The sequence below is a fragment of the Uloborus diversus genome, chromosome 6, assembly GCF_026930045.1.
Source record: "Uloborus diversus isolate 005 chromosome 6, Udiv.v.3.1, whole genome shotgun sequence".
Lineage (NCBI taxonomy): Eukaryota > Metazoa > Arthropoda > Arachnida > Araneae > Uloboridae > Uloborus > Uloborus diversus.
The window spans coordinates 112700776-112989133 of record NC_072736.1 but is presented as its reverse complement, the minus strand read 5'-3'; the positions used below and the strand labels follow the sequence as shown (position 1 = coordinate 112989133).

The window sequence follows — 288358 nt, the reverse complement described above, 5'->3', positions numbered from 1 at the left end:
CAGAACTGCATACAGGTTTACCCACAGCTTAGTGTAAAAACATCGTGGGAAGATATTTGTACGATTTTATAGAATTATCAAATCAAAACTATTATTTTGTGGAAAAAAAATCCAGCAGTGATTCTCTTACATTAGAAAAGCCCGTCAAAGTGTGACGGGTGAAAATTGCTTCTACATTTGAACGAAGCCATTGCCTGTTTGGTGATATTTTGATGGTAGAAATTTTAACCCTAACTCCAGTGGATGAACCCTAAACTCCAGTAATAGCGTTCATTGTTGACCCCTTTTTCGTTTCTTCATTCTCCTAAAAGAACATTCTTACCATTAAAACAGTTGTGTGCCCGGATCCAGTTCAGACTCATCAAAATAAAGCATTTCCCTACATGCCAGACATTACCAAAAATATCAAATTATCATGCTATGGCGTGAGTTTAGTAAGTAGTAATTTAAGTGTTTTGTTTCGATGTGCATAGAATTTTTAGAAGAAAAAAAAATTTAAACAAATTGCGGGGGCCCCAAAATAAGACAAAGCTCTCCAGAATTTCATTGGTTAATCGGACCTTTGATGTAGGTATTTCATACCTGTGAAATCTTTTGCGAAACTAAGCAAAATTTTGCTGATTGTTGCCACAACAGCTTAATTGAAACTGGAACCTGAAAATTTTCTAGTTTTTTGAACTCTTTCGCGTCAATTGGGTAAAAATTGTTAATCAAGTTTCTTCACTGGGAAAGAAAAAAATCGGATCATGTGTCAGTGCAAGTTTTTTTTTTTTTTTTTAATGGAGGGGGGGTGGGGTAGGTCATTAAAAGCAGCTTAAATTCAGTTTGAGTTACTCTTGCATTATTTTTGCGATAAAAATAAATTTTTTTTCTTCATCTACTGCACTGATTATAGTTAAATTCTTTAATTCATTGCACTTTCCTTACAAGTTTTTACAGTCGCATTTAGCAATATTTTCTCAAAAAATGGTGAGTTAGATGTTAGCACTAAATTCAGTACATGCCGTTAACATGCAGTTTATTTTTGTAATTTTGTTATAGCAGTGCACTGTAACATGAGGTGAATCAATAAAAAATAGAATGCTAGCAAAAGCAAAAATATTATTTAAATGTTATAAAGAGCAGTTATAAGTAATTTTTAAAAAGTGAGCGTAAAAAGGTAAATTACAAAACGGTTTACACCAGTAAAAAAGTTCAGTAATAAAACGATATTTCTGCCCGTTCTTAGAGAATTGCTTCTAAAAGAGCAAATCCTTTTGAATTCAAAATTTGTCATGTTTGAGTACTATTTTTGTAACAATAAAATTTACATTCTAATTTTACTCATTTCTATAAAAACTAATGAGAACTTTAGAGTAATTTTTCTTAATAAAAAAAGCAATAAAAGCAACCTTTTAATGCAGTCTTCAGACGTGACAGCTGAACCTTAAACTAATCGTAAGAATGCTTCTTTGAAGAAATTTATGCGAATATTGATACGTGATATATACGTCATATATCACGTTTTTCATGATAGCGATATTTGTGGAAAGTCCGTTCAGGTAATCGGTAAAGGCCTTGTACAAACCTCTCAACTGCTCAAATGTTGCAGTAGAATAGATTGAAATGAAAGGTTCTTTCAGTTCAGTTTTAATAACTTTTTTATTTATTTTTTTAAATCCTACGTTTAACTTGTAAATACTTCTGCTTCTTCCTTCGATTCCCAAGGTTTTGAACTTTAAAAAGACTTGCTTTAGAAGTCTTGATGTTAACTGAAGTCCCCCCCTTCCAGGTTTTTATAATTTTTTTATCTGTTCTGATTTCGAAGGTTCCAATAGCATTCCATTTTTTTTGTTTACCTACAAATTAAATGTTAAAAAATAGGAGTATACTAATTAACAGTACTAAAGCAATAAATCGCTCATTTGGAAGAAGTATCACAATGCGAAGAAATTAAATTTTACAAGAGAGGCTTTTGAAGGTTAACTCTTCAGGAAATTTGCCGTAAGAAAAGTAGGTTTGCTGTGCTCTCCGGTGGTTAATATTAGAATAAAAAAAGTCATTATTTTTTGAAGAAAATAACGTCATTTGAAGCAATTTAAACGAAAAAAGAAAGTATTCGCATTGTGAAACTCTTCTTCCATCGAGCGATATTTAGTTGTAGAAAATAGTAATTGATTAGTTACATGCACATTTCAAATGCAACGGGCAAGGATTTTTTCAGGATTGTTCATAAATCTTAAAAACGGGATCGATTCTGGCAATAATTCCACTATGAATGTAATTCTCTAAAAATCCAATATCTCCTAATCACAAATTCATTAAAAACTAAAATACTTTTAATTTTTTAAAAAGAATGTACACAGTCTTTTTAATAAGTTCAACTAGGGGAAAATAAAACCTTTAAAAGTATTACATTTTCGTTATGCTGCCCTGAATAGGAAATGCCAGTTTCTAAGGCGCAGAATTATATTTAAGGTTGAAAATTTCATGTGTTTAATTAGGGGACAAGAATTTAAAAAAATAACAGGAATAACTGGGAAAATTAGATTATATATCAGAACTGTTGTCCAGAAGAGATCGCAAAAATGTTACACACCCTAGTTTTGAACTTCAAATCTATCTCAAGTCCACCAGACTAATCTGAAATGCAAAACACTCGATGATCCCAATAAAATAGCGAGAATGAACAGCGTTGCAATTATCAACAGATTCAAAATTCCTTATTTTTAACACGCTTTAATTAGCTTTACTTGTATGTTTGTGAGTAACTCTCCTTTGGACTACGAGATTATTACTGTTAGTACATTCAGCCCCTTTATGAGCGGTCGTGGCCGAGCGGTCTAAGACGCGGGTCTTCGCTGACGTCCACCTCCGAGAATCATTGGGCATGCGTTCTAATCCCGTCTACACCGGAATTAAATTTATAATCTTGCAACTCAATTTTCGCCCACTTTTTCTGATAGGATTCTTTTAATATTTGGAATGCAATCTCAGACCCGATGACAATGCAATGTTCTATAATCAAATTAATTTATTAACGATGAGTTATTAGTTTATTTTAATTAACATTCTTTTATTAGCTTAACTTGTATGTTTGTGGGTCCAACTTTCGTTCGGACAAATAGCCAGTGGCTTATTAGATATTAATTGTCAGTGTAATTCAATCTAAATAGCATGCCTCATATTGATTGCATGCTTATTAACTATTTATCGTTTTATGAAAAAAGTTTGAAAACTAACGCCCTTTTAATATGATAACCTTTGGTGTTTTACCACTCATTACGTAACTACTTCCAACCAGTTTTATGTCGTAGAAATGCTACCGGCCCCTCCCCCAATTAAATTTAAGTCATTTTCAGTCTCATTTTCATTTTACAATGCTCTTTGCTAACTCACCAATATACGAAGACAGACTGAAATATCCAGAAATTTTGACTATCAAATGTTCAAACTACTCGAACTTAAAAAAAAAAGGTTGTTTGTGTTTTGAGAGAAGTATTTTAAAGTGTTTATGGTGGTAATTACTAATTTCTTATAAGTAGACATTAATTTTACTTTACTTATGTTTGGTAAAATTGCAAAACAGTTCTTAAATGATGGATTCTATCCGACTTTGACTGGAATTGTGAGACTTAAAAGTTCGCGTTCGATACGTTAATTTTCACTATTTAATGAAAATTATCAACTTGTTTTTGCTTTAATTCAACAAGATAAAGCTTTTCTTGATATTAAAACTATTTAACAAATTATTTTGCAAAAATTATAAAGGTTCTGCCTTTTTTTTTTTCGGAACGGAACTTATAAACGAGCTTATGGTTTGTGAATTAGAAAGACATTTTCACGTATTGAGAAATAATTTCTGAATAAGTTTGCGAGGAAAATGCTTTGGTTTATTCTTGCCCTTGAATATGTTATGCTTTATTTAACTAATGGTGATTTAGTTCAGATTGTTAAACTTGAATTCAAATTTAAGAATCTATTACTAAAAAATATAAATTGAATTATCACGCAAAAACTGCTCTTTCAATGAAATTGTTTCAAAACTTTCAGATTACGCTTTTGAATAACATCAATTGTGGTATAAAATTTCTTAAATCATATTAACTTCCGTAAAAATTCATTAAAATTTCTGTTAATCTTGAAAAAGTGTAAAACTTCGGAAGTACTATCGTTGAACAGCTCAAATTCTTTTTTTCTGAAAAATGCTTGAAAAGTCAACTCCAAGTAAAGATGCTGGAGATTAAAATGTTTGAACTCTGTCGAATTAGTGACTCACCTCATGTATTACAAGGCTAACCACTCTAACGTGTCCTCGAAAATGTTTCCTAATCTCCATGTGTGCTTTCAAACACATGGACCACCATATATATCACTTTAATGAAATTGAGAATCTTGAATGCTAAGAAACTTTATTGCTTCAAGGCAATAAATCAAATTAAACAAAAAATACTTTACTCTTCCTCTGTTTAAATAGTTATAAAAGAAAGTATTTGTTTTGAAATTCGGACGGACTTTTAACCATTTTAAGGAAATTCATATTTTTGCTTTCTTAGAAGAAAAGAGAAAATTTTTTACCTGAGATACCTTGTTACAGTTCCAAAAGCAACATCAATGCGGATTAAAATTACAAAAGTTGTTAAAGTAACGAAAGTTGAAATGACAGTAATTTATTAATGGCTTAAGTTGAAATGTCAATGCTCAAACTTTATTCAAAAAATTTGATAGTACTAATGTCTAGAAAGGGGCTCAAGCCCCTTTCCCTCCTCTTATAGCGTCCATGTTCACACGAGGTTAATTGGCCTTTGTAGTGTTGATCAAAATTTTAAAGAAAACACTGACGTTAACACGTTATAAAGTATACCGTTTGTGGCTGGAATTAAATGTATTTTAAAATATTCTTTTTCATATGTAAAGTTGTATTTTGATCAGTCCATTTGCACAAAACAGTTTTACGTACATAAGGTAACACACCAGTAGTGTCCAGTGCTTAATAGTGCTTCAGTAGTGACCGCTTCAAGGTTTATATTTGAGGTTTCAGGTCTCCCAATGGATTCAAACGCACGTTTAATGCACTTATGAATCCATTGGGAGAGACCTGGAATCCTATTCTTTCAATTATAAACTTTGAATTGGCCACTACTGAAGCAATGACCACTACTGAGATGTGTTTACCTTATTTGCACTTTTTCTCGAAGGTTTAAACGTTGACCTTTAGTTTTATTTATTTGTGTGTAAGGAACCATTATGTATCATTATATGAAGTATCAATTTTCTGAAAATAAAAAATTACACTGTTCTTTACACATCAATGCATAAAACTAAAAGCCAAAGTTTAGAAATTTCGAGAATAAAGTGCATATGTATGAGTAAAAATATCACACCCGTGCAAATGAATTGATGAGCAATTTATTGAGTCATGTTCAGTTATGATGAATAAAACCAGTTTTTTCAATGCACAGCATTGATACGTAATATTCTGTCAAAAAATTAGTGCTGAAAGTAGCATTGTGTCGCTTCGTTGTTTTCAGTGGTAGGCTGTTCAAAAGAGGAAAGCGAAGCGATTTTGATATTTATAAGCTTTCTTTTTTTATATATAAAATAATAGCTTAACTTATTTCCAGAAATCTATTGTAAGTTTTTTTCTTCAATCTAACTTCAGAAATATGCTAATAATGCCGTAAATGTTTTTTTTGTTTGCTAGTTTTTAAAAGAATTTTCCTGTATACATAACCTTTTTAAATGTTTTTTAAAAAAAATGGAACTGAACTGTCATTTTAAATAATAGTACTAAAATTTTGCTAACTCATTTTGTTTCGCACTTTTTTCCTAGGCACAACTTAATACATAATAAAATAATGATAAAAATTTTATTTTGTAAATAAAATTTGTTTTTGCTACGTTAATGGTTTGAAACTCAGTTATGAGTTACTGCGTTTCAAAAATTCTGTTTATTTTCAGTTTTTTAGAGTAATTTAGCGAATTCATGAATGGAAAACTTCTGTTCTGCATTAGTTGAAGTATGTATTATTGTTAGAAAAAAAAAACTGCATGAAAAAATGTCTTACCTTTTTTCCCTTAATTACTGTGCATTGAGATTTAAAGGCTCAAAATACACTAGTAGAATATGAAATAAATTTCAGTAATTCGTAAAAAAAAACTATTTTTATTCTGGTTGTTAAAATTGGAAGTTTCTAAGAAAAACAAAAGTCTGTAATTTTTGTTACAACTCAGTTGTACTGTTATAATGTACTTGTCAAGTGCCATAAAAAAAACTGAACCTGTGTCAAGAATGCATTACGTATAAAAAAATATAAAAAAGCAGCTGTAAAAGCAAATGCTGGGAAAAAATAAACCCCACAATAAAAAAAAATGCTGAGGAAAAAATAACCTCAGAAAAAAGTTGGGAAAATACCCATAAAAAAAATGCTGAGAAAAAAAACTCAGAAAAAAAGGTGGGAAAATACCCATCCAAAAAAAAAAGCTGAGGAAAAAAATAACTTCAAAAAAAAAAAAAAAAAAGTTGAAAACACCCATAAAAAAATGCTGAGGAAAAAATAACCTCAGAAAAAAAGTTGGGAAAATAGCCACCAAAAAAAAAAAAAAAAATCATGGTGCTTGACAAAAATAAACAAATCTTGTCCGTATTGTATTCACTGATTTTGTGACTGTAAAAAAGTTGCAGTTCGTTATGAAGATTTTATGTATAAAAGTCATGATGTGATAACATGTAATAATATTTTGAGCTTGTAGGAAAAAGTAACTGTTCTCAAATAGGCGGTGACAATCAGCAATCTAAGAAATGTGCCTCTCATTGAAGTATTCAATTAGTTTTGATGTTTGTACAATGTAGAGGCATTGCATAAAATTACAATGTATTTTTACTAAGTTTTAAATATTGTATGAAAAGTTTATTCAGAGCATAAGAATAACTTTCCATTTATCTGCTTTTCTTCTCACTATTTTAAAATGCAATCTAACCAAGCCACTAAAGATAAGAGAATGAAAACTATCCCCTACCCCTCCCCATATGCAAGTCAGAAAGAGCGTAAAATTAAAGAAAAAATTAAATAAAAATAAATCATTAAATTGATTGAGAAAATTTGGAGGAGAAGAAAAAATGTGTATGACAGATGAATTCAAACGGCTGACAATCTCACAGGACACGACTGCTGTTATATAAAAAAGACACTAAAATTACCGCAGCAGAAAAACTGATGCTAGAAACTATTGTTGCTATAAAAAAAAGGCACTTCAACGGAAGGTAAGAGGAACTGCATTCTGAGAAAAATGTTTCATTCCATCATAGAAGAATGTACGAAAATCTCTCAGTGACAAGTAGTCAAGTTATTTGCGAAACTAAATATTTTTCTCAGGCACCGAGACAATCCGCACTGAAGGTTTAAACCATGCGACATGTTGAAGAAAACCTCATTATTATAAACCAGAGTTGGTATGTCAGTCGAGATGGGCCGAGACGACTTCCACTTGGCATTGAACTAAAACATGTTCTAGTTGGAGCTTATGAAAGTATGTCCCAAAAGGTTGTTTCCAAACTAACTCCTTAAGAGAGCCGCTCTGTTATCCCCAATTTGGGGGAAAATCATATCCTCTTCTCTTTGATGTTTCTGGAAAAAACTATTAATCGCAAATTTGGTGAAATGTATACTTTCATGTTTTGCATTTGAAGACAATGGAATGAGCAGCCACCAAGTGCATACGCAGTTGTTAAACCGTTAATCAGAGGGAAAGTCCTGTGATTCATCTTAGCAGTTACCATGGGTGCAACGTTGCTCGAATACTTCCTGCATCCTCTTCAGAACTATGCCTAAACGGTGGAGCTGTTGCTGCTATCTATCAGGCGAATTGGACATTTGAAGGCTTCACTCAAACGGAAGCAGATTCCATCTTTTTCAGACTCTTGGATCAGAAAGTCCTGTGATTCGTCTTAGCAGTTACCATGGGTGCAACGCTGCTAAAATACTTCTTGAATCCTCTTCAGAACTAGCCTAAATGGTGGAGCTGGTGCTGCCATCTGTCGAGGAAAATCAGGCTCTTCATTTGTAGGCCGCACTCAAACGGATTCCGCTCCCATCTTTCTTAGATAGACCCTTGATTGCTCCAGGAGGGGTATTGAGTTAAGATGAGTAAAATGCACTTATAAAAGCGTATCCATTTCCGTTTGAAGATTTCACTTAACCAGGAAAGAAATTGATGGAGAAGTTAAACCTTTCTTACAAATGTTCTTTGAACTCGACGGCAAAATGTCAATCAAAAACTTTTTCAATAAGTTGAACTCTCTTACAAGCTAAACTGCCGATAGTTTCTTTAGTGTTACCTTCAAGAATGACTGAGAAGGGGAGAAATATGACCAATGTTAAGAATTTAATTTTTAACTTGCATTTTATATAATATAAGTAATTATATTGATTATGTGTTCAATGACCAATGTTATATGACTTTAAATTTTTAACTTACATTTCATAGAACGTACATAATTCTATTGATTAGTATGTGCTCAATTATTATTGTAACTATTTCTAAATGTTATTCCATAGTTTACTCATTAATCCCTTCCAGTACCCTTGGTTATTGACATATTTAGCGTAAAATAAGTTTAATTTTATTTTAAAAATAAGTATATTTTATTTCAAGACTCGAACGCTGTTGTAAAACAAAAGTGGTATTACTGATTTTAATTACTTTTGAGAATTTTAATTTAGATTACATAGTAACCCCTTTTTGACATACATAGCGAGAGAAAAAGTTTAATTTTCATACATTAAAAAGCTTACTTGACTTTAAGATTCTAACCATGTTGTAAAACTAAAGTGGTATTACTGATTTGAATTGCTTTTGATAATATTAATTGATTGCAATTTATTTTTTAACAGTCCTTGCAGAATATCGAAAAACAGAAGTTAAAAGCGAAGCATGCCTAATTGTTTACGTTGTTAGACAGTTACCTAATCATAATATAACTAAACTATCATAACATTAAACAGTAAGACGACGAGCATTTGTCGTCCTTGCACGTCATGACCAGTTGACGAACTAAAGTTGGAATCGTCACTTTACTGCAAGGGGTTAAATTGATTTTACTGTTTGCTGATTGTCATCTCGCTGGAAATAAAAATGTCTAAAAATGAATTTAAATAGTATAAGATGATTGAACATTACTTCAGTATCGTGAAAAATGATATGTTTGTTATAAAATATAATTTTTATAATTCTCCAACGGTAAAGTTTTAAATACAAATGTTTTCTTTTTTTTTTAAACTATAACAGAATTATTTGTTCTAAGTAGTATTATTACTGACTACTTGTTTTCTAGCCACAAACGAGTGTGTACTCTGTATGCGTGTAATGTTAAATTGCTAAACTTTATGTACCTTTTTTTCGAAGTGTTTTAATGATAGAAACTTACAATTTTCATTGTTCAAGAAATAACTTTACTATCTACTGAAATGAAATTTATGAGCAATTCTGTTTATTCCATAATATATTAAATTTTAACGAGTTGTCACTTTTTAAAGTGAGAACAGAGGCCCGGTTTTTGATCATAAAAACAGCTTTTAGGAAAAAGTACGCGTAATAAAGCAAAAGTTCCACTTCAGTATGCTAATAAAATTTGGTAAATTTCTAAGTAATATGTTAAGTAGTTTTGTAGGAAAAGGAGCACGAGTTTTGAAATTGACGTTTCAAGGAAATCGCATTTAAAAGCAAGCAAAACTTTGAGAACATTTTAATACATTCCCACCCCTCTAATATTTAAATTGAGTAACTTTTAATTTACATAGAAACATGACTTCAGTATCGCTTGAAAATTCTTGATTTGAATGCATAAAAACTGAAAAGTTATTTCTTTGAAGAATTTTAGGGTACCAACTTCCCTTAAGAGCCTAACGTTCGTTATTCCTTTTGTTTTTGAAAATAAGATAACCTACTTAACCACTTTACTACTTTATGTGTTTTCACTTGAGTCACTTTTCGAGCATTTTTCAGTTAGGATCCGCCATTTGTTCTGAACGATGCTTTCTTTCCATGTCTGCTATGGTGAAGTAGCGTGTTTTGCTTCTTTATTGTGGTTTCTTATTAACTCCACGCATGGCCCCACTAGATGGCGCTAACGCTTTCGGGCCTTGACAATTTATGACTTTTCTGTGTTAAACCGATGCAACTAGGATCGGATATGCATCCACCAATCAATTTCAACGTTTCAAAGTTTTTTGATTGGACGTCACTCATTTTGACTGCAAGAGGCACTGCACAGAACCCTCCATTCACCAATCTATGGCAACGTAATGGAAAACAGGAGTTCCCTGTAGCGTGCTCTTTGTTTCCATGAGTTTCAGCGATTGTCACGGCCAAAAAGCGTAAGCGAAATTTATTGGGGCCATGCTCCATGTTAATCCACATTCAAACCCGGTACTTCATTAGAGTAAATATAGGAAGAAATCATCGCTTAGCCCTAAGATGGCGGACGTGTCGCTACGTATTCTACGATTCAGGGATTGATATCTAACCTGTAATTCAGTTTCTCCCACATTTTGTCGAATCATACTATCAATAAAACTTAATGGTGGAAAAATTGGTTTTGAAGTTTTTTTGTGTTTTTGGCATTGGGAGTTCATAAACAGTGTCTTTGACGTTACCCCGTAAAAAGAAATCACACGACGTGTGGAACCAGCTCGATTGCAGATTTGATGTTTTTCCTGTAACATGGTCACACATCGAGCATTCGTAACCGTAAAAAAAATTGATTAAGGTAATTACATCAGTAGTGGCCAGTTCTTAGTAGTGCTTCAGTAGTGGCCACTTCGAGGTTTATTTTTGAAAAAAATAGGATTCTAGGTTTTCCAATTGATTCACCTCCTGCACGTTTGATGCCCTTTTGAACCCGTTGGGAGACCTGGAATCCTATTTTTTCAATTATAAACGTTGAAGTATCCACTACTGAAGCACTGGCCACACTACTGGTGTTTTTTAACCTTATTTATCTTTATTTTCATATATCCTTAATGTAACTTATGCAGTAGTTTCGAGAATGATTTTTTGAAATCAGATCCAACATTTGTGCCGACCCTGAAAATTAAGAACTTTATGAATTTGTGTACTAAAAGCTGTAATACAGTTTCAAAAAAAGAGCATTTTTGACTTTTGATGCGGAAATTGTATTGTCCGAGGTTCTGTGAAATAGCAGTTAAGGTTCTGCAGAGTGTGAGAATTCAAACATTGAAATTTCAGAACGAAATTAGTGCGAAAACGAACAACCTTTGTTCACGTTGATTTGAATGCAATAATTTAGGAGATCGAAAAAAGTAAATCAATCTTTCTTCAAGCAAAACTGCATTATACCAGCTGACTTTGGTGACTACTAATCATGGCTCAGGGCAAAATTCTAACAGAAAGCAATTTACTACTCTTATGATTCATCGAAAATGAGTAAAGCAAAACCGGATCTGCTTAAACCCAAAATATTGAGTCGGGGGGAATAATAAATGCAATGAGCAATAAACTTTTTAAAAGAAACTATAGAACATCTATAAAAACGCTGTAAGGAAAAATGTTTAAGAAACTAGATAACCAGTACGAGAAATATTCTTTATCTGCAGTAAAATCCAATTCCTCGAAGCAAAACATAATTAAGTCATTGGAAGTTCCTTTACATTCTCGTTTCAAAAGAAGTCAGTGATCAAACATTTTTTAAAATTTTTCTAAAACTTAAGCAGAAGTAGAACTTGTTATGAAATAAGTTTCATTTGTCATTTTTGTTTCCCTCTTTATTTCTTGAGAAAAGCGACCAATTTTTGAAATTTTCACAAAAGAACGGTAAATTGCAATAAAATTCGAAATAAATATCGCTTACACCATGATTGACTGATATACAAAAAGGCGTAAAAAGTTATGCTACAAGATAATTTGCGCAGAAATAATCCTAAAACTGACAAAATATTAAAGAAAAAAAAAATCTTGACTAAAATATGCTGCTTAAGATGCGGGAGCTACCTATAGAACTACTTTGCGTGAAACTTCTTGACTGCAAGAACGCAAGTTTAGCCTACGAAATGTACTCACACACGCACACTGACGTATTGTTTTGACAAAAATTTGAGAGATGCATTAAGACTATGTGCAGGGGTTTAGTTTGTTGCAACCGTATTCTCTGTAGGTAAGATTATTTGGTTTTTCTTTTTCTAATGATTTGGTGATTGTGCTTAGTTAAGAGCAGCGACTCCCAAAAATTTGAACTTTAAATTCAATTTTCAAATATAATTTTTGTACTTTTGTTATGCTTTAAATATTCTTTGAAGGAGTAATGGTCCTCTTCCATTGTCAAAAGTAGTTTCTTTTAAAGAAGTAATGCTTCAAAATCATGTTCTTGATTAAAACTTCCCCATTGCTTGACTGTATTATGTTGGTGGGTTTGCAAAGAGCTTGTAATGAAACACCACTATGGAATAAAATTTCAGGAAATTATGAAGCCATGAAAAAAAAAAAAAAAAAAAAAAAATCCGGGAGAAAGGAAAAAATGAACATTTGAATTTTTACCAAATAAAATGCAGTTTAGTTATATTTTCTTACGAAAACATGAAGTGCATGATATTTAAAAATATGAGCTGTCTGTTTTATAATACCTTCTTAGAAATATGCTTAAAACTTTTACTATCAACGAAGTCTTTCTCTTACTAGCTGCCAGTCTTAGATTTCTAAGATTGGAACACCGAAAAGTGTCGAAATTAATTCAATCATAATTTTGCAGTCGATTTTAAGGGGGGTTGATTTTCACATTGCTAAATAAAAATATTTCCACTGATTGATAGAATTATGTCCTGTGTATAATTCGACGGTTTTATGAGAGAAAAGTAACATGAAATGCTCTGGTACATAACGAATTCAAATTGCCTCACAACTTCCATTATCAAAGTTCGTGTTTTCATGTGAGATACTAAACATTAAAAAAAAAAAGTTTAAAAAAAAAGCATCGGAATCTAAAGATTATGAACTTCTAAATACATTATTTTGGGCAAAAACTTTCAAATTTTCCCGAGCGGAAATAAACCTCCCCGAAGAAAAACTATCCTCCCCCCCCAAACTTTCGGGTGTTTTCTATTTTTTTTCCGTCTCCAATACATGCATCAAATGGAAATAGATTTAAATTTTTCTTAAACATTTCCACTAATTGATACAATTAGTAGATAAATTCTATTTTGTGCATTTATTTTCTGAAAAATAAGAAGTAACCAATAGTGCTGAGGTATGCGAGGAAATTAAATTATCTTACAGCTGACATTATCAAAATTAACATTTTTACGTGGGGTATTGAACGTAGAAAAATATTTAAGCAAAAAAAAATTTAAAAACCTTTGGAATATAAGCGTTGTGAATTTCTGAATACATAATTTTATGCTAGAAATTTCAAAATTCTTAATTTTTCTCAAGTGAGAAAAAAAAGGTTTTTACCTCTAAGTTTCTGTTTTTTCGACCATTTAGATCTCAAAACAGCATCAGAGTAAAATTTTTATAAACAAAAAAAATCTTCGAACAGTCAATCCTCCAAAACTTCTTGTAACAGTAAACACCGTGATTCTGAGGTGACATCAAATTTACGGTAGGCTCATCGGTATAGCGATCGATTAACTCTACCACTTTTTAGTCTTGAGTTTACCTTGCTTTGTACATAGTTAATAGATACTTTTTTATTTTGAAATTGTCAAGATATCCTACTTTTCGGGATGTTGGAGGTCAGAATAAAACCACGAGACTCGGACTCCAGATTAGAAGGTTGCGTGTTCAAATCACGTCAGCGTCACCAACCTCGAGGGTTTGTTCTGTTCTCGAACATCTCGAAAAGAAGTAGGATATCTTGACCACTTCAAAATTTAAAATCTATCGACTACTGTACATACACAATGTACACAGCATTGTACATGTAATACGTACGCCAATTTGTTTGATGCTGCAGCAATATATGCAGGTATGCCTTAAGCTTGTCTTTAGCTTCATCTTTGCCCTATGCAATTTTTTCCTTGATTCTCAAAACTTAACATTTTCTTGACGTCATCCACTTGCTTTTTTGACTGACAGTACTTTTTTATTAGTCATGTATTAGTTACTTCCCCCTTTCCATGGGCTTGAAATTATAGTTATTTATTACTGAATTAAAAGCATTTTTGCAAATATAAAATAAAACTCAGTAATGTTTTCAAGAAAAACAATGCAATACTTAATTTGATACCCGTTCAAAAAAAAAAATGCATTCTAAGTTTCTTTTTGCTTTATTTGGTAAATATTGACCTGCATTTTGAGTTCCCTACCCCTTCCTTAAGAGAACTAAATTTAGCGATTTCTAGAATTTGGTTTTTATACACGTATTTTTTTTCTGCGAAATTTTCCCATACTATTGTATATATTTTTTAAACCATCAGAATATAGGTTCCAAAATAAAAAAACCACGCACCGATTTATAAAAGATATTTTGACGTGAGATATTTAGATTGAAAATTGTGATGCTTTTTTAATATTAAGTCAAAAATAGAAGATAAAATAAATATTTTAAATCAAAAAATTGCACTGTATTGGAGACATAAAAAGATAACTTTAAGTTTCGTGAAATTTTTTTTTTTTATGAGAGATAAAAATGAAAAAACCAAAAAGTTCGTTTTTTGAATTTTCGCATAAATTTCGAGGTTATGTAAAAAAAAGTGCAAATACAAAAATTGTAGTTCTTGTTATTACCAACAACTTTGACATTTACTTTTTTTCGATAGGACTCGTTGTTTTGCCGGAAATCTTGATAAACCGTTCTCCCTCCTTAACCCCCTCCTCCCCCCTTCCCGAACTCGGATCGCCCGTAAATTATTTTTCATATTAATTTTATTATTTTCTTACTTTTCCAATGGGTTTCATCCTATTCTAAATTTTTTGGTCTCAAACATTATTGGCCCTGTCTCATGAGATTCCCGATTCTTTAGAAAGTCTTCAACTTAAAAAATAGGTGTCCTTTTCCTAATAAATGTTGGGTCTGAGAAGTTTCAGTTGCTAAAATTCAAATTATTTCCTTCTTTCGTAACGCGGAAGACGATTCTTGTTGAAAGCAGAATTTTAGACTGTTACAAGCTCTAAAATACAGGGTGTTCGGAAAGTCTGACACATTTTAAAAATTCATGGGAAACAATGAATTGTCTATCAATATACGGTTTGCGCCATTAGCTTCGCAGGTTCAAGAATTTATGGCATCGCAAAAAAAGGGAGGAAAACCTAACTATGAGTAATTTTCATCGACGGCTGCGTTATCGCAGTAAGAATTTGTTTTGACGGCAGTGTCGTTACAGTAAGAAAATGTAAATTACGTATAGTTATAATTTTTTTCTCCTCTTTTTAGGATGTCATAAATTTTTTAACCTATGAAGTATTATGGCGCAAACCGCATATTGATAAGGCAATTTGTTGCTTTTCTAAGAATTTTTTAAATATGTCAAGGACTTTTCAGACACCTTGCATGATCCTCATATACATAGTAGCGAATTCACTGATCGAGTAACGCTCCTGACGTCACCAACAATTAAGCTACTACCCCGGCACGATAGTTCGATAATGTTTTGGTAATGTTTAACATGCAGGGAAGTGCTATTTTGTTTACATGGTGAAAGCTGAGAAACATTATGACGTAGTCTTCGGCTTCAAAAACAGCAACGTTGAAAAAACTGCCAAATGCATCAGCTACGGAAATCTTACTGCAAAAATTTTGACGATCTGCTGGTTGTTTGGATAATGAGTAAGTGTTCAATTAGCATAAATAATAATAAAAACCATTAATTACATTAAAGTTCCGTTTAAATGGAAAATCATCAGCCAAATCATGTATTATTTGCCAATCTTGTGCAAAAATCTTACTTCAAGATTTGACTTGAGAAAAGCCTTGAACAATCACGAAAAGCAAAGAAAGTCAACAATACAACAATTGTCGCTATCGACAGGGAGTTGAGATGATACACTAAATACTGTATTGAGTTGAGGAAAGCCTTCGAACATGGATCTAAAAAGCTCATAACTCGTTTTTATTCTACTTAGAAATTTCGAACAGGTGCCATCTTCAGCAGAAAAATCAGAGCTTTCGATGGACATATAATGTAAATAGAATGTGCAAGTATTTTTTCATCCCAATATTAGAGAATTTATACAAAAATTGTGTTTTATTGCCCCCCTAAGGGGGTTTTGCCCCCCATAACGGGACGAAAACTACCCTATGTATTATTCTGATGCATAAGCTATATTATTGTAAAGTTTCATCAAAATCCGTTCAGTAGTTTTTGCGTGAAAGAGTAACAAACATCCATCCATACATCCATACAGACAAACTTTCGCATATATAATATTAGTAAGATTCACACTCTTTTTCTTTCCCAAATAAAGCACGGACCCCGTTCCTACGTTCGTCTATTTTCACGTGAATTGTTTCTACTACTCTTTTGTCAGAAGGAATGTAGATTCTAAACCCTTAGTACTAGTTGCGAAACCAACAAAAATACCTACTTGGGCTCTTGCTTGTAATTTATTTCTTTTAACTTTCGGGATATGCACAAAAGCTAGAGATCCAAATATTTTGAAATGTCTAACTGACGGTTTGTATCCCGTCCAAAGTTCTATGGGTGTTTTATTTTTCGAATTTTTGTGTTTGCAACGATTAGAAATATATACAAATGCATGCAAAGCTTCTGCCCAGAATTTTCTCTGCAAACCACTATCGTGCAACATAGAACGAACACCATCCATTACACTTCTGTTGTAGCGTTCTGCGACCCCCATTTGTTCAGGTGTAAAAGTGGAACTTCTTTCAGCTTTAATTCCTAAGTTGGCAAAAAAGACTTTAAATTGATTATGACAGAATTCCAAGCCATTGTCTGTCCTAAAACATCTTAACTTTAAATTTCGTTCTCTTTCAACTTTTGCTAAATATAATTTGAAACATTCGAATACTTCATTTTTATTCTTAATTACATAAACTGTAGCATATCGCGAATAGTCGTCAATTACTGACAAAAAGTAGCGACTCCCCCCGTATGAATTAACTGGTGCGGGACCCCATAAATCCATATACACCTTATCCAAAACTCGATTCGTCAACCTATCATAGTTTCTATTAAAGGAATGTCTAGTTGATTTAGTTACATTGCAAATTCCACAGGAATTTCAACTACCTTTAATTTCCCCTATTACTTTTACGCAATTAAGATTGCTCATTGATTTTAACAAGGGTACGTTAACATGACCGAAACGTCTATGAATTAAATTTACATCCACTTTAACAATTTTCAATACTATCAAATTCAGTAATGCGGCATTCAGGTAAACCATAAACAATGTACAATTTGTTAACTCGATTTACAATAAAAAAATACTCATTATTTTCATTATACGCAATCATTTTATCATTTCCCCAATTTATTCTATATCCTGCCAAATCTAAGTTAGCTCCCCCGATTAAATTAAGTCTCATATTAGGGGCATAATATACATTTAACAATCTAACTTTCACGAAATGATTCCTATCTTGAATGTAAAAATTAATATTACCTATTCCGAGGACTTCGGACTCGCAATTCTTATCACCGATCAAAGCTTTAGTGGGTGATTTCAAACTTCTATAATTTTCGAACCATGATTTTTCAAAACAAAAATGTGAAGTTGATGCACTGTTCAGCAGAAATTAGTCCAATTTTAACTGTTCCTTTCTTGTACTTGTTGATTGAATTTCTAAATTATCTTCCTTCGAGTTACATTCTGCTTCGCTGTAAAACATACCTTTCGTATTCTTTTCGTCATCAGGAAACTTTCGGCGATAGTTGTTGAATTTGTTTTTTCCGCAATTTCTTCTATGTTGATTCGTTTGATAGCCACTTGCGTTTTTTCCTTCGGTTTTAGAATTATTTGGGTTCTTCGCTTTACTCAGCACCACTCCATTGTTTTTACAGTCAGTTTTACCAGTTCTTGGCTCACCATTAACTTTCTGAAGTTGCTTCTGTTCCGATGAGAATGCGTTTTCTACAAGATGAAATCCGTTATCTTTCTGTTGAATTCTACCAGATTCTGCAATCAGCTGTGATTCAAGCTTGTCAGCGGTAAATTCTCCATCTTCAAGACGATACAAATACTGAACGAGATTTTTGTATTCAGCAGGTAATCTTCATATCATTTGAAAACAAGTCAGTAATTCCGGAATTTCGAATCCAGCATCTTTAACTTCAGCACGTTTTTCAGCTAGTCTTTTGCAGTAAATTCCAATTGTTTCTTCATCTGGTTTAAACCGAATTTCATAAAATTCATCGATCAAACTGGCTATTCTCGCTCTCGAAGTTCGTTCAAAGTTAGTTTTGAGAATATCCCATGCTTCTTTGCCATCGTTAGTTTGTGCAATTAAAGGTTGAAACAGTCTTTCGATACTTTGATAAATTGAAGTGTATGACCGAATTTTCCTTTAATTTAAAGTCTCTAGTCTCTTGAGCAGTACAGTCCTTTGGTAATTCAGGTTTTCCAACTATAAACTCCCAACAGTTCCGATCCATAAGAAGAACTTTCATATCTACCTTCCATGTAGGATAGTTTCTTGAATTTAACTTCGGAAAGGAATTTGAAATAAGCAATTGTTTCTCCAAATCCATTTTCAGACGTGAAAAGAAAAAATTCAGTTTAAATACTACACTTCGGCCCCATTCTTAACAGCTCCATGTCGAAAAGGCTTGTGAAGTAAAGAGCAGTTAGCTTTTTAAAACTTAGTGTCGGGTCCATGACCAATGTTGGAAAAATTTCCAACATAGCAGAGTTGCAGCTTCATCGTTAAAAAAAAACATCAAACATTTGTACAACTGTAACATATTTATTAAAATCAACTACAGCGTAAATAAAAGGCAGCATACTAGCAGTTCAGAATCTCAATCCCCCCCCCCCAAAAAAAAACACAGAAATGCCTCTTCTTATATAATGAAACTAATTTGCATACATGAGGCAATAATGTTCTTCTTGAAGATTTTAAACAATGCCAGAAAATAATATATACCAACAGTTACGATAATTGGCGCTGTGCGCTAATGGCGTCAGTGAACGGCCATTTCATCGCTTTTTATGCCACGTGCAGAAGCGTAGAAAATAAATTTCAGTCTGGGCACCGATTAATATAATTGTTAAAAAATATTTAATGTTTTCAAATTATTTAATAAAAAAATTTTGAAAAAAAAAAATAGAACCGACTTCAAAATTGCTCTAAAAAGTGAAAAATTTTATTCTTTAAACACCATCGATAATACTTTTAAACATAATTTTTGAAGTTGGCGCAAAAACGATCGATAAAATCATTCACAGCCATAATTCAACTACAAGTATAAATTTAACCAGGTCCAGTTTCTTCACTACCACATGCATATTTGAGTAACGATATAAATGTTTCGTTCCTAACTTTGGATGATTTTTTGATAAAAATATGAACGAAGCATGGTTACAATGGATTTTACTTTTTGTTTTGCGCCAACTTCAAAAATTATGTTTAAAAGTAATATCGATGGTGTTTAAAGAATAAAATTATTTTTCACTTTTTAGAGCAATTTTGAAGTCGGTTCTATTTTTTTTTTCAAAATTTTTTTATTTCATTCTTTTTAGTGTAAATGTAGATATTTCAGTAAAAGTAAGAAGTTACCTTGTAAGAAGTTCGGCTCTATATCACTGTATTGCTTTAGAAAAGCCTTTATTCAAAATTATCATTACAATTACTATTAATGTTACTGTTATATGGCACCGAACTTTTATAACAATGAGTTTCATATTGTCGCGTAGATGAAGATAGCACTCGACGTTAAATCCCGGTTATCACAAATTTGCCATTTCAACTGCGCTTGCGCGCGGACTTCGCTGAATTCAAAAATCTTGCTAAAATTAATTAAACGTTTTAAATTTATTAATAAATACGAAATGGCAATAGATAAAAATTAGAAATCACAAAGCTTTCTCTGATTTAGTTTTTAGGCCTCGGTAAAGATTGAGTTTTGTGTCTTAATTATTAATGGATTCGGTGTCTGATTTTTCTGCCCCTTTTCAGGGCCAAATTTTTAACCTCAGAGGAGCTTCTTTGAACTTGAATTTCAGCATTTCTAATACAAAGCCGAACCCTCAAACTTAAATAAAAATGTATAATACTAAACAGTTTACGCTTAACCTAAACTATCCGCAAAAGACGGATATCTCTACTCATATTCCAATCATTTTTGAAGTACACAACGTGTTTTACGTTTATGTTAAATAAATATTTCCTAACCAATAAATATTGAAGTGTCTTTTTTCTCTTTACATTATAAAGATTATCAGTTATTCATATCCGTAGTTTCATATGATATATCACGAAATTTCTGTGAAAATATTCTAATCGCATTCATTAATTTGTTGGTACTCTAGCTCAGCCTAAATATAAACATGCAACACGAAATCTTAAAACAGAAGCTCAAAAAGCGAAGTCCGCGCGCAAGCGTAGTTGAAATGGCAAATTTGTGATAACCGAGATTTAACGTCTAGTGAAGATAGCGAAGACAATGTGAAAGCCAAATGAAGCGAATACTCGTTAGTCTCAACTCGAGATCTTTATTCAGAACCACGAATGAACGTTACATCTCCTTATATATAACTTGAGAAAGTGCTGCAACTTTCCAGACTTGGAAAGATACAGAAATTAATAGAACATTCGAGAAAATACGGGAAACAGTAGAAACGAAATTTTAGTAAAATTCACTGTGTCCTAGTCGGGATTTGAACCCTGGTCGCTTGTGTGGGAGGCGAGAATTCTACCACTGAGCCACCGTTATCCATGGATGAAAAGTGCGAACTTCGCTACAATATCATTAATCATTTAATAGGGAAATTGCATAAAATTTACTGTTTTTTGCCCATAACTTTTTTCCTAAAGAACAAATACGGTCAAACAAAGTAATGGGACCTAAGTTGAGCCATCCCCTATCCATTAAAAAAAGAATCATCAAAATCGGTTCACTAGGTGAGACGCTATGAGTGGACAAAAAAAAAAAAAAAAAAAAAAACATACATACGGTATGAACTGATAACCGCCTCCTTTTTGAAGTCGGTTAAAAAATGGTTAAAACCTATGTTTTTAAGCATGCTCTTTAAGAAAAAAAAATACTTTTAAGATTTCGGAAACGACCCCATTACCAAAATCTCCCCCTTTCATCCATTTATTTTGAGATTAACAATTGGAATAAATAATTACTGTTTGTTATATTACTTGTACATATAAAATTTGTATGTTTCCAGATATGCAGTAAACATGAGTAAGAGTAGAAATAAAAATGTTGGAAATAGTTGAATTCATACAAGTTTTCTCAAACATTCATTTATGAATATGGTCGAATTTCGACCACAGGGCGAATATTAGTCTTTATATATTAATAGGCAAGCCGTTTTCTTTCGGTACCGATTTCTCCTCTGTTTCTGAACCTATATCCTTCATTCTTTTTTTGTTCGGTAACTATTGCTGAGTTTTATCGTCATCAATAAAAAAATTTTGAAATCGAATGCTAATTAACGGAGATATTAATAAAAATCGTATTTTCGTCCTAAATGGCTCTTTCTACGCGAACGGATGGTCCTTTTTTTCGAATTTGATATGATTGGAAAGATCTCTAAGAAACTCCGAACGAAAAAATTGTCAGGGCGCCCAAGGTCCAACAACCTAAATCCACTAGAAAAAAAGTTATAAGCGTTTTTTAGTAAGCGAAACTCAAAAATTTTATCTCTTCCATTTTTGAAATTCATTGTTGGAAGCTTGAAACATTAAGTTTTAATTCATTTTTAAACCTCTTTTTTTACACGAAAAATGAATTTTAATGCTTCAAGCTTGGTATGGTTGGAAAGCTCGCGAAAAATGCTTTGAAACACGTTCCACCCGGTTTTACGAAAACGCAAACCCGCTAAGTTGGCTAGAAACAGCGCTAGAAGCAATTATAAGTTAGCGAAAATTCATTTTTATTCACGCGACTCAGTTAACGTGAAAAAATTGCTAGATAATATTGTGTGTTGCCATTTCTCGCTTGAGAGTAAAGAAATAAAACTCTTGTATTATTATTATTACTGCGGCTTTTTGAGTACCTACGGGAATTTAAAATATTTTCATTTTGATTATGTTTTTGCGATTTTAATACTTAAATCAATCATTTTACGGAGTGAGGGCGGACTTTCAGTTTCGATAAAATCACCTTCTGATGAAAAAAAGAGCTCCCAAATAATACCTGCATTTGCTATCACTACAAACAGATCTCAAGGTAAAACTTTTGATAAAATTGGCGCAACGACTTCCAGTGCTTTGCATGGACAATTATGTGTTGCCGCCAGTAGAATTCATTCATTTGACTGTTGAAAACTTTATATTTCTAACTGTCACGCCTACTTTTACATAGAATTTTGTTTGTACAGAAGTTTTACGTATTAAAGGAGTTTCGCGGTATCATTTCATTCAGGAAAACCTACTAAAACGGTGAAATTGGTGAACTTCATTCATTGGTGTCATATTCGGTACCAATGCCACGGCGAGAAATATATTTATTTTGCATTCGTAAAAAAAAAGTAGAGAAATGTCTACTTGCAAGGAGCTGACTACGAATGAAGTCCCTCCCCCCCCCCGTGACAAGGGGGAAGAAATAAATGACAAGAGGGACATCAAGCCATTTTTTTATAAGAACGTTTATGCAAATAGTGACATGTGGTAATGGGAAGAGGGGGTATGGTGAAGTGTGAAACTTTGACAAAGGGGACGGGGATCAAAAATTTTGAAAAGTGCATGAGTCAGTTATCCCCTGAACCGTAAACAAATCACAAACACGATTTTTAAACAAAATTGGACTATTATTGTGACGTACAGTGTTTTTGAATGGACAATTTTTAATGTAGCAAGTAGGATTCGTTCACTTTACTGTTTGAAATTTTTACATTTCTAATGGCAGAGGTCAAGGCACCTTACTCAATAGTATTAAACTTTTAAAAATAAATATTGTTCATCCAGAAGTTTTATGAATAATCTGAGTTTTACAGCATCATTTCATTTGGGAAGATTTCGATAATTGTGAAATCGGTGCTCTTCATCTATTGGTGTCAAATTTTTGGCACCAATTGCAGCGGGAAAAATGTTTTTTCTTTGCATACGAAAAGAGTAGGGAAATGTTTATTTGATTACGGTTACCACAAAATAGGGGCAGACCACGAATTAAGTCCCGCTTTAAGGTGGGGTTCACGAAATAGAAACAGTTTGTGACAAGGGAGAGGAAAGAAATGACAAGAGGGACACACAATGGGGAAATGTGAAAACAAGCCTATTTTTAATACGAACGTTATGAAAAACAGCGTGAATTGTGACTAAAGGAAGATGGGGTTTGGTGAAGTGCAAAACTTTGACAAAGGAGGGAGAGTGTCGAAAATCTTAAAGTGTGACATTAGTTATGCACCACCCTTTAACCATAAACAAATCACAAAGTCGACCTTTTTAAAAAAAAAAAATAAACTTATTGCGACGTCCAGTGTTTTCGAATGGACAGTTGCCACGAGTAGAGTTCGTTCAGTTGGTACTTGGAAATTTATATTTCTAATGACGAAGAAGCAACTTACTCAAGAATAGCAGACGTTTTATAAGTAATATTGTTCATACAGAAGTTTAACGTATAAACTGAGGTTTTGATGCTTCATTCCATAAGGGAAGATTTCAAAAATTGGATAGTTGGCGACTTTTGTCCATTGGCGTCAAATTTGTTTCCAAATTTGACGCATTTTTCGCCGGCGAAAAATGTTTTTCCTTTGTATACGTAAATAAGGAGTAGAAAAATATCTGTTTGAATAGGGTTGGCACAAAGCAACATGGCATCCAAAATAAAATTTTTAAACCAATAATTTAACGACCGCACAAATTTCTCAATGGGGTTGTTTCCTTCAGTTAAAAGTACTACTTTTAGTCACTAAAATTGATGGAATAAGCAAAAAAGAAAGAAAAAAATAACGTGGAGCCACTCACAACTTTCATTTTTACGACAGATAATTTTTTTAAGTCCGATTCTGGAAATAAGGTGCTTTCTTTATGACGTTACAAGTGATGTACTTTGGCGCGCTGTTCCATTGCCGCCCTAAATGTTTACGCTTTGCTGTCAATTTTGTTTCCAGATTATAATAATTTGTCATGTGTGCTAATGGCATCAGTGAATGGCATTTCATCGCTTTTGATACAATGTGCAGAAGCGTAAAAAATGAATTTCAATCTGCGCACCGATTAAAATAATTGTTAATAAAAAAATTTTTTTCAAATTATTTAAAAAATAGTTTTTAAGCATACTCTTTCAAAAAAAAAAAAAAAAAAAAAAACTTTTAAAATTTCAGACACAACCCCATTACCGAAATATCCCCTTTCTTCCATTTATTTTGAGATTAACAGACAAAAAGTAAAATTGAAGTAAATTATTACTGTTTGGTATTGTGTGTACATATAAAAATCGTACGTTTTCCCCGATATGCAGTAAACATGAGTAAGAGTAGAAATAAAAATGTTAAATAGTTAAATTCATTCAAGTTTTCTCAAATATTAATTTATGAGTATGGTCTAATTTCGATCACTGGGTGAACACTAGTTATTGTTAATATGACTTGTTTTTATTTTCACTCAAGTTTTAGTTTATGTATTAAGTATTCGGCGGATAAACTCGAAGTCCTTTATGTTTCTACATAAAGATATGCGCAGACTTTTATTATTATTATTATTTTATTATTATTATTTTTTTTTTTTTTGAGAATGAAAATTATTTCTTTAAGTTGACATTTTATTGCTTTTATTTATTGTGGAATGTACATTAATTCATTAAAAAAATTACTCTTTGGAAAAAGGAAAGCAGGGGTCTTGTGACCTCATATGAAAGGTCATACAAGAATTATTTTTAATGGAAAAAAATTGTATTAGCTGCTTTGTTTAAAAAGTGCTGCTATCTTATTTGTTCGTTTATTTTTTTTTTACGCATCTATTTTTTAAAAATGATTAAGGCATATTTTATTTCGAAAAATCAGCTTAAAATATTTTTAAAAAGTTTCGAACAGTTTGTGATTTTAGCTATTTTTGAAAATATTGATCAGATAATAGAAAGTAGATATGGGTATACGGGGAAAGTAGGCTCGTTAAGTTCTAGACGAAAATTCTTGTTCGTCCGTGTATAAATTTTTGCCAAAGCTTCGAAGTCGGCGAGTCGGAGAAAGACTTATTTTTGGGCACAGAAGTCGGAGTCGAGTGCCCCGAAATTCTCGGAGACGGGAGTAGGTCGTCAATAGCTATTTCCAACAAAATTGTTTGAAGTAAATCCGCCTTTAAGCTTGAAATTTATATTGACTTTAAGTTTCCTCGTGGGCGCAGATGGTAAGGGATTTGAACTGTTCAAAATTGAACGAAAATTTTTTCAAATCAAAAAATGAGATAAAGGAATGAGATGTCTTTGCCGATTTTTTTCGAGCACAAAAATATTTGTTCGAATCAACTATTTGCTCAAAAGTGATTGGGGGGGGGGGCGGGGATAGACCGACGGACAGACATTTTCCCCCATCTCAATACCCGACTTCCCAATTTTAAAATTTTTGATATTTTTAAAATTTTTATTTTTGACTTTTTTTTTCGTTTTTCGCAATGTTTCGAAGATTCATTAAACCTCCTTTCATGCTTTTTTCTTTTTCTGACTTTTACTGGGAAAGTAGGCTAGAAATGAAGTGTTTCGCTTCGACTTTCAGTTCATCCGTCATCTCTGCTTGGTACGACTGCAGCGATAGCAGCTGTTCACGTTACAACCTTCTAAGCAGTTTCCTCGCGATTTTAAAATGGAATACGGTCTCTATCTATTTTCACTCTGAGGAGCAGTCTTACTCACTTTATTTAAAATAAAACGGCAGTTACATGGCATGACAAAACAAAAAAACAGCCGGTAAATAATGAGAACAATGTGTACAAAATGTTGCAATAAGTGAAAAATAGGATTGCTTGTGGCAGCAAATACAATATACGTACATAAAAAAAATTATATTTTAAATGTACCATTAAATGAGACGTTTTCTATCAAAACCAGCTCATTGCATATTTTTCTGAAATCCACTTTCTTGCATGTTTTGAAAGTTTAGAGGGTCCTTCATTTACCTGACGAAGGGATATAGCTCAAATCCAGCTCATTTCAACCCAAAACTAGATGAAGAGGTTGGCCCTCTGGATCAAATTCAGTTCACTCCGAGCTTTTGCCATCTCCTGATAGGAGCGCTCGCATCCTCCTTCTTAATTTCTTTCCTTGCTTTCTGCATTTTATTTACAACTAGCAGTACCCGCACGGCGATGCCCATGCTAAGAATTTAAAGGAAGTCAGTTGAATAAAAAAATATCCCCCCCTCTTCCCAGTTCTGATGTGAAATGATCATTTTTCTTCAACTAAAGTGCACTCTCCTTCTCAAAAATCCTATTAAAGTATCTTTGGAAGTTAAAACTTTTCGCCAAAACACATAAGAAAACCGCATGCGGCGATGAGCTGGTTGGCTATGCAAGCAGCCCCTAAGAATGGGGGGGGGGGGCAGGTAGGTGTACTCTCAATGCATATTTTGTAGAAAAATGATAATAAAAAATTATTAAATAAAAACAAAAAACCAGACTGCGTAAAAACTAAAAAGAAAAATGTATAAGCCCAGTAGTTTAGAATGTTATTAATTACTACTGAATAACTACACCGTTGAAATAGTTTTATAACCGTACACCGATAAAACAAACCATAAATTCAAAAGCAGAATAGAAGGATCAATAGTCGGGGCCCATTCCTTTCTGATTCAAGGAACCCCGTAAAATTTGAATGATCCCCGACTGTTGATCCTTCTATTCTGCTTTTGAATTTAAAATTTGTCTTATCTGTGTACGGTTATAAAACTATTTCAACGGTGTAGTTATTCAATAGTACTTAGTAAAATTCTAAACTACTGGGCTTATACATTTTTCTTTTTAGTTTTTTTTTTTTTTTTTTTGGTTTTTACGCAGTCGGGGTTTTTTGCTTTTATTTAATTTTTTATTTTACACTTTTTAGTTAATTTTCATTGACTTAGTTATGATTATAAGACGGTACATTTCGCAATCTTGTAATTTCATTGAGAGAGTTTGTATCATGAGGTTTATTAAGTAACTTGCGGTGGTCTAAACTACTGATAATTGGTGCTTGACCTTCGGCAAAAATGCGCGAACTTAAGTCAACCACACCACAGCACAGCTATATAAACAGCCTGTATAACTCATGATGATGAAAAATCGGAAACGTCCCCCCCCCCGTCAGCCAAATCTTTCTCGCAAAACTAAAAAAAACCTATCAATAAAGTACACGTCGCGAAACTCAGTCCCTTGAATCAAGGCAAAAACAAATGCAACATGTTAGAGATAAAAATCGAATTAGTAGACTTTCTTTCTTTTGGTGCTTATTGCACAAGTTTATTTTGATGAGGACTACAACCTGAGTGTCTTGCCTTCGTTACGCATAATATATTTTTTATTAAAGTACATAATACATATAAAGAACACATGAACGAATTTACATCAGAAAGAGGGGAAAGTAACATCCGGAGCGAGGGTGTCTTGATCCACCGCCTCAAGTGGGAGAAGCAATCGCTTAGACCACTTGGCCATTGAAGCCCCAATTAGTAGACTTAGTAAACAAAAAAATTCAGGCAGCAAAAACTACCTGCATTTGTCGCACGCAGGTAGCGTGCGACACTGTGAAGCAACCAACGTGCGCCGATCCCTAACTGACAAAATATGGCAACTGGTTGTTAATATGGTGAGTTTTGATTACTGTCATGTGTTTAGTGACACTCCCAAGGTTCAGACAAATCGATTGACGTAAGAATTACCAAAATTGATCAAGGAATTTAGCCCCTAGAACGCCACCTAGGAACATACATACATAGACTTAAAAACACATAACCCTTCTTTGCGTTGCGCACGCGCAGTCGGGTAAAAAGAACGTTCACTTTTACGTGAATGCTTTTTTTTAAAGTCGGGATTGTGGTGGGGGACATTGATCACCCGTTGAGTTCCTTAAATACGGGCCTATCTCTTACCAACCATCTACCTACATACACCTCTATATTTATTTAACGGTCTATCTATACGATCCATGCATACCTATCTCTGATGGTAATTAACAATCTTTTTCTATGTATATAACGCAAAGATCACGCAGAAAAAAAAGCTCTGTTCCCTGAACTTACTGCTTTTATTGAATCAAATGCACACACGTGTAACGTTAAATAACAGCAAAACACCGGGGGAGGGGGGGGGGGAGAGATATAAAATTCCTGAATTGGAAAAAAAGAAGCGAAAGCAAGCGCTGCAGTTGGATCACGTGGACATGACGTAACGAACAACGTAAATTGAAGATTACTATTAAGAACTTCGGCTATGCTTGGAAGTCGTGCCGTGCTTCGCATTAAAAAAATTATTTTAAAAACTATTGCGTATTTTTTAAAAAACAAAATTTCTGAAGAATATGAAATGTTTTCACAATTACATAAATTTTAGATAAGAGGTCTTTATACATTTTGCGGGATGAGTTTAGAATTAAACCCAGAAAAAATTGCAAAACAAAGGTTTTTTCAAAAATTCATAAGAAAATTCAAAAATTGCTCTATCTGCAAAACCGTTTTCTTTCATCATACTTAAAATTAAATTTTCTACATTTTAGTACAAAAAATATTTTTCTGGCGCAATTGGTTAGGGGTCTGTGAAGTAAAAAGTACTAAAAACTGGTAAAAATCACGTAAAACATTTAGTAACTTTTTTCTTATTAAAATGTCAATGTAAATTATAGCCTTCCTCAATAAATGGAATATTCAACACAAAAAGAACTTTTCAACTCGAACCAGTAGTTCCTGAGACTAGCGCAATGGAAAGAAGAAAAAGAAAAAAAAAACCCTTCAGCTTTATAGTATTAGTATAGATATAACTATTTTTTTTTTATAAATAAAAAAAATGTTTCATTTGGCGTTGCAATTTTTGACCTTTTTCCCAAAGTTTGTGTCTCAACTGAAATTTCAGATCATTTGAAAAAATTAAGTGGATGTCATTTAAAACTCGTAAAGACATAAATTTATTTTAACTGGTAAACTGGATAAAACCAATTTCACAATTTAGTTGAACAAAAAAACTGCCCCCCCCCCCTTAAAATCGTGTTTTTGCATTAAAATCAGCCCATTCCAACCTAATTAGTGTAACTACGCTCAAGGTAATACACCTGGAATGAAAATGAAGAACTAATCATATTCTAGGCGGTTATACCTGCAATTAAAACTTAAAAGAAAATTGCTTTAAAACTGTGAACGTGAAGTTTTTGTCTCTCCTGTAAAATTTTCAAAAATGGAATGAGCAAGTTTTGATAGCAAACGCCTCAAATGAAAGGTCATAGTTACATTAGTGTACCCATAATGCTGTATTTCTAAGTAGATGTGCAGAAAGCAAGTTGCGGATGTCTTTTTCTGCATTCTCCATGTTTGTTTGCATATTGATCACAGGTATAAATGAGGAGTTTACTTTCAAAACTGATTATATCCACTTTTGTGGGGGGAAAAAAAAGTTTCGTTTTCAGTGTCTCTAGTATAATCCCTATCGACCCATGAATATCTTTCTTCTCGAAGTGGTTTATATCTACTTTTAAAAAATGCGTAAACATTGGTTTTACCTCCTAAACAGTGTATACCCATCCCCTTATTTCTCGCCAGGTTTTTTACAGCAAAGTGGAACTTATCCCTTATTTGCCGGTAACCACTCATTCACTTTCATATCAAAAGGGCACGTATCCAAATTTGAATTTGTCACTTCTAATTCAAAAGCAGTTTACAAATAAAATAACAAATCGAAGCACTGGCTGAGCATTTCCAATCAAGCATGGTACTCCTCCGTATTAAGAGACAGCACCTTGTGCAAGTCTGTTATCAGTTAGGCAAGCGCGACCTCAAATTGTGATTACTAAATTAATATTAAGTAATTGATATTACTTCTAACTTGTGATTAATTAATGATTAAATTGTGATTAATTGAACATTTGATCAATTGTGATAAAAATTATGATCTACTAATACCTATATATATATATGGTTTCATTGTTCATACATCATTGGATTGAAGGTCTCTTTTTTTTTAAATGTTCAATGAAAACAATAAAGTAAGTAAGAAGGAATAAAGTAGAGTAAAAAAAGTGATATTAAAAAATGTTAAATTTTATTTTAATTTTAAAGTTTATTTCTGAAGAAAATGCTGGTGTTTTTTTTTTTTTTTTTTGAAAAAAGATGATATCCGCTGTTTTACACCAAAAAGGAATTTATCCAAAATAAAATTGACAATTTAGGAATTTTTCCACAATTTTATAAAACCTAGACTTATGCCAATAGTCACTTGTAATTTTACAAAAACAAAGTGAAAATTTCGAAATTCTAACACTTGGTGTTTGTCCGTAAAACGTTTTTCTCGTTTCGCCAAAAAAAAAACATAACTGTAAATAATCCGTTTTGAAAGTAAACCACTCATACTGTTTAGCAGTAAGTTACCGCCTCTAAGCCAGGTCTAAAGTAGAACTATATGCAATTCACCAGCCAGCCCGGTTATCACATCAAAATAATGAGTTAAATGTATTCTGGTCGCTCTGACTTTTAACTTCATACCAATAGGGTAACGGCACCAGTAACAGACAGTAGTCAGTTTGGATTTAAATAATATGAATTTTAGGCGGGTAAAACTGATGTTGCTTCGACCCATGAATACGGTGAAACCAGCTAATGTTTATTGCAGAATGAGTTTTATGAGCCGTTTGTTGGAATTTATTGGATCAAGAGCCCTTCAGGGCTAACTGCGCCAAACAATTCTCTATTTTATACGATTAATTTCTTATCCGAGTAGGGTCAGGTGGGGTAAAATGGGTAGTGGGGTAAAATGGGTAGTCAAAACATATGGTTTTAAAAACAAATTACTTTAAATTAAATATGCATTTTTTTGAGTGGGACATTATACTTGGCTGTTCAGAATTCTGTTTCACAAAATATATTTTTCCAATAGATTTTTTTTAGTTAGAGGTAACACTTTAAATTGAAGTAGATAAATTCAAGCCGCATGTTGTCTGCTTAAACTTCTATCTCCAGCTCCTGATTTTTGAGGAATTTTTATTACTGTGTCATAATATCTTTAGTTGGACATTTATGTTGCTGCTTCAACTTACAGGGAAGAAAAAAAAAGATTTTTTCTATTTTTAATCTCATATTTTGAAAATGGGGTAAAATGGGTATATGGTTAGGCTTATTCCAGCAAGTTGTTTTAAAAGATACAACAGTATATTTTCCTTTAATTGAATATTAATTCATTTGTGGTTAATTTAAAATGATTGAAACATAAAAGTATGCAATGCCATGACTGTATGAAATAAACTTCGCTCCACATAACAAATAATAAGAAGCCAGCGGTATACTTATTCTAGAGTTTTTGTGCACTCGCGCACAAAATAATTATTTCCTCAGAATATGCTGGGCCCAGCCTGTTGCTGGTCGTCATATTTGTATTTGATTGCAATCAGATACTACCAATTTCTCTAATGTACCTTTAAATTCTCAGAGCACATCCTCGTTTCAATCCAAAAAATATACGTCACAAAGTACGATTTCGTCACATTTGAAAAGTGCAATATTGTCTGCAATTTCAATGAGAGCTTTAGATTTGACAACTACCTGCATGAGTTATTTAAAACATCCTAAATTAATGCTGGCAAATACAGGAAGTATTGACAAAGATGTTTCAGAAAGGCTAAGAGTCGAAAGTGAAAAAAATAATGAATTAAAAAACAGGAAAATAAAAAATAGTGGAAAAAGAAAGTTTCCATTCAGAGGAAGTATCTGGAATAGAAACTGCTAAAAATGTGCTTATGAAGCAAATTTTAACCTTAGGTGCCTAGGTATAAATATTGTACTTAGAAGAAACGAGCAAGAAAGAATTTATTGGCAAATATATGGCTGTTGAGCAAAATATTATAAGATGAAATATTTTTAAAAAATCGGAGAAGGTGGATTTTTTTTATTTTTCCTGATGTAGATGACGTGGATTTCCTTAAAAAAATATCAAGTAATACAATTAATATGCCACAATTTAACAATAGATGCCATTACTTTTTTTTTCAAAAATGACAAGTATGGATATCGTGCATGAAAGAAACCTCATTAATATTTTGTCAAATTTACTGTTTGCACTATTTTTTTTATATTAAATTGTAAAATTTTGTTAACCGACTCTTAACTCTATATTATCACACTACATTGAACAAATAGTATGCTTTTTTATCACTTCTTAGACTTCAATACCCATTTTACCCTACAGGCTACCCATTTTCACCTGCGTGGGATAAAATGGGTATAGAAAACATAGTCACAAACACTCCTCTCAAAAATAAATTTGTATCAAATTATGTGTGAAAATCATTTAATTCTACTCTCAACATATGTAATGTATTCAAAAAACAAAATTAGAACCAAAATTTTTTGACAAAAATATTCGAGTCAAAATCCAAAAGTAGGCTATTTTATACCCATTTTACCCCACCTGACCCTACTAAACAAGAGAACTTTAAAAGTAAAAGTATGTTGAGGTAGAAGACATAAAACTAAGTAGCTTAAAATATAGTCTTTAAAAACGAAAATGAAACCATAGAAAATAAACTTTGAAAAATATGAAAAGGACAAAATCACATAATGACGATACAAAAACAAAATTAAAAGGGAGAAAGCAAATATAGCATGTACATTGTAATGAAATAATTTACACAAAAACAGCAGGGGAAATTAAATGTTTCTAAATTTGTGACATTTTCTACGCTACGGTTAATGTTAAATTGAGGGGTCATTGAGCACAGTCTTAAAATTCGAGTAAGAAGCTAAAACTTTTACAGCATAATACTATTAGTAAGTCTAAAAAAATAGTTGGTGTCCTGGACTCTAGCTGAAAAGTTTTTTTTAGCTACCCTAATGTACATGTATATACGTATATATAAGTGTGCTAACCTGAGTATATTCGTGTATCCAAATGTTTTGTATTTCTACGTGTATGTAAGAGTACATTCTTGTGAATAAGAGTATGTTAGTGTATACACATACATATACGTGTTACCTCTATACACGAATATACCTGGGTTATTTTTGCATTTCTACGTGTATAAACATACATATACGAGTAAATATGTGCTTATGCGAGTATATACGTGTACACGAGTATATACGTATAGACGTGTTTTACCTGAGTATACTCGTGTGCAGCAGTAAATTCCTACGTTTGTATACATTTATGCATGCATACACGGGTAAATACGTCTATATACGACTATGTACGTGTATCAGGGTTCGTACGCTCCGGGAATTCCGGGAAAACCGGGAATTGTCAGGGAAAATGACACTGTCAAAAATGTCAGGGAAAAGTCAGGGAGTTTTCAAATTTTGTCCTCCAAAAATTTTTTTTCCAAGGAATTAAGTACTATGAGATCTAGTCTTCGTTTTTATTGTGATTTCACGAAAAAAATTGTAAATTTTTATCTAAACCGACGCTGACACTTAAAAACTGCAATCGAAAACTGAACGTTTTTTTTTTTCACAACGAAAAATGCGCCAAAAGAGCGAAGATTTTCTTACATGGAGTCGGTGAGGGGAACGCATTTCTTTCTACTGCCTAAAGTTTTAGATGGGTTGCCACAACATTCTGTTCGGTTCAGGGTTCGTACGCTCCGGGAAAACTTGGAATTATCAGGGAAAATGACTTAGTCAAAAATGTCAAGGAATTTTCCAAATGTGTCCCCAAAATTTTTCTTTTCCCAGTTTTTTCCCAGGGAATTTCGTTTTATAAGATCTAATCTTCATTTTTATCGATGTATTTTAAAAAAATTGTAACAATTTTAAAGCAATGAAAAAAGTGGCGACCCAAAAAATCTTCAGCAGCCGCCATTTTTGGCTCTCAGTAGTTCCCAAGGGGAAAAAAATCAGGTGAACAGCAATTATGCACAAACTCAACAGGAGAGAAGACAATTTACTGCTTCGGAAGCACAACCTGTAGATGGGAGGGTCGATCGGGGAAAATGGTTTTTTTTTTTTTTGATCGGAAAATCATTTCAGCTACGTGTGAAACGTAGTCGCCATCTTTGGTCATTCACAAGATGGAAGTAGATACGATCCAAAAATGCCTAAGTTTCTAAAAACAAAGCAGAATTGGATGTTTTCTTTAATTTAAAACAACAAAAAATGGTCTGCAAATTGCTTTTCTATTATTATTTGAAATAATTTTCTTGATAAATGAAAAATTTTGTTCTTAAAACTTAATCTTATCCTCACTGCCTCGGACGCAAATGTGATAAAAACTTTTCAATGAATTGTAGTATCATGAAGATTTATTATTTTTTAATTGTCTTCATGCAACACATTAAAGTTATTTCTTATTTTTGGGCATAGCCGCCATATTTGGTCATTCCCAAGATGGAAGTACACAAGACTTTTTCAAGTGCCTAAGTTCCCGAAAACGGCATTGGATGTTAATTGCTATGCAAACTATTGAAAACAATACAAATTGTGCCCTTTTTTTCCGTATAATTTGTAATTATTTTCTGGAAAAATGCAAAATTTAATCTTCATAACTTTTTTTTGTTTTAATTGATTTAGACTCTTATGTGCTAAATACTGACTATTTTGCTTTTATTGTAGTGTTTTAAGGATTATTAATTATTTATTACTACTTTTATACTACAAATCCCAAAATCTACTTATTATTTTAAATTTTTCACTTTGTCGCCATATTTGATCGTTTGCACAATGGAAGTAGACTTAAACTTCCAGAAACAGAATTGGACGTTTATATCAATGTGTAATATTGAAAATAACATTAAATGTGCAAAAAGTTATGAATTTTTGAAAATTAACTATTACTTTCTGGAAAAGAAAGTTTGAAATTTTAATGTAAGCGTCCTTTAATATGTGAAAAAAAAAAAAGATTATTGGCATTGGCCTATGATTGGCGGATGTTGATTTTTGTTACTATGAATTACTTGGTATGCCGATTGATGCAACAAGTTAATCATATTTATACTGAAATTTAGCATTGCATTTTGCTCAATATGTTTCGTGTAACCTACTTATAAGAAAATAAAAAGTATTGTAAACCAAAAGCGGATGCTAAAAGGTTGCTGCAGGACTACAGCAAAACGCTATAATATTACGCGTGACATCAAAGAAACGCTAAAATAAGTTGAAAGTACTCTGTTTTCAACAAATAGTAAACAAATTAAGACAATTTTGAACAAAATGTTTAAAAAAAACTTAAAATTTTGACAGAGAAAACAAACGAAAAAAAAAACAAGTTTTTTTTTTTTTTTTTTTAAATCTAAGGGGAGAAGTTTCAGCTCTTCTGCATCGCTACTTTAAACAATTTTAATTATTTTGAAAATATTACTATTTAAACTTAAATTTTGAATGAAGCGAGTAACCTGGAATTTTCTAAAAAACAACCTGGAAAACCTGGAAAAGTCAGGGAACTTTTTTTAAACAAAAGTGTATGAACCCTGGTGTATGTACGTATCTATACCTGTTAACCCGAGAGTATTTGTGTATACCGGTACTTTGTATTTCTACGTGTTTATACATACAGGTACGTGCATACACAATCAATACGTGTATATATGTGAGTACATAAATGTATATACGCAATACGCAAACATTCTCTTGACTACTGACAAGATTTCCGAATTCTAATCTAAATCTAATATGATGCTAGTTTGACACCAATAAATCTATATCTCTTGGTTGCACCGCAAATTGTAACTGATACCCATTTTCCTAAATCTATTCATCCTCTCACAGCTTGAGTATATGACAGGGAAAGGTTTAGAAAGTAAACATTTCAGAAGGTTCAGTATCAAGCACTATTTCTTTCAAAAATTTATATTAAACTTGCTTTGTTAGTGGAAGACCCATTTTTCTCCACTTTTACCAATCAATGATGTGCTGGTGGTGTCTAAGCTTCGAAATTGAAATCTGTAATTGTTTTTTAAATCCAATCAAAAGTTTTGACCGTCCACATTGAGAAGGAATACTAATTGAGGGAGCCATAGCAAATGTCTCAATGAAATAAGCTTGGGACTCAATGTTTCCTAGGTCAGGTGACTTGTTTGGCTGGGAAGTTGTCACGTTTTGGCACGCAATAGCTCTTTTGGCATTAAATATTTTTCAGACGACGCGACGGCGCTTATTATGAAGTCGGGGCTACAAATCAGGGCTACTCTGGCTCCAACTCCTTTACCGCATAATAATAAATAAATAACGGATACAAATACAGGCCTATCATTAAAACTCCCTCTCTCTACTTTCCGGATTTTAAAATATAATGTAATTGCATTTTTCATGTATTTTCATGTTGATTCCCTAAAATGACGGGCATGTACAGATAGTTTAAAGTGTTCTGTTATTGACTGAAAATTTATGGATATATAGGTATTGTAATTAATGTTTAGGAATGATTTCATACGCAGGCATACTAGTATTTAAATTGAAGCATAAAATAGTAAATCTTTATTCTTGCGCATCTGCTGTTCACAGGAGCTTGGCGAGAAGATACTCGCCAACGAAGCAAATGTACACAAAATGCTTAAGAGCCGTTAAAATAATAACTAGTTAAGTAAAAAGTGTTTTTATGGAACTAAAATGTTACTTGCATTCAAGATATACAATGTATTATAAATTTTATATGCAAAATAAGTACAAAAGTTTAAAACTTATATCCAACTGTGGAATATATACTCGTTGAATGCATATAAATGTTATTTTTTCCTTATTTAGAAGTAAAAAAACATTCGTACATGCTAGGGAAAAGTTACTGGACCTCCTGGTGTGGCTTTTCCCTCACAGTTTACAATGCTAGAATACTGCACTATTACTATAAATCTAATTTTTCCCTTCTGCAGTTAAAGGTTGTTATCATTCATGGCTTCAGCTAATGAAAACTTCTTCAACGGTTACGGTCAACTCGAAATTGCTCCCCAGGTCACATGGTACTGTTGCCGCATCAGGATAGTAGGGTTGCACTCTCTCCATCTATTCCTTCTCAATGACCATCCATTGTGATCCAACCCAAACCACGTTCTCTGATGACGCTTGAATCATCGGCAATAATTGGTGTTATATTTTTCGGATTCTTAAAAGTAACCTAGTATGCTCAGAAGCACAATATTTACCACGATTCAACAAAGAAAACTATTTTTGAATTTTGTCAAAGTGGTTTAGGGAATCATCCTAGTAGGAGTTGTGTGTTCTAATAGTTAACAACTTTGGTGAACATAATATCGTAATACTCTAAGTGTCCAAAAAAAAAAAAAAAATCGCATGCCTTAATATTTGGTTGGACCACCTTTTGCGCGTATTACAGTTTTCATACGCCGTGGCATTGCTTCAGTGAGCTTTTGTAGAGTGTCCTTTTTTATTTTCGCCCACAATTCCATCAAGAGGTCTCCTAAGCGTTCGATAGATGAAGGAAGTATGGTATGCGATCTTAAATCCTTCTCGAGTACGTCCCACAGATTTTCGATTGGATTGAGGTCTGGACTTTGTGGTGGCCAAATCATGTGTTGAAATGATGCATCGTGCTCATCGAACCAAGATTTAACAGTTGTAGCCCGGTGTACTCTGGTGTTATCGTCTTGGAATACACCACTACCGTCAGGATATTTAAAAGTCCATAGATGGCACGACATCATTCAAGATGTTAAGGTACTGTGCAGACTTCATTTGGTTGGTGCACAATGCAGCCGAGCCTAGTCCAGATGAACAGAAACAACCACTGATCATTACACTGCCTCCAAAAGAGTGCACAGTGGGAACGAGACATGTAGGGTCCATTGCTTCGTGTGGCTCTCTTCGAACCCTGACGCGTCCATTTTGAAAGAGCGTAAATCTTGACTCATCGGACTACATGACCTTTCCCCAATCATTAACAGTACAATTTTTATGATCTTTTGCAAATTGCAGTCTCTTTCTTCGATTAATGGTATTCACAAGTGGCTTCCTTATTGTAACACAGCTCCTTTGTCCCGATTTTTGAAGTTCTCGTCGCATTGTGCGCTTGGAAATTGTTTTACTTCCCTCGTTGAACAGTGCTGTGACTTTAATGGTCGATTTCTTACAATTTTTCTTCACTAATCGCTTCAGAGAACGCCGATCAGGTTCGTCCAGAAAGGATTTACGACTACAAAGATGTCGCGAACAGGTAGCTTCTCAGCCATCTTTCCACCTTTTAATAATGCGTTGAACAGTTCACAATCCTATGCCACTAATTTCAACTATGTCTTTGCATTTTGTCCCGTTTTGGTACAGGCCAACAATTTGCTCCTTTTTGAACTCTGTTACATCACTTCCTTGAACACAACTACCGATTCAAGCCATGCTTACTTCGAACTAAACAGTCTTCTAATGCAACGCCCGTATTTTAAGCTTTTATCGAGCAAAGATTTATGCAAATATCTGTAATGCTCATCGAATCAGCTTCTTCCAAAATTGGAAAGTTTAAAATTCAACCGCGACTTTTTTTTTTGGACACTTTGTGTATAATATTGCTATCAAATAAATTTAAGGTTGGCCCGCCGCCTCATCTATCCGCAGACCTATAACAAAGTTGATGCGATAGCTGGAAGTGCAAGTTTCCTTTTACTATGAAAGTAATGCTTTTTTTTATATGTATGTGAGAATCAAGTATTAAGAAAGCTAAGTTTTTTAAAAACTTATTTTTACTACTGTTTATCGAAGTACGGATCATTAGAATGTTACTTAGTTTTGACGCGATACGGGTCAGTTTCAAGGTATGTGAAACTCTGACGGTGTGTAATTTACAAAATTAACCTACTAAAATGGGATATTGCATTTTCTTTTTGGATGAAAAGTTTGCAACATTTTTTTTTGTAATTATGGTCAATTTCAAGAACAAGCGGGACCCTCATGATATTTTTTTTGCTGTTAAAATATTTTTAAATGACAAGATACCTCTGCGAAAAGCAACTTTCCTACCCCATTAATTAGCACTTATTAGATTTTGATTTCTTTTCCCATTCTGCTCAAATGTACATACTGCAACTCGGCATGAAAAATGACACAACTCAAAATTTGGGGAAAACGTACTAACTATTGAATTTAATGCTTTTTTTTACCAAAAAAACCCCCAAAAAGTTTATAATTGGTGCCAAGTGGCGTAAAAATATTAGTCGAAACGACACATTATTAAAATTTCATACATTAGAGATATAATTTCCGATCTCTAAGTATTCATTATTAATTTAGACAACAAAAGCTAACTAATGTCCGATATTTTAACGCGAAACCTTACTCGAATTTGCGCATGCGTCAGGTCTCTTCTAATTTTATCAAAACAGGGGTGATAGCAAGAAGTAATGAGCAAGCAAAAACTGAATGCATCGGGAAGTGCACCTCCTTAAACCATCATCCATTTTTCAATTGGAACCGTTCGCAGATGCTAGTCGCGGAGTTCGAGAACAGACAGTAGTAGATATCACATTTTATTATTTATTTATTTTTTTGCGAGTATGGTAATATTTGAAGCAAAATCGCTTAAAACAGCTATTGTGCAAAGCCATGATTTTCGTCGCGGTTTTCTTTTTTTTTTGAGTTGTCTCAATTTCTTTGCCGAGGTGCGATATGCACGGCACGTACACTGTCAAAAAAATTCTGAAATTTTACGGTAAAAGTTACTGCCATCCATATTGCCAGTAACGTTTACCGTAAAATCCTATTTTACTGTAAATATTAATGGTAGAATAAACGAGAGTTAAAAAACGCAATATTCGAGCAGCAGATTTGAACTCGAGACCTTTGTATCGGGAAGCGGCTTTGCGGACCAATATCCGTAGTAGAGTAGGTTGAAATAGGGTCTTATCTGCTTTGTACTGCAAGTCAGGTGGTGTATCAATTGACGCTGCAATCGTTAATTTTTTTCGGTACAATTACCTGTAATTTTTTTCTGTACTGTTAACACTCCAATTTGCAGTATTTAAAACATAAAAATTTCCTGAGTTTTTAACAGTGCACGTACATACACGTAACTCCTACAGTACGCAGCGTAAAACTTATGTTGTTAAATGCAGGGAACTTGGTTAAAAGAGCGTAACATGAATAAGTCTTACCCAAAGGGAACTAATTATGAACAGAAAAAAGCGCTTTTGATGTTATACTTTTTCTCTATCTCCTCTGAAATCTAGATATAAAATTTTTAATTTGTTAAAAGATCAATTTAAGAATAAACATTTAAATTTAATTTTTATGATTTAATTAAGATAGAGCAGCGGTTGTATTTTACAAATGAATCGCCGTCGATTTGCAGCTGTGTGCCTCTGTAACACCTGTCTTTCCATTTTTTTTATTTGAAATATATGCATGTGTGTTAATGACAGCGAAATAAATATTTCACACAATCACACACATTTTACTTGATGTTGAAAACATGAAGCTATTTCGCCAGTTTGTAACGTTGGTGCAAAGAGTATCGCAAAAAATGTCGACAAAAATTTGACAGCTTAGAAAATTTTTAGTGTACAATTTGGTTCTGAAATTCATTACAAATTATAGGAGGGTTGTTTGAAAAGTATCCTATCTTATCTTACATACATACGCTCAGTTTTTAATTTTGTATCTATGTCCGAGTTACTTCTCCTGAACGCCAGTGAACCGACTATAGAACCAGATATCGATAGATTGTAATTTTCACGTTTATAAAGTGACTGTTTAACATGATCCTCCGATAATAATTAGTGGAGATATCAATTAAAAACTATTAATTGTTATACTTGGATTTTGACAAAATCCCCAATTTTCGAAGGCTTTCCTTCATTGAAATTATTATTCAGGACTTCTTATCAACATTCCGTAGGGGAAGCTGCTGTATCCACGGACTGTTGTACCTAAGGACGTTGAGTAAGAAATAAACAACGTCAGAAAAGCACAAATTTGCAGATTAAGGAATTTGGTTGTTTTGCCATTCTTTCTATCTGTAAGCTATCAGGTTGCTAAGATTCTAAAACGGTTCCAATTCCAGGTAGTGTTATCTCCTATTAATAAACTTTCATTCTCTTCTCTTAAAGATCCTATTCACCCTCTTAATTGTTGTGGAATTTATAGAATTAATTGTAGTTGTAAACTTGCCTATATTGGACAGACTCGGCGTGCTTTAAAATTTCGCTTGGAAGAGCATCACAATTACGCGAAAAAACAATTAAATAAGTCTAGTATTGCTCAACATTGTTAGGATTCGAATCACTCTTTTGATTTTAACTCTTCATCCATAAAGCGCGTTACTTTTTGCATTGAAAAAGGCGTTCCCTGTAACGCTGAAACGCGTGTCTGCAGTAATCTGCAGTATCTTCTTCAGCACATTTCTCGCCCTTGATTTCGTTTTTTTGGGGGGAAAACCACACTTTTTGTAATTCAAAAAGCTCCTCACTCTCCTGATATGGCCCCTTGCAGTTCTTGGCTGTTTCGCCAAATCAGGAACTGATTGACGGGTACCATATTCCAGGCAAAAAAGGATATTATGGCTGCAACGACCATTCCGAAACAGGCATTCTCGGAATGCTTCCTAGAATGTCAGCACTTCTGGGAGAAGTATGAGGAGTTCCGCAAAAAGTACTTTGGTGATTTTGTTTCCAATGCCCAAGGTATGCCAGTTCGTCTTTCTTTACGTAAAGGTCGGATACTTTTTAACTTTTTTGTAGAGTCAGTTTTTCTATACTTTTACCCTTTATATAAACAGACCAAATATTAAAAAAAAAAAAAAAACACTGCAAAAGACTCGCGAATTATTAAGTACTAAACAACCAATTTCTAAAGTAAATTGTTAATCCACTTTTCTAGGCTGTCAGAAGATTAAGATAAATGATTGCGAGTGTCTTCGAAGAAGTTCCTTTACATTTGAAGAGTAGACTCGGGTAAATGGTAAGTGCAGCATTTTGTTCTTTATTATTGTGCGCCAAACATAGGTGCATATAAACGTCACTTTGCTGCCAAACAACACTATACAAAAAACATCGTTCTTTTTTTTTTTTTTTTTTGATAATGTAGGGTTAGGGGTAAAGGGAAACATAATTTCAGTGTTTCAAATTTAGATATTTTCCTTTCTTTTGGATCAACAGACCTATAAATTCTTTTGCATTTTATCTTAAGAGTAGACTCTCTGAGAGTATCTGGGTGTGAAAATTTTGGCTTTGTGAATGTTAGGTAATGAATGAAATTAATTTTACGTTTGCCCTAGAGTGTTTAATTTTAGGAGGTAAGTAGAAAAATTCTATGAAGTTACGTCAAGTAGGAGTGTGGTGGATAATCACGTCCCTCTCAACCAGTTTTGAAGCTAAAGAAGCTCTTTACCAACAATGCTCAATCTGTGCTCCGTAGGTCGCCGAACCCTCGAAATATAATCTGAAATTTTTGAAAAAGAAAACTGTATGTGCTGAATTACGTAAAATAAACACAACGGTGTTATTTGCATAAAAATGTAATCTTGTAAAAATAGGAAGAAAGAAAAATCGAGTTGTTTCCATTTTTTCTGAAGTAGTGCATATGTCTGCATGGTGTAAATAAAAAAACTCCAAATTGCTCATCAAAACAGCCTTGAAGGGGAAATTCATGAATGAATATATTTATTAACTTTCTGCTCGAAAAATAACGCGAGTTGAAACAGCCAGGGGTGCCCCGATGCTAAGTCAAGGGATTTCTGTGACCATCCAAAATTTACTTTTTTGGCAAATTCTGTCAGATGGTTTGGCTAAATTATCATCATTCGGCAAATTTCCAACTTTCGGCGAAATTTGGAGTTACATTCGTCAAAATTATCATTAATTCGCAAAACTTACAGTTAAATTCGGTAAAATTATCATCATTCGGCGAAATTTGGAGTTCCATTCGTCAAAATTGTAATCATTCGTTAAAATTTGGAGTTCTGTTCGAAAAATTATAATCATTCGCCAAATTGAGAATTTCGGCCCTTCTAGAAAATTAAGTTCGTAGCTCCGCTGCCACCATGTTAAACTCTTTCACTGTGCCATCGTGAAACGACAAGAACACCAGCACAATTTTTTGGAAACACGAGGTGTACTCAGAGTGTGTGTCTTCCATATCTTATCTAATCTTACCTCACCTACAATTTAGTGTCAAAAATGATCATATATGTGGTAATAGAGCTTGTTTCCCTTCACCCCAAGTTTCATTTTACCACATGTGGCCCTAGTTTTAAGTTTTTTCTGCAAAATTATTATTCAGTAACCGGTTGTTGAAACTGGGATTAAAAACTTTAAAAAATATTTTTAAGGATAATCGAATAAGGAGATCATAAAAAGCTTTTCGCTGCTCTTGATTTTGCAGTAAGTGTTGTTTGACATTGATGCGACGTGACCCAAATTACACATTTCTGAGATACAGAAGCTGGTAGAGAAACACAAACACACGAGCAATGAATAAATATGTAAAGAACTAATTAAAGAAATACATTTTCTAAGTAAAAAAAATTGAACGAATGTACTAAATATTGAATAAATAAATGAAAGAAAAAAATTCTGCTGAATGATTTTATTAAGCAGGGGGGAATAAAACATCGTTTTGAAAGCGCAGTGGTTTGTAACAGTCAGCTGTAAGTGATTGCCGCGATAAACGGAATATTTTTCAGGTAAAAAAACAGTTGCTTTGATCTATTTTGCTGTGTTTAGTTTTAAACCATCCCTCTTCCCTGTAATGCATTGATTGTAAAGTATAAAAAATATAACAAAATAAAGTAGAAGCAAAAGTAACCTCTCCATATTCATGAGTTGCAAGAAACGTAAACACATTTAAACACGAAATACAGTTATCGGAAGAAAAATTACTAAACAGAAAATGACTTCCTCGGACATATAGGATCCCTGTTTAACCTGCATGACCTCTATTTTCACATTAGTTAGTCCTACGTGCATACTTCTAGTTGCAAAAAAAAAAAAAAGTCGAAATAAAATACAGACTGACATGAAAGTTTGGATTGAAAACAAATAGTGTAAAAATACGAAATTTATTTTTTTATACGACTAATATGCCTTTATAAGTATATGTATGAAAATGTGGGATTAGAACTTATTGCCCTTTCAGAAAAATGGCATTTTGTCGAAACAGAATTATAAAACGTTTCTTTTTCATTCTGCTGAAAAATAAATGTAAATCATACGCTATGATAAATAAAAATACATCGCGAAAGATAGTACAGTCCAAAAAAAAAAAAAAAAAAAAAAACTCTGCACACATAATTTTAGACCCTTGTGAGTCGCTTTATTTATTCGCGAATGGAATGACTGTGAGAGTGTGTGAAGTGATGTGAGGGACCAAGTGTTTTACACCTCCGTAAAAATTGATCGTAGTAATGATCATTACTTTTGTGTGTGCACGAATTATTTTTTCATGCTTGCTATTTCCTTAAATAAAATTTAGATACTTACAGAACCATATAAAAAGTTAGATTTTGAATTTTTTCACAATATTTCAGTTTCAAAATAGTATCTAAACCTTGCATCCTATTTTTATCATTTTTACAATTGCAAATATGCATCTAGGTCTTAAAGGTCCTAAAATCGAGGTCTTGTAGGTTAAACGGGGACATAATGTATATAACTGGCGTAAGACTTGCGTGTATAAGGGAATAGAGTAAGCACGGACGCACAGACCGTAAAGGAATACAGCCGGGAAACTTAATCTATGATATTATTTTAAGGCGCTCTTTCAAGTTTCCACTTCTATCGGGGCACCACACGAACAGTGTAACAATGAAAAGGGTTTTTACTGGTAGTTGTAAGAAGAGTATGCTGGGTCATTCCATGTCAAATGTCCTAGATTCGGACAAGGTCCCCATTCGACCCTCGCCAATTTTCATGAAATTTTTATTGGATGTATACATATAAGACTTATATGAAATTATGCCAAATTACAGCTCCGCAAGTCGTATAATTCTGCCAACATTCAAAGTTTTATCAAGGCCTCTTTTTTTTCGCGTCGCGTCAGAAATGACAAAATCACCAAGTTTGTGCGTTCATTGCACACGACCTAATATGGTTACAATACTGATATTTGGTGATCCTGATCAACTTTTTAGTCGGGGCTACGGGAAAAGAAACTGCATTTTGTGATAAAATTTTAAAACTTAGCATGTTGGTAGACATTGTATATACAAGTATTTTATGTAAGGAAGTCATTCCAATCCCCCCCCCTCCCAAATTGTTTGCGATTTTTGTTTCAAAAAGAAATTATAATTTTTAAAATCATTGGTTGTATCATTCCATAGATATTATATATTTTACAGTTTAAAAATCCATTAAACGTCTAAATTCAGAAATAACATCACAAAAAGTGGTTTTTAAAAAAATCGATATTTTTAAATTGAAAATGCTCTGACGTGAAATCCCTCCCAACGTAACATAATTACTGGCTTCCGAATTGTAAGATACATTTAATTAGGGTTACATCAAAGTAAGGTGCCAGTTATCCGACCTCGAACTGAACGAACTGTTCAATTATCCGGCCATGATGCACCTAGTTTTTTATGCACGCATAATCGAAACTATTTCCAAAGATATATTGTCAAGACAACATTATTCTAGTAGAAAGAAATTTGAATTTTGAATTTCTTCTTGTTAGTATTATTACTATTATTGCTGTTGTTAATTCCCCGTTGACCGATTGATCACTCCAATAATAAGCTTTTACTCATTTTATGAGAAAAAAATACCTGAAGTGTATAATAAAAGTTTCTAACTACTACTTACAAAAAGATTCACATCGATGCAATTAAGACGCTTTTGACATAGAAATTTTTATAATTTAAAAATCCAAGAACGAAAGCATCATCCTAATGTTCAAATTTTGGAGCACCGTATTAAAGCTGGGGGTGTTAATGTTTATTAGATCACATCTTTCAACCAACTCAAATATCTTTACTGAAACTTTGAAGAAGTTGATTCTGTGTTTTTTCTCCCATTTTATCGCTATACTAAACGATGTACATCTACTTTTTAATAACTATGCTCAATAGTTATCAGCTTACATAAAAGGTCTTCTTCAATCCGCAAACCTTCCAGACGTGTATAAAGCCTTCGAAGAAGGAAAGTTTGTGGTAAAAAAGACAATTAACGTGTTTTCTGTAATTGGATTTGAACATACTTACAAGCAAAACGATGCGTTGGTGAAAAGAGACGGGGGTAGAATTGGTCTATTACAGTTACAACTACGTTAAGAAGATGGATGTTGCTTGGTCTTGAAGTTATCGATTTAGTTATACATTTTGAAAAAGTTACCTCAACTCATTTATATGTGCATGTATATGCGCAAGGAAGAAATGTAAAGTTTCCAAAGCCTGTTTTTAAGAATGGTCTTGAAGAATCAGGCCCTGAAGAGGAATATCTGAACATGGAAATCCATTTTTAGAAATTACGAAACAATTGTTCTCATTAGCGACGAATATAGCAGTAGACGAAGAATATGTGGTGCAACTCATGAAGATTGGAAAAAAAAACTAGTTACAACAAATTAATAGAGAAAAGAAATGTGACTCAAGTCACTTCATATTCACGAGTAGAAAAAAAATCTTTTTAGTCATTTTTATAGAAAAACCAATAAGTCTGTTTAATGAAAGGATTAAAATTCGATGCAGATTCATTTTCGAAGTTTTTCATCATTTACAATATCGCACATTTAAACCTGGATGGATTTCTCCTATATAAAAACCTCACCCTCCATCGATTTCAATAAATGGAGCTCTTTGAACTGAAAATAAGTCTAGTTATTAACATTCCTGCTCAATGAATTAAGTTTTAATAGTATACCTACTGATGAAGACTACTTGAGAGAAGATGAAAACGTTTTGAGAAAGGATGCTGAAGATGAAAATGATGAAAGCCGCTTTTTTAGAATAAGTGCAGAGATACATTGTGATGCTATTGTCTATGATGGTTCTTTCATCGTTCACATGAAACGATCTAGGACCGAAATTTCTTTGTTGGAGTATTTGAAATCCATTCAGAATACAGATGCAGGATATATAAGTGGAATACGAGAAAGATATCATTTGGGAGAAAATGGTTTGCTTCCTGAGAACTGGATCCGTTTCATCCCGAATGTAGATAAGATAAAACTGTTTTTCATGATCGCTCTGCCTCTACCATCTTGTTTTGCTTTTAATGTTTCGACGGTGATTTTCATTCAATACAACAGCTCTAGCTCCACTAAAACACGAGAAAGCTAATTCTGGGATCTTCGTACATGTTTGGATGCCGCAGAAAGAGAATACAGAAGAATATGCGTAAGAACTGTCGACTCCCGCTGTCATTTTAAACATATCATACTTTCATGATTTATAAAAAAGGGGGAGAAAGAAGATGGGGCTTAAATTTGTAGCTGGAAAACACTTTTGACTTATACTAGTCCAAGATTTTGCTCATAAATTCTTGTCAGCAAAAAGCAGTTGCTCAAAGAGGTTTCCACTCATTCTCGGAATGTGACACGACCTCTTTTTTTGTAGGTCGAGAAAAAGTGATGATGTGGAAAAAATGGAAAGACTATCTTGATTGGTGCATTTTTATATCTATCCCAACCTTTAAAAAAAAAGCATACCTGATTAAAAATTTCAAATATCTTAGCGAATCTTTGCCACTCGTCTTCATGTAACTTCCGTCCGTGAATGATGCTAGAAAATGTTTTTCCACCAGCAAACAAAAACTAATGATTAACTGATCACCCGCAGCAGAAGTCCTTAGGCATTTTATTTAGTGCTTATCAAGGTAGATATACAACCCAAATTCAAAATGGAATACTTCCCACTTTTTGGAAAAACGTTTATTCTAACCAGATATAAGAGCAAATTAGGTGTTTAAATGAACGAGCCACCCTTCTTAGACCTTAAAGTGTGCAATTCATTTCAAATATACTCAATTAAAAATAATCTTAGACAGAATAATCCAAAAGTTTATAGTGATGAAGAATGCGGAAACGAGCTGAATTTTGTTGACGGGCACCAGGTCTTGAACCGCTTTCTTTAGATTTGACGGCACCAACAAATTCCTTATCGTACTGAGATTGGTCGAGTTACTTGACCAGTTTAAAACCGAAATTCCTCGTTCTGTTTAAAATCTAAGAGTCGATTTAGAGACGGAACGAAGAAAGACACGGAGTCGAATCTTTCTGAAAGATGAAATGTATCACTAAATGTGTAACTGCTGTGCCTCAGATAAAGTATCAAGCAGTGTTATTGATGTACAGCGGAAGTCACGCATTGTTTTATTTTAAGATATATATAACTTCCCAATTCCAGCAGCCCTCATGCACCCACAAACCAAAAAGAATGTGTCAGAGTGGAGAAAAAGTCTTACACAAGATTTCACATATGCTTTTCTTTTTAAACGTCAAACCCGAACACTTTTTCTTGGTTCACAGATATTTCAAAAAAAAAAAAAAAAAAATCATTAAAGAATATAATACTTTTCCAATCTTGTTGCTCCTATTTGAGCTTCTCTTTGCTATAGGACAGTCGTGCTCGTTTCGGCTTCATGTTTGTCTTTGATCTACTTCGTAGATCCGCAATTAAAACTGCAGTTTATGCAACCGTCCAAGTGTAGTTGGAGTGGATAAAATAACTTTTCATTATGTCCAACACTTATGGACGTAAGAAGCATTCTTCAACGATTATTTTGCACAATTTACTTTAATTTGGGTTCATCTCTGCCAGGTGTTACAATTTTTCTACCTTGTTTAACTTCGGTTACTTTTTAGTTGGTCAGTCTTTCTGTATTTCTTTAAAATCTTACATACCATAGATTGTAAAACGTTCATTTGAATTGAGTTGGATAGTTTTTTTTCTAACTTTAAGAAATGATACAATATGTAACTTTGGGTTTTTTTTCCTATTTATCACCTTGACGACCCATTGTGAGAAAATAAAAGGCTTTTAAAAGAGCGTAAAATTATCCAGGCGCCAAGCTCCATACTTGTGACAAACTACAGGGTAACAAGTATGCAAATATTTTCGCTACTTTTTAAAATTCAAATTGAATGAATAGATTATTCTAATTTTTTGACCCATATAAAAAATATCTATTTTTCCAATGTATTAATGATCCATAAATTTTTAAAATAGTATCTGGAAAGGTGTTTAAATTGATTTACCCATTCCTGAATAACGTGTTTGAGTCGTTTTAATTTGCATGCGTACATTTTTCCCGACTCAGGGACAAGTATTGTTCAAACAGTTCTGATATTCTATTTTGAATTTGGGTTGTACATGGGACAGTATGCCTAAAAATGTAGCCTGAACTTAAATTTATGATTGTGTGCTTACAGTAATTGATAAGAATCACGTTCTTGTTTGTTTGAGTTTGCCCGCATTTTCAAGTGCTTAGAGCGAATTTATATCATGCAAGTGTAAAAAACAATTGCTCTCAAAATAACTTGTGGCTGCTTCAAAAATGAGCTTATCTGCACATCGATGTGTAAATACTGCAATGGAAAATGCTATCCATCTGTGTAAATTACTTGCCAATTCAAACGTTTTAAATTACCTTCTGCATAATCATTGTACGTATCATTTACTCAGATTTGTTGCAGTTTTAGTTGTAGTTTTTGTAATAGTGAGATATTTCAATAACAATTTTATTAATAACTATGGTTAGCTTTATTAACATAGCACTAAACTTCTTATTGCAGTAATTCATAATTTATTCCTTTTACATCGTTTAAAACATAGAACAAACACTTCAAATCGTCTAATGAGAAAAAACTTAAAATTTATTTTTAAGCTTTTAATAATAAATTTTGGAGTTCTATGAACAAAATATCCGTACCCCCCGCCCCCCATTTTGTTAATGCAAATCTTAATATATGAAAATCTTCTGTGCGGACGTTTGCCACCATAAGGCTTTTAAACGGTTGGAACGATTTTGATCAGGTTTTTGGTGTGTAATTAAATTGTGGAAAGCATGGTTTCGAAGCGCGACGATCGAATCGGAAACGTTTTTGTTAATAAATTAATCTTAACATTGGATGGTTACATCTCCCAAATGATTAATATTTATTTTAACCTATTGTGGAGCGAGAACTGAAATAAATATTTAACCTGTTGCCAAAGGACAATAAAAAAGCCGGTTCTGCTTTTTGTAATGTGCATGACCCCACTCAATGGCACTGTCGCTTACGCCATTACATTATACTTGAGTATTGAGTGGGGTCATGTACTGTGATATGTCAATTGAGAATAGATAAAACGTAGAGAGAGTGAAGCCTTTAATTCTTGAAAGCAACGAATTTAGGTCCCGTGATATATTTTAAAGTCAAGTACTGGAAGGCTCACGCAAAAACGTGTGTTTTGTCGTTGTAGTTTAACCATGTAACCGGATCGGTGCTTTAGGTTTTCCTAGAGCCGCTATATAGACAGGCCGACGCACCAGCTTAAGTTTAGCCATTTTGGATCGGATTTTTCATTGTTGCACTACTTGGGTTACCACAGCAAAGTTTCAGATTTCGCCAAATTTGCGGAAAATAACATTTTATTTTATAAACAATTCACGTGCCGCTAATAATTGCTTACAGTGAACACCAAACGCGATAACTCGCCAGAAAAGACAACCACTCAAACACGCGCTCCGATCCAAAAAGGCTGATGCGTCGGCTCGTATATATAGGGGCCTTAGGTTTTCCTAACCAAATGATCAGAAAGTACCGTACCTAGCAACATTTGTTTCCCGACTCAAATCCATCTGAGTTTTGGCACCAATGTCAAGAATACTTTAAGGATTATCCAACTAATCAGTACATTATTAAAGGAAAAGATGATGGAATGTAAAGACGAAACAAATTTTATTTTCGTCCAGATAAATTACAACAGGGGAGCTCTGTACACAAAAGATCAGTGCAGTGAAAGATCTTTGGTGGAAAGAAAAAATTAGGCAATATATGAAGTTTTGAAATATTCTTTCAAAAGATCGGATTGCTAATCAGTCGGGAGTTAACTTCGCTCACTGATCGGCTGGATTACAGTAACATGGTGGCGTCGCGACTTTGGTTATAAACAATAGAGGTGCGTGATCATTTGTTTTTATTTTAAAGCTACTGTTAATGTAATTTATAGTATATTTATATATTTTAAATTACAAAGAATTGTTTTTAGTTTTTAAAGAGTTTTTAGTCATTTTAGCTGAAAAATGTGTGATTGTACATCGGGTTGGGGGGGGGAGTGATTTTAGCTTATTCAGAGAACAGTTTTTGCCTTTATCATTTTTTCAAACGATATCCTTTCGATTGTTTTATTTTTTTTCATATGGGAAATGTTGCCAGCGGGATTTCCCGTTTGTTCTAGATGGATAGTTAGTTTTTTCACACTTAACATCTGAGGACGCTTTTTATCCTTTGAGTATGGTTGAAGGAACAAACCATCAAGTTATTTTGTCCTTTTGAGTGCATTATGAAAAGTGCTTGGTATTTTTCTTAAAAAATCTGTTGTTTAATAGATTAGTATCATAAACAACTCAGCAAAAAATCAGAACTACCGGATTTGACGCAAGGTCTGATGTATATGGTTACTGGACCAAAGTCATAATTCACCAAAACACTCTCCCACTCTAGAGCACGAAATCACTTGCGGACAGTTGCAAAAGAACTGTCTATAAATGTGACACTATTTTTTCAATGTACACTGCACAAAACAATTAAAATATATTAAGGTTCTGTTTTGAGCTAGCAACTGGGGAACTTTTTGGATAAATGATGCATTATCGACAGACGTAGTCAACTATGTGAGATAAAAATTACATTTGTTTGGCGGGAAAAAAGAAAAACCCTTTCCTTTTAGGCACAAAAGGAAAAACACACTTTTTGTGCATAGGAGAAAACAAATAAAAAAAGGAGCATCTTTAAAGAAAAAATCGCTTTTAGAAAGAGTGTTTCCCTGGACGGCCAGCAATATAAACATACTTTGAGGCATGGAATTAATGAGGGCGCTGGGGTAATCTGCTCCACTCCTTCTGAAGAGTTCTTTCTAGTTGTTGGAGAGTTTGTGATGGTGATAGATGTCCAGCGACTCGCCTACCTCGAATGTCACAAACATGCTCAATTGTGTTCATATCCCCCAACGCTGGCCATTCCATTCGTATGATTCCTCCAATAGGAAATCATTCACCAAGTTAGCACGATGTGGCCTGAAATTTGCGTCCATTAACATGAAATCATCTCCAACTGCTGCAGCGTAAGGGACTACATTAGGGCTGAGGATCTCATCCCTACATTAACGACCGCGTTAGAGTTCTATTTCGAGTGACATGCAGATCGGTACGCCTGTCAATGGAGATAGATGCCAGCATATACCATCGCACCTCCACCACCAAATCTGGCACTTTCGTGCACGAGCGCAGGATTGTTTCTAGTGCCACGTTCCCTCCGGATAAAATTACGCCTATTACCAGGGAGAAGAGAAAAACGGAAGTCGTGAGAGAAAATATTATTGCTCATTCACTTGCTGTCCACTGCCTGCAAGCGCGATGATGCCTTGCAGTTAACGTGACACTCCATTGGTCGACGAGTAGTCAGACCTACAGCTTGATGGCGTTTTCGAATAATCTATGTCAAAACTTTGGTGCCAGTACCTGAGTGAAGGTGTTCTAGCAGAGTGGCATTCATACTTTGGTGTCTCCGAGTCATTAAAGCTAAAAATTCAGCAGGTTTTCATTGAGCGTTGTTGCCCGTCTACGACTTTGTTCTGATTTTCGGGCAGCATTTTCAGTCTCTAAGAAAACGATCCCAGATCATATAAATTATACTTTGCAAAACTCCAATGACTTCTGTTACCTCGGCTTGTGTTTGGCCCTCCTCCAGCCTGCCAACAACTCTAGAAGCTTCTGATTTAGTCAAACGACTTCGTTGAGGCATCGCACTCATCGAAACAATGCTTATTGAATGTCCATCATTCTGCTTTGTCTTACATTAAGTTGAGAGCAAAATCTCATTCTCTGCAACTAAAGCGTCGTCTTCATCGTGAAACTAAAAAAGTTGCCTACTGCGAAGTTTGAAATTGAGAAAGATTTGCATTTGTGACTCTCTTCAATTTTGTGCGGAAAAAAAGTGCTTGTACTTTTTTTATAGAAAGTTTACATTATCCTTTAATTTTTTGAACAGTATCTTTACCCCATCCTTCCTTTGGGAAAAAGAGGGTCACACTTCACCTCACCTCCTCCCCACTTTGTCCCCTACCACACTATTTTTCATTTACGTATCTTTAAAAATGGCTTGTTGTCAAACTTCTTGTATCCCCCTTCCTAAGCCCTGATCACAAGCTGTCAATATCTCGCTAGCCCCCTCCCCCCTCAAAGTGTGACATCATTTGTGGATAACCTGTCCCAGTGATTTTGTTCTAATTCTAAGCAAATATAATTACAAATTTGAAACTTGCGTTGTGTTATCACGATTTAAAACAAGCTCAGCAAGGTGAAGGAATCCATCAAACATTTATTTTCTTTTATACATTGATTACAAAAAAAGACAAAGAGGCCCAACGCTACATAAATTTTACAAAGGGGGCAATAATTTAGGATTCAATCGAAGGCAGTTCAGTTTTTCAAGCAGTTCATTTTTCTTAATATTATAATTGGCAAATCTCATACCTTTTGAGGAGGGTTCCGGTTGTGTAAGGAGGTCACATAGGTTGATACACCAGTACACTTTCCTGTGACACATTCCACTCTATGGCCATCCTAGCTCCCAGCGTTCCACTCTGCAATCAGACTGCATCTGGATAATTATCTTGCAAGGGGGCCTTTCAGATTCTTGTTCAACCCTCTCATGCTTTAGATCTCCTAGCTTCTTGCATATTTTTTCTCTTGGCTAGGACACTTATCCTTTTCAAACCCTTCTTGGGATTTTCATACCACTCCCCACATGGCATTTCTCTCCTTTTTTTTTTACCAGCCCCTATCCACCTTGTTGTTTCTCCTCTTTTTTTCTATTGCCAAACCACAAAAGAAACCCCTTCCCAAAAATATCACCCCCAGATCAACCAGTGCAGAGTTGAGTTGAAGAGAGTGGATGGGGAAAGATATGTTAGAATTTGATATCGGTAAATCCCACAAGTTGTATAGCAAAATATAATTGAGGAACAATTTCCTACAGCACAAAATAATTAGTCTTAAAAGAGGTCAAATAATACTCTAATATCTAAATTTTCAAATGATTCAGTGTTACAGCTAACTGTAACTGTCAATTCCCTGTTTACCTATAGTTGCTATCTTAACACATACTAACAATTTTATAGTAAAGATGACGGATTAATAGAAAAGTAAAAAATCATTGCAATGCAATAAATACAACAGCTGTAGAAAAGTGATTTTTGAAAAATATCTTAAGTTACCTTTTGTTACTTTGCATGGTATTGATGATTCATTTTTTCTAATTTAGTGACTGATCATGAATGAGAGCCACACCATCATAGTTCTTGCATTGTAACCCGTTAATGCTCTGACTCTGAATTTGGCTCGTAGAAGGATGGATACTCAATTAAGACTAGCCGTTATGGATCAGTCGGTGTGCTGGACGTCGCGTAAGGGTGCTGTGTTGGATGTCGCGTGATGGTGCTAGACTAAAATTTATTTGACAGACACTCAAAAGATGAAGGTCAGCCATCATCCTTCATTCGTGGTGTTGGACGTTGTGTAACTGATGGGTCTAAAACTCATTTTTCTCTGATGGAAAGAAAACATCTAATGAATCATCAAGTTTTTATACAACAACTGCAAAGACGTATTTTCATTGGTTGGTGAAATATTCAGAAATGAGGTTAAATGCACCTCTCAGTTAACTTTGTTGAGAACTTTGAGGTAACTGTGACACGATAGTAGCTTTTGTTTCAAAGCATTGTGACTGTCAAGAAGTAAAAATTTATATTCCAAGAATTATGTCCAAGGACAAGCGAAATTATCACATTACTGTAGTCTGTGTAAAAATGTACTCTGTATACTCATGTAAAATAAAATTTAGAAGGGGCTCAAGCACTGCGGCGGGGGAATGGAAGCTCGCTTCCCTTTATCCTCCGGTAAGTGAAAGGTAGGTGAAGTTTAAGTCTTTTTAAGTACTGTTTAATATTTGGTGGTTAAGCTGAGTTTAGATAAAATAAGTATCGTTTCCAAAACGTAAAAGGGGAAGTATTTTTCTCCGTACAAATTGCTGAAAGAAATTGAAGTCAATATATTAAATTGCCCATAATTACTGAAAAAAGTTATTTAGTGGTGATGAATTTGAGAAAGTTAAACTTAATACTGATTCGTCTATGCAATTAGAAAAAGATTTTTTTCAGGTTTAGGTTGTTAATGTTAAAACTGATCAGTTAATCAGTCGTAGAAAAAGATCTTATATAAAACTATAACTAACCAAACGTACATTCATTTGCATTATTGTGATATAGAAGCAGCCGATGCAGACAATAGTTATTTAGCGTTTTTTGTTTATTCGCACCTCTGGCATGGCTTCTAAATTCATTCGTACTCTCATTCTATCTAATAGGTTCGTTGAATATTGTATGAAATTAAATCAATCGGGATAGGTATTAAATTATACTTTTAACAAATGTTATGAGCTAATCCAGAATTTGTCAAACGAGAAAATGTAGGACGAGAAAAGTATACTTAAATTACACCCGCTACATTTTTGTTATTATCAATGTTTCCTTTGACAGTGACAGCGTTTCGTTATAAATAATGGATAAACACCTAGTTATCGTTGTCATGGAAAGTTAGTTTTACCTTGATTCAAGAATACGCCTTTATTGAGAATTTTTATTTCTCGTACTTCATGAATATTTAACTATAACAAAAGCAGCAAGGGAAATAGGTGGGCGGGGGGGGGGGCATTGCAGTTTGAGATACGTATTTGATTTAACTGCGAGATTGAGTCTCCGCGATTTTCTTGGAAAATTTCCGCGAATATAAGAGTTTTACAAAAACCTGCGATTAGTGCAAAAACTTGATATTTTATATATTTTTTAAAAACTTGTTAGTTACTTTTTAATAGCAATTTATAATCTTCTGAAATTCTGAAATAAAGTGTCCAACACATTCAGAAGAACGTATTCATAGTAAAATAATCAAATAGGCTAGAAATAAAGTACCTCATTAGACGAAGAGTAATTAGTTCGATGTGACAATCACTGTCACCTTTACTGTCCTGATTAACTGCTCCAACGAGATTTTTTACGATTAAGTTCCTAATTTTTTCTTCTATTTACAATTATACATCACTTTAACAAAAAATCTTGACTTCATTTCTATCTGTAAGACGTAATTCCAAAACATTTTGGGCTTATTTATCATTGATTTTGCGACGAAAAGCGAAAGCTTTCTGTTTTTCTCACGGCCAAGAAAATTTCTGCGGGAAGAGGTCCCATTTAACCCAGTTAATCAGAGAACTTGACGAACAATTTTCGGTGAAAATTAAGTGTATAAATTTTCATTTAACTCTGTAGAAACTTTTACAGTACTCAAATGTGTATTTTTCATTAATTTCTTTAACTAAATCTTCGATCACGCTTAGTCAACTTCGCCGGTTGACCTTTTCTTACCTTATTTTCGGTCCGATTCTTTTCTTCAAAGCATTTTATCAAGCACTTTACTATAGAATGGAATAAATTAACTAGTTTAGAGACATTTCAAATCAATTATCCGCTAATATGAGGAAAAAATTCAAATTTCGAATGGTGTTTGTGGGTTTTTTTACGAATAACAGCCATTTTAAAGTTATAAGCACAATATTAAGGGATAAACAAACAGAAAACTAAAGCCAAATGACTTTTAAGGGTCAATACAATGCAAAAATAATAAAAAAACGACATATAAATTTTAATCATGAATGTATTCGAAAATCTTTGAGTGTATGAAGACTTTTGTGGCGTATTATTTCTGTCTCTTCATTTTTTGACCCATTTCAAAAAGAATATCCATCAATATTTTGAAAAAAAAACTACAGGGTTTTATTTAGAATGACATAGGAATGATGTGAAAAAAAATATTGAACTTCATATTCGAATTCAGTTTTACGTTATTTCGATTTTACTGAAAAATTTCAAAGTGTGCGAACACTTTTGGGAGCCACTGTATATCACCATTTAACTAAAATACAACAAGAGATTAGTACCAAAAGGCCCTGAAACCAGACTTGTTATTTTGAAAGATAATGTGTTCCCCTTCTGGTTCTGAAAATTTGTTTTACATGTAAATGAGCATGGACTTTATTGTCTTGCAGTACGATTTGCATTCAGTACGATTACCCTCCCTTGCCCCGAAGAACTTCGAAATGACAACTCTGCTTACAACCCGGTTACAGAAAAATTAATGAATTAGCGGGTAAACAGTTTCTAAATAAATTAGGCTGATAACTGGTTAAATTGTACTTAATTAAATAACATAAGGATGCATTTTTTGTAGTTTTCCCCTTTAGGATCCCGAATTCTGGAGCTCGTTTAGCTAAGTGGTTAGTGCGTTCGGTTTGAGAACGAACGGTACAGGTTTCAAACCCCCGGTTCAGTCGATTATTCTCAGATTATTATTTTTTTTATTTCTAATTTTGAAATTCAAAATATTTTTTTGCATATTTTTTGAAAGTAACGGATTAATTTTCGGAACAAAGTTCCATTCTGACTAAATTATGCTGTCAGCCGGTTAAATTGTACTTATATAAATAATACATAGGAAAACCACAAATGCATCCTTATGTTAAGATCCTGAATGCCGGAGCTTGAGTATGTAAGTGGTTAGCGCATTCGGCTTCATACCGAGTGTTCAGCCGGATATCTTCCGAAGAAAAGAAAAAAAAAGAAATAAAAAAAGGCTTTTTGAATTTTAAAATCAGAAATTAATTTACTTATTCTGAACTAACCGATGAAGAACAAAGTTTCATTCTGGCTAAATTATGCTGCTAGCTGGTTAAAGTGGACTTAATTTAATAATAACATAAGGATGCATTTTTTGTAGTTTTCCCCTTTAGGATCCCGAATTCTGGAGCTCGTTTAGCTAAGTGATTAGTGCGTTCGGTTTGAGAACGAACGGTACAGGTTTCAAACCCCCGGTTCAGTCGATTATTCTCAGATTATTATTTTTTTTATTTCTAATTTTGAAATTCAAAATATTTTTTTGCATATTTTTTGAAAGTAACGGATTAATTTTCGGAACAAAGTTCCATTCTGACTAAATTATGCTGTCAGCCGGTTAAATTGTACTTATATAAATAATACATAGGAAAACCACAAATGCATCCTTATGTTAAGATCCTGAATGCCGGAGCTTGAGTATGTAAGTGGTTAGCGCATTCGGCTTCATACCGAGTGTTCAGCCGGATATCTTCCGAAAAAAAAAAAGAAATAAAAAAAAGGCTTTTTGAATTTTAAAATCAGAAATTAATTTACTTATTCTGAACTAACCGATGAAGAACAAAGTTTCATTCTGGCTAAATTATGCTGCTAGCTGGTTAAAGTGGACTTAATTTAATAATAATATAAGGATGTATTTTTCTGTAGTTTTCACGGTTAATGTTCCGAAAATCGGAGCTCGAGTACGTAAGCGGTTAGCATGTTCGAATTGACAACGAACGGTCGCGTTCGAAACCCCGTTAGAACCGATTCCGCTTTGTTAACTTCTTTCTTGAATTTCAAAAAAAAAAAAATAAATAAATAAATAAATAAATAAAAATAAATAAATAAATATAATTAAAAAAATTGTTCCTTATTTTTTGAAAGTAACCGATAAATATAAGGAACAAAGTTTCATTCCAACTAAATTAATTATGCTGCTACCTGGTTAAATTGTACTTAAATCAATAATAATATATGGATGCAAATTTATAGCTGCATTCTTTAAAGATTTAGTACTAGTATTTTACTTTAATATTACTCAACTAAGAAGTAAAAAGTTTTAATGAAATTTCAGCAGACAACCTCCGAACCCCAACGCGTCTTCTAGCATCGTCCAAGAGAGCCTGAAATGCGTTTTAAAGACTTAGATTTCGAGAAAGTTCTGGAGAAGATCTCCAAACATTCACTCTTTTCCTAATATTACTATAAAGGATAGAATAAATTGAGTCTTTGAAACATCAATTTCCAAATTTAGCCAAAGAAGATACCTTAAATCTTCTCTAGACACTTAACGTCTTTAAACGCAGCCGAAAATTGCGCTTCTAAGACTTCAACTTTGATAATTTTCCGGACGGGTCCTCTCTAGTGTCAGCAAAGACAGCTTTATTACACTTCGTTTTAGAAAATTCGTTGAGAAAATCCCCGAAATTTTTTTCTTCACATGCAACCTAAGAATGACTTCTTGTAAGAGATTTCGGGAGGGAAGGAGGCCGATAGAGTTAAGAGGAAGCAGGGGCCCTACAATGATTATCTCTAGAACGAAGTCGCTAGCGAGAAAATCGGTTTTTCTCGGCACGTGACGTCACATTCCGTGACGCGGCGATTCTGCCTACCATGAAGCTATCCTAAACGTCTTGCTGCCGACTTTAGCTGCCGAGAAGGACCATGGGCCTTACAATGATTATATCTAGAAGGGAGTCGTTAACGAGAAACTGGTCAGAAAACCAGTTTTTCGTCTTGCGTGACGTCACTTTCCGTGAGGCACCATTTCTCCCTACCATGAAGCTATCCTAAACGTCTTGCTGCCGACTTTAGCTGCCGAGAAGGAGCATTCTCGTTTTCACCCGGGTGGCAGGTGGTGAGTTCGCTTTCTCGGGAGGTGAGAAGTGCTTCCTAGTCAAGATGGCGGTGACTGTTTACACTTGCGTTGTGATGGAAATTTTGCAATTGTGGGATTTCTAATGCTTGTAATTTTGCAAGAGGAGTCTAGGAAATATTGCAGCCAAGTTACTTTTAATAATAGTAACATTATTATAGGAACATGGTTTTCATTAAACACTGACGCATTGTTTAAATCGGTTAGTAATTTAAATTAAATATCTTCGGTTTCAAAATATTATGAACATGTTTCGTTATAAAGTGGAACGAACATATTTTTCTTAGGCTCATTCCCCGAATATGGATGTTTTTAAATGAACATTAATTATGATGAGGTCAAATAGATACATTTTTAACAATTTCGATCGCGAGAAATGACTCATTTCTTGGTTTACATATTGGTGTTTCTGCCTTTAAATTACATGTTTTGATAGTTTTGACATGCATATTGCTGGATTCGATTTTGCGACGTTAAGCAACGTTGCTCTACAGATAGACGTTTTCTAATAACTGAGAATATTTTTACAGTCCCCCCATCCCTTTATTTTTTGTACATATAATTTTGTCTTAAAAAATAGCAGGGTATGTTATTTATCTATTATTCTTCAAATTTGCATTAAATATATTTTTTTTCTTTTAAATATATTTCACTCTATCTATTTGAAAATCCCTGATTGAGTAGATGGGAGTAAAGGCTATAACAGTAGCCTGAATAGCTCCCACCACTCAGAAAAGAACTTAATTTAGAGCCTGTTTATAACATAAGATAGAATTAAAAGAAAATAAATGCATAATCATACAAAGAACAATAAACACAAACAATGCAATATAAAGTACGTCTAATTTTATAACGGAACCCAGGTATACTATATTACAAATATGCTACTTTATCCTAAATTGACTGCAATAGAATTGAGTATAAAATTGTTTAGCCTTTTCTTAAACAAATTTCGATTATTAATGGTTTTTTAAAAAATTGGGTAAGGTGTCGACAATCTTGGTCCGTAAGAGTTAATGCCATTAAACAATAGATTTGTTTTTGCGTTAATAGGTATAATGTTTTCACGGTTTCTAGTGGGGTCATTATGAACCAAATAAATTCTGTCAAATGGTTCTTAAAAGCCGTTTGTTTTGCTTTTGAAAGATAATCAAGAGCGAGTCCATCGTTTATTTTTTCAAAAAATGTAACAATTGCTTAGTTTTTTTTTTTTTAATTAATAAAGATTCCACCTTTCTCAAGGCTTTGTACAGAATCATGAAATCAAAACAAATATGTGGCGCATGAAAGTTCATGAAAAAAGATAATTCTTTGGTGTAAACGAAGATTAACAGTCACTAGTTTCAAACTATAGCAACCGTACTTCCCAAATCGGCATTTCTAATTATACGAAACATAATCGTAAGGATGAGACTACATTGTCAACAATTTAGGGGGGGGGGGGAATAATCTTTAAACTAGACCATTGTCAAATTTTATTCGCTTACTTACCGTGAAAAAGTTTTGAAAACTGATGTATATTAAACAAAAGGCAAACAAAGAGGCACTTTGCATTTTAAAGTATTCTTTAAAAAGAATATTTTCAAAAGAAAAAAATAAGCCAAAAATAAAATTAATAAAATGCGTAAACACAAAAGAAAAAAAAAAGGTTGGGTATGACATATCAAGAAATGTATCTGCCAATTTGTTTGGCCATGAGATAACTCCTCGGATCCCGAAACGCCGTGGAATTAGAAGTTGCGGATCCCCGTTGCTGTGGACAAAAAAACTCAATTAGTGCGAGAAACCGCAAATGCCGTGGGAAACGGAGTTGCAAGCCTCTTTTGCCGTAGGAAAAAAGAACTCCAGTCCGACTGAAGAGATTCCTTTCCCGCGTCACGAGTAGTTCTCGGAACGCTGGAAACAGGGACAAAATACTCACTCGATACAATGGTGGTAAGAGCAAATGGGAGGAACCGACTATTTTCTCGGTTGTTCTCGGTTTTCGTGAGGGAGAAAACGTCGTCACCAGAATGGAACGTTACTTACGTTGTAGGGCCCCATTTCTCGTTTTCACCCGGTTGACAGGTGGTGAGTTGGCTTTCTCGGGAGGTGAGAAGTACTTCCTAGTCAAGATGGCGGTGGCCAGAGAAGCATTGTGACTGTTTACACTTGCATAGTGATGGAAATTTTGCAATTGTGGGATTTAATGCTCGTAATTTTGCAAGAGGAGAAGTCTAGGAATTATTGCAGCCTAGTTACTTTTAATAATAGTAATATTATTATAGGAACATGGTTTTCATTAAACACTGACGCATTGTTTAAATCGGTTAGTAATTTAAATTAAATATCTTCGGTTTCAAAATATTATGAACATATTTTCGTTATAGAGTGTTACGAACATATTTTTATTAGGCTCATTCCCCGAATATGGATGTTTTTAAATAAACATTAATTATGATGAGGGCAAATAGATACACTTTTTAACAATTTCGATCGCGAGAAATGACTCATTTCTTGGTTTACATATTGGTGTTTCTGCCTTTAAATTACATGTTTTGATAGTTTTGACATGCATGTTGCTGGATTCAATTTTGCGACGTTAAGCAACGTTGCTCTACAGGTAGGCGTTTTCTAATAACTGAGAATATTTTTACAATCCCCCCCCCCCTTTATTTTTGTACATATAATTTTGTCTTAATAAATAGTAGGGTATGACATTTGGTCAGTCGACTTTGGTTAATAGGACCTCAAGATCCTTAGAAAATTTTCACCAATCAAATATCTTTTAATTTTACATTTCATAAAATATCAATCTTTATTTTTCGAATCAAATTGAATTCAGTTATTTTCCCGCAGTATGTTTACACATTGTTTTGTTGTAACCTCAGTACAAAATCAACGCGAAACACTTTCCATTTAATTAATTTAAAGAAATAAAGTTTAAAACCCACAGCACTTTTCATGTTAAGTTATAAGTTATACACTATTCTAGCAAAATTGATTTGCTGGACCACTGTTATTTCATTAGAAGTAATGAGAAAGGGCATTGTAGTCAATTCAAAACGATCGTTTTTGAATTCCCCAGCTATATTATTTATCTATTATTCTTCAAATTTGCATTAAATATATTTTTTTTTCTTTTAAATATATTTCACTCTATCTATTTGAAAATCCCTGATTGAGTAGATGGGAGTAAAGGCTATAACAGTAGCCTGAATAGCTCCCACCACTCAGAAAAGAACTTAATTTAGAGCCTGTTTATAATATAAGATAGAATTAAAAGAAAATAAATGCATAATCATACAAAGAACAATAAACACAAACAATGCAATATAAAGTACGTCTAATTTTATAACGGAACCCAGGTATACTATATTACAAATATGCTACTTTATCCTAAATTGACTGCAGTAGAATTGAGTATAAAATTTTTTAGCCTTTTCTTAAACAAATTTCGATTATTAATGGTTTTTAAAAAATTGGGTAAGGTGTCCACAATCTTGGTCCGTAAGAGTTAATGCCATTAAACAATGGATTTGTTTTTGCGTTATTGGTATAATGTTTTCACAGTTTCTAGTGGGGTAATTATGGACCAAAAAATTCTGTCAAATGGTTCTTAAAAACCCTTTGTTTTGCTTTTCAAAGATAATCAAGAGCGAGTTCATCGTTTATTTTTTAAAAAATATAACAATTGCTTAGGGTTTTTTTTTTTTTTAAATTATTAAACAGATTCCACCTAAATATGTGGCGCATGAAAGTTCATGCCAAAAGAGAATTCTTTGGTGGAAACGAAGATTAACAGTCACTATAGTTTCAAACTAAAGCAACCGTGCTTCGCAAATCTGCATTTCTAATTTTAGGAAACATAACCGTAAGGGTGAGTCATTATCAACGATTTAGGGGGGGGGGGGGATAATCTTAAAAGTAGACCATTGTCAAATTTTATTCGCTTACTTACCGTGAAAAGATTTTGAAATCTGATGTATAATAAACAAAAGGCAAACAAAAAGGCACTTTGCATTTTAAAGTATTCTTTCGAAAGAATATTTTTAAAAGAAAAAAATAAGCCAAAAATAAAATTAATAAAATGCGTAAACACAAAAGAAAAAAAAAGTTGGTTATGACATATCAAGAAATGTATCTGCCAATTTGTTTGGCCATGAGATAACTCCTCGGATCCTGAAACGCCGTGGAATTAAAAGTTGCGGATCCCCGTTGCTGTGGACGAAAAAAACTCAATAAGTACGGGAAACCGCAAATGCCGTGGGAAACGGAGATGCAAGCCTCTTTTGCCGTAGGAAAAAAGAACTCCAGTCTGACTGAAGCGATTCTTTTCCCGCTTCACGAGTAGTTCTCGGAACGCTAGAAAACGAGACAAAATACTCACTCGATACAATGGTGGTAAGAGCAAATGAGAGGAACCGACTATTTTCTCGGTTGTTCTCGCTTTTCGTGAGGGAGAAAACGTCGTCACCAGAATGGAACGTTACTTACGTTGTAGGGCCCCAGGGGAGGGAGTCTTTCCCAAACCAAAAGTCGTATCTTTAGGACCTTAAACTTGAAAAAATCCCGGAATCAATTCTTGACTTCACTTTCGTGACGTAAGGACATCCCACTAACTTTGACAATCAAGACGTAAAGTTAAGTTTTTTTTTTTCGAACTTCAGGGTCAAATAACTTCGAAAGACAGCTCATAAACTTTTCCCATTTCCTAAATGAAACGCCACTAAAGACAGCCTTTTGAGAAGACTTAATTGATAAAATATTTTCATAGACAGCCTCCAAAACTTTACGTTTCCTAAACGTTACCAAACATCGACTAAAATTGCGTCTTTCAGCCTTCACTGACGAAACTGGATGCTGTAACTGACATTTTCGGTGTTTGCTTCCAAATCCGTCTTAGCTCTGGCCATGGAACGGTAATTTGTAGCTTTATATCCAACTGAGGTGCATATAGTGTTTTCAGACTTTTAATATGTTCGCGAAATTATTTATATTCTTTAGTATACTATACAAGTTTATTTCAAGTAAAAAGCCGTAATTCAAGTCCTACATTTTTTTTTTGGGAGAGGAACCCCTTCTACAGAAAATTTCACATTGTTTAAACAGGGGTGTCTGTCCCTTTAAGAGCGACGCCCACCCCCCGAGATTGAGAGTACCCGCAAAAACGACGAAAAAGACCCTCTAAAAGTGACTTCCCACTTAGACCGAGTTTAGCCCCCCCCCCCCCCACCCCCCGCTCGAGTTCAAGATCTGCCACTGTTCAGACCATTTGAACGTGTTCAGGACTTGCCACCACTGCACATTGTTCCCCAAAAAGATAACACCAGACTTAAAAGAAAGACGCAAAAGGCTTATATTTTGATCTTTTTATGAGCAGACTTTACAACAGAAGTGGAAAATACAATAAATTTATGACACTATGCTTTTTAATCTTTTCATACAAATAGAAATTTTCAACTTTTTAGGAATACTCTTCTTTTTTCACTTTTGTACATATACATTAGAAATCTATCCCCTCAAGATTTCTCAAAATACATTAAAATTGATCAAAGGGGGAAGATGATGACCGGTGACTTCGATCTGGTTTAAGTGGTGAATAAAGGAGGCCGAAGTCACCAGTCACAGGAGAAGGAGATCTATACAGATACAGAGAGGTTTAAAAGTTTTAAATGCATGTTTTGCGGCGAGAGCCATGGAGCAAAAAGTATAATTACATTGAAGTTCCTTCGAAAAGAAGATTCAAAGAGGAAACCACTTGCGTATTCTAAAAATCTTTCTTCATGCATCCGTTGTTCAGTCTTCAGATGATTTTGTTCTCTCGGTATGGTTATCACTTAAAAAATGCTTTCTCATGTGTAAATTAAAAAAAAAAAAAAAAAAAAAAAACGAGTGATATTACATATGAAACAAGAAAAAAATAACTTGAATAATTCCAATGAGATAAAATACACATGTAAAGTGCGCAGTCAACACAGCAACTGTGTACGGTTTTGCCAACAGCCACGTCATCCATTTTATAATTACACTACAATCTATTCGTTTTATTACTAGGGGCGTGCACATAAATTTGGGGCAGTCTATGTTATTTACGTACGTCTCTACATACATTTCACCCCTCAATTTAAAGATCTCGGACCCCATTCAGGTTCGGGCCCGAGCCAACAGGTGTCCCTTCTCCCCCCTGTGCACATCCCTGTTTATTTCATTTATTCTTATTACTTTTTTAATAAAAATTAATTCAACAACGACATAGATTGTAATACTCAAAATGAAATGAATACAACGGTCGAATATGTAAAAACACTCGAGTAAAAGTTATGATACAATTAGAATTTCGGTAAATTTGTATTTAAAAATTGATTGTTCTATAAGAAAACTCTTGCAGAATTATTCAATTTCAAATAATTTAATTGAGTGAAATAACTAAGAGTTGATGAAGTTTTGAATTTTGCATGAGATAGCTGAAAGACAGTTAAAATATAGTGAGATGCTGTACATATATGCGGTGAAAGAGTCAATGAAAGACAAAAATTAAAAAAAAAAAAAAAAAAAACTGCAGGAAAGGGAAGAGGTTTTTGCAATGGTTGAATTTTAAGTCAAGTTGTAAGGTTCTGTGCAGGAAACTTGCAGCCATCTTCCAATGATACTCTTCCGCAGATGACCTCATTCATGACGTAATACACATGAGGTCCTCTTCCCGTTTCTCCAAAAGAAACAGTCACTGGTGCAATGCCACAATATAATTTTTGATAAAAATGGTTTATTTCTTATGGCAATAGTAAAAACCTTATCGGAAGGAAGTTCATAAGTTATTCAATTAAAATTAGTTGAAATATGAAGAGCACTCGAGTATTTTCAATACGCTTATTTGCAGAATGAAAACAGCTTAAATGTTCTTCCGCTGAAATAGAGTCGAATTCACATAATAGAAAATTTGCAAAGATGTGTATAATTTACGCAATTCTTAACACTTCGCAACCATTAATAAAATAATGCAAAATTTTATTTTTTCCTTAAGAGGTTACGAAATGTTTATCATGCCATCTTTTTAGAATGCTTTGAACTTTTTCCAAATTTCGTAAAAGTGAATTTCCATAAATAATTCTAGAAAAAACTTTTTTTTTTTGCATTTGAAAAAGAAAGACCGGACTATGGTTTTCGAGAGTTAAAAAAAAGGGTTTTTTTTTTTAAATCTCCAAATGGTAAAACGGTAACCGCACAAACTTTGTCCTAATCCCCTAGTGATTATGTTTATACACACATTTATTATAGATTACATACAAAAACATCTGATGTCACCGTAGACAGTATTATAGATAAATAAATATTAAAAGGTCTATCAAACATCACTGCCTAACACTAGTCTATTTCATAATAATCATTGGCACTGTATCATCACGCAATTTTCTATGATCTAATTTCAAAATGTTACATGTTTTATAAGCATTAAAATATATATGAGAAGGCTTAGACTAGGTCACTTTTGGTTCAAAAAGATAATATAAAAATATCTATTACCTTTGGACCCATCTAATTAGAGCTCGAATTTCATATGCTAGGGAACAGTTTGCTATCAGTTAACTAAAAGAAACCAATGTCCCAATTTTATTTAGAAATAAGACGCTATTCATAGTTAAGATCAGATTTTTTTTTGTTTATAGTTTGTCATTGGAAATTGCATAAATGCTTGCTATTTAATCTTTTAGAACTATTGTATACAAGAATATGTACATAGTATGACATTTAACATCATAAATCGTCGAATCGTAGATAATAAGCCGTAATCGTAGATAATTTTTTAAGAGTCATGCTGCTTACGAAGCAATATGCAGTGAAACAGGAACGGAGCACGGGTAAGACTTTTCAAAAAATTTGTACAGGGAAATTTCGATAATTTTACATTTCGTATTTGCCATTTCAATGTTGTTGGTTAACATATTTTCCAGGTATAAGCCAACTCATTGCTTAAAATAACAAGAAAAAAATGTCGCAATATTATTCCCAGTTTAATATTTTTGCATTGAAATGCCGAGAAAGAATTTTCATATTTTTAACCAAGACATAATACATGTGAGGTAGTAAAACTTCACAAAGGCATAAAAATTAATAAATTAATTTAAAAAAAGAATTAAAAAAATGTGCGGCATATTTCAACGCAATGTTACTGAGAACACGGATGCCGGAAAAACTAAAGTACAAATTATAAGATTAACCAGAAATAACTAGCAGAAGAGTTGGCTTGCATTTAAACAAGATTTTGGCAATGGCGACTCCGTGGCGACGTCAAATGAATCATGACTACATCACTCAATTAATTTCAAGACAGAAAAGCGGACGTGAAAAGCAGAATCAAATCCAATACTTATTTCCTCATTTTGGGTAAAACATCAAGAAATTTTGCTACAGAAGTAACGTTCAGTAGAATGTAGCTAAGAAATGAATGAAAGTTCTACAGCGCAGCTATAGTAAGCTAGATATACAAAGTAGAATCCCAAAAGTCTGCACTGTTTTGGGGCTAAAATTTTGTGGGAATATAATTTACGGGTCAAGAAATGTAGTGTTGAAAAGATTAATTTCGAACATTATGTTTGAATTTCAAAAATATTAACTAAAACTCTAGCCATTTTGTGTTGATAAATTAAAGACATTCACTGTATTCGAATTATAATTATTTTTTCTATTCACAAACATAGCTTTAACGGTAGTTGTTTATAATTAATTCTGCTGAAGAAGTTTTTTTATGTAAAGTAGTTTTAAAATTTGAACGATAAGCTATATTTCAATTTCAGAATATTTTTTGCAGTTCAAACGAATTTAATTAGATGTTGTTTTAAGTATCAAACGTATTTCTATTGCAACTTCTTCGCAAAATACTTTTTAAATGAAAATAATTTAAAAAAACAAACGAACTCTGGAAAAAACTAGGTCGCTTTTCAAATCGCTGGCAATCGTTCATCTGCGCATATCTGGCGGGATATTAATCCCAAAAATATAAGACAACTCATGGTTATTTGATTTTCAAAGCCAATAGTTTTTTTTTTTTTTTAAACATGTAAGTTTTCTCATATTGTTTCCAAACATTAAAAATGCCACTGCACTTCCAAATCAGAACGAATTTCAAGTAAACCCCCCTAATTCCTTAAGCAAAAATCTTTAGGGGCTCTACATGTTCAATATGCTGTAGATTTGTCTAAATTGATGTGCCCATGATGCAAATATGACGTCACCTTACAGACGGCAGCTTACGACTGGATTGAGAAAAGTTGCTGGAAAGCATGTTCAAAGTAATCGGAATGTTTATACAAGTATCAAAAGTGCAACGAAACATTGAAGCTAAACCTGTAATCAGAAGAGGAAAATGGCAGTATTGTAGCATTTATAAAACGAATATAGAAATAACTTTACCTTATGAGCAGTGATATTTCATTCTGAGTACAATACGTGAATTCACATGTTAGAAATTTAGTAATTAACTATAATTATTTTTAGGATATTTAGTTACAATTTTCTATGCTGAGGCACTTTAGGGAGATAAAGTATCTACTCTTTCTTAAATATCAAAATAAATATTTTTTTTTCCAAAATGTTATTGTTTAATTAAATATTTTTAAATTTTAAGTAGAATGAGAAATAAAATCAGCAATCTTTTCTAGATTTAAATTGCTAAATACGACTTTTTTCTCCGTTCGAATAAAACCTAACGTACTTCATTTTCACTTGTGGGGGGGGGGCTTTAAACATCTGCAATTTTTATAGTTGTGTACACAAAAACAATTATATTTCTATATCACACGCAACGACAACGTTATTACCTTGTAAATTCGAGAAATATTTATACAAGTATGATTTGTACAGATTTTTTTAAGCACTAAATACAAAATATTTCACTGTAACATATTATACCAAAAATTAAATAGAATTAGTATTGCTATTTAAGGATCATATTATTCCATTAAGGAAAATATTATTCCATTGTGATCATAATGAATAAGGAAAAAAAACTATGCATTAAGTGCTGCTCTGAAAATGGTAAAGGCATAGCAAATAAACAAAATGCAACTACAAGTGCAAATTTCTTAACTAGTGACAGAATTCAACCGGTTCACGCTGAGCATTTTATTAAATACGTTTGTTTTAAAACCATTTGCCGCTACTAAAACAAATTATTTAATACGAGTTTTTAATCGAAGAAGCTGAGGGCTGAAAAGATTTATTCCCAATGTAAAAAAAGAAGATAATTTAGTAAGAATAGCTTGTCTCATGTGTAAATTTTAAATTTACGTTTAAGATTAATGTACTCGTTTTCGAAGCATATTGGCTATTGTTTTGCGGATATTGAATAACAATCAAAACAAAAAATTAAAGTAAAAATGAATTAATTTCGTACAAAAAGATGTTCATTAGTATCTTGGACATTTCTACAAAAGTAGTTTTTGACAATTTAAGAAAACCGCAGGTAATCTGGATCAATGGTTTCAATTGATGGTATGTGTATACTCCTAGGGGCATACGAAAATATGTTAAGGGTACGCAATGAACTTGCGAAAATTATTACAGATTACATTGATAATGCAAGAGTTAAATGGTGCAAACAATTAAAGTAGTATCCCATGATCCTACGTGAAAACAAAAAAGTACTGTATTACTAAATTAACTTCTGGACTAGCATTGGAAAAAAAAAAACCCACAACGAATTCGCAGACATTGCTGTCAAGTACTATCTGGGTTCAAAGGCAGATCCAGCCTCTAGTTTTGGAGGGGATCATTTCTCAATTAGAAATAAAAACCCTCAAAACGCATCTTTCGTTAATTAAAGGGGGAGGGGGGAGACTCAAGACCCCATGAATCCACCCTCTTGATTTGCGCCAGAGGTCATGACGATTTTCTAGTGAGAAAAAAAGTTTCCAGTTTGTCCAAAAAGGTTCCCAGCTCAACTTACCTGAAGAACAAGTTTAAAAACAAGCTTCACGTCAAGGATATACAGGGTGTTCCGTTTTAACCTGCAAGACCTTTATTTCCGCAACCGTTAGTCCTAGATGTATACTTCCCATTGCAAAAATATTCAAAATCAGATGCAGAGTTAAGATATTGAAAGTTTGAAGTGAAAATAAAAATGGGTCAAAAAATACAAACTTTAACTTTTTATACGGGCTCTAGGTCTCCTAACTTATATTTAGGGAAATAATCCTCATTAAAAACTATTGCTGACACAAAATACTTGAAATTTGTGCCGTGCGATCAAAACTCAAGGAGATATTCCAATTTAAATTTTTATGGCACCATACAGAAGATGAGATTGGAACTTATCGCTCTTTCAGAAGAATGACAGGTCGTCAAAGTAAGAAAAAAAAAGTATTTATATTTTTCATTGCTATTCAAAAGTATATTCAAATGTTATGCCTCGATACGAAAACACACTACAAAACCTCAAGCAATTTGAAAAATAACACTATGCACACATATAATTTTAAGCCCTTGTTAACTGCTATATTTTCCCCCAAAAGGTATTATTGAAGGTGATTGCGAAGTGTTGTAAGTCACAAAACGCTGCGTTTCATGTCTCGGTGCATATTGGTAGTACTAATTTCAAACTTTTTGTGTTGGAATTATTTTTCAATGCAGATAATTTCCCCGAATATAAGTTAGGGGACCTGGGGCCCGTATAAAAGTTAAAAGTGAGTCGAAAAATATAAAATTTATTTTCACTTCAAACGTTCAGTATCTTAACTCTGCATCTGATTTTGAACATGTTTACAATTGGAAGTATACATCTAGGACCAACGGTTGCGGAAATAAAAGTCTTTGCAGGTTAAAACGGAACACCCTGTATGTATTTAATTAGTTGGAGCTTATCACTGATGGATTTTCAAAATAAAAACACGCTCAGTGTTTCTTTTTGTAATTTTCTGAGACTTTTTAAAGTTTCATCTCCATTCAATAAAATTTAAATAAAATGTCCAATAAAACAAAATTTCTGGTTTTGAATTTAAAAATTCAACGTATAATCTTTAAAGTAACCCAACACATATCAATAAAATCTAAATGTTTGTTGGGGGTACGCATGGCTAAAGACTTTCAATAAAGGGTGTGTTGGTCGAAAGAGCTTTTAAACTCCTGATTTGGAAAAATATTGACAGTTGTGCTACATATTTATAGCACAACTGTCTTTCTGAAATTTAGAAGAAGTATTAGACATACTCCAAGCAGCATTCATATTTTAAAGATCCTACATAAAAAAAAATAATTTCAACATTTTACTTTACGATTTTCACTGTAGCGATTGTGTATCTCGAACCGGTTGAATTTTTTTTAGATATTTACAATTCTAAACAAGCACTTGAAAAATAAAATATCGATTGAAAATGACTACTTAATGAGGGTCGTAAAATCCGTTTTCGTTAAAACACGAAAAGAAAAAAGATTGGGCATTTGTCAATAGATCTCGTAAAAAGAATGTCACAATGAACGATAAAACAGTTTACAAAGACTCACCAGTCAAACAACCAACATCTAATATCACAGTTAATACAGTAAATATACACTATGCTACTGCTATCAAATGTCATAATTCTGAATAGCGTTATAAGAGGCATGAATTTGTTTTTATTTCGAGACCGAAACTTTACCGTAGGGGTTTCCTCTTTGATTTCTATGTATCTGCTATGGAACATTAAAGAGGGTACAATGATCTATCACAGCATAACCTGAAAGATTTAAGCGAGGGTGCCAGGCTCTTGAAGATGACCGGCCCCTCATATCAACGTCCGTAAAAATGTAAAACAAGGTAAAAATATAAAAGGAATAATTGACTGTCAACATGGGATCAGCCCCAAAAGTGCAGAGAATATAAGTAACGTAAAATGTAGCCACACAATTGCAACCTGAAGTCATCTGGTATCCATGCATGCGCATACGGTTCGACTCTATCGAGAGAAGTGTTTGTTCAATCCATTTCCATTAGAATACGTCATTGCCAATAATATTAAAACTTTTACATATGATATTTGAATTTATATAGATTTATTTACAATTCATCTGAAAAGTCAAAATGTCACCAGTTGTCAGCTACTTATTCAAAAAAAGCTTTCTTTATTATAGGGTGAATGACTAGTTATAGGTATGGTTATGTTTTTTTTTCTTTAAATTTGGATTCTTGTTGAACTGTAATGCTGTGGTTTTAGTTCTCGGAAAAAAGCAATTCTTACCTGTATTAGAACTCAAAAACTGCACTTTCATGACTGATAATTTCATTAATTTTCAACTGTAATTCATACACATTTTCTGACATAAATTAGAAAACACTGGTTTGACCAGTAATTGTACTCTTTGAGTTATGGTCTTAGTTACGGATTATTATACTTAGTGGTTGTTCTTGAAATATGCTATTTTGAGAATACACTGATCGTGTTCCTGAAATGTCGAATACAAACTTGATATTGACAATACAAGACAAAGCTGCCCATTAGTGGTTGAGTACACATAACTAGTTATTTACCCTACTATTTTACTTTTGTAAACTGGGTTTGGCTATGTTGGACATTTTGTATGCATATGAATACAAGAGTTGAGTTCCGGCTGAATAGATCTACGGAACCAACCTTACGGGAGGTCGTGCATCGATCTATTAACACCAGACAATCGCAATCGAAAATGGCTCCTGTCACGAGATTCATTTCATGAATCAGTTTTTCGGCAGTGGCGTATGCGCATGCATGGATGAGTAGTTTTCGTATGCGTCCTGAAGGCAAGTGGTGTGAGCAGCAAAGAAGGTCCTGATCAGTAGACTCGATATAGCGACCCCCCAAGTTAAGAGACCTCCGAGATATGAATGAAGACCCCGATGGTTTACGGATTAGTGCGACTGTGATGAGTTGGCACCTGCCCATCATGTTTGATGTTGGCAGAAACGAGTCCATTTCCTTTAAATTGGTCAAGTAGGAAGAAAGAGCTTTTGCTTCAAAATGTAGGTTAACGAGTTAAACGATATTTTGATGATGCAAATTATATTTTTTTCAAATTTTGTAAAATAAATATTGCAGCCGGTAATCAAGCAATAAATTTCTATTTTATTACGCGATAGTTTATTCCAATTGAGACTGAAGTAAATTTCTTGAGCGGCAACACTTTTAATTCGGCGATTGTTGATTCACGTTAGTTGATGTTTATTATTATTTCAAAGAATAAAATGCGTTATTTTGAAGACCGATATGGACAAGATTTTTGAAATGAGTTAAGTAAGTTAAAATATTACTTCCAACATGGTTTCTTCCTGCGATTTTATATTCTTTACTATTGAAATGTTCCAAGTTCAGCAGTGACGGATATCTATAGGCGACAAAGTAAGTGGCTTTGAGTTTCGAATTACAACCCTATTTTTCACCATTTCGTTCTTTCTTTTCCCTTTACCTAACCGCTACCGCGTTTTTAACATAGACAAAATTAAAGTGAAAATTGACTTGGTCTTTTATCCAGCTATTGGGGATACTAGAAATTACGATAGGAGAAAAGCTATTTTTTACGTTGCATCGCTCACTCTAACTGTCACAAAATATCAAATGGTCATGTTAGGGACCCTTGGAGGAGAGCAACGTATCCTCCGATGCAACCCGACTGTTGGAATGCTTGTGTTTATGGCGCTATTATAGTTCCTTTTAAAGACATCAACTTTTTGAGGCAAAGGTATATGGTTAAATGTTTATGACTACTATGAAAAATAGCACACGTAGTTTTGACGATAGATACCCAAGAGATTTAGGAAGAGTTGAACAAAAGAAAAAGACTTTTTCTACTGTGACCTCGTTATAAGGTAACTTATTATTAAAATGCCCAAACATTTCCTTTCAGTTAGTGAAAAGGTAAAAACGATACGCTTTAAGTTTGTTATAGGAACCGCTTCTCCCCATTCTGATCTGCATTTTCCTCTACCTAACACACCTTCACGGAAATGGACTCTCCAGAAACGGAGCGTGGCCGGGTGCCAACTCCCGACGGCCACACTACATCCGACACGAGGAAAGAGCGCGTCTGCTGCATACGACATGCCCCGGCCGCTAATGGCACTGCGTAGGTAGGTGGCGCGAAAGGCGAGGTTGCTGCTAGCACCAGTCGTCTTCGTCGGGGTCGTGGCGGGACGGCGCCTTCACCTTAGTCCTCACTACCATCGTCAGAGGCTCCTTCTCCCTCTGCAGCCTCTCCCTCTCCCGCTGTCCGGGCTTGTAGCCGTTGGGCAGGGTGGAAGGCAAGTGGCGGGACCCCCTGCCCATGGCGGCCGCGGCCTCGAAACTGAGCGGCTGCCCGAAGGTGCCGTACTCCTTGGCCGGCGGTGCGGCCGCCGGCCCCCCTGCTGTCCTTTCCCTCCAGGGAGGGTGCTGCTGCTGTTGAGTGTTCGCGTGCGTGGGGGAGGCACTCAGCTTCGGGAAGTTGATGCTGCCCGGGGAGCGGCTGGGCTGCGGCACCGTGGGGGAGTGCGAGACGTCCGGGAAGTTGATGGGGTCCGACGAGGCGACGTCCAGCCGCAGCGTGGAGGGCTTGGTGGGGGTGGGCGGGAGGCGCCGCCCCCCGCCCGGTCGCCGCTGCTGCACCACCGGGAGGCTGCGTACCGAGGAGGGGCTGGGGCTGCGCGACCGGTAGTGCAGGTGGGAGGTGCCGTAGTACTCGCTCCGGGTGGGGGTCGAGGGGCTGGGGCTCGGGGTCCGGGAGCGCCGGTCGAGCCGCACACTCGGGTACACGGGGCTGTGGCTCCGGCTCCGCGAGTGGATGTTGTGCCCGTGGCGCCACGTCGGATTAGGAACTGGAGATCGACTTCTCGTTGGAGAATAGTCTTTTCTTTTACCTGCGGAAATATTCAGAGGAAAAAATGTAAGTGAAATTTTATCAGTAAATGACATTTTCATTACGAAAGCGTCATGTTCGAGTAGAATTACCGGTTAACCCGGGCGATTTTTTTTTCATGATGTTTGTTGACATCAGTGGTTAGTGCAGTGAGTGTCCATAGAATGTTAACAAATATGATCGGGTACTATTAGTACGCTTCTGGTAAGTCACTGTTGAGCCCAAGTTAACCGTTCGCTCGATTCGAACACAACCATTGTAAAAGTATACATATTGCAGAATGATCCAAAAATGACGATCCATTTCTACGAAAACATTGATGTAAAGATTTCTTTCACAGAGTGTTAGAAGACGTACTCTACTAAGAAGAAACAATAGTCATTGCTTCCAAGAAACTGTGGTAAAACATATGAAGAGGTGCATCAGCGAAAATACGAAAAACAGCCATAATCTAATGAAGCCACCTGATACAATACCTGTTCACTTCTTTGCTTGGGGTTACATCAAAAATACACGTCAGAGTCCCAAGCGTAGATCGGCTGCGTCTTAGTGGTTTAACCTCCATCGAAATTGCGAAGGTCTGTATCTAACCAGTCACGCGATCTCTCCAAGCGAGAACTTCGCGACCTACAAACCGATCCCCTTTGTTGATGATGGAGGTGTTATTATGTGTAGCCTGCTCTCTCTAAATGCGTAAGAGTCCAGAATCGCTACTCCGACTAATTCTACTCTCATCCGTAAAGAGTACTAGACTCCATAAATTACCTGTCCAATTTTAGTGCTCCTGGCACCACATATACAACGCCTTCTTTGATGAGCAGATGTTAAAGGTACACACCATACTGCTCATCGGGCCAACAGACCACCACTCTGCTGCCTCCTGGTCACGGTACAATGCAATATCGGTTGTCTAAAAGTCTGTTGCATGTGTTTTGCTGTTCCTCCCGCTGTATAACGCCTGTTCTCTATTGTCCGTAGGATAATATATTGGCCTTCCGCTGCCTTGCTTGCTTGTGGATGACCGGTGCTGAACCGTCGGACAGCTGTTCTTGCAGTTTGGAAGGTTCTCCAAAGTCCTGAAACGATGCTAAGAGCAATCCCGAGCTTCACAGCCTTACTGGTCACGCTTTGACCGTACACAATCTTTAATATGATTTGAAGTTATGTCTTTAATACACTACTGGCCATTAAAACTGCTACACCAAGAAGGCGACATGGTACAGACATGAAATTTAAACAACAGGAAGAAGATGTGATTTGCAAATGATTAGCTTTTCAGCGCATTCAGACAGCGCAGGCGGCCGCAGCGACAACCTACAATGTGTTTAAATGAGGAAATTGTACAGTTAATTTCCCACGTGCAAATTCAGTTTGAACGTCGTTGTGTGGTGGAAAATTGTTGTGATGCCTCGTGTAAGAAGAAAAAATGCGTACCAGCACGTTTCTGCCTTTGATAGAGGTCGAATTGTAGCCTACCCGGATTGCGGTTTATCCTATCGCAGTATTGCTGCTCGCCGTAGGTCGAGATTCAATGACAGTTAGCAAAATATGGATTCGATGGGTTCAGGATGGTAATACAGATCGTCGTGCTGGTTCTTAACGGCCAGTAATCACTAGCAGCCGAGAGGACAGGCATGTTATCTGCATGACCTTAATGGATCGTACAGCCAGGTCACGAGCCCTGAGTCAAGAAATGGGGTCATTTGCAAGACAACAAGTGTCTGCACGAACAGTTCGGCGACGTTTACAGCAGCATGGACTGTCAGCTCAGAGAACATGGCTGCGGCTACCATTGACGCTGCATCACAGACAGGCGCGCCTTCGATGGTGTAATCAGCGACGAACCTGGGTGTACCAATGGCGAGACGTCATTTTTTCTGATGAATCTGGGTTCTGTTTACAACATTATGATGGTCGCACCCGTGTTTGGCGACATCGTGGTGAACGCACACTGGCTGCGTGCATTCGCCATCGTCATACGTGCCCATCCCCTGGCGTGATGGTATGTGGTGCCATTGGATACCCATCTCGGTCACCTACTGTTCGCACTGACGGCACTATGAACAGTCGGCGTTACATTTCTGATGCGTTACGACCCGTGGCAGTACCATTTATTCGAGCCCTGCGAAACTTTATGTTTCGATCATCATCAACTTTATGTTTTCATCACGATAATGCACGAGCTCATCTGGCCGGTATTGTGCAGACTTTCCTTGATACGGAAAAGTTCGACTGATGCCCCGCCTAGCACGTTCTCCAGATCTCTCACCAATGGAAAACGTCTGGTCAATGGTTGCTAAACAACTGGCTCGTAAGCTAATGCCAGTCACTACGGTCGATGAACTGTGGCATCGTTTTCAAGCTGCATGGGTGTCTGTACCTGTACATGCCATCCAATCTCTGTATGACTCAATGCCCAGGCGTATAAGCGCTGTTATTGCTGCCAGAGGTGGTAGTTCTAGGTACCAATTTTTTGGGATCTATTCACCCAATTTTCTTGAAAATTTAATCATTTGTTATTTCTAATATACTATACACTGAAGTGACAAAAGTCATGGGATACGTCTTAATATCGTGTAGGTCCTCCTTTCGCCCGGCGAAGTGCAGCAACTCGACGTGGCATGAACTCAACAAGTTGTTGGAAGTCTTCTGCAGGAATATTGAGCCATGCTGTCTCTATAGACGTCCATAATTGAGAAAGTGTTGATGGTGCAGGATTTTGGGCACGAACAGACCTCTCGATGATGTCCCATAAATGCTCGATGGGATTCATGTCGGGCGATCTAAGTGGTCAGATCATTCGCTGGAATTGTCCAGAATGTTCTTCAAACCAATCGCGAACAGTTATGGACCGGTGACATGGTGCATTGTCATCCATAAAAATCCCATCGTTGTTGGGGTACATGATGTCCATGAATCCCTGCAAGTGATCTCCAAGTAGCTGAACATAAGCATTTCCAGTCACTGTTTGGTTCAGTCGCACCAGAGGACCAAGTCCATGCCATGTAAAAACAGCCCACACCACTATGCTGCCACCACCAGCTTGAACAGTGCCTTGTTGACAATTTGGGTCCATGGCTTCGTGGGGTCTGCGCCACACTCGAATCCTACCATCAGCTCTTAGCAACTGAAATCGTGACTCATCGGACCAGGCCACGGTTTTCCATTCATCTAGGGACCAACCGATATGCTCACGTGACCACGAGAGTCGCTGAAAGCGATGTCGTGCTGTCAGTAAAGGCACTCGAGTCGGTCTTCTGCTGGCATAGCCCAAGGAAGACAAATTTCGCCGCACAGTCCTACCGGACACGTCCCTCGTACGTCCCACATTGATTTCTGCAGTTATTTGACGCAGTGTTGCTTGTCTGTTAGCATTCACAACTCTACGCAGACGTCGCCGGTCTCGGTCGTTAAGTGCACGCGGTCGACCACTGCGCTGTCCATGGTGGGATGTTATGCCTGAAATAATCTCGGCACACTCTTGACACAGTGGACCTGGGAATGTTGAATTCCCTAACGATATCCGAAATGGCATGACCCATGCGTCTAGCTCCAACTAACATTCCGCGTTCAAAATCTGTTAATTCCCGTCGTGCGGTCATAATCACGTCAAAATCTCTTCACATGAACAACTTGAACACAAATGAAAGCTCTGCGCATTTATACCTGTTCTACGCGATGCTACTGCCATCTGTATATTTGCATATTGTTATCCCATGAATTTTGTCACTTCAATGTATGTGTCCAATAAATATCATTTTGTTATCTGCATTTCTTCCTGGTGTAGCAATTTTAATGGCCAGTAGTGTACTTACCTAAAATATTTCTTTGCTACTGAAATCAACAATTTTTACGTCACATTTTAAACAAAGATTTTATGAGTGAACCTTTACCTTCATAGAAATAATAGTTTAAACAAACATTTAGTGAATTCATTCAAGACGACTCGGTACGTATTACGTATGCTTAGCTTTGCAACGAAATTCAGTTAGTTTCTCCTATTTTTCACTTGGAAAATACACATAGCTCAGCAATTTTTTTATTTAAGACTAAAGCTTACCATACTGCGCTTTTTGCAAATTTGTTAAATTGTTGTTTCGAATTTTCGACAGCATAATTAAAAGTCACAACTTTAATTTCAATGCCATTCTGATGTCAAATACTGAAACCAAAAATTATTATTTTATCCTATTTTCTAAATAAACCTTCATCAAATCATCCAAACTTTTCATCCAAATGCACATTACCAGAGATTTTATAGAAAATACTATTTTCATAAAAATAATATTTTCCACAGTTAATTTACAAAGAGGAGCTCTAAGGAAACTATTGGGAAAATACTGTAAATCGAAATTTGGAGGTAGGTTGCACAGCTAACGAACGCTAAAAGAATTTCAGCTCTTATTTGAAGAAATTTTAGATTAATATAAGGTAATATAAGGTGTCTTGAAACATCTACATTGATGTTTCAAGAAAACTTTGATGTTGAAAGACTTCATGTCACTTTTATATTAAATATCCAATTGTGGAATACTCCATGCTCCACTACTTTTCTTAGCGATACTTTTTCACACAAATGGGTGTTTAAAATTTCAAGAAAGTAACCTGTAAAGTTAGTAACTATTTACAACAATGCAAAAATGGGAGGTTTATAAATGCATTCAACTTACATACTTCAAAACCAAGCGCAAGAAATCGTTCGGAAAAAAGCTTTTCCAATAACGGAATGGAAAACTTTCGTGATCTAGTCATAATTTTCAAGAATTTTTTGTCATCAGTTTTCAAATTCGTGAACTCTCTGGAACTTTCCTGACTTGTAAGTATTCTGTGATGTAGCTTGACCAGGAAGAGATGGCGAATGAACTGAAAGCGGAATCGAACCATCTCATTTTGTAACAGGTAGTATCAGCTACATTGCGCAAGAAGTAAACCCTTTACTGGTTTGCGCGTTCTCTGCTAGCGTGATCTCGCTGATCTTACCTATTACAAAACGAAGTGGTCTGTTTTCGCTTCCCGTTCATCCACAATCTCGCCGTGGTCAAGCTTTAGCTCATTTGTAGAAGCTAAACATCTGGATCAGTGCTTTTAAAAGACAAAATGTCTCGTTTTGAACGAGACAGTTTTGTTTTCGGGTAGCCTATACTGCATAAATTTAGGACGCTGAAATGTCCTAACGCTGCCCCGTCAGAAAACGCTGCCCCGTTTTCTGAAGTTAAAGAATGGATCACTGAGAACTGAGAATGTTTCAACCGAAAGTCGTTGGGTGGAATTGTTCAAGACTTCCATACCATTAATTTGAATCATACTAACTTTCGCATAATTATCGAACATATTTTATGTTTTCCTATTCCTAAGTAACAGGTAGAAAGGGTGCTTTCGCTTCTGAATAATTTGTGAACTAGCAAGAAAAGCACAGTTGCGAATTGCAGTTCTAAAAACAAGACATTCTAAAAATCAACCGCATGAAATTCTTCCAAAAATTTCTCTTATTTAAAATCACAAAAGTATCAGAGCAGAATTGTGTGCTGAAAAACGAAATACTGCATGAATTCTTTTTATGCGAGTGTTCATTTCTATAATAATAAACTGTTAAAAAAAAAAGCGAAATTTTTTTCGATGTTCTATGTTGAGGAAAAAAAGTAAATGCCATGCCTCACTCTCAGGAAACTTAAGTTTATTCGAATTTTTTTATTCACTGTTAAATCTCTGCTATTGCCTTCAAATGCTGCATCTGTCAGCACTAGATGTTAAACACTAAAATATTGATGCAGGAAAGGCTTACTTAAATTTGTCACTAGCAATAGATATTGTGTCAATACAATGTTATGATATAAATTACTCAACTTAAAAAAACACATGGAATCATTCGACTTACTTCTTGATCTTCCTCTTTTTCTGTTTTCGTGCTTTTCGTGTACAAACTCCACCATGCCGGCGACAGCTTCGGTGAAGTTCAGGTCGTGGTGGGGGTGGCGCGGGGAGGGTGATCGGTGGATGGGGGTGGGGGATCGCCCACGTGGGGGGGTTGGCGGTGACCTTCTTCCAAAAGTTGGAGATGGGCTGCGGGATTGCGGCAACTGTATGGCGGGCTGTAGATGACCGTCTCTACCCTGTGGCGGAAAACACATTTTAAAAATGCAGAGCAATTTTATACCCATAGTAAACCAAAAGCTCTAATATTAGATCAATCAGTCCAATTCACTTCACTCTACGTGAATCAGCACCCAGGGCCGCAGAGAGCCAAGGCGGGCCCCTTGTCAGTTATGGTCGCCGGGCTCCTCCCGCCCCCCCCCCCCAAAAAAAAAGAAAAAACGAAGAAAAAAAAGGGTGAAAGAAGAAAAAAGAGGGGGGGGGGAATAAAAGAAAAGGGAAAAAGAAGAAAAAAATGGGGGGGGGGGGAGGGCAGAGAAAAAAAATGCTTACTAGAACACAATTAACTCTATTTTAAGTTCCACAACAGTAAATATCAAAGGAGTAAATTTACTTAAACTTTACGTTTTCTCTTTTTCGGAGTTCCCCCCCCCCCCTTTTTTTCTACCCTTCCTTTTTTCTTTCTTTTTTGTGTCACTGTCGCCCCCCCCCCCAAGGCCCGGGCCCCAAGTTTCCGACTAGGCTGACATGGCCTCTTGTCAGGCCTGTCAGCACCTTAGCTACCATGACAACAAAATCGTTAATATCCGTTCACTTAGAAGGTATGTGAAAATCTTTCACAGTGAACCAAGTGAACGGAGATTAGCATTTTTGTTACCAAGTGAGCTAAGGTGCTGATTCAAGCAGAGTAACGTGAATCGGATTAAATGAAAGAGAGGTTAACAAACCTTCCAAGTGAACGGAGATTACCATTTTTGTTACCAAGTGAGCTAAGGCGCTGATTCTTGCAGAGGGAAGGGAGTCGGGCTGAGTGAAGCGATATTAGGGCCCCTAGTCCGTTTTTGTTAATAACGGACAACAGAAAGTGGAGCAAACAGTTTTGCTTAAAATATCTGTCTGTAATGAGCCAGGTCTGAAGTTTGCGTGACTTTATGTGAAAAATGAACTTTTTAAACTATACAATGAACCCAATGACTTTGCTGAACTCTACCTCAAAAAAAAAAAAAAAAAAAAAAAAAAAAAAAAAATGAATTGACCTACTGTAATTGAGAGCCTCTCAATTGTAACAGTTTTTATAAAAATATATTAAGTAAGCTTGGAGACAAACCCTCATGATGCTCAAAATTTTTGAAAATCAATTTGACTTTCGGAATGATTTGTGGTACAACATTTGTACCAGGAAGTCTGTAGTAAGATATTTGGGGATGCACAATCTTATTGATAGCCTCAATGATTTCTCTAGTCTGTGGATCGTATAATATCAAGAGATAGTGTCAGTTCTGAGGCGACGAGTGAACTCTTCGTTGTTGTTGTTGTCGTGTGACGAGTGCAAGAGGTACGGGGGAAAAAATCAGATGGGGCCAAAAGCATAAAGCACAGCCCTGGCCACATATTCGGTTTTGTCCGCATACAGGGTGTTTGTCCTCTTCCATTAGTTGCAGTCGATATGGGAGAGGATCGAGGCAAAGAGATGCAATTGAAGAGGTGGCTCAGATCCATCTGTGTTTCCGGAACGTGCCTGCATTCTGCGTAGGTTTTGGATCCATTGGGTATGATCTTCATATATCTCGTCCTCAGTATGCTGACGGTTGTGATAATCTTCTGGTCGAGGTTCGGTTCAAGAAGGTACCATATCTCCGTGGTCCTCCACAGAGCTTTTGCTTTACAACGGCATTTGCATCAAAACATGTGGTTGATCAAGGAAATGGGACTGATGTTCCTGGCATCCTTGGCAAGGGAGTCTGCTTGTGTATTCCCTTCGATGTTAATGTAAGAGAGGATCCATTGAATGAGTCAAGTCTTTGCTCTTGCAATGATGGAGGACAGAAGGACGTTGACATCCAGAGAGATCTTCGTTTTCTCTCCCCTGATGGTTTTACAGTCCGAAAAGATGATGATACTATTGGGAGAGATTGTCTGTGTGATGTAGATGGCCAGAGCCCCTTTAATGGCAATCAGTCGCCTTTTTAAACCAGTCATTGTTCAACCAATGAAACAAATATACCATCTTGTAATCATTTTAAAGCTTTCAAAAGCAATCAGATTAACTGTTATAGTTGAGGAGTAATTTATCAAAAGGGAACATATCCACTTTTTAGAAAAAATCCTTTTATGACATTTTCTGAATCTTTCAGATGACATTTATCAAATCACTTACTCTCAAAAAGTCCAAACGCGGGAAATCCTATTTTATTTAAGGGTAAAGTGTGGCTTTTCGATCAAAAGGTAACAAATCCGTCCTCTGCACGTTTTATTTTGAACAAGAGGGGACACATCCTGAAAGAATCTTTAGTACGAAGACTTGATCCTTTGATCCAAAGGTTCCTTTGATCCAAAGGAACACATGTCCAAAATCCTCAAATTTTAATCCACTACTTTTAGGTTCATGTACTTCGATAAGAGCCTATGAGAAGGTGAAATATTAGGGTTTTGGTGAAATTGGAATTCTGAACATTCAGGTTTTCGTTCAAAAGGGGACATATCCAAACTTAAGATGGCGATATCTCCTTGTTTTAATTTTACATAAACATTTCTTATTCTGCTCCATGATTTGCTGTGCTTTCCTGCTCAATTATGTACCCAGAGAAATTGATAAAACTATTTTGCTCTTACCCTAATTTGCTTTTCTCACCTCCTGAACATTTTTAGAAAATGGATATGTTTCCTTTTGATAAATTAGTCCTCATTTTATATCTTTTGACTTTCACTAGCCATCAGTCACTCAAATAATAGGAATTTTATAGTCACATAAATAAAATAAATATTCATCTGCTTGTTTTTCATATTTTGTTAAAACCAAAAATAGAGAAGTTTTAATTTTACACCAATACTCTACTACTTTTGTCTTACCATCAAGAAATTATTAGCTCATTTAATTACATGACTGAAAGAGTTAATACAGGGAATGACATTATATAAATGCATAGGGTTAAAGAAGTCAAGCATTAACAATATTTGAGCATAACCCTGGCAGCAGAGCTTTTTCCAACAGTCTGCAGTGCAAGTTGAAAACACAAAAATAGTCTGCAAGATGAATCGACATTTGATCAATCGTAAAATGAGCATCAAGAAATGTCTTAAAGTAAGATGCTATACTTAAAAAATACAAGTACATGCTACCTGTGGATTCTATTCCAGAAAATATGGTACAAGTTTATGCTCGCTGAAATTCAAGATTACTTTTTCTCTAAAAATTTTAGGTTTTCCCTTCCCAACTAAGAAATAGTCTGCAGACTTTCTCTCAAGATCTGCAACGTACGTCGCGCTGTTTCTGCTACCGGGAACATAACAATAAGCATTATCATCCATAAAATCAACTGAAAATTTATAAACTACCTGTGTGTAAGTAGGAGCTCCGTTATCATTTCCTTTTTTCTTTCTCCTACTGCTGCCTCTTCGCAAGAAGCTGAAAGATCTGTTCCACTTTTTATCATCATTGTTGTGGTTCTTATCAATACTATATTAAAAAGAACATACATTCCTATGTAAATACAATGTGGTTGTTAACTTTGTCTGCGCGCATGGCATATATATTCTGTCAACATAATTGTATAGACACTTTTTAAGGTTGCTTTCCAAAGTTAGACAGTATTCTAATGACATGAAAATATATCTTGAAAATAACTCTTTGCCTAACCAGACTGGAAGGGACAGAGTAACTAAAAATGTCAGTAAGGCATATTTGTAAAGTGCAGGTATTTTGAATTACTGGATTTTGCGTTTGAAAAAAAAATCGTATAGGTAGTGCTGCAGTATAAATGGCATAAAAACAGCCGCTAAACAACTGCGAATTATTCGTGTTCAAAATGCTTTTGTTTTAACAAAGACAGAGGTCAAGCAACGGAAGTGGCAAAATACAGAAACTCTTTGGGATCACTCTCTATTCATTCAAATAAAAAAGAATAAGTCAAATAGATTCTTCTAGTAAAAAGTTACAAATGTGTCATTCCCGCCAAGCGACCTAGTGGACTCCACTCGACTATCTCTGATTTGGAGACATGCAAATCAGAGATAGTCGGGCACAAATTCTATTAAGGTACACTGAAAAAAAATTAAGTTTTCAAAAATGAGTACATTTATGCTTTTAAATTTTCTTGAAACATTTTGTTCCAAATATGAGTACCCATGTTTTCAAATAGTGTGCTGAATTGTTTCATACTCAAATATGAGTACATAACTCGGTTAAAACGCAATTTCAAAATTATTACATATTCAAAAATTAACACAGGTTGATTTGAATATTTGAATGTTTCAAATTCGAACACCACATAGTCGGAGCCATTTTAACTCTGTGGTATGTCAAAAAATTTTCTAGAGTTTTTTTTTGTCATTTTTGAAATTGTTGTTTTTAGAGTGTAGACATGCGTTTGATGCTAACATACTCAAATTTTCAGCTTCCAATATCCAAACCCTGGAGATCTAGGATAACTCAAATAAAGGGCACGAAAACGACGGAGCAGCTTTCTGAAACGAATTGCCATGCTTATAGGCTAAGCTTGCAGAAAATTTTATTATTGAGGAATTCCTGAAATTTTGGGAGCATAAAATAGTGTTAGTTGTTAATACGTTTTAGCAGTTTTGTGAGTTTAGGCTCATTAGCTTTTGTGTAGTACACATTTAAATTAAACGTGATGGGGAAATTTTCCCCAGGAATTTAGGTTGCATTTATTTCGAGCAACAATAATTCTAAAGCTCGTACTTCATAATTTTATTACAAAAATATTTGTTTTTAGTGGGTTACTATTGCGGTTTCATTAGTCTTTATACTGACATTCAAGAAATTTGTAATTTTTTAAATAGTTAGATAGTATTTTTTTGGCGTTTTAATCAGAGTTGGCCTAGTTAGGGCCCTGTGTTCCTGATAAGGCCAATTCGCCATTTTTTGTTAAACTACTGACAAACGTAATTTAAGCATTTTTATGCATCAAAGATGCATATGCTTTTGTTAATAAAATCGATATTTTCAGAAATTTTAATTAATTATTTTTGTTTGGAGGCATTTATACATAACAATGGGGTTGTTCAATAACAATGGGGTTGTTTCCTTCAGTCAAAAGTAGTACTTTTGTCACTTAAGAGGTGGGGTGCGTGCGGAGAAAAGTACTTTTGTCACTGAAATTGATAGAATAAGCAAAAAAAAAAAAAAAAAAAAAAAAAAAACCATGGACCCAGAAAATACTTTCATTTTCGCAATAGTTATTTTTTAATTAATTTTTTTAAATGTCCGATTTTTCGAACAAGGCATGGTCTTGATGACGTCAGAAATGCTGCTCTTTGGCGCATCTTTCTATCGCTTTTCCACGTTATGACAATCAAGAAGCGAATTAAAATTGCGCTCTACGCTTGCTATCAACCATATCGTTGCCAATAGACGTGAATAAAGATGCAAATTAAATATTTTGTTCTGTGAATGGCAACACTGAATGGCATTTCATCATTTGTGATGTCATCGGCAGAAGTATAAACAATGAAAACGTACCGATTTAAGTAATTTTTTAAAAATATTAAACTTAAACAAATTATTTAAAAAATGGTCAGATCCTATGTTTTTAAGCATGCTCTTTCAGAAAAAAATACTTTTAAAATTTTGGAAACGACCCCATTGAGAGAGTTTAATTTTAGCACACCATTTATTAAAAGATTTTTAAAAAAAATATTACCTGCGTAAGAGAAATTAAGAGTTATCATTCTATGTTATGTTCATTCAATAAGCTTTTCAATAAGCTTTATGCAACATTATATGCAAATACTTTGTTTAAATAAATATTTATCTAAAATGTCCAAGCAAAAAAAAAAAAAAAAAATCATTCTAAACTCATTTTTTGTAAAATCTTTACCTGAAAGAATATATTATGATATGAGGGAATTCGCTCTTTCTAATGATGCTAACAAAAACAAAATATACTATGGCAAATTTGAGCAATAGTTCATTGAAAACAGGCTGTTTTTGATGTGGATGATTTTTACCTACTTAGTAACAACTTAGTGGGATTTTATTTTTCCAAAATAAGATCGTTTCTTGTTTTTATCACATATTATTTACAAAATAACATTGATAGAGAAGAATAAAACTATTTCTGTTTAATAACAGATGTATGTCACTACAAAGCCGTTTTCATGGAACCACCTTACACTTTACATTGTAGAACGAGCTCTTTTCGTGAACAACAGTTTTTCAAAGCCCATTTTTTTCATCCTTATCTAAAAGAATACCAAACGAAGAAAATAAAAAAAGTTCTTAGCGAAAGAAAAAAATTTCTTTCAAATGGCGCTAACGAAAAATAGATATATCGGGACAAATTTGAGCTACAAAACGGGCTATTTTTCATGTACAAGATTTTTATGGCCAAATTTGGATGACAATGTCTGTTACCCATAAAAAACAAGTCTTTTGACAATGCAATTACGAAGTCGAGCTTTTGAATTATTTTTACTCAAAATATAAGACAGCTAAAAATACAAGGAAAAACAGTTGCCACGGCGTTTTCTGAAGAGTTTGCATGCGTATTACACAAAAGCTAAAATGAGCTTAAATTCTCAAAAATATTGAAACGTATTAACAACCAGAAGTACTTTGAGCTCCTAAAATTTCAGGCTTAAAGTTCAATAAAATTTTCTACAAGCTTAGCCTTTGTTTCAAAAAGCGACTCCACCATTTTAGAACCTTTAATTTGAGGATCCTGTGGGGGATCATATTCCTAGATCCTCAGGATGTAGATCTTGAAAGTTGAAAATTTGCATATTTTATCATTAAAGGCATATCTACACCTCTAGAAAATTTTATCTAAATTGCAGATGGTCGGATAGGAACGACTTGACAAGTTAGGTTAGTTAGAATGACTCAACTGTTAAAAAACGGTTGTTTCCTTCAGTCAAAAGTACTACTTTTAGTTACTAAAATCGAAATAATCAGCAAAAAAAAAAAAAAAACATGGAGCCAGAAAATACATTTATTTTCTCAACATTTAATTTTTAATTAATTTTTTTAAATGTCAGATTTCTATAACAAAAATGTTTTATCATGAGACGCCACAAGTGAAAAAAGCCATCTTGAATTGGAACACGTGGTTGCCTTTTTTTTTTGGAAAGGTATCACTTTTTGGTGATTATTTCACTGCGAGCAATTATTAGCGGAACGAGAATTGTTGTACAAGAATAGTTAAGCAAAATATTCATTTGGTAAAGTTTAGCACTATCCTGAAACTTATGACGTCAGCAACGAAAATAAAAACAGCGACTGGACGTCTTTCAAGATTATTTTTCAAAAGAGAGAAAATAAGTTAAAATTAAGAAAAAAAAAAGGTAGCTCACCTCATGTTTTCGACCTTGCACTTGCAGTAAAATATTTTTGAAAAATAGGAAATAACCCAAGTGATGACTAGCTATTTTATTAAATTGACTTAGAATATATTTTTTTAACATTTTACCCTTTAAGGACATTTGAAATAGAAAGAGATTCACCTCAAGTTTGACCGATGCAGAGAACCCTGCCTGGAAAGTGGCAGGTGGGAATCTGCATCTTCAAACTGATCTTCATCCAAATTCAAACTTCCTTGGCGAGATGGCAACACGGCTCCCATCAACCTTTGAAGCAAGGACGGTCGCTAAGGCAGGGAAAAATGGAAGCCTCCAATCAGAAGTGAGAAAATAATCACAGAACGATGGAACAAGGAAAAACATTTTGATTATTATGACCCCAGCAATTTGTTAACGATACTTTATTTTGAAGAGAAATAGAAAAATAAAAAAAAAATAAAAAATTAAACTTATTAATGAAATACGGGGTTGTAAAGAGAAATAAATAAATTTAGTTAAAAAAGCAATTGCACTATGTGGACTTAAAATTTATTGAAAGGTTAGTTGAACACATAAACACTACTGTAAACTATTAACACATCCTGAATAACAAATGTGCTTGGCTAGTAATGAAAAAGCTAAGTGATTATACTCGACTGCAAGCTTCTTTGACTATGGAGAAATGAGCTGAGGCCAAGCGAAAGAAATAGTTCCCAGCGCCTTGTCCGATATTCAGGTGAAATTACGCTCTTCGCTTTAGATATCGGATTAGTTAGTTAAACTCACGCATACGTAACCTTTTCATGTCATAATTTCTGTCAATCGTTAAATATTTTCAATTTTACCAGCGAAGCAGCGCGGAGCATTTTATCCATTTGAATCTAACGCACCAGCCAATTGCAGCTCATAGACAGGTGGCGATTTTCTCTTATTCGCTACTATTAGTGTGACGTTTTATCTGTTAACTCGTTTTTTCTTCCACGCGTTGTGACGTCATAGTCAACTTAAGTTGCAAGCAAGTATAGTCATTAAAACAGTTTTTACCACTTACATTTTAACGCAGTGGTATACCAAGAAGTTAATTTTGAGGGAAGAGTGCATATTTGTATGAATCAATTAAGGCATGGGGTGCGTGGTATTGTTCTCCCAATATTTTTTTTTAACAAATTGATTGTATAAGAAACACAAAATCATATATTTTTCATAGTTTGCATTTAATATTAAAAAAAAAAAGTCTGTCCATAGATTATATGGAACTGGAAAATGTCCAAATAAGACGAGTCTATTTGCACGAGGATGAAAAGTAAAAATTTTGGGCATATGTTTCACTCATTTGAATGTGACTCTGCATAATTTGGAGGCAAACAACAAAAGCTAGCATCCTGAAAACTAATGGATGCTTCAATTTCCACCTGTAAACTGGATGTTTGCCTTTCATTCTCATCAGTGGTTTGTTTAAGAAAAATGTCCACTCACATTTGAGTCCAAATTACCATTTTATTCTGGCCTGCAACATTTTTACTTCCTTTTACGAAGTAAAGGAAATATTGTATTCGCGAAAAAAATTCCACCCAAAAATCAGCCTTAATTTCCATTTTGCTAGACCCCGAATAAATAATGAATTTTTTTTTTTTCAATCCGACTACACGTGGATATATGCCTAAGAACGTATAAACACCCGAAATATCCATTTTGACGATTCCCGAATTAATCACAACGAGTTTTCTCGTGACTTCTGTATGTGCGTATGTATCTCACATAACTCAAAAGTGGTATGCCGTAGAAAATTGAAATTAGGTACGTAGACTCCTGGTGAGCTCTAGTTGTGCACCTCCCTTTTTGGTTGCATTCGGATGTTCCAAAGGGAGTCTTTTACACCTTTTTTGAGGGAAATCATTGTTAATTTCAATGTAAACTCAAGTGGTGTCAAAATTTGGCAAAAACACTTAGCGATATATCGCCAATATTTTGGTCGCTAATTTTTTTCGCCAACTTGGCGACAAATTTGGCGGGTTTTTTTTACATTTTTTTTTAAAAGTCTGGTTTTATTTTGGCCACCATTGGCGATATTTAGAGAGTTCACCATTGAATCGCATTAAAATGTCCCATATTGGGAAAATGAATCTGTATAAAACGTTTTTTTGTTTCAGTTCGCAACAAACTTAGGGTAAAAATATTTCAAGTTTCTTTGCTTACTCCAACGCACTATTATCATTTAATTGGAGTAAAAGGAAGTTATGTGATGCACACATTAGCTCGTTTTTACTTATTTTTGGTACCACGGTAAATGTGTATAGTACGCACAAATGTATGAGCATCCAAAATCATTTTTACTATCCCATAGCTGCCAACATTGACAGCTGAAAATTAGGGAAATTTATGCCTAAAATTTGGGAGACTTTGCATGAATCACATTAGCTACAAAATTTGAGCGTAAAACGGACTTTAAAAATATAAGTAGATATTTCCTCAAATTAGCCTCTTAAAGACTCGAAATTCCGTGCTCAGAAATCCGGCAATACCCTGAATTCGGAAACTGAATTTTTTTTTTTTTTTGAAGTTAAAAAGATGACTTTGGGTTTCGGGTGATCCATCAGATATATTAAAAGTTAAAGTCCTAAAAATGTTCAGACGACCTTTGATGATGAAAAAAGTAAGGGGGGGGGGCAGTCGTTCCCTTTGCCCTCCCCTTCCTCCGAGTCGCCATCACTATACAGTTTTATGAATAAAATGTATTCTGTTTTTATTCAGCAACTTTCACCAGTGATGAATTCTGCCTTATTTAGTAACTTTTTATGAGCATTATTTTCCAATTTAATTGTTTACATTAATTAATATTTGCTGCATTGGAGTATATTATGGTTATTTTTTTATCATACTTTTACATTTTTGTGCTCTATAACTTATATTTTGTACATAAAAATCTCTTCACTCTAACTATACAGAACTAAATAAAACCAGACCAGAAAACTTAAAACTGTTAACTGAGCACACATTTAAATACTCGGTTAGGGACAGGAATGGTTCGTCGACAAGCTATTTCTGGGAAGAAGATTATATGAAACAATTCCCTTTTCAAGGTATACCACTGCTTCTATCATTAGCATTTAATAACTCAATAAGCTCAAATTATCTTTAAATTAACAAATATTGGTGAATGGTTTCTACAAATGAAAATTCAATGTTACATGATATTTATATTACAAAACCAAATTTGTAGTAATTCCTCAGGCCTAAGTACACATTTGAGAAGCCTCAAAATTAATTAGCTATGACTTTATACAATTGACACAAACCTATCATTTTTAGTATATACGTATATATATTACTTAGAGAGAGTTTTACAGTTTTGTTTTACACTAGCAGGTTTCATAAAGACAATGAAGACAAATTTTCAAACAACCTGAATTCTTATTTTAATTTTAAGAACAAATAGTTTGTGTTTGGAAAAAAAAGAAGGGTAAATGACATAGTTTAGATATACTATTCGTGCAGCATCTGGTCATTTTTTTACAGACTTGATCTTATTATGTCTGCGAATGAAGCAAAACAATTTCACATGTCATAATCAAGTAGAAAAATTGTAGCCACAAATATAAAACAACAGCACAATCAAACTTATATTATGATGGTCCCATATCTTAATACATTTGCTTTTCAAAGTAACAAAATTATTTCAAATTACACGTACCAGAATGCAAGGCTCAAGGGACTGTTATGCCGAAAATGAGAGATGAGGATGATGACGATTATTAAATAATTTCCCCCACCCCTTCATCTTCTCCAGATAGACTTTTTGTGAATAGAATCATAATTGAAGCCTGGAATTTCCTTTACTAGCCTTGTAGAGCAACCAATAAATATCCAGTATTTTTTTTAACTAAAATTAAACTATACCTTCCGAATGTGGTTCCAACAAACTCCCATGGAATAACAAAATAATTTTAAAAATAATATTTCTGATTAAATGAAAAATTACCATATAAGTTTTGTGCTACAATATCAATTAAATGAAAAACCAACGTAAATAAAGCAAACATTTTGAAGAAAATACAGCATATAGCTATTTCAAGGCTACAATGGAGCCTCTTCCTCAGTGCAAAAAGCTCACCAACACAACCGAAAGTCGCGAGAACTGACAACAAACACGTGGAGACTAGTAGTTATACCAAAGAGGGCCAACCAATAAGAATTCAGGTCATAAGACAACAAACAACCAATCAGCAAACAACATGGCCCTCTTTGGTATAAATACCGGTCTCCACGTGGTTGCTGTCGGTTCTCTCGCGACTTTCGGTTGTGTTGGTGAGCTTTTTGCACTGAGGGAAAGGCTCCATTGTAGCCTGGAAATAGCTATATGATGCTGTATTTTCTTCAAAATTTGTGCTTTATTTACGTTGGTTTTTCATTTAATTCATAATATTTCTGATTGTTTTTAAGGAATTTAGATTCACACGTTTTAGTGGAAATCAACACCTTTAAAATTAATTAAAAAATTAAAATTTGTTATATATGGAGCAAAAATTTTCTTAGAATAACTGGGAAGGCAATAGGTTGGAACATCAGACTCAGGACCGGAGGTCTCAGGGTTTAATGCCCAAGGCTATAAAGCCTAGCTGAGTACATGCAGGTAATGCACTCGTTACATAAGTAGGCTTGAAAATCTTGTGGTCAGTTGCTAAAAGGATTACCATGGAGAGGTACAAGAAAATGGAAAAATTTCCCTTCCCTTCAGACTGGTATCTAATTTGTGGAGGAGATTGACAGTGACACCTCTCGGTGGCTATTCATACGAAGTAATGATGGTTGTCCAGTTGGTGACCCTTAGCAAACTGCCCATCACTTTTGCACCGTTGAAAAGGGCACTTGCTGTAAAGGTACAGAGCTTACACATTTGAAAATAAATAACAACTGCTTATCTTTTTCACTCTTATGCAGTTTACTTGTCTTCCAGAAACTTTCATAATCATTCTGTAACTGAAAAGATGACATTCAGGGGCCAACAACAGCTATGTGAAGCATTCATCCTACTGTGTTTGGAGTCATTCAAATTTTGAAAGAGGCTTTCGAAATGTATACATAGCATTTATAACTTCCAAAATTATAAAAGATATTTGATACGTAATTAACAGATTCTGTATTTCATTTCAGTTGCACCTGATAATCCTCAAAACAATATTCCATACAGCTGAAAAAATATTTCAATGTTAAACATAAAACTCAGATAATAAGCGAAAACCTTAACTTAATCAATAAACCATATATTATGTCATAAATTTCTAAAGTACTAAAAGGTGAACTAGTTAACTCTAAATAGTACTTAAGCCTGAGAATGTCTACTTTTTCAGAAATACCAACCATGAGAAAGAATGAATATTAGAAATAAATTTCCATTATGATTAAAATTTTTCTTGTTTAAAGGAAAGGGAAAAAAAAAGCGTCATCGAAAAAGCAAATGATCTTAAATATGTATATATGTGAAATATCTTAAAATGAAATCTTGAAATCTGAAGTAACCAGAGTCAATTAAGAAAAAATATGGCATTTAAAAAATTAAAAAAAAAATGTTTGCATAAACTTTCAGTCCTTTTCATTCTAAATGATTAAAGCAATTAATACTAACTAAAAAATATGAAAATAATTATTGATATTAAAAACCTTTAAATTCATGAATTAGGTTTTATCAATGTTTTTAAACAAAATGTTTGGATGCTTACAAAATGCACGGAACATGTACTTCAAAAAGTACTAAGAAACTCAATAAATGCTAACGTGTCCTCATAGCAATTACTTTTCATACGATTTTCAAAAACCTGACTGTTTACAAATTGGCATCATTTTAATTACTTGCTACTCTTAGGATAAAAGATTTTACAATCGTTAAAGGTGATGATTCATGAACAAATATATAAAGTATAGAGCTATTAAACATTTTTTTTTGAAACAATGCATATTCAGTGCTATACAGCAATGAAACATAACTTGGACGTCTGTGCAAATAGAATTTTAAACTGAAGTTCATATTTCACCTGTTGCCAATGTTCAATTAAAAATTCAGCCCGTTTTCCGTATCACACAGATAACAAAATTACTCACTGTTATTCAAAACAGTTCTATTTAAAACTGCATGTATTCTTACATTGAATATGCAATACTATCTCACTATCTAAATGAAATGTATTATACTTCACTACCGTAGAAAACACTGGTTGGTATTTCTGCATTAGAAATGAACTAAAAAAATTCTACTATCAGCATGTCAATATCGATACAACAATATAAAGAGAGCTATGCGACAGAAGAGTAAAGGTGCTAAAAGAAAGGAAGGAAAGTTTATCTATACTACCGGTGAATCTGAAGGATGAGGAGATTGGGAAGGACTCTCCTGCAATCAAAAACAAGATTAAACTCAAATCAAAGACAAGATAAATTCTCAAAGAAAAGACAGACTACACACTAAGGTTGGTGCTTCTCATTGGATGGTTGAGAGAGAGTTATCTCAATCAAAAATTAAAAAAAAAAAAAAAATAAGGTAATTAGTTACCTTTAACAAACAATTTGGTTTAATTTCGTTTTGTTTTACAAATCTTTTCAGTGGTTTTCATTGTCCTAGTTGTTGGCAGACATAGACATGTGGTTTAGGGGCACTTAAAATAGACTATGGTATGCATGTATTTGTATATGTATGCATTCATCTGAAAACGAGTTATGTGTCTGCAACATAAAAAATTGCAATGGGGTCGTTTCCAAAAATTTGAAAGAGCATGCTTAAAAACATAGGGTCCGACCATTTTTTTGATAAATTTGTTTACGTTTAATATTTTAAAAAAATTACTTAAATCGGAGCGCTTTCATTGTTTACGGCTTCTGCCGATGACATCACAAATGATGAAATGCCATTCAGTGTTGCCATTCCCAGTGCAAAATATTTAATTTGCATCTTTACTCACGTATATTGGCAACGATATGGTTGATAGCAAGCGTAGAGCGCAATTTTAATTCGCTGCTTGATTATCATAACGTGGAAACGTAGTAGAAAGATGCGGCAAAGTGCATCATGTGTGACGTCATCAAGACCACGCCTTGTTTGAAAAATCTTACATTTAAAAAAAATAATTAAAAAAAAAAAACTGTTGGGAAAATGAAAGTATTTTCTGGGTCCATGTTATTTATTTATTTATTTTTTTTTGCTCATTCTATCCATTTCAATGATTAAAAGTAGTACTTTTGACTGAAGGAAACCACCCCATTGAATAATTTGCGTTCATTTGAATATTTTGAAAGTACTTGCTTTGGCCAGTGTTGCTCCAGTGGCCCATTTACTGCACTGCTTATTTCATGAAAAGATGCAGGTAGTTTTACAACATGTTTTATTGGTTGGTTTCAGAGTCTTAGGAGAAGAGTTTCGGTTTTTAGAAGTGCAAATTATGTTGCAACATAGTTGACATGCTTTAGCATTATTTCTAACTGATCACTACCAGAGAAAATTTTCAAACTTCCCGAAAATGAAATTTCGAATGTGTTTAAATTTGAGTTCTTTAAGGTCTTCAAATAAACTCCTATGAGAAGCACCGATAGTCTAACCATTTACTAATCACTAAGAAAGAGGCTAGGATTTAATACACTTTGCCTATGACTGACTCAAAGAGGTAAGGTTACTAAAAGCCATGAACTAATACTCACATAAGAACAATTTTAAAAAGACATAAAAACAAACTCCAATGGATTTTACACTGCAGTGTAAATTCAGCAACACCCCAGAAAATACATGCATCAGAGAGAAACTAAAAAATAATACAACAGTCTCTAGGTATGACGACTCATATTAAGAAAACTGAAGCATCCACAATGTAAATCTGTTTGTTTACAGTTGATTGGTTTATTATTAATTACAACTTTTTATGGAACAAAACCCTATAAGAATCATCATACTGAGAGTCTGCTGTATGGAAAAAGTGCATACATGTATGATTAGTACTTATTAATACATCAGCAAGAATGACTGTATTGCCTGCTTTTACTCTCAAAATGCTGATATTTATTACTGTAATGTCGCTTTTTAAAATCAAATGAGAGATATCTGAGAGAAATATTGAAAAAAGAGATCTTGCACATTTGAAATTAGCTTTCATAAAAAAACATTTAATGAACTAGATATGCAAGAAATTTATCAAAAGTTTATTAAGAAAAATTGTGGAACATATTACTAAAATGCACAGAACATGTACTCCAAAAAGTACTGAGAAACTCGATAAATACTAATGTGTCCTCATAATAATTACTTTTTCATACGATTTTCAAAAACCTGACAGTTTACAAATTGGCATCATTTTAATTACTTGCTACTCTTAGGATAACAGATTTTACAGTCATTAAAGGTTATATTACTAAAAATACTTTTTTTTTGCATTTAAAGTAAAATTTTAAATTAAACTTGAAAGGCATACAAAAACAAGTAAAAACTTTTTTTGCTTTCAGATCTAATAAGAACATTTTTTAATATTTTTACAAACAATAAGTACTTAACTTATACAAATGAATTTGACTATTTGATTTTGATCACTTACATACTTTACAGCTTTTTAAGTTTAGACACTTTTGAGCGATTGTACATTTAAATCATACAAAGTAAAGGAAAAAACTAACTTAGTCAACATATGAAGCGTAATAAGGGATTGTGTAGTAATTATCACATTGAATTTATAAACAGTTCATTAAAAAAAATTGCAAAAAAATAAACAATTTTATACTATCACAGTGAAATAAAAATAGCAATGTGTCTCTTATTTACACTATGCTCATGTTATAAACAAAATAATTCCCACAATTTCTATGATTGTCTCAAAATAATAATTAAAAAAAAATCTTTAAACTGAAATGCATGAGGTGGATAACAAGCGGATCACCCATCAAATTTTAGCGGAATTGCGTTTAAGACATGAAACAACTATTATATTGCTTATTTATGTGAATTTGAGTTTTTTTTTCTTTAGTATATGGACAAAATAGATCTAACAATGTTCTTATTTGACAGATTTTCACACTAAAGACTCTTTTCACATTATTCTGGGGACATTTATTCCAGAATCCTTATTATGAAAGGTTCAATTATATTCCTATCTTTCGCTTTTGGCTTAGTTCTCTCCGGATCCACAGAAAAATTTCAAAGGTAGATAGCGACTAACTGTTAGTGTGTAAAAATAGCCACAAAAACTCTTTGGATGTGGTCTTGTAAATATCAATAATAATAAAAATTACTCAGTGTTCTTTATAGCCCAATTAAGCTAGTCACATGTTTTAAAATAAACTTTTATTTAAACCTTTTACCTTTTCTTGGAATAATAAGGCGCCTCACATGTTTTAAAATAAACTTCATGGACTAATATACAAAACTAGTTGATTAATGTGCATAAAATAGATAACTATGGCTTAAATTTTTCAAATTCAGAGGCACTAAGTCTGATCTTTCTACATTCAACTTTCAGACTGTTGATACATTATTATTGTGACATAGATCAAGGATTTTTTACGAAAAAGGATAAGCACAAAGCACTTTGTAGCATTTGCACAAAATATCAATACAAATTTTAAAACATGTTAAAATCGTGACAATGAAGTAAATTTCTAATTGCGATAAACTATACTAAACAAAGCTACGACGTGAATATATTTTCACACTAAAATTATGCTTTTCAATCATTCTCCATTATAAGAATACACATAGAAAATCAAAGTCTACACTTTTGTCATTCATTATCATTTTAATCTTTACCAGTGTAAATGTAAGAAAAAAAAATTTAAAACTTAACATAATATTTGCATTTATAGGAAGCGAAAGCTATATTTTGTTTTTTTTTTTTTACTAGATTGTTATTTTCCAACTCTAGACATATTGTTTCCTCTGTATATTAGAAATTTCTAAGCTATTCAAAACACTGATAATATGGGAAAATATTTAGTAACATTTTCAGTTTGCATTACATACTCAGGTATATTTATCATTGAGTCTATTTTTGAGAATTTTAAAGCAAGAATGTTTTTTAGTTAGAAATCCCAAAAATAAGAATTACTGGGAAACCCCCCCCCCCCAATAAACTCACACATTTAAAAATGTAATAAATTTTGCCATGAGCAACTAATGCCTCGTATGCTTATAATTACTGTCCTACGAGTATATACTTAGTAAGTACTTTTCCATATTTTTTTAACATTGTATGTACATTTAAAAATATTGGTTATAACTTTGACTCTATAAATTACATACATTATATTTAAGAATAAAATACTTGCAAAGAGCTCGCGTTTGAAAATTTAAACAATATTCTTTGGCTCATAGTCTGTTTGGAACGACTATCTGCTAGCGCATTAACCAGACATGCAGCATTTAAAAATGGTAAATGCATGTTTCTTTTTTTTTTTTCAATCTCACACAAGAACACAGTTAACAAAATTTTATTTTTAATGAAAAGATACTTTGCTAGTGACTTATAGCTGTTTCAAGAGAGTTTTTGCAATTTGTCTTCAAGACAGGAAAATGCCATTTTTAGGAGCATTGATTGAATGCATTTATCTCCAAAATATGACAAAACCTTGTCTACAATTTTTCTTTATCAACTTGAAATAAATGCTTTAATATGCCAGCATGGAACATTTATGAATTTATAATAATGTTTTTTTTTAAAATTGAATTGGAGAAGTATTCTATAAACCTTTTTCTGACTACAGTGGGCGCCGGTTAATTGAATCGGTCGTTAATTGAATCAACCGCTTTAATGAATCAAATTGTCAAAAATAGAACAAAATCCAGTTTTATTGAAGTATTCGCTTTATTAAATCAACCGCTTTATGGAATCAAAACTGTTTAGAAAAAAAGTGATTCATATAAGCAGCCGCCACTGTACTATGTAAGACAATATAACAATTAATTAATAAAAAATACAGAAAATATAAACTAGTGGTTTATATGCTTGAAGCCATTCCCATTACTCACAGAAAGTGCATTGGGACCTGGGATTTTACCAAACCTAGTAGCTCTCCAGTTTTCAATAATGAGCAAGCCTGCGTAGATTTTGCCTACAGTGAGCTGCTTTGTACCTAAAACTGGAAAAGAATTACGACAAACGGTTAAAACTCAACTCATGTACCTGCGATACATATGATTTGCCACTTCAGCTTTCTAAGATTAAAAGACAAATCTGTACCTCAGAGCCAGAAGGACATAAGTCACATTATGATAATTTTACAGGAGAGAGGAAAAACTTTTTTCTGGTGCATGCAAAGGATAGGACGCATGCTCTTTTAATCCTGGTAAAAAAGTGAAAAGGATATTTTTTTTAAAGAATATGTTCACATGGCTCGATCCGGAATAGGCTTTTACATACAATGCACAAATAAACGTAAAAGAGCAAGTTTTGGACTTACGTCAGTCTTGCTCTGAGGCACATAAATGACATTCGATTATTATTTGGAACATTAAAATGGAAGAGGGTGTTTCTGACAATTTCGAAACTCCTACTTGTAAATTTTATTAGAACATCGAAGTAAAATAAGAAATAACAACGTCAAAAAGCACAAATTGCAGATTACTGCAGACACGTGTTTCCCCGTTAGAAGGAATGCCTTTTTCAATGCAAAAGCAATGAGCTTATGGAGGAAAAGACATCCGACAAATCCTTTTTGTCAAATGACTTTTTATGCATTAAGCTCATTTATTTTGCATTGAAAAAGGCATTCCTGACGTTGTTTTTCTTATGTTACTTCTTATGCACAGAAGTATTTATTTTACCAACATTTGATGTATTTACATACACAGTCAGGGCAAATGAAATCAGTGGCGGCTCGTGGGAGGGGCCGGAGGGGGCCCGGGCCTCCTTACTTTTTTCAGACAATAATTCATAACTTTTTATTTATTTTCCTTTTTTTTTTTGGTGCGTGCGTGCTTGAAATTAAAAGGAATGTATGTGTGGAGGGAAAGGGGGGGGGGGGTCCAGGAAATATTTTTTTTGATATTACTTTGTTGCATTTTTCCCCTGAAATGAAATGATTCCTCCTAATATTCTCAACTTTTCCTTCAAGAGGGAAATTAAAATTTGAATTTAAAATTTTAAATAGTTACAGCTAGTTGACCCCCCCTCCCCGCCCCATATTATTTCTTTCTCTCATTTTTTAAGTTTGTCTGAAAATAAAAGTCTCTCCGAATCCCCCTCCCCCCTTCCCGCCAAAAACATTACGAAACATTTCAACTTTTATTTCCAGATTTTCAATTTCGCAACATTTCCAGGGAAAGTCTCCGAATACCTTACAACATCGCTTAAAATTGCGTTCGAAAATTGCTTAAAATTGAGTTTTTGGAGCTTCAGTTTCAAAAGATTGCTGTCCCTAACGTTACCAATTATGGTCCTACTATCGCGTTTTTAAGCCTTCATTTTCAGAAAAGATTCGGGCAAGGGCCCCCAAATCGCCTTCCTTATATATCATCAAAACATAGGTTTTTTTAAACAGCGACTTACGAAAAATGTAAGTGGAATTGTTTCTCCTCCTCATATAACCATAGAATCTTGTGCTTAAGTTTTTAAAATTTCAATTTTGAAAAGAATTCCAGGGGAGAGCGTCAGTACCCCTTTCCGTAAAAATCTTGAAAGTTTGTCTAAAAGTGCGTTTTTGGAACTGCAATTTCGAAAAATTGAAGGGGGGAGAAGGAATTGATTTCTATTTATTTTTCAAAAAATAAATAAAATAAAAAAAAAGATCGAGGAGAGTCCCGAAGTTCCATCCCTTAGTATAACCTCAATAAATATGGTCTAAAACCGCGTTTTAAGGCTTCGATTTCTGCAAATTTCCACGGAGTCCCCTCTGTACTGTTCTTTCCCCTAACATCACCAAAGACAGTCTAAAATTGCGTTTTTAAAACTACTAAAAGTTTCAACATTGAGAGATTTGAGGAGCAAATCAAATCAATCAAATTGATGAGATTTTTTTTCCTATTGTGCTCCTCCCCACCCTAAAAACTATTTTCTAGTTGCGCGACTGCTGTGTGTTGTGTTGTATGTACATGAGTGCATATATTGTCAAAATATTATTTTTTTAATTCAAAAAAATGTTTTCTCATTATTACACAGAAATTAATACTTGTTTTAAGTTACTGCTCATGTAGTTTTAAAGAAAATGTGAGAAGTTATCAATAATTTGAAGAAAATAAGAGTTCAATATTTTTTTTCTTTGTCTGCAGAAAAATTCTGTATCTGGCCCATGGAATAATATGCAGAAAGATGCACTCGCATGAGGATCGCTCAAAATTTATTTTACTACCTAGTTTCATAATTTATTTATTTTTCCTTTTCAAAAATTTAGTTTGTCTATTTTTACCTTATTTATTTTAAAACGAATACTGAGATGTATTTTCATCTTTGTTAAGCGGTTATAATTTATAATTTTTACATATTTCTCTGATAACAATATTTTTGCACTTTTGTAAATTGGTCTTGCTTAAAATAAAATTAATTTTACCCATTCAAAATAATTAGTTATTAAAAGATTAAATATAATATTACTATTAAGAATATTAGATTAATATTACTTTTTAAAAATATATTTGTTATAAAAAGGCTCCCCTGCAGCCCCTTACCGGTCCTGCAGGGGGAGACGTACTGCAGCGCCGGAAAGCGTACTGGATACAAATGTGAAATAAATAATTTTTGTGATGTATTTTGTAGCTTTTCCTAATCTGATTTTTAAATTTTAATTTTTAAAGTCAGGGAGTGAAAGTGCATCACCCTGGCGGCGATCATGGACATAAACATGAGATTAATATATTTCGTGATTTACTTAGTAGTTTAAGTATTTTGTAGCTTGTCCCTTGTTTAATAAGGATTTAACTTTATTAATATAACACAAGTAACTTTTTTGAGAAAATTTAAATATTAAAAGAATATTTAAAAAAAAATTCTTTTTTGTTTTCAAAACCAGACGGGGGTGGGGGAGGGGGGTGCGTGCACCCATGATCTGGCCCCCCTCACTTTTTCAAGGCACGAGCCGCCACCGAATGGAATCAATACAAAATTGCATCTAGTTCTCCAGAAAAAAATCACAATTGTTGTTTTATGTTCAACCTACCTTCATTGGGGGGAACTAAGCGATTAATTCGTTTTTTAGCTTGAAGAGGCCACAGCTTTTTGATCGTTTCTCTCAGTTCTTCATCCGCAGAATCCATCTCATCGGCTGGAAAAGAAAACGAAAGGGTCACTAATGACTTTTTGATCTTGCAATGTTTCAGAAAAAATATAAAGACATTTGGTAAGTAGAGAACACATTTCACTTTTGGTTTATATGCTTAATGTTTAATCTCATTAAATGCTATTACTTATGATATGCGTGCATGTTCGTATTTTACCACTTGGCAAAATTCGAAAATTCATTCGGTGAATTGAGAGATTACCCCCTCCCAAAAATTTTAGTTTGTGACGCCACTGATAAATACCTAAAATATATTGTATTATTTTTGCAGTACACATACAGTAAAGTTCAGTTAGATTTTGTCATAACTTTATGTTCATGTATGAAATTAATCATTATGAGCAAATTTTATAAAAAACACACAGAAAAAAATGAGTCCCTTAAATGTCATATTCTATCTTGATAACATTACTAACCTGTTCTCATTTTGATGCTCAAATTCTCTCTGATCAATGCAAACAAGGTGGTGCTAAAATTTACTTTGAATTCTTCTGTCAAAGGCATGTTCATCCTGATCAATTTCTAGTTTTAAAAAAAAACAAGCAAAATGAGACGTCCATTATCAATTGCATTTAAAACATACAGAGACATAAAAATGAACACATGTGCTCAGGAACATGTTTTTCTTCACAACCAACATAAAACTAAATATAACAAATTTAAATTCAAATTAGAGATAAATGAAAATCGCATCAACAAATACATAATTCTTACAATTTACTTTATTTACCTGGAAAAGCATTCAAACATATTCATGTGGTCTAAAATTTAATATTGCTAACATTGCACTCCAAGTTTCTAGGAAATATTTTGAATGCATTTTAAGAGAGAACAAAGATGCAAAGAGATGCATGTGAGATTCTTTTAATTCCTTTCAAAGGTCCATATTAACTACAGGGTGATTAAAAAATGTATACACACTTTAAACTTCCATAGAAAATTTATTTACTGTTGTACAAAGCTAAATTTTAGGATTTCCCGCTCTACCAGGCTATTGTTACGTACGAGCTTACGACGAGTTTGCGTACGAGCTTACGTACGAGCTTATCTGGATCAAAATTTGCCGGGGCAGTGGATGAGACGCAGGGGGCCAATCGAGTTTCCAGCACGCTCTCCAGACCTTACACAACTGGATTTCTTCTTTTGGGGCACAGTAAAAAAGAGGGGTGCAAACGTAAACCACGTAATCTAGACGTTCTTTGGAATGAGATTCAAGCCGTGTGTAGAGAAATCTCATTGGACATTTTGATACAATATACAGAATCTGGTGACTCATACTTGGAACTGTATAGATGCTGCAGGTCACCAATTTGAACAGTATTAATATTTGTTATTGACGTTTTATTTACATTAGACTGTAAATAAATGTTTTATGGAAGTTCAAAATGTGTATACATTTTTTTAAAGCACCCAGTATATTTAAGAGCCTATCAAATTCAATTTTGAAAAATTACGATATGCACGCTTGAAAAATATCCGTTTCAGTAAATATATTGAAGTAAAAAAAAAAAAAATCCATTATCCAGCCCTTGGCGTTCATTTGAATTTTGACATCCCTAATTCAAATTATGCTATTCCCAACTGCAGTAGGATCCTAGTGGTTGAGTTTCTTCTTTCTAAAAATGGATTAGAATAGAAATGGATATGCAATTTGCACCTGTCACTATTTTTATCGAGCTGTTTAATGTTTTTCTGCAAATTCATTGATTATGTTAGTTATAATTCGATAAATGTACTACTATAATTTACATTACCTTATAAGCTAGCCTGTAAGGGCATTTGTTTCCAAACCCTAAAGGGGGATCCATATTCCTAAGCATGTCATACATCTCAGAATAATGAATGAACCCTCTGTAAAAGAAAAACAGACATATATATTTCTGATAGAAATTTTGCCGGAGTTAAAAGTTCTTAAAAATGTAATATAGATTTATTAAAATCAATATCATGGATACTGGCTAGGGAACACTGTGGATAAAAGGTACCCAGTTTACTTGAAAATAGGGTTTCAAGAAAAGCTGAGTCATAAAGCATCTCTACTAGATTTTAATTTCAATGAAAGCAGACGCAAAATCCCATTTCAATAAATATGACAAAATAGAGCATAATTTTTAACCATAACGACATAGCACAGGAAAAAATACTCCATTTAAAAGGTCTTAACATACTCTTTTCCCAGCTAAATAACTGCAAATGTAAACCTAGGTGCGTGTTTAAATCGATAGTCAAGCAAACCAACTAGTACACTACATTATGGCAATCTGGACCGATATTGTTAAATTTCTCGGAGACTCTATATGTCGCCAAAATATTTATTCTACTACAAAGGAGGTGCTAGTTCGACTTCCGTCAATACAGCTATTAATTGCTCCATACGAAAAAGTAGGACACCAATACTAATCACTGCCGTCATGCTGGGTGGGAGGCACAATATTTCCTTGGTGCACCCCTCCGCCTTGATTTAAAATTTTAAAACTGGGAACCTTGTGTTGCAGGTGTGTGACAGTGAAACAGGTGTGTTCCACATTTATGAAGCCCTATGGGGCATGCTTGGAACAAACATTTTCACTAGGTGGCGCAACATGTGCAGTTGGTATTCTTTACTTCCGGTCATTCCGTCAACGTACTTGAGCGTATGCGATGAAGAAATATAATTTTTCCAGAGCTGAATCAATTTTGAAGTGAATGTATAACAAGCAAAAAGATTACTGTTTCAACTTTGAAAGTAAAACTAAAAGTTATGAAGGTTAAAACTGGAGTCTAAAGCTGAATTAAATATCAGAAAGTATGGATAGAATTTAAATGATGGTTAAAACTATCAGTTGAAAATAAATCTTGAGATTTCAATAATTCTACGGCTATTGTAAAATGTTCTTACATTTTGTTAAACATTTTCTTATTTTGAAAACAACTATTTAGTGATAATTATTTTATTTTTAACACATTTTATTTCTTTATTTCGATGTTCGAAACTGCAATATTTTACTCTAAAATACATTCATATGCTATAGCTTATTATTATTATTTTTTTTTTTTGGATAAATGTACGTAGTTGATGGTCAAAATGTAACGAGTAAGAAAGCCTAAAACGTTACCGCTCTCCTATTTTCCAAAAATTTCATTCTTTCTTTTTTTTACATACACACATCAAACTACATACTTTAATCGTTTTTTGTCCAAATTTTTATTCTATTTCCCCATGAAATGTGCTAAATTTGACAATAGAAGATAGAATGCCAATTTTAGTGTTATATCAGATTGAAAAAGAATTAGATATGAAAGCTATCTTAGATTTTTATACCTTATCAAAGACTCTTATTTTTACTTTTAAATCTTGACTAAAAATTAAATTATTCAAAGCAGTTATGTTGAAGAGTATCAAATCAAGCAAAGGGGCCGCTCCACCGAAACACATTCAACTTAAATATAAAGTTAACATGCTTTAAAAAAAAAAAACTGCATTAATAACGGTAGCTAAGTATAATAACATTGCAGCCATTTTATAAGGATGAATTTCATCTATTGTATTTAAAACACAAGTTATATTTAAAGATTATGCAAATACTTATACAGATGTGAAATATGTACCAGTAGTACCCTAACAATATGATATACATTAATTTTATGCACTGTAGAAGACAAACTACTTTCGGGGGGGGGGAGAGGCTAACAGGCCTTACATACAAAAATACGACCATACTGGTATTGGCCGTGGCTCTGGGGATTTTCAACCCACAAATTTATTCCTAGGTATGCAACTAATAATTTGCATAAATACATGGTTTAGATTTATAATTCAGTAGCTTATAGAGGGAAAACTATAATTTTATTAAATATCGAAAATTGTTCTTTTTTTTGAGTTTGGTGGAAAAGGGATTGCACATTTCAGAGTAGAAATCCCTATGCTATTCTTTATTTATTTGGTATTACGCGATTCACGCTCAATGCTTACGACCGTACTTGGTGACACATTCAACTATTTCACACGGGATTGCGACAGAAAGGGTAATAAAAAAATATTTTTTTTACCTCGAAGGAAAAAATATATTGATATCTTGAAAACATATTCACATTAAAAAAAAAAACTCGTGAAAGATCTAAAAGCGCATTGGAAACATCGAAGATGCATCGGAACTTCTCAGTGTTTCTCTGACAAGACAAATGCCGCAGAATAGCCGGAAGTAATTTATACCAACATCCACTTAGGCGCGGTAGGAGCTATGGAAATTCTAGCATGCCCCATTACAACAAATTTAAAATATTGTCATGCACTACTAAAAAGATATAAAACCTGCTTACGTGGCATTGGGATCGTATTCGGCCCAGACTCTGATGTACTCGTCAAGGTGATGTGCTCCTAATATTGATGAATCACGGGTAAGGTAGTCAAAATTATCCATGATGACGGCAACAAACAAATTAAGCATCTACAAAAGAGAAAAGAGACAACATGGATGCAGTTCCAAATGATACAACCATAGACCTTTAAGATAAAGCTGCAACGATTTCCTCACAGTATGTCAAGTGACCTAGAAAAACTCGATCACGTACAGAAACCCTTTATCCTTGACGATTCGATTGCAGTAGAGAAAAACTACTGCATATTTTGATAGTTTTTACTACATTAATTGGCTCTTCAAGTCTTATTTATAGAACATATTTGCATTCCACTGACTCTGTCCGCTTGTGGTTTCTACTTCTTCAAGGTCTATGGATGTAGGAGTGTTCAATACAAGACGTCTTAATGCTAGTTTCACACTGGCTGTAGCGTCACCACAATTCTGCATGTGTTATCCGTTCTACGTAATGTAATTAGCATTGAATTATACTAGCACATTAACAATTAAAATACATTCTAATAAATTACTTTACACCAGAGAATCATACTTTTGATTGTGATATATCACACGACACAAAAAGGAAAGCTTTCACAGTTGGAGTAAAGCCCCTACCAGCATTGACAAAATCAACATATGGCTGTCATAGCTGGTGTGAAACCAGCGTTAGTAATTTGCGTTGAACAAGGATACAAGACACATATACAATAACATTAAGCGCTCTGAATAAATTTTTCAAGCCAAATTTTGAAAAAAAAAGAATTTTCTTTTGACTACTCAAATAGCTAAATCTTCGACCTTCATAGAACAAAATTTTAAAGTATTTTTATGATAGCATTTTAATTACAAAGTAGTAGAAGATATCAAAATGAAAATGCAAATTTCTATACATTTGTATAACTTTTTGCCCGTGGTCATCGCATTGGAACATTACTTTTAAAGACGTTTTAATAGATAAAACTAATAAATTACATTTTAAAATCTAAGAAATATACTTAAATGTTTTTCATTGTTGGCATCTAATACAAATATCAATCCTATCCTTATCCTTAGAGAGGTTCGAGCTTTAAAATGTACAAACAAACACACACATATATAAATACTTTAAACATACTCTTATAATGCTTAAAATGGTTACGAAGAAAGAAGCCTGTACTTAATTAAACACTTGTTTACTTTATCCCAAGAGGCTTCTCCAAATTTTAAAAATAAAAAAAAATATTAAATACTTCTTTCTTATACTGTTAATACGAATGGCATTAATGAACTAAAAACAATTATAGAATTTCTGAACTATAATTGCACTAATATTTGAGCTTTCATACCAAAAGCAGATCACACAATTATTAATTTCCCCCCATCCCCAATATTTTCATACTCTCAGAGAAGCAGGGCATGCTTTAAATACAGAGAAATCATTTTTCTACAAATTACATTAATAACTGCTTCAATTTTTGCAAAAAAAAAAAAAGAAAGAAAGAAAGAAGAACCTTTAAAAGAGCATGTTTTCCCCTTGCTTCACTAAATGACGGTATTTTCAGAATCACCCTTTCAGTCATTTTTTCATTCCCATGTGGAAAAAAGAAATTGGTTATAAATTAAAATGGACCAATGATACGGGAGGGGGAAGAAAACTTTTAGGTCAAACAACTGCTAAAAATCCAAACTTCTAAATAAAGAAACACTTTGGTACTGTAAATTGTGGAATGAGTAGTGGAGAAAATTCATGCAAACTTTTATTTAACAGGAAACCTAACAAAACTTTTTTAGTAAAAATGTTGGGTTACCACTTCTCACAAAGAATTTTTTTTCCTGTCTCATTCAGTTACTGTTTGCATGTTATAAGTTATGCTGATTGCATATTGACGCACAAAATACGTTGTTGTTGTCTCTATTGTAGCCCTTTACACCTGTTTTTCTGTTCTATTTTATGTCATTGCACAGTCAAAAAATATCCTTGTCCCCCAGCAGAAATTTTTTAACGATGGAATAAATTAATGACAATAAGAAAGCAATCACAAACTCAAGAGCGTGTTAGATACATTAACGTAGAACCAATCACATGCACAGCAAGGCGGTGACAAATGGTCGGGCGTTGTTGTAGTTGATATAAAACCTGCACTACGCTGGTTCACAGAGATGGCAACTACAACCAAACTAATTAAACAGAAAATTTTGAACACGTCATCGGTCCTACATTCTTTAAGTAACACACCCTTAAGTTGGTCACCGCTCAGTGATTGGATGCCATTTATTCCATCACTAAGAACTTTCAGGCCATGATTCGTTGACTGCACAAGTGGAACAGAGAAAGCTGCAATTATTGGAGTAAACTCGCAGCAACAGCTACATCAACAAGGACAATAGCAATGGGCAGCAAAGTATTTTGTGGCAGTTTCGGCGACATGAAATCAACATAACAGCTGCAACATGGATGGATATTGTCCCCATATGTTTGCTTACAGAGAAAAAAGAAGATCAAGAGGATACTTACTAGAAATGAGCATAAAAAAATGAAACTGACGAAAAAAGCATAAGCCAAGTTGCTGCCACACGCATCGCCCGTTTTACTTGACTTGGAATCACAGGGTCTTCCTTTAAGGCAGTCGAGCATGATCGCTTGCCACGCTTCACCTGTCGCACACCTTCAAGATAAACAGAAAGTCTGCACTTGTTAGTCGGGAAGAGTCTTCCAGCGGCAGGTAACAGGGTTGACACGCTTTTGACACGAAGCTGTTTTTTTTTTTTTTTTTTGACATTGGCGCCAATTTGACAAATAAGATATGAATCACACATTTCATGGTCTTCTTCGCCTAATCCGCAACAGAAGTAGCGATATTAGAGCAGAACCCATGACATTGCCATACCAGTCCTTCTCTGCAGCTTATTTTATTACTTAATTCAACGAGCTTAGTTTTTTTCTCTCCCCTTGTTTTAATGAAATGGATTATTTATATAAGTGAGATTATTGGTAAAAGTGCCAAACTATCTTTCTGTTCAAACATGTGAGAAAGAGCAAACTAAATAAATAAATAAATAAAAGAAAACAAAATAAAATAAAAAAAAGTACTCAAACATGAAGATTAGACAGGAGAATTAACATTATTATGGCACATTCGTAAAATATTCCGCGCTTAAGTTTAGAAGCTACAAGAAATATTTGTACTGCAAAGCATTAAAACACAAAGAAAAAAAAAAAGTGAAGAATATCAGAGCTCAGAGTTTGACGCATTGCTAAAAGGGTTCACTGTAACCCCGAAACACGAGTACGAAATGTTTTTCAACTTGTATTATAATAACACTGATCTACTGTCTACTCACAAACTCTTTCCGTGCAAACGTAAACGTTTCATTTCCCACAAGTGCGAAGCTTTTCTCTCCCCCATAGGGTACTACTACAAAGCACCCCTACCTTCCTCCTCTACTTTGTGTTGCACGATTTTGAACGGTGATCAAGTGTACAGACCAATGTTTACTGTTCACCATCACATCCTTCTATTTCAAATGCTGAAAAGTAAGAGTAATACAGTCGGACCCAGATTTAACGAACCTCTATTTAACGAATTTCGCGATTTAGTTAATTTTTATTTTTCCCAGACTAAAATGAAAGCAAATACTGAATAATTAATGAGAGTAAATACATTACGGGGTGACAAGAAATAACTTGAACACACATGATACATTTCAATTTAAATGCAAACGAAAATACTACGACCAAACTTCAAAATGAATATGAATACATTATTTCGTGTAATATATTTGCAAATTTTCAAAGTGGCTGCCTTTAGTGATAATACAGAGCTTTAAACGCGTCATAAAGTTTTCGGTTACTTGCGCGCAACTCACTTACTGATTATCCTATTCCTTGCGCAAGGATTTCTTTGGGGGTGCCAAAATTTTATGGGGTTCAGCACACATCCTTGTCTCCAAGACCACCTTGCATTGTTAAACGGCGTCAACGACCCCAATCTGTAATGGTTTGGGGTGAGATATGTGCTAGTGGGAAAACACCACTTGGTTTTGTTGATTGAGGGATAAAGATTAATGATTAATCAAGAAATATATTGCATCATTCTGGAAGAGATTGTCTTACCTTGGTCACAAAAGCTCTTTGGGAACAAAAGATGGACCTTCCAACAGGACTCCACACCTGCACACAGAGCTAAAGGCATTCAAGATTGGTGCAAGACACATTTTCCGGACTTCTTTTGAGCTCAAGAATGGCCACCGTACTCCCCAGATTTGAACCCAATGGGATTATTCTTTTTCGTTCATCTTGGAGACAAGGGTGTGAGCGAAACCTCATTAAACTTTCGAATCTCTAAAGAAATCCTTATGCAAGGAATGAGATAAAACATCAGTAAGTGAGTTGCGGTCCGATTTTGTGACACGCTTAAACGTCTGTATTAAAGCTAAAGGTAGTCACTTTACAAATTTGTAAATATATTAGACGAAATAATGTATTCATATTTAATTTGAAGTTCGGTCGTAATGATTTCATTAGCATTAAAATTATAATGTACCATATATGTTCAAGCTATTTCCTGTCACCCTCTATCTTCCACCTATAACTATATACAACTACAAAGCCAAACTGAAAATAAAATTCAAAAACTAGTATGTTGTGGCCATCACGAAACTTTCTTCTATATTTTTCTTTTTTTTTTTTTTTTTTTTTTCTGATCCCTCCCCATGCTTGACGAGGAAGCAATATTCCCAACAAAAACAAAATGACACATGCAAAAACTTGACGACTATCCCAATGTCTGAATTATTGCAAAAGCAAAGCAAAGAGCGAAAATTGAAAGTTATTTTAAAAGCCTTGCTTGAATGAATTACAAATATTTTATTTGTTAACAAACATAAGATGGCAACAGTTAAAAATTTTAAATCATTGAGATAATATTTCCTATTATTTCCATACAATTAAAATCACGAGAAATACGCAGACGACAATCTATTACGATTTATCTTTCTTATTGTTGCATTAATAAAAATATTTTTATTCGCAAAAAAAAAAAAAAAAAAAAAAAAAAAAAAAAAAAAAAAAAAAAAAAAATCAACACCTCTTGGAGCGATCGGCGTCAAAATAGAACCAAAGCCTGTTTACATATGGATTCACATATATTCCAAATTTCAACCAGAACGTAGCATTACTTCTTGAGATAGGGCACTCAAAATGGAAAAAAAGAACGGGTGATTGCGCTACCTCCTTTTTAGCTGTTGACACAAAAATAAAATCAGTTCTTATACCCACTAAGGGCTACTTGCCGATAAATTTTTCTTTCATTCCGTTCATTATTTCTTGAGATACAGCAGTCACAATTGACGACAAAAAACGTTCTATAGCTCAACCCCCGTTTGAGTTATTGACACCAAAATTGAATCAGCACCTGTTCCTGTTAATACCAACATATGGACCAAATTTTGTTTGATTCCGCCAGTAACTTCCTGAGGAATAGCAAGCACGCGTAACTCGAAAAACGTCCCATTGCTCCACCCCCCTTGGAGGAATTCGCGCCAAAAACTAATGGGCACAAGTTCACATAGGGGCACATATGTGTACTAAATTTCGTTCGATTTCATGCGGTAGTTTTTGTTGTAGAGCGGCCACAAAAAACTGGTCACACACAGACGTGACACACATACATACACACACACACACACACACACACACACACACACACACACATACACACACACAGACAGACAGACATTTTCCAAAAATGGTCGAAATGGACTCAGCACACCTCAAAACGTTCGAATCCGTCAAAATTCGAAATTCGAAAATTTGCACGAATCCAATACTTTCTTCTATATATTAGATATAGAAGAAAGTAATAAAAACAAGCCCATTACCATACTTCAAGTATTACTAGTTCATAAATTAGCAAAATGAGTTATATATATCTTAGGCTTTAGAACTTACCCGAGGCAAAAGTATAACTTTATTTTACTACTTTAGAGAAATTCAGAATAAATAAATAAAAATCGATCATAACATAAGTATCATTTTTGTTAATAAATTGTAAAATTACTAATATTATGCTTTGTAACATACCATAAAAGAAATTTTATTACTTTTGGGATAGGGAAAAATATTAAAAAGCCAATTTTAACATAAGCACTGTTAAAATGACTTTATTACAGTTTAGATCTTATTTTAGACAGAAACAAAACTTTTTTTTCTTTTGTTTTAGTGATTAAAAACTATTAAAAATGTAAGCAATATCCTTAAAAATTTACTGAAAGGCAATAAACTAATTTCTAGAAAGTCTGCAGATAAAACTACAACTAATAATAAGTTCGATGTATTCTGGTAAGGTAAGTTTTAAAGCAATTTTTCCAAAAACCGCATACTTGTACAAAATTGCGGAGTATACATTTTAACGAGCGTACATGAATACATACAAAATTTTTGACATTTTTTTATGAAATTTTTTTAAATCACAATACAGATTATATACGAAGCATGGCGATTGTAATCACTTTTGCAGTCTCGGAAAGTTCTCCTAAACTTCCAGGAAGAAGCAGAAAAATAAATGATTGGGACAAACTAATTGTTCTAGGTAAAAGGATTTAGCCTCAAACTAAGGTTTTCTTTTTGGATTGTAAAACTAGATTATCTTTTGTAACTGACTTCAGTTAAACCAGAAAGCACCTGAAAAAGTGTTTCTACACTCGTATTTACTTTCAATATTTCAGAAACAAATTTTGAAATCAATTTTATTCCAAAAAAAGAAAGAAGAAAAAAAAAAAAAAAAACCCTAGAAGTCAGCTGCTTAAATGAAATACGGTTAGAAGAGAATATAATCCAAACAGTAAAAGCACCAATTTGATCAGTTTTGTCAAACCAACACAAAAGCACACTTTGCTTTAAATGAAGTTTTTAAAAAAAATAATAGTGCATCTGAGGTTTGAACACAGGTGCATCTGAGGATGCACACAGAGTTCCTTAGAATGGGAATCACATGAATTGGCAATTATATCATCTACCCTCATATTCACTTTCCTTGTGTGAATAATCAATCTTCATAATTATTTTCATATTTTAAGAATATATTTAGGAATCAATTTTATTCAACAAAAAAAAAAAAAAAAAAAACCCTAAAAGTCAGCTGCTTAAATGAAATAAATAGACCCTCGTTTTACGCGGGGGTTACGTTCCACGGAAATGCTGCGTAAATCGAAACCGCGTAAATTGAGACCTAATAGTAGTGTTAAAATAGGGGTTAGGTTCCGTGTAGAAAAAAAAATCATTCCAGTGATGACTAATAGTATACAAAGTTTAATGTGTAATTTGATTTTTATGCACAACATGCATAAAGAAAACATAAACTAATTTCGTGTTTTGTTTATAAAGAAGAGCTGGCTATGGTAGTCTTTTTGCAGTCATTAAGAATTTTTCTCTGTAACTCTTTGCAGAGCATTAACGCATCCATGATCACTTGCGTCATTTCCATGATAGAATCTTCCTTCACTAACAAATCAGAAAGCCCATTTCTATTGTCTAGGAATGGCTCAAAATTTTCAATGTGAACGTTTTTGGTTGTGTGTCACCGAAGTCGGTATCCTCGTTGGTTTTGGCTTCCTTTGTCACTCCTAAAAGCTTCTCTTCCAGTGAGTTCTGAACTGTGTGAGTTTAATAACTTTACTTCTGGAAAGAGCTCTGGAATCAATTGTATAAAATGTCTGCAGGGGCCCAAGTTCGGTTATTAGCACGACAAAATGCAGTTTATTACTTGTAATCTGCAATCTTTAGGAGTTTGGATTTCGAAAGAGAGGAAAATGTTATCTGTTTGCATTGCCGCATCCGCGTAAAACCGAAACTCACCCGCGTAAAATAAAATAAAGGTGTCAAATCTTAAACCGCGAAAAATCTAAACCGCGTAAAATAAACCCGCGTAAAACGAGAGTCTACTGTGCGATCACAAAAGAATCAAAATCGCAAAAGCACTAATTTGATCAACTTTATCAATCCAATAAAAAAAAGATAGGGGATCATGAATTGGCCCTTATATCACCTACCATCACATTTACTTTCCTCGAGTCATTTACGCCCATAAATATTTTCATATTTTAAGAATAAATTATTATTTTTACTTTTTGCAAAGCTTAAAGGTCTGCTGCTTAAATGAAATACGATCAAAAGAAAATAATAAAAACGGCAAAAGCTCCATTTTGATCAATTTTATCAATCCAACAAAAGCATTTTGCTCTAAATGTAGTTTTACAACAAGAATAGCGCATCTACGGAAAAAATAAATATACAGTTTCTCAGGATGTGGATCCAGTGTTGCCAGATGGTCAAATCCAGATTTCCCCAATTCCCTTCCAACTTTTCCCCAAAAAGCGATGTTTTCTACCAAAATTCCCTAAATGCAAAAATTATTTTTCCACTTATATTTTCATTAAATGAATCGACTTCCTCTACTATTTTTGTCTCTTGAAAATTTTTTCCCCCCCAAATAGCCGAATTTTCTTATAAAATTCCCCAACTTTTTTTTCCTTCACATTTTCGCTTTTTTTTTTTGTCTTCTTTATCTTTACTAATAATAAAGCTGAAAGTCTCTCTGTCTGGATCTCTTTCTGTCTGTCAGAATCTCTAACGCTCATATAGCGCCAAGACCGTTCGGCTGATTTTCATGAAATTTGGCAAAGAATTAGTTTGTAGCATGGGGTTGTGCACCTTTAAGCGATTTTTTGAAAATTTGATTTTGTTCTTTTTCTATTACAATTTTAAGAACATTTTTCCGAGCAAAATTATCATAAGATAGACGAGTAAATTACCAAGTTATCATAACATGGAACCGTAACGTGGGCAAGCCAATTGGCGAGAAATTCATCATGCATTATTTGTTACCACCATTTTTAATAAGCACCTCCACAACACATGACGATGCTTACCGCGTCATCCCATTATGCTTCTGTTGCAAATGGCACATATACTGCTATCTGTCTATCGACAGATTCACCACTTTCACCAGCGTATCCATCTCCAAATACGGGATCAAACAGGGGGACCAAAAGACCTTTTAATTTTCTACTACGGGCAAAGCCGTGCGAGTGCCACTAGTCATAAATACAAGCGCCTGACCGAGAGATAAGAAATAACCAAATATTTTTTTTTTACTCGCATTTACTACACTGCTTCTGTATGTGCATTTAAACTATGATTTTTGTATATATTTATCCAAGGACACTCTTCATCACACTTATTTTTACCTGTTTCACGTATCAACTAGTTACTCACGCAGAACATTAATGTGAATTCCATAGCATAATATTCCAGATAATGCGAGATGCAAATTCCATAAAGTTGAGCAAAGCTAACCCAACGCTGTTTGATACAAACAATGTTCCCACTACTTCTTGACGCAAATTTAAATACGAAAAAAAATCTTTTTTTCCCCGAGGTTTTTTTTCCCCAGGTTTTCCCCAAGGAAAAAATTTTTCCTCAAAGAATTCCTCTCAAAACCCATTTACCCAAAATTTCCCCAGAGAGCACCAGATTTCCCCAAAATGGGGAAATTTCCCCCAATCTGGCAACACTGTGTGGATCATGAATTGGTCCTCATATCATTACCCTCATATTTACTCTTTCCTCGAATATCTACTCTCATAATTATTCTTATATTTTAAGAATAAACTATTAATTTTATTTTAAATACTTTTTGAAGGTATGCTGCTTTAATGAGATACGATCAAAAGAGAATAAATCAAACAGTAAAAGCAACAATTTGATCAATTTTTATCGATCCAACACAAAAGCAGTTTGCTTTAAATGAAGTTTTTTTTAGCAAGATTAGTGCATGTGAGGTAAAAATGAACTCAGAATTTCTTAGAATGTAGATCATGAATTGGAACTTTATCATCAACCCTCATATTTACTTTTCTTGAAACATCTATCTTCATAACTGTTTTCATATTTTAGGAATATATTTATGAATCAGTTTCATTCAAAAAAAAAAAAAAAAAAAACATTACTAAAGGTCAGCTGCTTAAATGAAATACAATCAAAAGAGAGGAATCAAAATCATAAAAGCACCAATTTGATCAACTGTCAATAAAACACTTAAGGGTCATTCCATGTCAAGTGATCCAAAGTTTTTTCCCTCACCTTTTTGTATTTCTTTGAAATTTGGCTCATCGATTGTACCCTTTGAGGTAATCAAAAGTCCAAATTTTTAGATTTTTATCTCTTTTATTTATGACACTTTGATTTTTCGAAAAACCCGCTTTTTTTCATGGATGCTTGAACATAAAATGGACGATAACTCAGCACCAAATACAGATAGAAAGATTTGGTAAAAAGCATTTTAAAGTACATTAGTTGCTGTTTAATTGGATATGCAACATGGTTAATTCCAAAAAAATTTTAATTTTTAAAAAATAAAATTTAAATTTTAAATTTATATTTCTCAGAAAAGGTATAATGAATTTTTTTAAAAAAATTCTCAAAAATTTGTGTGTATTTTATCTTTATTTGTGCAAAGTTTCAAGTTGGGATCTCAATGAGATCATATTTTTATGAATTTTTAAATAAAATTTGACTTGTGAAATAATAACATTTTTCAGATTCTAACCAGTTAAATATGGGGTTCTTTTACTGGGGATGGTCTAGTAAGTAGTAATTGATCATGACTATGCTTGAAATGAACTGACATGACTTTGTAGATTAGAACCCCTCCCCCCTCCGTCACACAACCACTTTTTATCGTTTTTTTTTTTTTTCAAAACTATATTTAGAAAAAAAGCCGGCACGTAAGAGTTATAACCTTAATAAACTGGGACACACGCTGCTAAACATCAGTAGTGACTAAAGCTTATAAATGGGGGGGGGGGGGTCATCAAAACTAAAAGTCAGAAAAACTGAAGAGAACCACTCATTTGCAGATTTTTTTTCTTTCGGACAGTGGGACGGTAGGGGGAGGGGGGGGGGGGGCAATCTGGAATGAAACATAACAACATGGAAGGTTATGCTCAAATTAGCAAAATTTGTTTGATCTATAACTGCTTTTAATGTATGTATAAATAGATCTCGCTGCATTGCTCTCGTTTACAAGTGAAATTAAAAGAAAACTAGCATTGAAGAAAAGAAAAAACAGCTGCACTCCAAATGTTATAGAAAGACAGTTACTTTTATGCTGACAGACATATGACCTGATACTTAGATTTATTTTCAGTTTAGTGTAAAAAGAATGAAACCACACGGGGGGGGGGGGGAAACACTCCTATTTTGCTGTGATCTTGGGGCAAACTATTTCTTTCCTCCATCCAAAATTGAAAGTTGGTGCAGGGGTAAGGAACGAAATGAATCATAACTTTCCTTATCAGATAGTGAAATAATCAAGTACACTTTGTGAAGTTCGGATTGAAAAAGAAACACTTGGTCTGAAAAAAAAAGCATCAGATGAAGCGTGATACTAGTATAGTGTTAATCGTATGTGTGAGTGAATGTGGGGGGGGGGGGGTAATGTACTTTGTCTTGCTTTAAAGAAGAACATTTACCAGCTTTTAATATGTTTTCTATTCATTTTGTTTTATTTTATTCATTTATTTATTTTTTACATTTTGAAAATAGTTTTGGAAAAAAATAATAAAAGTGGTGGCCCGGGGGGGGGGTCTTTTTCTTACTTTAAAGAAGAACATTTACCAATTTTTAATAAGTTTACTATTCAATTTGGTTTTTTATTCATTTATTTATTTTTTACATTTTAAAAATAGTTTTGAAAAAAAAATAATAATAAAAGTGGTGGCGCGGGGGGGGGGGGGGGGGGTGCTTGCCAATTTAGAAATTCACGTCAGCTCATTTCAAGCATAGTTATGATCAATTACTACTTACTAGACCATCCCCAGTGAGAGAACCCCATTTTTAACTAGTTAGAATCTGAAAAATGTCATTATTTCATAAGTCAAATTTTATTTAAAAATTCATAAAAATATGATCCCATTGAGATCCCAACTTGAAACTTTGCACAAATGAAGATAAAATACACAAAAATTTTTGAGAATTTTTAAAAAAAAAAATTCATTATACCTTTTTTGAGAAATTCAAATTTAAAATTTAAATTTCACTTTTTTAAAACTATAATTTTTTTGAAATTAGTCATGTTGCATATCCCATTAAACAGCAACTAATGTACTTTAAAATGCTTTTTACCAAATCTTTCTATCTATATTTGGTGCTGAGTTAACGTCCATTTTATGTTCAAGCATCCATGAAAAAAAGCGGGTTTTTCGAAAAATCAAAGTGTCATAAATAAAAAAATAATAGAGATAAAAATATAAAAATTTGGACTTTTGATTACTTCAAAGGGTACAATCGATGAGCCAAATTTCAAAGAAATACAAAAGGGTGAGGGAAAAAATTTCCCAAATTTTGGATCACTTGACATGGAATGACCCTTAAGTACATTTTGCTCTAAATATAGTTTATCAACAAGAATAGTGCATCTGCAGTAAAAATAAATATACAGTTTCTTAGGATGGGGGATCGTGAATTGACCCTCACATCATCTACCATCATATTTACTTTCCTCGAGTCATCTACTCTCATACTTATTTTTATATTTTAAAAACAAACTATTAATTTTGCTACAAACAACTTCAAGGTCTGCTGCTTAAATAATATAAAACCAAAAGAAAATAATCAAAACAGCAAAAGCTTTAATTTGATCAACTTTATGAATCCAACGCAAAGGCATTTTGCTGTAAATAAGGTTTTTCAACAAGAATAGTGCATCTGCTGAAAAAATAATATACAGTTTCTTAGGATGGGGATTATGAACTGGTCTTCATATCATCTAGTCTTATTTACTTTCCTCGATCCATCTACTCTAATAATTATTTTTAAACTTTAAGAATAAACTATTAATTTTTGAATAACTTAAAGGTCTGCTGCTTAAATGAAACACGACCAAAAGAAAATAATCAAAACCGTAAAAACACCAATTTGATCAACTTGATCAATCCAACACTGTATCACATTTTGCTGTAAATGTAGTTTCTCAACATCAATAAAGCCTCTGCAGTAAAAATAATATACAGTTTCTAAGGATGCGGATCGTGCTTTGGCCCTCAAATCATCTAACCTCATATTTGTTAGTTGAGTTACAATGAACACCTTTTTCTAAGCAAATGAAGTGAGAATATTACGAATGATAGATCATCCGTCACGTTTTGCAGTAGGCCGAACATTTTTATTAACGTTGTTTTTGTCGTTTATTGAATGGTTAACACCTAACAGAAGAACATTAACATTTCTTTTCATAAAAAAGCGTTTCAAAGGTAAAAAAACACTATTTTTTTTCACTAAAAAATGATAAACTAAAACGAAATATTGACCCTTTCAAGTAAAAGTTCTTGTTTTGGTGCTACAAATAAACTACAGTAAAACTCGCTAACAACGAGCGCGAATGGACCACGATATTTGCTCGTTCTAAAGGAGGGCTCGTAAAAAACGGGTTCGTGAAAAAAGTTATAGTTGTTTTTATATTTCTGTGTACTACCAAAGAAGTTGGTTATTTGCTTTGAACTGTCTTATTGTCTTTTTTTTTGCTGTTTTCGAAGAACGTGTAGCCCGAAAAACATCGTCATTTGCGTCCGTGGCTTCAAAATAGTTGACCATTTTCTGCACTTTAGAAGCCATTGAGTATGTGGAGGGTTGTTGGAGTATTCTCAGGATTTATGTCTCATTTATAACTTTCGGATAAATTTAAAATGTTTACGGAATTTTCCAAAAGCAGAACAATCTTTTCTGAGGTGGAAATCAGCAAAAATTTTATGCAACGCAAAAAAAAAAAAAAAAGCTCACTTTAAGCGGGGTTTGCTCGGTTTATGCGAGTTATGTTCTTGTAGACAAAACATTGAACCAACCAAATCTTTTTAATTTCCTCGCAAAATCCAAGTTTTTGGTGTATCAGGCTTCGTTATAAGCGAGTTGTTTGAAAGAAGATTTTGGAGCAATTATTAATTTGAATATTCCGTGTTCATAGTCGAGTGAAAACCACTGACAAGTTAAAAAAGAGAAAAAACACGATACTAAGGGAAAAAAACTTCTAAAAATATATATATAAAGATGCTTTCAAATACTTGAAAAATAATATTTCTACCTAAATCCACTGCGCTAACCTGGGAGCTACACTACAGTTAAAATTGATTTTATGTCTTCAAACCAACTTTTTAAAAGTTTTTTTTATAAAGTTTCAATTAATTGCAACACAGATTTCCTAATTGAACTTTTATTTACTTTTCACACTGCCGTTTCAGGGAAACACAGTCGACTTTTCACGTTGGTATCGGCAGCAGGCTAGTTGGAAGAACAAAAATATTGTTCCATCCTCCTTTTTGACTTAATTTCTTATTAAAATTGCGATCTTTTCGCTATGGGGAAATTAAAAGTTAGAAAAGTCAGATGTTGAATGGTAAAATTATTCCAAATTTTAGGAAAAAATTAAGACTTAACTTCGAGAAATATATTCCAAAAAAACAAAGCAATAAGGAAAAAGTTTGTTCAGAGAAAATAACTTCAAAAAGTTTATTTGTGAAAGACGTTTCCCATTAACGGCCAATCGAATGCTTTGAAAGCTCGATATTTTTTTTCTTTATAACGGAACTGAGAGGCTTTAGCCTTTTACAGACCTAGTGCGATCCCCCAATATGGCATCCAGTCTTTCGTATATCACCATTAAACTGCCGATGTCAGTGGCACAGATAATTTTGACGCCCAGTTTCCCACCAGATGGAGACACCTGGGTTCTTTTAGAAGCAAAACTGCACTAGGGATTAAATTTTGCCGAGGTTACTCGACGGCAAACGAATACCCAAGGGATCTTTTACACACCACATAAAAAGATATAACAATTTAGAATCTGAAATATTTGCAAAAAATAGGCTTTCTATGATCTCGTACCTATAATACTTATGGAATGTCAAACAGCTTTAATGTCAAAAACGTAACCCTGTAAGAAATAAATAATTCCAAAATTTTGAACACAGAGTATATATAATATATATTCATTCAAGCATGCAAAAACAGTGCCATGCAAAAAATAAATAAATAAAAGAAGTTGGTGAGGAAAAGGAGACACTGACCCTGAAACGTTAGTCATTGCCACTTTACGACACATCTACTAACTCCACTGATTTACGAAGACGAATTTTCATCATTCGTACAGAAATTCAACTATGGTAATTAAATATTTTCAGGTTATACTCTGTTATGGCAAAATACATAAACTATAAATAGTTTTGTAAAGTGTGCGCATGAATTCTCTTCTAACCCTTCTATATTTGAATATTTTCCAGGAATATAACTTTCACATCCGAAATACATCATTCAAAAATCGAAAGCAAACAATTCGAAAACTCATACTTACAGGTAGTGATGTGCTGGATCATTAAAAAGGTAGATCCGCGGATCCGGATCCGGATCATTAGTGTCAAGATCCACGGATACGGATCTCATTTTTTTTTTTACCCAATTCAACTATCCAAGTGTTAAATTTGTTACGGAAGGTATTCCCGTCAGAATAATGGCAGTTTCTTCAAAAAATGTCAACTGCGGCAAAAATATAATCAAGACTATGATTTACTCTTTAAAGAAATTTCGTCCGACCGACGAAATACAGAGCCGGGAACACCTTTACAAACAGTAAATAGAGAATTTAAAGGATGCCGAGGGAAAAAAAAGAAGAATAACAGAAACCCCAAATCAACAACAAAAACTAATATTAAATTAAAAAATAAAAAAACAAAACATGTCCCAGAGAGCCGACCTCATATTAAGATGAATTTCGCGGGTCAGAACACACATTTTTTAACAAATATGAACTGACAGCAGGTAAAAATTTTAAATCATTGAGCTTTTTCTCCTTATCTTCCGACTTTGAAATCGCTACTAATCACGCGTATAAAGGCTTGAAATTGCATTTAAAATTTACTTAACAAGATTATAGCTCCTACTGTATATAAGTTAGAAGTTTCAAATAAATATCAAACACAGAAAACTTCGTTCTTTCAATTAGGGCCAACATTTTTAACGTATAGGTAAATTTTTACTATTATAATTGTGAAAAACGTTAAATCGGTTTGTAATTAATATCTCCGGTAATTAAAGTTCTACAAAAACGAGGCCAATCTAAGAACACTTTTGCTCAAGTCACCTTTTGAACGAAAATTGAACTATCAAATTCGGTTCATCTGTTTAGGAGCTACGGTACCACAAAAAGACACTGATACACACTTTTAAAACTTATTTCCCCTACCTTTTTGCAACGGGGGGGGGGGGGTACAAATTGACTTCTGAAATGATATCTTATAATTTAAATAGGGAATAAAACCTAATTTAAACGGAATTTATGAGTCTTTTATTCAAATATTTAAAAATTTTTTGAATAGAAATGATCCGTTTAAGATCCGCCAAAAAAGTAACGGATACGGATACGGATACAGATCTTAATTTTTCCTCGGATATCCGCGGATACGAATACGGATACGGATATCCGGAACATCGCTACTTACAGGAAAAAGTACTTCAGTATAAATATTTGGCAGTGTTTAAGACTTTAAATCATAGAATAAGTTCCAAGCAGAGTCGCTTTTAGTTTCATATACACTTTAAGCAGTGGCGTAACCAAGGGGGATAGGTTTTTTTGGAGGGGGGATGCCCCCAATTAAATAAAATGGGGATAACCCCCAATTGATACCCCCAAAATTATAGGTATGAACACACATGCAAGGACCAAAAATTGCGCTTTTAAGGCTTTAATTTTGAAAAAATTCATATGACCCCCCCCCCCTTCCCTATGAAAACTTTCTTGCTACGCCACTGACTTTAACAGCATGTATAAACAACTTTCGCGTTTATTAACAAGATAAATTAGATTACAGGAAATCGGAAAAAAGTGAATAAATTATTTTTAGTTGAGAAATAAAATGTTAAAAGTTATTTCTGATTTCTTTCAAAAAAAATTCAATTAATGTGTAAGAATGCTAATTTAAAGTACTCCTCCCAAAGTCATGAAGTTAAACTGATGGTACAGCAACGAGAATTGGCACAAACAAAACGCGTTTGAGAATTCCGGAGCAATCACTTATTCGCCAGTTTCAAGTGAGAAATAGCCCACCCGGGGTTTGACCAAAATAGCAAAGCTATATTTCACGTAAATTAACCTATCTTTAATCATGAAGCTACTTTGCACTGTATTTTTAAGTTGATATCTTACTTACATTTTCTTTTTTTATGAGTAACGGTATCAAAAAATAAAACTGTATTTACACACACAAGCATCTAGCACACAATTATGAAATGTTAAGCTTTTCGCAGGAATTTTCAGATTAAGTACAATGAAACCCTTTTATAGTCATCCAAGTGCCTAGAGTATTTAACTATTTATGACACTAAAGTCAGTTCTTTTCGCACCACAAAGCACTATCTTCTGTCTCAAGACGAATTATCATATCAGAATAACATTAGCATGTTAAACTCGTACATTATCTCCATAGGAAGTAATACATCTATTTACAAGTATGTTTTGCTTCATTAATTCATGCTATTTCTAACAGAAAGATTGTAAATTTTTTAAACAAATCTTGTCACTGGTACCAAATGAATACTTTAGCAGGGAGTTTCATTAATTGTTGATCAAGTGTTGATTGTTTGAAGACCCTGCGAAACATATTTTTGTTCATAGCACAATAGGGTCTCATATTTTCAAAGTAAGTCAATTTTTTTTGACAATTGTTTAAAATAACGTTTAACACAGCTTATTTTTCAGTGAAATGACTGAAGTTCAATCTAATTAGGTAAAATAGCAGTTTAACTTAGGGCCCGACTATCCAATAGTGAGGCCCAAGGCCCACAACACTTTGGAGGCCCCTTCTGCATTCTATCACTTTAAGTCAACGTAAAATAATGTTAAAAACACGTTTAACATTTCTTTAAAAGAGGCCTTTTTATTTTTTCACAAAAATGCATGATTTTTTTAGTATTATGCCAAAGATTTTTTTTTGAAATGGGGCCCCAGGCCCAGGCGGCCAGTGCGTTAATCAGGGCCTGGTTTAACTCCCTGCCACATGGGGCAAGACGGCGAACTCGGCATCTATTGCAGAGAAAATTATACTGCCATGGTAGGATTTCCAGAGCACAGCGAGCAGCGTACTTTTTTCCCGTCATGCCCTCGATAATGCTTTTGTGTCGCATCTAAATGAACCAGTTACAGAACAAAATATTTCTCAGCTCCTTAGAATAATTGCGCACTGCTATGTTTTTTTTTAATCAGGTATTACGCATTAATTTTAATTAAGCATGCTAAATACTCCATTATTACAAATATATTTGTTTCATATTATCTTAAACGAAATCGAAACCTTGCCCTTGGAGTAAGATGATGAATCATTTCATTTTCAAAAAATGACTAAATTCGTTAGGAAATTTTAAAATCATTTTTATGTTAATTCCATAACTTTATAAAGATTCATCTCAAGGATTTCATGTAAAAAAGTATCAGTTAAAAAAATTTTTTACGCTCGTGAAAAATTAAAAAAATTTAAAGTTGTCATCTTGTTTTGTGTTCGCCAATAACGGTGGTTCTTATAAGTTAGTTTCCACTTTTGTAAATCGGCTCATACTCCTTACTATGTATATCCATTAGATTAGTTCAGAAGGAGTTCACAAAACTACCCAGAAAATACAGACTTTTTTTCCAAAGCAGAAACATTAAGATATAGCGGACACAGTACTGTAAGCTGTAGTTCCATCTTCAGAATTAGTTTAATGGAAGGACTAATATAGTTTGCATTTGATTTCAAATATCCGGAATAAGATAACAGTTAAGAAGGAAAATTCATTAATTAAAAAAAAAAATCAAAAACTAAACGGCGACATAGACGAGGCTAATATTTAGTTCGCAAAATTCTAAGTGTTCATAAATTTGAGATTCTTAAAAACTAACTTTCACTTTCGACTTTTATGTGCACATATTGTATAGGAGCCCATTTCTGCTCAAGGGCGATGGAACCCTCTTAAATGCTTGGGAGCATCCTTCAAATAAGATCTAAACTCCTCGCAAACTCCCTCCCCCACCCAGAAATTTCAATGGCGCAGTTTTCGTCATGGACCCCTCTCGTGAACACCCGCGCAAAATGAATTATATATTTTCAGTAAGTTACCGCCCCGCAGCCAGGGCTAAGGCAGAAATACATGAAAGACACCGCCAACTCAGTCATTCCAGCAGAGGACTGCAGTTTCGTGCTTATTAGCACTCTTCAGCCGGCTGAGGAATTGACTGATCTGAAGGTGGAAAACCTCTTAAGGAAGCCAAGAGTGCCAAACAAACTGGTAGCTAATATAGAATTAGTGCTGACCAGACAAGTGACCGAAGCAATTGCTTCGGTCACGAAACTGCAGTCCTCGGCTGGAACGACTGAGTTGGCGGTGTCTTTCATGAATTATATATATTTGCTTTGCAAATTCATTAAATAAAACAATAAAAAAGCATTCCTTGCAGTCACAATTTTTATAGGCCAAATTCATATATAGTATTTTGCACTCCCCCCTTATGAAGAAATCCTAACAACCTGCAAATGTTGCGATAAAGACCTTAAATTACTGGTGTGATTTTATTTTTCTTTTGCAAAGGTGGAAATTGGCATAGTTTATTGATTGAACATTTTATCTACGTTTTTTAAAATTGAATCAAAAATGGAAAGCTACTTGACCAAATATCGAAATATCGAGTATGTTGAAAATATGAACATGAAATAATACAAACAGTATGAAACCACTCGGAAAAAATAATCAATGACAAACGGGATAGCTAATGTATGACTAATAATGAACTTAGTGAACATCCAAGGTGAAAAATGAACCAGTTAGAAGAAACTGGATACACATTTCAAATTATGAATTCAAATAAAGAACTTTAACTCTACTTAAGAAGCTATTTATGCCGTTTGATAATCTTTGTATTAAATGCTTAAGATAGATTAGAAGTCCACCTAATTGGTGAGAACTGAGACACTACGAGCAACGAAAAAGAAAACAAGTATTTTGAATACGAAACATCTATCCAAACTTCCTGAATTAACTTTTTTAAATTCCAATTGGACAGCTCTTTTCAAAAACTAGAGAACATCAAAAGAACGTTTAATAGTTTCCATGGCATTACAAATACAATTACCGATTTATCGGTACCGAATAAACACAGTTATAGTAACTATTCATCATGAATTTGTCTTTTATTTTTCAAACATTTATTTTTATTTTTGAACTAGAGGTCGATGAAAGTTTACTATAATGACAGAAAAAATTCTAATGAAATCCAAAAAGAATTATTCTAAATCCATTTGTGCAAAAACAAAGTTCAAAAATATTCTTGATAACAGGCGATCTTTTCGTTATTGATTAAGTAAAGAGCATATATGTACTGCTTAAGTACATAAGAACTTTTTTGCTGATGAAATTGATTCACAAAACAAAGAAATGTTCAAAATAACTAGTATTCAGCAATTTGCTCTTAGGCACCTCAATTGATTACAGCTATATCTTATGCACATTGAGTCTCAATAAGAAACATAAAACTACAACTCCAAACAACTATAAATAATTTAAAAAGGATCCACTATTTAAAAGAACAGTTATAAAGACACCAGAAAGTTGTAAATATTCGATAAATACAGGTATATTTTTTCTGATACACAATATTTTTAGGTGTTTCTTACAATGAATAAGGTAGTAGTTAATTATAGACGCTGAAAAACACATAACCAACTTCCTTCATTCAAAAACTTGCAGGTATTTTCTCTAAAGCCCAAACTTTCATTTCTAGAAATATCTTAACTTCTACTTCTTGCAATACCTTAACTTCCTTTTCTAACAATATATCTTGATTTTAAAGTGTTCCTTTTCAAACAAAGAAAAACTAGACGAATGGACAGACACAAACACATTTTACACCACAAACATGCATCACACCATCAAAATGAAAATATACAAAAGCTTTTTTAGTGCATAGCATTAGGCTTTTGAATTTTAAGGCAATTTTACACAGTAAGCAACAGTTATGTTTAAAAATTAATTCCATTTCATACAGATTGAAATTTACACTGACAATTGACTTCAATGCAATTAGAAGCTGGTATCATGCAAACTTTAAACTCCTGTACCATCATACTGATATATGACAGGGCACGACGATAACCCAAGCAACAAATTATTCCCCAACCCACGCTCATCTCGATGAACTTGATGCTGCATTCAGAACGTTGTAAAAATGTGTCCATTTCCCTACATCAGTTCATCACAGCTGAAACTATAGCATAGGCTATATTATTTGGGGGCAGTAAGGAAATGTAGTCAAAATGGAGAATCTGCTTTGTATTTAGCTTCACATTTTAAACCAGTTGCTCAGCTTTGCTGGCCTTGTGCCTTTCAAAACTCTCTCAACGTTTTAAGTTTTTGTAAAAATTAGGGATGTAGACATAAGAAGTGTGTAAGGTTAGGCTTTCATGAAACAACAAGGTAATCATTTTCCAGGCTTATAATACATGGACTATTTTGGATGTTTCTGGCATTTGCTTAGCCTAAAATATCTCATGCTATCTCAGAGCATAATGGAATTCAATGGAAAACGCGGCCTAAAAGTTTTTTTTTTTTTTGTGACTCTTAATCCTTATTTAACCAGTGATATTGGACTTGACAAGAACTGCTTCTGACTGGATTATCCCCTTTGTTCTTGAGAAGATATCTTATAGCTGCTGAATTTTGAGGTACTAGATCCAATAGTTCGTAAAAGATTTCTTCTTTTCGGTTGAAAAGATCTAAATGTTAATAAATTTCTACAGCTTCTTTGTAGAGATGTAAAAGTAAAAGTGTCAAGGGAAAGCTACCAGTAACATCCCTGATGAATTATGGCCTATTTAAGACTGGAAAATAATATTGTAGGGAAACATATGTCTTTAAAAGTAAAGCACATATAAAATCATGTTCCAAATCCAAAGTTAAAGCAAGCTATTTCACCAATCAGAAAGGGAAGTGCGAAAAGTGGAAAGAGAGAAAGAGAGGGAAATTGAGAGAGAGAGAGAGAGGAAGATATATAGATAAGAGATAGAAACACAGACACACAAGGAGACTCTAAAGGTAAGGAGGGTGAAGTAGATAAATTTTCATAAAAAAGGATGTAAAAAGCCGTAAAAGATGCATTTACAGAAACCTATTTTTACTGGTGAGGATTGATGAAATTGAATGCTTTAAAACTTGCTTCAATCTTAGTTTAATTACATTAGATATTAATGTACATAGCAAGAAAGACTATAGGAATAATTATACCTAGAAAAATCAAAGGGGCTTTTTACCCCCCCCCCCCCCCACCCCAATATAAGTAAATAGTTCGATAATAATAAGAAGTAAATAGTTTGTTTAGACCTTTCAAAAGTGTATATAACCAAATGTTTTAATGACTAATAATTTTGTTTTCTTTTTTTGAAGGGGAAAGTAAGAAAGTTTTGAAATAAAACAAACATAACATCAATAGCACCTTTATTTCTACTTGGACTCAAGTCAACAAGATGTATGGCTCGTTTCACAGCATGTACAAAACAGCGATTAATTGCAAAGTAAATGGTCATTTTTAAGCTTGCAAGTAAAAACGTAAAAGGGGTGAATGGCCTCTTATTCTTTATATCATTACCTGTTAATATTTCCTGTTAATGCTGAAGTTAGTTTGATGTATGCTAGAACAAAATCAATGTCATAATAATGTCTGTTCTGCTGTGTAGTTTTCCAAAGAACTTTTTACCCCCTTTTTATGTGACTAAAAGAATTATCCTGTTTTAAAATTACTAATAAAAGATATGTTGAGTAGATTCTAAGTAACTGACTGTTAAATAAATCAACAAAGCAATTTTCAAATTTATCGTGTTCACATGCTCACTTATTAGTAATTTAAGTCTAGCACAATCTAATATCTTACTTCAGCACATTTTACTTCTTCACACAATACAACCTTTCGATATTAGACCCCCCATACCCCCCCTCCCTCTAATTACATCAGTGTGGCACAGGACAACAAATCATTTTACTGACAGGTCATTTTATTGACTGTTATGCTTTGCGGGAAAATGCATTTCATTTAGAAAGAATTTTGATTAACTGGATTGATTACAAGACGATTACATCAGCTTGTATGTTTTGATGAAAGAAAATTTTTGACAAACTAGTTCATCAACAAGAATTATCTCTAATTGATGTCACAGTCAATATGAGGAATTGCGTTTTGGTATTAATTCTGTATCAACTAGTATGAATAAAAAATTCTTTTTGTAGCATTTTTGTTATTATTATTATTATTATTATTATTTTGTTATTAAACATTTATTAATATATCTAGTATACAAGTGCCAGGCTTTTTCCCACTAAGCCATTAGCCTATTGTCTTGCTTCTCAATACTTAATGGACAATGAATTGAAAGTGGTTAGAGCAAAGCATACCTCAGATCATAACTTGTCCAGAGACAATGTACAAATAGTAGTCATATTTTTCAACATATGCTATTCTTTTTAAGTTCCAATGAAAAACTACATTTTTGTAATAGACATTTGAAGACAAAATCTATTCATTGAAAAATTATAGTATGTTATAACCATTTCAATAATAAGAAAAATAACGAATAGTTTAAAAAATAATTAAAAATAAATTGTACATGAATTTTATAATTAATTAAACAGAAGTGGATTATAGCAAAGCGAATATTATTCTATTGGATGGCAAAATTTAGTTGATTATTTTTTTTAAGGAAACAAGCAAAAAATTGATTTTTAAATTAACTGTGTCATCAAAATGATTTGTTGGTAAATGATTACTTGTCAAACTAACGACCTCCCTCCCTCACACGAAAATGCCTCAGCTGAACAACACATTTAAAAATCACATCAAATCCGATTTCGGTCGTGCCCTGAAATATGTATAATTCTTCGATCTTTGTCACCAAAAAAAGCCAGTGCATGCTTACACAATATATGACACCGATAACGAAGCGAAACTTTAGCATTTTACTTATTTTTTTTCACACCGAAAGACAAGCGTTTTAATGCATTTATTTAAGGTTTGCCCGTGGCAACAACACTTTGTTTAATGTGCACGACGGACACAGCAACAGATACAACGTTTCAACTTGCCTGAACAGCAGCATTAGTCCTTGAAAGAAATTTCTGAAGTTACTGTGGCGATTTATGGCCGTTTCAGGGTTCAGTTCGATATTACCAAACACCTGCAGAGGCGTGCAGAGGAATATGCTATTTATTATTGACACATTTGGCACAAATGCCCTAAATCAGGGGATCTCAAACTTTTCAATAATACAGACTCTAAATATTATAATGCTGATGTCTTTGAAAATATAAGTAATTTACAAGAAAAACAGTCACACAGAGAAACAAAATTTTGGACACAAAATATTGAACTTAGTTATATAAGGAAAAAAGTCCACTTAAATTTCAGTTTTTGTAGTGCTTAAATATGTCTTTTGGTACAAAATGAGAGTTGTTTCTATATTCAAGAGCAAAAAAAAAAAAAAAAAAAACTTTGATCATTTTATCTTAAAAACTGATTTTACAGTCAAAAGAAAAGGCCAATTAAAATAATCATTTGTTTATTAATCGACTATTAAAAAGTGAACAGCTTCAAAAAACATAAAATTTATTAAATTTCTAAATGCAGTGGAAGGTCTGAATTAAAATCAGTTTGAGATACCCTGTCCTAAAAATTGCTATCTACTAATATTCATATACTATGATCATGAAAAACCTAAAGTTAGTGACTAAAAATAAAATGGAATAAGAGAGTAAAAAAGAGAAAAAAGGTAACAATAAAAAACAGGAAATGCTGACTGATTTGTACATTATCTACACTAAAGGGAGAAGAAATCTGAAAGTTTTTTCTGTAGTGTCAGAAAATGCAATGAAAAGCACTAAATCTACAGCTATGGCTAGGAGTTAAAACTTCCTTTTCCACTAAAACAAGGTGCGGTAAACAGGCAGAAACAGGCTGCTAGGAAATAAGAGAAATGTTGAAAAAACTACTACAATCTGTATTTTGCCATCATGAGTGTAAAACTTTGCTTCATTAAGAATAGTTACATTTTTCAGCTTTCAAAGTGCCATGTGAAGAAGTTTGACATCATATTGTTGGGTAAATCAAAAGAAATTGATAAAATATATAAATTGCTTAAAATGAAGACAAAAAGGAAGAAAGCCTAATATAAGTAAAGATATGTAGATAAAATAAGATAAAAATTTGCAAACTAATAAAAAGAGAAATTATAAAAATAAATAAATAAAACACTCAAACAGTATATTGTTTTTGCAGTTAATAAACAATAATGAAAGAAACAACCTTATTAATAAGAGCAAAAAAAAAAACTTGTTTTTGCAGAGGGCAATTTTAAAATTCATATCTTCATAAAGCAGAAAATTTAACATTTTCTGCAAGTTTTTTTTTTACTGCTTGTACGAAGATTTTTCAGCAATGGCACTGGCAATTTTAACCAGATTTCTTGTACAGATATTGGGAGTGATGATAATAATGAAGAAGTATCATAATTCAAGCAATTTTTCAAATGATTGGCATAATTTCCTTTGGTGTATGTTGTCACGTTTTGGTGTCCTAATCTTAAGAAAGACATTAACTTGCTGCAAAGTGTTGAAAAGAGGGCTACAAGGTTAGTTAGTGAACTTTCATATTCAGATAATAGCTCTAGGATTGTAAAGATCATTATGTATTGCCTTGAGCAAAGGGAAGCCAGAAGGGACAGGGTTAAGCTGTTTAGTTTTTATTAAAATAGAAGATACTAATTGGATACATTTTTGCACATAAGGCAGATGCAGAAGTCCTTATTTTCTGTTATTGAATTTCCAGAATAATTTTGAAACTATGAAAAATTGCTATTTCAGTGAGGTTGCAGGTACTTGGAATTGTTTTCTGAATACAACAGTTACATGTATCAAGGTGAACCATTTGGAAAAATATCAATCAAAATCATTCATTTGTACTCAACTGCTGGTATGATATTCTCAGACTCTTAAGTGCTGAATACATTATATAGTTGTGAAAAAAAAAATTCAAGAGTTTAGGTACTAAGAGCTACACATGGTGATGAATTTTTAAGGCAATTTAAGTGCACCAGTGCAAATATAATCATTAATTAGCAACATCTTTATGCATTTAAAAGTAACTTGTCCATTCCTCTTTTATTTTATGATACTTACCAAAAGCAATAATTAATGGTAGAGGGAAAATTCACATTGAAAAAAGCAGAGTTATTCAGAAACAAAAGAATCATGGCAGTGATGAAAGCTGAAAATAAATAATGCTCAGCCAGGAACAAGGTTTGAAAAGACTAAATTATACAGATGGCAAAATACGAGACTGTATTGATTGTAATACCATTAAACTCACCTAAATAACAGTATAAGTGATTGAACGAAGGTTTGGAAGTTGTTGTGGCGATTGATTTCTGTGTCAGGGTCAAGTTGGATATTGCCGAACACCTGAGAGATTTTCGAAGAATGAAGGGATAATTTAAACCCAAAATGTTTGAGAAACAAACACTAGACTGAAAAGTGAAGAGTGGTCAGCTAGAATAAGCGCCAGAATAGAAAAAAAAAATCTCTGCGGAAACTCTAATCTTAAACTTTTTTTAAAAAATACGAAAAAAAAAATTATCTGACATTTTTTATTCTAAACAACAGTTGCTATTACTAAAATAGAATAATAATAAAAAAAAAAACCCTAAACTTAAAAAAAAAGAATTAAAAATCTAAAGTTTTTGCTTGAAACAATATAAAACGACTATAACTTAAACAAGCAAACATTGTTATTGCTGCAAGTTGTCCAATAAATACAGCAAACATTTTTTTTCAAGGCTACAGTACAGCCCTTCATCAATAAAACTATAAGCTCTGAACAACTGCGGAAAAAAGTTTTTTACACTCATTCAAAACTTAATAATTTTCTACTGAGTATTGGGTACTGATGAAAAGTACCCAAATTTGTAATAAATTACTGTATTTACTTGACTTCTTGTATACTTTAGGAACATAGACTGCTTGTTTTAGACGAATTTTGAAGTTGTTTCTCATATAAAGAAACTAGTTCTGCAATAATAAAGTTTGTATTGATTCAAGTTTGTGAAGATTTTTAGTTTGTATTGAACTTAAGGAGAAGAAAAGCAAAGAAAAAAATCAACTAATTTTTGTTACTACAGTATAACCTCAATTAACGATTGTTGATGCACTGGAAAAAGTTATCGTTAAATCAAGAATAACGTGAAATCGAAGAGCAATTCTGCAACATTCAATACAGTTAAATTTGGGTCATTGAAATGTATCATTAAATAGAGGAAATCGTGAAATCGGTTATCGTCAAATCGAATATCGGATATCGTCAAATCGAATTTATACTGTATATTCTCCTTTTTTCAATGCAAAATATGCTTTGAAATGAAGCCTCTAAAAATATTAATCAACGAAAATCAAACTAAAACTAAACATTAACTACTTAAAACAGTTTATTAACAAACGAAACATAAATGTTTCCATTTTAAAAAAATCTGGCAATTAAGAAAATATATTAAAGATGCTTACATTTAATTAATATACTGCTTCTAAATGTTATACTGATAAATTTAAAAACAAGAAATAAATAAAATAAGTTATATATCAAAAAAGTTTTCGTCTTTCTTTAAAAATCAATCCAAGAAATTAAACTTGAAGATAAAGCTTATTATATTAGAGTGTCAACAAAAATTTGATTTCATCTTTTAGAAAATAAAATGATTAAAATATGCATGTTCATTTCAGTATAAGCAATTTAGTATCAAGTAAAGCACGATTTCTAATATCGGTGCACTTTTCATTTTTTGTAAACAAAAACATGTTTTTCTAAGTATGGATTTTCGAATCTTTACTTTAAGAAAAGAAATAAAAAAGGGGACAATAAAAACTACAGAAAATAACTTTTAATAAAATATTATTACCACAACATTACAAAAGTAAACTTTAATAACATATAAAAGGTTTTCATCATCACCAATTAGGAAGGGAAATATTTTACACAATACTTTTTAGAAATATTTCAGCAGTGAGTTATTATTTAAACCCTTCAATGCTATTAAATCTTTCAAATCTGTAATCCAAAAAACAAAAATATTCCCTTTCAAAGTATAAAACAATATATTTAATTAAATAATGAATTCAAAAATGATTTAAGTTTTATAAATGTACTTTTTACTTTGGTTTGAACATCATAAACACAAGGACTTAATAAAATAATTATTTTATGGTGACAATAGTAAGAGAATAATTCACCAAAAAAAAAAAAGAAAACACAAAACTTTAACGTCTAATGTAAACACCGACTAAACTTTTGTACAGACTAGCAAGGATTATATGCAAATTTGAAAGATTTAACTGCATATGTGAAAAAGCACTTTAATTCAAAAAAAAAATAATAATAATAACAAGCACAGTAATATCAAAATGAATTTTTGAGTATTTTGAAAATTAAAAAAAATTGAACAAGTTCTTTTAAATTCGCAGAGTTCAAATACATAAAAAAAGGATAAAATTAAAAGAAAAAAAAAGTAAATCATTAAGAAACTGAAACTATCTAAAACCTCAGTACAGTTTTAATAATAAAACTGTTAGCATAATTTACTTATCATGAAAAAAAAAAGATTGTAAAAAGTTATTAAGAAATATTTAAGTATTTAAAACCATCAAAAGAATCTATACCAAAGCCTTAGATAAATAGAAATCAGTGGACATCATTGTTCAATTCATACAAAAGTTAAAAATTTTGAATCAAAAATAATAAATTTCAATTAAGAAGCAATGTAACTTCAAAATATTTCCTGAATCCTAGCCAGCATGTTTAAATTCATGTACTTGCTAATAGTTGACAAGTCTCAAAAGCAATAATGCTTAATTATTTGGAAGCATTTAATTAAAGAAATATACTGCTCTCTCTAGTGCATTATTTAAAATTTATTTATTATTATAATTATTATTAATTGTTTAAAAAACAGAAACAATGAAAATTATTAAATTACAAACTTTTTGGGATACAGGTTTAACTCTTTTAATACAATTCACTGCCTCTAGTTTTACAGTGAAAGAAAAAAAAAAACTTTCACAAACGAACAAGCAGTAAAAACGTATTTGAATCTTTTTCTAAGCAGTTTTTTATATTAATAAATTCATTCAAATTCAAAACCTAATTGAATAATTAAAACTATCCAAAAACAAAATGTTTAATTAAAAATTAAACTTATTACTAATCCCTTTTTAAATTTATGCATTGAAAAAAACGAAAAACATCCCATAAATTCTATTTACTTCAATTTCTTGGCCTTATAAATTCTAATCAAAATTTGAGGTTTTTATTTAAATAACTATATAAAAACACTACATATAAACATTCACAATGTTAGTTTTCAAGAAAGTTAAGAAAACCTGCATTTACCTGCATTCCGATGATGGCGTAGATGAAAAACAACATGGCGATGAGGAGGCATACATAAGGTAAGGCCTACAGAACAAAAGTGGAAACTTAAAGAACTTAAATGAACAAATGCATAATGCAAAATACATTATTTGCCAAAATGCTGCCATAATACAATTCTAACATTTTTAAGCCGCAAATTATTTACGCAGAAAACATTCTAAAAAGACCAAGTTTTAATTCAGGGCTCTTCATGTCTTTAAAATTAACAAAAACTTGCAAAATATTTAATACACATTAAAAAAACATGGGCAGAGATTATCTCCTAATTTGTAAAATGCACACAAACTTGCATTTGTTTTCTCATTAAATTCAATTCAAAAGAAAATATTTTCCTTTGTATAAAAAATATACCTTTACTTTTTTTCCTTGATGAGGTCGTAAAGAAGGAAAAATGACAAAAAAGTGCAAGATGTATGATTTTAAAAATTGACAGCATTATAACTTGCATGTGGAGCTACATTTCCCCCCTTAAAGTCATGTTACTTTTTAGTGCTGAAAAAAAAGTTTTTTTTAACTTTTTTAAAAAATGCTTTGAAGAGAGAGAGAGGGAGGGAGAGAGAGAGACTGCCATATCTTCGCAAATTTAGGGTGTTTACAAAAATCTACACAGAGAAATTTTTTTTAATGAGGGTTCAGTTATAGACACATTCATTTATACACGACTACATACAGTGGCATTTCTTAATTTCTTTGATCAGTGGAACCCTTTTAAATGCTCACTTTTTTTGTGGAACCCTTAGTTTTTTATCAATAGTTTGCAGTGGCGTGGCTAAGGTTCTGTTTGAAAGGGAGCCCAGGTTCTTATCTCAAAGAGACTATGACATTAACTATTTGCCGTTAAATTAATAATTAAATAGAATTCATTATAGACATATGGTAATTATTGCAAACTGCTAATTATTATTTACTATTATAAAAAACCAAAACACTGCTATTTGCATAGGTGGCTGTTGCCCAAAAAAAGTGGGGTTCAAAGGAGGTGCGGGGGTGGGGGGGGGGGCAGGTTTGGTGGGTGACACATCCTTAAAGCTAAATTACTTCTTCAAAAATTCTGCAATTGAATTTTTATGTCATTATAAATGAATTGTCCTTCTTCCGAAAATTCGAGAAACAGACTCAAAAAGCGGGACCAGATGGCCACAGAAGATTCCCTTTTCCCAAAATCAAAGATCCATTTTATTTTTTATGAAATAACATGAAAACAAGCACTTATTAAGTCAGTTCTTTAAACACGTTAATATAGATCATCACTATCATTTTTCCTTCTACCCTCAGTTTTGAACTTAGAAAAGTGGAGGAGCAAAGTCCCTTTACTGTTGAAAGTGGAAGAGCAATTACCCACTCGTACGAGCTGCCTATGCCTATTCGTGATTCTGATTATTTTTAAAAGGGATAAATACATCAGAATTTATGCATGAGTTATATGATTAAAATATTTTCTTTGTTATGAAAAGAAACACTGATGTCTTTTACCTGCAATAGTGTTAATAATTCACCAATATTTACAAAGAAAAAGTTTTTAAAACTTAAAAACTAAAATGTCTTTTATTTTACCACAATTTTTAAAGTTATTTATAAATCAGAGTTGACTTAAATTGGTTCTCACTCGTTAAATGTTAAAATTGTGCTTTCAACTGCTGCCATAGATACTGGGAGAGTGGCTAGTATTAATAGTAGAATATTTGAAATTTACATCAAAAATCGTAATTTTAGGCAATGTTTGGTATTGATGCAGGAAAGGGAATTTAGGGTGTCCTTCCATAAGTTTTTCAACATTGAAGTCACTTTTAAACTATCTTTGGTGATATTAGGGGGTCAGTAGCTTCTTCCGGTTTGAAGAGTTGAATTTTAAAGGCACAATTTCAGGTGACAAATAAAATTATTACTACAGTGGCTAACCCTGATGGGTAGTAAAGCTCAGATTAGAATACAAACGTAAAAGTAAATTTTTTTTTAAATTTGGGAAAGCGTTTTTATCGATTTTTTTAGTGACAAATTTGAAAGATGTTTAATGAAAACATGCAAGTCTCATGGAACCCCTGAGAGAGCATCGTGGAACCCTGGGGTTCCGCGGAACACAATTCAAGAGAGGCTGACATACAGGGTGATCAGCGAATAAGCCCTGATTTTAAAAATTAAACATCTCTACAACAAAGATCGATAGAATTATGCGGTAAACGGTACGTTTATAAGCAAAACTGTAAAATTGTTGCACAATAGTTTAGAAAATGTATTTACAAAAATCGCCAACAGATGGCGCTCTGCGCTGAAAACTCTTTCTCTGAAAGGAGTCTGAAAAAAACCCAATAAAGAGAAGCAGTCTTTGCAATCAGAATGCAATTTTTTCAAAGTGTTCACCGTTCGAAGCAATAACGTGGCGTAAACGAACAATGAAATTTGACGAGACGTCTTGCAATGCCACAACGGAAATGGAACACATGCAACACCAATCCACCATTCAATCTCATCTAGAGTAGCAGGATTGTTTCCACATACACTATTTTTCAATGCGGCCCACAGAAAGAAGTCACAAGGAGTCAGATCGGAAGAACATAGAGGTCAATCTATTCCTGTGTCAGTAAAATCAGCCGATACCTGGTCAATCCTCCAACGCTAGTTGATTGCTGACAAATTGTTCCAAAAGTTTAACGTAACGTTCAGTAGAACATTGAATCGGTTTTGAAAGCTGCGACGTGTTGCCGTAGGACGGTGTTGTAATCGGTGGAATTCCAGTACCAAAAACACACGCTCTTTAATAGAATACATTATTTAACTCTCTTAGCTAGCCCCTTTTCAATATTCCAACAGTCGTACTGATTGCTTTATACTTCAAATCACATTATAAAGGCTATTGATAGGTCATTGTGATTACAGCGCGATCTGTTGACAATTTTCGTTAACTAAATTTTCTAAACTTTTGTGCACGATTTTCACAGTTTTGCTAATAAACGTACAGTTTGTCGCATAATTCTATCGATCTTTGCTATAGAGATATTTAATTTTGGAATCAGGGCTTATTCGCTGATCACCCTGTATATGCATACACACAAAAACGCATCTTTCAACCTCCCTCTTTTGCAATTACACTGTAACAAATGCAAGAAGTTATGTCACCTTGATTTATATAAGAAAAGAATCTTGACTTTGGAAAATGGAGATCAGAGTTCGACACAGAATGAAATTCTGTAGAAAAAAACAAATAAATAGGTTCTAATGCGTTTATGCGTGTGATTTATCTTTCTGAACTTCAAAAAGATGCCTATTGAAAGTGTACTTAAATTAAAACGATAATAGAAAGTTATTTTTGAAGTTTTAAGCTAGCATATATGTGTTAACCTGAAGAACAGTGAAATGGCAACTAAATGAAAATTAAACTGATGTGTGCATCACATGACATCCTTTTTCGCCAATTCAATGATAATAGTAGTGCTTTGGAGTAAGCAAAGAAATATTTTAAACATTTTTGCCCCAAGTTTGTTGCGAACCGAAGGAAAAAAACGTTTTATACAGATTAATTTTCCCAATAATGGACATTTTGATGTGATTCAATGATTAACTCTCTAAATATTGCCAATAGTGGCCAAAATAATACAAAAAAAAAAAAAAAAACCTGCCGAATTTTTTGTCGCCAACTTCGCGAAAAAACTTGGCGACCAAAAGCTTGGCGATATGTCGCCAAGTGTTTGCCAAATTATAACACCACTTGACTTGCATTGATATTAACAATGATTTCCCCCCAAAAAGGTATAAAAGACCCCCCTACGAACATCCGAATGCAACCAAAGGGGGAGGTGCACAACTAGACCTCACTAGGAGTCTTGATAGCCACAAAATGTCTATTTGAGAGATATTCTCACCAATTCATTTTAAAAGCTAAGTGTAAACTAAATGTAACAGTTTTTACTCACTTGTTTTTCTTTATTAATGAATAAGCAGTTAATCTTGTCCTCTTTAAAGGACGCTTGTTTCAAATCGCGTATCGGAAAGCAATGTGTACACAACGGATCGACTCGGAACGAAGTGTTCGTCAGGAAGAAGGATGTGACGTCAGAGCACGAGCGGATGTGTGACGTAATCTCCCGATGTCTCGGAGCAAATAGATTGTTGTGGAAGGATCCAGATGGCTCTTACGTAAGCAAATTCGGAGTGACGTGCCGCGTAGTGCTGGGATAGGATATAAGCGGAAGGAATGAGAAGGAAATCTCTTCTGCTCGCGTTTCTCATTGTCGACTGACGATAGTCGTGTTTTTAGAGGATCGTTCGCTGTTGAAGCGGCGTCCTGAACTTAGGAGATGGCTGTTAAGATTTCGCCATGAGAGTTAGGGACTAAACTTTTTTGAAACATTTTAGAATAATTATCGTTAGGGTGTCAAATATTTTTTGGAAAGATGTTCTTTTGGAACATGAAGATTAATTTGAGTATGGTTGAAATTCCTCATATTTTGTTTATACCATTTACAGAAGATTTTATGTTTTATAGTTGTTAATTATTAGATTTTATGGTTTGAAGAAGATACGAAATTTTTTAATCTAGTGAAGAATTATGTCAACCCAAACCATTAAGATTGAAGAGTTGAACGACTCGAATTACGTCGAATAGGCCACTAACTTAAAATTTCTGCTATTAGACCGGAACTGTTGGAACATAGTAAATGGTACGGAAGTAGAACCGATCGAAAACAAAGAGGCGGGAATCACCAAAGCAGACATCAAAGATTACCATGTTCGGAGGAGAGCAGCAGTATCGATGATTTTCCTGAATGTTGAGCAACGACTTAATAAGATTATTGAAAATTGCGAAGATCCCCAAGAATCATGGAAAAAGTTTAAATTGTTCTTCTACCCGGATAACAAGTGTGCCCGGATGCAATTGCTAATGGAACTTCAAAATTCAAAACCTGAACGAAATGAAAATATTTCTCTTTTTGCGGCCCGTTTACAACGATTGTTTGACAGGATTATGGTAACATATCCCGAATACTCAGAAGATTGCATTTGTTTCCAGCTTTTACAGAATTTGCCGAAAGAATATGATCATCTAGTCCAAGCAATGCTTACAAGGAGTGACCAGGATTTCAAGTTCGAAAAACTGGTAGTGGATCTTGTGATTGAAGAGAACCGCATGGTTTTGAAGACGAAAGCTAAGGAACGGCTTGAGGTGATGACAGTTCTAAATCGGCAGCAATGTTACAGATGTCACCGCATTGGACATCTCAGGAAGAACTGTCCAGAGATGAGGCAACAAAATCCTACGAGGAATCTGTCCCCAAGCCCTGTCAACGAAGGAGGAAGCCCTACTGGACATGGAAGTTTTAGAGGAAGACCGAGCCAACGAGGAAGGAACCGTCGACGGAGATGAGCCAGATATAGAAATACACCGGACCGGCGGAGGTCTCCATCGACTGACAGATGTGAGTATAGTTCCTTTTTCTTATCTGAAGCAAATTTAAATGAAGTAGGGGTAAAGGAATCGACATGGATCTTTGACACGGCGGCCAGTCATCATTATACCCATAACAGGTTTAGTACATTTTCTCCCTTAACGGATGTACAAATGGCAGTAGCAGTCAAGAAACAAACTTTTCCCATTGAAGGCAGCGGGGAAATTAAAGTTCGTTTCGGAAATAGATCTGTTGTTTTATAAAATGTCATGTATTCACCAAGGTTAAGGAGAAATATATTGTCCGGACCCAAATTTGATTTGGGAGGTGCTAAATTTGAAGGGGGTGGTGGCTCTGTGAAAGTACTAGATAAAACTTGTAAATTGATTTTTAAAGCAAATTTAGAAAATGGTGTTTATATTGTTGATTCTGTAAAATCGAACCAATTGCCTGTTTGTAATCATGATAATGAAAATACCTTTTTAGAATCCAATCATATAAATATTGAAACCTGTCATAAACGTTTCGGACATATAAATACAGAATGTATCCAAAAGACATGGAGTTCACAAACTGTTAATGGTTTACCAGAATTTAAAAATGTTAAAATTAATTGTGACACTTGTAAACTAGGAAAATTCTGAAGAGTGAGTTTTAAACCTATTGGAGACACAAAGTCTGACAGTCCGTTGAGCTTGCTTTTTTGTGATGTTCAGGGGCCTTGCAATGTTGAGGGTAGAAATGGAGAACGTTATTATTTATCTGTTATAGATGATTTTTCAAAAAGAAGTTCTCTATATCCTAAACAACCTCTGAATTTTTGGCCAGAGGCAATGAAATATTTCACGTACACTTGGAATAGGGTTTGCCATGCCAAACAGGCTAAAACCCCATTTGAACTTTATGGGGGGGGGGGGGGGAACCCTCTATAAGGCATCTCCGCGCTTTCGGAACAATATTGTTTGTTAGTGTGCCCAAACAATTAAGAAAGAAAGTGGATTTAAAAGCACAAAAGGGTGTTCTCATAGGTTACGCGTATAATAGAAAAGGATACAGAATTTATCTGCCCGACAGCAACAAAATTATAGAATCAATAAACATATCGTTCAAAGAAAACTATTTTTTCCAAACTGATTTTCAAAATGAGTCAAATGAGGTCGAGAAACGAGTTCTTTCATGACCAATGGCACTTCCACCTACGACCTTGAGCGAGAATGAAACGGCAAATGAACAACAGAGTTCAGATTCGACCGATTCTGAAAGCTCGATTGGCTAGGGGGGGAAATGAGACAAGTTCTCAATCGGAAGATTCGGACAGCGAAAGTGGTTTACACCTATGCGATGCAGTTTGGGTGCGAAAAGTTGTGAAGAGAACGGATAGCACACGGAATGATATATATTATTATGAGAAAGGGGGAAAAGAAAAGGTTACGATCTAAACATGACGTTGAAAAGTATTGTAAATTAAAAGATATAAAATACGATCCAGATATGTTTAGTTTTAAAGGGAAAGATCTAACAGACGGGCAAGTAAATAATGAGTCTGTTTGTTCAAAGAAAAACAATAAGAATTTATGACTAGAAAATGAAATACAAATCCCTGGGACTTACAAACAATTTTTAAAAGTAAAAGAGAGTGCTGAATGGCAAAAGGCAATGGAGACTGAGCTAGAAATTATGCACAGCCGAAAAGTTTGTAATTTGGCAAAATTGCTGGAAAATGTTGTTCCAGTTGGGTCTCGCTGGGTTTACACTTTAAAGAAAGATGAGAAAGGGGTAGTTAAATCTTATAAGGCCAGGTTGGTAGCGAACGCATGCATCAGATCAAAAACCAGAATTTTGATGAGACATACAGAACAGTATGTAATTTTGGAATTATTAGATTTTTCTTTTCTCTGTTAATTACATGAGCAAATTGGTTAAATATACAGTGTGATGTAAAGAGCGCTTACTTATACGCTCCAATTGATGACTTGATCTATATGAACCAGCCTCCCGGTTTTGTAACAAAAGGAAAGGAAGATTATTTTTGTAAATTAAATAAGGCTATTTAAGGGTTACACCAGAGTGGACGCTTATGGTTTTATGAATTAGACCAAGTTTTATCACAAATTAGTTTTAAGAAATTTGAATCATGTAATTGTGTATATTTTAATCCTAATATTCTATTGCTTGTATATGTTGATGATATTGTGATTTTTGGTAAAAAGGAAAGTCATATAAACAGTGCAATTAATTCTTTAAGTAAACATTTTGATTTGAAGGTATTGGGGAGTACAAAGAAATTGTTAGGGGTAGAATTTGAATTAACGGGAAAGGATTTGTATCTACATCAAACTTCCTATATTAGAAGTTAGAAGAAGTGTATGATCGTTTTAAGAAATTCAAATTCCCATCTACCTCTCTTCCAATTAGTAAAGGCATTGTTCACTCTAATCCTGACTGTCCTAAGACAGAAAATGAAAAGTTTGAAATGACTAAGTTTCCATATCGCAATTTGTTAGGATGTTTAGCATTTATATCCAATTAGCAAAAATACCCGTCGTTGCCTGGGTCAGTAATAATTATTAGAAAAAATCGTTACTTGCTTTTGTTTTCTGTTTTAAGTGAAAGAATTTAAAACACATCTTTTTGACGTGATTAAAAATCGAGTTTCTTCCTTACCCATAAAACTAAAATAGCAATAAGTATAAAGAACAAAGTAGTATTGATTTAGAAACGAAAGCACTATGTTTAAGCACATACAAATTTAAAAAACATGAAATTAATCTTCTCATATTTAAAAAGATTAATCTGTTGATACTTTATTTTAACACGGAGTCTAAAACCTTCTCAGTATGGCTAATGAAGTACGAAGTGATTAAAAAAAAGTAGCTGCGCTCGTAATCCCCTTATAATTGCTTTAGTTATTTCGGGAAATTTCAATCATTGCGGCTCTTGGTGCGATTTTACCGAATTTGCGAAAGTCGTTTCGGGGTACCTTCGATGATGCTCCCCCATTCTTTCCTTACTTTGTAAAACGATATGATATTAATTTTCGTTACAGAGATATCGTCGCCAGATGCTGAGATATTTTTGGTCACCATAAAATGGCGCTAAACAGTTTCATCCGAAATGTTACCAAAATAAGTAATAAAATTTGGTGATTGTTTGAAATTGTGCAAAAAGGAAAATTAATGGAAGTTTTTCTGCTGTTTATGGATTTGCCTAATTTAGTTGCTGGATTATTTAACACAGTAAAAAAAGTCTTTTGAAAATTCTTTGATTAGCGATATTTTGTTTACATGGTGAAAGCTGAGAAACATTATTACGTAGTCTTCGGCTTCAAAAACAGCAACGTTGAAAAAACTGCCAAATGCATCAGCTACGGAAATCTTTCTGCAAAATTTTGGCGATCTGCTGGTTGTTTGGATAATGAGTAAGTGTTCAATCAGCATAAATAATAATAATAACCATTAATTACATTAAAGTTCCGTTTAAATGAAAAATCATCAGCGAAATTAGGTATTATTTGCCAATCTTGTGCAAAAATCTTACTTCAAGATTTGACTTGAGAAAAGCCTTGAACAATCACGAAAAGCAAAGAAAGTCAACAATACAACAATTGTCGCTATCGACAGGGAGTTGAGATGATACACTAAATACTGTATTGAGTTGAGGAAAGCCTTCGAACATGGATCTAAAAAGCTCATAACTCGTTTTTTATTCTACTTAGAAATTTCGGACAGGTGCCATCTTCAGCAGAAAAATCAGAGCTTTCGATGGACATATAATGTAAATATGTGCAAGTATTTTTTCATCCCAATATTAGAGAATTTATACAAAAATTGTGTTTTATTGCCCCCCTAAGGGGTTTTGCCCCCCATAACGGGACGAAAACTACCCTATGTGTTATTCTGATGCATAAGCTATATTATTGTAAAGTTTCATCAAAATCCGTTCAGTAGTTTTTGCGTGAAAGAGTAACAAACATCCATACATCCATACAGACAAACTTTCGCATATATAATATTAATAAGATAAGATAGAACACGACCAGACATTGCATATACTGTAAATTTACTTAGTCAATTTCAGAATAACCCAGGGAAACGTCATTGGGATGGTTTTTTAAAATTGTTTGGATATGTTTATCAATCGCGTAATTTAAGATTAAAACTAAAATGCAGTAAAATCTTAATAGTAGCTTTTTCAGATGCAGACTTCAACTCAAATAAAGATGACAGAACTTCTTTGGGGTGTCAAATGATTATGTTAGATAAAGCTCCTATTGAATGGAGAACTTTTAAAGAACGGAGTGTTAGTTTGTCAACTATGGAATCTGAGTTCATAGCATTGACGGAAGCGGCAAAGGAAACGTTGTGGTTTGACAGAATTTTGGAAGAATATTTGAAAAATAAACTTTTAAAGTTCATAAAAATAAAAGCAATTATTTATGTAGACAATCAAGCTTCTTTGGATTTTGTAAAATCACCAATTGAAAATCACAGATGTAAACATATAGATGTAAAATTATTTTTCATTCGTGACTTGATTGCTAAGGATATTTTTACTGTTTCACATGTAGAAAGTAAATCTAACTTGTCAGATATTTTCACGAAGCCACTAACCCAGAACGACTTAAAATTTTTTCAAGAAATTTTTTTCAGTTCAAGTGTTTAATCTACTGCAGAAAGTGTTTCTAATTTTTGATAACCATTTTTTTGATGATGAGCAGTCATTTGTGAAAAACGCGTGCAGAAAGTCATTTTTTAATATATGTTTTTCTTAAATTTTCATATGGATTGTCAACTTAAATTAATGTGAAAATGAGCATATATACATCTGTTTTATTTTTTGATCAAAAATGAAAATTAAGCGTATATTCAAATCTGTTTATTCTGATCATACTTATTATACAATTGTTGTTAATTGCTGATATTAGAACAGTTACTTGTGGTTTTTATTGTTATTTTCAGATTAACTCTGATGTCTGTCTACCCGCATTAGTTTTTGTCAAGTAAATGATTTTTTTTTTGATAAGCGACTTTTTGTGAAGAAGTGAACTCTAAGTTAGGTTACTTGAGTGTGAAGAATTATCGTCACAGAAAGAAGAAAAGTGACTGAGAATTTTTAGAGTGAACTTGTTTGTTGAACTTTTCCTCTAGGACTACTAGTGGACTTTAAAAATTATTTTTTGTGATGATATTGTTGTTTAGTATGCAAATGTTGTTTTACTTAATTCGAGAAGAATATTAAGTGTTTGTTTCTAGGAAATGTTTGAAACTAACAAATTTTTGAGATATGTTAAAAATTAATTAACGTAAGAATTAGATAGATTTAAAATTTACTAACTGTTTTTGAGGAGTAATTTTTTTAAGAAATTTTTGAAGAGTGATAATCTTTTTTTGAAACTTTTATCAGATAATGCTTGAAGCTCGCAATTAAATGAATATGAGAGATCAAATGAATTGTTGAGAAGGGAGGGTATTGATAGCCACAAAATGTCTATTTGAGAGATATTCTCACCAATTCATTTTAAAAGCTAAGTGTAAACTAAATATAACAGTTTTTACTCACTTGTTTTTTTTTATTTTTTATTAATGAATAAGCAGTTAATCTTGTCCTCTTTAAAGGACGCTTGTTTCAAATCGCGTATCGGAAAGCAATGTGTAAACAACGGATCGACTCGGAACGAAGTGTTCGTCAGGAAGAAGGATGTGACGTCAGAGCACGAGCGGATGTGTGACGTAATCTCCCGATGTCTCGGAGCAAATAGATTGTTCTGGAAGGATTCAGATGGCTCTTCTGTAAGCAAATTCGGAGTGACGTGCCGCGTAGTGCTGGGATAGGATATAATCGGAAGGAATGAGAAGGAAATCCCTTCTGCTCGCGTTTCTCATTTTCGACTGACGATAGTCGTGTTTTTAGAGGATCGTTCGCTGTTGAAGCGGCGTCCTGAACTTAGGAGATGGTTGTTAAGATTTCGCCATGAGAGTTAGGGACTAAACTTTTTTGAAACATTTTAGAATAATTATCGTTAGGGTGTCAAATATTTTTTGGAAAGATGCTCTTTTGGAACATGAAGATTAATTTGAGTATGGTTGAAATCCCTCATATTTTGTTTATACCATTTACAGAAGATTTTATGTTTTACAGTTGTTAATTATTAGATTTATAAATAAAATGATTTAGTTTTTCAATTTGAGTTCTGACATTTCATTCACTAGATAGCTACAGAAATGTGTAATAGATAGGCATCTGCTAAACCTTAGGAGTTTACCTTCGTTACAGAAGTTAGACACAAATTGTTAGGTCAACAAGTCTACGTAGCAAGTTTCAACTTTCTAGTACATACCGTTTTTGAGTTATGCGAGATACATACGCACATACACATATACGCAAAAACAGACGTTTAAATTAATTTGCGGATCGTCAAAATGGATATTTCGGATGTCTATACGTTCTTAGACATATATCCACGTGTGTTCGGGTTGAAAAAAAAAAAACTCAACATTCATTCGAGGGCGAGCAAAAGGGAAATTAAGGCCTATTTTTGGGTCAAAATCTTTTCGTGAATACAGTACTTCCTTTACTTCGTAAAAGGAAGTAAAAAGGGTGAAATGTTAAATATAAAATCAAAATACCTTAAATGACTGAATAAAAGTCCATAACAATATCCTGATTGTATAACCCTGACGCAGTAGCTTGATAAGGCGAGCAGCTCGAAATAAGCGAAGAAAACCAACATTAATAAAATTAACCTGAAAAAAAAGCCAAGTTTATAACAGATAAATATTTAATTAATAATGATTACAATAAAACAAGTGCCACTGTATTGTAGATAATATAAAATTTGAAGCAAATTAAAGTCTGAAGAAGAAACATACATGTATAGGACTAAATAATAGGAACAACCAGTCAAATTTGAATCTTTTTTCGACCGCCCAATAAACGACCACCACATGTTGCAACAGTTTGCCACCAAGTGGCGGTGGTGGGGAAGGTATCAACCAAGCATTTGGCAGCGTGAGGGTTGTATGGAAAAGTTCTGTATTTAGAAAAGCGTGATTATGTCCGACCTCTCCGACGTGAAAAAAGGCATGATAACTTGGAGCTCATCTCGCTGGAGCGTCAGCGTCCAGAACAGCCAGTCTTGTGGATGTTTCAAGGACCACTTTATCAAGTGTTCTGACAGCCTATACAAATATGGGGAAGGTTTCTTCTGCGAAGCTTAGCAGCGGGCAAAATTCGAAGTTGAAGGATAGTAATAGACGAGTGTTGAAGAGGATTGTCCCCAGAAAACCCAAGACTACACTGCCGCAGATAACGTCCGAGAAGCATACAAACCTTCAGAGCCCCGTATCAATGAAATTTAATCAACAGGTGTTTCATGCTGCCCACATTCAAGGTAGAGTAGCTATTTCGAAACCGTTAGTTTCGACGCAAAGTACTATGAACAAACTACAATGGTACAGAAACCACCTAAACTGGACACAACTGCAATGGGAACAAGCCACATGGTCTGACTAGTCATCATTTACGCTATTCGAGACAACTGGACGCTTGTTTGTCCGGCGAACACCAGCAGAAGCATATTATATTGACAACTTGGTTCCTACCGTGAAGTATGGAGGGAGTTCTGTGATAGTGTGGGGAGCAATATCTTCCAGTGGGTTTGGGCCTCTTGTTGCCCTGAGGTAGAGAATCACAGGTGAACACTATCGAACCATTGTCGCCAATCACCTCCCCTTTATGCTTCAGACTCTTTTTCCGGGAGAACGTCTAGTATTCCAAGATGAGAACGCCCCTATTCACAAGAAACACTGTGCTCAAACATAGTTACTTGAGCATAACGATGAAGTAGAACATCTAACGTGGTGTCCCCAGTTCCCTGATCTGAGCAAAATTGTTCTCTAAAAAACGCCACAAAAGTTCTATGTCCGTGAGCGGTTTCCTCCTCCACGCACTCTATCTGAACTTGAGACGGTCTTGCACAAGGCTTGGGTGCGAATTCTAATGAACTATATTCAAGACCTTTTTTTGTCAATCCCACGTCGAAAACAAGCTGTTATTCAGGCAAAAGGTAGCCCAACTCCTTATTAATGAAATATTTTTATTTTTTCACAAGTGTTCATATTATTTTGTCCTATACCTGTATATATATTAACTTTCATTAATCAAGAACTTTGCTTTATTAAATGCAATAGTTTAATATTTGGCACACCTTTTAAATGTATTTTCCATCAATTCTCAAAAGCGCTGGAAAACAATTTTCGGAAATTAAAAAAAAATCTGAGACACATCTTCTTTAATTTTTACTTTTTTTTTATATCCAATGCAAAGAAGAAAGTATTATATTTCTAAAAATTTTTGATTTTCATATTTTGGCGAGGCTATATGCTTAAAGGATCGTTGAAACTATTTTCACCATTTTTTGAAAATGTATGTGTGTCTATATAAGAGCTGACGTTACTTTATGGGCACTCTAACTATAAATTCAGGTGTGTCCCGATGAGTACTGGAACAGATTAAGTTTTACCACCATTTTCTCTAAGAGTGTGGATGGGGGGGGGGGAGTCAAAAGAATTTTTCTAATCATCAACTGCTGCATCTACATCTCAAGAAATGGTGCAAGGATTCAAACGAAAATTAATACACAGATGGACCTAAATGGAAGATGCCAATTGTGGCACACAGGATTGGCGCACTCGAGCATTCTTTTCGTTAAGCGTGACTGCTAATAATGGCCATAGGATTATGCAGTCTTATTTTACATGAACTGCCAGCAAGACACCAAATTGTGGCAGCGTGGTTGCAACAATACACAAATCTAAAGCTCTGCCAATACGACAAATCTTAATAGTCACGATGATGTACAAGTTTTGAGCATTCAATATGGAATGCACAGAAGAAAGTTTTATAACGGCCACAACATAAACGTTAGCTCTTGAATATCGATTCTTAATCAATATGCAAAAATTAGCATCATAACGAATTGGTTAAATTTACTTCAAATTTTTATAATTTATTATTTTCGAAAATTATCTTAGCAGTATGATTATAAAGCATTTATAAATACTGATCAAGATTAATAATATCACAAATATTGAAGTTTTATCATTTCTTCTTATAAATAATAGTAAATAATTTTCAGAACATAATTGAGGCAGTGAGAAGTAAAGGGATATAAGTGAGTGGACATTTTCAAGTTTTGAGTAAAACGCATTTAAAGAAAACGTACTAGGTAGGATTTCATTGAAATTATTTTCTAAATCATGCTGTACAGCAGCACCTACCAGGGCTACTAGTACTATCTCTTGCCCCAAGACAGAGGAAAGGTTCCCCTACTGTTTGTACTGGTAATCTCCCAATTTTTAATTTTGCCACTTTCGTCCCTTTGCTTCTCACTGCCTCAATTGAAAACAAGTTTATGATACATTTACAATTTCTAACGCACTTGTAAATTTATCTAACAATTGAATTTCTCTTTTCTTATTATTTTTTCTTTTTAAAGTTTGATCAAATGCCTTTGACAGAAAAACTAATAAAAATAACATTTTATTAAGATTACAATCTCCCTTTGGAGCGATGGGCATCAAAAATAAATTAGCATAAGTTCACATGATACATGTGTATCAAATATCGTTTGATACCTTGCATCAAATTATGAGTTAGAGTGTCCCTAAAAAGCGATTATCTTTACATACACATCGACACACATACATTCATTGATCAAAATAGGATCAGCATGCCTTAAAAAGTGAAAAATTAGTCTAATATTCGAATGTTTAATTTTTTTACAAATCAAATTCTTAATAAAGCTATATACAAAAGAATGAAAAATGTACTATACAGTACTCAGGGCTCCCAACACATTTTAGCTTCAGAAAAGGGTAAAAGAGGCCCCTTTTCAATCAAAAAGGGGACTAAAGAGGACCAGATAGGATCAAAAAGAGGACCTTGGGAGGACCACTCATATTTAAACCCAGAGAAGCACCAAAAGGCAAATTAGTTGCCAGCTGGCTAAATTCGTGAAAATAATTCGTTAATTAACTATTAATAATGATACAATTCCTTTATCACCTGTGAAACTGATCTTTTTTATCCATTGAATAATATTATTTACACAAATATTTGGAGGGGGGGGGGGGGCACTTAGTTCAACACTTAAGGCAGCCTCTTTAGAACTAAATAGGCATAATGATACATTTTGACTTGAACCAGGGATGCTGGTAGTCTCACTGAATGATAGATAAAGCTGCGCTTCATCTTTATTTAGTTTAAAATTATTTTTATGTTTTTCTGTCTTCTAATGCTTCTTAATACCGTTATATCTCTTCTCAACCAATATTTATCTATCATACACCAAACAAGAAACGTTATTCTTTTGTTGTTTTCCCCAGTCTCTAATTTTGTTCCCATCTTCATCAGTTTCATCTAACCATTTGCTGACAAATTTGCACTTCCCCATGACTCACACTGAAACCTAAAAAATACTGTTGTGATTTTCAACAAAGCTACAACTGAGTGTATAATAAAATTATTTTATATTTGAATTTTAAATTTAATCTATTATCACAGGTTTCATACCCTTTAAGGAGAAAAAAAATTTAAGTACTTTTCAAGAGTAAAAAATATTTTTCAAGGTACTACCCTAAATTCGCACTAGAAATATTGCATGCAGATTTCATTTAATGCAAACATATAATAACAGGAAGTAATATAAAAAGTATAGGATACAAACGGCTTTTTCTACAAGAGACACTTTGATAACGGATCTACTGTATTGAAAGTTTTCCTAAAAATGTCTGAAATGCTTAATCACAAAGAGAAGCAGATCACATGAGGCTTAGTTTTGCAATTTTCATATTCAAAGTATATTTTCAAGAATCATAAAGCTTAGATTTAAAAAAAAAAAAAAAACCTCCACGATTGCAAGGCCATGAGTGCTTTGAACTTTTATGGGGGGGAGGGGGCTAATTCCCCTCTTAGCATGACAATGAAATGACGTACATAAGTTCAACTTTATAAAATTTTATAATTCAACTTTGTTTCGAACACAAAGACTAAGTTAAAATATTATGCACTCAATTTACATTTATTACCCCCCCCCCAAATAAAAAAAAAACAGTAATAACCGAAAATAAACTAATAATCATTAAAACTATATTTGCAAAACTAGAAATTAATTAAAAACAAAAAAATATTAATTTTTTAGTTATTTAAATACAAGTTGAAACAAGTTAAATGTCAAAATAACTTCAAACTGCCAAAAATATAAAAATATTTATTAGATACAAAACGAATGAAAGATCAGATAAGCAAATGTTCACAAACCAAGTTCAATTTTGGCATGTTTCCCATAAAATAAATTTATTTATTTTCTACTAAATTAAACATAAAACATGCTAATCTAAGGTAGCATTTGGGAAAAAAACATTCGATTGGGCAAAATATTTTAATATTTTCATGATGCAAAAAGATTGAAATTTCAAACACTAAAAGCCATTTTCCGCGAAGTACGAGTAAGTTCAATGTTGCCATGGTTTCCAAACGAATTCCTTCGTTAATTATTGAAATTGAACGAAAAATAAGCTAATCTACAGTAGTATATGTCAAAATAACTTCCTACTGTCAAAAACATCAAAATATTTACAAGATGCAAAAGGATTGAAATTTCAAACGTGAGAAGCAGTTTTCCGCGAAGTCTGAGTAAGTTCAATGTTGTCACGGTTTCCAAACTAATTCCTTCCTTCATTATTGAAATTAAACGAAAAATAAGCTAATCGAAGGTAGCACATGTCAAAATAACTTCCGATTGCAAAAAACGTCAAAATATTTACAAGATGCAAAAGGATTGAAACCTCAAATACGAAATCATTTTTCGCGATACTGCATATCGAACATACGTTCAGAAAATTGCACTGATGAAATATTTTTAAAAGAATTGCAAGCAATCTAAAGTATGCTTTAGATTGCTTGTAATGATTTTTGAAAGAATTCAAGCAATTAAGAAACTTTTCATACTTTTTCAAGGTTTTCAAGCACTTGAAAAATGAACTATTTTTTTTTTTTCAAGAAGTTTTCAAGGTTTTTCAAGGGCAAATTTACGAACATATGCGCCTGTAAAAAAAATGCCGCATGCGCCACGAGATTACTTTCGAATTCATTTGCAAAAGGGGTGGTTCATAGCAGCTTTACTATTACAGTCAACTCGCGACAACTCTAAGTTCCAAGGGACCGGCTAAAACGTTCCGAGTTATGGGAAGTTTCCACAACAGTCTCAAGAGCTTGGGATCCAATAAAAACTTTGAGATAAAGGAATATTCGAGTTATCGAGATCCGAAAGTTCATCGTTATTGCAAACGTGAGGCTGAAATTCCGAGAAATATATCGGTAGCACCCTGCTCCGATTTGACGTCATACCTCCCCCAAACCTCTCTTTTTTTATGGATTTCCAGGCTGCAGCGTATGAAGGAGGAGTAATGACGTCAATCTAAAGCGAAATAATACGGGAAAGTCAGGTTAAGGCGCATCGGCAGCGTGTTTGGGTGAACAGTATCTTTTAACGTAATGGAAAACTTTTAAAATCTGATTCTTAAGTAAATACAATATAAAAGCGGACTAATTGGACCAAAATGTTTAAAAGCGGTCTAAAGCGGACTTAAACCTAAAAAAAAGGACTTTGGCGGGAAAAGCGGACCATTTGGGAGCCCTAAGTACTTTTAAATTTAAATCAGACATAAAACTTGTGATGTAAATGACAAGTAACGTCAAAGATTCTGCTTTAAAAACACAGAGAGAAAGAACAATATACTTACCCCAATTTCAACAACTAAAGCATCGACAACGCTTCCTATTACTGTGATGAAATCAAATGTGTTCCATGGATCCTTAAAGAAATTCTTAAAACAAAAAGTTCAAAGTTGTTAAGAAACGTTGAAAAAGTTAAATAAAAAAATAAGTTCAGTAAAATACATTTTAATGAAAATGGAGCACGCAAATTAAATGATCAATAAACCTCACAACCGAAAATGCTGCATGTGATATGCTAAAACTGATTTTCATAAATTGAAAGGAAAAAAAAATACCATGCTGAGCAAATTTCCATCAAAGTTGTCCCAATTCGTAGTAAAAAATCTAGTTTCTTTTAATCAGTTCGAGAAATTGTTTTGAATTTTCATCAGTATAAAGTTTCTTTAAACAAGTGCTTTTTGAATTTAATATTAAGATTCAGAAAACTCAAAATTACAATAGAATCATAGTAAAATCTTATTACCATAAAAATCGAAACAAACGTTTTAGATGGTCATTTTCGTATGGTAGAAATTTTATCATACATGGCTTTAGATTAAGTTTTCGACATGGCCATCTTGATTAAGTTTGTTATTAATGTATATAGATGAAACTTAGAAAAATGTATTACATGGTTTACAAATAATAATAAGAAGAAAGATTACACATTCACAAAAATTTCTTAAAACTTCTCAGAGGCAGGGTTGAGATAAGAGGGAAAGCAACAAAAACTATTAATAAAATTCTTAATATATTTATTGGTATGTCCAGAAATTATACCTACTAAATCGAAACTAGCTTTTAAAAAGTTTTCCTTGGAAAAGTTTCTGTAATTGGGTCATTCCACGGAAAAAGCCGCCATTTTGTCCCGCACGTGACAGGTAATATATTTAATTAAAAATAATTATTCTAAAAGGTATATTGAACAAAATATTTATTTAATAAATGGCATTTAGATTTGGGGTCTCTTAAACAACAAACTTTTATTCATTACTCTTTTAAATTATTATTTCAAATGGAAATATATAAGCTGGCACGTGCGGAACAAAATGTATGTTTTTCAAGGAATGGCCCAATTGGCCTTTGTTACAATTAAAAACGATTTGCTCAAAAATGAAACCATATAGCTGCTTTTTTTTTCAAGTAACTTTGAACTACAAATGTCTCAAAAATAAGAACATGTTGTATCTTTCTTGAGAAGGGCGATATCTTAAAAAAGAGATCATGCTGAATCATTTTCGAGACGGGGCGGGGGTGCCTTTCAAAAGTAAGAACTCTTGCTTTTCAATTCTAAGCGAAATTGTTTCGGAGCCATTTCGAGTAAGTGATGTGCTTAAAAATAAGCTATTTTGTCTCAATTTTAAAAACAGTTTTAACAGTGCACACGTTAAATTAACACTCTGTTCATTCCACAATACATTTCAGAGCAAAATTTTTATTTTGCTACCTTGAATTATAAGGAAAGCAAATCCCCTCCCCCTCAACTCTATATTACCATTTTATCCTAATAATTGGAACGCATGACTATCGAATGCTTTAAAAAAGCAGTATTTTCTTTTTTTTCAAGTTAAATCTTTGACATATATATAAAAAAAGTTCAATGTGTAGGGAGAAAGGTATAAGTTACAACCGTTGCTTTGAAATACACCATATTTACTGAAATGTCTTCCATTCCTATGAGCACGAAGTTTTCAAAAATGGGCCTACTAGATAAAAGAAAGCTTTTTGCGCTATAAAATACGTAAAATCAAGCTATTTGTTGCCAAATGGAGATGGAAGCTTTTTTTTTTAGGAAAATGTTCTGTAAAAAAAGGTCTGTAAAGGGACACTTATATTTTCATATGCTCCAGATTTGGTAGATGCTATATCTTGAAAAGTACTGCCAAGATATCATTTTCCAACAGGATAGAACTGCACCATATTTATAATGATGTCAGGGTCATAATGATGTCATAATGATGTTAGGGTAATTGAATGTACTTTTCGCACAGCACTGGAAAAGTTATACTGGTCTTAAAGATGATATGCTAGATCCTGAGGTCTCCAGACAGAACACCATGTGACTTCTTTTTGTGCGGCTTTGTCAAAGACAAAGCATTTGCTCCACCATTGCTTCAATACCTTATGGAGATGAGGGAGAAACACAAAAACTTTTGCTGCAAAAGATAACATTTTGTTACAAGAGCCACATTGATTCGAATATGGGAAGAATTACTATTCACTTAAAGATGCGCCACAAGGTAAAATTATATAAAATATTTTCAAGGTAGGGAAAAACCTTTGATATTTTAATCTACTTTTGGTTTATAGTATCCCTTCAGGAAAGGAAGAGAGAATATTTGCTTGAAAATGTTTTTCTCTTTTTAGACATACCTACTGCATTTCTGCGATATTACTTCTAGAAATTCGCAATACTTTTTGCTCTTTTTAGAAAGAAGCTACACTATAAGTCTAGATTTATAAATATGATTTCTTGATATGGGCGTAAGGGAGTGCAGGCCAATTGTATATTTATTTATTTAGATTTTCATCTAATCTATTATAATTTTATTTATCCTCGTTATTGCATTCGATGTTGCACATCGTCAAACTCGACAGAACATAGCAAATTTTGGGATAGGGAAAGGTTTAAAATTAATAATAAATCTATAGAATTACAACGGTTATAGGTGGTGGAAAGAGGGCTTTTATTTCCATCTACCTGTCGACAACAATGTCTTCTATTTAATCATTTGCTTGAATAGAAATGAAAAAATAAATAGATAAATAAATAAATCTAGTTACGCCAAATTAATTTATTTAAAATGCCTATACACAGAATTAATAATGCACAGCTATAAAACAGGTTACTTTCTTTTTTCTCCCAGTCAGCGGTGTTCTTTATGTTTTCAAACCAAAACTGCTAAACCTCTTACTCTGGTAGTACTTTTCAGCGAATTTGCGGATGACTATTCTTTGGATGTCATTGGAATCTTTGGATCAATACACAGGGGATAAAACAGCATGTAAATGATACTTTAGATAAAAGTTAGAAATAAAGTTGAAAGGTTTAGGAAAGCCAAAATGTCTTTATATCAGTCAATATCAAAACGCCAGCCAAAAATATCTGGACACCTGCAAAAATGCACAAATTTTCGAACTTGTTCTGTAACTTTTGTCATATGCTTCCGTCATACTTTACAGTAAAATTAAGTTACGCATAAATTAAGGAGATTAACGACAAATTGAAGAACCCAGGAAAACATTTTTATTTTTCTGCATTATTAAAGCTTGGAATGAGCTGTAAATTTTGAACTAGTTAACTTACTATACAGAACTATTCTATGACTTTTCGAAAAATTAGCACTTATAATCACAAAAATGTAAGCATCTCGATCAAAAGTACCAATGTCTAGGGCAAGTGCAAGCAAGTCACACAACGCACAGAATTTTCTTCCCAACTTTACCAAATTTTCCGAGAACGTGACAGAATACAAGAGAAATATAACAATGAAATTTGAAATAAAAATATTGAAAACTTGATCTACACTAAAATCAGTTAATTTTTCATTGCGTATGCACGACGAAAGAAAATTCATAACATTCATAACGAAGAAGTCTGCTGTGTGTGACAACTTAAAAAAGATGTCCTTGTATAAGAACTTAAAAAGATATTGAAGATCTAATGCTTTTCGGATCGGTAACAAATTGTAAAAGAGTGTTCACAAATAGTCAACAATTGCTCACTATCTTTCAGTGCTACTATTGTGCGGCTCTGAGAAGTTGAGCTCCGACTCTGACAATGTTTACCTCTGTTTCGGAAAATAGGAAGCCGTAATTGGCGCTAAGTTGAGTTGAGAAACTTTCTTACCAGTTCTTCAAAACTATTCCAACAAAAATCCGAGCCAATAACAAGTCTATTTTTCACTAAACTCCCCTAAAACAGGTAAGCATAGTCAAGGTCACAGCTCAACTAACCAGAGCTGCACTATACACTGATTAGTGAAAAAACAGATTATTTGCGAACAATCCCTTATTGCTCAACGCGTATCCAAGAATCATTCAAATACAGCTAATTAGAATGCCGACATTTTTCAAAATGTTTAGGATATTTAACTGGATTTTTGTAATAAGTTGTCACATACACTTTGTTACGAAATTATGAAAGCTTTAAATAACTATTCTTCGCGCATGAGAATTGAAGCAAGTTGTCCTAAGTATTCATATACTAGCTAACCCGAACGAAGCATTCGCGCTTGACAACAGTAATTAAACGAGCTGATGTGCGCATCACATGACTTCCTTTTACTCCAATTTAATGTCATTTCCCCATCATTGGCAACTTTAATGTGATTCAATTGTTTACTCTCTAAATATCACCAACAGTGGCCAAATTAAAATCAAATTTAATATTTAAAAAAAAACGCCAAATTTGTTGCCAAGTTGGCGACAAAACTTGGCGACCTAAAGACTGGCGATATATCACCAAGTGCCTGACAAATTATAACAGCACTTGAGTTTACATCGAAATTTACAATGATTTCCCCCCAAAAAGGGGCAAAAGACCCCCTTAGAATCATCCGAATGCAATCAAAATTGAAGGTGCACAACTAGGTCCCACTAGGAGTCCACGTACCAAATTTCAACTTTCTAGGACATACCGTTTTTGAGTTATACGAGATACATACACACATACGCACATACATACGTACATACGGACGTCACGAGAAAAATCGTTGTAATTAACTCGGGGGTCATCAAAATGGATATTTCGGGTGTCTGTAGGTTCCCAGACATATATCCACGTGTGGTCGGGTCGAAAAAAAACCTCAACATTCATTCGGGGGTGAGAAAAATGGAAATTAAGGCCGATTTTTCAGTGAAATTTTCTTCGCGAATACAATACTTCCTTTTTTGGAAAAAGGAAGTAAAAATCAAACGGTAATTTTTCGAAAAAGAATCACAATGCGAATTGTTTATTCAGTTTTCGCCAATAGACTACTTGGTGGCGGCGAAAAATAAAATAAGTTGCTTTACTTTAGTTCTTTAGTAGCTTTGAAGTACAAGAATTTTTTTTGAAAAATCACCTCAATGTGAGTTGTCTGTTCATTTTTTGCCGAAAGCAATAAAAAAACTTCAATACGAAATTTGATGAGTTATTGAGAAAGCTTTGCCCCCTCCCCTCGGAAAAAAAAACACAGTTTTCAGCATTTTTATTTGAATTCATCTTTTACTATAGTGTTTATCTTGTATGCTGTTGAGTTTTCTGGAAGTTTGGTAACGTTTGACAGAAAACTATCTGTTAAATACGAAATAGGTATTTTTGAAAGAAATACTTATATCTTTGAAAACACAAGGTGCGGAAAGATAATTTCCTTGTTTCAAAACTCAATAAAACCCATTTTGTAAATTAGAATGCTTTTTTTTTCATAACAATGTAGATACATATCTCAAGTTTTGTTTCATTTAGTTTTGAATCCCACATCAGGTCTATGCACTGCATTAGTTAATTTCTAGCATTTCTCCCCTTTAAACATAGAACGTTGGACATTTTTGCTTAGATGTTAAGGAAATCTTGCCGCACCCTGTATAAGTAGCACTTTTAAGTAGCACACTCCAAAGAGTGTTTGTACATAGTAAGCAAACTGATTTTCACCCAGCTTTTCACGATGAAGGATGATCAAGAAACCATTTTTGCTCCTTAAACATTTTGCAGGTTTCGTAAATGCATGCAGACTTTTCGACCTTAGAAAATGGAGAGGTAGGAGAAACAAAACAAAAGTGAGAAATAAATCATAGAAAAGTAAATCCACAATTTCTATTTTTAGATTAACAATTTTTCAAAGACCAATCCTATTTTTCTAAGATTATTCATTACATTATTTGTAATGCTATTCTTCATTCTGGAAATTGATTAAGGAGGAAAATTTAATATGCAACAAAGGTACATGAATGGATACAATTCAAAATATACATCATGTCACAGTTCAATCTGCAAGACCTCTATTTTCGCAATCGTTAGTCCTAGATATCTGCTTCCAGTTTCAAAAATGGTCGAAATGAGGTGAGGAGTTAAGATATTGAAAGTTTAAAGCAAAAAAGGAATTTTGTGTGAAAAAACGAAACCTAACTTTTTAATATGGTACCCATGTCTTTCTCTTTCATATTTAGGGAAATTACAAGCATCAAAAAGCAAATTGAACACACACACACACACACACAAAAAAAGAATGGCAACAGTACGCCCAATATTCAAAGAGATATAAAACACGGCGTTTTGTGATCAATAGGGGAGACTGGGGATACTTGCTCCCCACTTTAGCTTTCAATTTTTTTTCTCTGCCGCAAATTATCAGTTTTTTTAGAAAAAAGTACGTGAACAAAAGTATTTTTTTTCCTCTATCTAACAGTTTTTCTTTTAGTTGAAATCAAACAGATAGTTTTGGTGAAATAATTTTTTTCAAAATTTTCATAAAGGAATCATGTATCCCCACATCAAGGGATACATGATCCCTTCATGGGGGATACTTGATCCCACTTAGAAAATACATAGACTTTTCATTAGATCGGCAATTTATTTATGGATTTTAGTTTTCTACATAATGTTTCTAAAAAATTACACCATTTCTAATTTTCTTTATCTATATATATAAAAATGAATGTTTGTCTGTATGTCATCCATGAACTCAAAAACTACCCGGCAGATTTGGCTGAAACTTTCACCGTTTGTTATTTTTGGTACTGGGAATGTTTATAGACCAGTTTGAAAAAAATCCGATCGATAGTTCCTTTTTTTATTCCAATTTAAGTCACAATCCATTGGATAAATACGAATAAAATTATCGGCTGCAGAAATTAATTCGCGTGAAAGATCTCATTGATAAGAAGTTAGCTGTTGCCATTTTTCTTGAGTTTGAACAAATAAATTCTTTCTTTATTGTTTTATGGCTTTTCATGCAACGGGGGGATTTAAAACTTTTTCTATTTGATATTTTTAGCGATTGATTGATCTTGCAAACTAAGTGAGTACAAAATTTGAGTACAGTCACGGCTTCACTTGATACCTGGACCGATTATTATGAAAATTGCTATATATATGTATTTTAACACGGAGAAGGTGCATAATATGTTCATTGAAGCCACTCGCCACCAGGTGGCACTGCAGAGTAGCAACTTCTGCCCTGTTCAACCGATTGTCATGAAAATCAGTATATTGATGTATTTTTTTTGTTGGCGTAGCCGCGCGTCGGGTACAGCTAGTTAGATTATAATAATGTGAACACAAAATAACATAATTTCAAATTTCACTAGACATTTGTAAAAAAAAAAGAAATGTGCACAACTTTCATGAACCTATGATGCTCTTGATCAGTCACTTATTATCCAATACGGTTGTGAACAATACTATATTTTATATATAAAATTAACAATTTTTTTTAAAGTAGCGTAATGAAGCTAAAATTACAACAAATAAAAAAAAATAGGATGACAAACACGAAAATCATCTTATTTGCAAACATCTTGTCTTGCAATAATAAAATTAAGAGTTTTATCAATTGAACTAATTTTTAAAAAGAGGGAAGAAAAATGTAAGTATCAGTGTACTTATAAAAAAGAAAGCCTATCTTATATGTTTTCAAAACCTGAAAAGTCAAATGCAACCAATTCGTTTGTTGTAGTTCTTAAAGTTCAGCTCAACCCATCTGGATGCATGCAACTTAACACATTCATTCTCATTTACTACACTTTTGTCAATTTTCCAGGAAAAATAGATTGATTAAGCATGTTACCTTTTCGCCTTAGAAATCTTATTTCAAACTCTAGAAAACCAACTTAGCATTCTATCCGCTAATGGGTCTACATAATAGGCAACTTACTTTTTTGTTGTAAATCTAACTACAGCAAAATCTTTTTTTTTTTTTTGTTCTTTCTTTCAAACAAAGATTTTATATCTATTTCAACTTGTTCAAGCTCATTTGGCTGATCAGAAACAGAACATAATTTATCAGTAGTGTTAATTTATGTTTAGATATTTGAGGGGTTCTGTATGTTACAAGTGCGAAATAATTATTTAATTGTTTAGCATATTTACTGCAGTGATTGATTAAATCTATCACTCATACTATGATAAATTTTATTATGTTAACATGGTTTTGAATGTTTAAAGTTAATGTCAACTAAGTAAACAACAGTTATATTGTTTTCATTGTGTTTAAATTGTCATATGGAGAATTGATCCCTGGGATCATGTATCCCTCTAAACGAAGGGATCAAGTATCCCTAACATGCGAAGCTTACTAGTTCTATTATTAACAATCAGTGGCAATTTACTAAAAATATGTCTCAATTATTTAAGACTGTCTATACTTTAACATTATACTTCGGAATTTTTTTTAAGTTGTATTTAACGGATAATGTAAACTTCGGAATGCTTTCCTAAAAAAAAGTTTCCCTTGACACATTCAGATGATCATTTCTTAAGCTAAAACAAAATGGCTGAAAAAAAAATGTTGCTAGTTTTTATGTACAAGTATAACTTTAATATAATTGTCAGGTTTCAAATCTCTACTTAATAATTTTGGTACATTTTTGGCTATGGGATCATGTATCCCTAGGGATCAAGTATCCCCAGTCTCCCCTATCACTTTACACTCGTGGTTTTCAAGGACCATATAGCAGCTTAATAGGTTTGATTTTCGTTTCTCAAATTGTAGGAACTTTTGCAGCATGTTTTAACGTATTATATTTACTTTTGCTATCAATAGCAATGAAAGGTATAAATTTATATTGTTTTTTCGCTTCAAAAAGAACTATAATCCAGTGCTTCTCTGGTAGGGCGATATGTTCCCATCTCATTTTCAGTAAGGTCCCTTAAATTTTTGAACGCAAATAGCTAGGTGAATATTGATCATACTATTATCATTTTTTTTTGTGTTTGACCTTTTTTTTTGTGCTTGTGATCTCCCTAATTATGAATGGGGCCGTTTTTGAAAAAAATATAAATTTTGAAAAAAAAAAAAAAAAGAAAAAGGAGATTCGACATCAGGAAACAGGAGAAAAAAGTAATTTGAACACTGAAAACATTTTAAGACTAATCTTTTATTTTAATAAAATTTTATTGAATCGAAAGTTTTAATTTTTTTAAATGACGATTCTACTAGAAGAAAAAAAGAAAAAAAAAAAAAAACTCAAAAGAAATAATAATAAATGCTTTACATGCAAAAGTTACCGATGAAAAGCTTCATGTTTTGTAAACCTTTTATTTTCAATGCATTGCAAACGAAACAGAAATGGACTAGCATAGATAATATAGTAACGTCGCCTGTCACCCGTCTGGGGGCTTGACACCCAAAGTGGAATTGCAAGTTTTTAAAAAATATAAATACTTAAATTCAGAAAACGTCCCCCAATATTTTAAATTATATTTACTCTATCAAACGCAGTTGCATCATCAAGAGGGGGGGGGGGCATTTGAAATGGATGACCCTCTTCAGAGGGAAGTTGATACCAAATTAGGTTTAAGAATTTATGAAAAATATAGATATTTCAGTTCTGAAATTTTTTCCCCACATTGAAAAATATATTTTATCTGTTAAACCGAGAAGCATCACTACACGGCGGGATAGGAGGGGGGGGGGCAAATGAGCCGGCTGACAACCTTCAAGATGGTGACACCAAAAATAGATTTAGGAGTTTCTGAAAAATATAAATACTGAAACCCTGATAGATTTTAAATGACATTTTCAAATATATTATCACACATCGGAGCTAAAAAACATCTTTTTTTTCCTTTAATTTATCACCCATTAGTCACAAACACTGCCATCTGATGGTGCCAGAATATTTGAAGCCATTTTTTTACAGCTACACTTGATTTATTTAATTAATAACTATTTTTTTTTTTTAAATCCAACTAATATTCCGTAAAAGTTCTTTCTCTGCTAGCGTAGTGTCGAAGCAGGGAAAACAGCTTGTCTCCTCAGCAATGCTTAGCATGATAGTGCAAGATCCCACAGCAAATTTCTGCCCTTATCTCTTTTGACAAAATACAATTTTTATACAAAAATACGATTGGAATAAAATGCTTCTGCAGGGTTACCTGTTAAAATATGGCGGAAAGTAGATCTTTGATTTTAAGTGCGTTTTTTCAGTTTTCGTTACGTATCTCGAAAAAAATTATATGCTTGCAAGTTTAATTGTAAGTTGATATTAAATTTTGTGAATTTTTGAAAAACTGATTACTTTCCTCCTGCCTTTTTTTCTTTTCTTTTTTTTTTAGAACTGCGAAAGACCTACAAATTACTTTTTTTTTAGCTCGGACTCTGGTTCGAAATTCTCGAAGTTTGAAATTAAATATTTCCGTACCTATTACAGCTACAATGTTACAGCTACAGGGTGCGGAGAAAGTTCCTACAATTTTGTTTAAAACATTTTTTTGGCGTTAAAATCGTATGTTGGCGATTTATTTGGCACATGTTGTTTATTGGCATTAAAAGTATTTGAGGTTTAATCATTTGTTCTTTGTTAGTTCATTGAGATAGTGAGCTATGAATCGTGAAAATGTGCGTGTTACTGTCGTTGAATTACACAAGAAGGGAATGAAAACAGCCGATATTATTCGAACGACTGGAGTCAAGAGTAAAACAGTCTATGACGCTGTGAAACGCTACAAGGAGACTGGACGGATTGCCGACCGTCCACGGAGTGGTCGTCCAACCACTGCAAAATGCCTGGAATGAGATAACGGTGGATGCGTGAGCGAGCATCGTCGGCAATTTCAGACTGCGGCTCCGTAAATGTATTGAAGCCCAAGGAGCCAATTTTGAACAATTGTTATAATTTTTTTTGTTTAATGTTATTATTATTATTTCAATAAAGAGTTTTTATCGCTTTAACTTGTTGATTTGTTGAATTATGTGTTAGTTACAGCCTATTGAAATATCTAATAAAATTGTGGGAACTTTCTCCGCACCCTGTACCACACCGTGTTAGAGGTAATTTCATGCTCTTTAATTATCAACGAATGATTTTACTCATAAGGTTATAGTTTTTGTGATACGAAACGAAAACTGAAGAGACGCACCTAAAATCCAAGATGGATGGCGTGTTCCTTCTACTTCCAGCCATATTTCCATAGGCAACTCGGCAGAAACATATTCCTTTTAATCATAATTTCATAAAAAAATGTTTTGTTTAAAAAAAAAAAAAAACCCTGATAGATTTTAAATGACATTTTCAAATATATTATCACACATCGGAGCTAAAAAACATCTTTTTTTCCTTTAATTTATCACCCATTAGTCACAAACACTGCCATCTGATGGTGCCAGAATATTTGAAGCCATTTTTTACAGCTACACTTGATTTATTTAATTAATAACTTTTTTTTTTTTTATCTAACTAATATTCCGTAAAAGTTCTTTCTTTGCTAGTGTAGTATCGATGCAGGGAAAACAACTTGTCTCCACAACACTGCTTAGCATGAAGTCACATAATTTTTTTTAAATTATTTTTTTCTGCTCGGCTCGGGTTTTTTCTGCACTCTTTATTTTGGAACGCTGACAAATCTCAAGGGATGAGTATGACTAATTAAGATGTATCCAATGTAGTACAAGAACCAAATTAATTAAGACCGCTGAAACGCAAAGCTTTTATAGTGAATTGTTATAGCAAATACTGAGCAGCTAATTACAGCATTCAAATCGAAATGTCGCCCTTATTATGGGCTCGGCAGTATGGAATAGCACTAACAGAGCTGAAGGCAAAAAACCCCATGAAGGGGCTGAGTATATTTGCACACTGATAGTAAAAAGTATCTCCGCACAACAATGAAGGGTGAGCAAACACGGTATGGCTCTACCTCAAAAGTCAAGATAAAAATCTTTTTAAAAAATCCAGTTTTTAGGTAAAATATCTTGAAGCATGTGAAGGAAATGGAATTTCATATTGTATTAATGATCACAGAACTTCTTTTTTTTTTTTTTTTTTTTTTTGGCCAACTGTTTTTAGTTCTCGCTTTCTCTGCTGTTTAGAAGTAATTGTAACACATTTAAAGACTTCCAAAAAAAGATGTTTTTCTCTCTCTTCCCTATAAAATTTTTAAAATTTAAAACAGAGACCTTCATTACTGTGTGCGTGTTTGAAAAGGCGTTGAAAATTGTTTCCTTAACCTTTGCTTCAATATATCTTTGGAATTTCCCTCTAAGGCAGTAGTGCCCAACTTACGGCCCGCAAAGCTGATACGAGTGACCCGTTGTAATGTTCAATGTTACGAATCTAACTATCTCCTGGTAACCACTCCTGGTGACGCCTTCCGGTAACTACCTTCTGGTCAAAGCAATCTATAATCTTCATTCAGCATTAAGAATAATAGTTGTACATTTGGAGCCAAATGGTCAGAAATTGGTTTCTAAATGGCAAATGGAAACTTTGTATTGATAAAATAAGTAGGTGATAATGATATCGGCAATTTTTGGTTTGCAATTTTACTTCATTTTCCGTGTTTTCCCATGTTATCTAGAAAAAAATTAAAGCTATATATAATTCCTATATGTATTCTGGCCCGCGATATTCATCTTAACATGCGGTGCGGTACTCGAGTGGAAGGTTGAGCACCACTGCTCTGGAGCATTGGAAAACCATCTACGTTCATAGCTTTCACGAAATTCTTCATTATTCCCAGCACAATGAGAACGGGTGGATCTACCGTTGATATAGCTGCATATAGGTAGCTGCATATAGATAGAATGATATAGCTGCTCATTTTGATCATTCCTCTCCCCGGAATTTAAATTTCTCGAAGTCCATTTGTTATATATGTAGTGAGATTTTCTGTCGCAACTAGAGGTCAAAGTTTAAAAGACGGTCAGCTCCACGGGAGGGGCCTCTATCTACCGGAAAAAAAGGAACATTAGTGAGATTTCAAGACCTTAGTTGGCTCTGTATCTTGAAAACAAGAGCTAATCTCAACTTTTTATGGTGATTTTCGTGTTTAGAGAAAAAATACTTCTTAAATAACTATTTTAGAGCCGGATACATTTTTGGTGTTGGGTAGTGTTATCATCAGACTTCCAAGAAACTGCTACCTAGTGCAGTTTTTAAATCTTTAACGTGGTAAGAAATTATAAACGATACGTAATTTCGTTCACACAGGGGGAAAAAAGCAATTTCTTTTACAAATACTTTAAATTGAAAATAAGAGCTGTTTTCTTACAAATTAAAAAAAAAAAGAAAAGAAAAGAAAAACCGTACATGAGTTCTCTGAACATGAAATCATCTCCATGTTAATTTTGGTGAAAATTCGACATAAATTAGGTTTGTATAAAAAATGATGGAGGAGATACAAATACGAACACACAAATCAACATACATCCGTTTATATAAATCAGATATATGTGTGCATAATTTGACGTAAAGGGGCATACGGTTTTGAATAAAATGTTTCAGTTCAACGTATGGTTAATTTTAAATCGTTAATTTGTAACATACAGCTGGCCATATCGAATCCCAACCGCGAGCCAGGAACATACAGAAAATCCTTACTTGCATAAAACATTAACATCATACTAGGAAATTTGCTCAGATTTACAACTTCTTTTATTAGAAATCCAGATTTTGAACAACATAAAACATTCAATAGCACAATTAAAATTTTCAAATGATCGTGTTAAGAGATAATAAAGAAGAAAGTCAAGTCCAAACCTTGCATCCGTACGCCACAAGCTTCAGTATACATTCGATCAGGAAGAGTGCCGTAAAAGCCTCGTTCATGTAGCTTAATATATCTAGGTACAGAGGATTGGCATGGTGGTACTACAGCGCCACGTAGTGGAGTAGCGAGAAAACAAGGCGGCAGGAGAAAAAAACATAGAAAACAATGGGAGGGTCTAAGGTCCAATGCATAACAATAAAATCAAGCAGGTTGCTACTCGATACACACATGTATCAAGTAGCTCGGGAAAAAATTAAACAAAAAATGTCCAAATCATTTAATTAACAATAATTCATTTATATCTGAAAAACAGTATTAAAGCCTATACAAAATATACATTCATCTAATTGGTATAACTGCAATGTCATGTTAAAATCACTTATAATAATAAATGCATGTCACTCTGTTTCATATAGAAATGCTCATGCATTGGCATGCTCGAACAAAGTCATACATGCAGACAAATCAAATGCAGAGTAATCAAAGTTAATACTCATGCAATGAGTGCGATATGGATCAATAACCAATGTGTAGACCTTTCCATGCAGGTAGACCCATATATGCATGCACCCTCCTCATCTAAATATTGTTTCTTAATGAGTTAGATTAAGGGGATATACAATATATTTACGGTAAAATGTTGGCAGTCATCTGAACACTCTTCACAGACAACCCAGGCAGAATTTTAGAAATGGATTTCAGAAGAGCAAAAACCAGAACTATCACATTCTATACTTTCAGTCATTTTGAGTTTCATCTATGTTTGTATTGTTATAGAACAAAAAATGAATACAAAAGCAAATCACAACTACAACAAAAAACTGGGATTTATTAAAAGGGCAATCAGTTATAAATATAAACTGCAAAGATGTTTTTTCTGTGGTATAGAGGTCTTCACTTGGGATATGCCGTTCAGTTTTAGTAGCGTTATTTAACAACTATACTACTTCAGTGGAAAGGGACGAAAGACTTTCCATCAAGATTGTAAGCGGATTTTTGATTTAGGTTATGATTTCAGAATTAAAAATATTTAAATGCAAAGCTTTAAGCAAAGGAGAGTCAGGGGCAGGGACGGATAAATGGGAGTCAACCCCCCCCCCCTCCTAAACTGTCGACAATAGTATCCGCCCACATCGCGTTCAAACATTTTATGAATAAAATGTAAACGATTTCAGTAGTCTTTTCAATTTATTAATTATTTTTGAAAGTAAATATTTGAATTATTACTTCTTTTCATTCTATGAAATTAATTTGTAACGTTTGCCTTATGCCTGGCCGATTTTATGCTTTTTATTGACACCCAAGCAGCTTCAGAAATTTTTCGTACCCAAATCCGAAGGTTCGTTCATGGAAGGGAGGGGGGAGGGGGGTCATTCTTCGGCCTGACCCCCTCCCCCTTTGAAATTATAGTCTGTATCCGCCCCTGGTCGGGGGACTGGTTTAAGTTTATCAGAATAATTGATGCTGATGGTCCTAATTTTTGCAAGTACAACAGAACAAGAAGACATTGTTTCAAACTGCTTAAGAATCAGGTAAATCTCCTTAGTTATTGTTGGTCAATTTTGGAAATTGTTACTGTTTAATTTGGCGCTAATTGTTTGATTTCGTATAAAATGAAACAAAAGAAACAATTAGTGGTAATGCCTTTTTTCTTCAACTTTATATAGGAAACGATTCATTATGCCAATAATGGTGATTTTTCCATAATACACACTTAGCCCAAACAATAGCTTGACAACGCTATTGGAGGAAAAGAGTTAATACTTTTTTTTTTATACACACATAGGAAAAACTATAGCTTTTTTGATTGCTCGACTAATTGAGCATGAAAATAAACGGTTCTGCTAAATACTAGTAGAAAGACTGTGTCTTGTCACATGTAGGGCTTAAACAAAACATGTAGAAATGATATTGAACAGGTTTTTGAATTGCTGTTGATACACTGAAATGGGAGTTTCAGTTTATGCCCCCCCCCCCCAAAAAAAAAAAATTAAAACAATTACTGAACTAAAAAAAAATATATTTTCTCGTGATAAAAATCTTTTTTACGAATTTTACTAAAAATGATGCATATGGCTGAAGGTAAAAAATAAAAATAAATAAATAAATAAATAAATAAAAAATAAATAAAATTTTTAAAAAAATTTAAAATGTGATAGTTTTGGTAAGTTGAAATAGCTCCTTTGCACAATGAAACCATTTATTAAAAATACTTAATTACATTATAAATTAGGAAAAAGATTTCAAGTCAATAATATTCTGAAAAGACAATCTGAACAAATGGCACTCTACATGATTGATGTTCAGCAGCTATGTGGAAGCAGCTCCTAATTAAACAATTACACTTAATAAACTGTTTAAAAATCAGTCACATAATCCTTTTTTCACGGCACATAAAATATCACCTTCTCCAATGCATTTCACATGCAGCATGAGGCTACTTTTTTCAACAATGCACTTTGTATTTCTATTTAATAGCATTCAAATGATTAACCAGAAAAAGCAAAATATTTCGAAGATTTTAAGCACAAATAAATGTTAACTATTTCGATAAGGTCTACCAGAGTTTGGCGCGAACATTTAGATTGAGTTATCGAAATAAGAGCTGATTTGAGAGAAAATAGGACGTCTAAAAGACTCAAATATTACTTTACAACTTTTTCGCTTAGATGTATTTCTGGTACTTTAATATGTTATCTAACATTCATTAATTTCCAAGCTATCATACAAAATAACAAGAATAAGCTACCTAGTTCACTGCTAAGAATTGATCTTGATAAGTTTGTTTAAGTAATGGTTTAAAATTGACTTTGAAGAAAGTAATTATTAACGTTTTTTCTCAAATTTCAGTTGTCGATACCCTACGTCATAAAATAGTTTGCCTAATACAGTTACAAAACTTGGTTACAATTAAGCAAGTTAGCATTTAAGTGTCTGCTTGCAAAAAAAAAAAAAAAAACCTGAGCGAATTGAAAACAATGCTCTGCAATAACTTTCGGAAAAATACGATGAAATGTCTAATAAGGTTTTCACACTGAAAAGGAATAAGGGGTTTCAAAAATAATTGGCGGCATCTTAAGTTTTAAACAGACAACATTTCTAAAACGTCCCAACTTGAATTGCCTGATTTTTTAGTAAGATTAATTTTGATGGATGTAATTAAATTCGGGATATATTAGTTAAATAATTAATTTAAAAGTTTTATCATTTATTACCAATTGAACAAAAAAAAAAAAAAAAAAAAACTTAATTTCATTTCCAATGCTATTTTCCTAACCAGAACAATACTTGATATTTTTGTATGAATGATTTGCAATGTCAAAATTACAAACACTTTATGTTTTATTTTCTAAAAAGCTAAGCGGTTTTTATAAGCGTAGTGAAATTTTGCACTAGTATGCTTCGATGTTTCCCCTATAAAATGAAACTGAGCAAAAACCCCCTCCCCCTGGAAAAACTTTGAAATAACAAGCATGAAAATAAATATTTCAATTATTCCTAACCTCAAAATTTTCAAAGACGTAACATTAGATGGTAAGGATTTTTTACATTGAATGTTTATTTTAATGTCTTCACTTATATAATCGGAAGAATCTCGCGTTCCTATGTTCAAAATTTGGTACATGAGTCATCATGACCCTGATGACAAATTTTATTGAATTTCAGAGCAGTGTTAAGGTTCTTCCACTGCAAATTTACATTAAAAACTTCATCATTTTTTTTTTACATGTTTCAAAGTAACTTTTCAGGTACTTTGATTCTAGTAAATCAATATTTTACATCAGCAGCCTCGAATATAGTGTCGTTAAAATCAAATAACAATAGACTAACATTTTTTGTATTAACATCAAAAGTAATATTTAATATGTAGCTAACTAACATTTTTTTTTTTTTTTTTTTTTTTTTTGCGTAGAAAGAAAGTTTCTTAGTTTATTCCTCACAGAGTAAGACTTACATATTTTATCAAACCTCGGACTTAAATATGTAAGAAAAGACTCATGTACGAAAAAATAATTGAAGAATTGTTAATTGAAATAAAATAAATTAAAGTATGAAGTTTTTACAGAAAATAATTCTTACTTTTACTTAATAGAACTTGATATATACACTTTTTTTTTAGCGAAGCGAAAGCGAACTGCGAGTTAAGAGAATCAGAAAAAGGTAATAAGCTTGAAATATTAGAAGAAATGAAAGTAGTTTCAGTTAGAAGAAAAGATTGAAGTCATTCTAAAGCATAAGAGATGATAGCTTTTAATTGCTTGCCAGAACAAAACAATTTGGATATTTCACGATAATATTTTATGGTGTTATTATTGTTGTTATATTAAAAAATATATATAGGAGCATTTAAAGAAGTTTCTACAAAATTTAAGGTCAAATATTTTTTCAAGTTTTTTTTTTCTTCTTTTTTTTTCATAAATGCTTAGAAAAATGTCCGAAATTTGTAAGCAGTATGAGAAATAAATGTGATATCACCTATACGAATTTAAAATGTAATTATATGGTACAAAACTATAGGATACAATTTACATAATTAAGGATAAAATATAGTATGGCCTTTAATGTGTGGCGTACGTCAGAGAGCACATAACCTAACTTTAACCACTGAGCCAAAAGGACCTTAAGGCTTGGGGGCAATGTATCAAATGTATAAAAAATAGTTAATTTGCTTAACAACAAATATTCTATATATTGATAATCTTTGCATGGAAAATAAAAAATGAGGAAATATTAAATTGTACATAACTGTTCATTATTATCTTTGAACAAAAGAATATTTTTTAAAAGAAGTCTTATACTTAAGAACGAAGACTGAAATTATTAGAATATATAATCTTAGCTTGTTTTGGAACAGTGGCTGTTTTTGTAAAAGAAATTAGACAGTAATCCTCCTTATCCACAATTTAAAAGGCATTATAAAGTTTTACTTTTAAAGAATGAAAGATTGAATTTTGAAATAGATACTGAATGAGAAAATTGACTTTGATTTGGTTTAGTTGAAACTTCTAAAGCTAATGAATGCATGAATGTTAACATAGTTTATTGGTATATGGTGAGGAATTTGGTGTCGGTAAAAACCGTGAGTGAAAACCCGTTATAACACTGGACTGTACATTTTGTTCGTTGTAACGAGAATTTTGTTGTAATGGAATTCATGCTATGCAATGGAAATTAAATCAGGAATGAACATTTATTTCGCTGAAACTGATATTTTGTTGTAATAGAATTCGTTGTAATGGGATTTCACTACTTGATTTTTCAGGTTTTTATTGATAAACCAGGATTTCATAGAAAATGTTGTTTGACAATAAGGCGAGGATATATACTACTACTGGAAGAAAACCGTTTGGTCTGCAATTTAAATAATCTCTAGAAGCCAATAATGTAAAATAAAAAAAAATTGTTGGCATGTCACTTTTCTTTTTAATGAGCTTGAATTCCAATCAGTAAGCAAAAATTGAGACTACAGTTTTCAACAACATCAATGATAAGCAGATGCTCTAAATAATGAAAGTTTGTTATCTTAAGGCTGTCCATTGTTTGATCCAATGGTATTGCAACATATTTGGTTGACATTTTAAAATGTAAAATTGAATTCTTCAGCATGTTCATTGCAATGTGTCATTCAAAGTTTGCTCAGATCTGTGTGAGGATTAGTTTGAATTCTATGAAGAAATAGTTATCAAAATGTAGAAAAACAAAGCTACCATTCGAGATACCAGTATTTCTAGAGATTAAATGGCAGTTTAAAGCAAAATTGCCACAAGATAAATCTTTGGGACAAACACCGTTAAACTTTATAACGACTACAGCTGTCCATCTCTCCTGGAAAAGAAATTGACGGATATGCGCAAACTTATGCCAATTATTGCATGATGATCTATGGGTGGAACCACTGAATTTACTTTTCTAAACAAACACAGGCCATTTTGTCCTCAGAGTTCTTATAAGGCTTAAATTTGTAAAATGGTATAACATTTTCCAACTAATGTTTGGACACAGTTCTGGAAGCAGTATCAGATTTTAGCTAAGATAGTGTAAGTAAGGAGTGTAGGCGACTGACAGTTCATATGGTTCAAGTCAAGCAGCCATAAGACATTTTCTTTTTGAGCCAAAGTAGCTCATGTTTATAGTAGTCATGTTATAGTGAGTTGTTTGATGGCTATATTTACAATACAAGCTTATATTCATTCTTGCTACAAAATGTTTGGTGATGAACCTAATTTTCAAATGACATTATAGTGATGAGTATTAGTCGTGGATAAGGTGGATTACTGTATGTTAAAAATCTAACTACATATCAAGACTCCCAAGTAATTTTGCTTACTGGAATTACACATGTACTTTTTAGAACACATGTTTAGTTCCATATTTCTTACCCTGACTCCAAATGCAGCCAACTTGAGCGAGCATTCAAGGGTAAAGAGTGCAGTGAAGGCCGCATTCATGTAGTGCAGGGTGTTCTTGAACGCATCATTTTGTTTGTAAAACTGGACAAAACACAAAAGCAATCACATCTCTAGTTAGAGGCAGTGTCGTAGCGGAAAAAAGGCAGTCACAAGGAACAGAGCTCAGTAGGAAAATGCAAAACAGAACAGCACAGAGTAAAGCTAAAGTAAAGATGCTCTCTAAGCAATGCTTCAGTAGTCAAGAAGAGTTTGAGATTCGAATGCGAAGCACAGCATTGCATCAAAGGAAAGTTTCTCACGGCTAAATGTAATGGTAAATGGTGACTAGCTTTTTTGATTATTGGTCTAATGAAACGAGCCGAAGATTTGCTTCCTGTCTGGATAGATTGATTCCATTTGAGAACCTTACAATACCATTGATTTTCCATATGATACCTCATCCCCACAGACAAACAAATTAAACAATAGAAAGCAGGTGTTAGAACGGCAGGAAAACACTTTAAAACAATATCTAGTGGTGGGCTACACAAGGAGTGTGCATAGTAATACCAGGGGGAAATTCCTGGGCCAATGGGAGGTCACTGTGACCCCTCGGTAGCAGATTATTTTTCAACAGACAGCGACGCTGATCAAAAATAAAAAAAGGCTGCAAGATTAACCGACATCAGAGTACGCCTAAAATCTAAATGGGCACCAAAGAATGCTTAAAAGTAAGATGCAAATACAAGTACATGTTAGCTGTGTATTATCTCCCCGAAAATACGGTAAAAATCCTTATTAGCAGAAATTTGAGATTCTTATTTCTTTTAAAATGCTAGGTATTTTTCTCCCCTGACTAAGAATGGTAAGCACACTTTCTCAAGAATCTGCAATGTGAGTCGCAAAGTTGCGCAGTTTCTGCTACTGGACTGCAACCTCCCAAAAAATTTCTCTACGGGTCAATTTTGCTAAGGTATGATGCATTTGGAGACAGAAAAAAGGAATAGCAATATTGCAATTCTATCTTTTCTTTTTTCTCCTTTTTTTATGTTGCCAAATATTGCTTCTCGTTAGATGTAGGGTAGATATGAAATTTGAGCACGCTCATATATTACTTTGTAAAATTCAAAATTTCATTCGTTAAATTCAGAACCTTCCCTCCCAAATATTTAAATTCAGGGTGCATTTGAGTAATAGATTCACATGTGAGCAACTCAGGTAAAATAAAAATCAATTTAGGACGGCGATTGACATTGTGCCTAACACAGCACACATAAGCAGCTTGAAAAAATGATTAATAAAATGAGTTTTGAGTAATACCAAATGGGAACAAGACACACTAAAAAATAAGAGCATTAACCTAATTTATCGAAAAAAATTTATTAATTTTACAACCTATTTTGGGTTAACAGAACTTAATTTGAAGGTTTTGTGTTATTATTTAGCAATAAGGTAACATTTTCAATTGTTACATCTTTATAAATTTTTATGAATTATTTCGTTTATTGTTGATTCACCAAAATAAGAGTGTTTTGGACTCACTTATTATCAGTGCAGTTTCCTCATTACGAAAAAATGCAATATTTAATAAAAAAGTTTACATTTTAACACTTATGGAACAAAATATGCGAATTCTTTTGAGATTTGCAGTGCAAAGTTTTCTTTCAGACAACTTTATGCTATTTAGTAAAATCAAGAGCAAAACGATGGAGTTTTTTAAATACATAATGTTAATCATTTAGGAGAACTTTAGAGTAAGAAATCAGTTTCGTTATTCAAAGTTATGCGCTCTTCAGCAACGGCATATGTAAGTGGAAGCAGAAGGGGGTGCGAGACCCTCCCAAAATAAATTAAAAACCACTCAATGTGAATAAGGCGCTTTTATAATTTTAAACTTAAATTTGGAAGGTTGTTCTCAAAATATATGGCTTGGCTTCTCCTAAAATCAAGCTACTTTAGACACTTCTGCTTTTCAGTGATTGAAATCCTACGAACACTTTTAAATTTCAAACATTCATCTACATCTCTTTATGATTGAAAAAAAGTATTGTTAAGCGTGTAGTAGTTATTTGGAAATTGATACCACAAAATTTTCTCAGAATATCTCTTTCAAGACTAATGAGAAGAATACATCTCATACCATTACTCATAAAGCAAGTGGTATATGCACAGCTTAGGAAAAGCAGGGCCGTAACGGGGGGGGGGGAGAGAACGGACCTCTGTTGGCCTTTGCCCGAGATTCTTAAAATGAGGAGTTTTATATTTGTAGGGACGTAGGGGTAAACAGTAGGGAGGGAGGCCTATAAAAGTCATTTGTGACAGGCCCTGAAATTTCTGTGCACACCCCAGCCGATGAGAGACCATGTCAGCCTAATTGAAAACTAGGGGCCCGTCCTTTGAGGGGGCATGGCTCAGAATCTGAGCAGTATAAATTTGACACGTTCTATGGGGAGAAGGGGGCCCAGCGACCGAACCGACAAGGAACCCGTCTTGGCTCTTGGCGCTCCTGAGGACTAGAAGCTGCCTTTTCCTTGTTTGAGAAGTTGAAGCTTTATAATGTTACTGAAATTATTTCTTTTATTTTTAGGAGTTTCAACATCACCTATTCAATTTACCAGCATTTATAATAAAGTAAGACAGGCCCCTGAGATGGACAAACAGAAAACAATTTCTTATGAATCTTGCACAAGGCAAAAACTTAACTAGAATAAAAAATAAGGATTTCAAACATGTTTAAATGTTAGACAAGAATCCTTTTAGGCATTTATTAAACCAATAAAAATAAGCTAGTCACAAAATACCATTGTTTTCTGACATTTCGGAGCTGTGTATTTATACCTGTTTTTATCTTTCCGAAATTAAAGTAAAAAAAGTCTGTTGATTCAATTACAAAAGAAGAAATGCAATGCATCATACAAAACATACCAAAGGAAATTTTCATTTCACCACTTAATAACCAATAATTAATGCAACAACTTAACTACGTATCAAAATGCATCATTGGCCTTGCTACATAAACCACGAACTAGAATGATAAATTCTATTTCTTGATCATTAACAGTAACTGAAAACCATTAATGAAACATTAATTGAACAAATCTGTAAATAGAACACATCAAGCACAAGAAAACTTTATTATGTAAAGTAATGATCTTATATTAATGAAAAACATAGCAATCACATAATTACATTACACAAGTTCTATCGCAACCACTAATATGCACCTAATTGTCATATATCAAAAATAATACTTCAACCACACAATTTAAAAAATTGCTGTGTCGAGAATATTTATATCTTTAACTAGTAGAACATTCAAAAACCTTTACAAAAAACGCTTACAGCATTAGATAGTTATAAATAAATACGAAACACTATAATCAGTTAATTAATTCCAAAAAGAAAACGGACATTGCTATGTCCAATACTGTACAAAAATTCAAATGAAAATTCATTTCTATCTTTTTATTTGTTTGAAAATTATTTCTAAATAAGAAAACATATGAAAACACACAAAGCAGCAAACTATATCCTTTTCCTATAAAAATATTGGACTTAATATTTTCATGTTCCTTTAACAGATGAAAGCAGTGAAAGCATTGTTTTTAAATTTAGATTAAATAAAATAAGAAAACTAACATAAGTAGTTTACAATGATTATAGAAATCGATGTCCCATTTTCATAAAGTTTTATGGACTAGATAGAGTACATTAAACCAAAGTCTACTTAAAATTCAAAAAAATATATCAGAGAAAACCAAACAAAGTAGAAAAATAATTATCCTAAGATAGCTTAATTACTCTAAATAATACTGCTAAGCGATAGACTTTTGTGAGAAACACAATGAGCTGTAAAAGAAAAAGTTGCACCAAAACTGATAAGCATTTTACCACTTCTGGGAAAAAATTATATTAAATTTATAAAATTGTAAACAAACTTCTTTGACAAAATCAATTTTTAGCAAACTTTTAAAACATACTAAATGACAAAAAGTACAGCTTTTCAATTTAGGAAACAAAAATTAAAATAATTAGCATTTACTTTTTTTGAATTAAAGGAATAAAAAATAGGGAATAAAGTAAAAGGAATTTTACTTTACATTTCAAAATTACAATGAAGATACAATGGAGATACGTGAGCACGTAAGTTTCATACGCGAAAAAACAGAAAAAAGCAGAAACGGAGTTTTGTGACTTCATAGATACAGGAAGTATTTATAAACACCTAAGAGGTTAAGCTTGATGGCTTTAAATTGCAACTATTTGGAGCAAACTTATATAAGCAGATTTAAGTAAATCGCACAGAAAATAAACTATTCAGGCTTCACTGTACAACAGCAATAATCAATGCTTGAAAAATCAAACAACGAATTTTAGTCCAAGCAACTACAAAAAATGTTTTACAAATGATGGAAAGCTTATGAGCTGATGCTTTTCAAAAATGTTAGATTGGCACACAATTATTAATTGAAATTTAAGGGCAAATGAATACCCAAAAGAGTACGAAAACTATATGAGTTCTACTGGCATAGAAAAACCATCAAAAAATAAAGAAAGATAGAAAAAAAGGAAACAAACTTAATACAAAACCTTAATACTTAATGACAAGAAATGGTGAAGTATAATTGCTTGAATTAAGATGTTTTAGGAGAGACAATAAGTTCATTTTTTAAATGAATCACTGGGTTTTTTCATGAGCACAAAAGTGCATTGCACTGAACATTAGTTAAGATACAAAGTTTGATACTAGACCTAAAAAAACAAGGAAAGAAATATGAAAAATACATGAAGCCTGAATAATTTAGAATTAACTACGTCATAATGCAAACACATTGGGACAAAGACTTCAAAATGGTGGGGGAGAAAAAAGTTAATGCAAAAGAAAAGCAAACAGAAGAGAAGAATTTTGAAAGATATTAAACTATAATTTATTTCCTTTAATCAAATTAAGGTTAAACGAAAAAAAAAAGATACTCATAGATTTATAATAAGATAACTGTTGAAAATAAATGCAAAAACCATATGCTGTAAATACTTTAGGAAAGGAAATATTGTTCGTAAAAATGATGCAGAAAAATGGCAGAAGTTGAACCCCTTATTAAATGCAAGCACAAAAGTCGATTTGTACCACTCAATGAACATTAATTCAAGTCAGAATACTATTTGCATAACCAATGATGTAATCTAAACAAAAGACAACTACAAAAAAAAAAAAAAAAAAAAAAAGAAATCATAAAAAGTGTTCATCAAAAAATAAAGGCAAAACAGATATTTTCAGAAAAAAATATTTTGAATTATGAAGGCAGAAGACACATCGAAAAACTATAATACATATTTAGGCAGTGAAACTCAAATCATATAGTTATAATTAATATATAAAATATATATATAATGAAGTTAGTTTCTGTTTATACTATATAAATAACTTGTTTATGATTACTTCAAATCAAAATATATTTAGTCTATGAGATTTCATCCATATCAAGGGCAATACTTAAAATTAATTTTTCTAAATCGATTTTTAAAAGAAAAAAAAACTATCAACGTTTAGGATCCATATATTTTTTAAATGTACTGCTTTCAGCTTTAAATTTCGAATTGCTAAAACATTCAGCTTGATGCAGTGTTATTTCCTAAGATATTTCCATCAAAAATGCAATCAATCTCATTTTCACCACAATATAACCATGCAAAGCAAACCCTATGACTATTCACAACATTCCTAAAATACAGCTTTTTTACTTGTCTTCAACGTGTGCAAATGTTCACAAGCGTAAGTATAAGTGGCCTAATTCATGCATTTCACACCAATGTTAAGCAATAAACTTCACTCACATGATTCAATGCTTGCACGACCTGCTTCACAAAGCATGGTTCACTTTCAAACAGCACTAAGTACTCAAAACGTGCAATTGAAGCATTTAGCATAAACCAGTGCTTTTTTTTCCACTAAAAAAAGTTAGCTACAAATTAATAATCTGTAGAGTGCACACAACACTAGGACTGCCATTCTCAACCAGTCAATCAGCAAAGACCTTAATCATTGAAGATTCAAACACAGTACTTCTCTGAAAACTTCAGTAATTCGATTTGAAAAGATCTTTCCTGATAGATAGTTTACAGATCTGTAATGTTGCTTATCATATGAGTGTAACATATAATATGAATGTAAATATAGTTTAAATCTTAACCGCATGGCTTCCTGGGATAAAATAGAAGGCTGCTCAGGATGGAGATTTGTAGCCAGTTTCATGTTTCAGGAGCAGTGGAGACACAAATAAATTTCTAGAGAAGTAACTTATTTCTGTCGCACCTTGTATAACCCTCGACAAAGTTGAACGGACAGATGGTCAGGCTTCAAGAGAGGAGGCTTTAACAGGTAAAATAGACAAACATTGAAAGACACAAAAATAAACAATTTAGTGCCAAACAAACATGGCACATGAATATTGCCTCTTCCAGTTATGTAATTGGTTGGTTTTAGCGTGTTAAATGGTGCATTTTATCCTCAAAGAACTATCCCAATCTTAATTATTATTGTAAGGCTAAACAAGACGCAAAAGGATAAATGTGCAAAATATGCAAAAGAGGTACAATTTTAGAAACGTTGTCAGATAAAATTGAGACAAAACTTCAAACATTTGAAAAAAATATTTTTTTCAGATGAAATAACTGAGAAGAAATTAAAAAAAATATTGAAGAATAATAAAAAAAAAAAATTTGATGACTACAAGAACAAAATACTAAATTAAAAACAAAAAGTTAATTTTCTAAAGAATTGGGGAAATTTGGAATGGGATCTCAATAGATAAAAAATAATTTCAAAGAAATAAATGACATCTAATATGATGTATTATTCCACCAACAACAAAAAGTGTGAAATCATCCCAGTTTGTCTTGTCAACTTGTAACAAGAGAACTATCAGGATTTTAAACATCTGTAGTAACCTTTACTGTAAATAAAGTTTGCAATGAAGATAACTCTCATAAATAAATCCATTGCAACATCCTTTTCTTCAGACAGCCGGTATGTTTATCCCAGAAAGCTGTAGTTAACAAGTAAACATTAAAGCGCGCTTAGAGTTTTAGTTTTTTATTAGACTGCATAACTAAGTTCTTTACTGGTTCACTATCAAATTAAAAATGACTTTAAGCAGTTTGAAGGAAAAAAGCTCTGGTTTAGCACAATATTAAAAATATTTATCGAAAACATTCTGATATCTAACCCCTTAAACGTCTTCTTAACTTGCACCCTTCTACATCTAATGAAAACAAATGACACTATAAAACAAAAAATATAAATCTCATTTCAGCTTTAAAGTTGTTGAATGATTACACATAATTGTATAACTTCTACCTCTGAGGGCAAATATGCAAAAAAAAAAAAAAAAAAGTATCTAAAATATAAATAACTTTTATAGCTCATTTTAGGTTACCTCTTCTAGACTTAACCTCTAAATAGCTGTTTAAAATGGGATATTTAGTGGTTTAAAATAGCTATAGGGAATCAACTTGCATGAATTTTTTTATGATTACAAGAAGAAAAATTTTTTTTGTCAAATGCTTGTTCACTTTTAATATTGTGTAATGCATTTGTTTTTTTCCTCAAGCAAAACTTTTGAATTTTTGAGTTTTTCAAACTTTTTGAGAATTTACTTGTAATTAGTATACAAAATTTAAACTTAATAAGTAATTAGAGGCACATATTTATTTTTTCAAACTCCACTGCTTTTAGATTTTTGTCAACAGTAATATAATTAATATTTTAAATGTTTGAATATTTACCAAATAAATATACACCTTAACACTTCAGCAACAAATACTGTAACAAAATTAAAATATTTTAGCTATAAGTATGAAAATAACTTCAGCAGTTAAAGCAATTTTAAATATTTCAGATCATTTAGTATATATTTTAAGCATACTTCATGTACACCGGCATGGAAAATAGAAATGAGTTTTGATGAATTTGTTTCAGGAACTTTAATTGGAAATTACTGAATAATAAAATAACTAAAATTTAATTTTATTATTTTCAAACTCTTTTTAAAACATTTCCATAATTTCGCTTTAGGAAACTCCTTGAACTTTTCCAGAAGGAGGGAAAATTCTCTGAGCTTTCCCAAGTTTTAAAAACAGCAATAAAATAGAAAAATCCTGACTTCTTATTCCTTTTCATAAAATAAATAATGATTTTTATTAGTCCATTGATTTTTGTCACAAAACAACATACCATTTATTGAGATCTTCATCTTGTAATTCTACAGAAACAATAGGGAAAAAAAAAGATACCAAAGCTTCAACTGTTTGCAGAAATGACGACTTTCCAGGTGTTTTGCAAAACACTGCTTTGAGGAATGAGTAGTTTTTCTGACACTTTGTCTAACTCTTATGGCTTTTCCTGGTAGGAGTTTTTTTTTTTTAAACTTTTTTTACTCAATACATAAATGTGTAACAGCCTAAATTTATTCTTGATAACGAACATAAAAAATTGACTTTTAATGAGCATGTCAACTTGAGATATACTTTAATGCTACAAAAACCAAGCGAAAGAACCTTAGGCCAACAGTTTTGTCAAAATATTTAAAATGGAAGGATTTGTTCACAATTTGATAAAAAGCATATTATATCAAACGCTGACATTTTGGCTATGGCAGACAAAAAGAATTTAACACACAGTTAGCACATTTTCATGCTAATATATCGGGTAATATACAGACTTTTGCTAGGTTCTAATTACAAAATAAAAACCTACAGTACTGGAGCAATTGTACTATAGAAAACGTTTTTGAATATAACACTTACACCAACTATAGCTTTCTTGTCCAGAGGGGGGGGGGAACTATTAGTCCGACGATACAGTGATAAATTGAAAGTAATGAGTTTAGAGAAAAAAATTAAGCTATAATATTTTAACAGTGTTACAGCAATGCAGGAATGTTTGTTTGTATAATGTGTTAAGAGGACTGAGGAAGAGGCTGTGAAATTTCAGGTCTCAAGGTAAGTTTTATCTTGGGTTCAGACCAATCCATGTTTCATAATTCTGCCAGGAATGGAGATTAAGAATGTATGATTTTTAGATTTCACTTTTCATGTTACAAATGAGAAACAAATCAAAGCAAAATTCTGCTCACAGAATTCATTTCATTTTTAGCTGATACATACATATTGTTTTTTTACCATTAAAAACATCTGATAGATCGCTGAATTCTTTCCCTGTTGTGTATTAATAAATTTATTCAAGAAAGAAGAGGTATTTTTATTACTACATAAGTTTCCTTAATATGAAGAAATATATTTTGTATCAGGTTAAAAAATGCTGCACATTTAAGGGGTTAGACAACTGGAATTTATCTGCATGCATTTTTCACTGTCACCTGTTTTAACAAGCAAACTCCTACCATTGTTCCTTCCACCATTTTCAAAATTTGAGACTTTCATGCAATGTATCTATTAATCTACTCACAACAGAAAATTTTAGTGCAAGAATGAAACGAAGATAAGAGTCAGAAAAACTTCTTCAACCATAGCTGAATACAAAATAGTATATAACCAACACAAAAGAATTCAACTATTTCAAAAATTTTAGAATTCATGAATTTAACTACCAGCATTAGCACATTTTTTTTTCTTTTTAGATTTCTTACAAAAGACTAAAGGTAGAAATCAATCAAGTGCACTTGCTAGCATTTTCTTTTCTTTGGCACAGTTCATCTCTCATAATTCTCATGCAGAAAATTTCAATCACCATGCAAACATACAAAAGTTGCACCACTATCATGTCATATTACTAAATGAATATCAATTTATTAAGCCTTGAAAAATGCTTTTTTTTTCTGGTGTCTTTGAAAGAGAAGCAATGAATTCTAACGATAGGTAGGGCTCATGAACATCGCGAAAAAAAAAAGAAACCAAGAAATATCTACAATATTTGTTTCCAGTTCTCACACTTTGCAATATGCAAATTCTATCTGCATTACGAATTAAGTAATTAACTCATGCATGAACACAAAAATTATCTATTTTTGAGAACATGAAAAAAAAAAAAATCTACCATTTTCGTTTGCAGAATCCTAATTTATGTAAACAAAGTATTTTAAAATAAATCCTCAACAATTTTAGCAGACGGAGACAAACTAATAAAATAAACTTTCTTTAAAGTGTTACAAAATTTTGTCATGTTGCTTAAAATTATTAAAATGGTAAATAATTTTAAATAATTCAGCTAATCTGCAAATAATACCACACAGCATAATAAATTATCTTTTGGCACGTTAAAAAAATATATTAATAACAGTAGAAAACTGTTTTGTTAAAACAATTCATCTCCATATATTTTTTATTTCATCAAAATAGCTTTATTTTACAATAAGAAAATACGCTCCCAGAAGAGTCAGTTTAAAAATATAATAAATATTTAGCTAAATATAAGATTAAAATTAATTTGAACTTGTCATGTATCAGAATGACTGGACATTGGTAGCAAAAATGTGAAACTAAAACTTGAGCCATTATTTGACACTGAATTAGATTTAGCATTTTTGCAATATATTGTGGGTAAAAAGTTCTTTCCTAATATAATGTGAAAATCACACCTAGGACACACTTTATACATTACAGTTCATTTCAATGTATGATAAATATTTCCTTAAAATATCAACTTTTGTAAACTTTTTCAAAACTTCCCTTCAAAAGAAACATGTAATTTTATTAATCACTTGTAATAAATAACTACCATTGTTTTAACAGAAAAGTGAGTGAAGAAAAAGTTCAAAAATAAAATAAAACAAAAAACATTTCGGTGTTTGAAAAGAAGATACATAATCGAACTTATTGCTTTAAAATGTCATTTTCAACCCTATGTAAAAATTGATAAAATGAATTCAAAATTTTCTTAATTCAATAACATTAGGTCAGTGTAACAAATCGTGGAGCAAAATAAAATGATATATGAATTATTAAAGTGCAATAATCTTTATTGAAAGAAAAAAAAACATTTTTAAAATAAATATAAGCATTGAAAGTATGTTTAAAACTTTTTATCTGGTGGTAATAATAATAAGAAACAGTTATTTTAACTTACGGAATAAAGAAATTCACAAAAACAAATGTATAAATAAAGTAACAAAAATAAAAAAATAATAAATAAAAAAAAGAATAACAATAACAGTAATGAAAAAAAAAGGTGTTTCTGAAAATAACTTTGTAATGCAGACAATACTTTAGAAGAAATTACTCTGATAAGTAAATTAACAAAAAGTGACTTTATATAATAATATTTACAATCTTAAAATACATTTCTTAGTCTTGTGCTAACCTTTATTTTATTGCACCTCAATAAATCAAAATGCCGTTTAAACACTGCAACTCTCTCAGTGGAAAATAGTCAAAACAGCTTGCACGGAAGAGTTCTGTTATCCACATTTAATGCACTTTATATAGTAATGCCATCAGATAGTCAGGGTAATTTCTGGACAGCAAATTTATAGGGTAGCTCTTAAGCTTAGACTTTTTTGACATTGGGAAAACTATTCAACAAAATGAAAAAAAAAAAAGAAAAAAAACACTGACTAGAGATATTCTAGACTATCTTCTTTCTCTTAAATTAGTGAATCATGAACTTAGAAGTTACTTAGATGACGTAGATAGAAAACATAAAAAATGTATCTATTTGCATCAGATATGTTAGTGACTAAGATCTAAAAAATTATCAAAAGTTAGTGACCAAGAGCAAAAAGTAACCATAAATTATCCCGATTTCAGGGTAAAAAATTTCTTGGACACTTATAAATGATAATTACTAAATCGACAGCTGTGTTATTCATAAAACAAAAATGTTTTTGAAGAAAAACAGCACATAGTGCTTATTACCGCATGGGGAACTTGGTAGTTTTAGCTTTGATAGATTTTGGAATTGTTGAATGAGTGACTTTTGTTCAGATATACCCCCACATGTGGCTCTAGTTCAAAGAAAATTCAGCAAAAACTTGTAAATTGCATGTAATTTTAGTGAAAGATATGGCACAATAAAGATACAGTACATTGTATACATACTACATGAAAAATTTTCAAGCATGAAATGGGCACTTTATATCAACATGTTTACAAATGTTTTTTTTTTAAGCAGAAGAAAAGAATCTCAGTTTGAGATAAATATACACAAACAATACTGTGGTTCTCGATTGAACTTAATATCAACATGTATGTGCATTTTAATAACATCTTAACCCAAATTGCACAAAGTTATACTTGAAATCAATGTTTTAAAAAAATTAAATGACTGTTACTAATTTTTAAGAAATTGTTCCCATATTTGTAAAATTTCTACAATATAACTCATTTTTAATTTCAAAAGATGAGAAAAAAAATTATGACTTTTTTCCCCTTTTTAAAGTGCTCAGGGAATGAAAATTTCTTTTCCACAACTAAGGTTGATATTCTGATGTCATGCTGATTTTTCTATCTCAATCACAATCACTATGAAATAATCACTTTCAACTTTTACAGATATATATGATAAGAACCCTGTATTAACACTTAATGGATGGAGGGACGTTATATTCACAGTTAAGTAATTAAAATAAGAATTATCTGATCATGGAGCATATCTCTTACTTTTTATAATCTGAACTTACTTAAGTGGTGATTTAATAAATTGGGCATTAGCCTCATAAGATAGTTGTGGTTGTTTCTAATATGTCTGCGTTGTGGCTACTCACCATTTGCAGACCTAGTGCATTTCCCAGAGACCAGCAATCATTCTGTCATGAGGTACCACTATCAACAGATTTTACACCGAGAATTTTTATGCCCAGTTCCTCCACCAGATGGAGGCTCTTGGAATCTTACGAGGCAAAACTGCACTAGAAGTTTACATTTGTCAAGCATATTGAAAGCCAAACTAATACTCAAGTAATCTTTTACATGCCCCACAATCATATGGCGCGGACATTGTCGATTTTCGGCATCTTGTAAATCCACAAACTGGAGCAAGGTTCGCACTGGTGCCTTTGGGTATAAGAGGCCAATGTCTAACCACCACATTACACTCCTCACAGGATAGCAGAATAAAAAGGAAGGGTTACAGTGTCCCCTAAAGTATTTTACAATAAAAATAGAGAGCCTCATAATGAGTGTAACATGACAAGTGCCATATTCCTTTTTTTTAAAGATTGGATTAAACTCCAAGTACTCTTCCCCTCTCCGCCCCCCCCATACAGGTATAGTCACATCAACTAGCTAGGGGAGTAATAGTGATTGCTCTTCAAAAGAGCCATACATCTTATCTTTGACATAACACTGTGGATTACAAAACACTCCATTTTTGTTTGATAAATAGAGAAGATGCGTCAGGCATGTGTGACTGAGTGAGTTTTGTGAATAATAAATTTTGCAGTAAAAAAAAATCCTGAATAAAAGTATTATTTTTTAAAAAACTTAGGGTGTATTTTTACTAAGCTTATAGATTTACTAAAAAGCTATATTTTAGAATATTTATCATTTACTTATTCTATTTGAAGAATAAGAAATAAAAATAAAAAAAAAAACTTGCAATGTAGTTCTTGTTAGCAATCATTAGTCTTCAAGTTCATTAGAACTCCTACATTCGCCATAACAATTATTAAAGGGATCTTTTTTCGCCATTAAGTAAAGTTTTGAATCTCAAACTGACATTCTTTTTAAGCTTATTTTTTTTAGTATGCTGTTCAATGCAGAAAAAAAAAAGGTTAATGCATAATAATAAGAAATTATATCTTTTCGATACCAAAAAAAAGAGTAAAACATTTACCTTCATCATCAAAAGTAATGTATTGAGCACAATTAGCACCATAATAAAATATTCAAAAGGAGTTGACACTACAACTTTCCAGATTTTATACTGAAAACTATCTTTGTTCTGGGGCATGAATCGCTGAAGTGGTCTAGCTTGAATGGCAAAATCTATGCAAGACTTCTATGAAAAAACATACAACAAAGAATCATTTTTATCATGTTACACAAGATTTCTCAATCGTTTTTGCATTTTGGCACTGCTTGAAAATAATTTACCTTTATGCCCAAGTAAGAAAATTAAAAAAATATACTTAACTTTTTTGCTAAACCATTAAAGAAAGTTGAAAAAGATATAGATTGACGAGATATGAATATAAAAATTAGTATAACTAGAATATTCAATAATTTTACAGCAAATATAAGTTTAATAGGAAATTATTTTGAGACAATACCATGTAACTATTATCTTAAAAAAAGGTATTATGAATATTGATAGATATGTAAAACTCTTATTTCAGGAAAAGAACAGTAATGAAATTTTAAGATCGTAAAGTTGATAAAATTTAGTGACAACATTAGCCTTTACTTATTCACTTTTACTATTTACTTTGATTGTTAGAAATCTCATAAGTCATTTGCATTGTATATCACAAGGAATAAATCCACTTAAAAATGAAATTAATTTCTTTGATTTTTTGTAATTTGAGAAAAACATGCTTCAAAACATTATTTACTGGCAAGGGAGTTAGCTAACCACTTGTGCAGGGTAGTAAGCAAGCCTTGCTGCACTCGCTGCAATACATATTTTGCATCACATTGAGTATGCAATATATTCAGCAATATCCAAGTTAAACTTCTTTTATATTTAAGCAGTAAATGTTTTCTTACTTAACGTTTTCCTTAGTGCATTGGAACAGCTGTTGTACCAGTGAAAATTATCTTTTGTAACGACACAAATGGTATAAGAAAGGTATCCAATATCTAAAGGCAATTTTTTTCTTACCCAAGTTCCTACCCACAGCGGGGAGATGTTGGGCCAATGGTAGAGACCGGTGGGGAATGGAGGGTTGGCAATGCAACAAAGCGCCAACGATGGCCCTAGAGTTTCTGCCCAACGTTGAGCCAACAGTGAATATTTTCAATGGACTATCATTGAGAAATTGTTAGGCACTGTAGCAGATTGGTGGCCCTAAGTTAGCAAATGATTGGTTGGGTAACAGTTGCCAAAGCGGACATTGCCTACCCTTGACCAACCATCTCCCAACCGTTTGTGCTACTTGGGTAATGCAACAGCTCTGCTGGTATAGATTTTGCTTTATAAAATAATATGTCAGAAACATATACATTAACTACTGCATAAAACATAAATATCTGTTACGTTTTTGTCTGTGCCGAAGCAAAAAAGGTTAATACTCCAAAACAAAACTTTAGCAATACATTAGGTAATCAAGTTCCAACCGATACATACAAAAAATTAACATACTTGATTTTTATCTAAGTCTCCTTCTTCAAGCTCTTTCTCTCCTTGCTCTTGAAAGGTGATGATGATCAAGGCCACGAATATGTTAACAAAGAAAAATGGAAACACCACAAAAAACACAACATAGAAGATAGACATCTCGATTCTAAACCTGGGAAGAGGACCGTAATCTACGTACGTAGAGTCCATAGAATTTTGCAAAACACTAGAAAAGAAATATTGTAATCAATCTCAGACAAAATATATGCATATAAATATGACAAGGCAGAAGTGAACACTAAAATTGAGGTTATGAGAAACAAAGAGATGTAAGAGTCAGCATTAAAATTCTGGAGATAACAGTACAAATGATAGCAGGACCTCTCTTTTGTTTGGGGCAAGAGACAGTACTACTACTAGTAGCACTGGTAGGTACTGCTATACAGAATCACTTACAAAAAAAATCAATGAAAGCTAACCTAGCACCTGAACTTTAAATATGTTCAACTCAAGTGCTACATTTAGGTTATGAAAATAAGCATACAAGTTATTATTTATAGGGTTCAATCATTGGTCAGGCAGAAAATGGTATTGATCTCGGTGTCTTAATAAATCAGGACTTCAAGTTTAGTTAACAGTGCAGTATTTCAAGTAACAAAGTCAACAGAGTGCTTGAGTTTATAAATCGATCTATTTCAATCAAATATAAGATTCTCATGCCTTTATATAGAAGTTTGGTAAGACCTCATTTGGAGTATGCTGTTCCGATTTTGTCCCCTTATCTCAAGAAAGATATTTCTTTACTGGAAAGGGTTCAAAGAAGGGCAACGAGGCTAGTGAGGGGACTTTGATATTTAGATTATGATGCCAGGCTTAAAAGTGCTGACATATATAGCCTGGAACAAAGAATATGTATAGCCTGGAGAGTCAGAGGGGACATGATTCAGCTGTGTAGATTTATCAAAATGAAAGATGTTGATAGGTTGGATTTTTATGCAGAAAGCATGAGTCATTGTTTAAAGCTACTCAAGTCTCAGGCTAATCTCGAAATTAGGAAAAATCATTACTTTAGTAGGGTTGTGGCCACTTGGAACAGCTAATTGGAAGAGGCAGTATTGTGTAAGGGGGTAGATAGCTTTGATCTTCATTGAGGACTAACAAACTGACTAGGACCAACCTAGCTTGGCCCAGAGCCTGTAGCTGGTCATTGTATTTGTATACAACTTTAAAACATCCTCTTACTTCTGTTTGCTTCTCACAACCTCAATCAATACTAGATTTCTCAAAAAAAAAAAAAAAAAAAATTAGGGGAATAAGCAAAAAACTGAACAAACCGTTGCAAGGTAGTCTTGCAGGGGCATAAAATGGAGAATACATGTGTAAAAAAACACAATATAGCAAAAAAAGAAGAAGAAAAATTTGCATGGGAACTAATCCCTAGGATCGGCACAAAAAATTACAAAACATGAAATTATGCTTTAGGGCAACAATTTGGTTATAGAAATATATAAACATCCAAACAACTAACTAGAAAGAAGAAATTAATAAAGGTAAGAAGCAAATTATAGGTTTCAATGGTTAAGAATGAAGCAATCATATGTGCTCTCAACACCATAGATCATAGGCCACTTTAACAGCAGAGAATATCAGATAATAAGAAGCAGTAACGTCAAATTGTATCATCAAGAGGATTAAAATCGTCGTGCGTTTAAGAGAGAGATGTGCCAGACACATCTAAGAAGGACCATAGCTTGTAACTATAGATCTAAGAAGTAGTCGTAGAAGAAGATAGTTTTGAGATCTTTCATGACTATTGATGATAGTCATGAAAGATCTCATAATCGCTACAGTTTGTTAAATGAATCATTTTTTGATTTTTTGTAGTCATTCAAATTCAAAATAAACATCTATCTATAATAAGTTTTCAACTCATATTACTTTAAAAAAAAAAATAATAATAAATGAAATGCGCCAGATTTTATATTTAGACAGAAATTTTGCATGCATGTTGTTGCAATCAAATAATACTGTTTGATATTCAATTAAGATTTTTTAAAACAAAATTTAAGAAAAAGAATAATTTGGCTAGCAAATAAGAGGGTAATACGATAGTTTTAGAGATAGAACAGAATTTCGGTAGGCCACCGGAGAAAACATTTTTTGTTCCTTTTTATCTGCTCATATTAGCTTGTGAGCTTTAATAGAGAATTTTCTACACATTTATGTATCAAATATAGAAAAACCAGGAAAACAATCAAGCACCTTGATAAGGGGTCGAAAATATGTTTTGAAAAATGCCCCATTTTCCTTTCTAAAAGCAGTGATGCGGGATTTACATTTTGACCTAAAAATGCTATGACTGCACCACCTATGTTCGAGTAAAGTCATTAGGAGATTGTTGTTCATTTGAAATTTTTTAAGGAAGAAAAGCAATAATACTTTACTATGAGGAGAAAGAGGGGAAAACTTAAATGAAAATGATGAGCAATGCTGCATTAAGTAACAAGCATATGCCCACTTAACTAACTTTGAATGTTATACTCAATAACAAAGTAAAAGACATCCGATGACCTAAAAAATGAATATGTTAACTAAATTATATATAAACAGAGAATTTAGAGCATGATTTATTTTCTTGTAAAAGAAGCCAGGACAATTAGTCATTACATAACCTGAAAGCAGGAGTTAAACTCCATACTCCACAGACAGATGCTTGCATCAATCTATCTTAAACTTCATAATTTAGGTATGGAACTGAAACATAGAGAAAGTCTCCAGTACCATTCACACATGGTAACTGCTACCAACTTCCCACAAAACTTTTGGGCTCATGGATTTAATGAGTGCATACTTCACATGTTATTAGTAAGGCCCCTATAGTGGAGGAGCCGACGCATCCGCCATTTCAGAGCAAACTTGATCCAGTGCTTTGTAGCGATAGCATTGCTGCTGATGTTTACATCTCTTTAGCATGTGTTAAATTGAGTCAAATAGGTAGTTGTTCGGCTTTAAATTGTGCAAACAGCTCCAAAAAAGGATTTCAGCTCTTCAGATTTCCAGCAGATGCAGAAAGAAAAAGAAATGGATAATTAAAAGCCCGCAAAGTGACAAGCAGCCTGGAAACGACGCCAACTGTTTCCAAAATTTCACCAATGTTCATCTTTGCTCTCCGACTCTCTCGTTCCCTGTATGGTGAATGATTGCCAATGAAGGTAGCTTTCCCTGTTGTACGCTTGCTCCAATATGGCAGATGCGTTGGCCTCTCCAGTTATAGGGGTTCTAGTTATTAGTAACAGCATTAGTTTCATTCAAAAACAATTAGTAGTAACCTCCATCTCAAAATTTCAAAATAAAAATGACTGTTTTCCTACTGATAGATGTTTTACATTTCAGAGGGAAATGTATTATGATAAATAATTTCATAGCATGCATTATGATAAAATTATACACACAAAACTGATCCTTACTCTGGCCAACCTTCTCCAGTTTGCACAGCAAACAATGTTAACATGGCTGCAATCACATTATCATAATGAAATGGACGCTGCAACCATTCACGCCTGTCCACCTCTGGTGGCTTTTCATCGCCTTGGAAAACCAAGTATTCACCCCTATAAGATAAAATATAGTTAAAAAAGAGAACAGATTTTTTTTAAATAAAAAAGGCAAAGTAAAGCTTTTAAATATACCAGTTAAAAAAGCTTTTCATTCAAATTTATATTTAATCTTTTAAGTCTCTACACAATACTTGTATACAAACAAATGGCAAATATAAAAACAAGTTCAAGCTAAATTATTTTTATTGCACAACTGGCAACTAAATCCATCACTTCATTAATTTTCCATGGTTATTTCATTGAGGGAAGTAAAAAGCATTATTCTCCTTTATTTCAAGTGCTACTACCTTGTTTCATTTTAAAAGTTTTTAGCATTAATGTTTTTTTTTTTTTTTGCTATTTACTCTTTTTAGACAATTACAGTAAAACATTGCAGTAGTGATATTCGATAAAATGATAATCCCTTTAATATTTTGACGTCCCCATTAATTTGGCCTTAACATTATGCAAATCATCTTTCAATTTGACAATGTTTTTTGCAGTTTTGAATCTTCGTGAAACTATCATTTCTGAAAAACAATCATTAATTCGAATTTTATTTCAGTGAGAATTCAATTTTACACATTGCCTGGAATGAAAAAAAAAAAAAAGAAAATTTTCTCCCTTTTTCCTTTTGTGTCATGAAATTCTCTTTAATGACAAATCTGAAATGTTGAACTCTTTCTGTCCAACCAAGGATGTTCAATGTTCCCTTCTTGAAACCCAGTTATTTTCTACTAGCTATGATTGATCATTTTTTCAAGAAAAAAATAATGATAATTTGTCACAACCATATTAAATTAGCTATAAAAACTATCCTTTAAATTTAAATTACTACCACCTCCCAATAATGACACATCTCTCTATAGGGATAGTTGTAATGAGTGCTTTTAGTATTGTTGCACTGATGCAATGAAACCTGTGCATTCCTTATAAACAAGGAAAAACAAGTTACAAAATAATTAAAAAAAATACATTGTCTTCCGGTAGATTTTGCAACGGACTTGCATGTGTAGTGGATGCTTTTCATCAACTTCTAGAGAGTTTAATAATTTGCTGACAAGTGCTTTATTTTTTAAACATATGAGGTAGTGAGAAGCAAAGGGATGCAAGTGGCAAAATTAAAAAATTGGAGATAACTAGTACAAACGGTAGGTGAACACATCCTCTGTCTTGGGCCATGATATAGTACTAGTGGCCCTGGTAGGTGCTGCTGTACAGCATGATTTAGAAAAAAAATTCAATGAAAGCCTACCTAGGACGTAATCTTTATACGCATTTTACTCAAAACTTGAAAATTTCCACTTGCATCCCTTTGCTTCTCACTGCCACATATGTATTTTTTAAATTTTCATTTAAATACTTGCTCTTCTATTATTTATAAAAAAAACCTTTTTTTGACTAAGTAAGTATAGAATACGTACTGTAACATGAACCAAGCTTTAGTAACAGAGTACAAAATTTGTAACAGTGTGCTTCTCACAGGCAATGCATTTAAAGAAAATATTGGGAAGTTGCAAGTTTCAACTCAAAACAAGAAGGAACAGTTATTAGATGTTGCACAGATCCCAAATGCATATGCATCATTCCAATCTTCGACAGCCAACATTTTTGATACACAGTTGTCTATACAATAGCGTAACTATAGGGTCTAGTGGCCCTGGCCAACTAAAGAAATTGCAATCCCCTCCCCACCCCCGCCCCGCAGGGTCTCCCGCATGAGAAGTCAACGGAGATTTTTTTTTTTTTGGAATATTTTGATTAATTGATTCGACAAATAGGAGGCAGCATTGTAATTGTTTTTCTTTTCTTTTTTAGAATCGTTTTCAATGATGCCTAATGTTCCTTCTCAGTAGATGTCGTGTATGTATAAATCTCTTTTTCTTGCGAGTGTTTTTTAAATTTTTTTAAAGCATTTTTCAAATTCTATGATTTAAAAAAAAAACTCTTTAAAAAAAAAATCTTTAATCGGTCAAAATGCTGCCCCTCTGGCTGCTGAGCCCCTGCCAACCCCTAGTTACGCTACTGTGTCCATACATACAGAAGTCTTGACAAAACACATTAAAATGAATTTTTTCGGTTGCTTATATTTTGTACACACATATGTACAAACGAACATGATGAAAAATCTGTTAAAATTAATTTAGATGTGATGACTACGGCTATGTGCCATGCACAGGTAGTTTGTACAACCGTATTTTCCTGTGTATTACTCGCAGTGGCACATAATCTGCAGGTCCTAAAATCGACCTGAAGAGAAAAAAAAATCTTTTTATACTCTGCGGCTAATATGATATAAAAAGACAGAGTGGTTTTGATGTAAAAAAATAATTTTAGCAACTAAATTTAAAACCTGAAGAAATAATAACTTTTAAGTTATAATCAAAAAATAATCTAAAAAATATTGATTTCTTCTTGAAATTGTGATTATAGTACGCTAATTTCTTAAAGACAGAGAGTCAAGGCAAAGAAACAAACGGTCTAATCTTGTTGAAATGGAAACTTCTACCTTAACTGTACTTAATGGTTTTTTTTTATTGTTTTTTTTACACAGCCTAAATCGGGTGAGAAGAAAATTCAAGCTATGTAAAATAAACAACTCTACAGCAAAACGATCTCTATTGGTGAATCCTGCTGTAAATTGAGGTTCAATGCCTTGGCGTTGAGAAAAGAAAAAGCACAGATATTCTTCTTAGCATATAATCTGCACCCCATTAATTTACACTTTTTTAACAGATAAACCATGGGTAAAATGCAGAAAAATATGCTATGTGTGTAACAATCGTTATACTACAAAAGCTTTTTTATGTCTTGTAGGGAAGAAATGGTTTTTTTCCACATATTATCACATGGACGCTATGAACCAATAGCCATAGACATGCGTAAGGCTTCAGAAATGGAGTACCACTGTACCAGGAGGTTGAAATTGCGCTTGGAAAGGCTCCCATACTTGCTCACTTAAGGAAAATTTCTTAATATTGTGAGTAAAAAAGCGTTTTTAAAGCGTATGAGGAAAGAAATTAATGAACCTAAAATGCTAAATTTTAGCCACTTTCGTATTAACTTTCATTTCTATGTGCTAATGGGCGTACCACGGTACCCCTGGTGACTCCCTTGTACACGCCTATCCAACAGCATGCCAGAATCATTCACTCTAAGAAGAACGGGCAATAGAATTTATATACAAGGACACTTTGGACCAATAACAACCGAAACATTCATTCCAAAAAGAAGGTGCGATAGAACTATGTACAAGGATTTTTTTCGTTACTGTTAGTGTTTAAAATAAGTACATGTTTTGATTAGTAATTTATAAATTTAGACTAAGTGAGAGTTTTTGCTTCAAATCAAATTTTATTTAAAAATTTGAATGAAATATGGACAACAAAATTAAAGTTGAGTAACATAGGGTAGAGTGCGACGATCAATTTATTATTTTGCCCTTTGGATGTGCTGCTCCCTAAATTGTCTTTGCTTTCCTGCCAATACCGGTAGCAGAAAACCCTCTGCTTCTTTCCAGGACATACTCAAGTGGTTAAAATTGAAGTTTAGGTTAAAATCTCGAGTTGGCAATTTTTCATGAACACAATTCTTCCTTTATTTCATGGAGGAAAGTAAGTAAGAAACAATATTAGACAGAAGGAAAGGAAGGCGTCTGCCCGAGTACTTACTCACACTCTTCCGGGCGCAGTTTAGAATTATCTGTGCAGTAAAAAAATTTCCCATTAAACAATTGAACAGCAACAACAGCAAAGATGAATTGGAACAGGAGGTAAACAATGAGAATGTTGACAACATTTTTTAAGGATGTAACTACACAATCAAACACAGCCTAGAAAAAACAAAATAAATTTTCTCTTAAACGAATTGTGAAAGTACTGAAAATGACTACAAAAAACAACATTAATAAGCACAAGTATTTCAAATTAATGCAATGTACATGTTACAAAAATATAGGGAGCCGCTTTTTCCTTACAGAAAATGTAGGGATATTCATTCACCCAAAAATGAAAGAACATTTGCATTTAAAAGAAAATATTACAACATTAAATTGCACACATTTTGCAGAGAACTGTATACACATGTTTTGGAGTAACCTGGAACCCCCTTTTCAATGCAAAAGAGATGAGTTTGTGGATGAAAAGATATATGACGAAACATTATCAGAAATATATATTTTTTAAATTTTCCTGCACAAAGGTATTTATTTCTCAAAATTTACATTTTCTTTTTTTTTTAAAAAAAAAGATTACTTGCAACTCCAAAACGAATGTATTGCAATACTTTGTAATTTTTTCGTCCTATTGAACTTGAGTTTATCTGCTTGTCTTTTTTTTTAATACAAAATTATTGTTTTATTTTTAAGTAACAAATGGTTAACAGATAAATTGAAAGAATAACTTAAAGATAGAATATCGAAAGTAATAACAATGATAAATAATTGAAAGATAGCTATTTAACTATAGAGTAAGTGTTTAATACATTCTGAGTAAAATACTTATTTTGGTCAATGACAATAAAAAAGTATTAAATGCAGGACATAAAACTCAACTTTATAAAGAGAGTGGAAATAATGGGAAATGGATTTATAATAGAGTGGGGATCTCGCCCTGAAGTTTGGAGTCCTATTATACTGTCATTAACTAACTGAGGAAGCAATATTTAGTATGTGTAGCCTCCAAAAAACATGGTACTTGAAGAATAAACACAAGTATTGATACCCCGGATTGAATTATGCAGTCTTAAACAACACAATTTACAAGTATTTCTTTTGAAAAAGAATAAAATACCTACATTACTTGATTTGAAATTATACCCAAATGTGTTATTTTTTACGAAAAATTAGAAAGTTATGATCAAAAGCAAAATAGTTCATACAGTTACAAGTGAAGAAACACTTGAAATGGAAACCTGTATTTTGTAGTCCTCTGTTTCAAAGCACATTCAACCAAGTAATCATGATCTTTGGGGCAATAGATATATATAATAAATATACACAAATAAAAACAAACAAGTTGGAGAAAACATTCAATTAAAAAACATAGAGTTGAATATTTTCGTCATTTCAGTGTTCCAAATCACTAAATTTCATCGTATCAAATACCTTCAACTTAGGCACTCTTTTGATGGTTTTGAGTGGTCGTAACACTCGCAACACTCTTAAGGATTTGATAGTACTGAGATTCTGGCCCGTACTACTCCCACTGAAACAGAAAGGTTTAAAATTAGTTCTCAAAAATATTTTTAACTCAAGTTACACATATACAAAATATTTTTTATTTAAAGAAATCATTACTAAGCTAAAAAAGACCAAAGTTACATTCATGTAGCAGATCCCGGGAGTTCAAGGGCATATCCAGTTCAAAACAGTAAGGGGACTCACACAGCCTTCAGCGCCTATTAAAAAGTTTTTTTTTTTTTACTGTTCCTCCAAAGGAGTCTCCAGCATAGAAGGGACAGAGAGGACCTGATTTAGCTTCTTTAAATGTACTGAAATGGAACACGGTGATGAGCTACATTTCCGCATAGAAGGAAAAAACAAAGTTCATTTGTTAAAATCTTCAAGTTTTTCATATCCCAGGTTACTTTTGAAACCATACGAAAATTAATTGCTGCTTTAATCGAGTTTTAAACATATAGAATAATTTCCCAGAGGCACCTGTTAATTGCATTGGAGTGAGTTGTTTAAGGACGGCTTTTGATGTTGGGGATTTTACACTTGACTTGGCTCAGTCTATCTGGGCTCAAAAAACCTGTCGTTAGTCAATGGTCACCAGCTTGGTGTCAGCCTGTGCAAGAATGGTGCAGTAAAAAATTTTTTACTGTAAAGTGCAGAAGTACAATATTAACAAAGCCATTTTACAATTAATATTTTTAACAATAGTCTTCATATTTTTTATTTAACTGAATAAAAGTAGGACTAAAAGTCTGAAGCAGTGGTTCCCAACCTTTTTTGGCCCATCGCCCCTTTCAGAAGTTAAATTACACCTATCGCCCCCCACGTTCTTCCCTTAAAAACACAAATTGGATGGCACTGATTTTAGTGTTGATTAATGTTACTGAAAGCGTAATTTTAGTTTAAAGCTTCGAAAAGTGCATGATAAAGCAATAATTAGCTTTAAAACTGAATTTTTTTAATTCTTAACCCCTTCCCCTCCCCCTCCCCCAAAAAAAAAGAAAAAAAAAGAAAAAACATAATTTGAAGTGCTTTAATTAACCAACGTCATTTACATACTTAGCAAAAATAAGAATACTACATTTTTCAATAACATGCTTTTTTTTTAAATTGAAATCCGGAAAAAATTGAAAATTTTAACTGTTAAGATTTGTTCTTTTTTACCTTTTTAATGGCTGCCTTGTGCTTGATGGAACTCCGTTAAAGCTTTGATGCTTGGGTTTATATTAGTGAGATTTAATCTGAGGTCCCCTTTGAGGCAGATATCCAACCTATTTCTTTGCTTCGTGAGAAGCTGCACTACAGAGCTAAATCCTCTTTCAACTAAATATGTTGAGGGGAATGAGATGAGGAGCTGTTCAACTTTTTTCCAAAGTTGTGGGTAAGTATCCATAAGCTTCACCCAGGCAAGTTCGTAACCGTACTGCTTGAAAGTAATTTTTGATTTACAATCAAATTTCAAATCCATAAACTCTGTCTGCAAAGAGTTTTCCAATTCATCCACATCTTCAAAACTAAATGGGTCTAAAATCCAGTTAGGAATTTGTAAGTTGATCAAATCTGCAAACCTTGATTCCATGTTCTTTTTTAACACTAGAAAGACGGAAGCGGTCATTTTGACCGCAAACGATTTTCAAATGCTCATATTTGCTGCGTTTAATTTTCAAATTCTTTTTCCTTCATTGACTTTTCCTAACTATTTATTATGATCTTACAACAGTAATTTTTTCCCTTTAGGATTATTATTATAGTCGCTATAAATGTTTATACCTAGAAAGACTGACTACGGTCATTTTGACCGCTTAAGGGAACCTTTCTTTATGCACCCGTTTTCTTCTTTTTTTCTCTTATCAGTTGTGTGTACTATGGACTATTGTTAGTTGTCAGGGTGAGTAATGTTCTTTTGAGCTTGAGTAGTACCTGCTGGTGAGGTTTAATTCTTTGAACTGTTAGGAAAATGCGAAACACCTGCTGGTTGCATAGTTTCAGTTTTCTGTTATCTGCACAGGGGCAAAGTTGAGAAAGGTAAATTTGAAAAGCATGTGACTGGACACGTGAAATTACTTTGGGTCTAAAAAGAAGTAAATATAAACAGGTAAATTACAAAAATGTTTGCTGGAATTGTTTTGTGCACCAAAACATGTGCTTTGCTTGAAGCATTGACATTTATTTTCTTCGGTGATAATGAAGTGCTCAGTCACATAATTATCTTCATGATGTCTAGATGAACCGTTGACAAGCAAAACTTATAGGAAAATTAACTCCTGAAACTGTTGCAGATTTATATCTAAAACAGATTATGGTTTGAATGAACAGTCTGACTTGTCTGAAGAGAAATATATTCCTAGCGATGAGAATAGTTTGCTTTCATGAGATTATTGCGAATATTTTTCGGAGCCAAGATTTGCAGAAAAGGATTGTTCTTCTGAGTTAGAATCAGAAAAAACCTCGCTAATAAAAATTGACGCTCAAAATATAAAAAGTAGTGAAAGAAAAAGGGAAAAGGGACCGACGCTGAAAAAAAGGGGGGACAATTTCAAAAACTGAACTCCTATTTCTCCAATTTCCTCCAAGTCACCTCCACTGGTCAATTTTGCTGCATATAAATAAGTATCTACCACAGGAAAAAGATTAAAATAGTGTGAAATTAAATTATGCGGAAATCAAACTACGAGCATTTGTTCTAATTGCCAAAAAAAATGTTAATGGCTAACATACAGGCGATGTGATAACATAAGTATTTCGAAATACTGTAAATGATAGTAATGTACGGTATCTTGCGATATTAAGATATTTTTTAAACCAAACACATGCATGGTTGATTATATTACTTGTTAGCTATTACACGCTAAAAAAAAATTTCTCTTTTTTGTACAAATTTGCTCTTTCTTAATGCCAATTGTGTAAAGCATGTGTATTTCACTTGATCGAACATAAAATAAAAAAAAGCTATCTGAGACTTATTTGCAGACTATATTACGATTAAATTGTTAAATTAAACTCTGATATGATGAAACAAATCTTTTCTATGGTTAAAAATCCCGAAAGGAGGAAATTTCCAATCTTTTAAGTATGGCGGTCAAAGTGACCGCTGCTCGTCTTTCTAGGTATACACAAAACGCCGTCTTTCTAGTGTTAACTGATCAAGGTGATCAATAAAAATTATAATTTTTTCTTCAGGAAGTTCATCATCTACGATTAAACTTTTTTTTAGAGTCGGAAACAGGATAAATTCTTTACGGCCAATATTTGCCTTGTGGATTTCAAATTTGGCAATGAATGCTGAAATTATGCTTTTGGCCTTGATGAGGTTCATCTTGTTTCCTTGAAGCTTAATGTTGACTTCGTTCATTTTTTCAAAAATATCCGTAAGATACGCAAGTTCCAATTTGCGCTGTTTCAAATTCTCACTTGAAGCAGGATCATGCAAGTCGAGAAACTCAGCTACAGAGTTGAATAATTCAAAGAAACGGCGCAAACAGTTTCCTTTTGAAAGCCATCTCACAGACGTATGTAAAAGCAAGCGTTCAAATTTTTCATCATTTTCATGGCAAAGCTCTCGAAACAGGCGATCATTGAGAGAATTAGCTTTGATCCTGTTAATACCAGTAATAACTAATTGTAAGTTTTCATGTAAAACAGCACTCAATTTTTTTGCAGCCAAGTGTTGACGATGAATGACACAATGGATGGTAATCACTTCTAGCACTTCCTTTTTAAGGTGTGCAAGAAACCCAATATAACGACCCGCCATGGCAGGGGCACCATCTGCTGCGCAATCACGGCGCGGGGAGAAAGCAAACACATTCGGAACCGCTATTTTCGCACTGCAGGAAATTTACAAAATCGAAACAAAACAAACCGTGGTGATATAAATTCACCACAGGGCCATTGCCCCCGGGTTGAAAATAAAGGTACAGTTTTTGATAATCCCTTGGTTTTTATTTACCTAATGATTTATCATTATTATTTTATAGTGTCTTTCATTATTTATCAAAACTGCACAACATAATGCATTGATGAAACATTCTAATATTTTTATACAGCCCTTCAACTTTTTAAATACTGATAATATTTTCATTGGTAAAATAAGAGAAGTTAGTGCATAAACTTGTGCATTAGATCTCCCATTTCTTCTATTTTTGACATTTTGTTAAAGTTTGAATTCATTTTTAGGCTGGCAAGCAGTCTAAGTTTCCCCCTATTTGTTGATTAAAATTAAACCTGTGAACATTTGATATGTACACAATTACCTATTTATATATATGTATATATATATATATATATATATATATATATATATATATATATATATATATATATAATATATATATATATATATATATATATATATATATATATTATATATATATTATATATATATAAACATATTGAATAATGAAGAAGCATGTGAATCTTGAAGTCAATCATTGTTGGGGTACAAAAAGGAGAAGGAAATATTCTAAAGATATAGTCTGAACTTCTAAAAACTAAGGATACATTGAGCAATAAATAAATAAACAAAAAATGGTTTCAGCAGCATTAATCTTGAGAAACACTTACGCGAAGGCAAAGGCCACTAAAGCACATATCACAACTATAGCATCCAAAAGATTCCATGGATCTCTACAATAGGAGCCTGGATGGAAGATTATACCTTGATCTATGACCTAAAAATTAGGAAAAGTAAATACAAATTCAGAAAAATGAATGAGAAAATAAACTTGAAATGTGTGAAAGCACTGAATATTTTAAAACAAAAAGAATAGGTTAAATGTCAAAACTAACAAAGCATTATATAAGTAATAGTTCAAAACAGGCAATTTATGAATAGTTCTTACACATTATCCCAGTGAATTACAAGTTTATTGAATTATAATGTATTTTAGTGTCAGTCCTTTAAGTACTTAAACATTCACATCCGACCATATTGAACAATAATGCAGCTCTGAAAACCAGCTTAGGAACTATGATTCTGGACAGCAAAAACATTTGATAAACCACAAAGCACTTACAAGCCCTTTTGACTTTCAAGTTATGAAAAGAATTGAACAAAGTTAAGTCTTTTGCAGGACATTTATGTTAACACAATAAACTCTTGTTCATATGGTAACATAAATGAACTGCCTGTATCATGACCTTATCTCTCCTCCAGCTCACACCATTTTTTCTTGGAACAATAATTGCAGCAAGGGGGGGAGGAATAAAACAAAATCAATTTCCTCTGATTCCAATTATTACATATTATTATCTTCTGTATTCTTATTTGAATTATGAAAGCAAACATAATTCAAAAACAAAATAAAAATAATATTCTTTCAGACTATAGGGTGTGGCCCACCTGGATTTGGCTAGGTAACATTAAGACAAAGTTTTTTCTGAAACACTTTTTTTTTTCTTTTCACAAAATGAAGTCTCCCTCTCAAAATTTCCCGAAGAACCTAATTTTAAGCCTCAATGCACAAGATATTGGTCCCAGCTTTGATGCTCTACTTGTGATTGAATAATGCTCTTTTTGTCTTGACATCTAACAACATCTGACATACAAGAGACCAATAACATTTTAAAAAACTGATTGAACACTTCTGAAAGTTTCTCAGAAAACACACACAGCACATTAACACAAGATCTGAGAAGTCCAGTGGATATAGGATCTGACTCTGGTTCTGAGAATCCCTGGTTTGATGCTCGAAGCCATAAGAGATCAAGAGAGTATATGGGAGGTATATGTTCGTGGGACCAAAAGTCATGTGGTCAGTCGCTAAGTAGTTTACTGTGGGTACCCAAAGTTGGAGAAAACTTAACTTCTCTTCATATTCTGGTCCATACTGTGGAGGTGGATATGACTCGAGATAACATCACTCAACAGTTAATCTAGTAGTCTATGATTTTTGTTAGGAATAGTGACGGTTACCAACTAGGTAGCCCTTAATAAATGGTTATGACTTTCTTGGTATAGTAGAAGATCATTATTATGCACACCTTGGGTCCAGAGATTTTGTGTTATGTAGGTTTTAGCATTATACTAGCTGCGTCACCCGGCTTTGCACGGTCTACCTCGAAAATAAAAGTTATGTCAAGTGACGCATGTTCAACAATCAGGCTTGAACAAAAAAAAAAAAATCAGTAAAATTTTGCAACAGATTGCAGAAAAAAAAAACCAAAAAGGAAACGTTTTTAAATCCCCTGATTACAAGTAAAGCCTCAACCCAGAAATTTATTTGTTCATATTTGAGAAAAAAATGGCAACAGATCTTTTTTCTCAATGATGTTCTTCACGTTACAAATTTTAATAAGAGCACTGTTACGGAAAGTTGAGATGAAGCACTGAATAATAATTTGAATGGAGGAAAGCCTTTGAAAAATAGGGATTTTATGTCGAAATCTGTCATAATTAATAGTTTTTTAATTGATATCTTTGCTAATTTTTATCAGATTATTATGTTAAATAGCCAAACATGAAGACGGGAAAATTACGAATCCATCGATACCATATCGATGTTCGATGATCGGTTTACTGGCGGTTGAGAGAAGTAACTTGGGAATACAGAGATAGGTACATACACTCAGTTTTTAATTATATAAGATAGATCATTTCAGAAACTTAGAAAATAATGTTAAGAATATATTAATTTACACATTAGAATCAGTTTTTTAGTACAATGAATATTAAAGCTCAAATTATGCACCTTAATATATACATTGTCATTAACAAATAAGTATGTTTAATTATCAAAAGAATTATTGTGCAATTTTTCTAGCTTCATGGTTTGCATATCAGCTGCTGCATTTTCAAGAAGAATCTGGAACATTTTAATGTAAATATTAATTAACATTTCAAAGCTTTGAATTAAGATGGGAAGATGAAAAACTGTTCCAAAATTTAAATTTACCAAAGAATTGTTATGTTAGAAGGCAAAATAGTGTTTTGACTGAAAAATTTAGTATTTATTTCCGAAAAAATTGCGCGTTTTATAGGTCGAAGTTATAAAGGTATTCTACTGTAATGAAAGAGCGAGTGCAGTGCTAAAAAGGAAATGTGTCTCCATGTTGGAAAACATTAAAACATAATAATACTAGAAGCTTAAAAAAGAATCTCACCTTCAATGTCATCTCAACAGCAAATACACCGGTGAAGGCAAAATCAAAATAATTTAATATCCTGTTACTCTCTGAATCTTCCACCACAGGGTCTTCAGCCGCTAATGATATACTACTCAATGAAATGATGATCATGATGAACAAATCGAAGTATCGCATATTCACGATGTAATGAGCAGCTCTACGGATGCTGAAACATAAGGAATAAAAATTTATTTTTTGCAGTACAGTAAAATCTTGTTGCAATGAATACCAATACAATGTAATATATGTTTCAACAAAGTAGATGTTCAGTCCCATTTTAATTGTCATTATATTGGTTGAATGGCACATTGAAATAAAATTCCCTTTACAATGAACAAAATTTGCTGTCTTTTCAATTACATAGCAACAGAATTTCACTGTACACTGTAGTTGACAAACAAGAATCCTGAAAAGATTAACCAATTCAAAGTTCATTAATTAAGTGTGGCACCACTTGCGCTCCAAAATACGGTATGGATTAAATAATAACTAAAACGAATTCTCTTTCTATGAAGCAGTTGGATAGTGGTATTATGATGAAAAAATGAAAATAAAACATTGGAGTTTTATACTTTTACTACTTTAATATTGAATCACTTTGTAGAAAAGCATTTAAATGAGCATAAATAGCTGATGAAGTGCTAACACAGTTAATATAAGTTGCATAAGGAATTAAATATGCTACACCACATTGCAAACTTCAATTAAAGTTTCAATAGTTTTATTTTTCCCCTTTAAAGACAACTGTACAATCGACTGTTGTTTTCATGCAGAACCCTAGAGATCAAAAGAGCCATGATTGCAGACCCTGATTTCTGAAAAGGCAAATGGAGTAACTTGCCTAGAGCACCCTGGGTGACTCAGAGACCCCTGCAAATCATATCGTAAAAAAGTTTTTACATTGTTTTTTTCCCTATTGTGGGTGAACTTGTGTTTCCAGAAATAAACATAACTGCCCCATGTCACGTTATTTATTGGTGAAGTTACTATTTTTCTTTTTACTTTAATTAACACTTTTATTAAGTACTTCATTTTCAAATATTTCAGTGAATACATTTGTGTGTTCTACATCTCATTTAATTAAACTTAATACAAAATATCAAGGCCTCAATAGAGCATGTACCAAAATTCTTTATCCTAAAAAGCAGACATTTGCGAAACCATAGAGGTTTAGGAGTACTATACGGGGGTATCATATAAAATAGAAGTGCTTAAATAAGTTCCTGATTTTGAGCCTGTGCACATGTTTTGAATACAATGTAACTAACTTATTTATGAAACTTGGAAATATTAATTTTTTTAAAACTAAAACACAAACTCAAGGCGTTGTGGAAGCTCCAGTGTTTTCTTTGTTCAAGTCAAAGAAAATACTGAGGAATTAAACAATTTTTAATAAGAGGATGCAGTAAATAGAGTATTAAATTCACTTACTCTTTTTAAAGATTGTTTAACTCAAAAATATGCTTTGATATCTACAAGGAAGGAAGACTACAAAAATTTTCATTCTGTTAAAACATTTAAACAGCAGTATAGATATTTTAAAAAGTTTCAATTTGATTCCACAATGATGAATAGTCAAAAAAAAAAAAAAAAAAACATTCAATTTTATCTCAAAAATACACTAAAAGATTACAGAATGGTACATAGTACACAACAGATTGCTTACGGATTATGGGGTGAAAAAATGAACATTGAAGAATAAGGAAGCATTGGTCTGGGCCCAGTTATATCATCATCTTTATTTTCATCTTGAGCTCTTTCTTCATCTAAAACAAAAGTAAAAAAAAAAAAAAATCATTATTAGTACAAGTAAAAAGGAGCATTTTCACTTGTATCATCATGAAAATTATCATGGAAGACAGTGGGAGTGGGTGGCAGGGAGGGGGCGCAGTCATGCCCTTGGACACGCTAAGACAAACGAAAGGGTTTAAAAATTACATAGAAAAAAGGAAAGTCAATGCAGCTAAATGTAATTTTTGTGAAAGACTGCTTTCAAAGCACTGACAATGGGTGTGTTTTAATCCTAATGGTCATCCAGGATAGGGGTGGGGTGGAAAACCTCTTTCAAGTTAAAGGTAACATTAAATTTGGTAGCTGCAAAAAATACCACATGAGCAGGATCTTGAAGCCATTATATTTTATATTTATCATGCTATTTTTAACTGAACATACTAAAAACAACTTTCTTACAAACATTTCTTTTTATTATATGAATGTAACATGACTATACAGTAAGCTCTCAATTATCTGTTGACAGCAGACGGCTTATGTGCGCCTTTTCAAACTTTAAAAAAAAAATTGGCAATGGTTAACTAAAAGTAGATAAATGCATTTATCTACTAGATAAGTAGATAAAAACATTTTTACTTAATAACGTCAAAATCTATTTTTAGACATTCTATATTTCTTTCTCACTCCTCCCTTCTAATGTCAACAAGCCTTTAGAGGTCACAGAAACCTGACATCTGAAACCTGTTTCTTTAACTTACACTACTAACTGATTTTTAAATCTACCGTAGTTACTGAAATCTACACCACTTACGCGCGTAACGAGTGCTCGGCATAGTCTTGAAAAAATTCTCCTCCTCTCACCTGTCTTTTTAATGTAACCTGGTTTGATCTGTTGCAGTTAATCAGCTCCCATTCTTTGCTCACGTAAGTGTCTAATCGGTTTGCAATAATGAGCTATTGTTTTTTAGTTTTTACGTGCATTTTTTGAAAGGTAGTGGCAATCTTCTTTTCTTACAGTCTCTCTTTCACTATTTTTTATTCTTCATTTCTTCTTAAAAAGGAGGGGACTGGATTTGCCTCTCTGCTAGAGGCTGTTATGGTGGAATCATTCAGGCAGTTTCAGTGGTCTATTCTGACCTTGTTTTCATGTAAAATAATCTTACTTTGACAGCAAGAGTTTAATACTTACCATCATCAGATAAATCTGTTGAATTTTTCTTATCAGATTTATCATCCGATTTTACTCCCAGGTTGTTACCTTTAGCCCTATAATAAAACAAAATATGTGTTAATGAATGTTCAAAATCTTGCACATCAAAATTTGTTTTTTACAGTTTATCTCTAGAATTAATATTGTTCTTGTGAAAATTAATCTAATTGCAAGGAAGTGTAAAAGAAGTCTTATAATAAAAGATCCAAGGTAAACAAGATTTTAATTAAGTAGTTTTTTTTTTTTTTTTTTTTTTTTTTTTAAACTTGATTTCACTTATTTATAGTTTCAGAATTTCTCTGAGCTTTTTAAAAAAAATTTATTTATTTCATTTTTTTAAATGTTTTTGGACCACATGAAAATTAAAACCAATTTTAACCTTCTTTTCAAGGTGTTTCTATACATATGCTTTTAGATTTACTCAGCAAGAGTGAATTCTCTCACAACAAAAACTATATATCACAGGACAAGGAAGAACTCAAATAGACACAAGGAGCATGATTTACATGGAACGTATAGCCAGAGTTGGCTGTAAGTTACAAGCTTAGTAACATGAGACAGCACTCGTCTCTTTTACCACCACCATTGAGAGCATGGACACCAATGTAAAAGGTGACTCATTGTTAGCGTTAGACAGTCTGATTCCTATTTAGAAAAGGGATACAGAATAGAGAATGTTGGTATACGGCAAGAAAAATGAACTGAATACTGCTGGTTGGTGAACTTCAGCAATGGAGCGGAGTTATGGGCAATGGAGCCTGTAAATGACCAGCAACATTGCACACAGCAGCAAATGTAGCAGTTGTTAAGAAATTTTTTATGTTTTTTTTGCTTTCCAATCAAATTTACATTGAGTATTTATTACCCTTCGCTCCCCACCTCCTGGAAAAATTTAAAATGCCAAGCCTGGTGAAATGCCTTTAACCTGAAAGCACTTAACGAGGGAAATCAGCTAACAAGTGTGATATTGGTCCGCTCAGTTTATTATGCAACTTAATATGCATTTTTTTAACACAAAATTCTTTTAATAGGAAAAGTTATTTCCATCCCTTAAGTTTCCTGTTAAATGTTTTCTACCATATTTGTATTGTAAAACATAACATAAATAATAAATACAAAAAAAAAAAAAAACTACTTGTGCACAGAGCCTATCGTTAATGAACTATTTTATGGGTATGCAGCAATGTATATCATGCACATAAAAGCATGTATATTATGCATTTTTTTTTCACTCTCTTTTATTTTTTAACACTGATACATAGTTTACAATTTTCCAGATAGATAAAGATACATGCTCTGGAGCAAGAAAATGTTGAGCATAAATATTCAAAAAACATTTTTAACATTTTTAAATTCTTTCTCATTTTCAAGAGCTATATATTTCAAAAAAAAATTTTTTTTTTTCATTTCCTGATAGTGACTTTATAAAGGAGCTTACCCATTAGCATTATCACCCAAATTCACAGCAGGAGATGGAGGACAAATATTGACTTCGGGTGGATGCAATGCCATCATTTCTTTCTCTCTCTCTTGAATTACTCTCTAAAAATAACACAATTATCACTCAACATAAAACCAAGGGAAAAAACTATTATGTGGTGTACAAATAAGTTTTAAAGTATTTTCAAGAGATGGCGTCACTGGTATTAAATTGAAACAGACAACGTTGCAAACTAATTTCATTTTATAACCTCATTGTTAGGCTTTCATTTTCAGTATGTGACATTTAGCTGAAGTGGAAACAACAGAGTGTTTGTGTGCTCTGAATGTCAACTTTTGTGCCAACAAAAGACATTTTGCAGGAAAGTTTACTTTTCTGCATCTATTTGAAGAAAAGTGCAGCTGAAAGCAATCAAATGCTGCAAGAAGCTTACGGGGAAACATGCTTCATCGATTTCTACATGTGAGTTTTAGTATAGACGTTTTAGAAGTGGTGATTTTAATACCAATGACAAAGAGCAGGATAGACGGCCACAAAAGTTTGAAGTTACTGAATTCCAGGTTATATTGTATGAAGAATAGTGCCAAGCAACTATACCGAACTCGATGCGTTTGAGTCGAGCAATGCGGGAAAAATGACCACAATACAAGGAGAGACATGACAAGGTAATTTTGCAACATGATAATACCTGGCCACATGTTGCGGAATCGGTCAAAACGTAGCTCGACACCCTGAATTGGGCAGTTCTACCCCACCACTATGTAGCTCAGACACTGCCCCTTCTGACTATGATTTGTTTTTGTCGAAGACGCATGCTCTTGAGCATCAGCACTTCTGCTCTTTTGAAGAAGTTCAAAATTGGATCGATTCGTGGATCACATCAAAAGACGCATTGTTTTTTCAAGACAGCCTCCGAAAATCACCAGAAAGATGGGAAATGGTAGAGGCCAACGATGGACAATGCTTCAAAAAATGAAGATGAAACCAGTTTCACAATGAAACCTCAAACTTGAAAAAAAAAAAAAATCCCTTAAAACTTATTTGTACACCAGATATTTATCATGCTTTTATACATAAGAAACTTAACACAAATATGAAAACATCCCCATACAAAAGACAGGGGTGTCCAACTAGGGCGGGTCATAGCACAGACTGCACCATTGAAATTTTGATGCTTTTAGGGGTATTTTTCTCACGTTTTGATGGGGTTCTAGTTCTTGGGGTTCTTTGTAAGTTGTTTGAACAGTTAAAATGGACAACCATTTTCAATTATTTTGCCTTGCTTAGTGTGTTAACTAAAGTGATCTACTCTCACTTGCAGTTAAAATAAGTCTAATACAACTGCTCATAAAGTAAAAGCTATTCATAGCAATTCTAAACTCAACAAGTTATACAGCTGATATACTATAACAATGTTCTTTAAAACCATGGGAAGATAGTTAAATCAACAAAAAGTACTTGCCTCTTTTTCAGCATCTGCTTCCTCTTGTGCAAGAGTAAGCTCCTGAGCATTGGCTAAATTATCTACCGCAATGGCCAAAAATACATTCAACAGAGTATCTGAATTGTAGTTAAAGACCATAAGTAAATACAGAAATTGACAGAATCGACAAAAAAATACAAAAGCAGAAGCAAGATTTTGCCAGCAATAAAATTGAATGCAATCGAAATTGAACTTAATTAAAAAAAAAATTATTATTATTTTTTTAGCAAAATTCTTTTTTAAGCAAGGGGGACAGTTATTTTTGAGATGAAAGTGGGCCGGATAGGTAGTGTAGCCAAACGACATATTGCAGAATATATTGTATATATTTTCCAATCAAAGAGAAATCTCTCACACAGATAATTTAACTGAAGCATAAGAAAATTGTCTTGTGTTCTGATAAATTTCATTTCAGAGTTCTTTTTAATAATACACACATTTACCTGAAATTCAAAGCAAAATTCACTGTTGCCCGATCCCTTCTTTTTTTTTTTATTTTTTATAATAGCTTATGCAAAGAAAAATCTTTTTGTAACAATTTCAGCCCTTCAGTAATATATCAAATTGAAAGCTCTAGAATAGCTAGCATGCATGAAGAGAGTAATTGCAAGCAAATAATGAAGTAAATTTATTTTAAAGTGTAGTTTTTTCATCAAATACTTAATAAAGTTTCTTGATAATGCGTCATCTGAATTGATGATTTTTAATCTACTATGTTAAAACCTGACCCTACTTACGCATGTAAGTACATCTATGTATGTCATTCTTAATTTATCAACAACATCAGAGATTGGCAATCAAACCAGGTACTGATGATTCATAATCTTTCTGAAATTATATTAGACAAGTTTTGTTTTTCTATAACTTATATTAGCGGAGATAATAGCTAAAGCATCAATTCTCATTGACGTTTCACTAGCTTCAAAAATTCCAATTTTTCTTTTATCTCTGTGAAACTTCTTTTCGAAACTCAGTTGTTACTGGCAAGCTACCAATTATACCTTTCTTTTTGTAGCTGCTTAAAGTGGAAGTTATTTGGTAGATAGGAGGAAAAAGTGGATCTTTGAATGGTTCAAGTTAATGGTTAGTTAGCAGCAAGCATCGGAACTTTAAATTGTCCTTTAAAAAGGCTGCGCAGAAAACTAATGCAATGCTTATTTATTGATGTACCACTGCAGGGGACTAGAAAGAGCAAAGTTTCCGAAGAACACAAAACAGCAAAGCCTCCAAAGTGGATCTGCAGTGGTGTACATCAACCACAGGTGGGTTGCACAAACCTCTAAAAGCAGCTAATATACCCGATTCTGGCGGCTAATGTTGATACATAATAAAAAGGGTTATCTTGAATATCTACTCATTATTTTTTTAGCGAGGAAGGTTACCACCTTTTAAATGTTTTACCAGCCCAATAAAACATATTGCTTATACAAACTAAATATTTATTAATGTTACGACTAATTTTGTTACAGGAACAAATTCAAAACATCAATCATAAGAATACAGCATTGCTGCCCATCCGTATAAGAAGGAGTCCTGTTGCCAAAACATGTTAATGTATAACACTAAGCATGCACACAATTTTCACCAAATAGAACTTTCAGTTGGAAAGGATACAATTACCAAACAACACTAGAATTATAAAATATAAACTGTATATCATCCCCCCATGCATTCCACCTTGTGATTCAATGCCATTGTACATAACTTCATTCCAATCTTCCCCAGTTAAGATCTGAAAAAAAATTCAAAGGAAAAAAAAGTTAGTTTCTCAAAAGCCTCTTTGTGTATTTATACACTCAAGAAAACACAAATTAATTAGCAAATGAAGAAAATTACAACAAGAACACAACATTCAGCTTGCAGCTTGTGCCTCTTTTTCCAATGCATTTGCTAATGTCTTTATACACTTTTTTAAGTCCATATTTGTGTGAATAAAAAGATCAAAGCTTTTGCGTATGTTGGTCACATTATTAACTTTAACAACACAGACTTTCACAACTTATATAAAGAAATCTACCCCACTGAACTTATGTTAAAACAGAACAATAGTAACCTTTCAACAGCATTCTTGGATATACATATTAAACTAAATAATAAAGGAATAAATCTTGCACTATACGATAAACGATTAGATTTTGATTTCAAAGTGCATTCTCTAATTCATTTTCGCAGCTGTATTAGCAAAAAAGATTTTAGAAACATTATTATCTCACACCTTTTAAGACATAAAATAATTTGCTACAATTAAACAAATCAGAAAGCAGCAATCAAGCTTTTAAATACAGCCTTAAATGAGGACCGATACTCGGCAAAATTCACTAACAGTTTAATTTGCATGACATTGGACAGGCAAAAGGTACGTTTTAAGTAGTTCATAGTTATTTTATTTAGATCAATTTTTGGTATTAATTATTTGTTTAATTATTTATGTAATTTTTTTGTACTTTGCTCGTGCATGTGTTATTTTGTATGAATTAGACTTCTAGTTATTCAACTGTGCTTGTCTGTGAGATGTCAGAGACAAATATTGCATTTCTAGACTTATAGCCAGCAATATTCATGTAACTTCTTATGTTACCTCTATCCAAAGGGACTTAGCATTATTCTAGAACAACAGTGGAGGGTGAGGGACTGTGAAAAGTAGTCTTTAAATAGAGAAAGTTGTTAAATAGGGTGTCCTTAAACAGAGAACAAACTATATATTCAATAGAAAACCATTATGACACACACCTTGGGACAAGAGGTTTTGCGATACATATGTTTTGGCATTATATAGATCACTTCACAAATTAAGAAAGTAATATGTAGAATATATCAATAGACTAGCACATTAGAATAAGTATTTACTACAACGAATATTAAAGCTCGAATTATACAATTTAATACATACATTATCATACACAAACCTGTTTCATAATCAAAAATTCATTATCATGCACTTTTAATAGCTTCAGCATGGTTTGTGTAACAGCTGCATTTGTAAGAACAATCTGGTACTTTTCAGCTGTGAATAGTAATTATCAAAAAATAAAATTGACAGATCTGCCAAATGTTCCCTCAGAGGATGAGTATTAAAATAGATTTGAAGCTCCACTTACATGCCAAAATTTTTCTATTTTTCAGTATCAGGAAATTTTATTGAAGTATAGCTAACAGTTTATCATACAGATGAAGAAAAAGTACTAGGCAGACTAGAGATGCTATAACAATGTGAAATTTGCTTAAAATGAAGTTTTTTGTTAATATGAATATCAGAGTTTCGAACATAACTCTTTAAAAATCTGATAGATGTATTTCCAGAGCCTGCTGTAGTTATACAGATCAGATGATTCAGATTTCCAAACTCAAAATGGAAAACTTTTTTAAAAGTAACAATTGTGGACAAAAACTATAACTGATACATATTCAGTATATTTTATCAACTGCACTACTTTTATTCAAAGAATAAAATTCCATCGTACATTTCTAGATTTTTACTATGCAAAACTATACTATTTGCCAAATGTATGTGTTTCTATGCTTCACATTCAAGATACAAAATATTGGGAAGATTTCATAACTGAGATTCTGTGCATTTTTTCAGTCAAAACATATTTTTTTTTTTTGGCCCCCAAAGACTAGATGGTAATTTATTTATTTTTCATAATATTACCAAAATAGAAAAATATTTGTCAAAACCTTGGTGACCACACCAATACCTCAATTATTGAACTATCCCCCAGAAATTAAACATGTAACAAATCGAAATAATGAAAATATATTACCTGAAACACAGTGAGCAAGGCAATAGGAAACGAGTTGAAGTTTTCTGGAGGCGTCCTATCTTCAAAATTGAAGCTGCAAAAATGGGAAGAAAAAAAAAGTTTTAACTTTTGCATTTTTAAGAAAAAGACACAGAGCTGTTACAGCAAGAATGAGTAGAAATGAAACTATGAATCCACTTTCATATTTGAATGAACAAGTGGTGGGCTATAAGAATGCTTTTAACATTTTAATTAAACTGAAATACATAGACTAACTAAATAATTAATAATCTTAGTGAAACTTGAGGAAACTAGAAATTATAATGCAAATGATAAAATTTTATCTTGAATAATAAGGAGGAATAAGCAGATTTATCCCAGAAAAAACATCAAACCAAATTTCAAAATTAGGTTGCATGCTCAAGGTCACAGCAAACACCATACACCATACTATTACTATGATAACAAAAACTAACAAGAGTTTTTATGGGGGGGGGGATAAAATAAAACCACCAGTACTAAATACTGCACAAGAAGTTGACACTTATAAGGAAAAAATAAATCAACAATAGAAATACAGTTGCCAAAAATCAGTTAAGAATAAGCTGAAAGCTAAACATTGCGTAATTTACAATGTTTTATAACTTTGCATCCTTTTTCAGTTTACCAATACAATTGTTAATTTATTTTTCTTTCATAAGTGTCAACTATCAGTGCAGTGTCAACAACTAGTGGGAGTTCAACTACTGATGGTTTTGTCTTAGGAAAGATATTTTTTTGCATAAAAAATAACAGCAGGGATATTAGGGAGAAAATTTAGAAGAAAACGAAATCGTCAGTAAAAATCTGGCTCAAAATATAGCAGTCAATATTTTGATAGTTAAAGTTAATCCAAAGAAACAGACTTCAGTTAGTACTCAACACTAACTGTGAAACATTGAAATTTGCAACACAAAAATTCGGCAAAATAAAGAAAAAGAAATACCAGATACATAAATATACTTACGCCCCTCCAAAAAGTTGCATTCCTAAAAGTGCAAATATCAAGATGAAAAGAAAAAGAAGGAATAACAGACTCAAAATGGATCGCATACTGCTCAGAAGGGATATAACAAGATTGCGAAGAGAGGCCCAATACCTGGAATCAAAAACAAAAATCATACGAAGAAATTACTTGCTATGTTCAATAACTTCATTTAAGGAACTTATAATAGCGCATTTAGGTATCAAAAGAATGTTGAATGAGTTATAATGTATTTACAGTGAAGCACTGTTTATACGTTTCTCTTTTATGCTTTTTCATCAATTACACATTTTTTAATTTGGTGCCTACAGAGTTTGATACAGATTAAAGTATACCTATATGTTTTTCTCATTCATATGCTCTTTTCATACAGACCTTTCAGAAACATATAAACAGAATCAGAAAACGATGCTTCACTGTATTTGTTAAAATATTAATTCAAAGAAGCATTTATTAAAAAAGTAACAATAAAAATGGAAAATATATGTATATATGTATATAACCTTTCAATAAATACAGAGTTCTGAATTTAATGTTGAAAAAGCATACATTTTGCTGACATGGTCTGAATCTTAAAATTTGTTTCCTTAAACATTACATTTCTCACACAAGCATTGGAGAAACTATTATTAAAGTTATTTAAATCAAATTAATTATCATCAGTTAAAGATTTCAAATATTATGTAACTACAGTAAACTCTCAACCAGTAGCTGGCGGATTATCCACTGCCTTTCACTTTCAATTTTTTTTTCCTCTGGTGATAATTAGCTGAATGTAGATAAATACACTCATTTAAATTTAACAAATGGCAAATCTGTTTTTAGGAAACTTCCTGTTTCTTCCCCCCCCTCCCCCCTCTTTTCCATTGATATCAAAGCTTCCAAGGTCACCGAAACCAAAGCCCAACTAGTTGAATCAAAAATTTTAGTACTGTATTAGATTGCTGATGCTCAACCTTATTTTGCCCAAGGGCCACCTCCCATTAAGATGATTCACACCGACCAGAACACAAATAAAAATTACACTTTATATTTTTCTAGATAACTTCAAAAGATATGGAAAGGGAAAGAAAATTATCAACCAAAGAAAATTACAACCTGTTATATCACTTGAAGCTTATTTTATCAAGTAAGCATTTATATTTCAGAAACCAATTTCTGAATTTGTGTCTATAAATCTTTTGTTATAGCATTGGAACAACCTTGAATTTGGTTTTCGGTACATAACCTTAAACATAACACTGGACCACACAGGTCACCTTCTTGTGCTGCATATGGCCTGCAGACTGTAGGTTGGGCACGACTGCATTAGATCTGGACTGCTTACTGATTTTTCGATCTACACTCTGATTTTTAGATCTACACTACTTACTGATTTAGATCTATATTAAAAACTGATTTCTAGTCCTATACTACATACATGGGTAAACCAGTGACCAGACCCTTTCAATGATATCATGAGTGTTATTGATGTTTTTAAGTTATTGCATACTTTAGTATCATTTTAAAGCTATTTTGTGGATAGTCCACGAAATTTGCTTATTTGCAGTTACCATACCATCTCATTCTGGGGATAATTGAGAGTTTACTGCAATTCAAACAGTCTTTAGGAAAAGAAAAATTGCAAAATAATGATGCTTGTTTTAATTGTTAAACTTGTATATTTTGAAAAACACTAGGCTCAAAGTAAAAAACTATCAATGTTGAATGTTAAAAACATACTAATTTACCCAAATGTAGTAGATTCTGATTTTGAATAACAACTTCAGATTTATTTTTATTTTATTATTTTTTTTAGAGGGCATGACTGTATAAGTAATTATGTACAATATAAAATATTATAAAAAATAATGTAAAACTAATTTAGTGCATTCAATAAGTTTTTTTAGAATACAATATATATATATAGAAAAAAACTAAAATAATTTCAAAATAACAAAATATTTGAATAACCAATATCAGTCTAAGGAACTTCACAAAACACTTCTATTGTATAATTTAATGCAGTACAAGTAACTGCATAGGAAAAAAAAGTTTGTAATTAAAAAAAAAATAATAACATGCATGAAGAATTTAAATAGTACTCACTTTGTCACTTTAAATATTCTAAGGAGTCTCAACGCTCTGAGCACGGAAAGGCCAAAAGAACCTTCATTATAGTTGGACCAGATGACTTCAAATATACTTCCACATATAACCTATAAAAGTATCCATCTATTTCATTTCTGTTAAAATCTAAAACTTTTCCATTCATTAAACAGTTAATTCCACATTTTATGTGTAAAGTCCAAGGTTTTTTAAAATCGGTATAAGTAAAATATGTAGTATTTTGAGATCTGAGCTAATTAAAATACTCCATGGTGTGAAAAAACTTGTGACATTAAAACACAATTAGAGTGAGAAGAAAATAAATATTATATATGTATGGGAGGAGCAACCCAGTCAACAGAATTATGGAAAATCTGAAACATCATCCCAACACTTCTGTCTATTTTTAATAGTGTATCTGCTATGAAGTATCTTCTTTTGAAAGACCCACGCCTTTACACCCAAGTCAAATTAAGCATTTTTTTTCACTCATATTTAAGCATTCAAACTTGGAGGAAATCAAATTTTAGAACTAAAATAGATCAAAATAAAATTTCAAATCTAAGCAGGCTAAAAAAATTAATAAATAAACCTGCAAGCAAGACAATTTTTACAATGCTCTACAAAAGCACCTCATTTTAAGCAATTACAGAAAGAAATATTTTATTTTTAAATCATATAGAAGAAAATAGAAATCAAAATTTAACACAAAAAGAAATCACAGATTAAGAATTCATTTATGCTAAAAACAAAATTGTTTGCAGTTTTTTTTTTTAGTATGAAAAACAAAATGCTTTAAAGATACTGAACCACAATTAATCCTTTACCTTCATCTATGGAGAAATGAACTTGCGTTTGTAGAAAACTTGTTCAATTTTTCTACACTAAAAGTATGCTCAGAATCTCTAACTTTTGGATTTTATTCATTTTTGAAGAAGTTATTTTATTGTTTGCATCATACATAGTAAAGTAGATACAGGGGTTCATAGCAATGGGAAAAACATAGAACACACTATGCAGCAAAAAAATGTCCTAAAGCTCTACGTCTGAAAAAATTTTCACACTATAAATTTTTTTTTTTTAAACTCGGAAGCATTCCATTTTGCATAGTCAGAGTCCCATCACAAATCTTCAGTAATGAAGTTTCCCCTAGTATTCAATTTACATTTCCAGACATAACTATGATTAAAAAGGAAATTTAATATGCCTATAAAGTAATATTGATATTCATATCTCTAGGGATGTACCGACTAAATAGTTTATTACTTCTTGATATAGTGGAAAACAACGGGAGCAGTGCACTCCCATAAATATACATTAATGCTGTACTATAAGCATACTTAAGTTCATTTTTAATTATAATTAGATCTGCGAATGCAAGTTGTAAAAAAAATGGGAAATTTCTTTATTGAAGATCTGTGATGCGAATCTGACTATACAGAATACGATGCTTCCAAATATATTTATAAATTTTTTTTTTACTACATGAAAATAATTTTGGACATGGGGCTCATAGAAATGAATCCTATGCTCTGGTTTTATGTTAAAAAATAAGTGAAAAATTTGTAAAACAAACCCCTAGAAAAAAATTATCGGTTTTAATGATTTTTGAAGTATTTTAGCGGGGAATACCCCCCATGAGTCTCGACATTGTTTAAATGTTCATGATTTTGAACTTTGCAACTTTCTAGCCTTGCAGAAGAGTGTTAATGGCTAATATAATGCTCCCTTCACCTCTAACTAAAAATGATGGCTATGAAACTGTTGAAAATTGAAAAAAATTAGGAGGCGTCATTTCCAAAAAAAATGGGACGTGTAGCAGGAAAACGGTGGTCATATTCAGGGGTCATTTATATAAGTATCAGAAAGAATTATACTAGAAGCATTTTGAAGGTATTTTTTTGACGCTCAGTGATACTTAATATTTAAGTTAAATAACGAATGGCCAGTAGTAGAGCAACAATTCTTTACATTCTAAGATAAACTTTTTGAATATGTGAAAAAAGTTTTAGATAAAATGAAACAGATAATAGTATGGACAAAAAGTAAACTCAACTTACAACACAGTCAAATCTGTTGAAGGCAGATTCGAAGTATAGGCGAGGCCCGAGGGCATAAACTTTAATAAACATTTCACAGATGAAAAGTCCCAAAAATACAAATTCTGCATAGTCTGAAACAATAGAAGACATTAAGTTTTCATTTCTGAACTATCAAGAGCAAAATACAGGAAAACAGGCAAGATGAATTTTATTAACATGCATTAGTTCAGTTAAGTATCTTTCAAATCATTGAAACATATGATCATGAGATAAACAATAGTTTGAAATCATAGCTTTTTATCTTTCAGAAATTATTTTTTTTTAAATATTTGCAAACAAGTAAAAGTGCAAATTGATTACTGTCAAAGCAAAGCCTTTACAAAGTTACAATTTTGGACAAGTCAACTAAAGAAACAAGAGAGCTATTTAGAGTTTGAGAGAAATGAATTGAATTTAGAATAGAATAAATTTTGAGGACAACTTATTACCAAGTTTAGTTTCTTGTATAGGATTCTCTTCATATTATAGTCAACTCGCGATAACTCGAACTTCGATAACTCGAAAAAAAGTATTTCTCTGCACCTTTAATGCTTTTTTAATGCAATTTTATCTCTTTAACTCGAAGTATCTTTTCTTTCTTCTTAATAACTCGATGTTTTTTCTTTCACCCAAAAAAAATTTCAATCCCTAAAAACTCTATTTTCAAGCCTTTTACTTTGTTATCTCCCTCATTTACGCGCTCTTGAGAAGAGAAACATGTTCTTGGGCTCTCTCTTTTGTTTTTAATTTTCACAGTTGTGTTCACCACAAGTATGGAGGAGAGACGTGTTTCAGCTGCTGTTTTCTGTCAGCAGTGGACAATGGTCAAGTTTCTAGAATAAACGATCTCTCAACCTGAGTGACTACTTCTCAGAACATAACCCTTTCTCGTTCTAGTCTTCGTCTTCCTACTTTGCTTATTAGTGCTGCAAAGAAGCTAAAGCTTATTTTTCATCGAGTTATGGCTGCAAAACGAAAATGCACTACACTTTCTATAGCAGAGGGGAAAAAAAGGTGATTGATGCGGTTGAAAAAAGGGGAAAGAAAAAGATTGATATTGCAAAGGAGTTTGGTATTCCGAACAGTACACTGTTAACCATTCTCAAAAACAAAAAGACTATTCTTAAAAACTTTGATGATAATCGAGGGGATCGGAAAAGAAGGAAGATTGAGGAATATCCAGAAGTTAAAAAATGCTTGATAAAATGGATAACTCAGTGTCGGACCCAGAACATTCCACTTGGTAAAAACATATTGCGAGAACAGAAGAGGAAGGTGAAGACATTGAAGAACTTATGAATCCAAAAACGATACCCTTTAAAGAAGCAGAAAGTGCCATGCATGTCATGTGGGCGTTCATTGAATCAAGACCTGATATAGACCCAAAGACATTCAATGCTATTTCCTATCTGGAAAATGTAATTGATGTGGAAAGAAAAAATAATACCTGTCAAACTCTTCTTGACAGTTATTTTAAATAAAATATGGTAAGTTCTTATTTTATAATTGATTTTTTTAATAAGGTACATAGTACTTACTATATTAAGATTTTTTAAAGATTTTCGATAACTCAAATTTTTAATAACTCGAATTTTTATGTCTTTGCTTCCATTTCGAGTTAGCAAGAGTCGACTGTATCAAGGTTTTTTTTAATCAATTTCCTATACTAAAAAATAAATTAATTAAAACTAAAATTGAAAAAAAAAAAAAAACTTTGAAAAAAAAAAAGAAAAAAAGCTGAACTTCTTCAGTACCACAAATAAACCTGTTGGTCCCCAAGTTGCTCTCCACTAAAATAAACTGGACTAGGGTTGCACTCATAACGCTGTCAGCACCAAATCAGCAGTGATCATTAGCCCAGATTACACCCTAAACTTACCTTCCCTTGGAAAGCAATTCTGGTCATAAAAATGGACTTTCAAATAGGATTTGCATTGCAAAAAGTATTCTAGGTTTACAACTGACTTTCTTTTACAGAAGAATGATGTTGAAATCTTTTGCTTCTTTATTACACAATTCCACACATTGTCAGATAAATGACAGGTAAATAAATAAAACATTATTAAATGAATGCTCAATAGTAAGGAGGAAATTTGTGCAAAAATTTGACTAGAACAATTTTTATGCAAAAAGAGAAAATTTACCCCAGAAATCAATACTAGAATACACTAGAAAGCAATACATTCTGGTGGCTTCAGCACCAGTGCACCTGTGCAATGAAAGTACATGCTGTACATCACAATATTGTCAGAACTTCAAAACCTTTTCTTCACTTCATGTTTATTTGCAAACTATTACTTAATTTCACAATTTGTCAACAAATGGCAGTTCATGATTTGAAAAGCAAAAGATTGATTTCAAAATCTTTAAGTGGTTTTGTATCTCAAACCATGCATCTGATATTCTAGTGCTATGCTACTATATCTTCATTTGGGATAAATATTGAAATAAAGGCATGCATTAAGAAATACCCAAAATGAGAAAGTATAATGACAAATACATCAATGTTTTTAAGAGAAGTTTCAAAATTCAAGAGATACACATTTCAAGAGCTACATTTTTAGTAACCAACAACTAAGTAACTAATATAAATATCGAAGAACATCGCGAAAAATTGTACTAATATAATTATTTGTAAAAAGTACTCACATAAAAAATCTGTCAGCCAATCTGGTTGGCCGTAGTGATTAGCTGCTACGCATACAGTATTTAAAAACACTAGGACTATCACAAACCAGTAAAAGGCTTGGGTTTTTACAGCATGACGAATAAAAAATCTGCAATTAAGAAAATGATTATTTTTAGTTTCAGAAGAAAAAACATATTAGGGCAACACTTTTAAAAAATGGAACACAGTAACCACGGATAAGCAGGTAAATTTGCAGATAATACACAAACTAGATAAAAAGCTATGCTAGTGTATGCAATCTAAAAAATATCAATAACACTCACATAAATTTAAACTATAGCTAAAAATTAGTATGTAAAAAATGCATGTAAATGCTAGAAAAGGATCGCTTATTATTGCAAACGGATTACTTACACATGCAAGCTAATCGTGCAAACAAATTCATTGCAACACCTTAAAATGTTGGGGAGGGAATTTTTTTCAAGACTAGTCCAGTCACTTGTTAACGTTTGCTAGTAGCGTAGATCTATAATTCAGTAAGTGGGGTAGATACAAAAATCAGTAAGTATTGCAGATCTAATGCAGTATGTAGTGCAGATTTAAAAATTAGGTTTAAACTAGTAAGATTTCAGTGCTTTTAGGAAGTCTGACGTCATTTTAAGGGGGAGGAAAGAAAGAAGTAGGAATTATTAAAAAAAAAGATTTTAGCACTTGTTATGTTGAAATGTGTTCTTTTATCTACATTCAGTTAATCATTGCTAAAAAAAATATTTTTTTTTTGAAAGTAAGAAAGGTTGCGGATAATCCGCCTGACGGATAACCCACCCACGGATAATCAAGAGTCTACTGTACAGTAGTATTTTGGTTGATAAAATGAAAATAATAACATGAAAGAGCAATCACTGTAAAATGGGGTATATTGGGACAGTGGTGTGAATTGGAATGAAACTTCCAATTACACAAATAAATTTTCCATAAATGTATGATTGGATATTTTTCGTTGGTTTTTTTTTAAAGGAAGGTAACACCATGAGGAGTTGAGAAGTTTAGTTTTGTCCTACTGAAAGCACAATTGGCTAATTAAAAAGACTGCAATTGAAACGTCAAATAACATTGCATATTCATTATCTGTAACGCTTAGTGTGTAAGTTCAGATCTTTTTGAATTCTAAATCGAAGGAAAATATTTTAAACCAGGTACAGGCCAACTAAACATTATATCACAGTATAGTTTGAATTATTTTTCAAATTGCATCATAAAAAGTGAAGAATTTCTTTCATCATGTGTTTAAAGTTTTACTAGGGTTATCGGGACACACATTTTTCTTGTTTTGATTCTTACTTTAGATTATTAAGATGGCTTATTCAACTATACAGCAATATTTCATGTTATATATGAAAATGTATGTATGTAGGAGCACAAAAAGGAAAGAGGGGAGGAGGTTAACTCCACAGAAGCCATGGTTTAAGATATTGTTAAAACACTATATTTTAATGTATTTCTAAGAGAATTCTTAAGTTAATATGAAGCTATTAAACTATCTGAACAGAAAAAATTTGCTTGTCACTAATAATGTGCTGGAAATTTGGGAAAAAAATATTGTATTTAATAAAAGGTTAGTTATGTGTGTGTCAAAAAAGAAAAAAAAACTTGCTTCTTTTAAGCTGAGAGTTTTGAGACAGAATAATAACAATAATAATTACAATAACAATTGGAAAAAGACAAGATGCTGAAGTTTTCAATTTTTCTACTTCTGATATATCTGAACACATGGGCAATTCTTTATTAAACGTCGGAGCATAAGTTGTGAACATAAAAATGGTTAGATGAGAAAGAATGAATAAATGAGGCAGTGAGAAGCAATGGGATGCAAATGGACTATTTTAAGTTTCGAGTAAAACGCGTTTAAAGATCAGATCCTAGGTAGGCTTTCATTGAAATTTTTTTCTAAATCATGCTATACAGCAGCACCTACCAGGGCTACTAGCACAATCTCTTGCCCCAAGACAGAGGAGAGGTTCACCTACTATTTGTACTGGTTATCTCCAAATTTTTAATTTTGCCACTTGCATCCCTTTTCTTCTCACTGCCTCAAATGTTAATGAGAAACAGGATATTGAACAAAAAAAGAGAAAGAAGAATGAAACAGCAAAACTACTACAAACCTTATTCTTTTTTCTACACGCCAAAAAGCTTTACATGCTCCTTTGTTCTTTATTTTGGCCTTGAAATAGGAAGCCCTAGCCAAACCTGCAAAAACACAAAAATGATGAAAAGAACATTGAACTTGTAAATATTAATACTTCTGCAGAAAAATAATAAATCAACAAAAAGAACATTTAGCCTTCTTTTATTGACAACAAGAATGAAAGACACATAACGTGCAATAAGCATTATTTGTTGCTATTAATAATTAATGTATAGGCTTTTGGACAAAAATCTAAACCAGTACAGCTACATTTATACAACAAGCAGAGAAGGGATGAAAAAAAAAGATTTTGCTTGGTACAACAGTTCTACCAGCGGCCACAAGCAAAAGGTCGATACACAAAAGCACAGAACAAGCACTAAAGCAGAACTTTAGAACAAAGGCACTGATTACTCACCTTTTAATTTACCCTTTTTAGCTATGTTTGAAAACAGGGAGAAAAGAAAATTGTTAGTCTACACTAATAGTTGATCAGCATTAAGAAGTAAAATTTTTATCATCGTATGTTTTTGCTTTCACGAATTTATTCATGCTCTGATGTTTTACACAAAGATAGTACACATTCAAAATCAATTGCTGCAGTCAAATGCTCAGAAATAATTTTAAATGGTCTTGTATAATGGTAGATTTTGAAGAACATTAATCAAATTAAAACCTTCTGACACAACTTTATAAATATTTCAGCCTGTACATCAAATTTTAATACTAGGTGGAGGTTCCCACAGTTTCAATTTTGAAACCCAATCTATAGAAGCTCACTTAACTTTCTGGCACTATTCAGGATTTAGAATTTCAGGAACAATTAAGGAAAAGTTATATTTTCATTTCCAGGATAGATAATTTTTCTGAAAATATCCAAAGAAGAAACTTTTTTTTTTAATTTCTTTTTCTTAATACTTGAGAAATCATTGCAAGAAAATTACATTACTTTTCTTAATTTGCGATTTTGAATACATGAAGAATGTCAATTAAAAAGCAGTAAACAAAATTTTTACCATAAATATCAAAAAACATAATAAGCTAATAATTCATGTAAACAGACCAAGTAAACTATAAATTGAATATAAATAATTATAGAATTACACAAATTAAAGTTCAATAACACAGTAAGATACAATAAGAGGTCCTCTACAAATGATGTCACGACTTGGGGGTGGGGTGACAAGGAGAAATGAGGGGTAAGAAGAAGAGTGATATCACATTTTTTGAACAAAAATATGCAAATGAAAACAAAAGTGTGACATGTGACAAGGGGAGGAGCTTAGGTGAAATGTGATACTTTGAGATAAGAAGGGGCGGGGGGGGGGGGGGGTATGAGGTAAAATGTTTTGTATTTGTAAAAAATATGACATCATTTATATAGTCTCTAAGTGAAGTTAAATTGTATTTCACTTCAAACTAATGAGACCAGCAGTAATGTAGTCAAGGGGAACTTTGGAAAATAATATCTTTACTTTTTTATTGTAAATCACATTCCCCTAGTTTTTAATCTAAATTCAAGTGTGTTACACCCTTTTTTAATTTAAATGTCTTTATAAGTTAAATAACTTATGTTTGCATCTGTAAACAACCTCCAACATTTTCCCTCAAGACTACACCACTAGACACAAGCAACACTTGAAGGAAGATTAAGTATAAGTAAATTGGGGATCAAGCTTAGCTTAGCATTTAGTTCAGAGTTTTTTTATTTCTTCATTGGTACATATTCACAAACAATTTTCACCTAGTCATTGCCAGCTCAGAGAAAAGAGCATTAAAAAACTTCTTTGTTGCTTTAAAATTTTATCCTAATAAAACTGAACTAATTTTATTGTTTTACAATAAATAATTGTTACATTATTTTAAATTAACTTTAAAAATAAATAATTATTGAAAATAATTTAGTCTGTAAAACTTATTGATATGGACAATGTCAGTTGCTGCTCTCCTTTGGATCTTAACAATCATTTAAGCTCATTCCAGTAGTCTTTTGCACCCACATAATTCTAAAACTTCAGAGTTGGAGGCCCTTGGAAATTTAGAGCCTTCAACTCCTTTATTCCAAAATCAGCCTGACTCTGAGTTCGCAGCCCTGGCACAGCTGCAGACATTGAGGGAAAATAACCAACTCCGACTTTGAACAAAGTCTTATCTCAAAATCCCTCCAACTACAACTTTACCTAACACTACATGACTAAAAAAGTTTTTGAAATAGCCTGCAAGCACTTTGTTTATAAATTTTTGATTAAATCTGGTCAATTAAAAAAATTCTACCAGTGCTGTTGAATGTATTATTTAAAGCATGGCGAGAAAATAATATACACCAAGAAACTGAGAGACAATGTATGAGAACAATTTATGTGCACCAAAAGAAAAAAAAAAGAAAGTATGAAATACTCACAAACAGAATCGCTTTCTTTGCTACCATCATCATCTTCTTCATCTTCGTCTGTGCTTTTACTGTGCATGTTTTTCATCTTTTTCCTTTTGGCAGTTCTTTTCCGAGCTGGAAATAATTTGATTCATTAACTTAACTCTTTAAAGCAAAAGTTTTATTTTTGGAGAAACTAGTAAAAAATGATTGAGATATTTCTTCTTTTTTTTGTAATAAAATGAATGTATAGTTAAAGTGTAACTTATTTTTTGACAACTTTAGTTGTGAGGGTTGGGGATGACTTAAGAGCGGGGGAGGGGGAGATAAAAGTTTGCAACAAAAGGGTAAACAATTTTTAATCAATATCAGAAGTAACGAAAGTAAGCATTATATATTTCAAATATTTACTGAAACAAATGATTAATAAATCAAAAAGATTATGTAAAACACATACTTTATTCATGAAGTATTTGAATGCACACTGTGTAATAATATATTTGCATGATATTCTACATTCATGAATCTTGTAAGCAAGTATTAAATTATGATCTCATACAATAATGATGGATGGATGATAACATTGACGGTTTAATGGGGGTCATGACCCCCATAAACCTCTCTTGTATCCACTCCTAGATGCAATAGTATTATTTAATAACTTTCAGCAAAGAAAAGAGATTTAAGAACATTATAACAATTTAAAACGAAGAGTTACAAACACATGCTTCAGGTTACAAAGAACCCTTTTTCAAAGCAAAGAAATGAATTTATTGATGAAAAGGCATTCAAAAAATGCTTTTGCCCAATGTTCACTCTCTTAAGCCTTTTTCTCTTATTCATTTAAGCTTTGCCACAGATGCAATAATGGAGGACTGCTCATAAAGAATGATATGCTATAAATTCACAAAAACCAGAGTTTAATTACCTTCAATAATATGAAGCTTTTCTTCTGATGTAGTTCTCTCTTCTGCTAAAATAACTTCCTCTGAAAAATAAAAAGTATTCAAAATTGCTGATTATGTTTCAAAAGTTAGCACAAAATCATTAAGTTCTCAAAAAAGGGTTGAGAAGTTTAGTTTTTCATCAATCAAAATCAGTGTCTTACAGAACTGATAACTTTCTCAACAAAAATACTTTACATTTTACCTAAATGCCAATTTACAACCCTGCCTCAACGAGGGCGATGGATAAGAACAACTAATCAACAAATTTGCAAAAATTTTCAAATTTGGTTCATCCTCTAATAACTTCCCTATTCAAATTTTTATTGATTCACTTCATGGCAATGGCAGAACTTTTGTATTTGCAGATATGCACTTCTTGGATGTTTTTCATTAGCCTGACTTTCAACTCAAAACTTAAGTTTCTAAGCAACACAAACTTAAAAATGCGACAGAACAATTTTGAAAATTTTCAAAAAATCTGGAGTTTTTAAAGTAGAGGAAAAGCCCAACGCCTGATTTGTACTAGTTGGCACTTTTCCTTTGTCTAGTTCCCACCAAATTTCTTGGAATTCTGCCCCCTGCATTCAGTGACGTAAAAAGAAAAAAGTTCTAGGGTGGCACATTGAAAGAACAAAAACAAAAATATAGATATATATATGTTTTGATCTAATAAGAAAAGGGGGGGGGGGGGTCCGATCAAAATTTTGAAACTTTTAGTTTTAAAAAAATGCAGTTTTTGACTTTCTTTGCACATGTTATGGGGGGAAAGATAGAGGGATCTCTGAGGATATTTCTAGAAATTGAAGCCTTAAAAATGTGATTATAGGCCATGTTTATTGGCGCTAGGGTAAGGGAGGGAGCACAAATACTGTTTCCGATCGATTTTTTAAAAAATTTTTAACTGATTTAAATCAGTTCCTTCTCCCCCTGCAAGTTTTCAAAATTTCAGTCTCAAAAACGAAAATTTGCACAGTAAAAAGGAGGACCTGGAGCATTTCACTGGACATATTTTCAAAATTTTGCTCCAAAAAATTTAGGCAATGTTTTACACTCAGGGCTGTTCCACTTAAATTTTTTGTAAGTCTCGCTTAAAAAACACATTGCTTGTGACATTAAAGAAAGGCGGTATGGGTACCCATGCCCGAATATTTTCTTAAAATCAAGTCTTAAAATACAATTGTAAGGCCATATTTTGAAATATCAGGGGCCAGTAATTTTTCGAAGTTAAAGCTCCAAAATCAAAATGCTGAATGATTTTTGATGTTGTTGAGTATTTGGGGGGGGGGGGCTTTCATCTAAAACTTAAAAATATTTGATCAAAAGAATTACATCTTTTTTTTTTTTAACATCTATGAAAGCTAGTAATAAGTTGGTACAAGTATAACCAAAAAACTCTTGAAAAGAATAATTGAATGAGTCCAGACCGAAATTTAATTTTGATGAAATGTACTTTGATAAATACATTTTCTATTTATAACCAGAAAATTATGTATTTGTGTTCTTAGTTCAATCAATTATGGGTAACTAATTCAGTTTTAATTGTTTGTTTTTTATCTTGTGAGGTAACATTCTACTTTCCATTTTTCCAAACGTTTTTGGGGCATTAATGTTTCAGAAATATTAGAAAGAGATTCATTGCTTGCATTTTAATTTGTATTATGCATAGTCCTCTGATTGCTCTGTTTATTAATATGTAGAAAAGGCAAGTACTCATTCACGCATATGATGCAATGACGTTATAACTAACTTGATTTTTCTGTGTTTATAGGGGGGCGCACATAGAAATATTCGCCCCGGGCGCTGTCAGCTCTTCGGACGGCCCTGGACACAGGGTGTCCTGAAATAGACTATTTAAAAAAAAATAAAACAGGAAAATGGTTAATGAAACAAAACAAATTTTTATAGTAAGCTCGTCAACCAAAGAAAGTTAGAAAATAACACTATAAGGTTACGAAAAATGTTTTTAATGAACAAAATTACATAACAATATTTTTAAAATGTTACCCGTTGTCTGCAATCACATGTCCCAATTGGAGGGAAAATCGGTGAATTTCAAATCTTCTTTTTTTAACTTACAGGCTTACTATCTGCAGCGCTATCTATTGAAAAATTCTTGAACTAAAATTTGGAACTCAGGGGGGAAAATGTACGGACCACCACATGAATTTTCTGCAAGAATTTGCTTTTTATAACTAACCGTTTTCCTGTTATAATTTTTTAAAAACAGTCGGTCAATTTCAGGACACCTGGTATACAGAAAATGCGGGCGCAATCAAATTTGATGAATGCACCAAAATAATCAATGCACATAAATCAAATAAAAAAATTGTAGACACAGATACTTTGAGGCTTTTTTGGGAGACCCTTAAAGGGCAGTTAGATCAAGTGTTATAGGCGGATTTTATCCTATATTTTGTTTTCACGATAATCGACTCTATTCTAACAAATTTGGTATAGAAAATGTGTCCTTTTATTTTATCATTCTTTGTAAAAAGGCTTCACTTTCATATCATAAACTGGTTGTGTTCACTTTATCACAATGCAACATGCATTACAGCATGAGGCCAAAACTTTAATTCTTGCATTATTAATACTTTCAAAATTTCATACCTGCTTTACATATCCATTCAACATAACCATTCAATTCTTTTTCTAATTGCTGCTGTCTTCTAATTTTTAAAAAAGTTTGTCTATTTTCCACACGTTCTCTCTCTTTAGCAAATTCACTGAAACAAAAAGAAGTTGATAAGTATAAAATTGTTTGTTCGTGGGAATGTGAAAATGTGTGTTTTGGTTTCTTTATTGGAGTAAGCTATATCTTTATTGAAAAATGGGTTCAAAGAAGGGCTACTAGGCTAGGGGGACTTTCAGATTTAGATAACGATATCAGACTTAAAAGGCTTAAATATTAAAATTTACACCCTGGAGCAAAGGAGAGTTCGAAAGGACATGATCCAGTTGTATAAATTTATCAAAATGAAACATGTTAATAGGTTTACCATTGATATCCATAGCAACAAACAAAATGAAGAAAATAAGGAAAAAAGCAAAATAATAATAAAATGAAAAAATTATGAGAATAACATAAAATATATATTATGAATAAATAACAGAATTAATATCTAAAATAAAATGAAATTGGAAGGCATGTAGATACAAAGCATTTGCAAAAATTTAAAGTAAAAAGCAAAAAAAAAGAGCAACAACAATGTATTACGTGGTTGTCAAGAGAGGTCAACAGCAAAGTTAACAAATTGAAAAACTTCATCAAAAAGTAACACAAAATTTATATAAATGTTGAGATCTGTTTCAGGTACAATGACAGAAAAGAAAAGAATAAGCACATTCAATGTATTTATTCACATATTACAAATAATGTTTCGGTAACATTTCGACTATAACAGCATTGCTAATCTAAAATGAGTTTCCCAAAAATAGCTAAACAGTTTTGCCATGCTTAATATTCATATGCTAATACATGTCAGCATGTCATCCACTGAACAAAATATTTATTTCAATGCATCCCCAAGAATTTAAGTCTGAATATCAACTTACCCACTAAGAACACCAAGAACTAAGTTGAGCATAAAAAATGATCCCAGAATAATAAGAGGTACAAAATATATCCAGTTGTAGGTACTTCCTAGAGCATCATTTGTCTATAAAATATAGAAGAGATTATAAGATAATTGAAACTTATAAATAAAAATAACAGTACGCATTCTCACAAGCTTATAATTTTCACTACCCACTCAGGATGTCTTCTGGTGAGGGCTGGAGGAGGAGAATTATTCAATTATGACTGCAACTTAATTTAGCCTTTTTAAAAACTATTCAAACAAAATTAAAAAAAAAGTTTCAGAAAAAAAAGAAGAAACAACAATAACCGATTTAAGTTACATATTTTTGAATAATTTTTTTCCGGTGAATTTCTGTATAATCTGTCTTTATTCACTAGTCTTCAAGAAAATTTTCGGTTAGGACAAAGATATTTTTTGACACAACAAAATGTCTATGCATCAGTCAAATATTCTTAATGATGTCTAATGCACAACATAATTTTAAAAATAAATAAATGAATAAAATGTGAATTATATTCTAAACCACTAAGAACATTTATTAGTCATCAAATTTATCGACAAGCAAAACTGAATCATCCCAAATGTACAAAAATACAAAAAAATATGACAACCTATAAATTATTATGCCATTTTTTGAATTTAATAAATTGTCAATAAAATAATTCAACAAAGAAATTGCAAGTGGTAACTTTAATATCCTAAGTTGCACCAGCCACAAGAGGTTCTTGCTACAATTGATATTGTATTCCTTGCAACTTCCAAAGCTTTCAATCTATTATATTTTTTAATCAATGCAGCAATTTCACATGCGTATGTGTGTGAGAGAGAGAAAGCGAGAGAGAGATAGGGAAAATTTTCCTAAGCATGCCAACTTACCCAATATAAAATGGCTGTCCAGCCTTCCATGGTGATGCACTGAAACACCGTCAACATTGCAAAAAAAATATTATCAAAGCTAGTGATCCCATAATTGGGTCCTATCCAACCCTCTTGGCAGCAAGCTTCATCCGGACTACAAGTGTAAGCTCCGGTGGGTGCTGTCTTAGGGTCATCGGTTTTGTAACAAGGGGTGGTTTGGTCCCCCTCGGTAATAATTTCATCTGAAACATAGCTTTAGTTACCTTCAACACAACAAAACATGCTGAAAAGAAGCCAGGCTTAAATCAAATGAAAATACATACGATGCATTTATAGAATCTAATTTTGACCGGATCGTAATCACATTTTTGAACATTTTGTTGCAACCTAACAACCTAACATTTTGAGTATTTACATTTCGCTAATAAGTACAAGCAAAAGTGCTGGTAGACAGGGCCGGATTTGGAAGTGTGGTGGCCCCGGGGCAACGAAGAAGTGGAAGCCCCTAATCAGGGTTCGAAAAGATCATCATATTTTCGAAAATATCCGACACTTTGATATATATCCGAATATTTTGATATATATGTATATATCTGATATTTTTGACCCGTGAAAGTTAGGATATTTTGTAAAAATTTTATTGTGGAGGCCCCTTTGTTGTGGAGGATCTGGGGCAGTAGCCCTGCCTGCTCTCCCCTAAATCTGGCCCTGCTAGTAGACAGCAGAATAACAAAACCACTAGGAAATGCTTGGAAAAAGTGCCGTAACTCACATCATCCATGATTTGGCAGGAATTCAAATCCTGGTCCTTGGTGTGAAAATTCTTCAGCTCCTAGCTTATGCAAATGAGGTACCAATAGTGAAACAAACTTTATGAAGTGAAATCCCCTTAGACATCATCTACAAATGATGTCAGGCTTTGAGGCGTGTTCGTGAAAATGTGCGAGTTTGTGACGAGGTTGGGGGGGGGAGAGGAAAGGGGTAATAAGAAGGGCAATAATATTCTCATGACAAATACGAGGGCAAATCAAAAGCCTTTGTGTCCATTTTTTTAAGCCAAAATATGGCTGGGAATACAAGACGAATATGCAAGGGACAAATGCAAACAGCAATTCGCAGGGAAATGCTCCCCACACACAGGGAAAGTGTCTCATTTGGAGACTCACTTGATGAGACACAAGGGGCATTTATCTCTTTTGCTCGATAGAGAACGAATAAAATTTCGCTGATCATAAGCTGTGGACGTCTGAAGACGGACCGTCATCTTAAACGACTGATAGCAGCTTTGACCCTCCGATCAAAAAGCAAATATGGCTGGTACAGTTAAAGGAACTGTCACTGCTGGGAATGTACATATTCATTTTGTATTCCCAGCCATATTTTGGCTTAAAAAAATAGACACAAAGGCTTTTTGATTTGCCCTCGTAGCATGATATGTAACAAAAAGAAGGGAAGAGATAAGGTGAAGTGTGACTTTGTGACAAAAGAAGGAATGGGGTCAAAAATGCTGAAAAAATGTGTGACATCATTTATGGAAAGCCCCTATAACACATACCAATACAGCGAAATTTCGTTTCAACAAAATAAATTTTCAGTTCAGATTTAGTTTGCATCACATTGCTTGAATTACAACAAAATTCAAACAACAAACAAAATTGGCAGTTCTTTAAAGTTTGTTGCAACAGCATTTCACTGTATTTGCAAGAATATTTTTTCTCTGGAAAGTGTATAGTAGTCGAGATTGATTGATATAATAATCATAATTTAACAATATTAATATAGATAAAAAAAGGTAAAAGAGGATTGCAGTAAGTATTTTCTTTTCAGCCGCAACAAAATTCTGGCTAGCTTTGAATTATATATAGATTAATGTTCAATAAGTATTTAAACCCAATTCAATAAGTATCACAGTAAAACAAGAACCAACCATGATTAAGATTGCAAAATTTCCAGTATTACAAAATGCACACTTAGAGACGTTTAATTAGATCAGCATATATACAGACAATAATCACTTTTCAATGCTAATAAGCAAAATTTTCATGCTTTGTCATAAAATATCATATTAGAGTTGATGCCACTTTTAAAGCTCCAAGTTTCTTTCCTCTCTCTTTTTTAAAATCAAAATACATGTATAAAAGTATAAATTAATTTATGTCTAAATTATGAATTCACTATTTTGAAGCTGAAAATGTGGCAAAACTAAAACAAAATAAGTTTTATTTATTTTTTAAACCTTTTTAGCCTACTTTCCCAGTAAAAGTCAGAAAAAGAAGAAAAAAGCATGAAAGAAGGCTTAATGCATCTTAAAAATATCACAGAAAAACAAAAACAAGTCAAAAATAAATAAAATAATTAAATAAATATCGAAAATTGAAAAATTGGAAAGTAGGGTATTGAAATGGGGGAAAATGTCTGTCGATCTGTCTGTCTGTCTGTCCCCCCCCCTAATAACTTTTGAGTTAATAGTCCGATTCAAACAATTTTTTTTTGTTCAAAAGATTTCGGCGAGGACACCTCATTCTTATATTTCATATTTTGATTGGAACTGTTTTTTTTTTCAATTTTGAACAGTTCAAAAAAACTTAACATTAGCGCCTACGGGGAAATTCAAGGCAATTCCGATCTGTGAGGAGAATTTGCTTCAAACAAACTTTGTAGGAAAAAGCTTTTAATGAAAAACTGGTATATAAAATTTTTGAATTGAACAATTTTCCATTCAATTATTAACAGTTCAAATCCCTTAACATTAGCGCCTACAGGGAAACCGAAAGTTAATGTAGATTCTGTACTTAAAGGCGGATTTACTTCAAAAAAATTTTGTTGGAAAAAGCTTGACGACAAACTCCAGACTCTGACTCCAAGAATTTAGGGGCACCTGACTCCTACCCCTGTGCCCGACAATTAATTGGACTCCCACTCCCCGACTTCAACTCTGACTTCGCAGCTTTGGCAAAAATTTATAGACGGAGGACAAATGACCGACTCTGATTCTTGGATATTCGACTCCAACTCCTTTATCTCAAAATGAGATTGACTTCGACTCCAACTCCGCAGCTATGGTTTTAACTGTGAAATAATTATTGTTGATATGACTTGTTTTAATTTTCACGCTAAAGTTTTAATTTAGGTATTCAGTTTTCGGCGGATCAACTCGAAGTCATTTGTGTTTCTACATAAAAATATGCGCAGACAACTTTTTTTTTTTTTTTGACAGTGAAAATTATTTCTTTAAGTTGACATTTTATTGTTTTTATTTATTTTGGTAAGTGCATTAATTCATTTAAAAAAATATTTTTGGCAGCAGGCGAAAAGAAACAATTTTTTTTTTTTGATATGATGTATTTATTTTAATGAGCTTATTAATTTTAACTATTATTTTTTCGTTTTGAAAGCTGTTAAAAAATATTTTAATGGGAAAAAAAGTGTATTAGCTGCTTTGTTTAAAAAGAGCTTTTTTTTTACACATCTAATTTTTTTAGATGAGTGAGGAATATTTTATTCCCAGAAATCAGCTTAAAATATTTAGAATATATGTTTGAAACAATTTGCGATTTTAGCTATTTTTGAGAATATTGATCAGGTAATAGAAAGTAGAATGGATATACGGTAAAGTAGGCTCGTTTAGTTCTCAACAGAACTTCTTCTTGTTTTATAGAAAGCATTGCCAATTTGACATAACATTTTTTGAATACATTTTGTTGAGATAAACTATTAACAGTTGTTTATTTAAAAAAAATTGAGGGTTTGAAGCACATGATACTGTCAATTGGTATGGAGATTTTTTCCATCAATATTTAACTTTTTTTATGTTACTAAGCATTATTTATGAACGAAATAATGTTAGCCTTGTTTAAGTGAGATCATTCTTCATATGAGTTGTATAACCATGATATATTAGGATTTTAAAAAACAATACAAAAGTGCAAAACTTTGTTTAATGACACAATAAGTAGAGCACTTATGAACGTAGTTATTATATTTTTGAATAATATATTTAGCACGCCTTTTTTCAAATCATATCATAATCATTAACGTAATGATATCATAATCATTAACTTAAATCTTCACACATAAAACAATGGAATTAATGAATTCTTTTGTTGGATTTGATTATTGCCAAGGTTTAGGGGAGAATTATTGAAAACTATTGAATCACAAGGAAAATTCAATATTTTTGAGTCGATTTTTTTAAACACTCGGACTTCATTTAGAGAAACTCTGGCCTTGAATGCTACCAATGTGAATATTGCTGGTAACCTGTACAACGTTAACAGAAAAATATAAAAGGCTGCCTGCTAAAATGTAACAAACAGTTTTATAAATTAAATTAAGGAAAAATTAATTAATTTAAGGGAAAAAATCTAAAGGGAGAGAAAATTTCCATTTTCTTTCAAGTTTTATTTTGAAAATTTTGTCAAAGTGAAAACTTTGTTTTACCTATTTCATACTTACATCTATCCACTTTACTATAACAAGTTTTATGAAGAGCACCACTGTAAAATTCAAGGCCTATAATAGCAAATATTACGATGGCAAATAGCACCAGGAGGCCAATTTGGAGTAGAGGTGCCATCGCCTTGATGATAGACTTGAGTACTACCTGAAGACCTGTAACAAGGAATTGGGTTAGCAAGAGCATCATTCTATTATGCTATGCAGTTCCTGAAGAAAAAATAAACATTGAATTCAAACATATTAGATAAAATGAAATATAATATGAATCAAGACCAATTAAATCCTTCTTCAAGTATAACAATGAATAAATGATACGAAAATGCGAAAGTGGAAATTTAAATTATTTTATCAGCATGAAGAAAGATGCTAAAATACAATAGAATAATTTGAGTCAACAGTGACAATAGCAAAAAGAAGCAAAGCCAGCTAAAATTATAATTAACATCATAGTTATGATTATAATGAAATTAAAAAAAAAAGTTGTCTTTAAATAAATGTAAGGGTAATAAAGGTGATTTATACAGGGTGGATCCGTACAGTGTCTACAGACTTTCAGGCCAGATAGAGTACACCTAGACGATGGGAAACCACATAGCAATGGAAGGTCGGCAATGCTTTCCCAGTGTGGTAGCGAAGACACAAATAAGAGAAGAAATGATGTTTATTATCCATAGTACAGCAAAAAAACTAAGAAAAAAGAACATGAAGGAGCGAACGATTGTCGTTAAAGTAGGTGTTCGAAATTACGACCCCGGCCCGTGATGCATGCCTCACATCTCTGGCACATTGAAGATCGAACGTCAAAGCGAGCGCTGCAACAAAAACCGCGTGTGTGCACGCACCATCATCTGATGTTTCTTTTACATAACGACATCTATTGTGTACACCAGACAAAAACTTATCAGCACTTTTGCTATATTAAAAATAATAAATATATTTTCTTCTCTTATTCGTGTCCTGCCTTGTGTTTTGTGTTGTCACTATCACATCAGGAAAGCGTTTCGAACCATGCACTGCTATGTGATTTCTCATCGTCTAGGTGTACTCTATCTGCCCTGAAAGTCTGTAAACACTGTACTGATACACCTTGTTTATGTATATGTGATTAATTTTCTCACATTTATATATGAAAAAGCAAAAGCTATACTTCGTACTCATACAGTGAACGCATTTAATGATTTTTTCTATTCCTTTTTTTTTCTTTTGTTGACTATACTATACACTCAAACCTGTTTTTGTGTGGTAAATATGGAACACATAAAAAATATTCACTAAAAATTATCCTATTAAGCACTTGTTTTAAAGATAAATTAGTCAATTGAGTCCAATTTAATTGACATTTTTATATATCATACAAAAAAAAGACTGCACAAAAACAGGTTTGAGTGTAATACAAACTGTTTTAAATTCATTCAATTTGACTGAGGTCCCATAATACAATAATACCCGTCATTCAAGTATCTACTAATACTTTTATGCATACATCTATCACACATACCTTAAATACATCTATTATACTTTACATTTATCATACTTTAAATTTTGTAGTTACTGGTCCTTTGGACTAGGGTCATATTTTTCTAAATTTTAATCCATGTAAAACATGTCTTTGTTGTTAAGTTAATTCAAAGTCTTAGAATTGAAAAAAAAAAGAAAGAAAGAAAGAGTGTAATAAATGTAGTTTATATATTATGAGCTAAAATATTGAAAAACATTCTGTTCGTAAATGGTGAATTGTTCTCCATTTGATTGTAAAGCACTGTCTGAACCAAATGATACTAAAATTCGAATTTCAAAGTTGATTCAAATTTAAAGGAATGTTTATTTTTCCAGAGCTCTACATAAAATGAGCATTAGGCATATCAGGGTTTCTGCCATGGTCACAATTTTTGCAAAATGCAGAAAGCAGACCTAAATTACGAAAACAGTACAAAGCAGTTTCACTTTTTTTGAAAATAAAAAAGACTGATAAAGGATTTGAAAGAGGAAGCAAGTATGGTGATATTATACTCAATCTTATTTTTTATTTTAGCAAGGTGTGCAAACCACTAATAAGTTCAACATTATAACCTTAATGGGCACTATGAAGCACTATAAAAGTATTATTCAGGGGCTTCTTTTACCATTTTAAAAATCAAACTTCTGTTCTCTCAATTGTAAGTATATTCAAAATTTTTATTTCAAATTAAAACAATTAAAAAAAAAATACATACACAGTAGTTTTTTTCATTAAAGATGTCATGGCTGAATTCTGCACTTAGTTTTTAACTTTAGTACAGACATATTTATTAAACTTCCACATTTTCGCATTTTGCTGAAGTTTTTTTTTAATGCAAGCATTTTTGCTAAAGAATTTTTAATTCTGCTGAAACCCTGATGCATGTTGCTTACTTTTGTGACATTTTAGCAACATAAGAGTTAAAAAAACATTTGAGAGGAATCCATGGTTTTTTTAAAACTTGGGAACATTTTGGTGAAATGTCTGCAAAAGATACATTCTATAATGTTGTGATCCATTTTAACATTGAAGACACAGTGGTAAAAAAAACAGACTACAATTCTGCCGTACTAAGCACAGATGTGGTTATCTGCACATTTTATCAAAATTGAGTTATTGTCACTCAATTGTTGTGGTTGTTAGTAATTTAATTTACCTAAATGTCAAGTTTTTTGACGATTTGTGAACGCGAAATATTAAAAAAAGCTTTAAGAAAAAAGTCGAACTGCACAGTTTGCGGAGTTTGCTAAGGCAATTTGAACGTAAGTGACAAAATACTAAACCTTTAAAGTGGTATCTGCGCAGTTAACACGTTTTTCCTTAGTAATTTGTAGATACGACTCTTATACCTTAGTAAAGCAGCATATTTAATAATGTAGCAGCTTATTGTAACACAGAATATTAAAATTAGTTTACTGTTGGATAGTTGATACAGGTTGATGATAAAACTAATACAACTTTCCATAATTGTTAAAGTAAATATTCAGCTTTTTCTATTTAAATGTTTATTTAAAATGCAATTCTAAAAATGAAATGTATGTAAAACATTCGTATCTAATTCTTTCAAGCAAAAAAAAAATGCATTTCACTCTGCGGCCAGTAATATTTTTAAAGTATCATCTGCTGTCAAAATTATCTTCATGCTCGGCAAAAATGAATCTAGAAAATAAAACATTATAAAAAACACATTCTTTGAATATAAAAAACAGAAAATTGTTATGGATTACAGTTTTAACTGTCCGGAGTTTTGAAAATGGTATCTTTCAGAAGGTAGATTCTGTTAGATTTGTATTAACAAAATAAAGCGAAACAGAGCTAAGTTTAAAGAAAGCAAATGTTTTCAGTATTATTTAATGATACATTGAGCACGTTTTACTAAGCTATTTTTGTCGCATATGTGCAGATACCCCGAAAAATGCCTAGTAATTGTCACTCATGGTGAAAATAGCTTAGTATATGAAAAGGTTTTGAAAAGAAAATTTTTCGTAGCTACATTTACTAATTTTAAATTAAGATTTTTACAAAAATACTCTCTTACGGTTTTTAAATAAGTTATTTACGAAACAACTACCTCAAGTTGAGCATTTAATTAAGTCATAAATCAAAGAAACAAGTTGTAAAATTTTAATCATTAATTTCTCATTTTGAGCTCTACTGCAGATACCACATCTGTGCTTAGCACGGCAGAATTGTAATAAGAGAATAAGTACAGTTAATATTTTGCTTTCGATGCTCATCTTATGCTGCAATACAAAATGGGATGGCCATTGAGAACAAGGCATAGAGCTATGTTAAAAAAGATGTTTTGATACCAAGTTTATTGCTTGTAATCTTAACAAATGATAACTCCCACAAGATATTGCACTAACAATGAGGATAGTATGCATCAGTACATTTTTTTCAAATATAAATCTCAACAAAAAATTCTTTTACGAATTCATAGGGGTCGGCCCAGGTTTTTATTTTTAGATCCGCATTTTGTGAAAAAGAGAAATTTTCAGCAAACTTTTTTCTTTTTGTAAAAAAAAAAAAAAAAAAGATATATTTTTGGGGCAATTTTCTTCTACATATTTTTTGTGAAAACAAACCTATAATGTCACATACAGAATGTTTAGTTGTCTCAAGTCTAATCTGAAATCCCTTCCACCTAAAGGACTTCACTCAGAATGACTTTTAAGTTGGGGTATGTTTTACTGATATTTTGCTTTCAGATTGAGCTTAAAATTGATGAAAGAACTGTTTTTACAAATAAAATTTTAGGAAAGGTCTAATTTAAAAACATGAAATTTTGTGAAGTTGGGGCAAAGTGGACCCTATTTGCGTCAAAATTGACCCGTATTTCCTTTAGTAGTCAAGCTGCTTTGCATCATTATATTTCAACAAGTGAGCATTAAACAATATATTCATATTGGTCACATTATACAAAGCATCTGGCATTAAGCAAGATTCATACTATACACAGAATACAAACTTAATTAAAATATATCATACACAATGAAAAAGACATTTTGATACAAACCATGCAATATTATTCTCAATATGAGCAAAGAGTCTGCATGAATCCATACATGCACATCCAATTTTATTTCAAATTATATTTCATTGAAAGAGGTTGCACAACACAAGCATTGAAACAAGGAATCTGCACTTACTTGGTATACCAGACACCAGCTTCAAAGGCCTCAGAACTCTAATAGCTCTCAGTGTTCTCAAGTCTACATCTATGTCTTGGGGTACAATGAATGTTATAAACCTGGAAAAATGGGAGGATGTGTCTAAAGGTAATCTACACTAAGGGATCACAAGCATCCGGACTAAACACTACTGGAATACTAGGAAAAGAAGAGTTGCCGACTCTACGGTCGTCTACCGATAACTGGAGAAGATATTTCATAGGGGCAATAAGAAAGATGTGGTATAGTTTCAAAAATAAGAATCACAATGCATGAAGTACCCTAACTAGCGGTTTGTTCACACACTTTTCGAAATAGTACTTCATAATTCCTATCAAATAGTTAACACAAATAGATACTGGTAGGATTAATATTTATTGTGTACTATGAAATTTTATTTGATCTGTAGAGAACAGATATATGCCTCAAAAATAGCAAGGAATTAAAGAATTTAGGAAAACGAAGTGACAGCACGCAAAGGTTCAAAAAGTAAATGAAAGGCTCTTCATTTTTCATTTAAAAAAAATCATTGACTCTACATTAGTCTTAAAATTCTCTTTGTTAATTTTAGGAGCTTAAAAGCACAAAAAAATATATTGATTAGCATGAAAACTTTTATTAAAATTCAATATATATAATGACAGGTTTCAAGAACGCAGAAATTCTTGAGTAGACTTGGATAAAAAAAAATATGTGTGCATAGTTGAACCAATTAATATGAAGAATAAGACTAATAAAAGATCTTTTTTATGAGATTAACCTTTGAACCTAAGCAGGAACGCCCCAATGGGAGGTCCCCGTCGCCTCCCAAATACTTCTTTGTCTGGCACATTTTAATTGATGGTTTGGCAAATTTCAAAATCAAATCCAGAAAAAAAAAACATCTTAATACATATCAACTAATTAAAAGGGTAAGGACTGTCTTATATAGTTAGTTGTTTTTATAGTTATTTGTTGTATTCCATGAAAAGCATTCATTACCAATGAAGTAATTACACTTTACTAGCTTTATGTCATCTTCTTGACATTTTGTCACGCAATGGTGTTAACCTTTCTGAATAGTTTTCAGAAGAAATCAAACAGCAGTTTTTCCTTAAAAATGAAATAAGTTCCACTTTGGAAGCATCACCCAAAATAGAACAAAAAATTACATTAACACACTGAATTTTACTGAAAGCATAACTTCTCCGTCAAAGGCTAAGACTAAACGCTATGAAAGACTACTCGTTGGATCTAATTCAGCAAAAAGGCAATCCACGATCAGAATGGGAAACTATGTACCTAGGAAATAGTGTTAGATAGAGATAGAGTTTACTAGAGTGCTATAGAAGACACTATGAGGGACTACAGAAAACTGTCTAAACATTCAGGACTAGTATCAACACCCATGGTTCTCTCGACTAACTGCGACTGTGACTAGATGAAGTGAGTGGGAACTACAAAGTGTGAGATCGTAGGGAGAGGCCTAACTATAGTAGTTTTTTTATCTTTGTAATTTTTACTTCTTCCCACTCAGACTTACTTGGTGTTCGAGACACAAGTTTCAGTGGACGTAAAACTCGGAAGGATCGAAGCATGCGCAAATCTAAGTTTTCGCTCTCTTCAGCTGTTATGTTAATAATCCTGAAATGAGTAAAACCTTTCTTAAAGCCTGGTGGTTTAATGATAGCCCACACGAGCAGTCTGGCAGTTTTGCTGACTATTTGACTATTCTTCATACATTGCTATAGTTAAAATGAGATATCACTATTTAGAGCTTAGAGTGTATTAAAATATTTTATACAATGTAACAGTAAAATGTTCTTACTTGAGGTAATTTAAGTTAATTTTCTTTACACTTTGATGGAATGGTAGAAACTTTGGCTAAGGTCTATGTAATTAAAAGTAACTACATGAGTAGTCTGCTAGAAAAATGCTATGGTAACTTTCTGGTTTTATGACTATGTGTGGAAATTGGGAATACTTTAAATTTTAAGTGGACTAAGATGTTAAAATATGTAGAGCAACACAATAGTAAAATTATTGTTACTCGAGATATCTTTCATTTCTCTTTACTACACTTTGATGACACAAAAGAAATTTAAATTGAATTTATGCATACTTAAGGGTGCTATGTAAGCAGTCTTATGAAAGAATGATAAATGAATTCCTGGCAGGGTTGCTATAGTATTTAAAAGTTAAATTGGGATGTACTTGAAGTGCATCAAAATGTCAAAACATGCTATACAATGCAAAAATAATATTAGTTTCATTACTACTAAATGAGGTCTTTTAAATTTCTTGCTATTACATTTTAATAGGATATATTTGTTGAATTTAAATAATTACAATAAAAATCATAATTTTTTGAAACATATTTGAAGACAACAAGGAAGGGCAACAAGATGGAGAACAAATGGCTTTCATAATAAACTTAAAAAAAAAAACATAATTTATGACAAAAATATTTATGCTAATCAATTTAACGTGAAAATAGCGAACTTTATGTGACCAAACATTACCTAACTTCAACTTTTTATATACTAAAATGGCTCATTAACTCAGCTGTTTTACTAACCAACATAACCTAAATTTAGTGCACATGTACTATCAAATTTTGTCCACATGTACTATATCATCATGCAATCCCCCCTCCCCCTATCCTTATTTTTAACTATGCAAATAAAACTTAACGTTTCTTAGCCAAATATGTTTATTCATTACCATATTGCTGTATGAAAGATGTTCTTTAAGAGTTTTACTTTTGCTGACAACATTAATTCATTAATTAATGTTCATTAGTTTGACCTTGAGTTTTAAGAAGCATATTATGTTTGGAAAAATTCTCATTCTCAAGCACATGAATTTTTCAATGCTGAATTTTTCCTCACATGTCTTTAAAAAAAAAAAAATAGTTTTTTTTTTTTTTTTTGTCTGTAGGGTTTTTTTTTTTTTTTTTTTTGGTCTGTTTCTTTACTTTCATATAAACTGCTTTTATCATTTGTCTTGTATTTTCATTGGTTGATTATTTTAACACTTTTCATTACACTCAGAGTTGTTAGTTGACACACATCAGAAACTCAATAATTAATGTTAGAAACATAATCTTATTACCTATGTAATCTAGAAAAAAAAAGCAAAAACTTATCATTTTTTTCTGCCATATTAACATATAAGCTTATCTATTAAAATTTACACATGTCAACTTATGTGTTTAACATTATAAATGTTAAATTTATAACATCCATCTACCAGTGCATATTATAACTCTGTTGATTTATTTATTAATTTATTTGAACTCCACCAATGACCACAATATCTACTTTAGCAAGGGTGGCTCTGTTGATTTACAAAAATCTCTATCTATTTAAAACCATAACAAACAAAAAAAAAAGGAGTTTTTTTTTTTTTTTTTTGAATAAAAAAATCTGTGTGCATATGTGTATTTTTATGAGCGGACAAAATTAAAATGAAAGTGTCAATAAGGACACCATGAAAGTGAAAAATTTCATACCATATGAAAAATTCCCAAATATTTTACTAGAACAGAAATGCAAACAATAGGGGTGGAAATTATAATTTACATATTTTGACAAGAAAAACTATGAGTTGTTCAATGACATAAGCAAATACTGATACAGAAATCAAATTCATGTAATAACCAATAAAAAATAAGAAAATGTAATGATGGAAAGTGAACTACTTACCCGGTAACTACAACAACAAAATCCATTATGTTCCAGATATTTCTTAGATAAGCCCCTTTATGAAGTATAAAACCTAAAGCTAAAATTTTTAATAAAGTTTCAGAGCAGAAAATTCCTAAAAAGTATGGCTCAGTTGTCTCCTAAAATAAAAAAACAAAACCAATTCAGTTTTTAAACTTTTTGAAGAAATAATAAAAGCAAACATTAAATATTATGTAACTAATCAAGATATTAAAAAGAACATCAAACAGCATTAAAAACAAATTTATCAAACAAAAGCTCATATTTTTTAGGAACCCCAAGCTTTTGTCAGATGACTGCATCCACAAGTTTACATCTTTCTGCAGATAATAATAATAATAAGCTCCTTGAAACATGTTACCATTATTTGCAAATTAAAGCTTTTAACATTGCTCAGACTTACAATTACTTTTTTGCACAAAGGTATTTATTCAAATCAACATACATGTCACTTATATCATTATATGCGCATTTTTCCATGAAAGCACATTAATTAGAAAATTAATAACTAAGTATTTATGCTTGGACAAAGCACAAGCATAAACTACAGAAGGCACACTCTGTAATTCTTTTCTTTTTTGGAGCACTTTTTACAACAATATAATTCAACAAAAGTAATGATCAGCGATAATTCGTAGGCATTGATGAGTTGTTCCTAGTTCAAAGCCAATGGCTTGAGTTGTAGTTTGTTATTCTTATCACAGTCAAACTTGCCCATAACGAGTATAAAGGGACCATAATATTTACTTGTTAATGAGAGCTTGTAAAAAATGAGTTACAGCAAAAAAAGAAACTCTTACATACACCCTTTGATTTTTTTTTTTTTTTTACAGTACACAACAAAGTTGAGGGGTGCCTCTCTAACCTGCAAATGAAAAAAAAGGTTGTAATTATATGTGTTAGCCCGGCTGGTGGCGTGATGGTTAGACGCTGGCCTTCTACACCTGTGGACTCAGGTTCTGACCTGGGGTGGCCAGTTGGAGGATTTTCAAGATGCAGAAAATCATCAGCACCCATGTTATCTGATTATATGGCATGTAAAAGATTCCTTGGGTATTCATTTGGCTTATAATTCCCTAGGCAAATTTGAATTCCTAGTACGATTTTGCACCAAAAGAGAGCTCAGGCACCTCCATCAGGTGGAAACTGGGCGTCCAAATTCATGCCATTGACATCCGCGCCTTAATGGTGACACATGAAAGACTGGATGCCGTATTAGGGGATCGCACTAGGTATGCTAAAAGGCTAAATAGCCTAAAAATTCAGCCCCCATTAGAAGAAGAAAAATTATATGTGTTCTCATGTTTACTCATCATTTTTTGTTGATTTTGGACTGATACAGGAATTTCTTGAGAAAAAAAAGTCTAAGTGAAGCCGAAATAAATGGTAATTTTATGAATCAGAAAAATATAGCTCACTTTAAGTGGGTTATCCTCATTAAAAAAAGTAGTCTAATCGCACCAACCAAATTTTTCCTACTTCTTTGTTAAACTCAGCTTTTTGTTAAACTACAAGTCATTATAAGCGAGTTTAACTGTAATATGCTCACAGATTAAAGATGATTATCAAAGACATAACTTGTACCATTGATACTTATAACAAGCTTTTTTGTTTTCTCTCAAAATACAAATTGGCAAGATGAATATTCAAATGAATGCCTTGGTGACAGAAGGAAACACCTCTGTTTTTTAAACTTTTACAAATCACCAAATAAATAAATTAATTAATTAAAATAAAAAGCTTTAAATTGATGGAGTTTAAAGATTGTCTTTATGGTATTCAATAATAGAATGTGTCTGGATGAAACCAGTTTCAATGACACTTCAATAAAATATGCTCCCAATGTATGATTAATTGTTATGTATTGGAGATCTTCCATTAGCCATAAGTTGAGCAGCTGTCTCTTCTTGCACTGAACACTCAATTTCACCAAAAACATTGAAAGAAAAAAAAACCTTGCTTTTAGAGCTCAAATTTTTTGACTGCCAGCCAGCGAATTCATACAGAAAGCTACTCTTTGCTTTAATGGTTGCTATTATGCATATTTTTGGTAGGATTTTCTATTTATATTAATACAAATCATTGGTTTAAAAGCTGCTCTATTTTCTTATTTTTACAAATGCATTACATTGAATGTTCCAGTTTATTGCAGAAAAGTAGAATCCAAAATTTGAATGAATCAATGTGAATATAAGATATTATGAATGAATTATAATATAAGATATCATGAATGAATGTGAAGATAAAACATTTTACATTAATTTAGTCACCAACGTCCCTCCTCACAAACACATATCCCACCATAATCCAGCAAATAAAACTTCAAATTAGTTGCATTTTCACAAAAATGTGTAAAAACACGTACATAAAAGCATCTTTAATAAATATTAGGTTAGATGTTAGTGGCAACACAGGCCCTGTAAGACCTTTTGATATTGGAGAGCCTAGGGACTTAAAAGACAGGGTACCAGATATAAGTTTTTTTTGGGAGGTGGGCATCAAATATTTTACGGAAACAACCTGGGATTTTATTGCCCTCATAAAAAACAGGATACATAGCTCCTTAACACTCTAAATACTCCCTTATAGCCAGATACTGCTAGGATAGCATGGGGGAAGCATTCTTTTACATTTATAGCTCATTTACAAAACTTGCAACATGGCTTTGAGCATGTTAATTTTAGCAAAATGATAATAAATTATAGAAATGTGCCCTCCTTGATCAGAAGGGCAAAACGACCGTCTGCAATAAGAATAAATAGAAAAGATTATTTTCTCTTAATCATACATAAATAAAGAAGGAAAATCTGGAACTTAACTTCAGGGACGCCCCACCCCTTAGAGCAAGGGCACATCCCCCCCTTGACAAGAGCCCCCCTAAAGAAAAAACTACCCATCAACCCACCTACTGCCCCCCCCCCCAGGCGAACACCCCTAACATCTTTATTGTTTTCTTACAAAAATTCATATTTTAAAACATATTAACTAAGAAATAACTTACAAGCCTTTGTGCCAGTGGAGTTCTGTCTTGCCTGGGCAAGTGTTCTTCTAAGGCCAGAACCACACAATTTGCTATGATGGTCAGCAAGACTGCATACTCAAATGGAGTGAGAACAGTTAAGGATAGTACAAGCACATGCATGAATTATAAATTGACATAATCCAAATATATAATGATACATTCAAGAAGCCATAAATGAAAAAAAAAAAACTTTTATGCAATACCAAATAATTAATGTTTTTAATAACTCAAAAGAATGGGCATGTGCACTCATGTACACATGTTAGAAACAATACTTCTTGGATGAATAGCTTATTAGACATTTTCCCTGCACCTAAACACTTTGGTAAAATAATGCCAATGTAAACAAAGGCGATGTTTGTTGTTATCATCTACGACCAGAGTTTGGAGCAAGAACTCAAAATGGAATGTATATGAGAAACTTTAATGCATTATAATAATGCCTTTGAGTGAGCCAATTTTAAAATACTTACACATCTAAATGGTTGTCAAACAATTCAGAAACAACTTTTAGATAAATTAATTTTTCAACTCTGATTGTATGGGAACCTCACAAAGGTAATATCGCAAAAATGATCAAAATTCAGAAATTCTCTTTTTTTATCCCGATAATTTATGCCAAGTTAGCAATACAACACCAAATTGGCAACCAAAAGCTTGGCGATAGATTGCCAACTTATGAATTAATGAAAATTTATATTTTAGAAAGAAAAAAAGCACTATATTTAAATGCAACAGAAAGCAAATGTCAGCAAAAAAAATTTTTTTTTAATGTTTTTAAACCAAAATTTTAAATTCCCCTCCCCCAATAACCCCTCAAACAATTTCCAAATTTATTGAAACAATCCACATTAGTAGCTGGACAATGCGAAACATATAGAACACTAATTAAGATTTCAAATCAGCTTGCCGAATGTATGTTGGTAAGGTAACCTTCACACGACTCTATATGATCTTGATTGTGTTTGTGGGGCAACCATTATCTAGATCAAAGACATTTACTTTATGATTAACTTTTAGAAGATCAAAACCCTCCCGAATTAAACAATCACATCTCATCTATCATAATACATTCATTTTCCCAACAAAAGCCATTCCTGAATAAACCCAAGAAAAGTTTTCCCATTTCTATTATGAAGTGGAAAAAACAGCTTCTCTGTTTCCCTTTTGACGCCCTAAAAAGCCCACTGACTCTGCGCCCCATGTTATATTTCCGATTTCCAAATTAACTCTCGCTGTTTTTTACAAGTTTCACAACCCCACACTATTTTCCAAGAAGACAAATCTATAAAATATAAGATAACTCCTTAACGAACTAACTTCCACCAGTCTGCTAAAGTCGCCGAAGAAAAACCGATTTCCCCAGAATTGCCCCGTTTTAGTCCCCTTTAAAATCTCGTACATCGAAAAGCAAACTCTCGTCTATTTTCAACATGCTGCTACTGAACCAGGACCCATGCTAAATAGACCTCTCACTCCAACATTCTGTACCGGCATTTCTTTTTCTATACACGAGCACTAAACTATCCGATCAAGACTGTTTGGATTTAATTTTAATCGCTGCCCCACATTTCTTGCAATCGACATTTGTAGCAAAATCAAATGATGATTTTGAATCATAAATCATTCAAGAGATGCAAAAGATTTCAGTCACAAGCTGATCCTATAGAAACAAATGTAAAAGATAAATATGAACATCGATCATTAAGAAAATTTAACTAAACATTTTACCCCAGTTTCAAATTTTCCCTCAAAACATAAACAAAGCAACTGGTGATGCCAAACGGAAATTACTAAAATAACTTTGCTTCAGCTACAGTGCAACTCTCACCTATGTGTGTGTTAGGTCTCTCCTCTTAATGATGTCAAGGGAAGTTCGTGTGTGACACTTCCATGTTGAGTTAAATCGTTATTACTACTAAAAAAAAAATTAGCTCGATACTCTGAAAAACAGTGGCGGATATACCAAATAGTAGTTGCACATGGTAAAATGTTTACCGCTAGACAATTTCTAAATCATTTTTTTTTTCTTTTTCACACTAATAATTTTTTTTAAAACAGTTTAAAAACTTTATTAAATTTCTATAAAATAATTTACAACAATATTAAAACCAAAAGAGTTCTAGCTAATGAAAAGTACATATAAATATTGTTCATTTTTTTCCCTTATTCAAAGTGTTTCTCATTTCTTAAGTTTCTTGAAAGTTTTTTTCATGTAAGAAAAATAAAATGTTTAAATTTATCTGCTTGGGTCATGCATTATTACTCCTGGTTCTGGTTTATAATTTAGTATCCATTTATCATAGCATTGGGAATAAACTACCATCTAAAATATTCTAAAAATCAACCAAGGGTGTGAACATTTTGGAAAACCCGAGACACTGGATGGGGGGGGGGGGTCTCTTCCGGTGTTCCGGTTGAGCATTTCAGAAATCTGGCAAGCCTACCGTTACCTAATTCATTAGTATCGACTTTATCTTTTTAAGTTATCATTTTAACTACACCGATGCTTTTATGAATCACGTTTGTTCTAAATAGTTTAGATTCCATAAAGCGGCTAATTCAAAAAAGCGGATGATTCAATAACGCTGGATTTTGTTCTGTTTTTGACAAATTGATTCATTAAAGCGGTTGATTCAATTAAGCACTGATTAAATTATACGGCGCCCACTGTATTAGTAGACACTTAATGCGGGTCTTTTATCTTTATGAAAATTATAAGTCAATCTTGAGGCGCAGTACTAATAAAGGTAGGGTGTGCAGAAAAGTATTGACGTACGAGACGTGCCGTTCAACAGTGTATCATATATACGGTAGATATGCAGATTATTATAAAACGTATAAAAGAAATTTAAAATAATAACCTTTTTTCCGAGTGTTCATAATTTAATCATTTATTAACAATATTTTCTAATTCTGAAGAGTATTTCTATCAGCTTGGTTCGCCCTAAAAAGCATGAAGTAGGTATTATTTTTTTGATTACAACACTCAAAACCTGCAGTTAATGTTAATACTTTTTTTGAGGTAAATTCTAAAGCAGCCAATAAAATTTAAATTAAAAATTGAGGAGAAGAAATATTGTAAAAACTATTCGTATAACACAGCATACATAGTGCGATCGAAAAGTAATGAGCCTTTATTTAAAAAGACAGATTTATTGTGATGATCCGTACAACTGACTAATAGTTTTAAAAATAGGCACCTCCTGCAACAATGTACTTCTGTAGGCAGCTTTTTCATGACTCAAAGGCATTTTTAATTGACTTTTTTTTTTTTTTTTTTTTGCATTTTTTTTTATATAGGTTATTAAAAAGAACACAAAACACACACAGCATATTTTGCATAAAAGCATTTTTGTTTGCTAAAGAAGTAATACTGGAGTCAAAAGGATCAGAGTGGCAGAATACATTTAACTCACTGGTTTCGAATTCAAGGGAACGTATTATCTCACCATCTACTTATTATTCTTTCATGGAATCAATATTTCACGTTTTCTTTTCTTTTTTTTTCATGTGAAAGCGCACCTAAAAAAGTCATTTTAATCCAGGAAGATCCCAAACAGCACAAATCGTCCCAAAATCGTAGAAGTAATGTAACATCAACGTGATCACATGTACCGAAATCCTCTTAAATTCGTAGAGAACTGGTTGATAAAACAGCAAAATGTCCGCCCAGCACAGCGATTTTACGTGAAATCGCTGTAGATATGATATGACTTTCAACATTTTTGGGAGCAATTATCAACGTTTTTTGGATGCTTACAAAATATCAACGATATTTCTATGTTGGTTATATTCTGCTCTGGAGGAGTTTTCAACGGATTTTAGAGGTTAAATGGATTTATCTACTAATATTAGATGAACTAACAACCTTTTTCAGAGGATTTATCAACGATTTTCTCATGTGTTTGTGTCACGAAATATCTACATAAATTGCATCTTGGTAAATTAATTACCAATAATTTATCGACTGCTTGCACACTTTTTGAAAGTTTTAAAAACTTTTTTACCCTCAAACTTTTTAAAACAGTAATATACTTAAGATTTTTTAAAAAATCATTTGAATAAAATTCAAATTTGGAATATAACTCAATAAAATAATTAAGAAAGAAGAAAAATGAAATAATTTTTAAATTGATTTCAAATATAAATAAATATGTATATTTTATTTAAATAATTTAAGAAAAATGGCTAATGTTAACTATTTTTAGCGTTTTAAAAAGTGAATCATTGATAACCTATTTTATGTTCATATTTAAGTAGACAATAAACCATTTCTCTTGTATGCACAATTCACAAATTTTATTCCAGCAATAATCTGAACAAAAAACAAAATAATAATAATAATAATAATAATAATAATAATAATAATAACAATAATAATAATAATATGAGAATTTTTAATTCAAAGCTATCTCTACGTCGTTCTTGGCGATCAGAACATTGTTTCTTGAATTTAGAAAACATAATTTAAAAAAACTTAAAAAGCAGGCAATTACTTACTTCACGTTAATACAAGAAATCGCTAATTCATTTACACACTCACGCTCGCAACAATACACAACCCGACAACTGACCACGTGGAAACAGTCAGTAAATAGCCATTTTTCTAAACTGAAATTGTTGCGCATGAGCAGATTAAACAGTTTTCAAACATGTAAAAACTCGTCAAAATGATTACAAAAATTAGAGATACGCTATATACTATAAATGTAAACTTTCAAACATATTTTGGATTTATTTTGAAACCTGTGCCAATTTCGTACTTTTGTCAACCATATTTGGAAAAGCCCAACTACGTGAGGAAATCTACATCGCGTCGATATCCGTTTGTGATATGTTATGAGTTTTGCACCAGTTCAACGATATAACAACGAATATTGGAAGATCTGTGCTGTCTGGGATATTTGCGAAATAATAGATTTCTTTTTCAGCTTATAAAAAATGCAAAATGAAAGAAATCATACGGTAGTTTCTTGGAAAAACCATGGTTATTAATGGAAACGGTATGTAGTATCAATATGTTATCTCAACTATGTCATGGCTTTAAAAACAAATCAGCAACTGCTTTGAAATTCACACAGAAATAGTTCCTGAATTCTTCAATAAAACTTATGTTATGAAGTTATGATTTTCTTACTCAAATAATATTTTGTAGTTAAAACATAAATTAATTTATAAAAACTCAAATGAGGTATGGGTTTATTTAATAACATTGCCCTCAATGCTCATAATTAAAACCGCTCATTGTATAGCATCTCGATGACATTAAATTGGGTTTAGTATTTTATTGGCCTGAAACGTTGAAGACGTTTTCCGTCCGCATTCAAAGTATATATTAGTGCATAATATTCATGTATTTAGAAGTAGATTCATTGATCTGAAAACCATTTAAAAATAAAGTCATGAAAACTTTGTGAAACATCGAATGGGAGGGGGGGGGGTGCATTGAATTTCCCAGGCACCATCCAAAAGATTTTTCTGTATCCGCTCCAGGACTTTTGCTACTTCGTAGACTCAAACACAAGTCCATGTTCAAAAATTCACACACTCGTTGCACATTCACATCAATACGGGCCAAGGATGGGCGTCCAGACTTTGGTTCGTCAATCACCACTTCCCGGCGTTAAGAAAGGCTTTGCGCCACTTTTCAACTTGCTAATAGGACAGACACTCAGTCCCAAACGTCTGTTGAAGCATTGTTTGGGAAGGGAACCGGAAGCAAAATTTGATCTCTTTGCGTTGCTCTGACAAACTTTCCACATCGCCGTGTCACGCACAACCGTATAGAGGTTACAGTTAAAGCTGATGGTATCGCTCCGAAAGCTGGGAGACAAGAGACAACTGACCTGCGTTGCGCTGTAAAGCTAATAACCCCTCCACCGACGCTGTCTAGCGGAGCGAGTTGCAGGGTGTGCATTTGTCAGTATAACATGAGGCTTATTACTTTTGGATCGTACCATGTATAATTGCCTATTTCTTCGCTCAACAGATAAACAATGAGTACAAAAACAGAACAAAAACATCCAGCCCCTGTCATCGAAATGAGTTTTGATGTCTTGAATTTAAATTATGTTGTCGCAATCAAGAAAAAAAAGAAAAAAAAAACTGACAAGTGAAAGAAACGTCAGAAAAAGCACAAAATTACATTAAGTTTCTTTGTAACTCCTTAAACTTAAAATTTGTCTATTTTCGCTATACAACACGAAGTAACCAATATAAGCCGCGTAATCTCTTTTATTACCAATGATGCAAATGAATGGGAACAGTGCCCATAAGTAGCAAATGCGCAAACTCTTCTATTTCGATAGAAGAGATTGTGCGGTCTTTGATTTAAATAAGGCCGCGGCTAGAAAGAACTCCTATTGCTAACAATGTTTGTTTAAGGAAGTAGTTTCATGAGAAACCGATATAATCAAAGTTATTTTACTTGACAATAAAATTTAGTTAAAAAGTTTTTGAAATTCACGCACTTAGCAACGCAAATCAGCGATATTTTAACGCAAACGCTCTAAACAATCAGCGTGTACTATCATCATCTGCATTGAATACTGCTCTTGTAAAACTAGACAAAGTCTCTGCGTACTTACTTAACTTTTACCCCCCAGAACTCTCTAGCGCAACAACTCCACTCGTTTTAAAGTATGTAAACATTTTAGCTCGGAATTATATTTCATTATTTTTAATCTAAATGAAAAAATAATTTTGAGGAATCGGATGTCTGAGAATCGATTCAAACCAAGTGATTAAGCGAACCAATGACATGCTCTCCCACTAACTATAGTACATACTAGGATCGAATAACATATGAGTTCGCACAGATAAATGTGTAGGCTTCAATTAAAATCATAAAAAAGAAGCAGGAGGCATACATTATGCCTCTGTTCTATTTTTAATATATATATAATTTGTTTCAGCTCTAACATGTCAGAAAATATTTTATCGTTTAAATTAACTATTAAAAATTTCGATAAAAAAAAGAAATCGTCTGCTTAGTTAAAATTCTTTCACTGCATTTCTGTCGTAATTCCAGAATCCATTACACTCGTTAAATTAATGACATTTACAAATTTAAAAATAAAGTGGGTAATAAGAGCAGAATACAGACATTATGCTTTTAGGGCAAGATAGCAAGCTTTTCTCTGTCCTTGATTTCGTGTTATTTTTTTCTTCAAATGGATGTACGGGTTTGACCCAAATATCCACACAACTTCTCCTGTCCTGACCCAATTTTGATGGCTGTTCCTCCGCTATCTTCTTTAAGAATATATTTCAGCCCTCCTTATCTTCAGGAATTGTGGCGTTAAAAGCCATTCAGACGAACCAATCTTCTACATCGGCTGGAACATCGAGTTAAGACTTTTCGACTAATGCTTCCAGTCGTCTTTTGTGTTGTAAATAGCGCGGGAAATTAGATTTCGTCTGCGTAAAAAGAAAGAAGGAGGAGGAAAACCTGCGGATAAAACTACAAGAACATTTTTTCTATATTCTCGCTCCCTTTTGTGCTTTGACGTTAACGAAGAGCGACAACAAATCGCTTAGTGGGTCTGACTATTTCGATTGATATTGACAGATTGTAATGCGATCACGCACATACCGGGTAGGTCGGATGGTACAGTCAATAGAATGAATTTTTTCGACTTGTCAGAAATTGAAGATTTGAGATAAAAAGAGATAGATGTTCAATTGTTTTTAGAAAAACTCGCTAATAGTTACCCAACTGGTTAAATTTAACAGCGAATCAAGGTTTGTAAAAATTTAAATGAAACTAATTTTATTTTACTACTAAACTAATATTTATTTCGTAAGTGATAGATTAAGTTCAAACCAAGGTACTAAGATCGACCAGGACGAAAATTGTGCTATCTTGTGCCGTTAAACAATTGAATTCAAGAACGCGTTTTGTAAACATAAAAAAACAATTACAGTTGAACTTGGTTATAGCGGCATATTATTGACTTTTGGATGACGTTATTACAGAGTTTCACTATATCAGCTGTTATCAACCTTTTTTCCTTTGCGTACCCTTTCCAAAATCCGAAATAAGTTGGTGGACTCCTTGTAAATAAATCTATACAAATAAAACAGCGAGCATATGTGTATGTGTGTATGTTTGTATGTTCCCTATACAAATCCACAGTTTACGTCAGATCTCGACCAAATTTGGCAGGGAGGTACTTGGGCACCCGAGAAAGAACTTAGGGGGTGGGGGGTTCGACAGTTAAAAAAGTACCGAACCGTTCGAATTTCAATTTTAGGGCCCGGGAATGGCATTAAATAGCTCTTTGTATCTGAAATAACTATCCGATCAGTTCAATTTTAGTATCGTTCGAAAGAACGCGAAAAAAAACCTTTAGAATTATTTTTCCCTCCGGCAAGTCCCTAAATTTATCAGGTGAAAAGTTTTAAGCATTTTTAAGTAAAGGAAAATCAATTTTAAATTGGAAATTCATCATTTTTCGCTAGTTTTGCTTTAATTAGTATGAATAAAATCATTGAGAAGAAAGATCTTTTGCCATTTTTTTCTAGACTGTGAACAAATAAAATTCTTGTCTTTATTTTGAGGCTCTTCCTGTCGGTGGATTTAAAAATTTTCCTTTTCGGTTATTTTTCCGCGATCTGTCGAGAAATTTTGCAGGTGTTTTTTTTTTCGTTTAAACCTGATCGCTGAACACGCTCAACTTGACATAACTTTTATTTTCGAGGCAGACCGTGCATAGCTGAACAACGCAGCTAGTCAAGTAATAAGTAATAAGCAGAATAAAAAATCAAATCGAACACACAATAAAATTTGGATTTTTTTTTTTTTTTTTTTTTTTTTTTTTAGCAATATTGCTCAATAGTTCATGACAAGAACGAACACATAATTGCAAAATATAAAAGCACAAATATTTCCACAAATTAAAATAATAGCTAGAATTTGAAACAAGTTCAACAAAGAACAAATCCAGTGATTATTCTTTGTTGAGATTCAGTAAACTTTGAAAAAACTCTTAACGGAATAGTTGTGATATAAAGAAACTTAAAGTTTGGCTCAAATACCTGCCAGTTTTACATTAAGTTCAGCATTTAACTTGCTTCTGTATTTATCCTTGTTCAAAATGGTAGTAAAATTATAAAAAAAATTTTATGACACAAGATATTTCTGACAGATATAAGATATATATGAAGTAAATGTCTATGGAGTACATCTAGTATGAACAATACGAAGACAACTTGTTCTCTTCCAGTGATCTTTTCATCAAGAACTGGATGGCGTAAGAAACAAACTAATAAATGTTGAATGAAAAACGCTCAGCAAGCGAGTTAAAATTCCGCCATTACATTATTATTTTCGCGAACCCCCTCTATACCTTTCACGAACCCCCAGGGGTTTGCGAACCACCGGTTGGGAACCGATGCACTGTATCATTATTTTATTTTTAAAAATCGACAACTTCATACCTAGAATTTGCAACTAGCTTCCTTGTAGACCCCCAAAAAAATTTTTTTTTGATTAACAATGAGCATTTTGAAACCATGTGAGGTTCAGGGTACAAAGTTACTGAAGTATTCCGACCTTGTGTTTTGGATAAACCGACCAGCATCCTTTAATTCGGGAGATAAATGATGGAACTTGTGAACTTACAACTGATTCAATCCATCAGAGGAACAAAATGGTTTCCAAGTAAACTTCCCATCGCTCAATAGTCAAAACAAAAACACTTTTATCGAACCAGACGACATTTTTTTTTTTGATTGCCGTCACCTCGCGCTACGCTTCTCTTGCAACTTCATCAGGTGATCCATGCCTCATGTCCCAGGAAAAAATATTCATTTTAGACTTTGGATGCTTAACACAAAAATTGCTAAAGTCTGTCCGCGAAGAGTTGATCCTTGGCTTCACCTTGTTTCTGAATTGCCCATTTTCGTGAAGAGGACGATATGAAGAGGAAAATTTTGGAACGTAATTTTGTAGGTGCGTCATTGGTTCTGAAGCTTGAATACGTCACTTTGGAACAAAGAAGTGAAGCCACAGAGGTGAATCATTGTAATTTTGTGTGGTCAAAAGTGAGGTCTCATTGAACAGGTCACAACGTAAGTGGGTGGGTTTTGATTTTGCTTCTTTCAGCATTCATTAGTCAGAGATAACAACGCCTGCTTTAATTAATTTCAGTTGAAAAATGGCGAGAGCAGGGTTGCGCGCAATAGAGAATGCAAAGCTTGTCTTTTTTTTTTCTTTTTCGCCAAGTCAATGCAGTTATTGCTGCTACTTAAACCCTTCAGGTCTAAATAATCACATAACGAAAATATGCTAGAATGTAAGGGAAAAGGGGGCACATGTGAACATTTTTTTTCCGCTTCTTAATTTCTCAGAAAATATTATCAATATCTCACAGAAAAGGGTCCCCATGATTGAATAGTCTTTTTTTTTGTGCCATGGAATTCTTTCGGATTTTCTAAAAAAATATCTCTATACTTTATGGAATTTTGAAAAACTGTCTTCAACTATTCACATGTGCCCCTATAGGAGGGCACAAGTGAACAAGCATGGGACAAATGTGAACACAATTGAGAAATGCAGGACGGGCATCATATTTCAACGAAAAACTCGTTATAATGAAGAATATACGTATATAGCAATTACATTCAAGGGTTTGTAGCCTACATTGTGTCAGTTTGAAATGTACAGTAACTATCATTAATAAAACATATTTTTCGAATTGTATAACTTTGCTCACTGTCAAATATTAAAGTTTTATAGCATGTTTTAATCACGGGATCGACAAGAAAAAATCTTACGAGACTAAACAATACAAAGAATGTTTTTTTTATGTAAATGTTATTCTTGTTATACAGTGTGTTTAAACTTCATGCAGAATTTGATGATGAATTTAAAAATTATTCTAAATTTCAGTTTTTAGAAAAATATTTTGTCTTCATTTTTTTTGCAAATATTCCATACCTCTAAATTTTTGGCCAACTATTTAGTAATTAAAGAATTAAAAAAATAAAAAATAATAAAATAAATAATGAATAATTATGTAATAATAATTAACAATAAATTTACAAACTGATTGCAACAAAATAATAATTATAAATCTTTACATCTCTTTTAACACTTTTAGTAAGCCTATACTAATATTTATATAGCGGATAGGAAATGGGAACTGTTCACATCTGCCCCTAGATATTGTATTCACAAGTGCCCCGTCATCTACTGTAGAACTAATTTTTCAAAAACAAAAGAATTTTTAATTTAATTACAAAATTTAAACATTGCCATAAATTTACGTGAGTGTTCATATAATAGTTTGCAATAATTAAATTTAGCTTATTAATTAATTTAAAATATGTTTTTACACTAAGATGACTGATAAAACTACATCAGCATCTGCTAAAACAAAGAAACTTTCACCACAGGAGCATAAACGCATAAACTGACTCCTTACTCTGAAAGTTTGGTAAAAATAATTATTAAATAGAAACAAAAAACCTGACTGCGAAAAAACCAAAAAAAAAAAAAAAAACTAATGCAACATGTTAGAGATGAAAATCGAATTAGTTGACTTAGTAAACAAAAATTCAGGCAGTGAAAACTGCATTTGTCGCACGCTGTGTAGCACGCAGGTAGCGTGCGACATGATCCCGAAGTGACAATATGGCGACTGGTTGTTGGTATGGTGAATTTTTATTAATGTCATGTGTTTAGTGACACTCACAAGGTTAAGACAAATCGATTGACGTAAGATTTATCAAAATCGGACAAGAGGTTTAGCCTGTACAACGCCACATAGGAACAAACATACATACATAGACTCATAAACACATTACCCTCCTTTGCGTCGCGCACGCGCAGTCGGGTAAAAAAGTAGGGTTGGTACCGCCATTACTTGAGAATTTTTTAAGACTTTTTGCTTTACGTTATCCTAGTAAAACATACCATGTTCACATGAGCCCTCTTTTCCCCTACATTCTTCTTTTTTTTTTTCATATCGCCAAAACGTTGCTTAATGCCAAAATATGGCACGCTTCCTTTCTTCCTTCTCTACCAATTTTTTTAAGGTAATGACTCGTTTTCTCGAATGATTTATAGGGGTCATTTGTTCGCGGTCGGACTATACACTGTACTTTCATCAAGGGTTTTTTCCCTTTTTTGGGAGGATTTCCTTTCTCGGTGTTCTTTACGTTTTCGTTTGTTTTTTAAATGAACATTTAGTCAATACATTAAAAATACAACTTTTAATAAATTCATATGGGCCTCTTCTCCAGTTAAAATTCACATAATAATAATCAGTATGTTTATAGGAATGGAAAGCTTATAGAATACTTTCCGTTTCAGTTAGTAGGTACAAAATTCTTTAGATTGTAGAAATAATCATTTTTTTGAGGAAAAAATGTTTGCGCAAATAGCTTTGATAAACGGCTTGAAAAGATTGCGAAATCAATGCCTCGGAGGAAAAAAAAAATACCCCAAAAGGAGGAATGTAAATGGAAAAAAACCCCCATCCTTAAATGGTACGGATTTCGTTTTTATTTTGAAATATGATGGTAGGTATTTGAAATTCACCGAGTGCCATTTCATTGTTCTATTTTCCTTGAAGCGTCATATTCTTCTCAAGCAGAAATTTATAGACTTTCTCGCATCGAATTTTATTCAAATAAAATTCGTGCTTTTCCACGAAACTATGGCTAGAATTACAACGAAGAATCAAATGCTTGAAAGATTTGCTTTTTAGCCTACTTTCCCAGTAAAAGTCAGAAAAAGAAGAAAAAAGCATGAAAAAAGGCTTAATGCATCTTAAAAATATCGCAAAAAAACAAAAAAAAAAAAAAAAAAAAGTCAAAAATAAATAAAATAAATAAATAAATATTGAAAAATTAAAAATTGGAAAGTAGGGTATTGAGATGGGGAAAAATGTCTGTCGGTCCGTCGGTCTGTCGGTCTGTCTGTCTGTCTGTCTGTCTCCCCCCCCTAATAACTTTTGAATGAATAGTCCGATTCGAACAAACTTTTTTTTGTTCGAAAAATCTCGGCGAGGACACCTCATTCCCATATTTTTTTTGAGTTGAACTATTTTTTGTTCAATTTTGAACAGTTCAAAAAAACTTAACATTAGCGCCTACGGGGAAATTCAAGGCAATTCCGAACTGTGAGGCGAATTTGCTTCAAACAAACTTTGTAGGAAAAAGCTTTTGATGAAAAACTTGTATATGAAATATCTTTTTGATTTGAACAATTTTCCGTTCAATTTTGAACAGTTCAAATCCCTTAACATTAGCGCCTACGGGGAAACTGACAGTCAATGTAGATTGCGTACTTGAAGGCGGATTTTTTTCAAACAAATTTTGTTGGAATAGCTTTTGACGCCAAACTACAGACTTCGACTCCGAGAATTTAGGGGCACTTGACTCCGAATCCGACTCCTATGCCCGACAATTAATCGGACTCCGACTCCCCGACTTCGACTCTGACTTCGTAGCTTTGGGAAAAATTTATACACGGAGGACAAATGACTGACTCCGATTCTTAGATATTCGACTCCGACTCCTTTACCCCAAAATGAGATTGACTCCGACTCTGCAGCTATGGTTTTTACTGTGAAATAATTATTGTTGATCTGACTTGTTTTTATTTTTACGCTAAAGTTTTAATTTAGGTATTCAGTTTTCGGCGAATAAACTCGAAGTCATTTATGTTTCTACATAAAGATATGCGCAGACGATTTTTTTTTCTTTGACAATGAAAATTATTTCTTTAAGTTGACATTTTTTTGTTTTTATTTATTTTGGTAAGTGCATTAATTCATTTAAAAAATTGTTTTTGGCAACAGGGGAAAAAGAAACGATTTTCTTTTTTTTTGATATGATGTATTTATTTTAATGAGCTTATTAATTTTAATTATTATTTTTTCGTTTTGAAAGCTGTTAAAAATTTTTTTAATGGAAAAAAGCGTATTAGCTGCTTTGTTTAAAAGTTGCTATTTTTTTTTTTTACGCATTTAATTTTTTTAGATGAGTGAGGAATATTTTATTTCTAGAAATCAGCTTAAAGTATTTTAAAAATATGTTTGAAAAAATTTGCGATTTTAGCTATTTTTGAGAATATTGATCAGGTACTAGAAAGTAGTATGGGTATACGGGAAGGTAGGCTCGCCTAGCTCTAGACAGAACTTCTTGTTACTTTTGATAATATAATACAATTGCTACAAATTTTCCAACAATACATTCCTACGGTTAAACAAAGCAAACAAGTTTTATAATTTCCGCCTAAATATGTTTTTGATTGAACACAATTCTTTGAAAATCAATAGTTCAAGAATTTCAAAACGGTTAAAAATGTGCACTAAGAGAGAGAAAAAAAAGGGGGGAGGGACTAAGGATTAATGACGACTGCATAAAAGCTTTTCTTACAGACTTCCTACTTTTCAAATATTTTATTCTAAGAAGAATTTTCACCTTTAGAAATATTTAGAAACAAACGTTTCCGACAAAAATCTGACCGGCACGGCATAAAGTTTTAGAATGCCACAAAGAGTTTCTTAAAAAAAAAAAAAAAAAAAAAAAAAAAAAAAAATCTGAATGCGCCGATTTTCTTTTACACCAAATGTACTAACATTATAAAAACTTTTGCGGAAAAGTTTTTTTCCTTTTTGGTACAATCACAAAGACTATTTTTCCTAACTTAAAATAAATCTCCGATTTTCAAAATTTTGGAGACATGTCAAAGCAAAGAAAAAGTTCGAGATGCTGCTCCTTTAAAGATAAAGGCTGCCTAAAAGTGTTGGCAGGTGAACTGATTTTCTTTGTTATCTTTCTCTTTCAGACGACGCAAACTGCATACACATCCTACCACAAACACTCACACACATCGATATTCTTTTTCTCTCTCGATATAAATTTCGGCTTTAGTTTATTTCGGTAATATCATCACTTTGAAGATAAAACATAAAAAATTTCGATAATATCGATTTTATTATTCTATGTTTAAACCGTTTGTTTTATTGCCTTTTACAAAAGTTATATATGCATAGGAATCCTTGTGAACAGAGACTAATTTAGGGAGGTGAATCCGGTGACTGCTCGGAAAAATCGGATAAGTTGTTATCAAGTTGTCCAAAAACATTTAGATTTTTCCAAATTATTTTCCATATTTTATGATTTTCGCATCACTTGTGAGATTATCCATGTAATTTGTTCCAAAAGTTTGTTTTTCCATAAAATATTCTGAACTAATTAACATCTTCCATAAGCGTGCGGAAAATTTTCGGCATTTTTATTTCGTTCATTTACAAAATGGATTTCTAAGTTTTCATATTAAATACGTTAGTATGCAACGGTTTTGAATATGTAGTTACCGCAACTAATACTAATATCTGCTCATGTTCATAGAAAGGTCATTTTCAACTGGAATGCGACATTGAAGTGTGCATGCACATTATGTATTTTATTGTTAATCAACAAGTAATAATCTGGAACACGTTTGGCTTTCTAGACGGTAGTCGTCACGTTTTTGTTTATGACAAAAAGCGTAATTAGAAAACAAATTGCTCTTTACATTGCTACTGAAACATAAATTATCGGTTTTGAATCTAAGTTAATATATACTTAATTAATAGTATTAACACTAACTGATAATACAGGCGGGGTTTGAAAAAATGGTGACCGAGGGGCAAATTATACTTATGTTTGGAATCGCTACTTTTTTTCATTTAGTCACCACGTGGCAAGTTCCGACAGCTAACCTTGACCATTAACGACACACTTTTCTAAAAACCAAGCCTTTAATGTAGAATTTTGCAATATGTGAAGCGCACCTTCTTAGGGAGGCATAGAATTACTGATAGGGGGCACGCAACTGTCATCATAATTTTCGAGCAAAAAATAAATGAATAAATCAATAAAATAAATGAATGGAGATCGGTTCCGGAAAATCAGATTCATCTAAACGTCATTTCAATGACACCTAAGTTTCGGAAAATTTTCGGCTCCAAAAATTACTACCCATCACATTTATATTGTACTATCTAGAGCCGCTATATAGACAGGCCGACGCACCAGCTTAAGTTTAGCCATTTTGGATCGGATTTTTCATTGTTGCACTGCTTGGGTTACCACAGCAAAGTTTCGGATTTCGCCAAATTTGACGAAAATAAAATTTTATTTTTATAAACAATTCACGTGCCGCTAATAATTGCTCATCCACGCGATAACTCGCCAGAAAAGACAACCACTCAAACACGCGCTCCGATCTAAAAAGGCTGATCTTAAGCTGATGCGTCGGCTTATATCGTATATATAGGGGCCTTAGTACTAGCTGTACCCGACGCGCGTTGCTACGCCAAAAAAAAAAAAAAAAAAAAAACATCATTATACTGATTTTCATGACAATCGGTTGAACGGGGCAGAAGTTGCTACTCTGCAGTGCCACCTGGTGGCGAGTGGCTTCAATGAGCATTTTATGCACCATCTCCGTGGAGAAATACATATATATAGCAATTTTCATAATAATCGGACCCTTTTCAATTTATAAGATGTCGCCAAGTCGCCTATGGTATACGATGCTACCAAAAAAAAAAAAAAAAAAAAACTGCACAGCAAATGCGTTCGGAATGTCAAAAATACGCACATTATTATAAATATTGAATGTCAAAAATACGCACAATCTATACAAATTCTTCACTCTCGACTCGAAATGGCACATATCGTTGGCTTTTTTTTTGTTTTGTTTCAAAATTCATGTGTCACGTGTCTAAATCGCGTGTCTAAAAGTCCCGATTAGCTTACTATACCAAGGCTTCACTCAATACGCGTCTTATCGCGTCTTATAGAAACACGTATCAAGTAAAGCCGTGACTATACTCAAATTTTGTACTCACGCAGTTTGCAAGATCAATCAATCGCTAAAAATATCAAATAGAAAAAGTTTTAAATTCCCCCGTTGCATGAAAAGCCATAAAACAATAAAGAAAGAATTTATTTGTTCAAACTCAAGAAAAATGGCAACAGCTAACTTCTTATCAATGAGATCTTTCACGCGAATTAATTTCTGCAGCCGATAATTTTATTCGTATTTATCCAATGGATTGTGACTTAAATTGGAATAAAAAAGGAACTATCGATCGGATTTTTTTCGAACTGGTCTATAAACATTCCCAGTACCGAAAATAACAAACGGTGAAAGTTTCAGCCAAATCGGCCGGGTAGTTTTTGATTTCATGGATGACATACAGACAAATATTAATTTTTATATATATAGATTAATTAATACACTGGTGTGCAAAAATTACGAGACAGTTTTTTCAATATAACTTTGTACAAAAGCTTTCCAAATCAACACATTTAATACCGTAAAATCTCCAATACGTAAGGACATGTGTAATGTAAGCAACACTTACTAAAAGAGAAATCAGAGGGATAAAAAGAAGCTTTATTGAAAAGTAGCATGGAGCGCAATGCGATTGAAGGCCGAATCCTCCCTGTGATGGGTGTCCAGCAAGAAACATCCGGTCTTTAGTTGGGGATATGAATTGTTACTGGTGGTAAGGTACGAGCTGCCAAGCGTCTGCCTAGAAACTCCCATACATGCTCGATGGGATTGAGATCCGGAGATCGTGCCGGCCAATCCATACGTTCAATATCCTCACTCTCTAAGAGCTGTTCGGTAGCTACTGTGCGATGACATGGTGCATTGTCGTCCATGAAAAGGAACTGCGGATCCATAGCGCCTCTAAAAAGACGCACATATGGAAGAAGAATCTCGTTACAATAACGGGTCCCGTTGACTGAACCTGCGTCGAAGATGTGAAGTTCTGTACGACTACCAAGCATGATGCCTCCCCAAACAAGAACACCGCGACCTCCATACCTGTCTCTTTCAATGATGTTCGAGGGATGATTGCGGCTTCCCCGCTCTCTCTGGATGAATATGCCATGAGAATCGCTACTCAGACTGAATCTGCTCTCATCGGTAAAGAGTACTCGTCCCCATTCATTGTCTCTCCAATTCCGGTGTTCCCGGCACCACAGAGAATGCCTTCTCCGATGGGCAGGCGCTAGAGGTACACACCGTATAGGGCGTCGTGCAAACAGACCACCACCGTGCAGTCTTCTGGCCACGGTAAAACGCGATATCGGTCGTCCAGTCGCCTGTGTCGTGTGTCTAGCGATTTCTCTCGCTGTCTGCCGCCTGTTTCTTCTGGCCTGTAAGACAATATACCGGTCATCTGCGGGTGTGGTTCCTCGTGGACGACCACTACTGAACACCCAGATAGCTGTTCCTGTAGTTTGAAATTGTCTCCAAAGTCGTGAAACGATGCTGTGAGCAATTCCGAACTCCGCAGCCACACTTGTCACACTGCGGCCTTCCTCCAACTTCCCAATGATTCGACCTCGGGTAAAAGCATCCAGATGTCGTCTAACAGATTGATTATTCGCCATTTCTCGCTGAGGCAGCAACTCGGTGTGATTTTAACTGCTATACGGCGTGCAATCTCTTTGCCAGAAATACTGATCTTACACCGACAACATGCTTTATACTACTCAGACACTCCCCCATTACGTCTGCCTGCATATCTGCGCATGTGCTACCGTACATCACCTTACTTAATCTCCTGATAGGTCTTTCTGTCCGCTCTGCTTCTTCGTTCAGCTGATATGCTAATTTTTCGACTTCGTCCTTAATTTTTGCACACCAGTGTATTTAACTAATTCGGTTTTCTAAACATCCGTTGTCTCTAAGTTTTCATGTTTTGTTAAAATTAGTAAAGCTATAAATCTTATATATTTAAAAACATAGCGTATGTACATATGTATGTATGTATGTATGTCCGAGTTACTTCTCCCGAACGCCAGTAATCTGATCATCGAACCAGGTATCGATGATTCGCAATCTTCCCGTCTTTATGTTTGGCTATTTAACATAATCCTCCGATAATAATTAACGGAGATATCAGTTAAGAACTCTTAGTTATCACACTTAGATTTCAATTTGAAATTCCTATTTTTCGAAGGCTTTCCTCCATTCAAATTATTATTCAGTGCTTCATCTCAACTTTCCATAAAAATGCTTTTATTAAATATTGTAGCGTGAAGAAAATTATTAAGAAGAAAGATTTGCTGCAATGTTTTTTTCTCGAATATGAGCAAATACATTTCTGGCTTTTGTTTTAAAGGCTTTTCCTATAATCGGGGGATTTAAAATGTTTACTTTTTGATTATTTTTCCGCAATCTGCCGCAAAACGTTTTTTTTTAACCCTGATTGTTGAACACGCTTCACTTGACATAACTTTTATTTTCGAGGTGGACCGTGCAAAGCCGGGCGACGCAACTAGTATTCATATTAAAATGTAATAAGCAAAATAGGGAACCAGGATGCATATAAACAACCTGCTCAGCTAAGAACCTTACAGTAATAGTTATGGGACTCCCGATTGGCCAGTCGACTCATATGTGTCAGCCATGTTTTTTCCCCATCCAACGTATTGAACAAATTTCATTCCTCAGGAATTCTGAATTCACGTTTGAGTGTTTTAAATTATCCCTCTCCCTTGGAAGAATATCAAGAAGACATGTCTTGTTTCGAAATGAAACAATAGTTAGAGCTTGCAAAACAAGCTATGAAGGAGATGAATGATGTTTTCACGCGGTAGCCAATGAGCAATCTCCAAATTTTTACATGGTCTCTAGCAGAGTAAAGGTTGTTTATATGCAACCAGCATAGCATTCCGGAAATTAGAGCATTTCAAAAATTGAAGGGGGTGGAAACTAAGGTGGGCGAGAAACAATCTCGGTAGGAACAAAAAATGGAACGAAGGGGCATAAAAAGAAAGGAACCACTGCTATATTAACATCTGCTCGAAAGCAGACGATTTGTTATTCCATACTAGGCGAGAGCATAAAAGGATATGGCCACTCAATGATGAACTTGGTGTACCTCCGTATGAGGTTATCCTCCGAGAAGAGGAAGAGGGAAGAGGGGCCGGGTGCCCCATACAGGTGCTGCCCTCTCTTCTTGACCATCTCCCGGCCGCGGCTCAGCTTCGGCTCATCGCGTTCCGATCGGGCAGCCTCGGCCTGCAGCGCCTGCAACCTGCGGAGGACACAAAAGGAAGTCATCAGTTTCAATTTTTAAATGATTTTATCAACAAAATACGTTAATGATAAAATAGCAATAAATAAACAACTAAATGAAATATTTCTAACACCTCGAAAGGAATGAACACAGAAACTCTCAACCGGAGATACAAATCATAGTTTTCAGGAACGCCCGCATTTACAATTTACCGTAAGAAATTCCAAATATTACCTACTGATAAATACGAGTATGCCTTGAGATGTAACATTTCAAGAGATTTTAAGACGGAGGAACAAACCTTTTTCTTGTTTTTTTTTTTTTTTATATAGAAAATTTGGAAAAATTGGGAAAGCTAATTTGCGAAATTAATGTATTTAATAGCGATATTTTCGTAGAAAACATAAAACAATGATGAAATCATAAAATATACATGCAATCTATGCTATTTTTTTCGTTTAAACAGAAATTTGCATTTAACTTTTACAGTGAAAAAAAGGACAGTTTTTTTTTTTTTTTGTTGTTCAGAACATCAAAAATGATCTAAATTAGTCAAGTCATCAATCACCCATTAATTTTGAGTAAAATGTTATTTTGGTAAGTTGTTAAATGAAATTTTTTAACAGAAATTTCCTTTTTTCTTGCAAATTTTTAGATTTAAATTTGAAATGGTACTTAAAAATATATATATATATATTCATGTATTTATACGTTAAATGAAAACATATTAAACTTTTTAGCTAAACATTTCCATTAATTGACAATAATATACACCAATTTTATTCTGTGCATACCATAGACTAATAATAAGAGTAGACAGAGCTTTCCCGGACTTGCTGATGAAAAAATTGGTTCATGGATACATCATGTGACTGGTGGAAGGCTTGGCGAAAACTTTGGCAGCATGGTTGCTAGATGGCAGGATTATCTATAGTTTGGCACTCGACATGTATTTAAGACGTAATGTATTTTTATTATAATTTTTTTTCCAGGTGCAGAGATGATTGAACTGTTTTTCTTTTAGTTATGCATTATTTTGACATTAGCAATTAATTTTTGATCACAGTTTTCAGTAACCAGGGACGTAACTATGAAATTTTCAAACAGGGGCAAGACCTCGTTTCGGCGCCCCCCCCCCATACAAAACAAACAAAGAAAAAAAAAAGAAAAAAAAATCCCAGAGAAACATCATAACGTCAACACCAGGGCCCCTCACGTACATTACAGAGAAAACACACGCTCCCTATATATATATATATATATATATATATATATAATTATTATTATTATTATAATACAAGTGAAGAATATTGAAAAAACCAAACCAAAAGCTCATAGATGCGCAACGCAGCAAAACTAAAAAGCCAAGTAAATATTTAAATATACAAGTCAAATAACAAGTTTTAAACAATTTTTAAGAATAATAATGATGAGAAAAAGAAAAATACAAGCAGCAATTAATAGAAAAAGTTGAAAGGTTGAATCAAGAGCTCATCAGCCGTAGAGGAATCAATAAGTATGGTCAAAAGACCAAAAAATTAAACTACAAACTAAAAAGAGGGTGTTTAAGCTCCAGTATATGCACGACAGAATATCAAATTGGGCTAAATGCACCACATGGCAAACTATATACAATAAACAAGAACTTATATCTAAAATTAAGATCTTAAATAAATCTTAAATTTAATTTAACTATCAAATTTCAACGCAAATGGAGCAGAATCATGGAGGAGACGGTTACATTTGAGGCAGTGAGATGCAAAGGGATGCAAGTGGCAAAATTAAAAATTTGGAGATAACCAGTACACATAGTAGGTGAACCCCTCCTCTGTCTTGGGGCCAGAGATAGTACTAGTAGCCCTGGTAGGTGCTGCTGTACAGCATGATTTAGAAAAAAAAATCAATGAAATTCTACCTAGGCTATACGCGTTTTACTCAAAACTTGAAAATGTTCACTTACATCCCTTTCCTTCTCCCTGCCTCATATGAGTCAAGGACGAATTTTACACAAAATGCATTTGAAATTTATACATGTCTTGTAATGTAATTTTTCGTTACACCGTAACGGAGTGCTCTTTAACCAGTAGAACAAATAGATAAATAACATTCCATTTGGTATCATTTTTGAACCTTTTCACCACTGGAAGCCATATTTGAAAGGCAGCGATAAAGGAGTCCGCTGCCTATAATGCCATAAGCCTTATAAATGCGACTTTTACGTAATTATAAGTTTTTATAGATCTTTATCACTGTATTGCTTTTTAAAAAAATAGCGATAGGGGGTAAAAATCATTAAGTATTTTATTTATTATTTTACATACAAAGTTATTCAAGGAAAAATATTTTTGTATTTCCACAAGAGAGTTTTTCACAACTTGTTGCAATATTGCTTTAAAAAAAAAAAAAAAAAAAAAAAATGACTTCAATAAAACAAAGATTTGCAATTTTTTTTCAGTATTTTAATATACTACTATGAAGAAATTCGCAAGAAAAATAACAATATTCAACTACAAAAGAGCAACATATCGCAATAATGCGTGAAATAATTTTAAATCCGCTAAAAAATTTAGTAGGTTGTTTTTGTTTCTTACTTGAAATTAATTGAATATTACTATACTCGGCTTATCCTGACTTTAAGCTGACATCTTACTGTAGTTCAAAAGGACAGATAATCTTATTTAAACTATCTTAACAATTTTATGTGCAACACATTTTAAATTTACGCAATCTGTACAGTTAAATATTAATTATTCCAAGAGCTAATTTTTATAAAGGACGCACGTCCCCCAACTCTGGTATAGCTTGACAACGGATAGATGGCGGATGACCATGAAGCAAAACATCATTTGTATCATTCGTAATAGGTAGAATCTGCCAGAAAGTACCGAACAGTAAAAGGTATGGTCTCGCTAATCCTATCTATTCCAAAATAATACCACAAAAAACTATTACAAATGATACAAATAATGTTTTTGCTTCAAGGTCATCAGCCTTCTTTTCGTGGTCAAGCTATATATAGTATACATCTGAGAAACAGTTAATAGAAAAACAGAAACCTAATGTGCTTGAGATCAAGTCTTTCGGTTAACCTTTTTTTTTTAAACACATATCATAAAAATGTTAAATATTATATGTTCTCAGTGCGCTTCCGTTCAGGTTATTTTCATTTACAGTACAACTTCATTTTTCCGAGCTAGCGGGGGACCAAAGGCAATCCGGATAACGAAAATCCGGCTGATTTGTAAAACATTCGTCAAAGGATATTTGAGCATTTCCGCTGTTTTGTATTGGTTTGTACTTCCCTCAGCTTAGCTCCCATATTCCTAATCTGAGAGAAAAAGTCTTAGGTAAAAGATATAACAACTATTGGTCACTCTGAGAAAACACATTCATGCTATTTACTGCGCCCTCCTACTCTCTCTCTCTGTCTATACTTCCCACTCTTGATCCATATTAAACCATGCAAACTTTCTGCCAGCACCTGCACAGCGTTTTTTTTTTTTTTTTTTTTTTGGAAGCTTGGGGGGGGGGGGGGGTTGGCTTTTAATAACTTGGCCTTTTTTTAAAAATTAATTTTAAGAATTTATTTAGTCAGTTTAGCGACCCCAAAATCTGGCGCCCGGGGCACGAGCCCCGTCTGCCCCCCTCCAGTTACGTCCCTGTCTGTAACTTTTATTTCATTCGGAACTGCTACGTCAACGTTGGCGTAAACGTTTTGCGTTAACGCAAAAATGTACTAATCGGTATCTTAAATTGAAATTGTTGGTAAAAATCTTACCATTTGCCGATTCTTTTTGGGCGCTTGCATCTTTAATTGCTTAGAGAGTTATTCAAATTGAATAAAGAAAATGCAAAATGTTATCTAAACGAAAAACTCGCTATATTAACAAAATATTTACAACTTAGAGTAACAAATTTACAAATCAGACTCCATAAAAGATCATTCTTCCGTATTCCATCAATTCTATTTATTTTATTTCTCGCGGGCGTTGATCGTCTGCTACGATCAACGCCCGCTGTTGCTAGGATATCCACCAGTCACATGGTTTGGTTTATGAGCAGCAAAAGGGTTGCCTCTACTCATATTATTAGTCTATGGTGCATACACTTATAGTGTCGATGAGAAAAATGGCAAATAATACCTTGGTGTACAGGGAAATTAAGTTATCTTAAGAGATTGCATTAACAAAGTTATTGTTTTCATCTGGGGAACTGAACAAGAAGGAAAGATTTAAAAAAAAAAAAAAAAAAAATCCTGTTTTTTTCCTACCATTCCCATCTCTAAGCATGTCCGTAGAGCTGTACATCCAATGAAAGTAATCAAGAAACTACATGAGACATTCGACATCATTTCTAAAAAAAAAAAAAGCAATATTGCACTACTGACTTCAAATCTATCGAGTCATGATACAAAATTTGCTGCATAAGGTAAATTTTGACAGGTAACAGAGACCTCCCTTAACCTCCCATTTGGCAGCAAGAAAGCATGGTAACCGCTATATTTATGTCAGGAAAATAAATATTAGTTTAGTCGCTTTTTATGCCAGTTATGACTTAAAATGAATTTTCAAATTGTTTTTTAAACTCATTTTCCAGTATTGTAACCGATTCTAAATTATATTCAAAATTTCAAGTCTTTAACTCATCGGGAAGTTATTTAAAATCAACCATGGTATTCCATCCGAACATCAAGCATGCAACAAAACGAGCTGATAGAAACATGGTAATAAAATAATAATAAAAATTGCACTTGAATTAAGGTTGATAAGGTAAGATAAGCTATCCCAAACAGACCACATTACAGAAACACCATGTTACAAAAAATGAATTTGTTTCTGAGAGAGTTTTGCACTTAAGGGACACTTTTGATATTACAATTTGTTATGTTCTTTTTTCTTTTTTTTTTTTTTTTGGACGCTTTTTTTTTCTGTTTTCTAATTTCCATATCCCAATTATCCCATGTTTCTAAAAATAGATTAGCATAATTTTCAGATGATCTTTTCAGATACAGTATTCATTTTAAATATCACTCAAAAAGAACACTGATAAACCGGAACACCTTGAAAGTTATACTAAAACACATACATATATCAATTAAAAAAAGAAATGTTACTAGAAATGTCACCAATTGTGGTATTAAATGTAACAATCCCAAATTTATGTTTTTTTCCCCTCTCTCTCTTCAATAGAGCTACTTAAGAGGCTAAAGATAGTGCGATTCTCGACATGGCAACCAGTCACGTGCCACCATTAAGGCACGGATGTCAATAGTAGAGAAAAATTTGACTGCCAGCTTCCTATTACATCACAGGAACTTGGACTCTTACGATGCAAAATTTTCCTAGGATTTTAATTTAGCCGAGAGTTTCTGAACCAAATATACTGAAGGGATCTTTAACGTGCGATACGAATGCTGTGGATTTACTGCATGTCCAAAATCCATCGATTAAACACTTGGTTCTTGAATACAAAACCCCTGAATACAGGCATAACAGGACAATTCCTAGCCACAAGGGTGTACCCAGTCTACGAAGTAGTAACATAATGTATTTAAAAATAAAAGAAAAATTAAATCATTAATGAGTGATAAAACTCTTTAGACCGAAATTCCAAACGATAGCAAGTCAAAACCAAATAAACCTTTAACCAAACACCAATAATCTTGCCACTGAGTTAATGTGCAAATTCATTATTTATTAACTTGTAACTATAATTGCAAAAATGAATGGTATTTTTAGATGCGAAAAAGGTTTTAAGTCCATGCATCTTAAATCTCATTTCTAATTTCGAGGGTCATTTGGTATATGACAGTTTGTAATAAAAAAAATCGCGTGATTCGACAACTGGTCGAATCATTATTCAAGTCTTCGAGAGGAAAGGAGGAACCAAACGAACATAATTTGAAGAACGTTTGTGCTTTGAGGTAGGAAAGCATTTAATTTGTTTGTTATCCTATTTGTTTGTTAAGAAATTATTTCCTCAGCTCTAACCAAATCAAACATTTTGATACTTCTTTTGATAGTTAGAAGATTACATGCAAAATATTTATCATCGTATACAGGAAAATTCAAATATTTCATTTTATTTTTGCTTTAAAAGAGGTGTTTTCAAGAGGTATAAAAATTTACAATGAGGTCAAATTCTTTCTCGTTTGTAACAAAGAACTTTTTACAAATTTTGCTTAAAATTGAAATAATAGACGAACAAAATCGAATTTTCAGAGCTCTTTGTGGTTCACTTCCTGATGTTCCGATCTAATATTGGGCTAAAACTTATAGAAAATGACCTTTCGCAAAATACAGACATACATACAGATAGAAACGTACTTCCTCTTTTAATATTAGTAAGATAAAACAACTGGATGACTTGTTAAAAGCATTAAACGGTTTTTTATGGAAGTAAAGAAAAGAATGAGTCTCTAATCTTTGAGATATGGTTAAACATTTAGAAAGTTTCCCGTGTTTCTTTCAGAAATAGTTGTTATTTTCCTGTAGCAAGATTTCCAACACTAAGTGTGGTATCGTGAAGCGCGGACTTCAATGTTAGTTTTTTAAACGCCATTTATAGAGTAACTTTTAAATAGTGTAAGGGTTTTTTTTTACATTTGGATGTTGCTGAAAGCGAATCAAAATACACAAACATAATTGAGGTTATAAAAAACAGAACCAACTACTCGTCAAAGGCGATTAGTGTGAAAAAAAAGGAAGTGAAAAGAAAGGAAATAATCTAAGTTAAAAAAAAAAAAAAACTTAGGTTCAGTCACTACCATCTGTCAAAAAGTTTGATCGAAAAAACTATCAAAAGTTTTTTAATTAGGAGAAAAAGCAACTCCTGTTTGGCTCAAAAATAATAAAGTGACTTAGCGAAAAAAAAAAGAGAAACAAAATGGATCACGGTAGAGGATAAAGCTTTTAATTGTACCCTCCAGAAACAACTAGTTATAACATTGTTTCTGAAAGACTGAGTTACAGGTTATGTAATAAACACAAGTTATGTAAGAGTGAGCTGAAACTTTCATGTGAAAATAATCGACAATTTAAAAAGAAGAGATTTTAGTTTAAAAAAAAATAAAACTGGAAAAGGCAGGAAAAGTCCATGGCAGAAACCGTGCCTTATATATTTTAAATAAAGAGGTTATTTTCTCCGGTCATTTTCCAAAAATTAAGCCGGTTTCTGTGTAGCTTTATAGTTATTCCAAATTTCACCTAAATAGTTGCACTCCTTTTCAAAAGCAAGCAGTCAGAATTAACAAGAAGTTGCAGCACCCCTGTTAGATTAATCGGCGCTAAAATTGATTCAGTTTTTGTATCTTCTGAGACCTATTTATGAACCATGTTTTACCTGAATCCGCGTTTTATTTCTTATATAGCAGTCACAAGTAACGAAACAAAACTTTCTATTGCTCCACATCGCTTTCAGCTATTGCCGCCGAAATTGAATCAGTACTTGTACCCTGTGAGGTCTACTTGAGGAATAACTTTTTCTGAATCCTCCCGTTACTTCTTGAGGTATATCAGTCATGCTAATAAAACTAAATAATCTGACATACTAAAAAAGTTTGAGACAGTTCGGAGCGAAAAACGTTTCAGGGCACGTTTAGAAGCAAGACACTGTAAGAACTGCGTGCTCCGACGTCAACGCGTAAACTTGCCCCTTCGCCAAGTTTGGATTTATTTTTTACGTGAAAAAAAATTTAATAACATTTCAGTTCATATAAGTACAATTCTCAAAAAAGGATAAAATTCTGCTAATTTTTATATATTTGTTCTTTCTTAACTAAGTATTATTCACTCACAATGAGCTAAGCTACATAACGTTCAACACAAACGTTCAAACACAGATTATTATTTTTGCACGCTAGACCGAATCTCGACTGATGCTCAAAAACTTGTGAGAATATGTGCTAGAGAGCAGCATCAATCTGGTATAACGGTTGGCTCTCCATTTATAACTCGTTTTGAAAAAATGGCACTGCGTAAACGTGCCCCGGTCTACCCTACTTTTATGGGTCATTACAGCCTTTTTGACATTCTCCAGGTGTTATTGTATATCTACGGGTTAACGGATGAGCAAACCGACACAGGGCTGATAAGAGGCTATGCCAGCCTTGTCGGAAACTAGGGAACGATCCTAAATCTGGATTGTGTAAATCTTTTGCGCTTTATGGGAGGAGGGGATTCGACGAATAAATTGACAAGAGGACCACATTGGCTCTCAGCGGCCCTGAACCGTCATATTTAAGGCACAAGATGTAAAAAAAAATCCAGACGTTATAACGGAAGAAGTAAACTGAACAACAGTATAAAATATTGTAGGTTTGCAATGAATATGATTTCCAATGAACAGTACGCTCCCGATTATCCGTAAAATTGAGTGGTAAGGGTACCGCGGATAACCCGAAAATGTTTTAAAATATGGTGCTAATGGAAAAAACTGTCTTTGCTTAAAAACAAGTGACACAACTTACAAAGAGCAAAAATATACGCAGTACGCGCATTAAAAAATAATTGCATTTCATGTACCTAAGTACATATTAAGGCAGTAAAAAATAATGAATGATATTGCCCAGGTAAGCTAGTCAACTCGCCAAACTATGCCTCACTAGTCTGAAGGACATGTAAAAAAAAAAGCAACAAACTTTAAAATCCTCGAGTTTTTGAAAAAATCCGTCATTTTTTTTCTGCTTTTTGCACTCGCGGATAATCAGCCCCGTGGACAATCCACTCGCGGATAATCGGGAGTGTACTGTATAATGTTGTTACCTTTGTGGTTTAGGCACAGTTCTACGCCGAAGTTCACAAATATATTCAGTGTCATAAGAGGTACTGGTATCCTCGATACAGCTGTATACACTATCGCTTACAATTTAAATATTACTATGTTGTTTTCTACTAGGCGATACCCGTTTTAAAATTGAAAATGAGTGGAGAATTGAAAAATAAATAAATAAATGAAAATGGAAAAGGGAAAAATAGAAACCCCAATAATAGTGGATTATTTTATACCTATTTGATGACTAAAACTCGTTTAACAAGAGGTTTGATGACAGAATATATTTTTAAAATTTTGCCACCTCCTAAAAACATTTTTTTTACGGCGCCCACGCTTTATTGTAATTTGTACATACAAAAAGGAAATGAAGAAAGGTACATCTGTTTCTTAAAAGCTGCGTGACATGTTTTCACTTTTTTGCGATTTCTCCGTCCTTAATTAGAATTATTGTTGCGTGATACAGTAGGAAAACCTCTCAAACTCCCACGGGATGCTATCCACAAGTTTGTTCATTCTGCCTTTTCCGGCGCTTTTAAGAAGCGTGGGTTGATGAGCACAGGTGACAATAAGTGCTTTCACTTTACTCTTGAGCAAATCAAGATTAAAAATGGTATTCTTAGGTGCAGATTGTAAAAGGGTACACACAGTAAAAATTTGAAGCACATTGCACCAAATGATGGAGCATATTTTTTAGCTCCAGGGTCTCCCGTACCTATCCCTACACGTGGTTTAACCGGTTAGATGGGATCCTAAAGACAGAGCTGGGTTTTTGATCCAAACCAGGAACCGAGCAATTCCTGATCCGAAAGTATTGACACTAACAGGATTTTATAACTACGACAGATTTACGAGCAAAAGTTACCACACACAATCAATGTTCGATCTGCTGGTATTGAACCCGTCACCCTTCGGTTACGAATCCAAGGCCTTACTAACCTGGCCACCAAGGTAGACTTATCTATTACATACTATATCAAAGTAAAATCAATTAATCATGACATTCTGGACGAAAGTAAATTTTGAATGCTGCAATAAAGAGTAGGCCATGAGTAAGCAGTTGGTTAGCATGGTTACGTTGAACCCATGACGTAGGCAGAAAAACTGTGACAAAGATATTGCCGTTGTCTCGATCAGAATAAAACGAGTATAATAGTTACTAATTACTTCCTTGTTGTAACCAAAATTCTTCTTTTCTTTTTTAATCTAGATTATCACCTTGAATAACGTGCATGCATTCACAAGCAGGTAAGAGTTTTAAATATCCGCAAAGATATATTGACTACCAAAAGTAAACGTACAACATTCGTTTTGATGTTTAGCATAAATAGGAAAACAAATTGTAAATAAAAAGTCACTAAGCGTAGTGTGAAAGATGCTCTCTAACGCTAATTTAATTACATTAAAAAATGTATTCTTTATTTAAGCGCTGCTCTTTTAAGGTAAAAGTAGAGTGCTGGATCTAGAGGGGATCAAACCAGGAACATTAACCCTTGGTGCATCTTCTGGGTGTGGGGGGGGGGCAGAGGGACCAACTAACTCTATTTCTATATGTTCTTTTATTTTTTGTTGAAACTTTATGTAAAAATATAGAGGATGAGGGCAGTTTCAATATTTTCCCGCGCTTGGAAAAATCGAAGATCCAGCACTGTAACATTACACCCTTGTACGAATTAATGGAATCAATATGAGGAGATAACATTTCCGGGCGTATTGGTCGTGGTCTAATTGGAGTAGAAATTCCAGACGTTTCGGCTTGCTTTGCTGCAGCCATCATCAGTGGTTTGAGTTTGGTGAGACTGATTCGTGGCTTCGGTGGCTCCGGTATTTAAGCAAACTGTTGCTAAACTTACTTTAGCGAGCATACACAGTGAGCATAACATTACATTTTAGCGAGCATAAAATTACACCCTTGTACGAATTAATGGAATCAATATGAGGAGATAACATTTCCGGGCTTATTGGAGCAGTTTGCTTAAATACCGGAGCCACCGAAGCTAGGAATCAGTCTCACCAAACTCAAACCACTGATGATGGCTGCAGCAAAGCAAGCCGAAACGTCTGGAATTTCTACTCCAATTAGACCACGGCCATTAAGCCCGGAAATGTTATCTCCTCATATTGACGCCGGCCGTGAAAGCCTTAAACAGTATTTAATGGAATCAAGTTGGGAGTTTTTAATTTTCGAATTTTTGTGGTTGTTCAGTCTTTGTTTATAACAGCTGTTTAGCCTACTAGTTGATTAGGTGCTATAACCTCACGTGTTTTTTCTTTTGGTCATAAATAGTGTTTTTTAAGTGTTATAAATTTCTACATATTTTTGCTGTTTTTTCTCAATCCGGTCACTTTTAATCTTTTTGTTAGCCATGGATTGCTCCATGGAAGAGGCAGACCATTGTGACATTGACTGAAAATCTGATTGCACGACAAAAGAAAAAATGATTTGTGCTTTGCTAAAAACATGGTTTAGAGATAAAGAATTCAAGGAAAAGAGTAAAACTCTAGTTGACTCTATGCCCAGTAGAGTAAAAATGGTGCTGGACAAAAAAAGAGGAGGGGGGGGGGGCATATTAAGTGGCGATTTTGATTTTATAATTAAATGATGTAAATAAAGGTGATTTTGTAAAAAAAATTGGCTTGATTCCATTAATTTTCACTAGGGTTTATTAAAATCTTTTGAATCCACCATTCGTGCCCCGCAATACGTTCCGTTCAGTTTTCTACTTCAATACGTATGCTGTGAAAGGAATCTTTGTTGACGATATTGAAGAAACTTATACAATTAAGGGCTCTAAAACATGCACTAAGAATCAGAAATGTGAAATTTTAAACCTTTTCATAAACTTTTGTTTTGAGATTCAACAAAATAATAAATAAATAAATAAATAAATAAAAATAAAACAATTGTTCACATTCATAGCCGTATATTATCAGAGCTAAAAATAGTCCATTTAAACACCTTTTGACACGAAATATCCTTTGCTAGTTTTGTCGCAGCTCAAAAGACAAATGCAGAATGTAATTAAACATATTTTTGAATTTTAACTGTTTTATCATATTTAACTGTAAATGAGATTTCTCTCAAACTTCTATTCTCATTCGATAATAATAATAATAATAATAAAAATAAATAGAAAGAAGGAAAAGAAGAAGGTAACAGAAGTATAAAAAAGTGCTCAGAATTTCACCAACATTAGTATCACGCATAAAAAGATTCTCTTACATTGAATTGAAGAAAATTGCTTTCATTTGTAGAGTGAACCGTGGTTATCAGTAGGATCTTTAAACGCATGTGACAAATCCTTCAAAACCAGACAAATACAGGGTGTCTGAAAAGTCTTTGACACATTGAAAAATTAAAAAAAAAGGGCAACAAATTGTCGTATGGATATGTGATTTACACAATACTGATTCACAGGCTTACGAATTTTTTATGACATCGTAAAAAAGAAGAAAAAAGAAAAAACTTCCGAATTTTGTTTAAAGGTGGTCCGGTGGCGTCAGAAAAAGAAAAACAAACGCATCGTAAAGTTGTTTCATCATTTTATTAAACAGAAAGCAATATCTTTCATTACCAGAGTTCAATGTGTGCACTGTATGTCGCTCGAATCGCATCTAAACGATACTCAAGTTCATTCCATGTTCTGGTCCCCATGATTTGTGGAACGAAGCCTACTTGGGCAATTCGCATTTCCAGATCTTAGATGCTAGCAATGCTATCCAATTTGACACAAATGAAAGCAAAACAAAACAAAAAAAAAAAAAAAATCTTCTTTCCCTTATATCTCTCCAAAAGATAAAAGGGGAGGGGGGAGTAAATCAGTAAAGGAAAAGTGACCCTACATCAACCTCAGTCAATCATAAACACTGAGTAATTCTTGATTGCTCAAAATCAAGACGGCAAATAAAAAAGTTTTCACGTTTCCAGACCTGAACAGATTTAAGCAGTTTCTTATTACCTGAGAGGGTACTCATTATAAGACCATTAACATAGATGCAGACAAAGAAACGCACTATTTGACGAGGTAGCGACAAACCTTCTGGAAACCAGTTTGTTTACTTTTCGTCTATCATTTCCGTGAATTAGAGTATAGTTTCATACTCAGGTTGTTAGAACAGCATCAACTCAAAGTCTCATTGGTTGGTTAAGGTTTTAGCTAGTTTATTTTCATGGATTGCAGTTTTCGTTTGTGAAATAAGTAAAACTACACTTAATACCAACTGGAGTTTTAAACGTAATTAAAAATTTCTGTGATAGCGGTTTTAAGTACTAACTTTGGTACTAGTGTGGTAGATGTTATAGAGATACATTGGTGCTTGGAGAATTTTTTACTTTGTGTGTTGGTGAAAACAAAAAGTTTCGGTTATATGTCGCCATGTTTCATTTTTATACTTTATTTTTACATTTTAAGGGAACGTTTAACTCTTTGAAGGGATTGATACATTTACTTGGTGGATTATTGTACATTTTAATGAAGCTTTTATTGTTTGATTCATTTAATTAGCAGAGTGTTTTATATCTTAATGGATTTTTCAATGTTGTTTAAAGGACTGTTTCCTTTACTTGGCGAATATTCACATTTTATCGGGACTTTCAACGAATTCAACGGCCCTATTTATTTATTTGCTGGTTGTTTACATTTCCATAGAACTTTTAATTCTATTTAACGACTTGGTTTTTTAATTGGTGTTTTGAGACACTTTTTTTTTTTTGCTTAATTTCTTTTCACTATGCATTTGAAGAGCCAAACAACAAGTTGTAATGGAACCTAGTGTAAATATGTCTTTTTAAATATATTTCCAAAGGAATTAATTAGAAAAACCACAAAATTACACTACAATGACAATATGATGAATAGTGCCACGAAATAAGTATGTTTCCATGTGACTTTGACCAAACATGGCGGAGACTACAAGGAATGAAATACAGATGTAGGTAGTCGCCAAAATAAAAATCTGTTAGTATCAAACAGCGATAATCCACTACACAAGATATTTTTACAACTCATGGACAAAAGCTAAAAGTGTAATAGAAATATCGCTACAAGCAAGACTCACCCAAGAACATATAGTTACAAACGCAATGCTGACGCGCTACATGCGTATAAAGCTAAAAACTCACCGATGCAGAACATGTTGCAGCATTTATCACCCAAGGACGATTTTACACAGCATTTTATCTTTCAAGAAGGTTTCAAAGCGGCTATTTAAAGTTGCATTTGTATTTCTAAGACAACGACAATGCAGTGTTTTTGAATTTGTTTAAACGCAGCGTGTCAGCATTGCGTTTGCGACCATATGTTCTTTTCTGTCTAGCGGGCTCCACCCCTGCTCGTATCGCTCGCAAACCTCCCGTTTGTCACCTGCGGTGGCTCAATGCCGCTTGCGACGGGTGATAAATGCTGATTTTAATGCTTTTACTCATGAAGGTCCTCAGGACTAGATGTGAGCCCCTAAAGGATTAGAAGGGTGAGACAGGGCGGAATGGCTTTCCCAGGATATCCTGTATCCAACGGTACTAGTATTGACTTGGTAGGCATTCCCAGTCCAGGGAAGATAAGGTAGCAAAAACACACACATACAGACGCGCAGAGCTTTTATTAGAATATATTTTTGCTTGTTTAGCTTCCATTGCTTCTTAAACTTGTGGCTATAACTTTAGAAGCATCCTACATTACCAGTCGACCATTTTTCCACTCTTTAGCCGTCACTTTAAAAAATATCCTTCAATAAAAATAGTACTTGAATTTTACCATATTACATGTGTCTCAATTTGTTCTTTACAGTGATTGTTCTTTTTGATTACTGAACTTTAAATGAACCTCACGTAATGTGAAGAAGTGAACTCCGCCAAAAGGTCACAAGATAAAAAATTCAGAAAACAATAAACATTTTCATTCTTTTATGGAACTCTGAAAATTTTCGTTTCGGAAACTTATTTCAAAGTGATTTTATTTCTAGTCAGCTCCAACGTTAGAGATAAAAACTGTATTGAACGTTAGCAAACAGAGCAAAAAGTTTTATTTATTTTCTATTTTGTCTGGACTGGATAAAAGCAATTTTTCTTACGTGAAACAAATTGGGGAAACGCGACACACACGCTCTTAAAGGTTCACAGAATTTTAAAATAAAGTTTGCGGAATTCTGGAGTAGTATTATATAAGTTTTCGCAAAAGCAAAATCGATGTCCTAGGTCAATACTATTACCTTTTTCTTTGAAGTCCTATGGGCATCATCTAAGGAAATTTTCAGCATTGCGGAAAGGAGGACTAGAGACAAAGGACTGAGGGGGAAAGAAGAGGAGAAATAGAAAAAATTCCTGATATTTTCAATTGAACATTTTTATTATTTTAGAAATATTAGGCAAAAAATTCAAATGAAAATCATACTGAAATATTATTTAAAAATCTTTTTCAGTTACTCCTTGTGACAGTTTTTGTTTCTAGGTAATTAATCTTTCCTAATTCCTTTTATCAAGAAAACATGAAGTATCTTATTCCCCTCCAAAAACTCTGTTTTTTTGATCTGGACAAAGAAAAATTGAAATTTTAGTGAAAGGTATAGTTTTTCGGGTTTATCCTGATTTAAAGAAAAAAGAGAGAGAGCATTTTATTCCAAATATATTGTCGAAAACTCCCTCAATTCTATAAAAAAAGATTACAAGGGATCTAGTTTTGCGAAAGTAAGCCGTATCACTTTCAAATAAGTCACGAAATGTAGTTCCCTCACTGTGCTTATTATAGGGTCCTTCGCAGGGACGTTAAAAATTTTGCACGTCCTGATGAAAGCTCTCTTCTTGCTCCATTTTATGTGTACCCATGTTCTCTTATTGAAACTTTTAGGTCTCCTTCACAAACTATGTTTTCCAATTGAAACTTTTAGGTCTCATTTACACGCCATGTTCTCTAATTAAAACTTTTAGGTCTCTTTTACACGAGGCAACTTAGTTGAATCAACTTTCGAACAATTGGTTATTAGTTGATTCCATTCATCTGGACATTCCCAAGCGTTCGATCTACACACGAGTCAACTAGTTGAGAGTCAACTTGGTTCGGTTTTAATTCCACAATATAACAAAAGTTGACTTATCCGACATTTTGTTCCAAAATTGCGGGGGACAAGATTAGTATTTGTACAAAAGCCTCGTTTCAGAAAACTGGTAGCTTTAGATGTGTTGCATGATTGATATTTGATTATTTTATTCTGTAAATGAAGAAGATTTAATTAAAATAAATTAAAAATAAATAATGTGTGAAAATGAGGTTCATTGCAGCAAACGTTTCTCGATACACTTTTGTTGAATTTGTAAACTATGTTATCTGTCTAGATTTACCTTAAGAGATATTTTACTCAACTTATCATCATTTGTTTTAGGTCATTGCAACCAATGAATATTATAACGCATTTAGAAATGCTAGAAACAATGTTGGATCCAAAGCTGTCTTGTAATCAAAATGTTGGACAAGTCGGCCTGTCCGTTTCAAGGGGTTCTACTTCTGACCGCTTTGTGGAGCAGCTATTCAAATGAATTCGACTTATAAGAAGAAAAATTGATTTAATTAATTTTCTTCGTGTGACGAAAACAAAAAGTCAATTAGTTAACAGGCAACTTTACAGGAAAGTTGATTCCACCAACCGCCTGGTGTGTAGGACGCCTTAATTTGGGCATCAAGGATATGTAAGTTAAGCTGCATCTTGAATTTCACTCAACCAAATCATCATTGTTCTCAGCTATATGGCTTCCGCGAAAGGATCGTAAAACAAGAACTAATATTAAATTAAAAATTTAACCCACCCCCTTGACCCCGACTGACTCACTTCATATTCAAACGGACTTCGCGGGCCAGAGCACGTATAAAGTTTAAATGTACTTTAATTTTTTCTTGATAACGTGAGAAAACACCGGAGAAGGAAAGATAGTCATAGACAAAACCTCACTTAGCAGGGCTTCACGAACCAAGCTTAACCAACCACACGAATAGGGTAATAATGAAGGAAGTTGAAATAGACAGATATCGAAATAGCACCGTTAGACATATTTTTGAAGCAAAAATTATTTTTCCTCATCCTCTCGTTATCGAGAATATAAGGCATTAAAGTGTGCCGAAATTTTAAGAAAAGCGCCAAATTTTAACACTTTGTGGGAAATTGATCACGCAATTTTAACTTTTGCATCCATTTAAAAACTGTGAGAGAAAGATGTCTTCTATTGCTCACCAAAACTCGCTATATATAAATATAAATTTGGCAACTTTTCTTAAAGTTTTGGTAAACTTTAAGACCTCATATTTCGATAAAACGGAGACATGAGGGCAAAACATTTATGCGTCCGTAAACATGTTTCATAATGTTCTTTCGATTGCTACTTATTTAATTTTTTTCATTACTATACTATCGTGTGGATCCTTGGAAAATATTGTTAGCCACAAAAGTAGAATCAAGAGGGAAACTAGAAAATCTATTAAAAAGCTATGCTTTTAAAAGGGTACAGTGGTGTCTCCGATGATTTTTCATTCTATAGCTTTCACTGCTGAAAGTTTAGTTCCGACATCCAGAATTTTAGTTCTGCTTACATGGAACGGAAAACGACTCTAGGTTCTGTAGCAAATGTTGCCCATCTTAAAAAGGTACAATAAGCTTTCTTTAATTTACGAAAACAGCTTTTTAGCGCCCTGTACATTAGGGTGCGGTCAAAAAAAGTAATAAAATAAAAAAGTGAATACATAATAATAATAATAACTAAATATTATTTTCCTAGTAGCTATAATAAGAGTAAGGAAAAGTTGTGATTGTTAAAATTCAGCAAAAAAAAAAAAAAAAAAAAAAAAAAAAAAAAAAAAAACAGTTACTATTGCACAAATTTGTAACGAGCCTAAAAAAAAATGAATTTAAAAGTTTCTTTCCGATTTTTTTTAACGCTTTGGTTTCAACGTTTCTTTTAACGTTAACAAGACACGTTATACAGCTTAGTTTTAGCGATTTATGGCCTCTGAGCCCAAAAATTGACCTCAGCTTTATTCTATCAAGTGAACTTTCTAAACTATGTTAAGTATTCAAAGTGTTCAAAGAAACTAATTTACAAAAATTAGGACTTTTTTTCAAAACAAATTAAATTTTTTTATGGAATGCAACAACTACATACATTGTATTCACAGTGAAAAAAATTACTTTTATATTACTGTTGAAAACTGAAATATTTTACATTCCAAATTGAAAATTTAATTTTTTCTGAGACAATAAAGTGAACTAAAATTTTTCAAACAGTAATAATTGCTTGAAAAATAATTATTTTATTTCAATCAATTAAATGTTTATGTCAGCCACTAGAAAAGAAGAAAGGATTCCTGTAGTTCACGCTCTACCGCGGACATTGGTCACATTCACTTCAGGTATATAGAGAAAAAAAAAAACCTAACATAGCGGAAGAAAACTAACTACCCCAGCATGACTATTTTACTCTAAAACAACTTAAAAATCTAACACGGCAGAAATTTTGTTAAAAATTGGTCCCTTGTGTTGTCACTCAGAATCAGTACAGTTAAAATTTATAATATAAGCATTTGATAATGTACAATAATTTGATTAAATGTCGGAAAGCGATAAGTTGCATTAGATTCAATGTTGTTATAAGAAGCACTGGACTGTTAGTTAATGTATTTCAGAATATGGAGAGAACAATGATGTTTTTTAAATTAAACCTTTGATTATGCACAAAAATGTTCGATTACTTTTGG

The 288358-nt window shown here is 33.0% G+C and overlaps 1 protein-coding gene across 1 annotated transcript; it reads right to left on the bottom strand.

The window, feature by feature from the left end:
* Positions 1–74947: 74947 nt before the first annotated feature.
* LOC129224927 (voltage-dependent calcium channel type A subunit alpha-1-like) lies at positions 74948–269899 on the bottom strand. The gene is made up of 46 exons (XM_054859474.1): positions 269691–269899; positions 249781–249886; positions 246759–246898; positions 243052–243152; positions 238399–238554; positions 233962–234185; positions 233060–233163; positions 232115–232230; positions 229486–229545; positions 228588–228692; positions 226605–226625; positions 226164–226248; positions 224019–224146; positions 221349–221461; positions 219289–219398; positions 217183–217314; positions 216198–216270; positions 214048–214165; positions 212413–212510; positions 210948–211051; positions 209489–209565; positions 208235–208334; positions 206545–206734; positions 204007–204113; positions 199372–199471; positions 197939–198099; positions 194139–194282; positions 190696–190897; positions 189229–189393; positions 175431–175541; positions 169041–169151; positions 155387–155470; positions 149210–149326; positions 137161–137226; positions 134095–134186; positions 110133–110283; positions 107601–107728; positions 105056–105152; positions 103718–103823; positions 103182–103286; positions 100060–100169; positions 95416–95454; positions 89235–89377; positions 85110–85230; positions 81559–81793; positions 74948–75684 (listed from the first exon to the last, which is right to left on the bottom strand). The coding sequence occupies exons 1-46, from the start codon at positions 269897–269899 to the stop codon at positions 74948–74950; spliced, it is 6102 nt and encodes a 2033-aa protein (XP_054715449.1).
* Between the last annotated feature and the right edge of the window lie 18459 nt (positions 269900–288358).

What these genes read in the sequence shown, in the direction of transcription:
- LOC129224927 (XM_054859474.1), bottom strand. Translation starts at nt 269,899, where the DNA reads ATGACTTCCTTTTGTGTCCTCCGCAGGTTGCAGGCGCTGCAGGCCGAG. An exon ending in GTTCTTGGTGTTCTTAGTGG is followed by an intron (nt 232,231 to 233,059) that starts GTAAGTTGATAT and finishes TTTTTGTTTCAG; the next exon opens with TGAATTTGCTAAAGAGAGAG. An exon ending in AAAAAGAGGAAGATCAAGAA is followed by an intron (nt 75,685 to 81,558) that starts GTAAGTCGAATG and finishes ATATTTCCGCAG; the next exon opens with GTAAAAGAAAAGACTATTCT.